This window comes from Eubalaena glacialis, chromosome 20 (genome assembly GCF_028564815.1).
Source record: "Eubalaena glacialis isolate mEubGla1 chromosome 20, mEubGla1.1.hap2.+ XY, whole genome shotgun sequence".
NCBI classification, from domain to species: Eukaryota; Metazoa; Chordata; class Mammalia; order Artiodactyla; family Balaenidae; genus Eubalaena; species Eubalaena glacialis.
This window is the reverse complement of record NC_083735.1, coordinates 23,387,677-23,676,034: the sequence shown is the minus strand read 5'-3', so window position 1 is coordinate 23,676,034 and position 288,358 is coordinate 23,387,677. Positions and strand designations below refer to the sequence as shown.

The following is a 288,358-nucleotide window of genomic DNA, read 5'->3' as shown; positions in this document are numbered from 1 at the left end:
GTTATAAATGCTGTGTTGTTCTGCTAGTGTTATTTTCCACATGACACTAGCAGAACAACAGGTTCTGTGTAGGTTTAGGATATCTCTTCCACACTCTAGAATTCTTCAGTAACATCCCCTATGAGTGGAAGTTAGCAGTGCCATGTGGGGATGTTTTGCCCTGTGATAACTACTCTTAATAAAGATGACTAACCGCCTAGCAGGCAACTTGCAACTAACAGGGGAGTTGTCATGCTTGTCATCACATCTAACTCACCGGAGAGTCAGAAACAGATCGAAAAGAAACTGATCATTTGTGGCCGCCCCTTCTTCCAGCCAGATTTTGGTCAAGTGATCCTGGAAAATAGTATCTGAAGCAGGGTGAAGCTGACATGCCTTTCTGCAGTTTTCTCCAGGATCTCAGGGGAATCTGCCACCCTGATGACTAATACTTGAAAATGTGACCATGGGAATCTGTTTCAACTTGATTGAGAAAAGGCCAAATACAACATGGTATAGGGATTGTCACTTTTTTGAGTGCTTGGTGTCCCTCAGCAAAAAGGCAGCCAGCAGCACCTGCTCACCTTCTGGTTGGACAGTATCTTTTACTCTCAGATGGTTATTACAGGAGTCTCCCCTAGTCAGGTCCCCTCCAGAAACACAACAGTGTCAATAAACAGAGTCTCTCAAAGGTCAAGTATCTGCTAGGCTGCGCTCCATATACAAGTCTGACTAGCCAAAAGCTTTGGAGGAAATCATTTGTCAACTGAAAAAAATGCACAACCTAAAAATTGAGAATGATATTTTATTCAGTGACTTACTGAGGACTTAAGCCCGGGAGACAGCCTCTCAGATAGCGCTGAGGGACTGTCATAAAGAGGTGAGGGATGAACAAGTATATACGGGAGTTTTTGCAAAACAAGAAAACAAGCAAACAAACAAAAACAGGTAGTCAGAACATCAAAAGATTACTTCTAATTAAAGAAAACCAGACATCTCAAGTTAATGAATTTAGTGCTTTTCTATGTATGGGCAGATGTAAGAGTCTGGGTTATTATTCCTTTGATATTCACCTGAACTATCTACGGCCAGTATCCTGTTTTTCTCTATCCTGAATCCCCTCAGGGTGCACCGTTGGGGGTAGCTGCAGAGGCTCAAGGCTTGGTGGCAGGCAACCCGTTTTTCTGCATCTTGAATCCCCTCAGGGTGCACCATCAGGGCCCACTGCAGTGGCTGATGGTTCGATGGCCTCAACATCCTTTGTTTACTGAAATGGCAGGTGACAATCTTTGTCCACACATCCATTCACTAATACCCCTCAGCTCCCACTAGGTCAGACACATGCTAAGCCTGGGGCACCAAGGTAAGTGAGGTTTGGTCCCTGACATCAGGGATCCCTTCTGACTCACAGGGTAGACAGATAAAGGAAGTCAGCATAAGGCAGTAAGAGCTACAGTAGCTCCAGAGCTTGGTCCCAGGGCAGTGCTGGAGGGGGAACAGCTTTTGAGCTGGTTCTTCAAGCGTAGGTAGAATTACAACAGAGAAAGGGGGGCCTTCTTGGCAGAGCAAACAGCATGGAGGCAATGGCATGGCATGTTTGAAGAACGGCAAGAAGTTTTGCAAGGTAGGAACATGTTGGGGGAAAGAGGAACAGATATTTGCTCCTTCCTTCAACAAAGACCTATTAAGAATTTATACTTGGCTTTGGGCAACAGAGAACAAGACAAAGTTTAGGCGCTCAAGATTTCTCCTTCTCTTGGAGGAAGAGAGGAAACAAGCAAACAAATAAAAAATGTAAAAGAATTTCAGATAGAGATGAGGGCTAGCAAGAGAGCAAAACAGAATGAAGTGATGGAGAGGGAGAAGGACATGCTTTAGAGAGGTGGTCAGAGACAGCCCTGAAATGGGGAGGGGACATCTGGAAACGAATGTGAAGGAGGCAAGTCTGAGGAGAGAGTTTCCAGAGAGAGGGCAAAGGCAAATGTGGAGATGGTGAGGGGGACACACTTAGCTTCACCCGCTAAGATGATGGCTTAGAAATTCAAGTTTTTATTCCGAATTGATTTTGAAGTTCTATTCAGACGGAGACCTTTTAACATACCTAAAACTTACGTAAATAATCCCTGACAGAGTTAAACAGATACCCTTTATACCTATGTTCTTCTAAGATGTTTATATTAAGAATTTTCTAAAGAAAGTTCATTTGCACCACCACCTATCCAGTCCCCTAAGAAAGGAGGTCAGGGTTGATCATGTATAATCCAAAGAGGACTAAAAAAGAAAATAATAGCTTCATATATAGAGTGGAAGGAATCTTTAAAAGTGGTCTAGTCTAACCCTTCCCCTTCACCCCCATTTCACAGATTGGAAAAACAAGGATCAAAGCGGGTCACAAACTAAATCAATAGCAGAGCTGGAGCCAGAGAGAAGCCAGGTCTCCGACTTCCAGGTTTAACACTCTTGCCAGTTTTGTTTTGTTTTGTTTTTCTAAAGAAAAACTCAGGCTTTTAGCCAATAGTCTGCACAACTGGACTAAGAAAGGATATTTACCATTCTCATCTATTTCAATTTAAACAGAATCACAAATAAGAGAGGGACAATTACACGAGTCCATCTGTGAACAATCTTGGCGTCTATTGAACACACTTGTATCTGTCCTTCCCCTGCCCCGACTCTGCCTGTAGGTACTGCAACAGCCCCTGCGATCGAGGGCCTTTACTGTATACTCAACTTCAGACTTGGAAACATCAAACCTAAAATAAATAATTATTCTGCAACGGAGCAGGAGACCTTAACGTGGAAGTGTTCCTTCCTCTCGGCGGAGGATTCTCTCCATTTTTCTTCACGAGAGGATAGTAGCCATTAGAATATAGCTGCCTTGAAAAACCATCCCCAACCTTTCCATATGGAAAATGAAGAAAATATTTTGCCTTGAGAAACTTCTGGCATTTTCCTTTTCCCGGTTGTGATCTATGCAGCCTGAGAAAAGCCAGTGTCATGCAGACTATTTCGGTACCTCTAATCCCAATGCTGAAAAAAGCACAATTACATCAAGTCAAAGGAGAGAGACTGAACCACAAGTTGTGTTCGAACTGGGTTCCACTGAGTTTTGTGGTGAAAAGGGAGTCCTGCTTCCTACACAGGCTTTGCAGGTTAATTCATAAACGCTACCCTTCCAAGCCCTGGAGCTTCCTCCTTGTGATTAAAGTCACCACGAAGTTTCATGATTGAAAAGTCCGCTTTGCCTAGGATTTATTTAGATTTTCCTCTGACACACTGTTGCTGACTCTGCAGCTCCGGTGGGAATTGTACAAGGAAATTTACCCATAAGTCACAAAGCCAAGCTACTATGACAGGTGGAGGAGAGCCATCTGGCAAATTGTTTGTAAGACACTTTCCTTGTGTTTGTTAAATCCCGTTTCCTTGTAAGTCACCTACCAGGAGACCTAGCACACATGGTTTAACCAGTTCTGAAAGTTCCCCCAAAGCTTTCTGAGTGGGTATCAAATGCAGACTTAAGAAGGAAGACTTAGATTCTTTCAGTGTTAGGATTCTCAATTGTGGCGTTATGAAAAAGATCCAGGCATTATGAAACGAACTCAGAACCTTCTAGAACTTCCACTAACTGACGTAACAAAACCAGCTCTTTTTTTTGAGCCCAACTGCCTTCCTTGGAGTTTACAAGAGGTTGAGAAGAAGGGGAAAGAGAAGGACACACACACACACACACACACACACACATACACATGCATGCACGTATACACATACACACACGCACACGGTTCTTGCAGACTTAAAGGGCAGAACCAGAGTTCTAAGACGGTCATCCCACAGCACATCATTTCACCTGGGATGATTTTTTTTTATGAAAATTAAAAGGCCTCAGGCTCCCATTCCAGCTGATAGTGGGTAGGGAGCAAAAACAATTAGGCAAAAATCTAATCAAGCCCAGAAGGGTCTTCAACTAGTCCTCCATTTCATTTCAAAGCACAGTTTACAACTCTCCAGTTGTTCTCTTTGGGCCCTGGGACTATGAAACGCTAAAGGACTTTAAATGGGTCTTGGGTTAGAATCTGAGAACTCACATTCTCTCTTTCCGAGTTTGGTTTTCATGGATGACTTAATTAGCTAAGGCCACGTTGACTCTTTGGGTTTGGAAGAGCACAGTTGAGCTTCACCCCACACCCTACACCCCAGCCTGCCCCCCCCAAGTGCCTGCCCCCTTCCTCCCCTCAGCCTTGTCCGGTCCCCTCGCCAGGACCGCAGGTGTGGTCCCCTCCCAGGCTCAGCTGCTCTGACCGCTCAGCTGCTGGCGGTGGGAACTGGGGTGTTGACGGCTGTCGTTACCCAGAGCTCCTGCAGAGAGATAGATGCCAGGGGTAGAGACTTACAAAGTAGATACAATGTGTTTTAGCAAACCGATGTGGTGTCACAGGAAGAAGTCACAAAACAGGAGCCTCCGGCCGAGGTGAATGAAGGGTTTCAGCAGCACCTCCAGAGTTCATCTGTCCCCCGCATGTGGGAGGTTTCCCACCTCTCAGCTCACTCTGACTTTTCATAAATCCCCCCCACTCCAGGCTGATCCTCATGAATCCTTCAGCTCTGGGAAAACAATAGGAAAAGACGCTGGCTATATCCTCAAATACCTACTGGCCCAGCATCTCAGGGGAAAAGTCTGGCTTAAAATCCGGGATTGTGCACTTTCTTACTTCACTTTCTCTACCTTTTCACTGAGGACAGAGTCCGCCCCACGTCTCCTGCCTACACTTTTACTACCTCACAACCTTAGCTTTGGAGAAAAAGAATTTATTTTTAAAGAAAGATATCTATGAATATGATAAATTGGAAGAATTGGGAAGTTTAAAAATTGAACAGTTTTGTTTCAAATAAAGTAATCAAGACCTAGACGTTTTTATGCTGGCCCCTCAAGGTAGCTTGGTGCCTATGATGCGTGGTGAGAAGTTATTTTTCCAGCAGCTGTGTGCACTTGTATAGTTAATTTTTTAATTATCTATGTTGATAAGGACTAGAGACAGTCTGATGACCTGAATCCTGAATCTATGGCATTTGACTGGTGCTCTAACTTATTTTCAAAGCAAATAAATGTCATCCCATTTGCTCCGCTCATCAGTAATCTGAGGAGATCAAGAGACTAAACTGAAACCCAGGTGTGGTCTGTCTCACAGCAGTGGTGTGGACTCAGGTTTTCTGTTTATTCAATGTTTACAGTTTCACTGACCTCCCATGGAGATGCTCCAGGCCACTTTCCCAGCCACAAGGTCAAAGCCCATCTCCATCCATTTACTGGAGCTGCTGAGCGACTTGAAGGTCGAAGCTTTTCTCCCCTGTGCTCCCTCTCAACCCCCGGGTCAGATCGAAAGAGAGAGTCGATAAATGAGAGAAACAGGAACAAGAAGAAAACAGGGTCTCTCTGGAGGGTCTTCCCCTGGTTCCAAATATGCCTGCCCCTCCCAGCCCTCCCCTCGTCCACCGTGTCCAGCCCCAAATGATCAATTCTCAACGCATCAGGTTTTAAGAGGTAGGACAGAACACTGACTATCAGAGTAGTGGGTAGACAAGACCAGATAGTTTACTTATGTGGTAGTCACAGTTGGAAAATCAGAATGCTGATCAACACATGATGCTTCTTCGTTCCTGGAATTTGAAGAGGAAAATTCAGAACGCAAAGTGTTCTGCATGCAGAGCCATGACGTTGTAGGTCCTGGAAAGCAATGTGCATGTTGAGAGAGAAGGGTGGACACAGGAAAAGGAAGCAGAGCATCCATCCGAGGGCCTGTCCCATCTGCCTGCTGTCTGCCCCCCACCTACCTCACATACTTGGGACCTGGCTGCATGGCAGCCTTGAAAGGATCTTTAGGAAGACAAGTATTTAAATGTGGACCACGATAGAAAGAAACCTTTGCAGTTTATCCAAGGCATTTGCTTCTTTCTCCTTTGCTTTACTCACAATATAACAGGTCTCTGAATTAGTTGGGAAATATACACAAACACAAAGTGCCCCAAAAGAGATGAAATTTGTGATAAGGGATGTGGTACATAAGGAATGATGGTACGTCCAGCAATCCCACTTCTGGAGATTCGTTCTATGACACAACCTGACAAATATACAGATGTACCTTTACATTATTTTTAACAGCAAAAAAACTGGAAAAAACTATGGATAAGACATGTTATATCTACAAAACAGAAATAGAGTTACAGATGTAGAAAACAAACTTATGGTTACCAGAAGGGGGGGGGCAGGAATAAATTGGGAGATTGGGATTGACATACACACTCCACTAAATATAAAATAGATAACTAATAGGGACTTCCGTGGCAGTCCAGTAGTTAAGACTTCACCTTACAATGCAGAGGGTGCGGGTTCGATCCCTGGTCAGGGAGCTAAGATGCCACATGCCTCGCGGCCAAAAAACCAAAACATAAAACAGAAGCAATATTAGAACACATTCAATAAAGACTTTAAAAATGGTCCACATCAAAAAAAAAAAATAGATAACTAATAAGGACCTACTGTATAGCCCAGGGAACTCTACTCAATACTCTGTAATGGTCTATATGGGAAAAGAACCTAAAAAAGAGTGGCTATATGTAAATGTATAACTGATTCACCTTGCTGTACAGCAGAAACTAACACAACATTGTAAAGCAACTATACTCCAATAAAAATGTTTAAAAATGAAGACGTAAGTTAAATATATTGTGGTATATCCACAGAACGGAATACTGTGGAGCCATTTAAAAACAATAGTGTTAAAAAAATTTTTTTATTAAAAAAATAAAATAAAACAAAATAAATTAAAAAAATAAAAACAATAGTGTGAAAACAACGACCTTGCAAATTTACATGTTGACATAGTTAGATGTCTCCAACGTGTACATTTAAAAAGTAATGGCATTTATAGTATGATTCTATGGTCAGGCTTTAAAAAAAAAATAGGCACATATGTGTGTGGTTTAATTTTTTCAAAAAAAATTATTTATATATTATATTTATACTGAAAAGACTAGAAGAACACACACTGAAACGTTAATGGTAATTATGGGTGGGCGTGGAATTCTTCTTTATATACAGAATGTCTTTATTGTCAACTTTTTATAATGAAACACATGCACACAGAAAACCAATTTTCATTTGTAGGAAAGCAAAACCTGGGCTTCTGTCCGAGGAGTCAGTGGGAGCCGTGACATCTGTGCTCCAGAGCACACGTGTTGTGCAAACCAGCTCATGGGGTGACACGTGTCGGTCCTCCCTGTGTAGCACGTGGCTGCTTTCCGATGCCTGGGAGGAAGGAGGCTCCGAGCATTCTGCTACTGTCCCCAGCTGCTTTATGGGACAGACGTGAAGATTTGTGATTTTGGTCACTCCTCAGAGGAAAATAAAAACAGCAAATGAGTCAGAGACACTGCTACCCACAAGGAAAAATAAAATAAGCCCCCAACCTCAAATACACTCCTCTGAATTTGGATGCTGTATCATTTTTCCCTGGGGTCAAGTTCAAAGTGATGGAAGAGAGATTCTGAAGATAACCTCTGGTTTCAGATGCACAAAGACCAGATAACGCAAGGTTTTATTTGAGCTAAAAACAAACAGAAAAGGAGAAAATGTTGTCTTGTGACATTTTATGAGGACATTGCCTTCATTTTCTTTCTGTCCACCCCACGCAGGCTGGGTGGTGGGCTGTGGTAGTTTCTGTTATTTCTCCAGACAAGGACTGGACAGGCAGATAAAACCTCTCCAAGGTGGTAAAGGACTCGGGGGTGACGGAGACACGGAAAAGAAAGGTAAACAGGAACAAAACAGGAAGCAGACCCTAGTATCCAAGTTGGGTTGGGAGCATTTGTTTTATTCAGCTGAAGAGGCAGTGCTAGGCTCCAATTCTGAAAGCCCCGTGCATCTAAAGCCCACAACTTAAGAAAAAGGGAAGGCGAGAGGGGACAGAAAATTGGTGTGTGTGTGTAAAACAATGAACTCCACTGGTGTATGGGGTGTAAAAGAGAGTTAAAGAATCATCTAGGATTCCTCACGGAGGGAGGGAAAGAAGGAAATCGAATTGCCCTCCAAACCCTCTGCAACAGATAAGATTCTCTTTCTGGAAGCAAGGCAAGGGATGAAGAATGCTGCAGGTAGGCTCAGGTCAGGCCCTGGAGAGGGCGTGGATACCTGGCTGGTTGGGGGTGGATGTTCTGACGTCAGAGGCTTGAATGTGCTTCCGGACAGGACGACATAAAGGCCTTTACCTCTGTTAAGTCAGAGAGAGGGCGTGGGAGATGGAGGAAGGTTGGGGGGGGGGGGGAGGCAGAGATGGCTCAGGAATGAGCTTACAGCCGCTCACCACTCCCAGTATCGTTTCCTGCTATTTCCCCTCCCTATGCCCATACACCACCTTAAGAAACACAGCTTCATCTCTAAATGACTGTCTTGGCCACAGGCCTTATCCAGCTAGCTGACATGATTTTATCAAAAATGTTTAAATACAGATTGCCAACAAACACATGAAAGAATGCTCAACATCATTAATCATTAGAGAAATGCAAATCAAAACTACAATGAGATATCATCTCACACCAGTCAGAATGGCCATCATCAAAAAATCTAGAAACAATAAATGCTGGAGAGGGTGTGGAGAAAAGGGAACCCTCTTGCACTGTTGGTGGGAATGTAAATTGATACAGCCACTATGGAGAACAGTATGGAGGTTCCTTAAAAAACTAAAAATAGAACTACCATACGACCCAGCAATCCCACTACTGGGCATATACCCTGAGAAAACCATAATTCAAAAAGAGTCATGCACCACAATGTTCATTGCAGCTCTATTTACAATAGCCAGGACATGGAAGCAACCTAAGCGTCCATCATTGGATGAATGGATAAAGAAGATGTGGCACATATATACAATGGAATATTACTCAGCCATAAAAAGAAACGAAATTGAGTTATTTGTAGTGAGGTGGATGGAGTTAGAGTCTGTCATACAGAGTGAAGTAAGTCAGAAAGAGAAAAACAAATACAGTATGCTAACACATATATATGGAATCTAAGGAAAAAAAAAAAAAAAGGTCATGAAGAACCTAGTGGTAAGACGGGAATAAAGACACAGACCTACTAGAGAATGGACTTGAGGATATGGGGAGGGGGAAGGGTAAGCTGGGACAAAGTGAGAGAGTGGCATGGACATATATACACTACCAAACGTAAAATAGATAGCTAGTGGGAAGCAACCGCATAGCACAGGGAGATGAGCTCGGTGCTGTGTGACCACCTAGAGGGGTGGGATGGGGAGGGTGGGTGGGAGGGAGATGCAAGAGGGAGGAGATATGGGAACATATGTATATGTATAACTGATTCACTTTGTTATAAAGCAGAAACTAACACACCATTGTAAAGGAATTATACTCCAATAAAGATGTTAAAAAAAAATAAAAATAAATAAAATAAAAAATTAAAAAAAATTTTTTAATCAGTTAAAAAAAAAAAGTTCTTGAACAAACTGCAACTAACAGTTTATGAAAGCCACACATTTCTACCACCAAATGCTACAATCCTGGGAAGTATATTTTATTAGCCCCTATTTGGATAGGAAGAGCATGAAGCTCAGAGAAGTTAAGTAGCTTAACCAGGTCACACAGCTTAATAAGGGGTAGAGCTGAGTTGTGAATCCAAGACTTATGTACAATGGATTCGCCACATGTTCTGACATCCTTGGTGGAGTGATAGGGTCTTAAGGTTAAAATCCTAAGAGTGTGGAGAAGTGAAGACTGCCAGTATACAGGTCATAATGATTAGAAAGACTACTGAAACCACCTCCTTGTAACCTAACCATAAAGTCACTTGGGTGGCCAAAATGAAACGGTGGCATCTGTTCTGTTGGGTCCTTCCCAGCAAATGGCACCAGCAAACAAGTTTTGCCATATGAAGGCACAGAAGGTCATTTATTTTTCTGATTGTGAAATGAACATATGACACATTATTTCAATTCAGAAGCAGATTTTTTTTTAAAGGTAAGGTAATAATTAAAAAGCATTTTAAAGCAGCACTTTATTTCATTTACTGAAAGCTTCTAATAACGTGTCTGGTTCTTAGCTGGGTTAACATTATTATGTAATCTACCCCACAAGGTTTGATGATCACTAATTTGCTGATGAGGAAACTGACCAGCTCAGAGAAGCCATCAGGTACCTTTTAGGAAGGGGCCCAGAGGTGATACCCCCAAATGTAAGCGCTAGATCAGACTCATGATCCATCCAAAAGCAGAAGTTGGACATTTTGTTTGTATTATGAGTAAGGACATTTCACATGACACCAGGGCCAGGTTGCTGGGCAGCCCCAAAGGCGATAATCGCAAATGTTTCCAGCCATCCTCAATAACCTACTAAAGATCTAGCACTCATGATATACTTGATCTGTTGTGAAATACTTGGATCTTTTACCTTCAGCCACTGAGAGTGGGTTACAGACCCATAGTTGGTGCAGGGGCCAGGATTCACAACTCAGCTCTACCCCTTATTAAGCTGCACCAACAGAATTCCCAAAGATGTCAAGGTAACTGACCCAAGTTCCAGGTTCTAGCCTGTTAACTTAAGCAGACGGTGAGGCTTTTGTGAATTTCACAATGACCCTTCACCCCTTGAGCCTCCATTGCCTGCCATGTGCAAGCAGGCTGGCCATTGCCAAGGCCCCGCTCAGACAGCCTGGGAGCCAGTGGTTCTGTGCTCACCCACCTCCTCCCAGCCTCTGCTTCCTCCTCCTCCTCGTCCCAGTGTTGTCAGCCAGTCGGCTCCCACGACCCCCTCGTTATCTGAGTCACCCTCACTCAACATTCTGTCTGTAGGTGGAGGTGGGCCAGACCATCCCCACTATTCAGTCCAGGGACACTGGCTCCTTCCCCAGATCAGCCTTCTTTCCTGAAGGCTCTTGGACTTGTCTAAACCATGAGGTAGGAAACCTCATCAAATGCATTATTCCTGGGTAATGGCATCCTCTGAGGGTCTTAGGTCACGGGCGTCTGGAGTATCTTTGACGAAAAACTCTTGGGGAAATATCTTCAAGGAAAATTTCTTGGTCTATCTCTTTTGCTGAATTTCTCTTTTTCTGTTATTTTCTATAAGGGGACATTTCTAAAAGAAGAACATTTTCACTTTTTTTAAACTTAAGTAATACTCCCAGTTCCCCATAAAGCCCACTATTTGGTATCTCTGCTTTCTTTTTCTATCCTGTCAAGTTTCTCCCTTTTCAGTCTTTGGATACCTTAAGAGGAAAGGGTAAGGGGACTAATGTTTAGAAGCTCTTTGTGCTAGTTATTGTGTACACACACACACACACTCACACAATGTGCTTATTTTATACACATTTATTTTATCTCCTTTAATCCTCACAGCAAACCCTTAGAGGGTATTATCATTGCCACTTTACAGAAGAGGAAGCTGAATCTTAGAGAGGTTAAGTGACTTGGGTTTGGTCACTGCCACATTGCTTGTATGGTAATTTCTCTTAAAATACTTCAGTAGAAACAGTATGATATTTGGACAAGATCCCTCTAATGTATACCATGCGGAGCCGTAGATAAGTGTTCAGGGACAAAGCGGGAGCCAACCCTCTGGTGTGGTTAACAGATCAAGTGCCCTAATCAAGAATCAATACCTTCAGAGGTAGTTATTTAGCACTTAAATTACAGTATGGGACTCTGCACTAAAGATTTTATTAATGAGCATAAGGGATGCTCGAAAGATTTCTTTTTTTTTTTTTCTTTTTGGCCGTTCCACGTGGTATGTGGGATCTCAGTTCCCTGACCAGGGATCCAACCCGCCCCCCCTGCAGTGGAAGCGGGGAGTCTTAACCACTGGACCACCAGGGAAGTCCCCTAGAAATATTTCTGTTGGTGAAACGAACGGGTGATGTATTCTCAAATAGGTCATTGGTTAGAAATATGACACAGCCTCCAGGGCCCTGGCATAAATGAGGTGTAAAAAGTGGGCTTGTCCAGCAGTTTAATGCCAGAGTTTAGCCTGAGACTGACTTTCATTGTCACTGGGAACACCTATGGGGAAAAGGACACCAGCCCACTTATCTATTCTCCCCAGAGTCTCACCATCTTTCTAGGTGGTCCCTGCCATTCGCCCAATGGTCAGCCTGGCTTCGGTGCATCAGCAACAGTCCCCCGATGGGGGAGGGGCAAAGCCAAAATCTGGGGCCAGGTCCATCTTCTCCAAAGCCCCCGTCCTCTAGAATGAAAGGACGAGGGTCAGCGAACAAACAGAACCATTCGAGACCAATGGTTCTGTCAGTCAACAAGTAGGAAAAAACCCTTTTTATTGACTGAACTATCTTTAATCTTCAGGCTCTTCCATAAAGTGAATCCCTAGGAATCCCCCTTATGGCGTAACTTCTTTAAAGGTCAGGCTGAATGTGTATGCCACTTTAAGCCCTAACAGGAAATAAAGGATGTTCACTTTAAGCGTATGTACTTAGGGCACCTCATGTAGAATTCAGCGCTGGGCCCATAAAAAGGGGAGTGGGGTGGGAGGGAGAAACCACAGACACAAGTTTCTCAGTGTTCCTTTTCAAAAGGTCAACTTTATTTTAATTCTGGTGTCCCTGGGCCCAGCCAAGGAAACGTACCCTCCCCTTTCATGCGGCGTAAGACTCCAGGCTGCTGCTGTTTCCAGCAATCAGACTGTCCAGATCGTCAACAAATGCTTATTTTTAGCCCTGGAAGGATGAGAATTTCCTATCCTTCCACCATCCTCTGAAGGCGGTGGGGCCTTGTTTGTGAGTATTATCCACAAGGATATAAAGCAGAAAATCTTTCAGACTTTTTTTCCATCTACACCGACAGCTGACTGAGAGCATTTCCGAATTGGACCCCAAAAAGGAAACATCGTGAGCAGGAAAATCGCCTCAATAAGAATGAACAGTAAGTCGCAGTCTTTAAAACATTCGTGTGAGTCTTCAAAACACATGAGCTTGCTGCAAGAGATCGCGGTGAAATTCTCCCTTCCATGCATTTATAGTGGTGAGACCGGTGGGATCAAGCCTTTGAGCTTGTGATGCTAGAAGCATAGGTTTTGGAGCTGGAAAAGGGGGTCTTAGAGATTGTCTAATCCAGCATTTTCGTTGTACAGGTGAGGAAACAGGCTTACCTGAGGTCCTATGAACAGCTAGATGCAGAACCAGGATTCAAGAGTTTGGAACCCCAGGTCCTTTCCCCACTATGACTTCCTAGAAACTAAAGTGCCCGTGGCTTCCAGGCCAAGGGACAGAGCTGGGGCATCACAGACAAAAATCTCTAGACCCTTAGATACTAATCTTTCTGCGAGTCACACTAGGGTCAGAGAGCCCAGCACACCTCCCCCTCTCCATAATTCTCTTGAATTTCATTCCTGCCTGAAAGGACTTGACGTTTCTAAGACTCGTCATTTAGGGAATATATTTATCCCTGCTTTGGAACAAACCCACTGAAGTAAGGCCACAGTTTCTATCCCTTGTAAAATCAACTTTCCATCCACAGCCAAGTGTTTGGTTTCCTGAAGAGTTGAATGGTCGGAACCCATGGCTGGGGTAAAGGAAAATCTCTCCATCCTCCGGCTTTGCTTGATGCCTTTATGAATGTGTGAGCCTGAAGCAGCAATGGAAAGTGAGGGGGGCAGGGCATCCTAGACATGGTGGGTCCCTGGGGATCTCCAGGTGACTTTCTCAATCTTAAACCGGTGGATTCCTGTGCTTAGGTCTACCAGGAACAAAAATGAAAGAGCTAAAGTATGGGGCCTGGGGGCAAGAGCTAGAACCTAGTTTATTTTAACTTCACTCTGGAAACTCTTTACCTCCTCATTCTTATCTCCAGACCTTGTCTCTAGACCTTGCTCTCTATCTTACACTGTCCCTTCGTCCCGTACCCTGGTGGGTGTGTCTTCCTAGGAAGCAAGTTTACTGTGGAAGACAGGATAGTCTAAAAGAAAGAGGGCCTAGTGATTGCAACACTCCACAGCGTGTTTACATCTTTTCGTTTATTCACCATATATATTCTGAACACCTACCCTGTGCTAGGAACTGAACTTAGCACCGAGGCTCCGGGATAAACAGACCCCTACATTTTCCCTGCTAACATTCTATCTTATGCCCGGTTGAGCTGACCAGGTATGGGCCTTACTCCTCATCTCTTGAACTAGGCTTGGAGATTAGGCTGCATATTCCTCTGCCTTCCACCCATTCAGCAAAGACCTACTGACTCTCTACTACGTTCAAACCACTGTGAGGGTACACAGATGAATCAGGGAGGCATCCTGTCCTCATTGTCTAGGAGGAAAGATGCTCATATAAAAATAGAACACCCATTTGGGTTGTTTCCAGTTTGGGGCTATTATGAGAAAAGCTGTTATGAATATATTTATACAGTTCTTTTTGTGGATATATGTCTTCATTTATCTTGGATAAATATGTTATCGGAAGGTCCATTATCGGGTGAATAGATACACTGTGGTGTCTTCATCTAATGGAATATTACTCAGAAATAAAAAGGAATGAGCCACTGATACTTGCAGCATCATGGAAGAATCCCAAAACGTTATGATGAGCAAAATAGGCCAGGCACAAAAGAGTTCATTCTGTACGATTCTATTTATAGAAACTTCTAGATCAGGCGAAACTAATCTATGGTGAGAGAAATCAGGACAGTGGTTGCCTCTGGCAGGGGGGATTGACTGGAAAAGATACATGAGAGAAAATTCTGTATCTTGTCTGGGGTGGTCGTTACACATACGTACACAGTTGCCAAAGCTTACCACACGGTACACTCAAAATCTGTGTACTTTTTATATGTAAATTATACCTCAATAAATATTTAATTTAAAAAAAACCCCTACAAATCTGCAGAGAGTTCATTCGTATCCAGAATAAACATGGCAAGAGGTTAAATTTGACAGGTGGTGGTTACATATGTGTTTGTCAATTATTGTATTATTTGTGTACTTTTCTGTATGCTAGAAAAATTCACGGTAAGAATATTTTTTAAGTTAAAAAGCAAAAAATAGCTATAGACTAATCAAACCCCAGGTTAGAAGGGATCTTAGAGTTCATTTAGCCCAACTTCCCATCTTGAACTTGGATCCCCTTAAAACATCCCTGTTAGAAGGTCCCCCACCCCGCCACCAGCCTCAACTTGAGTGCATTGAGGGAGGGTGTGTACTGCCCCCTGGGGCAGTATGTTCCAAAACTACAATGATGGGTGCAGCCAGGGAGGTACAGAGACAAGGTGTCACGGACATACAGGGGGGAAAGGGAGGCCCCCAGAGAGCCCACCCTCCTTAGGAGCTGGTTCATTTGAGAACAACCATCCACTGCGCGCTTAGTAGGAGCCGCCTTTGGAGATGCAACAGTGAGCAAAACTGGCCACATCCCTGCAGGTGGCAGAGCTGCAGCCAACAGGTTTGTCAAACTTAAAGTTCTGGTTCTTTCCTCTCTGCTGTACCCTCTCCTTATCTCCTAGTACTGACCTAGCTCCAGGGCTCTTGGGCGAGCTGATTTGGAAGAGAGGGGAAGGGTGAGGAGGGAGACAGCTGGCTTGGAGCCTGGCCTGGTGAGGAGTCAGGGCTGGGAGGCCAGGCTGGGTGCTGGGCAGATGCTGAGAGAACCTCCCTCCTCTTCACCCAGGACACGGGCAAGGTAAAGAGAATGTTCTGGGAATCGCAGTCCAAAATATGAAGGCGTTTTCTTCAAGGCCACGTTGAGCATGCAGCAGAGGGATGGGAGTCATTCGATGGCCATCCCAGTGCAGCTGAGGGGCTCTGCTAGCAGCACCCTCCTCTCTCTGCCGTCACCGGGAAAAGCAGGGCTCTGAGGACCCTGTGAGCCTGACCGGTTCTATGTCAACCTCTCCCTCTGCAGGATCAGGTCCAGGGACGGCTGCAGATTACCCTTCCTATCACTCCAAGTTCTAAGATTGCGAGCAACAGAAAACAGCTCTGAATAATCTAAGCAAGAAAACGAATGTATTGGAAGATACAGTGTAGTTCCCGGAATAGGAGAAAGAATTGCATAATCAAGCAGGAACAGGACAGGAACCAGGGCCATTTGGGATCTGAGTAACAGAATCATATCGACAGGCCCACTGGGACAAATCCACGCGGCTGATCTCATGTCTGCTCAAGAGAAAGAGGATCTGAGGCGCCACCTTGATGTGTCCATCACAGACAGGCAGCTTGATTGACAATCCCACCACGATTGAGGGAAAGCTTATTTCCCCAAAGGAAAATCACGGAGCTGTGGCCAAAAGAGGAAATACTGGGCAGGTGAGATGCCTGGCCTAGTTCCACTGTCATCTGCCATTGGGCAGTTTCCAAGTAACGTCATGTTACAGAGCATCATAGCACACTGTGCCCAAGGGCACCAGCCACCGCTCAGCTTCCCCCAAGTCCCCTCCCCTGCAGTCTCCCAGCTTGGATCTCAAACAGTAAGCACAGGAAGTGGATAATGTCGATTCCAGAATGTACCTTTCCCCAAATCCACCAGCCAAGTGATGCTCAGAAACATGAGTTTCCCAGGACCCCCCAGTTTGGATTAACCTAAATCGAGCTGAGGGGAGTTTTCCCTGAGTTCATCCCTGGGATGAACTCTCTGAGTCATCTCTGTCTCCAGCTGGCCGTGCCCCACACAGGACCTTAGGGAAGTCTTCGGTGTCTTCTGGAGGCCATGATGGGAGCTTATGAGGGTGGAAGAGGCCCTGGGTCCTGCATCTGGGCGGACTGTCAAGGTGAACAGGACCAGGAGGCTGGACAAGGCCGGGAGAGGAGGAGGAGGCAGGAACCACAGGACACGGGATGACGGGGTGTCCAGCGGGGCAGGGTCAGCTTAAGGCTGGAATTCTCAAGAAGCTAGTTAACCTCACTCATTCATCTGCTAAAATGGGAACTCTCCGAGTGCAGAGTCTCTCCTTTGTTTTGTTTACAGCTCGGCCTTTGGAGCAGCACCTGGCCCCGCATACTTCGAATACTTTGGGAGACATGAAGTATCTGTAGCTTGAATGGGTAACACTGTGTCGCCTTCTTTGCAAAACTAGTTTGGGATCCTCTCCCTCCGAGGCTGGGCTGCCTGTGGAGAGGGGCTAGAAAGGCCACTGAAGGCGGCCAAGTGACGGGGCCAGGCAGCCAGCCAGCTGCTCTGCAGGCTCGGGGCCGGGATGAGTCAAGAGCTCGGCCTTCGGCCTTCAGCGCTGAGCTGTAGAGGCTGTGACGCGGGCCTGGTGGTCCCTCTGGGCAGCGGCTCGCAGCAGAGACGCACGAACACACGCACGGGAGCCCTGGGCTGAAGCATGCCGGCCGGAAGGAGCGCAGGACGGTTATGTAAGAGACAGGAGACGGAGGGAGGCGGGGGTCTGAGGTCTGCTACACCGAGCCCTACTCCTGGGCTGCTTTTCTTCCTGCAACTCCAGAGGGTGTGATGAAAAGGAGGGAAAAAAACTTGTGGCTGAAACAACTACATTCACTGAGCTTGGGAGACAAACTCTCACTTAGCTCAAGCCCCTCAGGCACTGAAAGGGACCCCCAACTCCACCCAGCCGGGCTGACGGACCCTAAAGCTGCTGGGTCTCCTTGGAGACGCCCTTTGCATGGGGCCGATCCCATCCCGGCCCCTCCTGCGCTGCCCTGTTTGCCAAGCCTGATATCGATCATCCCTGCTGGTGTTTGGGGTCTGGGGATGGAGTTCCTAACTGCAGCCCCTCTCGGCTTCCTCCCTGCTGCTTCTCCCGTGGTCTCTATGTTTAGAAAGGGCCTCCCCTTGGCAATCAACTGTCCAGGGCTAGGAGAGCAGCCGTCAAAGTTGCCCCCAACAGCCTGGAAAGCTCCCTGCCTGCTTGGCCCAGCACGGCTCCTCTGGGCCAGTCAAGGAGGCTCGCTGCACCCCAAACTCACTCTTGAGCCCCACTTAGGTGGTCTCTTTGTCCCCCTCTACCTGTGCGCACCAGGGCACAGTAAGGAGGAGGGTCCAGAGCAGGACTCTGAAGCCAGCCACCTGGGTCACAATCCTGGCTCTGCGGCTTGCGAGTTCTCACCAGAGAACCTCCAGAAAGCACTCTAAGTTCTGCGGGCCTCACCGTCCTCATCTGTAAATTGGGCGTAGTCACAGCTCCCGCCACAAAGGCCCATTGTGGGGATTCACTGGATGAGCAGAGCACCTGGAACAACTCCTGGCACCAGCAACTGCTTGATAAATATTTATAATTATTATCACCCTTGTCCTAATCCCGCCTACCCTCCAGGGCCTAACTGGACGTCTCAGGGGGTCTTTTTCTTCTCCAGACTCCCGCAGTACGTCTCGTCTGAATCACACAATATACAGCTTTATATCACATATTGTCAATAGGTTTTGTTCAGGTTACTCATCCACGTGGTTCTCTGCCCCTCTGGGAGATGGTGAGCGCCCAGCTCAGCGGAAGGCCTCTTGTGGTTGCCGGTTACACCTAACACCTGCCCACGGTCTCCATGAACTTGGACATTATGGGGGGGGATGATTTCCTATCAACTGATTTTAAAACTCTCTTTACGTGTTTCATATTTAAGTTCAACAACCAAGGAACACTTTTCACGTGTCTACGACGTGTTAGGTACCATGGAGACCAAGAAGTTCATCAACGCATCTGCCGGGTTTGAGCCACAAACTCTGAGTCAGTGACGCCTCCCTCTGCCCGAGTCCTATCTAGGGCTATCACTCCATTCTGTGGCTTTCTCTGCGTCCATCCCCTCCTGCACCTCCTCACGGCATTGCCCTAATCTGGGCCCCTCTGTCTCTTGCCTAGTCTGCTGCAAAAACACCTTGCTAGTCTCCCTGCCTCCAAGCTCTACTCCTAAAAACCTAGAGGTATCTTACCCAAACACAAATGAGATCCTGTCACTGCAAGAGTCAAAAACTCTCAGGGTTCCCTGTTGCCTACAGAATACAAGTTCAAATTCCACACCAGGCGGTTACCAAGGTGGGTTACATCCTTCACAAACTCAGCCCCCAGCACCCGTCTTGACAACACTCTTCCTTCTGCTGAGAACAACTTCCTTCCCTGACTTTATGGGACACCAACACCACTGTTCCTTCAAGAACATGGGAGGCTGCTTCCCTGAACTTCCCCACAGTTTGTCCCTGGCTTCTTCTGTGCCCATAGCTCTTGGTAAAATCCGTTAGTAGAATGCTGTCACTGTTTGTGGCTGAATTTCCTCTGCTGGGTGGTGTCTCCCAGCGAGAGGCGTGGCTCTAGCTTTGTTCATTTCAAACCCATCCCTAACACGTAGTAGATGATCAAGAAATATGGGATTGGCCTAATGCAAACAGCACCCTAAAGGGACTTACCTCCCATCTTTCTCCGGCCCTTTTCAGTAATATTGATTGGAAGAGTGGTTTATACTCACATCTCCAATTGTGCTCATCTGGTTCTCTCTTGAATCCAGCCCAACCAACCGCTTGCCTGCCCTACTTCTTATCAAGGGCCGCAGTGACCGCCATGCTTTTAAACCCAGGGGTCATATCTCTGTCCTCATCCTCACAGCTGATCGCCCCTCCATCTCACTGGTGGCTCCTTCTCAGAATTCTTTGCTAATTCTTCCTGGTCCCTCTGACCTCTTCATGTTGGAGGGTCTTAGAGCTTGGTCCTGGGACCTCTTGTCTTTTCTATCTACTTTCTATCTTGCTTTCCGGGGTACCTCGTCCAGAGTCATGGCTTTAAGCACCATCTCTGTGTTGATTACTCCCAAATGTATGACTCCTGCTTATCCTTCTCTCTTGAACATAAGGCTCCTATATCCAACCGTGTACTCCACGTCACCTCTTCACCATTCAAACTTGCTACACTGAAATCCTGGTCTATCCACCCGCCCCCAACACCTTCTTCTCCTGCCCTCTTCCCCACCTCAGTGAACTGCAACTCCAGCCTTCCGGTTGCTCAGCCCAAACAGCTTAAGTCAAGGTTGAGTTCTTTCTTCCTCACCCACCCCACCTCCAATCCGTCACCACAGCCTGCTGCTCTGCCTTCAATGTACACGCAGAAAGCGACCGCTTCTCCCTACCCTGGCCAGTCTCACCTGGACTATTTCATGGATCCTTAACTGGTCTCCTTGCTTTGTTTTTTGTCCCCATCAATCTTTTCTCAACAAGGTGACCTGATTGATCCCATGAAACCCTAAGCCAGATCATGTCACTCTTCCGTGCGAAACTCTCCATGGCTCCCATCTCACTTACAATGGCCTGCAAGGCTCCACGGGATCTGACTCTATGACCTTCCTGGCACCATCCCCCCCTCCTTGGTCACTTACTATTCCTTCAGCCTAGAATGCTTCCCAGAGCATGCTTGGGTCACTCCTCCACCACCTTCAAGTCTTTTGAGACGTCCCTTTTCCAGTGAGGTCTTCCCTGGACACCTGTTACAATATTTGTAATTTACTTTAAAATTCAGTATAGTCAGTGGGGTATTATGTATGTGCCACCTCACTTCAGTTTTAATTCTAGAGACAGTTAACGTGCCATCAGGAATGCGCAGTTCAGGGTGGGGGAGGGGCAAGATAGGGGAAGGGGATTCAAAGGTACAAACTACTAGGTATAAAATAAATAAGCTACAAGGGTGTAATGTACAGCACAGGGAATATGGACAATATTTTACAGTACTATGAAATGGAGAATAATCTATAAAAATCTAGAATCACTGTGTTGTATACCTAAAATGAATATAACATTGTAAATCAACTATCCTTCACCTAAAAAAAAAAGGAATGTGCAGTCCAGGAATACTCAGCTGGTATTCTCCCAGAAAAGGCCATGCTCTAAGGATGCTGCTCTAAGAGTTTCTGTTACCCCCATCTCAAGCCACAACCAACACTTTGCTGATTAGCACACTAAATTCAAAAGATAAGTCTTTGTCGGTGAAACTAGCAACAAGTGAAGAAGCACAACAAAAGTGAAGGATTGCTTTCTCAGTAAAATTAAAATTTTTGGGGGGTGGGATTGGCTCCAATAATTGGCTGCAATCATTTAGGGACTTAGGCACTCCCAATGCTTACCTAAAAGGGTAAGAATCCAACAAGGCTTGTAACCTACACCCATCAGGAGAGACTTGATCCCTACTCTGTCCCATATCCAGATGTTGGTTTGGAGGGATTCGTGGTGCATGATCCTGGCTAGAAGGCACAGAACCTGGGAAATGTGAAAGGTCGATGGGAATTCAGAACAGGTTTTAGGAACAATTTTAGGCCTGCTTTGCTAATAAGTATTTGGTTAATAAAAGTCATAAGCAGAATCTGGTTTGAGTTGTACTTTGATTATTTCCTGACAGTGACATTATGGGGGAGTGGCTAACACCCACCTACCTCTAACTTCTCAGCAGCTACCACCGTCTACCAAAAAAAACCCCTTAGAAATGAGCATATCCAAAATGGCTTAGGTCAAGTTTATAAGACCTCTTATTTAAAATTTTTACCATCCTCCAACGTTTTGTATCTCTATCCTTGTTTTATTTTTCTCCATGACTTATCAACGTCTAACATATTATATATGTTAATTTTGTGTGTTTATTGTCTTTCTCTATCTGTAGATGATGCAAGTTCCATGAGATCCTTGTCTGTTTTGTTCACTACCATAACCCAGTGCAAATAACAGTGTCTGGTATAATAATAATGCCTGGGTATCTGTTAAATGAAAGAATGAAAGAAGATAAGGGCATGCTTCACGAGAACAAACAAAATGCTGTAGGAGTTGGAAAGACGAGAGGATTACTTTTGGCTGGAAAATCAAAAAAACATTGACTAGGGTCTTATCATGGCACAAAGACAAGCAGGGCAGTCTGAATATACAGACGTGAATTTATTGTCTGCCGGGCAAGGAGCATCACATCCTTGAAGAAAGCTCAGTGAGTCTCCCTGAACTGAAAGTGAAAGGGACAGACATCATGTAGAAAAGTTTTGTCCAAATTTCCAATTGATTCAAAAGTGAAGTTCAAAGTCTCTCTTGAGATGTGTTATGACTCTGGTTTTGCGTCACTCAGGGGTGGGGCAATTCTCAAACAGATCCAGGGTGGGTTGCATAAGTCTCTGGTGGGAGTAGGGTGGGGATCACACCAACAGCAGATTCGGGATGTTTGTGCCTAAAGCTCAAAGGCATGGTCTTTCTTAAAGTGTCTCAAGAGACCCAGGAGAAGGGCATTTGGGGCACAGGGAACAGTGTGAGCCAAAGCACTCAGGAAAGAAACCGCAGAGCACGTCCAGGAATGACGGGGAGCAAAGGGTGATTCCAGCCAAAGGGTTGACATTGGGAAAGGAGGTGGAGGGTCCACTGCAGACTCCCTGAATGTGGTTGGCAATAGAGAATCATAAACATTTGTCATCAGGAAGTACGATCAGAGCAACAGTGTGTAGGGTTCACGGAAGCAGGAAGAGACGGGGCGGGGAGGGGTGGACAAGTTAGGAGGCCGGGGCAGTATCCCAGGTGAGAGGTAGTCAAAGTCGAAAGACTTGGAGACGGTGAGACAGATGAGCAAGCTGCAGGCAGGCGCTCAGAAGAGAGAGCGGGAGAAGCACAGACGGCTCTGGGAGGGCCCACTCTTGATCTACACCCACTGCCATGGGCACCTCCCATGTGGACGCTCTCCCAGACCCTGGGGCTTGTGGGCCCAGCCAGGAGGCACCCTTGCCACCACAGTGGCAGGCTGGTGGCCTGGAGGGATTAACGTGCTTTGGTTTCGCCGGCTGCTGGGTGGGGGAAGAGGGGAGGGCAGGAAATGCGGATCCCTGTGGTCAGCAGATGGTGGTCAGCTGTCGCTCGCATGAAAGGGGGTCACTCTGGGGGTGCAGGGCCTTTCAGTCCAACCAGATAGAGCAACCCCCCTTCGAGGAAGTAGGGGTCCAACGGCCAGCATCTAGCCCCACGTGGGAAAGACCTGACCCCCAGGCCCAGCCAAGGGAAATGAGAATCGGGCAGCAAGAGCCCAGGCCCAGGAGAGATGTGGAACAGAGATCAGGAAATCATGGTGCAAGGCCAGGCCTGGGCCACCCAAGCAACCCCGGGGCTGCCAGCTGGCAGAGGAAGGGCTCCGGACGCACAGCCAGACTTGGCGGAGGGACAGTGGGGCTAAGAGACATCTGTTTCTTCGTGGATAAGTTGGGGGAGGCTGGGGACCCTCTCCCCATCCAATATTTCCTTCCCCACCCGGGCAAAACTTCAGGAAGATGCCCGGGCTAGGGAATGGCCAGCGCTTACTTAACCTTTGTCTATTTTCTGTTGCACTGAGAAGAAAGGGGGTGCCTCTCAGCACAAAATACCCACATAACCCTCACACAGCTCCCCCGCCAAGCACAACAGACTTGCTTCCCTATGACCTCTTCCCCTCTCTGCACTTTCTGGAGAAGATGGGAATTAGCAGCGCAGGGCAGGAAAAGGCAACAGGGAGACGGGAGAGAATAGGGCCCCCAGCGGGCCAGCTTGTCCCCGTGCAAAGCCCTTCGCGGGGCTGGCCTCTCCCTCTCTCATCATTTCTCTGCCAGAGGGTGCTGCCCCCAGGACCCCCGCCTCAGCGGAGCCGCCTGGCAAGCGTGGGAGCGGCACTTGGAAGGGATTGATGCCAGCTGCCCTGCGACACTCCTTCTGACTGAGAACCCTCTTCCCTGAACTCAGGGCCGTCCTCCAAGTGCTGCCTTCTCTCCCGGCGAACCTGGACCCCTCCCCACCTTCTCCCTCTCCTCCACTGCCCTGAGCAGTAACTTCCGGCCCTCCTGACAAGCCACAGGTCACCTTCCCCGGCCTGGGAAACTGGTCATCACTGGAATCTGACAACGGGGGCAAGTGGCTTTTGCCTTGGCCCCGATCCAAGCCTGGAGCCTTCTGATTTTAGTCTGTGGCCACTCTGGCATCTACGCCCCGCCTCCTGCTTGTTTGGGGACAAGCGCCCTTGGAGGTGAGGCTCCCTAGCCCGTCCTTACCCCCAACCCAGCCCAGGAGCACAGAGCAGGCTCAGGAAGAGATGAGGGTCCCGGGAGACAGAGAACCTTCCCTGGAGGTTCCAAGAGGTACTGAGGTGCGCGTGGGGAGTGGCCCAGCGGCAGCTGCTGACCTGATCAGAAATAAATGCATCTGTCTGCTCTCTGGATGCGATGTCCTCAGGGACCTCAGAGAAGGGAATGAGTCAAGAGGAAAGAAAGGTAGGGGATCTGGGTACTGAGTCAGATACCAAGCCAGGCTCTTCTACATCATCTCACTGAATCCACAGGATTACCCTGAGGTGTGTGTATTTTTTCCCCGTTTCCCAGCAGAGGAAACTAGAGCTCAGAGATATTAAGTAACCCACCTAAGGTCACACAGCTAGAAAGGATCCAGCTGGGTTCCAAGTCCACCTTTGGCTGATTCCAGAACCTACACGGAGCTACCTCCTGCGGAGACAGGGTCAGGAAGATCAAGTTGAGGGGTTCAGGGCTCTTCCTGGGAAGAGTTAACAACAGTTCTGTTACATCACCAAAATTCCTATGTTAACCGCCTAACTCCCAGTACCTCAGAATATGATATATTTGGAGACAAGGGCTTTAATGAGGTAATTAAGTTAAAATGAGAGCATTAGAGTGGGTCCTATTCCAGTATGACTGGTGCCCTTATAAGAAGAGGAGATTAGGACACAGACACACAGAGGAAAGGCCATGTGAGGACACAGGGAGAAGGCCGCCATCTACCCACCAAGGAGAGAGGCCTCTGAAGAAACCACCCCCGCCCACACCCTGATCTCGACTTCTGGCCTCCAGAACTGTGTGGAAATAAATATGTGTTATTTAAGTCACTCAGTCTGTGGTCCTTTGTTACGGCAGCCCTAGCAGACTAAGACGGTCCCCAGGTACTGAGTGTCTGTTTCCTGGCCCCCATGCAGGGTATTTTACGTTGAGTTCTCTTCAGAGTGGAGTCCCACCCACCCAGGAGGCAGGCAGGGAGCTTGGGGATTTTCAGGTGTCCACAGGACCCCTTAGCTAATGGGGTACTTTGGCTACAAAACTCAGCACACGGCCGATGCCTCTGTCAACCATCTTTTCATTTTAATTATCCTGACAGCAACTATCTCCTCTCAAAACAGGACTTGAAGGAGTACAGGAGGGGGGGCAGACAGACAGACGCAAGCTGACCCTGAGGCGCTGACCCGGGGCTGGGGGCGATGCCCGGCACTGATCCCGAGCCTAATGGGAGCCAACGCTCTCTTCCTTTGCCAAGATGCCTGGCTCTTGGGCGCCCCCTGACCCTCCCCGTTCCCGCCTGTCAATCATCACCCAGTGAGTGCAGCTGACCTTCCAAAGTGATAGCTAACTGAAGATGCATCAGCAAGTCAGAAAACCCAGACTGGGGGTGGAAGAAAATCGGTCTCTGAATTTTCTAAGCATTTAATTTGAATACATCCTGTCACGAGTGTATATGAGTTAACACTCACACAAAGGGGGAAGAAGAAAACCCCTTTGAATTGCAAGGGGCCGGGAAGGAAAAAGGGGGTTTTACAAAAATGAGGGGAAGGTTGGAAATGGGTGTGTCAAGAGGAAAAAATAAATGTTATAAAACATGTGTATATGTATGTATGTATATGTATACAAGCATATATGTATGTGTGTATGTATACACACACACACACACACACACTTCACCTCTGCAGTGCAAGGTCTTAGGGAATTTAATACGGGAAAAGACCTTTGCCAGGGTTGCCCCACAGGGAAAGTTCAAGCAAACTATTCTTCTTGATTCTTCAGTCAATTGGAGAGAAGGCACAGAAACAGGAGCCCTCATAAGACAAAAATGAACCTATATTTTCAGCAGTCTGCAATTTGATAGACTTCAAACTTGATAACTTCCAAGTGGAAATCCTGATCATGTTTAGATAATTATTTAGATATTACATAACATTTAGATATTTCTATGTTTTTCCCAACCCAAAGATTGAAGCTACTGTGAAAGGCACAGAGTCTAATCTCTTGCCTTTCCCTTTAAATCACCAACAAATACCCCAGAAAAGAAGTCTGCTCTAGAATTGCATCTACCGACACGTGTGTAAAATATTTAATGCCATGCTTTGCTGACTCCCTTTTTTATTCACATGTATAAAGCAGAAGGAAAAAAACCTCTGGCTGACCTAATATTCTAGAAGAGAATATGTTCTGACCACACTTCATGACAAGCATGAAAAATACCCCTTCTGAAAGGAAAAAATACATACGTGGTGCTTATGCCTGGGGCCAGGAAGTGCGTATGTACCCTCCAGCCAGGGTTCTGCTCTGAACAGCCATGCACACACGCAAGCGCAGTTCAGCGTGACGGGCTTTGTGAGCCTCGGTTGAGCAGAAGCTCCTGCAGCCGACAGGAGAGGATGAAACCTGCCTGTTCAGGGGAGGGCTGGAAAGTGCCCGATGCTCCTGGGCTTTGGGCGCCGAGGGGCCGCGGTGGCAGCTGGCTGGGTGGACTAGCCTGAGACTGAGGGTCTGGATGGGTCTCTCCAGAGGAGCAAGCTGCAGCCCCGGGAACCCCCTGGCAGCAAACAGCGAAACCACATAAAAGGAGCAGGAAGTGGTGGCCAGAGAAGCCAGCCGCAGTGATGGTGTGTAGAGCAGGTAAACCCTACAGAGTGTGTGAAAGAACGTAGAGAGCACAAATGGCGCAGAGAAGGTGTGGGAGTGTGGAGCAAGGGGATGGAGGGTTCTTGGCTTTTTTCTGAGCTCAGTCATAGCAATCCATAAGTTAATAAATCTCTGGTCTAGGTATTCTGTGCATAGCTCTGACCTGAGGATTGTAGAAGTTTTGTCAAGGTCCATGATCAGGTCTGACCGTGTTGCTTGGCAGATAATACGGACAGGGGTTGTAATGTGAATCAGCTGCAATGCCTAAGATGACTCAGTTCTGCTACAGAAAATGAGGAAAACTAAGTAGAGAAGTGTGCGGCGGACTGAATGTTTGTGTCCCCTCAAAATTCATAGGTTGGAGTCCTAACCCCCAAGGTGATGGTATGAGAAGTGGGGTCTTTAGGAGGTGATTGGCTCATGAGGGTGAAGCCCTCAGGAATGGGATTCATGCCCTTATAAAAGAGACCTCATGTAGCTCCCTCGTCCCTTCTGCCATGTGAGGTTACAATAAGTTACCAACAAGGAAACAGGTCCTCACCAGACAGCAGATCTGCTGGAGCTTTGGTCTTGGACTTCCCAGCTTCCAGAACTGTGAGAAAAAAATGTTTGTTGTTTAAGCTGCTTGGTCTATGGTAATTTGTTATAATAGCCCGAATGGACTAAGACAAAGCTTATGAGACATGTGAGCTATAGAAAAATAAATAGAGCATATGAGTATTGAACAGATAAAAAAGGATGAGCCTCAAAGAGTTAAACAAAGAATTACCATATGATCTAGCGATTCCACTTGTAGGTATATACCTGAGAAAATTGAAAGCAGGGATTTAACAGATGCTGGTACACCAATGGGCACAGCAATAGCTAGAAATGACCCAGATGTTCATCAGCAGATTATGGATAAAAAAAATGTGGTCTATACATACAATGGAATATTATTCAGTCTTAAAAAGGAATGAAATTGTGATACAGGCTGCAACATGGATGAGTCTTGAAAACGCTGTGCTGAGTGAAATAAGCCAGACATAAAAGGACAACTATTGTATGATTCCACTTATATGGATTATTCAGAATAGGCAAATTCATGGAGACATGAATGGAGGAAAGTAGAATAGAGGGTGCCAGTGGCTGGAGGGAGGTGGGCAATGAGGGGTTAATATTTACTGGATACAGAGTTTGGGTGGTGTGGACGTTCTGGAGATGGATGGTGGTAATGGTTGCACAACATGGTGAATATACTTAATGCCACTGAACTGTGTGCTTGAAAATGGCTAAAATGATAAGTTTTATGTATATTTGCCACATTTTTTAAAAAAAGAATGAAACAAGAATGTTACTCATAGACACAAAAGGATGGAAGGAACAAGTCGTAAGGTATGGATTATGCCACCTCTAGGATGACAGCTATCATTCCTAAATCCACCACCATTGGTGACATCATTTTGGTCCCATTCTGGCTCCACATATGTTTTGCCTAGGAACATAGATAAAACCCACGGCTGTTCAGCAAGCTACTTATTGGCCAGGCACACTCGCCCCTTTCATCTCTCATAGAGCAAGTATGTGTTGGCTCAGACATTTTCCTCTGCTGAGCCTCCTTGTTCAAACTTCAACTCTGGGCTGCATAACCACACCATGAACAGGGAAGGCTGCTGTGGCAGAGAACACAGGACATGAGAACTCTGCGTTAACCGAGGATACAAGTAGCATGGTCCTTTGACTCACTTGCACCCTAACCTGACTGGGTTAACCTACCTCATCTTTTTTTTTTTTTAATTAATTAATTTATTTTATTTATTTAATTTTGGCTGTGTTGGTTCTTCTTTGCTGCATGCGACCTTTCTCTAGTTGTGGAGAGAGGGGGTTACTCTTCATTGCAGTGCGTGGGCTTCTCATTGCGGTGGCTTCTCTTGTTGCGGAACCCCGGCCCTAGGCGCACAGGCTTCAGTAGTTGTGGCACCTGGGCTCAGTAGTTGTGGCTCACGGGCTCTAGAGCACAGGCTCAGTAGTTGTGGCGTCCAGGCTTCGTTGCTCCGCGGCATGTGGGATCTTCCCGGACCAGGGCTTGAACCCATGTTCCCTGCATTGGCAGGCGGATTCTTAACCACTGCACCACCAGGGAAGCCCTAACCTACCTCATCTTTTCCTCCCTGTTTCTCACTGGGTGTTTTCAACTGATTCAATAAACCACGTGGTTCAAGCCTGAGAGTCTTTTTGTCCCAAGACCTCTGGGATTGCGTTATGGACAGAATGTGTCCCCCACTAAATTCATATGTTGAAACCCTAAACCCCAGTGGGAAGGTATTTGGAGGTGGAGCCTTTGGAGGGGATAAGGTCATGAGGGTGGAGCCGTTATGAATGGGATTAGTGCGTTTATAAGGAGAGCTTGCTTCCTCTCTCTCTCTCTGCTCTGTACATGTAGTGATGTAATGAAAAGATGGCCATTTACAAACCAGGACCAGATCTGCCAGCACCTTAAACTTGGATGGAATTCCCAACCTCCAGAACTGAGAGAAGTAAATGTCTGTTGTTTAAGCCACCCAGTCTATGGTACTTTTGTTATAGCACCTGATAGGACTAAGACAGATAGTTTGCCCTGTAGTGAAACTGGAAGCTACCATTGCATCGAGGAAATTTCTCACATAACGCTGGTGAAAAGACAAGCACTGTGCAAGAAACAGTATGAGATAAATGACAGAAAGGCAGTAAGGACTGGAGAAAACTGGAAGAGGGAAGGATTGCCTTTCTTGCTGAAGGGGTTGCAGAAGGTTTCAGCGACACAGTGAGATTTGTGCTTGGTTAAATGGAGGGAGGTATGGAGACACATCAAAGGGACTGGGAGGAGGGGGCATGGGGCAGTCCAGGATAGTGGGAGCAGCAGAAAGGATCCAGGAGCCTTTCGACTTATGTTGGCTGATAGGAAAACAACTGGGCAAACACCTGGGTTAACAGCTGGGCTCACTGAGCAGCCTGGCCTAAGGACACAAGAACACATCTGTGCTTTCCCGTGCGCCTGGAGGTTTGCCAATGGCACCTCCATGGAGAGGATGATGTATTGTACAGTGAGGTACAATGTAAATCAGAAATGCTGCCTCACAGACATCTCTTAGCTTCTTTAAAAAATATTCTTTAAGAGAAAGGGAGTAAGATTTTGTTGAATAACATTCCCAGTAATTAGTCTATGTGTTAGTAACATTGCCATTGAAAAGACGAGGAAACAGAAAATCAGGACTTACCTAAAGTTCCCCAGTCTCTAAATGGCCAAGCTAACATTGAAACCCACATTTGTCTGGCTCCAAAGCCTGGGTCTTTTTTCATTGCACCAAAAGAAACCTAGGACTAGAGAGGATACAGCTCAGACTCAAGGCAGAGGCAGCCTGATGGGCCTTGTAAAAGGGGCCTGGGTCACCTAGAAGAGAAGACAGACTGTTAGCTTGTTAGCTGGTTCAGGACTGTGTGACACAGAGGACACTGGGAGTCTGGGGGGAAAGAGGAATACATTAGATTAAAATGGAGCTGGCTGGGTGCTAATTAGTTAACCTCTAATAAATGGGATAAATAGCAGGATGTAATTAACCACTGCTTAAAGAGGACCCTGGTGTTTCCCTCAGTGAGTAAACCCCTGTGGATTGTTATGCTAATTCCAACTGAAAAAGTAGAGAGAACAAAATTCTTATCTGGGAAAGAATGAAGCGCATTTAGCTGTATTCCTTTTGCATGTTGATTCTGGATAGCCCAAATAATTTTTTTTTAAAGACAAAAACTGGGGATTTCCCTGGTGGCACAGTGGTTAAGAATCTGCCTGCCAAGGCAGGGGACACAGGTTCAGTCCATGGTCCCAGATGATCCCATAGCCGCGGAGCAACTAAGCCCTCGCGCCTAGAGCCCGTGAGCCACAACAAGAGAAGCCACTGCAATGAGAAGCCCGTGCACCGCAACGAAGAGTAGCCCCCGCTCGCGGCAACCAGAGAAAGCCAGCACGCAGCAATGAAGACCCAATGCAGCCAAAAAGAAATAAATAAAAGAAAAGAAGTAATAAATAAATAAGTAATATAAAGACAAAAACTGGATAGCATAGACAAGGGATAGCATACGGAGGGAAATGTACACAGTCTGAGGAGTGGCTTCATGGTGCAGGGTGATGGCGGCAGATGTGGGGATGGGGCCCCCTGAGCAGGTGGGGCTGTCATCCTGCAGGAGTCATGGCAGCCCACTGAGAAGCTTGAGGTGGAGCCCTTTTGCTCCTCCTCACCTCTGCTTCTCCTTTTGTTCCTTTCCAGGGCTGACAATCTGAACATCCCATCCAGCTGGGAGAGGCTGTTCATACCCTGATTTCGGAAACCATTATTTCAACCGATGTGAATTGATCAATCTCATGAAGTATCAAAGGCATTTTTCTTTTTGCTAAAATAGTTCATTAAATGTGGGTATTTTTCATTTAGGAATTGTTGGTTCTTGGCCCCTTCCATCTGCCTGAAAACTCAGAAGTAAGGACTTTAGTTTCTAAAGGACTACAGGGTTTCTAAAGCCACTGTTGGACTGAATGGGACCCACTCATCATTCAAGGAAGGCTCAAGCTGAGACTCTGGCACCTCTCTTTGCCCTGCCCAGCATTTGGTCAAGCTTCAAGATGGTTATGAAGGGGATCAGAATATGCCACCCCCAAACATGCCACGTTGGCATAAGGATTATTGTCAGTTAAAGGCAACTGAGAAACCGATGTGAAAAGAGCTCTCTGCCCCCCTTCTCATCTGTCTAAAAGCAGGGCATGAATTTCCCCTGTGCCGGTGCCTCCTTCTCCTGTACCAGGAAGAGGAGAATGACCCTTATCACCAGAGACAGAAATGGCACCCAGCTGAGTCTGCACAAATAAGTCCTCACTAAATAGCCCCTATCTACCATTAGTTTCCCCCATATATTTCCTAGTCACTTTCTCATCATTCATCAGCCCTAGAAGCCCAAACCCCCTTTTCTTTGTCTAATTGCTTCTCTACAATTTATTGCTCTTTATTAAAATGGCATATAAGCCTCCAAGTCTATCCACTTCTTTGGGTTTCTCTTTTTTCTATGAAGCCCCTGTACATGTAAAAAAAAAAAGAGATATTAATATCAATTAAAATTGTATGCTTTTTCTCCTGTTAACCTGGCTTTGTCAGTTTAATTTTCAGGCCCCAACTAACAAACCTAAGAGGGTAGAGGGAAGATTTTTGTCCTCTCCTGTACAGTTATGATGAGAATTAACCAACCATTACACAAAAAGAACTCAGTAAGGCCAAGAGGTAGAAGCAAAGTATAGTTAAACCATCTGAAAGGCAGGACACACACTCTCTATATTATATTATTGGGCAGGAAGCACTGTGTCCAGGACCCTCTGCAGAATGTATATGGAGACATCAGTGGATGATGATGACCTGGGGTTGTGGTATCAAACAGGCGGCATGACAGGGGTCTTCCATAACTTTGTTTCCTTTACTGTTTAACCAATGAAGAAATAATGGCACAAAGTCCCAGATTTCCTGTGATAGTCTTAATTTCTGGTTGTTTTATTGCTTTCCGTAAAAAAAGATTTAGAAAATACATAAATAAATGTGATTTAATGTTTACTTCTAGGTAAGAATTTAAAAATTATATATATTTATATGTAAATACAAATAATCTCACAATTCCCCAAATCTTTTCTGACCACTTATGCCAATGTTTGCTTTGGACAAGAATTTCAGAGCAGGATCCTTGGAAAGGTGATTTAGGTATTTTGTTGTCCTGAGAAAAGAAAATAAGTGCATTATTTTCCCTACTTTTACAGATGGTAAAATTAAGGTATAGAAAACTGATTTGCTGAAGATGACAATGAAAGTTAGAGTCAGGCCCACACTTGCGTCATCTCACATCTAGGTCGGCTCACTGACCACAGCATAGATTTTCTTTTTCTTTCTTTCTTTTTTTTTAAGATAGTATATTTTATTATATTTATTTATTTATTTTATTTACTTTTGGCTGCGTCAGGTCTTAGTTGTGGCACGCGGGATCTTCTTTGAGGCATGTGGGATCTTTCGTTGCAGTTCACGGGCTTCTCTCTAGTTGTGGCGTGCAGGCTCCACGGGCACGTGGGCTCTGTAGTTGTGGTGCGGGCTCTAGTTGAGGCGCGCACTCAGTAGCCCACGGCACGTGGGACCCTAGTATCGTGACCAGGGACTGAACCCGAGTCCCCTGCATTGCAAGGTGGATTCTTTACCACTGGACCACCAGGGAAGTCCCATTGCATAGATTTTCAACAGAGCCTTTGCCTCATCTTGGCTCCCTTGCAGCTTCAGACCAAGTGCTCATCTATTTTTAGCAGGGAAACCCACTGGGGAAGAGTGAAGTTAACAAATGAAAGGAAAAGATACAAGGCACAAGGACAGAATGAATGTCAGAGGTGGGATGAAAGCTAAAAAAAAAAAAAAAAAAAAGGACCAAGAGAAATCAAGGATAACATTTAAGTAGATGAAATTCATTTTATTCACAATGGCCTTTTTCTTCCCTAAGGATCCCACAACGCATTTCAATCCCTTCCTTGTCTGAATCTCCCTGGCATTTTGTTTGTTCTTCCCTAAAGACATTGATTAGACTGCCCTGCAGTAACCTACAATGACAATCACGCCCTAACTAGACCAACTAGATTATAAACTCTTTGAAGGCACAGTGTTTCAGACAAGTTTCCCCCACTGAGTTTGACATGTTTGTTGAATAACTGGATATGAAAATATTCACAGCTAGAATGACCCCCACCCCCAAAACTCTGAGCTGATTTTTATCTCCTATTTGGAGTATTTGTTTCCAAATTTTGATTTTAAAAACTTGAAGAAGTTTTGTCAAGAGGCTTGGGACATTAGCACTAGACTAAACATAAAGCTACGAACTTTGCTCTCCTTGAGCAAAAGCGGGACAGAAAGGAAGCAGAGACTGTTCTGCACACATTGTGGCATTTCAGTGTGCCTAGCTTTGAGGAGGGAGCGGTGGTGGTTGTTTCAGGCTGGCAGAGAGCTCTCCTGCTCAGAATCACACAGGGCTGGAAATGAACTAGATCCGACAAATCATCCTGCCCAAACTCTTCATTTTGCAGGTGAAGAAACAGACCCAGGGAGATTGTCTTGCCCAGGATCACTAAGCTAGATGCTGGCATAGCCTAGACTGAATCATTTTCAAAATAAAGTACTGAATGAGGCAACATATTAAACCTTTCTGCAGAGTCCCTGGATTAGAAACCTAGCACTTTAAATCATCAGCAAATACTACAGTATCGTGGATAGAAAAATAAATGGAGGCTATGGAACAAATCTATGACAAAGTCAGGACTAAAAAAGCCTTCAGGTTATGTTTCTGAGGTTGTTTGGTGATGTTCATTCTCAACACTGAAGAGTTTCCATTGCTTTTGAGTCCTGACTTGATGAGCAGCGGTGGGCAGGGAAAGACAGACATTCCTCATTTCCATCTATACCTGTTGCCAAAAACACACAGTATATACAGACTTCTTACCTTGAGGAGCATGAGAGAGCCTCTCAGTTCTTTTGAGCATTCCCACCATGGGGGGAAGCTCCCCAGTCAGCTGATCTAAGAAACCTAGCCAACAGCTCCATGCAAAAAGGACAATTCTTGTTCCAGTTGAGAGTAATAAGCAAGGCGCCCTCTCTACTCAGGAAAGAGGAATCCACAGAACCTTTCTTTCCATCATCACCTAGATTAATTCATTAATGATTTTTCAGGCAAGTTTTATTCAGGCACTTGGGAACAGGGCAGTGAGTCAGAGGTTGGCATCAAAACCAGAATAGAAGCCACAGTCCTCTCTGGGGATCCTACTCTGGGCTTTAAATTCCCAGATCACACAACTTCCTAGCTGGAAATGTGTTCTTAAACAAGAACAAGGGTTTTGCCAGGCCTGACAGTGACTAATAAGGTCTGTCTGAGGACTGTCTGATGAAAGAGAAGCTGGATTTACATGTCACAGTGAATGTTTAAAGTAGGTTTCCTGCTGAATATAAATAAAATCTCTCTCCTTGGGTAATCCCATCTCAACTCCTGCAGCTATGCCTTCCTTAATTAAATTAACTTTGAAATGACATTCAATGTTTTCCTTCTAAATGCCTTTGTTTTCTCCAAGATCTACTTATTGACAAGCTGTTTCACGAGGTTCCTGTGTAAACTGATTAAGCCCCCCCCCCCCCCCCCCCGCATACTCAATGGAGACAAGTTTTATCACCTCTATAGCCGGTATCGGGTAGCCCTCACATTGTATTCATTTAACTGTGTAGCAAACGGCCCCCATACTTACAATACCAAAAATTAAAATTAAAACAATTATCTAGGGTGCTTACAGAGGACCCGGATAAATACGAAATTTAAATCTCGTTGGCTGAAATTCACACAACTAATTAGGAAAGCTAATTAGTTAGGAAAGCTAATTCCTAACTTGAAGGCGGAGGATTTTTTTTCCCAGTCTTCTTCAAAAATGAGGCATTCGCGTTCGTAACGCAAGCGGCTCTCGGCTTAACTACGTGAAGTGGGAGCTCCGGCTCCCCTCCAGAGAGCGGGAGCGCAGGCGCGGGCGCGCACACGTGGACACACGCTCACACGCGCCCGCCCACGCCCCCTTCCTTGTGCATTGCCTGCGGGATTTACGGGCTTCGACCGTGGATTACTGTCAGGTGCAGAAAGCAAGTCTTTGTTCCGTGGGCATTTTCCTCCCCCCCCCCGGATTTGACTGTTATTTACGGGCCACGTGAGCGCCGGGCGGGGGTCAGGCGGGCGGGCAGGCGCCCCCAGCGCTGGGGAGACAAAGGCTAGCAGAGCCCGGCGGGTGCGGCAGGGGGACGTCTCCCAGCTCCTGCGACACGTGCGCAGTTGGCCCGGACCTGCCTCCGACTGAGAGGCTCTTACACGAGATGTCCAGTTCAAGCCCTTGGAAAGGCAACGGCGTTTTCCCGGAAGCGGGCCTGGCTGCCCAAGAGCGGCCCGGGAAAGCCGGGGACGGTCGGGGCGTGGGAGCCCCTTGGGAAGGGCGCGCTCCTGGTGTACCAGGGAGAGTGAGTCTTTACACGGAGCCTCACGGCCACCTCAGCACGTGAGAAACCGGACAGAGGCCCCTTTTGCCCTAGGAGGGAGTACAGACCCCTTCCCAGCGGAGAAGCCAAGCAGCGAGCCTTTGACCGCTGACCGCCCCTCCGCAGCGCCCCGCGGCCTCGGTCTGTCCGCAGTGGTGGCCTCCTCCAGGCCCGGGACCAGAGTGAGCACGCGCCTCGTGTGCAAAATGTCAGGGGGAGCCCGAAAGTCGGTGGTCAAAATAAATATCCTAATGTAGTGCCTTAAGCAAAGTTAGTGCCCCCCCCCACGAAAAGAATCCACGATGAGCAAAATAGTAAATTTTAAATAGAGACGGGATCAGTGCATTGCAGAGCCATTTTGGAGCCCGAGGTAAAAAGGAGCATCCCCACGGGTGAGCGGCGCTCCTCGCGGCGCACTCAGCTTGGGCCGGGGGCCCGGGAGCGCGGGCGCAGCGGGAGGGGAGCGCGGGTCGTAGGTTTCGGAAGTGGAGGCCGCCGCCGAGGCCGGGCTGGGGAGTGGAGGGGTGGCCCTGGAGGCCGGAGGTGACATCTCCGGAGAGCCGCTCCGCGGGGAACAAAGGCGGAGCGGAAGGCCGACTCAGGGGAGGGAGGGACCCCGCGGGTTCAGCGGCCCTTGTTGCCTCTGCAGACCCAGAGTGGAAGACTCGACCCCGCTGCCACCAAGGCCCGGAGCGAGTCTTGTAATTCCCCGCTCGCTGGTTAATTCTCACTAACAAGATTTGGCAAGATGGGCGAATACTTTTTGGCTTCTGTCGTGTCCCCACCGCGGCGCGCACACACCCCCTGCCAAAAGCGGCCTCTGGGAAACGAAATGCATAAGTAAAAACGGGGGCGGGAAAAATGCGAATTGACCTGGAAAGAGCAGGGCAAAGAAACCTGAATCGGCCCTGGAGCATATTAAATCCTTGACGCGTCAATTTCCCTGGGTCTAACTTCGCACCAAATGTGGACCCTAATTGTCATTTCCTGAGAAGACAATTCACACGAGTACAAGATGGGGTGAGGACTTTTCCAAAAGCCGAAAACGTCGGGGTTTTTTCCCCGCACCAGGGTTAAATAAACATCTTTAGGAAGCGTGGAAGGGAGTGGCACTCCCGCCTTCCTTCTTGGGAACAACATTCCGGATTCAATTAATGCCTCCCTCCGGGTCGTAAAGCAGCAGACTCAACACCTCACTCCTATTAACTGGGCTTTGGGGCGGGAGGGTTTTCTCTTTCATCGTCTGGGTTGGGGTTTGCCCACGTTCCTCGGGAAGCTATAAAGCTGATTTAATGGTTTAAGATGAAAATCGATCAGGCTAAGGCAGAAGCTCATGGCTGAGGAATCGCAAGAGAAAAAACGGCTGGCGGGCCGAACGCACTCCGTAAGCCTGGGGCGAGGAGGGCCGGGCCGGCTGGGCTGCGGTGCAGGGTTCCCCAGTCCACTAGGGTACGTGGGGGACACCTGCGAGGCTGGTAAGGGGGAAGCACGGAGGTGAAGAGGGATGAAACCTCGAAACCGAGCCCAGGCCTCCGCTAGGCCGGCTTCTCGGCTGGCGACTTTGTTTTCCCCCGGTCGCCGCCGCCACCACCGCGGCGGGGTGCGATGGCTGCACGGCGACTCGGGTCGGGCTGGACGCGGGCCGCGGAGGCCGGGGAGAGGCGCCGGCAAGCTCCATTCACGAAGTCCGGGCGCTGCGGCTCTCCCGCGGGTCGGAGGCCTCCTCCCTCATCCTCTAGGTCTTGGTTTTATGAATGGGCCTGGCGGCGAGAGCCGCGCTCCCTGTTTACTCCGCTCTTTGTGACGTCGCGTCCCCGTGACTGGGCGCGAGCGGCCGGTACTCCATTCACGCGCCCGGGCGGGCGGAGGGGGTGGGACCGGCGGGGCGAGGGGAGTCGCGAGGGGGCGGGGAGCGAGCGCGGGGGGCGGAGCAGGGCTCGCAACCTAGAATGGAAAGAGGCGGGGCCTCGCGAGGTAGTAATGAATCTGCCCCCTCCCGGGGGAGAGCAGAGGAGCATTAATAAATCTATAAGCCGAGGAGAGGAAACTCTGGCTGGGGCAGACCGCGGAGCTCCAGCAGTTCGCGGGGAACGGCGGCCGGAGCAGCACAACGGGCAAAATACAATAGAGGCGACAACGGAAAGGAGCCCTTGGTCCTCTCCCGTAAACACACTCCCCTCCACCGCCACCTCCCCCTTGGCACCGTGCTGCCTGGCGCCCGAGGCCGCTCGGACTGCTATGTAACTGCGAGGCTGCGGGAGGAAGGGGACCGGGGAGAAGAGGTTCGGCCGTGGGAGCCCCTAAGGGCCAAGTTTGCGGCCACGTCTGCCCGCGCGCTTCCTTAGCCCCCGCTCGCCCCTTCCCGCAGCCCAGCTGGCCCGGGCGTCCTTCGCCTCCTCGCGTGCCCAGCAGCCGCGGTTCCTGGCGACCATGGTGACGGTGGAGGAGCTGCGGGAGATGGACTGCAGCGTGCTCAAAAGGTTGATGAACCGGGACGAGAACGGTGGCGGCGCGGGCGGCAGCGGCAGCGGCAGCGGCAGCCACGGCGCCCTGGGGCTACTGAGCGGCGGCAAGTGCCTGCTGCTGGACTGCCGACCGTTCCTGGCGCACAGCGCCGGCTACATCCGAGGCTCGGTCAACGTGCGCTGCAACACCATCGTGCGGCGGCGGGCCAAGGGCTCGGTGAGCCTGGAGCAGATCCTGCCCGCGGAGGAGGAGGTCCGCGCCCGCCTGCGCTCCGGCCTCTACTCAGCCGTCATCGTCTACGACGAGCGCAGCCCGCGCGCCGAGAGCCTCCGCGAGGACAGCACCGTGTCACTGGTGGTGCAGGCGCTGCGACGCAACGCCGAGCGCACCGACATCTGCCTGCTCAAAGGTAAACGCCGGCGGCGGGCGCGAGCTGGAGGGTCGATGCGGCGGGGCTCCGCGGCCTGAGCCTTAGTGGGCAGGAGAAGAAGTGCCTGGAGGGACTCGTGGCTGCGGGATCCCCGCCGCGCACTCCTTTGTGCGTACTGGTGTGTGCGCGTGGTGTGCAAGGATTCTGTGCGTTTGTGTGCAAGCGCGAGCTCCTGAGGTCCTCAGAGACGGTGAGGGCTCCGTCACCTGAAATTCCGGACCCTTCCTGGCGATTCTGCGATTGTTTACAGCCACTAACGGTCTGGTCTTGCGGGCGAAGCGACTCAGCTGCGTTGCCCACCTTCGAGTCCAGGGAAGCGCTCCCAAGTGCCACGGTGAGGGAGGTGGGGGGACAGGTTAGGCCTGTCGGTTTGGCGTGTCAGGGCCCCGCACTGAGTCCGACCCAGAGATCCCGAGACATGGGGCAGGGGGTGAAGGAGGGTGAGCGCGGGGATGGGATGGGCCCTGCGGGTCCGGCTGGAAACCAGCCCTTCGTAAACGCAAAAACGAAGTCGGCTTGCGGGCCTGATGTGGAGCGATCTGTTCTCTCCTCCCCTGCTGCCCAACTCCGAGCTCCACCGGGAGGGTCGCCAACCCCTCCCGCCTCGGGCTATCCCCAGGCTCCGGAGCGGGAGGCGGGAGGTCTGAGTATTTGGGGAAACGCAAGGCGGGACGGGGCCTCTTAAACTGCGACAAGTGCGACCTTTTGTTCAGACTCGACTCTCAGATGGCGGCGCGCGCTTAAGTGCGAAACTCTTGGGGAGGGGAGGTCTTGTCAAATGTGCAAGTCGGAAACCCCGAAAGGGCCGAGGGCTACCCACGTACCTGGAGGGACGGGGGCGCAGACCGCACCTGCCGGCCGTGTCGGGCGGCGGGGGGCTGGCGGGTTGCTTGGGGCCCCTGCCGCGCAGCGCCCCTTCCTCCCGCGCCGCATTCCGCGCGTTCCTTCGCCCGCGGCGGGTCTTGGCCTCCGAAGCCGAGAGGCGTTTCGGACCCGGGCCATCAAAGAGCCGCCCCTTTCCCTGTCGGCGCCCCTGGCCCCCCTCCCTCCTGCCCTGCCCTCTCCAGACCCGCTCACCGGAGAGGAAGGGAGATGGGGCGGGAGGCGCGGCGGAAACCTCTCCCCGCCGCCCCTGCCAAAAAGCACAACACTGCCCAGTGCCGGCGGGCCAGGCTTGCCCCCGTGAACAGCGGGGGACTTTGTTCTCGGCAGTTGTTTCCTGGCCATTTGACCTGTCAGCTGCTGGGGAAATGCTGCTGTTGACCTTTGGTTGAACTACTAAGGCGATTTTGCTGATTTTTCTTTCTCTACGAGGGCGGCCTTTGGCACCTCAGATTGAACCAAACGCTCCTCCCTTCTCCTCCCAGCGCTTTAAGAGAAAGTGCCAGGAAGGGCCTTGCACCGGAAGGACCGCTAAGCCCGGCGAGCTGGGCGCAGGGGGCCCGGGGCCCCCGCCTGCCCTGGCGCCGAGCTGTGCCGGCAACCACGCGGCCCCGGACCGGGTAGAGCGCCGGGGTGGGGTCCGGGCTGTTGATGCACGCCGCCTGCACTCCCTTACATGGTGCCGGCGTGCCGGCGCTCGTGGGGACGAGGAGAGAAATGTCTATGGGACCAAAGTCCCTTCGAGTGGCAGGGGCTGGCCGGGGTGTTCTCCGTGCCGCGCTGTCCTGGATCGCTCCTGATTTGGAGCCCGATCGCGCGCCTGCCTGCGCGGCCCCTGAACCCAGGACCCTTCTCGAGGTAGGGCAGACGCACGTGGAGTCTGGGTTCGTTCTGTTTTGTTTTTCTTCCTGGAAGAAATCCGGAGAGGACCGTCCTAGGGTTTCCGGGCGCGCAGACACTTAGGCCCCGCTCCCGGGGAGAGAGACGGATTTTTAAGGCTTTCGCCTCGGGCTCGCGGCACCTCCCTGGTTCCCCCGAATCCCGCCGGGAGAGCCCGAAGCCAGACCCGTACCGAGAGCCACCCTGCGGACCGGCCGCCCGGCGCAAGGCAGATGCTAATGTGAAGGCTGCGTTGGACGGGCAGCCTCTGGGTAAAACGACAGTCCCCTGGCGGTTGGCGAGGTGCCTGGCCCACGGAAAAGGCGTGTTTTAAGGGCTGTTTCCTCCCGAGGCCTGCACTGCCTCCTGTTGTCTGACCTGATGCGGGCAGGGAGGACGGCCCGCTGCCTCTCAAAGTCCGCATCCTCTGAGCCGGGAAGTGTCTAGGCCTGGACCGAACTTCTCTCTCTCCGGGAACAGGCCCCCCGGGAGCCGCCAGGAGAGGTTCAGCTGGGTTTGTCTAGGCAAAGGGAGCCTGCCTTTGGAAGCAGCAGCCTAAAATTCACAGAGTTTGGGCGCGGGGGGGCTCCTTCCAGCTCGTTCTGCAGTGGTGGTAGAACATCTTTGAGGTTAACTGGGTCCTATTCTATTCAACTTGGCTGATTTTCATTTATGTGCTAAGCAGAGGCGGTCTCCACACAGGTCCTCTTTCTTCTCCTTGCCTGCTACTGAAAAGGCATCCCTAGTGAGGGCAGAAGGAAATGGGCGTGGTCTTCTCCCCCAGCGCTGCGGGAACGTGCCTCTGGGGGAGGACAGCCGTGCCTCCTGCACTCCCATTCCTTGGAGAAGTGGAACGGCAGAAAATGTGGGCTCATGGGCGGGGGGAGCTGGGGGCGGGGAACTAAGGGGAAACAGGGGGAGACAAGCCCCTTAGATGATCTTTCGTAAATGCCTTAATTGATTAGGGGTTGGGTAAATTTTTTCCCACCGGAGTTGTTCCTTTATTTTGCAGCCAATGGGCCTTCCTGGGCGTCTCATTTCATGTGCAGTGGTGGGTGTGGAATAAAAGTGGTCAGACATTAAGCCAGTGGAAGACTGATTGTTGGTGTCTGCCGTCCTGGAGGGACAGTAAAAACAGCTGGGCATTTTCAGAAGTTCTATTACCCTTCCTGGCCACAGGCTATCTAATTCTACCAATTAATTGCATTTTTAAAAGCCGATTTTCCTATTTCTGCCACTTTGAAGGGCAGAAAGTTGATTACTCATTGCAGGCAGTTAATAATACCACAGGCAAGAATTCATAGTTAAGAGTAAACTTTACTTACTATCAATGAAATACTATCTGGCCTTTACATTTCCTAATATTACCCAAGGTTTGCTAAAAGCAGTAACCCAAATCACTACATTTTCTGGTCTTTTGGCTAGTAAAAGCTTCCCATTGGGATAAACGTTTTTTTTAAGCTCATTTTATTTAAAATCCTGTAAGACATTTTTAGGGACAGTTTAGAAAGTTTAGCTTTTCAGATTTTATTACAGTACACATCTCCTTTGAAATCCCCTTCTCGCTCCTCATAGATCCTTGGAATAGGGTTTTAGACAACCGCTCCCACCCCACCCGCCCTGGGTCAATAGAGAAAGACAAAAAGAGCATTTTCTTACCCTAACTTAAGTCTTCCTTTACCTCCCACATTCTCCAAATAAATCAGTCTGTTATGCAGAAGATGTCAGGTATAAACACATTATCTTATTTCCCTTCTATCTGAAATTCATCTCAGCCCATGACCTTTGTCAGTTCTTATTCAAGTTCTGATTTAAAAGCTGTCCTGGAGCTGTTTTGAGAAACTGGGAAGATCAACTAAATACTCCAGCTTCTCCTTCCAGGTTGGAAGTCACCTACCCAGTAGTCCCCAGGCCTGATCATACAGACCTGACATTATGCTTCCTGTGAAAACAGCCACCAAGGCCCATAATGAATGCTATGGGTGGGGTTCGGGTGACTGTCTTCTGTCTTTTCTTGCTCTGTGTCCATTTGCCCTGCCCATCCTCATTTCCAGGAGGTCAGTGGCATCAAACAGCAGAGTCCTGGGGGATGCTAAGGTTGAACACCTCTTTCACCCAAAGGCAAAAGGACTGGCTTTTCTCCTTGCAAACAGGACACAATGCCCATGACAGCCAAAAATTGTTAGAATTACCAAAAAAAAAAAAAAGTAGGCCTTAAAGGTAATTCCTAACCCCTAGTATAAGGCCTTAAAGAATTGTAAGGAATGAAGCAAACTCACTACTGTTTGCATCATTTGAACTGGATGTTTCCAACCAACAAAAGCAGCTAAAGACAGGGTGTAGGTGTAAATTGAGAGTGACAACCTGATTGTCCGTAAGCCTATCACAGCTCCCTTGGGCTTGTCCTGGATGCTTACAGGAAAGGTGGGCTGTCCCCACCAAGGTGGGCTGCACAGAGAACTCAGAGAGGAGAAAGGGTGGCCTTTTTAAAGAGCCAAGAAATTCCTTGAAAAAATCAGAACATCTGAAACCAGATAGCTGGTTTCCTTGCTGGGAGGCAGTTCCCATCTAACAAAGAGGAAGTTTGAGAGGAAGAAATGTAGACTCTCAGCGGAAGGCGGCTTGCTGAACGGAGCAAATAGCACAGAAGGACTGGGAGGGGCTGCAAACAAGGTCCAGCCCGAGTGTGGCATCAGGTGTCAGCCCAACTGGCCCGGGACCGGGACCGAGGTCTTGACACCGAGCCCCAAGGTGAGAAGCCCATTTAGGTAAACTGGAAATGCTGCTCAGCATTTAGAGGGGCGCTTCCTAGGTCAACACCCACATCAAGGGAAGTTCTCAAAGCCAAAGGACCTTCGAATGTCCCCAGACTTGCCTGCTGGGCTACATTTGCCTCGTATTGATAAGCTGTCCCAAGAGAGTGAGGCCATGAGCCCTGTCTGTGAACGGGTGATCTTCTGAGCGTGGAGAGGGTCACGGGGAAAAACTGGCAGCCACATTAAGATCCGTGACCATCGTCACCACCAAGAGACAGTCTTTCCCATCACAGACCCCATTAAGAGTCCTATTATGGTGAGACGACCAGCACTACGCCAGCCTGCCCTTTCCCGAGGACTTTCTCACACATTCTCTCCCACCCCTGCATGAGCAGGAGGCCAGCCAGTTTTCAAAGCTAAAGTTTCTGTGTGAGAAGATGAAAAGAACACAGAATGGAACTGTAGATGTAGTTATTCCTCAAGGGAATCAAGTGGAAAATTACAGTCCTTTCTCCCCCGCGCCCCCCAAGACTCTCAAATTTTAAAATGAAGTTGAGAAAATGAGAGCTTTAAGACTAGAAGGTATATTATTAAATAAGAACATGAGAAAAACAGGTCAAAATTAGTCAGCACGTCTGTTACAGAATTACATGCAATAGGACGTAGGAGAAAACCAGGTGGGAATTCATTGGCGTATGTGCTGTGAAAATGTGTTCAGAAGTTGGAAATACAGGTCTTGAGGCACCTGCTGTCAGTTTGTAGTTTGCAAATAAGTAGTTTGTGGACATTCAGGATCACAGAATGTTGGAACTTAGAGATGATATCGTCTGGAATCCTAACATTTTGAGGGTGGAAAACAGGACTTAGAGGGAATGTGTTGGCTGGGCTTCCACAGTCAGAGCTGGGACGCGTCCACATCTGTCTGCTTTGTCCACCCTGCACATCTGCAGGGGTCACGGGGTAGAGCGCTCCCCGCCGGGTCTACAGTGGCAATAAGCTTTCCCTCTCATGAGTTTTGGATAAAACTTGGAGATCTAAATCTAGCTCTTACTGAAAGGGCCGAGGCTCTGGTACCTGCACAGATGTGGGCTGGGAAGGGAGGCACTGAGGAGAGAGGGCTGGGAGCAGTCTTCTTCAATCCCACCCACTCTAAGAAATTCAGTTTCATTTCTGCCATGACCCAGTATAGGGCTACTCTATATACTTCGAGATGATGTGAAATTTTTTTTTAAGTGAAATGATCCGTGTGCTTACTACGTAACTTGAGCTCTTAAAATACATTTTTTTCCAAGAGATGTTAAGACCTGAGTGGTACCCTCCAGTAGCTCATCACCTGGCCAGGTGTCTGTAGCCCTACCCTGACGGGGCTAATGCCACACTCGGGCTGGAGTAAAGGCGGTGTGTGGGGGAAGAAGAGCCAGCAAGTGCCTTTAGCTGAAGTCCCTGTGACGGGGACCATCACTCTGAAAGCAGAGTGCCATGAAATTATACCCCCTGTAAATGCAGTGCATTCAAGTAGCTTCTATTCTGTTTCATTAAATAGAAAAACGCTGGTCACGACTCCTCCATGACCACCTGGAGTTAGAAAGGCACCGGAAAGAAGCAGTTTGGTGAAGTGTCAGCAGTGCTCTGTTCACATCCTTTCTGTTTCTGCGTGAAAACTCTTTCTTCGTGTGATGAAACCAGCAGGCAAGCCCCCTAGAGAAGGCCCACCAGGGAGGCAGCGGTGGGCAAGCAGCAGGGTGGGCTCCTGACGGCCAGGTTCAAAGTGGCTTTCAGGCCCCTTCTGTGGGCTGAATGCCGGTCCCGCCCTTACCTGGGGGCTGCCCCGCACCTCCGTTTCCTCTTCTGTAAAACTGGGGCTTGTCACGCCTTCCTCTAGGGCTACTGGTTGGATACCTGTGTGGGAAGAGCCTGACACATAATGAACACTTCCTTTTAAGAGGGTCTATCATTTTTATTAACACGCATGGGATACCTGGAGGTGGCTTCCTGGCCTGTGGCCTTGGGGGGTATGGCCTGAATGGTCCCTGACCTGCACTCCTGTGTCTGCACCGCCTCGCCTGCGAGCTCCGGGCCCACCAGGGCACGTTCAACTCATCCGAGGGCCTGGCCTGAGTGCAGCACCTCGGCCCCAGAAGGAGATGCTCCTCGTAACTACCAGCCACAGACCGCCCCCAAAGCTAGCAACGGCTCAGGAGGGAAAACCTTTCCACTGCTGCCACCGAGGGATGCAGCCCTCACCTTGTTCCTGTCCCTTGAACAAATCTGCTTCTTCACTTAGTTCCTTTCTGCCTGTTCTTTGAAAACCCCCCAGAGGGAACGGACTTTTCAGTAATCGTTTTTCCACTTTGTTGTAATGGTGCCTTTTCCTGACCGTTGCTGTCTCTCTGTCCTGTTATGAGCAGCCTGGGGGTGGCGACAGACAGCCCCCCTCAGGCCGGGTCTGGCCTCTGGGCCACCTGCGCCCTGCCCTGCACACCACACCCGCAGGGTCAGCCGCAGGCTCGGAGGCCTCCAAGGGTTCTGCTGGGCCCTCCCCGCCCCGGATTGATTGATGGTTGACCCTGGGAGGTAGCAGATGTCCCTGACTGGGCAGGGCACTCAGGGCTCAGGGAGTGCCCAGTACCTGTTCTGCTGCTGTCTTAACTACCAGCTCTCAAGATGCCTACTGGAAAAAATAAGTAAAGCCCAGGAGGAGAAAGCTGTCCAGGGTCTGAGAAGTTGCCAGTAAAGCTGAAGTCACCTGTAGGTACCAAAAAAGAAAACCTTCATTGAGCTTCTCCCCGAGGCCCGGTGCAGAGCACTGGCTGTTCCGGTCAGTCCTCACAGGAGACTCCTGGCCTGGAAGCTTCATCACATTTTACAGATGAGGAAGAGGCTCAGAGAGGTTCAGTGACGGCCCCAGGCTGCACAGCCGATGATTCACCGGGCTGGCATTCAACCCAGACCTGTGAGTCTGACTGCAGAGGCGAGGCTCTTTCAGGACTTCAGTCTGGTGCCCTGTCCTGTACCTTCTCAGCAGTGAGAATATTCTTTCCACCACTCTGAGGTTCCTCGGCTCCTGCTGCCCTCAGGGCTGCTCTTCCTCTGTGACCTTGGAGCTGGGCCCTGGCCCTCCTGTGACTGTTGGCCTGCCTGTCTAGGTGATGAGCTTTTGGAGGGCACCACTCATGCCTTGCATCTCTTTGAAAAAAATGTATTTTACTAGCTCAAAGTATGTAATAAAGACACGGATCATCTTACTTAAAAAATTTCAAATCCTGTAGAAGTCTCTAGAATAACAAGTGATGGCTTTTCCTATAGATGATCAACCTCCGTTTGTTGAGTGACCCATTTCTCCTTCCGCTTTCTCCAAAGGGCAGCATCTCCCGAAGTTTCCCATCCCAGGGGCCCATCACAGGGACTTTAGCTAAAGGCACTTGCTGGCTCTTCTTCCCGCACACACCGCATTTGGGGCAGTGATGTTTACAGCTTTATAGGGAAAGGGGACAGATGGGGGTGATAACGGGAGGGAGGCCGCTCCTGTGACGAGAAATCCACTGAGGCCACCAGCACCTCTGAAGCGGGCAGTACTGGCCCCTCTAGCAGGTTTTCCCTCCAGGGAGGCTGGTCATTATGACTCAGCAGGAGCCAGGGCCTGGGACCAGAGAAATATCCATTTATAGCCTGAGGGAGGGAGTGGGGGAAATAGGAGGCCTCCAGTCAGAGAGGAAAAAATGTCTGCCCTGTTTCTGGAAGCCTTAATGATGTGGCGAACATAATTTTCTTTCCTCTCCAAAGCGGTAGTTTCTAGGGTTGGGATTCAGGGCAAGTAATTGACTAACCGTCACATGTTGGAAAATTGCTTTGCACAGTGGTGATCGGGAACAGTGGCACCCACCCTATCACTTAGTCATAAAGACGTAACGGGCTAGCTGCCTACGTGACCATCAGTTGAGTGGTTGTTCCAGAACCCGCAGACCCTACTGAATTCATTTATAATCCATTTTTGGTCCAACAGAAACTGCAAAAATAAAAATACAAGCAGGGCCAAACCTTGACAATAGATGGTAAGTTTCCCGCAAAGGGAAGTCCCAGAGATCACAAGAAAATCAGATACAGGCTGAATGTCTCTCTTCTTGGTGTGTTTCACTGCCTGCATCTCTGCCCACATCTCTGCCCACGCCCACCCAGCCGGCCCTTTCCTCAATGGCACTAACACTATTCCAGAGAAGTTGGCCGTTTATTTCTTTTTACTTAAACGACCTCCCTTCCCCGGAAGACGACCCCACAGAGAACCATTACAGGGCTTAGCAACTCTCAGGTCAGGAAATCCTCCCTTGCCCCAAACCTGTATGTAGCAAGAGGGATTTATTTAGATTTAAGCCCGTTTGCTCTCATTTTGGCCCCATGTCCATGGAACAGCTGTTCATGGGGCCGTGTGATTGGCATCTGTTCTGTTGCTGAGATCCAGAAGGGCCGGTGCCAGGGTAATAGTTTTTTATTCTCTCCCACATTGGAGAACCTCTCTAAAAGAAGGGCTGGAGTTGGGGGATGACAGACATTTTTGTAGGGCCCAGGGGCCAGCTGAAGGCTGCCTTAGTGCTCATGGAAACCCCCAGTGGCTATTCCCTATTTCTTTGTCATCACTGTAAAGAAATTATCCCTTCTTCATCTCCCCTGCACATCCTCCTTTGTGTATCTGCATCCCAATCTGAAGTCTTGTCCCTAAAGTTTTCATTCCGGCTTTCAGGATGCAGTCTTGGCCGAATGTAGTCTCCGCATCTCGGGGAAAAAGGTCTCCATAGCCATTATCTCTGGGCCCACAGCGCCACCCAGTGGCAAATATAGGTACAACCAGCCCCAGCTTCCCAACAGCTCTCCTCCATTAGGTAGGATTCAAGTCCTTTGTGGTTTCCTGCTGGCTCAGTGACCCCATTAACCTGAATATCTTTCTCCTTTACAGGTGGCTATGAGAGGTTTTCCTCCGAGTACCCGGAATTCTGTTCCAAAACCAAGGCCCTGGCAGCCATCCCACCTTCTGTGCCCCCAAGCACGGCTGAGTCCTTGGACCTGGGCTGCAGCTCCTGCGGCACCCCACTGCACGACCAGGTGCGAAGAGGACTGCTTGTCAAAGGCTTTGGACGCAGTGCCTCAATTTGAGGAGAATGTGTTGAGTATCGGGGTGTGATGTTAGGTGGAGTCCACTATTCCTTGGAAGTCTTCCCCTTCCCTCTCTTATTACCCTCACCTAAGAAAAGAATATAAACACATACGTCCCTGACTTAGCCTCTAGAGTTATGTGCAGACAAGCAAGGAAGGCGGCCAGAAGCATGTGGGCTGCTCTGTAGGAAGCCAAAACCCCAGCCCCGATTCACAACAGTTCGGCTGTCTGCCCCCCATACAAGTTAATTGTAAATGCTAAATGGACATAAATGATCAACCAACCCTTCTCCCAAGAAAACCAGCTTATGCCACTACATTTCTTACAAGCCCACCTCTTCAGCCCTTTCCTTTAGATGGAAATGGAGTGAATTTATGGGGTCCAGCAACTCTGCTCCCCGAATCCGAGATCACCTGTGTTGATCTGACTCAGAAAAGTGTCATTAGTGAAGCCAACGTTACCTCATTTTGCCAGGATGCCTCCTCTTGTCTGTGAGGTTGACATGGTGTCTGCTTTTCATCTGCCAAGTGAAGGCGTATCCAACCAAATAAGTGCCTAAGCCGCGTAGCTCAGTGGTAGCGGGTGTAAGCTCTTCACGTCACAAACAGTGGGGCACGGCCAGCTTCATTCGTCACGGGGGAAGTGGGCTGCCTGAACCATCGGGTGGGGCCCAGAGCAGAGCAGAGCAGAAAGGCCAGAGCCCATCGCTCCCTCCCGGGGCCCGAGCAGCACACGGGAAACCTGGAGGGGCCGGGTCCACGGGCAGTCTCCCCAGGGCCCGTGAAAGCCCACCTGAGACTGGCTTCCCTCTCCCCGCCCCACATGTCCCAGCCCCCTGCCCAGTTGCCTTTCACTTATGACGTTTGCCGGTGGGGGGGGGGGGCGCTTTGTTTTCCCTTTCTGGTGCAGGGGGGTCCTGTGGAGATCCTTCCCTTCCTCTACCTCGGCAGCGCCTATCACGCAGCCCGGCGAGACATGCTGGACGCCCTGGGGATCACAGCCTTGTTGAATGTCTCCTCTGACTGCCCGAACCACTTCGAAGGACACTATCAGTACAAGTGCATCCCGGTAGAGGACAACCACAAGGCCGACATCAGCTCCTGGTTCATGGAGGCCATCGAGTACATCGGTAGGCTGGCTCTGGCCAGGGTGCTGGGTCCTCCCAGGCCAGGGTGCTGGGCCCAAGTCTGGCGAGGGAGGATGGGAGGGAAGAGGGAACCACGTGTAACTGGTGTGTGGAAGGAGGGACTTAGGAAGGGCCATATCCGGGGGGGTTGCCTGCTTCCCCTCTTCCTCAGTAGGAAGGCTTGCCCGTGGGGTGTTGTGCAGGCCCTGGATAGGATGACGGACTTATGCAAACAGCAGGTGCTGTTAGCTTACAGAGCCAAGAACCTTTTCCTTGGACGTCCCCAGGTGCCAGAGGATAAGACTCTGGGGATGGGGAGGGAGACATAGGGAGAATTGGGTCATTGTTTTTGTTCCTGCAAATGAAAACCCTGCCGTGTGTGCCGGGATTGCACCAGCTTCAGCAGGCGTATTTCTTCAGCGTAGTACATTTGTTTGCTGAATTCTCCGAAATACCCTAGCAGGGGTGGCACTCTAGAGGCCCTCCCCCGTGGGTTTCCTCCCTGCGCGGCCTCAGCCTGGGAAGCGCTGTTCCTTCAGGGGTTCAGCCGCAGGGCCCCCTCTTCTCCAGTCCTCCCCGCACCCTCGTCCCGGCTGAGGCCGCCTGCAGCCGCCTTCCGGGAAGGATGGGGACCTGGGCGCCGCTAACGGCACGCCGCTCTCTGCCCCAGATGCGGTGAAGGACTGCCGCGGGCGCGTGCTGGTGCACTGCCAGGCCGGCATCTCGCGCTCGGCCACCATCTGCCTGGCCTACCTGATGATGAAGAAGCGCGTGAGGCTCGAGGAGGCCTTCGAGTTCGTGAAGCAGCGGCGGAGCATCATCTCGCCCAACTTCAGCTTCATGGGGCAGCTGCTGCAGTTCGAGTCGCAGGTGCTGGCCACGTCCTGCGCGGTGGAGGCCGCCAGCCCGTCGGGGCCGCTGCGCGAGCGGGGCAAGGCCACTCCCACCCCGACGTCGCAGTTCGTCTTCAGCTTCCCGGTCTCCGTCGGGGGGCACCCGGCGCCCAGCAGCCTGCCCTATCTGCACAGCCCCATCACCACCTCCCCCAGCTGTTAGAGCCTCTCGGATCCTCCCACCCCTGCACCCGTCGGCTCTCAGCCCGGGTTGGGTGGCGCCCTGTGCGGGCAGCAGGTCGGGACTGGCCCGCAGGGGGCGACAGAGCTCCTTCCATCCATCTCTCTTTGGCCAACCGTGGGGCCAGCTAGAATGGCAATAAGGACTTCGAAAACATATTTAACGCAAACAAACACAACACTCCAACTTAGAGCAATAATGTCTTCCTCAGCGGGCAGGGAAGACCTGGGTTTTGGTTTGTGCGTCAGTTTTACTTTTCAGATAAGAATTTCTTACCTCATTTTTTTCAGCAGTAAGGCTTGAAGTTAGGAAACCCACAGATCCTGGCAAATGTGCCCACCCAGTTTTATTGAGGGGGAGGGGAAGGGAGGGAGGGGAGGGAAAGGGACAAGATAAAAACAAGTTTGCCTGAAGTGCCTGGTTCTGTGTGCTCGGTCCTTTTATTGTTGTAGTTACAGAATTTTTTTTTTTTTTTTTTTTAAAGAAGTCTTTTAGGACATGGTTTTCCTTTCTAAGTCACCACCAACAGGTGAATAATTATGCTTAATAATAAATAAAAGTATTTATTAAGAATTTCCTCAGAGTATGTAAGTACAGAGAGTCTAGTGATGGTGAATTTAGAATATATTTATGTTAATGTGGATCAGCAGAGCACAATAGCATGCAGACGTCAAAGCAGTTAGGAAGTAAGTGGTGTGTACAAGTTAGCATGATGATCAGCTTGCGTTTGTTACCGCTGAGAAGGGGGCAGGGTGGGGTGGGAGGAGGAAGAAAGGAAGGGACTACTTTTTCATTACAGCCTCCCTCGGTATCCGCCGGGGATTGGTTCCAGCACCCCTTCCGTCCATCGCGGATACCCAAATCCGTGGATGCGTAAATCCGCTGATTCTTGCATCCGCGGATACTGCATCCGCGCATACTGCATCCGCGAATACGGAGCGCGGAGCGCACTTGGTTCTTGGGCACATGGGCCACTGAAGCGATTTGAAACCACAACAATGCAACCGTTTCTGGTGATCAATAACTCAGTTTGGCGGTGGAAGCATTTTTCTCGTAGACCTGCCTGAGAACTTGTATATCATCTGTGATAAATGCCATATCATATAAGGTGCTCCTAAAAAAAAATTGGGCGCAATTCAGCTTTTCCTGCAGTGAATCATTTGGCAAGGCCATAGGGGAACCCAGCTAAGAGAGATAGACCCGAAATGGATCCTTTTGGAAGTGGAAGCACCATCTTTTTTCTCTTTTGCGTAAATCAGAGTTTTTAATTTTAGGGGGTTTGCTTGGAATGAAGTACACCAACAAATTCTTGCGTTCTTTAAATTCGTGGTGTCGGTGAATATTTTTAAAGTGAATAGGTGAATAAAAAGAAGGGAGTGGACACCCCATTTCAGGTCCCGTGGAAGTCTAGGACAGCAAGAGAGAGTGAGTGAGGAGTCGGGCAGACTCTGGGGGGGAGCTGGCTTCTTGGCTTCTGTGACAGGCATCCAGGGCGCTTGAGTGCCATCTTACAATCCTTTCTTGGGATACTGCCATTTTCAGGGCCCTTTCCAAATGGAGGAATGGCTTTTGGAGAAAGAAGGAGGTGGGTTGGGCTTGGGGGGAGGGAGGACGGAACAAACCACGTGTTATTTAATTTGTAGGATCGTGGAACAGTGTTGTTACCCAGTGCCAGGTTAGAGGTAATTCCAAACTTGTCTAGAAGCAAGAGCATGCTTTTTGGTTTTGTTTTTTGGGTTCTTTTTAGCCCTCTGAGGGTCTAAGTGATGCACATTCTTGCTCACCCATAAATAACTTCAAGCCTCAAGGTTGGAATAGTGTTGGAAGGCTCCTTCTCATCCCCACATCCCAGACAGGACCGGGTTCCTTACATTTCCTTCCATAAACATGAACCTGTGTTGGCATCATTTGCCCTGCCTTTCCCAAGCCCTGTCTGAAAAAGTGTGGGTTCCCACAAGCAGATAGGCCCGCAGGAGGGACTGCTTGAGAGAGGAGGGAAAGTAGCTTTTTACAAAATGAGTGTACATTGGCCAAAACTTGTGTATCCTGCTTTCCCAGACTGGATCCCAACCACACGGTCGGAGCCCAGGACCCGCCCCAGACAGGTCTTCTCCCTGCTTTCCAATTCAAGTCTTCTGTCACAGTGTCAGACCACTATTTATAAAACCATTTTCTTTGTACTCAATAACAACCCCAAAACTCTTAGAAATCAAATAGGAAATTGGCTTGATTGGAAACAGGGATTTGGGGTCACTATTCCCCCATCAGAAGCCTCTTTGATGACTTGGAATAGCTATAATGAAGACAGCACCGCAGGGTCTGTCCAAATGGCCAGTGGGTTTCAATAGGTGTCTCTTCCATGGAGTGATTTCTGGTGACGCGAAATATCTGTCATGGCTGGAAAGCATTGCCACTTACACCGAAGATCAACTGTGCTGTTGACAAAGCCCGTAGGCACTCTGGATCTTCTGTAGAGACTGGAGAATGCTGCCGGTTCCCTCCCGGCATCTCTGTGTGACCCAAGTGTGTTTGTGGAGCTTCCCCCGAGCAGTATTCGGCTGAAGCCACCCATGAGCCGGTGGCCGGGAGCTCCCAGCCTCAGTCGTGGCCTCCTGAGACCATTTTCCTCAGGTACCCATCCTAGCCCGATTCCAGAGAGTTATCCAAAAGGTTGGGAAGCCATGAGAAAAAATGTAGAATCCGCGGGAAGATGGGCAGAGGGAGGTGGGACGGGTGATTCAAATGTGAGGGGAAGGGGCTGTGAGATTGGAGTGGCCGCCAAGCCTTTAGTTGGTAAAGTGGGGGTTCGCCCTGGCTGCCCGTCAGCCTCAGCTGGGGAGCTTTGAAACCCTGCTAGCAGGCGATCCCAGACCAAGTACAGCAGGATTTCTGGAGGAGGGACCCAGGCATCAGTAGGTTTCAAAGCTCCCCAAGTGCTTTGCGTGTGTAACCAAGTTTGGGAAGCTACTTTCTGGATGGCCAGGTGCTTTTGGAGGCTGGGTCTTGATAACACAGAGCTGGCTTGTCTGGCAGAAACCACAGCCAGGGGTTTGTCACTAGTTCAGCGTGGTCTCGTGGCCGGTCCCCTCAGCTCTGCTGAGGGACAAGATGGCTTCCGTCAGGAGCTCAGGGGCCACGTGACCTCCTGAACGAGGTGCCCTTTCAGGCCCCTCGAAAGCCAGCTGCTCTGCAGAGCGTTGTTAAGAAACCAAATACGGTGTCTGGATGTTGATGTTCTTCCCTGAAAGTTTCCCTGTCTATCGAGAAGGATGGAGAGTGCCACCTCTTTGAAGAGGACCCTGCCCTTCCTTAGAGTTTATGAGTCATAGGAGAAAGAGGCTTCTTCAAGACAGAGCAATGCAATACTTGTAACTTCTGTAAATAGCCCCATCTTTCAGAGTGATGTCATTTCTACATTTGATATGCTTGTATTTCTGTAGGATGTATATAGTCTAGGGGATTTTTTGTTTGGTTTTGTTTTTTAGAAAAGTCAACATGTCAGTTTTTATTTATTGCTTGAAAAAAAGATCATTTGAAGAAAAATAAATACATTTTCAACCACCTCTGGCTTGGTTTATCCTTTCCTGAAAAACTGCGCTGCTATGATGACTTGGAACATCTGGGTCATTTGATAATCTTGTGCACTGCGTACCATCTCCCGTGGAGACAGGCTGGTCAGATCTGTGAGCTCCCTAAACACCACTCAAGGAAGGTGACAGGAGAAGGCGGATAGGAATCTCAAGAACCTGATTTCTCTAGTCAGAGAGACAGGAAGAAGTGAAGGGTAAGAGACAGATGTCCTTCATCTGAGAGTCTCCTTTGTGCCAAGCACAGGATGGAGTGATAAGGATGGTTCCCAGGTGGGAGAAGTCAATCTTAAACAGCCTAAAGCACAAGTGACTAGGGCTATAACCAAAGACTATACAAGGAGTTACCACACCCTTCCCCATCAATAACGAGGGGGTCCAGCCTGGCTCACAGAATCTTAGGAAATTTTACGGACCTCATGTTCCCTCATATTCTGTAGCATGGAAATAGCAATATACTTCCAGACAGAAGAAATAAACGGATGAAGATGATATGTCAGTGGTTCCCCAATGCTGATCTGGACATTACTTCTATCAGATTCCATTGGTACGGATTTCCCAAATTGTAAACCAAAATCATGTTAGTAAACATGTATGTCCACTGTGCCATTGTTATTTAACATTATTTTAGAAGCACTGGCCAATGCAATTAGCAAGGGAAAGAAATGAGGTATACAGTTTGGAAAGTGTGAGGCCAAATTATCTGCGGATGATATGTATCTGAAAAACACCAGGGAATCAATTGAAAAACTATCAGAAATGAGAGAATTCAGCTAGTGGTTGACTGCAAACTTAACATGAAAAAATCAATAGCTTTCCTATATGAAAATATCAATTAAAAATAAAATAGAAGTAGTAGATCCCATTTACAATATCAGCTTAAAGATAAACTGCCTACAGTAAACTTTACCAGAGATAGGCAAGACCTAGCTGATGGACATGGTAAAGCGCTACCAAGGGACATATAAGAACATCTGAAAAAAGCTGAAAGACATACTGCGTTCTTGGATGAAAAGACTCAGTATTGAAAAGATTTTATTTCTCCATAAATTAACCTATGCATTTAATATCATCTCAATCAAAACACCAACAGGATTTGGGAGGAACATGGCAAAATGATCCTGATTTCACCTGAAGAAACAAATACGCAGGAAAATTTTTTTTAAAAAAGAGGGAGTCACACGGTTGGGGGGTAAGATTTATATCCTTTTGTACTGGGCATCTATCACTATTGTGATAAAAATAGTTTTAAATTTTTTACAGGAGATTATTTTAAAAATAGAGATTCCTGGGCTCATCTAAGACATTGAGTCAGAGACTGCACAAACTCCCACCAAGAGATTCTGACTTACAGCTGATTTCAGGACTGCCTGATACAGGCTTGACCTCTAGCGTCTCCCTTCCCTTCAATCCCCTGCCGTTATAACAACCCGCAGCCCGTAATTATTCTGATCACATCACTATTACTGTAGCAACTTACCCAAGAACTTAGTTGTGTAAACCAACGACCATTTTCCTTTGCTCAGGAATTTGGAGATTAGAAAGCTGGGAAAGGCTCTGCTGGGTGGTTCTCATTGGGGTCTCTCCTGCGGCCAGCGTTGGCTGGGCTGCTGTCATCTGGGGGTTCAGCCAGGCTGGCCATCCAAATGGCTCATTCACATGACTGGCAGTTGATCTGGCTGTCGACTCACAGACTCACAATTCGGTTGTGACTGTCGCTTTGAGCGCCTACATGCACCCTCTCCAGTAGAGCAGAGTCCATACAAGACGGATGAGAACTCCAGCGAGAGTATTCCAGCCAGCAAGGTGGACGCTCCACCCCCTTCTGCCGTCTGGTTTCAGAAGTCGCAGAGCATCACTTCCTCTCGACTGTATCAGTTGTAGCAGTTTCAAGCCTGCTCGGGTTCAACGGGAGGCGAGCCAAACCCTGCCTCTGGATGGAAGGAATGTCAAAAATTCATCGTAGCCATTTTTCAAACCACCACAGCAATAAACAGAGAGTTACCTAGGAAACCTGAAAATGCAATGTCCACCCCTAATCCAGAGACATTGGTCATCCAAGATCTCGTCCAAGGACCAAAACACAGCTTGTAACTACTATGCATACTGCCTGCTTATGCTATATTGGCCCCATGTGATCCAGAAAGCATCACAAGATAAACCTAACCTTAGGTAAAAAAAATGCTGGAAAGTAGAAAGCTGAAAAAGCACATTCTGAGGAGGAAATAAAGGCAGGCGCTTTTGAAGTCACCGCCGATTTCAGCCCCCGCGCCTCTCCCCATTAGCGCTTACGTCACGTTTGTTCAAGTCCACCTGAGGTGTCTTTCCTGCTGCCCAGCGAGTGGCACAGGGACCAACTGAGCGCACGATATGAACAGTTAGAGAGAATTGTTCTGGATCCTCCACCACCAGTGGACAGAGCTACTGAAACCCTGTGTCTGGCGGCCAGGCTGGGACAGGCAGACAGAGGTCTTACCCAGGATCTCTGGGTAAGACAGACGCATCCCCACAAGCCCCTGCTAAGATTCTTTTCCCTGGATCTCTGGAGGCACATAGAGCTACAGGGCTGGGGAGGTTTAGACTGGGATTTTCATCCAGGGATGTTAGAAGCAAGTAACATCCGTCATGTGGGCACACATCTGCTACCTCCCAACCGTGGGTCTTAGATAAGACCTGAGTTTGACAAGCCAGCTTAGACCTTCTCACCACATGAACACAAAAGAGCTCTGTCTACAGAGCAAGCCCCACACTAAGTTAGCTTCCTAGCTGCAGGTGAAGAAGAGGGGAAGGTGCAGACTTTGTAGCAGGAGAAAGAATAAGATGAATGTGCTCATCTTGAGGTGTGAGGACCTTACCCAATGGGGAAAATGTAGTCCAGTGGGCGTCCTGAGTTCTGACCAGTTGGATGGGCCTCTTCTCTTCCTGGGAGAGAGAGGCTGGATGGACAAGTTAAAAACAAGGCGAAAGGGACAGTTTCTCCAACACGTACTTTCCTTTAGAGAAAAGTCGTCTCTTACCCTAGAGATTGCGGATTTCATGACTTGTTCCGTAAAGATTTGGTCCAGCCCAAGGACCCAGGGGTCGAAGAAGTGTGCACTTCATTGCGCAGGAATTAGCAAAGGACCCATGGGAGTTCCAGGGATCTCACTGCTGACAGCACAGACAGAAGAAGAGGGAGCCCCGACAATCTTCTGGAAATGGTGCTGAAGTCTCTCGTGAAAGCAGGGAATCTATTCTTAACCAGAGCAGTAGCTGAGGAAACTGGCTCCCCACTAGTTGCCATGGGAAAGTTCAGTGGAAAAGCTCCGGAACTTGACCTTGGAGTTCCAGGCATCTCCATCATAGTGTTCCCAAGCTGACTCTGCATCACCACTTTGGGTGGTTGTACAACTCTTAAATTTAGTAAATTTACTAAACAAACAAACAAACAAAACCTGACTTTTACATTTAAAATGGGTAAATTATACACCAATAAATTTGTTTAATGATAAATACATGAAAATACACGAATATGAATACATATGTTCACTGCCCCAAACTTCAAAGAACACAAATACATACAAGGAAAAATGGAAGTTCCTCCGTCTCCATATCCCTGCCCTACACCCCACTTTCTTTTACTTTCAGTAACCAAAATGAGCCATTTGGTGTAATTACTTCAAGACTTTTATTTATGCATTTTATAAATTTATGTGTTTGACAGTGCCTGGGAGCAAAGTTTGCCACCCCTAAATGTCTTTTTGCCATGCAGATTATTTCGAGTTGGAAGTAATCAAGGAACAAAAGACTCAGGAAGAAACTTTGAGCTTCCCCTAAAGAATGCAGATAGAGGACCTGTTCCAGGAAGGGAGCATCACCATAGATAACCTAGTAGACAAGGAGGAACCCAGGAAAATCTGCTTGTTAAAATTCCTGGATCCCGTTGTCTCTGCAGGCCCGGCAAACATTTATTTACCAAACATTTGCTTTTCCATCTCCATATAAATTGCCTTCCTCCCCTCTGAAGTCCCAAATCAGTACCCCCAACATCCTCTTTTATCTTTAGCTGAAGATGGTCTTTAAGGTGAGGGTTTCAGCCATTTTGGTGAGTTACTCAGTTTTCCTGGGTCTCTCCCATGGATACGTGTCATTCAACTTTTGTGTGATTTTCTCCTGTTAATCTGTCTCATGTCAATTTAATTCTTAGACCAGCCAGAATAACGTAGAAGGGTAGAGGAAAATTTCTTCCTCCCTGATAACAGGATAATATTTGAGATGTTAGCTAAGTCAATTATTTTAAATGTTTCAAAGATATTCAGAAAGAATGTACAGTCTCTGCTTTTGGGTACAAAGTTCAAGTTAGTTAAATATGATATTCAACTCCCTGATATTTTCATTTTTATTTTGTCAGTTTCTTAGAGGAATGAATTAAAAATATGAGGATGTGATAAAATCAGAATCATAGTGGAAGATTTTAACAGTTTGTGTTTTCTATGTTCCGATGTTGCCTTGCATGCATGAAGTCGTGCTTGATAACGGCTTCTTGTGGCTTGTAGGTGATGTTTCTTGTTTTCCAGGTAATGTTCCATCCTACTTTGTCTGGAATCAAATAATAACATGTCTACATTGGTTTGGTTACCGCTTGTCTGGTATGTCTGTATATGTCTCCTTTTTATTTTAAGTAACAGTTGGGGATTTATCTTTCAATCGTAGAGAACACCTGACCATTAAGTAATAGAAATATGACTGTAGATTTATAGGTTGAATTCTGTAATTAGGCTGAATGTCGATTCTGGATATTTGTTTACAACAAGGTAACCCCATTTAAAATATAATCCATGGCTTTGAGGAGATCCAGCAAGAGAAGCAAAGAGGCATTTCCCCAATCCTCTTCATTTCCATCTCCCAATGGAAAAGATTCTCTTCCAACATTCTGAGCAAATGGGGGAAAATAGCAGAAGCACTAGCAGAATTGCACATTTACAGTTCTGTCATCATCATCACAACTTTTTTCATTTCTAAGATGATTGCTCCTGCTTTTCAGTTTCCAAACAGATTAAAGCAATTCACCTGGAAATCAGACTCTAAATTTAGAGGAGAGGCCTTGAATTACTGAGCCACACGATTAAAAAAATATATTATTCTTGTTTCAATTTCTTCCCTTCCCACAGTAAAATAGCTTTATCGAAAAATTCAAACACAATCTAAATATTAGAAAGCAAAAAATCTTCTGAAATCCTGTATCTCTGATACAATCACCCTCAACGTTCCATGACCATCTTTCTATATATATGTGTGTGCATGTATATATACATAGACACATACATACATATATACATACACATGCTTTCATGTTCTATACTTCCTTGTGGCTTGCAGGTGATGTTTCTTTCTTTGTTCTATGTTCTAGACAGAAAGACATAAAAAATATATATATACGCACACATACACACGCAGAGTTATTTCTTTAAAAAATGTCAGCCATATTGTTAAAGAATACTTTCTTTTTACTTAGCTCCCTCCCTCCCTCCACCAGATTCTGCAGACAACCACTGTTAACGATCACGTGTTGTTCCTTATCTTTCTGCGCTCATAGAGTTGTATACAATATAATGTATTGTATTATATGGTATAAAGCACATATACCATATATCTACACGTATAACTACGTATAGGGATTTTATTTGGTATTGTTTGCTTTATAAACACAAGATCCTACAATACACAATTTTCTGCATCTTGCTTCCCTCAATGTATTGTGGAAATCCCCTCAAGTCAAATGATAAATGATTTGACTCACTCCGAATTTCTTTATGTAGCTAATTTATTCACATAGATCAAACGTTTTAAAAATACAGACGTGTGTATGATAAAACGCCTCCTTCTCAACTATCTCTCCTCAGCACCCAGGTTGCCCGTGTTTACCAGTGTTACCGGATTTTGACACACTCACCCAGAAGATATTCTGGGCGAATCATTTACGAGTAAGCACATGAAGGTATAGTGTGTTTGTATTTATGTAACTTCTCCCCCACCCACTGTTTTTTACCCAAACACTCACCACCACTTTGTTATAAAAATTCCTGAGTTTTGTCAATCTGAGAGGTAACTTGTGTTAACTTATTATTTTAACTTACATTTCTTTTATTATGAGATTGCACCATTTTTACATATTCAAGAACCATTTGTATTTTTTCTAGGAACCGTGTGTTCATAACTTTTACCTGATTTGTTTGCTTTCTTAGAGGTTTTCAGGAACTCTTTCTCTATGAAAGAGATTAGCCCCCTTGTCTATAGTCTGAATTGCAAACATTTCCCCCAGTTTGTCATTTGTCTTTTGACTATTGCTTATAATAGTTTAAAACATATATATCTTTTTGAGTCCCTGCTTTCAATTCTTTTTGTAAACACTCTCCTGTCTTATTTTAAAGAATATTTAGATAGAGAACACAGCTGCTCACCTTGTAGCTTGGTCCCCAGTGCCAAGCAAGGGAACATCAGTTCTATTTCAGTGTCATACATTGAGTGAGTGCCTGGGAGAAGACTTGTCCGGCTAACTGTTCTCTTTTCCTCACGCTTCTCCAGGGTCTGAACTTTGGAGCACTGGTCTACAAAATCGGGTTCTGAGCTCAAAGTGGAGGAAACATAGAGAATATTTGCTTTTTCCCTCTGTCCTCCCCAGTTATATATTTATTTATTCTTTATTTATTTATTTTTGGCTGCGTTGGGTCTTCATTGCGGTGCGTGGGCTTCTCATTTGCGGTGGCTTCTCTTGTTGCGGAGCACGGGCTCTAGGCGCGCGGGCTTCAGTAGCTGTGGCACGTGGGGTCAGTAGTTGTGGCGCACGGGCTTAGTTGCTCCGCGGCATGTGGGATCTTCCCGGACCAGGGCTCGAACCCGTGTCCCCTGCGTTGGCAGGCGGATTCTTAACCACTGCGCCACCATGAAAGTCCCTCGCCCCAGTTTTAAACTAATTAAAAATACATGTTTACACTATTCACCTCCTTGAAGTCAAAGGAGGAATTAGGTCAAAATTAACTATTTAATATTTATTTCTTCATGTGCATCTCTATGTCTCCTCTCTCAACGAAAAGAGAAAGTATGTATGTATACACTTTGCTTGTACATGTTTCTATCCTTCTCTCTCTCTCTCTCTTTATAAAATGGACTTAAATTTTTTAGAGCAGTTCTGGTTACACAGCGGAATTGAGCAGAAAGTTCAGAGACTTCTCATACACACCTGCCCCACACGTGCACAGCCTCCCACTTAACCAGTATCCTCCACCAGAGCGGTCCATTTGTTAGAACTGATGGATCTACGCTGACACGTCACAATCACTCAAAGTCCACAGTTTACATTAGGGTTCACTCTTGGTGTTGTACATTCTGTTGGTTTTGATAACTGTCTAATGATGTGTATTCACTATTACAGTAGCACAAAGGTATTTTCACTGCTCCGAAAATCCTCTGAGCTCCACCTACTCGTCTCTCTCCCTTCCTAACCCCTGGCAACCACTTTTCTAATTGTCTCCATAGTTTTGCCTCTTCCAGAATGTCATACAGTTGGAATCATACAGACTGTAGCCTTTTCAGATTGGCTCCTTTCACTTAACTTTCAAGTTTCCTTCATGTCTTTTCATGGCTTGATAGCTCATTTCTTTTTAGCGATGAATAAATATTCCACTGTTTGGATATGCCACAGTTTATTTATCCATTCATCTACTGGAGGGCATTTGGTTGCTTTCAAGGTTTGGCAATTGTGAATTAAGCCGCCATAAACGTCTGTGTGCAGGTTTCGGTATGGACATAAGTTTTCCACACCTTTGAGTAAATATCAAAGAGCACTTTCGCTGAAACATATGGTAAGAGTATGTTTAGTTTTGTAAGAAACGGCCAAACTGTCTTCGAAAGTGACTGTAGCATCTTGCGTGCCCACCAGCAATGGATGAGAGTTCCTGTTTCTCCACATCCTCACCAGCATTTGGTGTCATCAGTGTTGCAAATTTTGGCCATTCTAATAGGTGTGTAATGGTATGTCATTTTTAAAATTTGCATTTACCTAATGCCACATGATGTTAAGCATCTTTTCATATGCTTATTCGTCATCTGTTTATCTTCTCTGGTGAGGTGTCTGTTCAGGTCTTTGGCCTATTTTTTACTCAGGTTGTTCATTTTCTTAATATTGAGTTTTACAAGTTCTTTGTATAGTTTGGATAGCAATGCTGTATCTTTTGCAAATATTTTCTCCCAGTCTGTGGCTTATCTTCTCATTTTCTACCCAGTATGTTTTGCAGAAGTTTTTAATTTTAATAAAAATTTAGCTTATCAGTTTCCTTCTGTCATAGATCATGCCTTTAGTGTTATATTTTAGAAAGTCATTGTGGTCTGGGGGTTCCAGTTCTGATGTAAGGAGCTTGGAAGGTGCTACTCCTAACAACGCGTCAAAAACCAGACTGAAAAATCCACTTTTCTAGGATACATAAGAGTGGTAAGGACACAGGGCAAACTGCTGTCCACAGGATTGGAGAATTTGACAGGCGAATACAGAGAATAACAATTTACTGGAGCAGAGACTCAGGAGCAGAAACTGCTCTGGGAACCAGTACTGGGAAGGAAAACAAGAACTGTAATTGATGAATTGCTGGAGGCTGAATGTGGACAACTCTAAGTTCAAAACTCCAGGGGGACACAGTCATCGGGGGCCACTACAATTTTGTGAGATTTATTTCCAGGAGCTCAAATAGTAAATATTGGAGAAAAATCTCCTTGTGCTTTGGGCAGTGGGAGAGAGAAAGGAACCATTTTGAAATACACCAGAGCATTCTGTTCTTAACAACCTGCCCTTTGGAGAACTGGTTAACCACAGCCTAAATCAGCAGCTGCTCACTGTATGTCTTGGAGGTCCAGGTCTACTCTGTAGTACCTGGGTTCCAATCCAGCAGAAAACACTATTTAATTCTCACGGCAACTCTCTGAACTAGTAGTAGTAGGAGACTCATTTTGAAGATGGGGGGACTGAGGCACCGGGAGGATAAGGAGCTTCCCGAGGTCACATGGTGAGTAAGTGGCAGAGCCAGGCCATGAACTTAGGCAGTCTGAGGGCAGAGGTGGTGTCTTCATCCTATACGGTCTTTCAGCAAACTTGTTGCACTAACAGACTATCTGGTCGCCTAAACTTCTCATTGTTAACCTTGTTTTCTCCTAGGACCCCAAGAGCACTTGATTTGTGTTATCTTGTATATCTTCCAAATATTCCTATTAAATAACAATTTGGCAGAAAGTATTCCTACTTGGTAGATAGAAAAGTAGAAACCCAGAGTCCCCATAGAATTTCCTGGGAGTTGTGAAGCAATTTAGTGGCCCACGGCAGCCATGGCTTCTTGACAACTCCAGCCTCTTCATACAGCCGCAGATTTGCATCCATGGTTATCTTTTTTTTTTTTAAACCATTAAAAAAAAGTGAAGTGAAATATAGTTAATTCACAATGTTGTGTTAGTTTCAGGTATACAGCAAAGTGATTCAGATATATATTCTTTTTCAGATTCTTTTCCATTATAGGTTATTACAAGATACTGAATATAGCTCCCTGTGCTATACAGTAGGTCCTTGTTTATCTATTTTATATATAGTAGTGTGTATCTGTTAATCCCAAACACCTAATTTATCTTATGCTTTGTATCACGTACTCCTGATTTGTAAGCAGAATTATGAAAGTGGAGATGAACAGACTTACTTTTCAAATCAGTCCTTGGCTACGTAAAGTATGCCAAGAATCATACTAACAAAATGAACATGTCACCTACATATTATCTTACATAAAGACGTTTTATTAGCCCTACAGGACAGGTGGGGATTGGTCAAGTGAAGTCACACACCACCCCCTTCCGCTTCTGCTCCTTCTAGGTCCAGGTCTTCAGAGTAGATGCCAAGCAGCAAATCTGGCAGCCAGGTCCCAACAATGGGAACAGATGACCTCTTATTATTCCCAATATAATGCCAGGTGCTCCTTCAGCTTGGAGGCCGGCTGTACTGTCTTATGATTATAAAGTAATAGGAAAGTGAACCGTGCCCAATGATACAGGTTTACAAGTGTTGTTAACAGGGTGTGCTGCCTCTAACCTGAGTCCCAACAACCAAGGCAGTATCACCACAAGAGGCAGGTAGTCCACTCCCCGCCCCCTCCCCCAGTATGATAGGAGGAGGGGGGGAGTGATAGGAGTTTGCTGCCCCTCAAGCTGCCCTGGGAGTCGGTGTGATTCGCTGCGGAGATACTTCTAAAAGGCAGCTGTGCTTCTCCTGCTAGTGCTGTATTTCAGGACTCCCAGGTGGGCTCAGAGGTGAGGATAAGGCCCTTCACACAGGTCTCACTAGGAAGATGAGAGGGAGCTGTTATTCGTATTTTCCGACAGTTTTAGGTCAGTTGCGTTAAGGTTGGTCAGGTTGAAAGGAACAAACAGGCAAATGAAAACGCTTCAGAGCTAACTGCTACCCACATACAGTATACTTTAAAAATGTTTTTATTGAATATTAAACAATTACAAGTACTGTAAGTTAGACATTTAGCCAAAGCACAATTACTGGTTAAATATAATCATAAAGATGTCTTAAATAGAAACCCACCGTGCAGGCAGGTTGAGTTCCTTGATGCCCTCTTCTGGTAAGTAGAGGGTGAGGGAAAAAAGGTGCCATTCCACGTGAAAGATGGTGAAATCTAGAAGAATTTACATGCTGAAAGCGATTTTCCACATCCAAATTGATAGGGTTGCCAGATTCAGTAAAACAAAACAAAGCAAAAAACCCTAGGATGTTCAGTTAAGTTTCAATTTCAGATAAATAATGAATAATTTTTTTTTACAGTAAATATATGCCAAATAATGCATGAACCATACTTAAGCGAGACAATTATTTGTTTATTTGAAATTCAAATTTAACTGGGTGTCTTGTATTTTGTCTGGCAATTCTACAAAAAGACAAATGCAAAAAGGAAAGGAAAGGGGATTGGAACCCCCTGCCACTGGTGGGTCACACAGAGACTACAAATGGAAACAACACCAATGATGAACCAAAGAGTCACTACATTGGTTACGTACACAGACCAACATCACAATGAGAAAATACAGTTACTACTCCAAATGCTGTTGCCAGGAAACACTCTAGATTTCCTCAAAGCTGGTTTTGTAATGTGTTTGAGAAACCTTGTTGATAAAAGTACCTTTTTAGTTTGTAGGTATCAGACAAATACTACTACCACATAGACAGGGTGAGCTTGACACAGTGGAAGCAGAGGCAGGTATTCTATACACATGAAGAGTTTAAATATTCTGTGTAATGAATACAATGGTAATATAGTCAAGGTCATCTTCTAGGTCTAGGCTATTAGCCTTAAAGATTTTGGTTCTTTTCTAATTTTTACTGTTGTGTCCTCTAGCTTTTCATCCTGAACCTTGGGAGGGGCCTGGGAGTGTGGGAGGGACACCCCCCTACCAGGGTTTAACTACATTTCTCTGCAAATGCTAGGAATCAACAAGGGGCTTCAAGGGCTGCCTGCAAAAAAGGGCAGACAGATGAAAAATAACCAAACACTCTGCATTCTAGAGCATGAGAAATCTGTTTGAAAAGATGGGTGGTGGGCTGCGTGTGGAGATGTGAAAGTGTAAATCACAAAAGAAAACACAAAAGAATGAAGAGTCAAAATGCAATCTCTACTGTGTGAATGTTATTTCAAAGGAGGCACAACCCTCTGGTAGATGTTTAAAACTGGTCACATCGTGAGCACGTTTGGTCTTAGAGAGTATATAAAATCTTTAGTTTCCTACTGCTTTTCACTTATCACCGTGGTTTGTATTTTAAAATGATTAAAAATCAGCTTGTGCAACACTCAGATCCTACATGGTATCACTTTATGAGTTGTTGCTAATCCCCACATGCACAAAACTTAATGGGTTTCAAAATCTTTCTAGCATTTCTCTAAACCAGAAGATTTGGTAGCTGAGGAAGTTCAGATGTAGAGAAATTGGGATGGATCAATTCTCTCAGCTCCTTTGCACGTAAAGGAGCATTACTTACGAAACAGACTCTCATTAAGTATGCTTACCAAGTGTGAGATACATGGAGATACACCCAACTCGCTGACACCTTTCACACACTGAGAAATGGAATTACAACTCTGTATTTATTAGGATATAAAAGGTTAAAAAGTTTCTGCCATAGTTAAGGCTTTCTTAAGAAGAAAGAATGTCTATTAATTTCAGAACTCACAAAGTATCTGAAGAAGCCTCACTTTTTAGGGTGGTTTTAAAAAAAAAAAAAAAAAAAAAGCATTTCCTTTTCATATGCTAGATGTGTCCAGCCGAAGCGCAAATACTATCTTCACAATCACTGTCTTTTCATTTCTCTGTCACTGATTTGACAACAAAGAAGTTTAACTTCAGTCTTTAAGTAAATTTCTGACACATGAAACCCTATCTTTATGTCAGTTTTGAGTGTTGCCTGAATGACTAAAATCTATAGCTCTATGCGAGATAACTGCCCAACAGAAAACACAGAAAAAAGGCTGTTTATCACAGATTATCATACAAATGGGATCTGGACACACTGGGGGAAAGGTGCTTAAAAATACATACCATCTCTGTTTGAAAGCAATTACAGAAATCCAGAAGGTGCATCCTCCTTTTTAAAAGGGAGGGCAAGCTGGGATGAAGTGAGAGAGTGGCATGGACATATATACACTACCAAATGTAAAATAGCTAGCTAGTGGGAAGCAGACACATAGCACAGGGAGATCAGCTCGGTGCTTTGCGACCACCTAGAGGGGTGGGATAGGGAGGGTGGGAGGGAGACGCAAGAGGGAGGGGATATGGGGATATATGCATACGTACAGCTGATTCACTTTGTTATAAAGCAGAAACTAACACAACATTTTAAAGCAATTATACTCCAATAAAGATGTTAAAACAGAAAAAAAGGGAGGGTGAGCAGTGGCCAAGAACCTCTGTGCAGTTGGGAGACTTACTGAAATAGAGAAAAACGTAGGCAACTCATTGTATTCTAATGCTGTCTTCCAGCACACACCAAAATTTTATTTTTTTTGTATAAAGGCTATAATAATAGAATATTCATCTATATTACTTTATTTGCCACATTCAGGCATTTCTCTGCATATATCAATGCACTTTGCTATTTTGAGAGCAAAGGGAAATTACTGTAGCCACTAACATCAAGTTCAAACGAGCACAAGGGTGCCATTTCACAAAAAACATCCTAATATTGTTTATTCTACTTATGTTACCGAAAAGCTAGAGATTCCAAATTCCAAGAAGGAAAAGGTAAGGAAGAATCCTGGTTGTACTGCGATTATTTTGCATAGAATTAAAACTCTGGGTTCCATGCTGTCATTTGTTGACAAAGTGGCAGAATCTTCTGAGCAGAGCACATGAGGCTTAATACCCAGTTCCAGTTGCGAAGTGGATACAGAGGTACGGTCGCCATATGCAAGACTCAAGATGGAGAAAGGAGGAAAATGAGAGGGGTCAAAGGTAATTGCTGGAGCTAATTATAATTCCAGACTAGCAATCTGGGGAAAAGGGAAGGAGGCCAAGTACAAGGAGAAAGTGTCCAGTCCAGAGCACTTAACTGATGCCAATAGCTAGCAAACTGGGCCATCAGGTCTAGAAGCCCTTTGATGTCAGACCTGTGGTGGAACCGGTGGAGGCGTCTGGATTCTCTCTTCTATATGGTTTGGGAAACAGAGGGGCCACTCAGGGGAGGCCACACTGGAAGTCCTCACTTGCTAGTGTTTCTATACAGCATGTATACAAGAAATTAAGTGCATTTTAGCCTAACTTAAAGCCATGCTTTTGAGTTCCAAAGGGTTTTTCACACTGCTATGGGTGGAAATTCCAAACGCAATCAACTTTTGCTAACTTGAATGCACTCATGATGACCTTTGGTTTTCAAGTTTTGAAAAAATGTATTTGGCTCCTGTGAGACATCAATGAACTCATTCTCTTCAGCAGATGAATAATATGTACACATTCTTTCAAGAACTACTATATACTTGAATCATTACGAGACAAGAAGCACAGCAAATGTCCTCCTTACACACAGTACCTTTACTTGGCACACAGAACATCAGATACGTAACATTGGCAGTTTAAATACTGAACCACAGTTTAACTTCTCAAGTGTAAGGCTGAAGTTTAAAACTGGCACATCCGTTAATCTAGTTAGTATGATGGAAATAACATATAACCACAGTCGGGTAGTGGCTTATCTTTTTAATGAAGCTATAAAGCTTTCGGGATCTATACCATATTAACCCTTTTACTTAACTAAAAATCACAGCTGTGTTTACCATTTTAAACTATATCTAATTGGGGAGGCAAGTAATATACACTTTCACAGCTACTGAAAACTACACAGATGCCAATTCCTTCAACCCACTGTTATACACAGCAAAAAAGAAGGAAGGGAGGAAAAAAGCCCTCAATGGATATCAAACTTGAGAGCTTCATGTGGAATTCTAGTGCTATTAAACAAGTAGCCAAGACACAAACACCCAGCTTGGGTCACTAAAACTTCAATAGAAGCAACAACTGAGGCTAATTCTTGATTTAATTTTGAGGACCCATGCAAGATTCAGCTATAAAACTCAAAACTAGTTCCCGATGTCTAGTTCTAGCATTGGACTCAAGCCAAAAGGAAAGCAAAATGTATAGTTTAAGAGCCTATTCTAGAATCTTTGCATGTAACCATTTTATTTTTCCTCAGGAGATTAAATGAGGTCACAGCTTAATCAGCCTGTATTAAAAAACAAACAAGCAAGTTAGTTTTCAGGACTTTAAGTTGAAATGGCAAGTTTGCGTCACACTGTTTTTCCTTTTTTTCATCACATTTATATTACTTTTGCTTCGAAGCTGAGTAGACGCACAGCATGTCAAAGTAAGTAAGTTAATGCACTTAATTCAATATTCAGTTAAGGTGAAAAGGGCAAGCGTGAGAACTGTAATGGATAATTTTTTACAAGTAACAATGTGCACTTGACAAATGTTGAGAAAAAAAGCAAAACAAAGTAGTGACTTCAGGAAGAAACAGTATGGTTATTTCTCCACTTTCATTTAAAAAATAACTGAAGGAGCTTTGGTTTCCATTTTTGTTCTCCTTGTCTACTAAGAAGTTTGAGAAAATGGTTCAAAAATTTAGTGCAGGGACCTACATAAACTATCGGAAGCACCTCACTCAAAATAAACCCCAAATCTGGAGTAAACAAAAAAGTTCTTGCATCTGTGCCTATCTAGTGACTAAACAGGATTTGAATCCCAGCTTTCTAAACTAGAGAAACAATAAAGTAATTGTTTTGTGACTCTAATGAAGCACAATAATTCCACTGCATTTGGAAATCAGGCAGCTAATTCTGGGGGCGACAATTCTGGTGGTGCGGGTGAAGTGAAGAGAAGTCGTGTTTCCTGTGAGGCGTCCTCGTTGTCCTTTCCTGCGGTCCTATTATCGCACCACAGGCCCCTCACGCCTCGTAATGCTGCTTCTCCTGGATTCACAGGCCCCGCTGGCGGTCTCCCCTCTGAAGGTCACAACAGCATCGCTCAAGTCTCTCGCTGGCTGGGCTCTTCCTGGCCCTCCAGCACCGTCCTGAACACCTCGGAGGCAGGCCTGAGTTGGAAAGTGCGAGTGGCTCTCATTGGCTTCGACTGCTCTGAACTTGGGAGCTCCTAAATCAGGTTGACGTTTGTGCCTTTCCCTTGTAAGACTGGCCAATCAATAAAAGGAAACTGAAACGTGGTGTTTTTCCTTTCCATCTCAGTTTACGTTGATAAGAAGTACAGATACAAAATAAATCAGTGGAAAAAAAAAAAAGTAGAAACTAAGCCTTGCTCAGCCAGAAGCTTGGGTTACATCACTAGTGATTTTAGTCAGTGTGACTTTGTGCAAAATATCCTCAAGAAGGCTCGGCTCATTTTCAAAGTAACAACAACGATAGCAACAAAAAGTGAATGATGAATGTTCAGAAAAAACTAAAAATGAACCTGTCATATGTGTATATTTACTATACACACGTGCCATATATAGCAAAGCAAATGTAGTGTGTGAATTGTGAACATTTGGGAAAGTACTGGTTATGTTTTCTTTTTTTCCAAGTCTAGATTGAAGCAAGCCTGTCTTAGCAATGGATAACTACAATGAAAATGAGCCTGAGATATGTTAAAAGGCCGCCCCTGTAAACATTTCCTCAAAGGGAACAGTAGCAGTTGAGTATGTATCAGTTACTCATACTATATTCATCACTATCGCAATGCTTTATAAAAGACAAACAGCTTATTTCTAGGCTGTCAGGGATTTATAGAATATTGATTTTGTTGAGAACAATCCACTGTCATCCAGTCCCAGGTTGAAATCCAATCTGGCCTTTACCAGTGGGCATTCACTAGGTCTTCTGCTCTGCGGCTGCCGCGGTCTGTGAAGGAGCTTCCGGCTTCATGATCTGGTAGGTGATGAGATACTCTGGGTATGCCTGGAAAGGACAGGAAGCAAAACATATCACCCTCTGGGCAGCTAAAATACTAAAGCCCGACTTTAACGTGGAAGCCTCAGAGGCTGTTGATCATAACCCATACTCCATGTACACCCAAGAGCCTGCGAAGGTCAGCTAATTCACAGGTGCCTGGACAGTTAGGAGGTCCACCTCCATATTTGTATATAAACCTGTGTCAATCCTATAATCCTAGAATTGTTATAATGTTATTTCTACTTTTGAATACTGTAAAATGGTTACACTATACTTATCCCTCACTAGAGAGCCACATGCCATAAACAGGAAAACTAAGGCAAGAAAAAAATCTTTCTCACAGCACCTAGCATAGTGCCGTCACATAGCATGTTTCAGGAAAAGTCTGTTAAATGACAGAATAATTCACTGAACTGATTTCAAATTAATCATAGATGATGATGTAACCCACTGGGCGAGGAGGAAGAAAGGCAACGTGTGCTGAGTCACCAGTAACTCAGAGGCAACAGTTTGGAGGTGATTTTTACAAGTTGACTAGTTAAAGGCAATTTTTACAGGAAAGAAAATGACTCTGATGAAGAACCTCCACCCCCTGTACTCCCTCCTCTTCTGTGTCTTCTTTCTTGTAGTAAAACCGAAGGCTCGGTGCTCACAGTGGGAAGAGCACTTCTTGGTGGGAGCAGGAAGAGGAAGCCTGACCAGGAAGTCGCTACAAACCTTAACCAGAAACCCCTACAAAGACAACTGGAAGGGGGGCAGGGTGAAACCGTGTATACTACCTAGGAATTCGTCAACCCTAACTCTGACATAATGATAAGACTCGACTCCATATTTCAGAGTGGTCTGTGGCTGAAAAATAGTATTCTTTGGTGAGGTAAGTGTTTTGGGGCCCCCAAATAATTTGTTGAAAGCTGACCTAGAGAGAGTAAGATAATGGAAAGAAAGAAGGATTAAAAAACTGGACTGTTTAATACTTAAAATGCAGAAATGAACATGTGATCGATTTATTGAATTATTTCTTTATAATTTTACACCTCTGCAGAAACTGTTATATGTCAGGTGCCTCCGCTTTCCTCATCTATAAATGGGAACAGTAATGACACCAAGATTTTTGTGAGGATTAAACACAAAGATCCTAGAATAGGTTTGGCATAGTAAAAATCTAGTTTGTGTTAGTTATTACTATTAACATTATTATTCTCATTCATTAAAGACTAGTTCTTCTTGAAGAGGTCTCAGTAAGGATTAAAAAAACAAAAAATGTACATATGTTTTGAAAAGTTATAACTGCTTCTCTTCATGTAAGGAACCATTATCACTCATAATATTCTTTTCCAAAAGTCCAGTCTGTTTTGGTTTGACTTAAAAGCAGCAACGGCTTCCATCTTTAGTACATACGTAGCGGGAATAACTAAGACTGACAATCCTCATTACTCCTGACTTTCCAATCCGGAGCGCAATAACTAAATAGTTTGTAGTTTTATTTTATTATAATGTGAACACTGCTTAATTGTTGAAATGGTTTTAAATGGTATTTTAGTTTTTAGTTACTAAAACAAGGTAGGTCAGCTATCTACTGCTAATTCTAGAGTTGGGTATAAAGAATCTAGGAAGGCTCAAAAACTGGTGGAAAAATGGAAAAAAACTGGTTAATCAACCAGACAGTTTAATGGTCAAGAAAATTATCTATTCATCACCAGTACACATATATTGAGCATCTAGTGCGTACAAAGCACTCTGGGGTAAGATATGGACCCTGCTGTCAAGAAGTTTCCCATTTGTTTGGGAAGATAAGCCAGACAGAAAAAGAAGAATTTAAAACTAACCCCAGTGAGCATGTGCTAAGTGTCAAAAATGAGTGTGAAGCCCACTCCTACTTCCTTTTGTCCCAGTGAAATTTAATATCTATGATACTTCGTATGATACATCCTTTTGCTTGCAGAAAAGTTGCTTAAGCAAAGGGATCGGTAATGCAAGCATTTGAATTTTGGTAGTACACTATCTTAGGAGATTCCTGACACATGTAAATTTTAGGCAGATTCTAAGATGCTAATGGTATGAATGACTTACCGGTCCTTATCTCTTGGTTCCTACTCATTAGGCTACTGAATTGCTTCTGTGTACAGACTGAGATAGGAATTAATCACATCAAAGTCCAGAGGGATTTAAGGCAAGGGAATTACTAAACTGTAGGGCTAGAAGGGCCCAGGATAGACCAACAAACATGATTTCCTGTCAAGTCTTACTTTAAACCCATGCTGGTTATAAAAGCATAGAGCATATTTTTAAAGTACCTACAACAAAACATTCAACAACCACCTTTAGTAACTGACTTTCAGAAAATTCTTCTTCACCCAGATCCTCAATGCTACAATTTAAACTCAAATGCTTTCAGTTAATTCTCCACAGAGATGAAGAATCATGCTCCCTTGAATGATTTTGTGTATTTGAAAACCATCCTATAAATCATTGTGTAGTCTTCTGTTCTCCAGGTTAAATAATTCTGCATTGTTCATATCATTTCAGTCAAACAGGCCACATGTCTGAAGCGGCCAATGACCAGAGAATACCTCCTCTATTGTCTAATTTAATGTGAAGCTTAAAGTACAACGCACAAAAAAATTCCTGATACTCTAAGTCCAGTCATATACTAAAATCAGAACTATTTTTCTTTCAAGCACAGTGCAGTTAATTTTCAACACATCTTTTCAATTCCAAAGAAACAAACAATCCCACCAATAATAAATAATACTCCTCGAACCAACCCTCTGAATAAAACATTTACGTATTCTTGAAAGTGTTGATACTAAGGGTGAAAGATGATTTAAGGTATCACTAAGGGGAATGAAAGAAAAGTTAGCAAAGGAAAAGTCCACCATAAATCAGGAGAAATTGCTCATGGGCAGCGACTCAACTAGTAGACATTAGAGTAAACACTGTCCATGTGGGAAGCACCTGGATATGGAAGCACAGGCATGCTCCCCTGAAACAAAACAGCTACTACACACATTTCAGTTTTCAAGGTACTTTTTTCTTTCAAATATGATTTGGACCACATCATTCTCTAAAATTCTTTTAGCAAGAGAATCTAAACAAGTTATCAAGTCAAACTACTTGGGAAATGGTTGAAAGATCGGCAAATACTAGAAATGTAAACCTATTATTAGTATCCCTTATTATTTCTTTCTACCCAAGTGTGAAAGAAATTCTATTTCCCATAGCTAACTTACAAAATCTTGAAAAGTGTATGGTAGAGAAAACTGAAATCACCTATAATCTCAATACCCAGAGATAACTGCTCTTATGTTTTGGTTGATTCTGTGTTTAGCATATACCATGTAAATATACTTTTTAATCACAGGCACATAAATATACTAACATTCATTTAAATCATTCTCTTTTTGTTGAATATTTAGGTTGTTTAAATTTTTCATTATGATAATCAACATAGTGATGAACCTTCTTGTAGGGTTTTTTTTTGGGTGTGATCATCACTGATTCTATCTAAAACAAATTTCTAAGAGTGGAATTACTGAGTCAAAGTGAAAGTGTTTTCTCTAGAGGTAGGGAGTTTCTGATTTAAACAGAAAAATTTGACAAATTTATTCTTTGGTAGTTTTTAAACTTTTATTTGGAAACAACTGCAAAACATATTAAGTTGCAAAAATTAAGCTAGTACCTAAAATACCTGTATACCCTTTACCTACATCCAAATATTGTTAAGGTTTTACTTATCCTATTTGCTTTATCATGTGTACTTCCCCCACCTCTATATATACGAGGCAGACAGACAGACAGATTCAGTTATGTTTTTCCCTGAGCCATTTGAGAGTAAGTAATATACCTCATCATGGTTCTTTATCCCTAAATATGCCAGTATTTATTTCCTAAGAATAGGGATATTCTCTTACATAAATTTTATACTGACGTAATACTTTTATCTACCTATTGTTCATATTTCAATTTTATCAGTTGATCTAATAATGTCCTTTCTCTTCTAGTACCAGATCCAATTTGGGGGCAGAATCTGAAGTTACTTGTCCTGTCTCTTGGGTTTCATTTAATCTGAAAGTTTTCAAAGCCTTTCTCTTTTATAACATTGATATTTTTGAAGAATCCAGTCTTCCCCCCAATTTTTTTTTTAATGGAACATTCTTCATTTTGATTAGACTGAGGTCATACATTCTTGGCTGGAACACTACATAGATGATTTTGGCTCTTCTCAGAATATGACATCTGGAGGCACACTCTGTGTGTATCTGTCCCTCATTGGTGATGTTAATTCTGATCATCTGGTCAAGGTATTGCCCCCTTTCTCCAAAGTATAATTACTGTGGGTTTCCCCCCGTCCTTTGTAACTAATAAGAAGACCATGCACAATCCTCTCCGTATCAAAATTATCCCCTAGATTTAGCATCCATTGATCTAATCTTTACCATGATGGCTGCAAATCTAGTACTCCCTCCTTATCGACCACCTGCCCTTGACTTTCTACTGTAAGCAAAGCCTTCCTTTCCCCTTCATTTATTTATCTATTTGTTATCAGTATAGAAACATAAATTCGTATTCTTTCCAATGTTTTAAAATTTATTACTATACTTATTCTGATGTTCAAACTATCCCAGATTTGGCCAGTGGGAGCCACTTCAAGCCAGCTCTGAGTCCTTGTGACATGCTCCCATCATTGCTTTTGAGCACTTCATTACTTTCTGTTATAACAAGATGTTGTTCCGGGCTCATCTTGTTCCTATTCTGCTCCAGCCCTGGAATTAGCTGTTTCTCCAAAGTTCCTTTTAGTGGGGGTTGGTACTGGAGACCAAGATCTGGTCTTTAGGTGTGCTTATTGCTACTGGGGTTTCTTTGCTTTCAGCAGACAGTGCTAAGAAATACATGCACATATATACTCATGCTTACATATATCTCTTACACATATACCTATACATACATGTTATTTACATGTGTACAAACATACATACAAATACTAGAAAGCATCAGTTCATATCGATACCTCCAATTTCAGTCCGTCCCTAGCGTCATTCTTACCTTATCCCATTCCATATTTATATGTCTCTTCTTCCACAGTGAGAACCCAGCTCCCAAAATTAACACATCAACACATTTACTCATTTGCTCAATCCTAGAATACAGCTAAAAGAGTTTCAATGCTTTGCCCATACCACCACAATCAACAGATCTACTAAATGAAACCCAGGATTTGTTTGCAATTCTTCCCCCTACTCCACACCTGACCCGGCCCAAGACTGTTGGCATATAAGAAAATAGTTTTCATAGTTTACTTGTATATAGTTAATTTCTTCTTTCTCCTTTTTTAGTTTTCTCTAACAGTGTAAAGTATCCATTTGAAATTCAATTAAGTTCAGACAAATTGATTTTTGTTTCTAGACAAATCAGTAGGCATTTAGCAGTATTGTGAGAGTTAAGGCCTGGATTGAAAATGATAGAATGTCCTGTTTGTTGACAATTTTATCTTGGTGCCTCAAGCATTTGGCAGAATTCAATGTACTGTAGCTTTAAGACTCAGAAAGCTATTCTTCTGTGTAAGTACCCTGATCAACTCATGTGACCAGCCTGTGGCAAGTACATCATGAAGATCTTTGAATGGCAGCTACTCTTAGCTCTCCATGCCATGTGGAGGCATGAAAGAGACAAAGCATTAATTCAGAACAGCAGGCCACAAGAGCTGCACGAGATGCCACACCTTTATTTCTCAGCCACCATCTTGTTCACACTGTGTTACCTAAGCTGACAGGTGAATGGTGGGATCTATGTATAAAGATGATATCAAAGAATTTTGGTATGCTCATTTTGAACTGAAGCAACTAATGCTATCAAACTATGTGGTGGATATTTCATTAAATGGTCTTCTTTAACTCTCACGTGGTCTCTGCATTCTGAATCAACTGTTTATGGTAGCTTGGTCATGCTTATTCCACGAGCACCATACCTGCTCTCCTCTGTAGATGACATATTCAGCATAGGCCAGCCCATTCACACTTGGCCTCCCAATGACGGAGTGATGGCCTGGGGGGGCGTGAGCCATTTTCATGGTGCTGAATTGCAGAAAGGACTTGCCAAGGGTCACTCTACAGAAAAGCATTTGTCTGAAGAAAAAAGGAAAGCAATCTTAGAAGGACATAACTGTTAGGTTTACTGATTTTTTAAAAAGCAGTTAATATAAGGCAAGCTAATTTAAATGTCACTTTTGATTTTATGAGTAGGAATAGGATAAGATTTGATATACTGATTTACTATAAGCCGTTAGCAGGCTCAATAGTTATACTTAACATTTAAAGTTTTGGTGTGGTTTAGAAATCAATCACAGAAAACACTTGGTAAGTTTTTGACTAGTGGAAAAAGGACAAATACTAGCAAAAACTGTGTTCTGGAAGGATGCATGTGGCTGAATAGGAAGAAAGTGAAGAAAATAAGCAGATGGCAGCAGCATCTGAAATTAAGAATTGGCTTACTCATTATGAAGAAGTAAAAACTGGGATGAGATAAATAATAATAAAAGGGGGTTATATATAAAAATACTTAGCTTAACTGTATGGCTGGAAATTATACTACCTGAGTGAAACATGAATTGGGGCAGTTGTTAAATATTACAGAGGAGAAGAAAGATTGATTGGAAAGAAAGTGTATTATATAAACTAGGGGTTGGCAAAGTATGGGCCAACATCTAGTCTGCCACCTGTTTTTGTAAATAAAACTTTACTGGAACACATTCTGGAACACATTGCCACACATTCCTTTACATGTCGCCCATGGCTGCTTTTGTACTACAAGGGCAGAGCTGAGTCACTGTGACAGGGGTCATACAGCCTGCAAAGCCTAAAATACTTACTTTGTAGTTCTTTAAAATAAAAGTTTGCAAACCCTTAACAAACACTTTAATAAATATTTTAACTACGCTATAAGATTGGTCACACTGTTAACTGTAAATACCTGTTATTCAATCAAATCGTTTATTTTTAGTAATGGAGTATGATCTTTGCATTGTGACTAATCAGAGATATTATTTTGAGTAAAAATTGTGCCAGACCCAGTTTAATTGAGTCCTGCCTGGGCTGGCTTTTTTAGTGTGATGCTACTGATGACCCTCTGGGATGCTGGCTTGGCATCAACTGTATCCTCTTGTAGGTCCCAGAGGAAAACGTTTGGATCTGCATTAGAAGGAAGCTTTCTGAGCTCTACCTCCACACTGTGGTGGCGCTACAGTGTCATTGGACTCTGCCCGCTCAGCCCGCTGGGCCCACTGCCATGGCTACTCCCAGTGTCCATATGTCACTCAAAGCTTGACCTGACAGGCCCTTGCTTTCTGCCTTTTGCTTCCTGCCCCAGGGTGTCCCTGTTGCTGTGGAGACAAAAGAAGATGCAGGACCTGCCTGGCTGGCCCGCGAGGCTGGTACTAGCTCACGTCTGCTCACCGGCTTGCCTTGTGCCTTGTGTGTGCATCCTGCAGACGCAGCGGCCCCAAGGTGGGACAGCAACGCCCTGGGGAGCAAATGCTGACCAGTGCAAGACAGGCGCCAGCACATAAATTCAGCCCTCTTCCCCCATGATGTACTGCTCTGAGATGTGACAGTTCAGACCGTATGAGTCCAGGTCTCACGGACTGAGCAACCAACTGCACTGGTTATGAAACCGTGGCCAGCTCACCGGTGCACCTCCCAGTCTTTGCTCTGCCTCGTTCTCCGCCTCACTTCCTGCTGTGCCCTCACTCCTGCTCCCCTGAGGTTGCACTTGCCAGGAAAGTGCTAGTTCATAAGCTTTTGCTTCAGGCTCTGTTTTCTAGGAAATCCTGGCCAAGACATAAACATGTGTGTCTAATTTTAATAAGCAACTGTTAATCCACATCTACGTTCACTTTTACTGTTATTTAGCAGTTAGGTTTGAAGCAACAAAGGGAAATTTCTGCAATTATATATCCTTGGGAATTTTTATGCGTTATTAACCACAGCGACCTTAATAGAAAGAAGTTTTCTTCTGGACATAGGGCATCTGTCCTAGAACTGCTGATGGCTACCATTTTTTTCACAACGAAACTGAGAGAGAGAAGTTTTAAGGTGAACAACTATAATGAATTTCATGGTTATATGGGTCTTTCTGAGGTTTCAACTGGATTACAAGGTATCTTACTAACTTGACTTTGCAAAAATAATGCAGCTGGTTAATTTAAAGAGGAATGCAATAAGTTGCAATCTTTGTACAGCACAATTCTTTTTGTATCTTTTCCAATGACAGGAAAGGGAATGGTATTTTTTTCACTGACTTCTGAGAGTTTATTACATTCTCTCAAATTTCTGAGTTTTAAAATCCCATTTAAAAAGCTAATATTCATTTGTTTACTATTAATTCCAAAGTTATATTCTGAGGTTGGACTTCTAACTAATTATATACCCTGCCTTAAAATATCACTAGCAAAGTCAGGAGCAAATTAAAGGTTCTACTTGTTTATAGAAGTTATGTGCTTTAGTTCAAATGTGACTTTAGTTCAAATGTGACTGGAGCTAGAGGTTCTTTGTTCCCCAGAAATAATTCTCAACCTTGTTCTGAATCTGAAGCAAGGAAAGTGGAACCCAGGGAGAAAGCCAAAATGGAGGGAGCTTCACCGTAACCTATGACTCGCTTTTACCACTGCTGTCAGCTCTGCTGTCACTACTCCTATTGGGGCAGGGGCTGATCAGCTATTCCCATCCAACCCCAAAACAGTCCGACTCATTAGGAGTAAGACTGAGGATGACCTGTGACTTCTGCAGAGCCTGAGAAACCAATCTGGTTCATGACTTGAGGCCAGCAACCATTACACAAAAGGCAAGATGATCACCTGTGACATATGTAACACGACCGGTCTTTGTGCGCGGGGCAGCCTGTTCCTCCCCCAATTCCGTAAACGTACTGGTTGCTTTTAGAAGAGTTTTCAGCAAAATAAATCCCAGCACCAAACATTCCTCCTATATATGCATGTCGCTCATCAAACCCTTTATGAATAATGGCATTAATGAAAGGAGAACCTAAAAATATAAAGACAGAAAGATCAGTTTTGAGCGCTTTTCTAGAATCTCAATTAGCTGCATACTATTTGCACTTGGCAGATTGATACTAATTAATAACGCCTAAATGAAAAGTTTATTTTGTAAGATGGTCTCCTTACATACATGATTATCATGTACTAGAATCTTATCAGGGACCCATAGTGTTCACCAAGCAAGGGTGTTATATGGATTTTGCAGATGGCGTGAGATTTTAGATAGCAACGTACAATGCGGCTTTGAAAATACAGATTATTTTACACCCAGTCCTACTTTAAGCAAAACTAGATCATCTAATAAACTAAAACAATTATGCTAAACTACAACAAAAATAATATTTCACTATCTAGATGGCTCAGTGTGCAATTTAAGTTCTGAGACAATTTCAGATAAATTATTTTCACTGTACATGCCTTGGAAAGCCTGTACTAACATGTAATGCATTAGAAAGCTGGTACCAACATGTAATGCATTAGAAAGCTGGTACCAACACGTAGTTAAAAAAAAAAAATCAGAACAAACCATTTTTAACACAACACTAATATAGTCAGTAACACAGGCTTTTCACCCTATTGGAGCTTGCAAACGCCCAGAGGGAACGGCCGTCGGCACGCTCACCGTGAAATAACATGCGCTCGTTATGGTGGTTATGATTCTCCTCAGACACTTCCTTCTGCCTGTGACAGAATCGTTCTCTCAGCTTCTTGTTGACAACTTTTTGAATCTTTAAGGATGAGGAAGAAAGAAGTGAATTAGTGAAATGTATATTAATTGGTAGTTTATGAGTTAAAATAAGAAGTATGTTTTCCTTTAGGGAGGTTCAATTTTTGTTTTTTGTTTTGTTTGCTTAAAACATTATTTAAAAACGCTAAAGTTGCCAGGCCGGTGTAATTCAGTTAATACTCTGGCTTTTAGTGACATAAGTTTCAGCTATAGTTTTTGTTTGTTATTCTGCACCATACCTAGCTATACCTCAAAATCAACCGAGGACTTAATTGAATTTCAGGATACAGGGGCCTACAAATCTGTACTTTCAAAAAGCTCCCCAGGTAATTCTGATGTGCACTGGTGTAATTTCAATAGGTCCATTAACCCAAAGGGTTAACCGAGTTCTCAATTCATTTTATTCATCTTCATGACACCCCTCTGAAAAAAAGCATATGGCAGTCATTTATTCCATGTTATAAATAAGATACTGAGATTAAGAGATACATGCATACTGATATAAACACTGACTCAATTAGATTGAAAATCCAGGCCTTTAATGCTACTTTGAAATAGTGATAACAGAAATTACTGTCAGCTATGGTCCAAATTAGTGGGTGAGCTGGGAGTCTTATCACCATGTTTGCCTCACTAACGCCAGCTGCTCCGGCCTATGTTTGATATTCAGGCAAGCTGTGCAATCCAATTTCCACCCTGAAATTTAAAAAACTTACTCGAATGACATTGTATCTGTTGAAGATGCCACCAGCATTACCACCATCTCTGTGTTCGCGAATTGTACTTTGCATCTATAGAACAAAAGAAAGTAACTTTCTGAAAATACGCCAGTGTGTAATTCTGAAGACATTCCTCCTGTTGTTTTCAAAAGTTCAATTCTATTATATTGTGTCACTGATGAGTCTAAGATTCAGCACTAATAAGTAAATAGGAGTTCACTATAAATTGGTCAACAAGTTTAGTGAAGAAGTATTTCTGGTGAGAAAATAGTCACAGACATAAATATTAAACTTTTGCATTTTCTATTTATTTTCTAATAAAAGCTTTGAAAGGTTTTTCTGTAAACACAATGGGGTAAAATATCACATTAAGTCATCTACATTACTATTTTATGTTCTTGAGGAGAAACAACATTGTGATTAAGTCAAATTAAAACTCCTCACATTGGACAAATACACCATTGGTCTAACGCTAAAAATAAACACAACAAAAATTTTTTTTTAATTTTTATTTATTTATTTATTTATTTATGGCTGTGTTGGGTCTTCGTTTCTGTGCGAGGGCTTTCTCTAGTTGCGGCAAGTGGGGGCCACTCTTCATCACGGTGCGCAGGCCTCTCATTACCGCGGCCTCTCTTGTTGCGGAGCACAGGCTCCAGACGCGCAGGCTCAGTAATTGTGGCTCACGGGCCCAGCCGCTCCGCGGCATGTGGGATCTTCCCAGACCAGGGCTCGAACCCGTGTCCCCTGCATTGGCAGGCAGATTCTCAACCACTGCGCCACCAGGGAAGCCCCACAACAAATTTTTAAAAATCAGGAAATCTTTGTTCCCTAGGTGAAAAATTCCACGTTATCTCTTTACTTTGGGATCTCAAAGTATATCCACACAGATCAGGGGAAGTTGGATATAACGTGTAACTAAGTGGAATAACTTTCTTCTGACACTACTCACCCTACTTCCACTCTCCAAATTAATAATTATGACGGAAAAGTAAAATGTTTTAAAGACCTAAGTTTCTCATAGAATTGACTCAAAGAGTTGATTCTCTATCTTACCGCTCCATTTGTGAACTTAGTCACTACATTTTTGACCTTATTATCAAAATTTACTTACTACTAAGAGAATGATTACACAATAAGACATGAGAAAACAGGATGCTTTCCTGATAAACTGACAAGTACAAGCTGAAATACTACCCTGGGGTAAGGGTCCTAAGTTCCTAGAATGGGAATAATATCAGCACTAATTCGGAGGTGGAAAACAAACAAAAATGTAGGCATGTCTTTCTCTGCAAAACAGTGGAATTAATTCGGAAGTTTATTTATTACGATAATGCCGTTAGGCACTTTGTTTATTATGTGTAAGAAGTGAGGGATAAGCCATCAGATTTCAGAGGGAATCTCTGTGGCATCATCTCTACCAGATAGATAGATTCATACAAATAGCCTTAATATGGTGCTTTAAAATAACCGTGACTGCAGAAATGAAAGGTGACTTGAGTTATGGGGCAGATTTCCTAAGCACTCTTGAAAATTAGGCATATTATTTTATAATCACATTTTATTACTTTGCATGAAAATAAAGATGAGAAGATATTTGCTATCTATGAGGCAAGATGCTCACTCCACATTATTCTTAGGTAGCATTTTAACAATACAAGAAAATAGGGCTTCCCTGGTGGTGCAATGGTTGAGAATCCGCCTGCCAATGCAGGGGACACGGGTTCAAGCCCTGGTCTGGGAAGATCCCACATGCCACGGAGCAACTAAGCCCATGAACCACAACTACTGAGACTGCACTCTAGAGCCCACGAGCCACAACTACTGAAGCCCGCGTGCCTAGAGCCCGTGCTCCGCAACGAAGAGTAGCCACCGCAATGAGAAGCCGGCGCATCGCAATGAAGAGTAGCCCCCGCTCGCCGCAACTAGAGAGAAGTGTGCGCACAGCAACGAAGATCCAACTCAGACAAAAATAAAAATAAATAAATAAATTTATATTTATATAAATTTTATAAATTTATATTAAAAAAAACAATACAAGAAAATAGTTCTAATAGGGTCCTTACTTGTATGAGTTTCAAGAAAGTCTCCAGAATAAAAAGATACATCTGGCCCACCCACTGGCAATCCTAGGGTTATGATGTGAAAGCAGTGTGGTATAGTTCTACTCTATAGTCCTATCTTAATGTTGGCAATACGCCACCACAATGACTAAGGGAGACAGAATAATAGATAGGCAAGCGACCGTAAGTTAATGTAAGACAAGCCTACCTCTCTTGGAAAAAGAGGTTTAAGCACAGATTTCAGGAAAAGATAATTAAAAATTTTCATGTGCATTACCTCTTCTTCTACTGACTGATATTCTTTATCTTCTGGAGCAAGATCCAGCAAAATAGTTCCCTGATTAACACAGTGAAAAGTCAAATAAGGATTGGTGCCTGCAGGAAAGAAAAATTAACATATTAAACAAAGGTCCACACTCTTCAGGCTCTATTTTGGGGAACACTTGTCATAAATAACAGATATTTTGGAACAAGTCTAATGTATGTGCAATTTGAACCTAATATATAAGGTTGTATTAAGCAAGTACATCCAAAGACAAGAGAAGTAATGGAGATGTGTTTGGGGTTCAATTTGATCTGTTCTTACAGAGGTCCTTGTACATACACACAGCAGGCTCAACAATTATTTGTTGAACTGAACTCAATCATGAACATACATGATGCTGATACAAAAGAAAACACAGTGTGATTACAATGTAGTGTGGTCTAAAATATAAGAATTATCCTCTAAAAGAATTATTATCTGTGAGATGACTTGAAATGGTCACTTATAATAAGTTTAAAATACATTGTTCTTGTTAATTTCATTACCCATGTTGATTTAGTACAAATAAGCAAGACTCAAGCTCAACACCTGTTAACGTTTAGTTTCATGTCACTCTTGCAATTTTATTACCTCTGTAGACTAAATGACTAATTCAAGTTGTTTCCTTTTTCTCCCTTTGCTTTCCTATAGCGAAAGCACTTCTAACAAACAGAGAACAGGGAGGCACACAAAGGAGAAAGATAGGCGTGTAACAGCAAAGTACAATGGAAAAAGACTGAGCTGACAGTTGTGAGGGAGGGAAAAAGACACAAGATAAGGTAAGAGAGAAAGGTCAGATTATGAAAAGCCATGCTATGAACATCTGATTTTATCCTAAAAGCAACAGCATTCTATTGAAGGATTTTAAGCCCTGGAAAGATATGATCATACAGTCATTTTGAAAAGTGTCTTCTGGTTACAGTGTAGGGAAGGTACCAGAGGGGAGGCACAGGTGACTGCTGGAGATAAGCTGGAAGGTGGTTGTGAGAGTCCAGGAGAGAGATGACAGTGACAGGGATTAGGTGACAGCAGTGGGAAAGGACAGAAGCACAGATTCCAGAGATATTTAGGATACAAAGTGTTGGGGGAGAGGGAAGAGTGACTCTGATTTCTAGCTAAAGCAACGAGAGGGAGAGCGAGGTCAAGGATGGAGACGGGGAGGCAGGAGGTGCCACCCCAGCTGAGTGCACGAGCTCTGGGGTCAGGCCACCTGAGCAAATGGCAGCCTGGACACTTATCTTGTACCACTAATTTCTGAAATCTATTTATTTTTTAATAGCTTACCTTGTTGTCCACCTAAGAGTCTTTCTACTCCCTTGATTAATTTATGGCGGTGTCCGTATGCATTGATGCCTATTTCTTTCAACTCTTCATGACCCATATCAGCCAACACATCTAGTGTAATCTGAAAAACGAATCAAAATTAATTGCTAAATCTTTAACAGTTCCTCAGATGATGAAAACTCTTCCATTTGCCTTCAATGCTATAGCATCCAGTCAAATTAAGAAGATTCTTCTGTTTCCTTTATAAGCATGAACTTACAATCTTCTTAAAGTTGCCCCCATAAACTTATCAGCTTTTTGCTCACTTGAAATACTCCCTAATTTGCTTTCAGTCAACGGAGAATTAAAATGGGAGAAAAAATGCTATAGAAGTATAAAATGATCATTGCTATTTTTCCTTTTGATTATTTAATTCTACCACATTTTGCTTGCCTCAAGATATAAGAGGGAACAACCAGTAGCCTGAAAATGGGGAAATACCAGATCCCAATATCCAGAAGGTAGCAGAGGTGAATGGTAGGGAACGGGAGAGGTGTTCAGCATAATGAAACAGAAGAAGCTTTAGGGAAGTAGCATTTATATAAAAATAAGAAAGAACTTCCTAGTGCTAAGAAGTATCCGAGCATGGAAAAGGCTGCTTTAGAAAGTAGTAAGATTTATATCACAAGCATTTAGTTAGATTACAGACCATTTTATATAGAAACTATATAAAGAATTCCAATTTGGAGAAGAAAAAAGAGAGTAGATAGATGGTTTTTAAGCTCTCTTCTAAATTCTCAGATCTAACAATCCCTGAAGCCTAACATACATTCTATTTTTGTACAACACAATGGTGTTAAATTTTTGGTTATTCGTCCCCGTAGATGGAGATGGTTAGCTGCCACGACTCAAAATTACCAGATTCCTTTGTTGACTACAAGGAACTGTGACTCTACCGTCACCCAGTGGTAGTGTTCTGAAGGCACAGGGTGAAATCTTGGGCGGCCACATTTCTTGAGGGATGAACTGCAATTTTCAGCTCAGAAGAAGCTGGCCCTCTGACAGCCCAAATACTACTTCACAAGATTAGCCATTGATTTTCTCTTTCTTCTGGAAACTGAGAAATCCTTTGAGAGACACTCTTTTTCCCACTCAAACAAGATATTTTTATCTATCCATAGCTCTCTCTACCTTTATCCTTGCACATAGCATTTTAAAAAACTGACATATTAGGCCTGGAGCTCTGATGATTTTTATTGTCAAAATGAAATACTATATAATGAGTCCGATCTCCTCAGTGCAAAAAGCATACATCATTCATTCTTGGAAATAATTTACTTTATTGCTCCTAAGTGGCCATTTAAGAAATAATCGCTCCATTGCACAAAATGGGCAGTTCACTTCCAATCACCCGAAGGAAGTTTTCAGCAGAGCTTTTAAAAAGCAACAGTTCTGAAATATGCATCTTTGAGACAGAATAGATCACAACATAATAGGAGTCTTTACATTTTTAGCTAGATGTGATTTTAATATAATTTGGAAACCATGCACAAGGTTTACTACGTTACTGATATTCCATTTTTTTTTCTTCTAAACTTCACATAAGGTTGACATAAAAACAGGATCTCATATCTATGTGGTAGCTTCAACTTAAAGAGTCCTTAGCTTTTCTGAATTGATACGTTATAGTGTATGTCTGAAAGAAGCAGAAACCAGGCCAGCAAAACATAGTATTAGCTTCTAGAGAAGAAATGGAGAACATTTGATACATTTGTTCATTATATATAGCTCCAATTGTGAATGAAATGAATACCTTATTTAATACTTACAATGATTCATGAAATACTATTACTGTCCTTATGAGAAAATTAAGGCACAGTGAAGCCATGAAAATAGTACACAGAGGAGCTGAAATGAATTGCCATACTTGTCTTTCCTCTTGCTTTTCTTAAAAAGGATGACTAAAAAGCTAAAATAACTAAACATTAAATTTAGTTGCTTTGAGTTACATGGTACCCTATTTGTCCTCATATTTCTCAGAATTGGCAACTGGAAAACCTTAAATGACAAGCTAAAGAATTTACATTTATGTTCACTAATCATTCATTCATACATAATATATTTAATGAGTACCTTCTGTATGCTAGATATTTCCAAAAAAGTAACTAATTAAACATTTCATTTAATTCTAAAACAACCCACTTCAGCTCAGAAAGGTAAATAACTGGTCCAAATTGGTAGTAAAAGAGTGGAGCCAGGGAACAAACAGAATCCTACCACTACAGATCATGCTATTTCCTCTACCAAGGAGATAAAAGGTAAACACAAATATTTGGTAAAGGTTGGTAAATGTTTTGGAGGAACCCCTATGGGAACTCTTAGGAAGATTACTTACTGGCTTGAGGCTACAAGTAGGGGAGGGAACAAAGAAAGGACTAGGAAGGGGGTCAGGAAAGGTTCTTACAAGAAAGTAATAATTCAGCTAAGGAAGAGGACTTAGGCAGAGGAAGAAGGGAAGGGTGTTTAAGACAAAGGGAAGAGCATGTGCAAAAGGAAAATCAAGTGAGAGACTATAGAACATTTGAGAGACTCTAGTAATAAAGTTCATAATGATTAGCGTATAATGTATATACAGGAATAAAAGAAGGGATGGACAGAGCAGCAGGGTAAGAGCAGATCTAATGGGCTTTACACACCAAGTTAAGACAGTGTCCTAAATGTCCAAGAACACCTTTTCAGCAGAGCAGAACAAAGTTGTCTTTCAGGAGGATGGTGGTACGAAGGGCAGATCTGGAAGGGAAAGTGACTGAGAACAAGATGATGACAGGGTGGAGTGGATTGGAAGGGATGAATCGGAGATCAATTTCAAAGGGACAGATGACAGGACCTGGTAAATAGAAACGGTTAAGGAGAAAAAAAAAATGGGGGTAAAGATTATTCCAAAATTCTGAAGCTGAGTGAATATGAGATTATTGTGTTAATAAAAGAAATGGAAATAACTGGAAGTAAAACAGGCTAGTTGGATTTTAGATATGTTTCTCCAAGATTCAAGGCTTTTATACTGCTAGAAATATTTTTCTGAAAATTATCTTTAAATTAACTCATTTTAAAAAAACACAAAACCTTAACTTAGTTACATCCAGGAAATTACAAGTTTGTTGGGCCAGTTATTTATATTTAGCACACATTAAAACCAAATTATAATCTTTAAAATAAATATTATCCATGTATCAGCTAAGTCATCTTGCACATAAAGCAAATGTCACTTCAAGAGTGTTACTTTAAGAAGGGTTGCCTCTTGTTTCTAAGATTTATTCATTTTCTCTGGGGTGGAGTGAGAAGAATTGGAGTTTTAATGAAAAAGGCCTTTCTTTTACTTGGGCTTAAAAGATTGCAGGCTAGAGTAACAGTAATTAGAACTAACTTTACAATCATGTTCATAATGAATTTCTTGAGTCCACGCCTTTGTCTTCAGATTCTGAAATAAAAATTTATATGGTCACTTTTCATGAAAGGTGTGGACCATAAATATGTTCACAAGGAATCTTCCAAGTCATGGCATTTATGTTCCAGGAACTGCAATGTAAATCAAATCAGTCTTTCCCACAGAAAAAGTATTCTAGTCAGGAAGCTATGTTATAGAGGAAGGGCCAAAGTGACACTGGTACTATACTTAACTAACTATAAAGGACATAGGTATATATTATTTAATATAGAACTGGCAAAGTATATATGACAAACAAGTCAAGTTAGTTAAGAGACTTCTGAGAGAATAACTGTGAAGGTAAGAGGTGAGGCTATGATGCTATGATTCAGAGGAAGGAAGTTTCCCTGGAACCAGAAATAAAAGAACTATGTTCCCCACTCCACTGAGAGAGAAGAATCTATCAGTAGGAACAGAGGCAATAAGATATTATGTGTCAGAGCATCTCAGGAAACAGAATGACTCTGCCTTAAGCTCAGTAGACATGAACTAAATGGCTACAATACATACACCCTAACACTTTCCCTCACCTCACAAATACCTTGCCCTCATCATATATTACCGGACTGACATGTTAATGGCAGAATGTTAATGGCAGAAAATCCTCTGGGTAAGTTATGGAAAGGGTTACAGAAGGTATTACTCTATAACTAAAGGCTAGTCAAGTAACAATTGTAGTTAAAATAAAACTTTGATTGCTTGAAGATTGGGCCAAAAGACAGTCACACAGAGTTCAATACAATGAATGGCAATATCATTTGTCTGGAGGAAAGAACTATGCTAGGTAATATACATTAAATGGAAGAGTCAACATATTGATAAAAAAAAAAAAGATACAGAAATTATTCTGGCAAAAGGAAAATCAATGGAACCATTTACCCAGAACAAAACTGAAGTGAAAAAGATAACAATGAAACTGATGAAACCAGGATAAGCTGTCAAAAGGACCAACTGTTAAGACTAAACTATTAAACTATTAAAATCAATAAAATGAGATAACCAGGCCACAGGAAATCAGTTACTATAAAAGAGACTATATAAAGTAAAACAGAAAAAAGAAAACATAAAATTATGATGCGAACTGACTAAAAGCGTAGAAACTGAACTCTTTTGAAAAACGGTTAATTGGAATTATTTGAATTAGCGTCTTTGTTTTTATTAAGCAAAGATATGTGAAATTTCACAGTTATTGTGGATATGATTTGGGAAGAAGGGAGATGGCTGGAATATGGCTTTAGCAGAGGATACTGCTTCTAAAACAGCTTTAATACCTTAAAGGGAAGGATAAGGGAAAAAGAGTCTTACTGTTTAGGCTATTCTCATAAGAAATCTCCAAACCAGAGGGTGAATCAATGGCAGGTGAAGCTTAAAGGAAAAGGAAATTATTATAGCAGTTTATGAAGTCCTCCCCACCAGACAGAAGACACAACTGATGTTTCATTAAAGTATATTTTAAAAACTGGCACAGAAGCATCTGACTGGGAATTTTAACTACCTGGACTTTTGAAAGTAGTAGTATATTTTACAGGTAAGGCAAGTGATAGGTTAAATGCCTTAATCAGAATCAAGGTCTTCTTTTAGTCCAGTGCTATTTCTACCCAACTGTTTTGATCATCAAGAGCATTAAAGATCAACTACAATATATAATATGAAGAAATTCAGCTAAAAAAAAAAAGACATTAGAAAATCTTAACATCGTAATTGATATGAAAAAGACCTGGGGTTTTCAATTAACTCTAAACTGACTATATGCTTACAAAGAAATCAGATGGGGCAAAGAGACCAGCGAAGAATTTGGACACTATATCCATATAAAGAATAACTGAAAAAGAAGATGAATTTATGCTACATTAGGAGAAACTCTGTAAGGATGGGTGGGTGGTTGGTTGGAAGGGTAAATCCATGATAAGTTGACTAGGTCTTAGAAATATAAGAAGGGCTATATTATGTTGTAGTGAGCTGAATGGTGGCCCTCAAAAAGGTATGTCCATGTTCTAATCCCCAGAACTTGCAAAGAATCTTTTTTGAAAAACTTTTTTTACATCTTTGCAGATGTAAATTCAGTTAAGGATCTTGAGATAAGGAGATCATCTAGGACTATATGGGGAGGCCTTAAACTCAATACAAGTGTCCTTACAAAAGACACACAGAAGAGAAGACAGACACAGAGAAGGCACGGTGAAGATAGAAGCAGAGATTGGAAGGATGTGGCCAGAAGCCAAAGGGGCCTAGAAGCTGGCAGAGGCATGGGGCAGATTCTCCCCTAGAGCCTCTGTAGGGAGTGCAGCCCTGCCGACACCTTGATTTTGAACTTCAGGCCTCCAGAACTGTGAGGGGATAAATTTCTGTTGTTTAAGCCACAGATTTGTGGGAAATTGTTATGGCAGCCCTATGAAACTAATGCTAGTCTAATATGTAGACTAGAGGTTAGATTTCTGTGCAAAACAGGGTAAAATGTAAACATAAGATTAATAGATTATACATGGGGCAGATTTGGGTGCACTTTAAATTACAAGCATTTTATCATACCTGCCCAAATTGTAACAAGTTATTGTCCCACATGGATATAAAAAGGGTAATTCCTACATCTGGGAGAAGGACTTAGTGACCTCTAAAGATCTTTCCCATTCTAAGACTCTATGTGTATTAGTAATAGTCAAGTCAAACTCAGGAATTTATTATTTGATAGTTAATGGTAATAAAATCATACAGTGATAAGTTAAAAACTCATTATCCTGTATAAAAACAGAATGACAAATAGAAGGATCTTAATTCATAAACACCCTAATGATGACTTCATACTAAGACCTTCACAGCCATTTCAGATATATCTGAAAATAGGCTAAGTCTATAAGCATATGGCCAAGTTTTGGTTCAACATTATTTTAGGCTCCAACTAGACAATGGAAACTTCATAAAGAAGCAATTTTTAAAACGTACACTTGCCCAAGAATTATTTTGCTATCCAATTTAATGGATAATTGCTTCATGAAGATTTTGCTAAATAGTTAACATAAAAATTTCTCACTAGTTTTAAGTGCAGTCTAGTCACATTAGTAATAAAATGAGATGAATAATGGCTAACACTTTTTGGAAACAAAATAATGAGGAAAGATTTTGAAAACATTCTTTTGCAGGGGTTTCATGGCCTAAGTTTTGATATGTAATAAAACATATTGAGCCAGACTGCTTATAAAGATACAACAAAATAACAGACTCTAATCATCTGTTAGACAATTTTGGAAAGAAGTATAAAATACTAGATTCCTCTAGCTTTTTCAGAAATTTGTTTTGAGTTTTAAAAGAGCAGCGAAGAAGCAAAAAAGAAAGAACAAGTGGCAATTAATAACTCTAAATATTAAATTAAAAAGACTCAACTATATATGAGAGCTTACCTGTTCTGTTTCAAAGATGTCCCGAAGGTGTTCAAGACCAAGGCTTTTCAGGAACTGGCTAATATTCATGTCAAGACCAGCAACTAAAACAGACACACATTAAAGTTTTTCAGAAAGAAGTTTATCAATCTAAAGGAAGTTCCAGTATTTATTTAAAGCCGCGGCTCTTTGACACCCTTGGCTGTGCAGATGATTTTACTTCAAGTTATCTCTGAATTTGATGGGGAAATAAAAGCAGAGTTTATCTTATCAGTAGTACTTAATATTATAAAGCATAATATAATGCTTTTAGTGAAATATTTAACAGTGGAATTTAAAAATCCAAATTTATCAGCTATTGTTTCAGTTTTCATTTCTTACATAATCTCTCAGTATTTTTCTGATATAATTTCAGTAATAAGACTCACTCAGTTCAATAAGATACTATGGTTGGAAAAGGATATACTGGGATATACATAAGTAAGAACAAAGTAGATGCCAAAGAATTTATTCTACGAAGACATATTTCTTATAAGCTGTTGTGTACATGAAAACTTACAGACAGGATGTCTTTAAGTGAGGTGTTCAATAATTACCAATAGAAAAGTGAATCTGTTCATTTAAAACCGCAAAACCAACACGCGTTCACAGGTGTACTTGCCTTCTCCTTCCTTCCTTTCTGCGCCCGCTGCGCCATCCCCAGCGTTAGACGCTCCTCCTACTGCCAATTCTGCTAAGGGGCCGGTGAGGTTGTCTATGCTGCTAGCAGCAGACAGGCAGGAGGGGGTGGATGCTGGTGAGATCAGAGAGGCACTCACTACAGTAGCCTGAGGTTTAAAACAGGTAGGTAAGGCCTCTGGGGGCATGGCGTCTATCAGCAAAGCTCTGATATCGTCAGCCTAAAAAAATAAATAAATAAAATAAAATAACACAAAAAAATTACCTTTTAAAACAGTAAGTTTCTCACTAAGGACAAAATGCTTAGTGAATTTTTCCTTTAATGGATGCTCCATTATTCCCTATTGGTTCCTGATCATTCTTTCCTCCTTCCTTCTCTGATCCACAGCTCCAAAGAGTCCCAGTAGTTTCAATAGGTAGAATGGAGAAACTATACAATTTTTAAAAAATATTTCACCTTTTGAAGATCTAATGTGCAGCTTGGTGACTATAGTTAATAATACTGTACTATATTCTTGAAATTTGCTGAGAGTAGATCTTAAGTATTCTCACCGCACACAGAAAAAAGTTAACTATGAAAAAAATCCAAGAATGTGAACTATGTTGACTCCTAGAAATACTTTTTAACACTAAATGAAAAGTGTGCACACAATTGTTCATACTTATTACACATGTATTCAAAGGACATGTAAATTAAAGATTTGAATAGAGTTAAAAAAATAAAATATTTCATCTTTCATCTAAAAAGGAGCACATTTTAGAATGCTGATTCTCAATCATCTCTTCTTTAGAAGGAGTTTCCATACATAGTATGTTTTGGTTATGCTTAACTACAATAATTTTTGTTCAGTTATTTAGTGCATACTTAATAATTTAATGTACAATTAAAATCTGGTGAAATTTTAAAGGGACAGCACTTATTTTGTCTAGCTTATTCACGAACTCTACAGTCTGCTAGGCACAACTGCTGTTAGAGTATGTGGGAGATTGCCCCCCAGGAGAGCCAGCTATCAATTCTTTCTTCCGTGTACATCTGTGCCCCTCCTTCCATCAGAGGTGGCACCTCCCCTCCCTGGAATCTGGGTTGCCTATGAGTTTCTGTGACCAATAGAATGTAGAGGAAGTGATGTTCTGAGGCTTTTGAGCCAGGCTTTAAAAGGATTGGCAGTTTCTACTTCGTTTCTCTTAGAAGTCATCTTCCCATGCTGTAAAGAAATTTGAACTAGACCACTGAGTGTGAGATACTACGCAGAGAGAGGTACTGTAGGATTTAAGGCCATCCGAGATGCTGCAGCCTCAGCTGAGCTCCCAGCTAAAGGGAGCTGCCAGCATAGCAGAACTGCCTAGCTGAGCCCAGTCAACCCAGAGGATGGTGAGGAATTATAACTGTGAGTGGCACTGTATTAGCCACTCACTTGGTTTTGGTTAAGCTACTAAGTGTTTTGAAAATTGTTTGTTACTCAGCAACAGATATATAAAACAGAATGTGGCTTAGAAAAGTATTTTTCGTTAAAAAATTCTAAATTATGTGACCATACAGTAACTCCCTGATTTCCAGAAAATTCAGGAAAGATGTTTCTGTACTGTGTTTAATTCTGTAGTTAAATAGCATTTAACCACAAAAATTTAATTCTTGATTTTGAAACTATTTCTACAATATATCAGTTTACTTTTCCATCTTCAGAAGAATGATATACTGCTTAGAAGATAATTTTTCTTTGACTATCTCACCCCCCTCAGGTAAATTACCATGAACATCAGATGCTCTAGAACAATAAGCCAAAGGAGAAGGTGTTAAGATATTTTACGAATACAATCTATATACAAGTTTTTCTATGATTCATGTTTTCCCTCCAAGTTAAGTATGGCAAAAAAATTAACTTACTGCTTAGTTTGCCCTAATAGTTTTAAATTATATAAAAATGAGAACTTAAAAAAATTCATAAGGAAGGACATTTGTTCTTCTTCCAAGAGATATATGCACCACTAGAGGTAAACCTGTTAAGCCCTGGAATTTACTGTCATTTCTGAAAGTATAACAAGCAATTCTAAATATTTTGAAATGAGGACTTAACCGTTGCCAGATCTAAAGGTGTCTGGCCTTCTTGGTTCTTCATAGTTGGATCTGCACCATGTGCCAGGAGTAGGGCACAAAGCTGTGTCCTGCCTTTTTGGGCTGCTTCGTGAAGAGGAGTAAATGCCCACTTGTCTGTTGCATTTACACATGTGTTGTATTTTATCAGTAACGCTGCGATGTCCACATGCTGAAGAAAAACAAAAGGATGCCAAGAGGTAAGAATGAGATTATTTGGTAAAGCTCCTTCAGGTACACTTGTTTTTATTTAACATTTCATTCCCTCTATATCTCTATTCTCATCCTTAACAGAAGTTTCTTCTATAAAAAAAGAATATTCATTGCACCCCTCCACCTGTATTTTGGAATTCATCTTTTCTTGCTTCCTCTAAAATATCAATTCCACACTTATTCTGTTACCCTGTAATTCTTCATGGGAGCTTTTAAAAACTTTTTTATTCAGCCTTATATTCAGATCTATCTTAAAAACAAACATATAAGATGAAACTATTACCTGACTCCAAGTTTCCTAACAATGGGCTAATCTGTCTTGTCAAACTTTTCAAACCAGCATCCTATAAGCATTGCTTCTCTTATCTCCCCATTTCTCTTTCTAACCTATTGCAACCTGATCTATTTATTGAAAGCACTCATCTCAAAGCTTCTCAATGTTCTTTCTTCAGCCTTTGGGAAAGTAACATAACAACATTTTACAAAAATTTGTCTGTCGAGCCAAAATGACTTAGGGGGTGGAGGAAATGTCAGCTGCAGATGCATTAACTAATAACCTGGGCATGAGGTGATAAGATCCTCAACTGTGATGGTTAGAGAACAGAAAAGAAGAGCTAAATTTGAGAAATTCTGAAGGCAAAAAAATCGGGTTTTAGAAAGACAAATTAACCACAGAGGAAGAAAGATGAAAAAAAAAGTCAAAGGTGACTGCCTTTTTTCTTTTTTAATTTGGTCTAGAAGATTAAGGGAAAAAAAAAAGGTAGATGGAAGCATTAACAGAAATTGAGTAGCAGAAGTTTAATTAGGAATGAAACTATAAGGAAGGTTCACTTGGGGTATGTGGTTTCTGAGGTAAAATAGCTAAGTAATGATGTTCCGTAAATGGTTTCACACAAAAGGTCAGAGCACAGATAAGAGGGTCATTTACTTATTCACTTACTCTCTCTTACCGACTCACCCAGCAACCAAACATTTGCTGAATACCTATCTGAAGCTGAATTTCATGAGAATGGGAAGAGATGGGGAAAGTAAGGACAGAAGTATCCCAGGATAGAATTTAGGGCATGTTTCTTCAAATTTTCCTTTAAAATTCCTTAATATTTTCTTTGCTCTCTTGAAGACACTCACTTCAAAAAGAATACGTACTTCTTCTGAGGTAGTATTAAAGTATTTTTTGGGGTTTTTTTTTTAATATAATAAAAATACTTGTTAATTTTAGGAAAAGTGATTTCAGAAAACAGAAGAAAATTTATTAGGAAAATACAAATCAGACAACTTCTAAGAAAGCTTCCATATTTGCTCTGACAATATAAAGACAACAACAACAACAAAACAGAGCGTAATCAGACGCGGGCTTCTGAGAACAGGCCGTGTTTTGTGATCTTTTGGGGATTATGAATGAGATATATCATGCTTATAAAATTGATTCCAACACAAAAGATAAAAAATAGGTAACATTTGTAGTACTATCAAAATCACTTAAAACAAAACAGACCCCAGTGATTTATCTCCCATATTCAAAGGATATATGTTGAAAAGAATAGATATTTTTGTTCAATTAACCCAAAAGCACGGAGTAATTTCAAGCTTCTCCCCAGTAAGGTTATGGTGTGTTTAAACTAGGTTCCTGATGATTAGTTTTATTCTACTCCCATTTGGGTTGGCAGTATAATATAATTTGGTAGACTAATTTGTATAGGCTTCCAAAATTAGATAGTCCAAGGAAAATTATGTGTGTGTGTGTGTATAAAGCCACACCACTGGGGCAAAAAAGTAACTGAAATTTAAGGCTGACAAATGCAATAAATAAGCTACAGCTCAGTACTATACAATACATAAGAGCAAAGTATTGAACTAGAAGGTCTAGAAAAGGAATTGAACTCTGCTGGAATGTTTGCAGGAGTCAATTTAATATGGTTTCAAAATTCAGCTGCAACACAAAATGCTTTAAATGACAAATGCAACATAAAAACACTGCAAGGGCCCTAATTTAATTTTAGAAAGTTGGGAAGTAGGGAGAAGAGAAACGTGTTTGGGTTCCAGTTAGAGCAATTTAATTGTACGATAATGTCATGAAATTCCCCTAACATTATACATTTTAGAGAAAGCATTAAAAAATGAAAAATTTGAGAAAGAAAGCTCAGCAAATTGATTTACTCTTATGAGATAATAGAAAACTACATGCTGTGTGATAAATAAATATCAATGCCTTATATCTACTGAAGAGCAAAAAAATTAGTTGTCTTGTATAAATGTATATTAAAAAAATAATATAAGGTATTATAATACAAAAACACTAAACAGGATAATGCACCTTACCATTAATATATACTCTCATGAAATCTGTAACTTTTATTTAAACTTCTTAAACTATGTCTTTGTTTCTCCTTTTGGAAAAACTGAAGTGGTAAGTTCTTTCTATATAAAAAGGCCCAAAGACACACAGAGAGCTGACTGAGCTCTCCAGAGGAAAAAAGGTAAAATATGTATCAAAGAATGATGACCAATAAATGACAGCTTAAGTAACTTTATGCAATTTCAGATATCTCACACAATTATTTTATCTGCAGGTTATCAGTCATTATTCACTGCTGAAGTCAATTAATCTGTCTATTTAATACTGATATTGAGCTGGTCAAACATACAGCTAATTCCTAAGGCTGTGAGATGTAAAAGTGACACATAGACCTTATTCTGACCGGCCCAGTATGAGGGCTGTGTGGATCGAGTTATCTCATAATAACTGTATTCCCTTGGATTTGGATAGAATGCACTTTCCACACGCATGGTCTTACCTAATTATCACAATAACCCTGTAAAGACGGTCTCAGCGTCTAAGTTTTACTAGTGAGGACAGTGAAGATTAGAAAGATTAAGGCACTTGCTGAAGACCTGTGGGTTATGGAAGAAAAGATTAAAGACTAGATCCCAGGTGTTCAGATTCCAAGTTCAGGTCTCCATTTTGCCACATCTGCCTGCATGGTCTTGCTAGAATAAAACACAAGCGTCATTTCCTGACAAGTTGAAAATGGCAGAGAGTATGATATCAGGGAAAAGCTATTTAAGTACAGATCACTGGGTAACCCTATACCTAAAACTACTCTACCAATAGCTTTATTTTAAATATAGAAGCCTCTATTCCATACAAAGTGCCACCAAAATCTCCTTCACAAAACTATTGTTTCAGGGCAGTACATCATATACACCATGCAGCCAGGCCAGTCCAAGCATCACTGATATTAATACTATATAACCAGTGTTCTGCCACCCTAACAGAGACCTATAATTTCATTAAAATATCCAGCCAAGGCTTATGTGCTATATGAATAAAAAGGGGCTTTGGAAAGACATATGGATTTATATGTCTAGAGATAATGAAAATATAATTATATCTACCCCTTAGCTGAAGTAAGATAAAGTAGCTTAAACATTTTTTATATAATGGTTAACCTTGGTCCTTATTTTAAGTCTACTAATTGAGATTGAGATAAATACAGATTTGATGTGGTTACTGACAACAGGTTATATGATATACAAATTGCATTAGATAAAATTATTTCGTAGAGCAGAGATTCTCAATGGAGGGAATGACCTTACCTACTGCCAACTGAAAATCACTATGAGATGTTACTGGGGGTGGGAGGGTGGGTATATGCTGCACATGGTAAAAACATGGTAACCAAAAAAAGTCAAGAAACCACCAAAGTAAAAGTTTTAGTGAATAAGAGTACATAGTCATTAGCTCACAGATATTTGATTTTTAAGTTTCCAAGTTTAATACAAGAAGGATTTGTAGAGTGAGTCCAAAAATCCACCCACACACTGAGGCAAAAGTACTTGCTACAAACATACTGTCTAGCTCACTAGCATTCTTTAGTAGAAGGATGGGATGAACCAGGTTGATTGAAACCTCTACCAAATGCCCTCTACACAGCCTGGAGAACTTTCTCTTCATTTTTACCTCCATAAGCTACATTCATTTACAAAGAGCTCAGCAGTAGGGATGTGATAAAAAAGCAGGATAACATAAAAAGAGAGAATGAAACTAAAAATGCTCATGATCTTTCTCACTTGGAGTTAGAAGAGGAAAGCAGGAGTTGTGGATAATGGTGAAATAAGTTTATGAAAACAGAACAGCGGGCCTCTGGTCAGGAGGCGGACTGCATTACACTCCTTCAGCTAATGGCAAGATAGCTGCAAGGGAATACGAACAAAGACCAGGCCGTCCTGCACTCTACCTTATTATATTTAGCCACAAAAGAGAACCACTATAAATTTTCTTTCTTTCACACTGGTCACAAATAGACACATATGTGTAATAAGTAGAATCTCAACACCTTTCCCATCAGAAGAATGGGAATTAAAAGGTAAAATACTTAAACCTTAAAAATTTAGTTTTACTTTTTTCATCCTCAGTGACAACTATGAAAGCTTTGAAAGGAAAAGACTGACGGGACTGAACTTTTCCACATCCACAAAGTATGGGATATGCTGAAAACACAGTACATAGATCCACATAGTCTACACAGTTGACAGTTTATGTTTTATTAGATCAAGTCAAGAAGTATAATTCTACTGCCTCCACCTATCCTAACTCATTAGTAGATTTATACAGAAGTTAAAAGACACTGATCCCATCAGCTTTATAAACTCTTAACTGATAAACTTTTAACTGAGGCTTAGCTTCATGGAATACAATACGGAGAGAAGGATCATGCTAAGAAGTGCTGGACATTATTCTCCAAATGATACATATCTATACTTATAACTCAAAGGTAAAAGGATTATACATATATGTATATGTAGTATATTAGCAGTAAATATTTAGCATGCCTGGTCTTCAGCAGAAATACATGTTGTACAGTGAAATTGAGAATTTTATATGAAAGAAGGCTAAAAGAAAATTCTAATGATTTTAATAAAAGATTAATTATCTTTGGAAAGATAACTTTAAATACAGACGTTTCAAGAGGATTTCAGTACTCATAATATATTTATTAAATCTGATAACTTTCAATTAGCATATATCACACTTGGAAGTAAAATTTTCTTTCCTTTCTGTCCAACTTGAAACTAGATTGTTTGCTTTCCTTGATTATTCCCACTCAGACATGTCATCTCCCTGAAATACTGGTCTTTGAGAGGGGGCATGAGAAGATGCAGATATTCTCATTATGAAGGGCAAGGGAGAAGAGAGTAAGAGAATATGGAAATCATGGTGATTAGTTTTTACTTATAGTCTGTCAGGCTTTTGCAAATCTAGAAACTGTCCTCACCAATAATGATTCCATCTATGAGAGCTCCTAGTATGTACATTCTGGCATGTGTGCATCTTTACAGTCAAATAGGGATTCTGACAAGCACAAAAGCATTCATCTTCTTCCTGTGTGATTCATCAGACCTAAAGTGGGCCTTGGTGACTTCCAGGCAGTCAGTCCAACAAATGTCAAGGCACTGGAATACAACCCTCTTCCTCTTTCAGCTGATGATTACAGATTACAGTTACAGGCTTTGCAAGAATCAATTGCGACTTTCACTGTGGGGTTTCAGCTAGTCATCCGAACTCTATGAAACCATATACACCAATAGCTCAACCATTTACTTGAATCTTTCTAAGATGCTGATGATAAACATAAGCAAGCATAATTTCCATGCCTATAGAGGAAACTCCTGGCTTCCAAAGTTTCTAAAATCTACTTAAGGTAGAGTTAAGATTTATTATCTACATCAATAAATATTAACTGAGCAGCCATTACATACCAATTATTGTGCTAGATAATGTGAAGAGACCAAAAAACTATAAAAAGTATGGTCCTTGGCCAAAAGATAGTTATGCCTAACTGAGAAGGCTGGAAACACTCTGAATAGTAAGATTAAAATTGTGCTAAATCATGCTGTTGGTTAGATATCTACTTATTGCATGCATGGTATGCATTTAACAAAGTAGTAAATATCAGTGATGTTTTCTAGACTTTAACTTTAGCATGCTCACCCCATAGGATGCTGCATTGTGAAGAGGAATTAAACCACCTTTGTCTTGGGCATTAACATCTGCTCCGTGCTCTAGAAGATATTCAGCTACTTCCAGGTTATTGTAGCCTGCTGTTAGAATGAAAAAAGGCAAACGTCAGCTTAAAAGAAAAATATGTATATAAATGATAAGGACTAGAAAACATTAATACTTTTTGCTTTAAAAGCTAATACTATCACATAATTAAGAATAAGACATTTACAATAAGAAATTTTTATAATTTATAATAAGAAATTATATAAAATAACATCAATCAAGCATTTTCTGAGTAGTACTCTTCATGCTCAGCGTTTCTTTCATCTTCTGGTGAACTGTATTAGGTATCTAAGAAAGGTCATGAGCCTTGGAAGTGCTGGTGATGCTTACCTGCCAAGTGCAGAGGGGTTGAGTTTCTGCCTTGGGTGTCTCGGCAGTTGATATTCTCTGGGGTACAGAGCTTCTGCACTCTTGCCAGGCAGCCCTTCTTGGCAGCATCCAACAAAGCAGCATCTCCTCTCAGTAAGTCCTGAATATCCGTGTCTCCTTCTTTTACCAAATCTAAAGGTGTATTTCCATCTCTGTTCTTTTTAGTCGGATCTGCTCCATGCTACAAAATAACCAAATGGGGTTTGTGTTTTCTGTAGTATCTTTGTTAAGTTTTGTTTCTTTATTTTTAACTTCACCTTCACTCATCCAAAGAAAGATTATCTATTCTATACGCATTGTGAAAAACAGAGGCAATATTCGGTCTTTCTTGAAAAATTTCTACTTAGCAATATACTGGATCAGCTTTCTAACTATCAATACTTCCCAACCAAAGCCCCAAGCCTCAGGATCAACAGTGATGGTGAGTGGGAAAGGTGTCGAGTGTCTTTTACTTTTCGTATCATATACTTTCTCAGACTCCAAGATGTCTTCAGAAACCACTTTTCCTTTTAATCATGGCCTGGATATTAATGTTGACCAGATTTCAATTATACAGAGATATTCAGTGTTGATGAAGTGAGAAGAGGAAGACACACAGGTGGAAAAAGTACTTAATTCCAAATGGAATCAATAAACAGAAATTTTGGTAATTTAAAAATATTTCCATTGTACGTCTTAGAACCTATCATGAAATTAGGTAGAAATGTATTAACAGTTAATTTGATTTTAAAAGTTTAATCATCTATACCTATGAAATAAAGTCAATAAAAGTCAAGAATCTTTATTACAGGCCTGACACAGACTGCTATAGGCCCAATGGAGAAATTTGGAATAACCAACCTTGACAATGAATTCACACTGTCCTAGAAGTTATTTTTTACTAACCAGTGATAATAAAAATGAGTATCAAATACAGTGTTATTCTCAAAACTCATAAGAACATACTTGATCCCATGAAAGTGGCAGGAGAAGAATTTTATATTTAACCAGGACAAGTTTTTCTCTAGTTTAAAAAAAAAAAAAAAAAAAAGGAAATGACATAAATACATGTCCAGTCATTTTTCACATCTTTTAATTAATTTCACATCTTTTAATTTAACTTCATATCCTTTAATGTTTAAATAATGCTTAATAATTAGAAATGAGCTTGTTAACAATAATAAAATAGCTAGTAAGAAGAAAAATCAAACTTGATAGAAAAACTTGGTTCTTCTCATACAAATGTTTTCTGATATTAATACTGTAAGTATCAGATAAGCAATGCAAACTAATTCAACTCTTTCCAAAACCTACCTTGTTGAATTGTGATGAACTCAACATAATCAAGTCAGTTCAGAAAGGCACTTCAAACATTACTCAAAGCTATGTGAGTATCATGATATCACACTTAAACATCCCCCTAAAATAGAAAATGGAAGCAGTCTCTACAGCACTTACTGTACTGTATTATAGAATAATTTACTCTGATGTAATTTTACGTCCTAACCAAATAATAAATATAATTACTTTATATTTTATAATTTTTAAAATTACATACTTTTAAAAGGAGCTTGCAGATTTCATATTTTCCTTTAGCTGCTGCTTCATGTAGAGGGGTAAATTTCCATAAGTCTGCCACATTGACAGAAGCCCCATGCCTTACCAAGAGCTCAGCTACTTCATAGTGTCCATATGAACAAGCATTATGAAGAGGCACCAAGCCACTAAACAAAAGAAAATTATTTTAAAGACATACAACAAATCTTTGCATTAAAATGATATGTATAATAAAAATAATTCTCTATGGCATTGACTATACTGAACACTCACTTAAAAAAAAATTCTCCTCTGATCTTGAAGATAGCATCATCCATTTCCAAATAAGGATTAACAATTTCAAAAATCTCAAAAATGTCCCTTTCAATATCAGGACATTGCTTAGTTTCTTGGTGATGGATATAAATTTCACAGCAATCTTTATTCTTAAAATACATATAGATATACCCATAAAAAAAGGTTTTATTATAGTACTTTTTTTTTTTTTAAAGTATTTGTTTATTTATTTATTTATAGCTGTGTTGGGTCTTCATTTCTGTGCGAGGGCTTTCTCTAGTTGTGGCAAGTGGGGGCCACTCTTCATCGCGGTGCGCGGGCCTCTCACTGTCGCAGCCTCTCTTGTTGTGGAGCACAGGCTCCAGACGCGCAGGCTCAGTAATTGTGGCTCACGGGCCCAGCCGCTCCGCGGCACGTGGGATCTTCCCAGACCAGGGCACGAACCCGTGTCCCCTGCATTGGCAGGCGGATTCTCAACCACTGCGCCACCAGGGAAGCCCCTATAATACTTTTAATTCAGGTTTCATCCTGGCAATATAAAGAGCAACACTACAAAGTGATTTCAGGAATAACTGATTAACAATCTGGTTTTATCATCTCTCAGATTTTCTTCCACTTGGGTCGTCCTAGTGAAAATTGTAGGCTTGCTTACTTATAAAATACACAATGCAATTTAACTTATTTACTTAGGCAAGTGCAACCTTTTGTTTTTGGCTTTTTTTTTTATTCTTAAAAATTCAGTAGTGGTTTCTGTGCATAGATTTAAATATTTAGGTGCCAAGCAATGAAAACTCAAAATCCAAGTGATAGAGAAACTTCAGTATTCAGTAAAGAAAATAATGAAATCAACCATAAACACTAGTCAGATGAGCAAACTATCCTGTGATGACTCTAAGTTCTGATTGGAAGGCATCTGGCATTCTAAAAGGACAAAGATGTCCCCATAAAAAAGGGTGCATCAAAAGGATAAGTTTAAGTTGCACTTAGTACACAGCAAACACAAGGTATCAAGTTAGTACCTTTTTACTTAGAGAGATCAGGTTTTTCTGTTTTTGTTTTTAATGTTTTGAGACCAAAAATACTGACTGCTAAAATGGGGCAATAGAGGGACTTCCCTGGTGGTCCAGTGATTGAGACTCTGCGCTTCCAATGCAGGGGGTGCAGGTTCAATCCCCGGTCGGGGAACTAAGATCCCGCGTGGAGCAGCCAAAAATAAAGGGGGGGGGGCGCTGATGGCAATAGAAACAAATGTTGGTTCCTCTCTAACGCACCATAATACTTTGAAAGAGCTAGTGATAATATTATTAAATATTCATGTCTGCTGTGTCCCTTTTAAAAGATAAATAAACCCAAAATGGTTAACTGAGGTCTAAGTTGTGTGGTTTAATTCTACAGCAGTCTGGTATGTAATTACACAGAAAGGTGCTTATTTATATTTTGAGATGATATGAAATTAACTCAAGATATGGAAGCTCATTTCAGTTAAAACTTCCTTCTTGCTTTTCTAAATAGCTTCCATGGCTGCTTTAAACTCTGTCTAGATAAATTAAAACAGTTCAGTAAACTAATATAAAAATAGAGAATATCTGAATGAGTAAAAATAAAATTATGTTTCTATTAATATGACTTTGGGATGGGTGGCTTCTTTTAGGAGGAGATTATACATTTTTAATAGCAAAAAAAGGGATGAACAATAAATTACAAACTATATAAACACATGTACATAATGCAATAAAATACTATATATAGGCATTAAAACGATGAAATGAACTATTAAATACTGACATGGAAAGACATTCAAGATATACTACTGGGTGAAAAAGGCAAATTGCAAAGCAGACCGTGTGGAGTGACATCATCATTTACGTTAAAAACAAGCTCCACCACAATAGCACACACACTGCGACAGGTCCTTCAAAACTCCAGACAGTTACAACAAAATTTTGATGCTGTAATCTCTAGGAGGTGGAGTGAAAGGGACTTTTCACTTTCTATACTATACATTTCCATAATGTTTTAATTTATGCTTTAAACTTAAAAAAAACATGCATTACTTTTTTAATAGGGAAAAAAAATCTAAAACTTCAAAAATATAAAGAAAAGAAATTTTAAGTGTCAAGAAAATGAATCCCAAACAGTGAAATTCTAATGCATACCCTTTGTCTTTGGCATGGACATCGGCACCATGGTGTAGGAGGTACTCCACGACAGACACACGGTTATAGCCTGCTGCAAAGTGTAGGGGTGTAGAATGCCGGCCCTCTAAATCTCTGCAATTCACATTCTGAGGGCTGCAAAGTTGCTTTTATGGCACACACACACAGACAAACACAAAAAGCACGTTAGTATTTATTCATAGAACTCACTCCAAAATACTGCAGACATCTTGGATAAATTGTATTTTTCTAATGAATATTTCTTTCCAAAGATTAGATAATACAAGTGATGTTTTAAAATCAGCACGATGTTTGGCTTTACAGTGTCTACAAATGTTCCGTTTGCAAAGCTATTTAATCTTTTTCAACATTTCCTGGCCAAAATCTTAATCAAAAAGAAAAACCCATAATAAGGCAAGCATTTCCAAGGCAAATGGTGCCTTCCTTCTTCATAGTTATAAGGCTTTCCTCCCCGAGACTGCCTTTAACAGCCTGTATGCTTGTACCAGCACGCTCTTAGCCACTCTTTGCTCAAATAAGACCAACCCTGGTTGACTGCAGAATTACCCAGAATTCTTGCCTCCTTTGACGTGGCAAGCAAGAAGGCTCTGGAAAAATTACATTAATTCTGTCTGGGCCATCCACTTGGCCCTTCGATCCATCTCAGCAAAGCCATGCAGTCAACAATGTTTTACTTGATCTCTGAGGGGATATTTGTCTAAGTCTACAAGTCAGATTGATTCTGATCATATTCTAGTTTTTGGCCTTCTATCTTCTTCAGCTGTATCCTCCAAATCTCTTCTCTTTCACCTATTCTCCTTTTGAATATTATCATTTCAGCACAAGCTCAACTGTTTGCTTACAAAGCAGTAGAAGCAAAGTTAGGCCAGAGCGGTTGCATCGCTGATGGTGACAGATGGACTACAATAAAAATATCTGAGTAACAATTTATAAAGAATTTCACATTTTTTCAGTGAGAGGATTATTATCTATGTGTGAAAACAATCATCATCTCCATTTTACAGATAAATAAACCAAGGCTCAGAGAAGTTAAGTGACATCCTTTTTCATACAGTTGGTAAGGGGTAGAATAAAAACTCAAACCTCACTTTCCTGATTCTTAATCTTTTGATCTTCTTGCTACATCATTGCTTACCTACTTAATTACCCAAATTCAGGGAAGTGATGAGAAGAGAGGTAACAAAAAGAAGAATTCTTCAGTTAAAAAAGCAGAGAAAAACGGTGACATTTTCTAGGCTACAGGTATGATGGCAAGGGCTTTCATATATAGCTCACTGTAATGAGCTATTGTAATATAAAAACTCTGAACCTGGAAGATATCTATGGAGATATTGAGGAGGGGCTGGTAGGGTAAAAACAGGGCTTTTCAGGTGGTACAATTTTTATATGACAGAAGGAAGTCTGGGCATAAGGGAGAGACTAAAATCTGAAGAGCCACTGTCAACTGGCTATAAGGTTATATCTTTTCATGACAACTGAGTCTGTGGCAAACTTTATACATTTTATTAATATATAAAGTATAGAATCAAAAAACAAAATTAAATAGAAATAAATAAATATATAAACTAGAAAGAAAGGCTACAAAAATTGACAATAAACACCTTCTATGGTGTCTTATATGATTGAAGCTGCTTCCTGCTGCTGCTGCTTTTATTCTAGTTCTTTATATTCTAAGTTAGCTTTTTTTTTCTTTTGCAGAGAACAGTGGCAAAATGGGGATGAGGTAGGGAATGAAACCCAATTTATTTTACCTTATTTTATTTTTTTATTAACAAAAAGAAAGCCAATTCTGCTTATAAAATATCTGCTTTTTACTATTTCGAAGTTCTTTATCCTCTATTCTATTTCAATTTCTTTTTGAATGCCAAGGCAATTTTTACATCCTTCCTACCTGCTTCTCGAATACTTTACTCAGCAAACAGCCTTTTAATCTAATAACTAATTTCTAATGCTTTCTAAAGCCTCTAAGGAAGAAAGTTTACCATGCTTAATTCTCACTTAATTTGTGCTTTGTTTTCTTCTGCCATTTCTACTCTATTCATAAAAATATATTTGGCCTTTATTGTGAATGGATTGTTTAAGAAACCTGGAAGCTGTGGCATGTTTTCTAATACATACAAGATGTAGGAATTAAAACCTACACATCAAAAAAATAATAAACTATTAATTTAATTATAATGGGCACATATAGCAATTCTAGCACTGGGGTTATCATGCTGTGATACAGAAAAGGAGTCCTAATCACTTTTATATTTTAAGATTTTATTAGGAGACATTTCAAATGATAAAAGTATTTTTAATAAAAAATATATATAATTTCAGATCTAAGAGAAATTTAAAATTTCTCTCTAGTGGCTATTATGACTGAAATTTACTATTTTCCTTTAAATAACTTAGATGTTAATGTAAGATGGAAGAGAGGTTGGAAGTAGCCACATAATGCAACAAAAATAAAATTTCTAGGCAACAGAGTTTAGAAAGCGTTTACTGTCATTTTCAAACAGTATACATCATCGAGAGTACTAAAATTTGTTTGCTAAAAATCACAAAAACCAAGTTTGCTTAATAAGATATGACAGTAAGAAATGAGTAAGACTAGTTTGTAAAAAATAGGCTGGTAAGATTATCAATACCAAATTTGCAATTAGCCTTTCTTTAAAAAAAGGAAAAAAAAATAAAACTACAAGACCAATCCCCAAACGAAAACAAAACTCATATCCCTTTCTGCTATCTTCATCCACACATGCATGATTATAGATGGGAAGTGTATGTGTTTTAAAAAGGCATATTCAATATTAGAATATGATTTTATATTTGAAAAAATTCAATCTATAATCATTGTTTCTACACCACAAGTAAAGGTTGATAAAATTTCCTTGGCGAGCAATGACATAGAAAAGAAGATCCATCTTCTGCATATAATTAATTCCAAATGGTTGCAGGATCATAAGGACGCTTTCCTAGAGCAAATGTGAGAATCTCTTAGAAAAGGTCAAGAACATTGTTTCAAACTTTACTGTACTATTACCTGGGCTTGAACTAGCTTGGAAATTTATAAAAGTGGCCAAAATAACATTTTAATTAATAAAAGTGGAAATAAAAAGAGCGTTCATATAACCAGAAGTAAAGTGACTAGAAGGTGGTTTAATGTAATAAGGCACATACTAGGAAAACCTTCACAGTTAAAGGTCTCTCCTGTTTATGGATCTACTCTGCTCATCCCTTTTATTATTTGGATTTGAGTAGTTTCACTTACAAGCTTAAAATGAATTGGTAAGCAAAGGTTCCACAGAGTTACCCAAGACATTAAAGCGCTGCCTTACCTTCACAGTTTCCAAGTCTCCGGCTTTAGATGCTTCTAACAGCCGATAGTCAACATCAGAAGTGCGTATAGGTGTACTTTCTACGTGAAAGAAAGGAAAGAGTACTGTTGGTTTTTAAGGAATCACAGAGTAGCTAAGGAGGGAAAATTATTTGGTGAATGGAAAGAGAGAGGTTAAGGTGTCAGAAATTTCTAAGATCTAATTTAAGGTGTCTTTAATTTGTGGTGTCTTACTTCAATCTATATCTACCTTATCATAAGCCAAATTCAAACAAATTTTAGGACACACAAATCCTTCTCCATCCCAATTACTCTTTCAAATTTTATGGTCAAAACTTGGCAAAGGGGAATGGAGAAACATAGGACCATGAGATCAAGGACATCTTTATGACACATTGGTCTTTCAAGGTGTTGGAGCGAAGCTTTGCAATAGATTCTGTTATGTAAACCGAGGGAAGCCACTCAACTTTCAGTACTTAATGTTTAGCCTTTCTTTTTGGTCTCAGTTTCTACAATATGAAACAGAAGTAATACTCCTGAAATGAGTGACCTTAGAAAATATAATCAGTGTACAAAAAAGGCCTACTAAATACAGAAATTTGTTTAATTCACATTTATTATGGCTTCAGGGAAATGCAATTTAAAATGTCTTAAGAGGTGTGATACAAATGTTAAATAGAATATAATTAAATCAGGCTGTTAAGTCTAGAAGTTACGAGGCTAACAAATGAGTTATTCTGATTAATCCAATACTATAAACAAACCAAAAATTCATTATACATTGGCCCAAATAAAAAGATTTTTAAAGGAAACAATGCTTATCACTCAAAGTATGTTCATGGACATTAAGTGTGGCTTTTATAATGCACATGTGTACACACACTCATGTAACACAAAAGAACTTAAGTCCAGAAAACCTGGATTTAGACTGGGCTCTATTGTGATGATGGACAAATCATTTGATAGCTTAGTTTTCGCACCTATAAAGTGAGCATCGGTTGGTTTCCCATAAATTCTCTTCCAGGCTTAAGATTTCAATATCTTGTGGCCAGAGACACCTTCCTTGAGTCCGGTGTCCAAATGGGAAGATCAAGTGATGCTATAATAAGGTTTCAGATTTCAGAAGAAATACTTCAGCTCTTTCTAAAGTACTTTATTCAGGGAAGTGAGTTTTACAGAGTAAGTTATGGGAAGTCTTCAATGGAAGATAAACTATATTTATTTAGTCATGATAATAATACTTAGCAGATAAAATGCTAAGATTAAAGGGAGGAAAGATGAGAGTATTTCATATAATGAAATACATTTTTGAAATGTCAACAATTATTTTTCTTTAAAAGGGAGTTTATTGCATTTGTTAGTCTGCAGAAAACTTTACTAATGTAAACTGTTGGCAACTATAGACTTGGGAGCTGAAAGTGCAGGTTTCTAAAAGTGGATCTCAAATCTGGTATTAACAGGTGTTTTTAAATGAATCTTTAAAATATTACCCAGAACAGAACCCCAATAACTTACTATACATTCTATATGATTGATGTATTCTTTCAGGAGTCATTAGAGATATAAACTGGAATTGGATTAGTAAATATAGGTACAGTTGAAAAGTTCAGCCAGTACATGGTCTACAGACTACAGACACACAAGTTTCTTGCAGAAGTATTAGTTTAAAAAATTATATCCTCTTCCAAATAAAAAATAATTCCCATTTTAAAAAAATCTAAGGGCAAGACTTTACCGTTAATTTCTATTATTTGTATTATCTTTCCAGATCAATAAAAAATATGAAGAACTAAACTAAAAAGTTCTGGCACATACTAAATTAGGCATTCAATGACCTATATAATGCTTTATCTTACTAATCAATTTTTAAGAATTATCAAAATAATTGAAAAAATTTTCATTTGTGATTCACTATTTATCTTTTACCAGCAGTCATATATTCTAACTATTCATTTAGAAGACGTTTTAAAAGCATTACTGGAGCTAATCTGCTTAATTTATTCAATCCTTTCCTCACCATTTTGTCAATTACCTCTAAAAACTATGTATAGTATTATTAGAAAATCTGATGTAATAGCTATAAATGTTTGCCTATTTATGGTTACAACTTATAGAAACTAACTTAAAATCCACTACTAAATGGTTCTTACAAAAGTATAAGAGAAAAAATTTTGAAACAAAAATCACACCTTTTAGAAATTATTAGAATTTACTGAGAAGGCAAAAGTATTTCCTAGTCAAAGAGTGCTTATCTTCTTTAAGCAAATGTTCTATTGCTCTGTAGAAACAGGAAGTTAAATGAAGGCATGTTTTTCTTAGTTGAAGCTATAAATCCTATGATAGCAAATTTTATTCCTTTAGATAGATCTTATTGGTATTGATAGTGAAGATGGCCTAGACAGGTCTAAATTTAACTGTCTAGAGATCATCACCTAAGACTGAAGTAGAATGCCACTATCTAAGAATGAACTAACACAAGGAAAATAAACCAAATCAACAGCTTTGACAATGTGGCACAGTTACTCTTATGAGGCTGGTTAGCTCTGATTCAGCTCTAACAACACGTACCATGCTCCGTAAGTCTGGAAAGGTCCCCTATTTCCATGTATAGTAGTGATTCTTAACTGGGCTGTACTTTTGGGGGGCCCTTCAGAAATTTGTGGGGTTAATTTTTGTCTTCTAGTGGAGTCATGCCCTAGCTATTACTATTGTAACAATTATAAATTATTTTACTGTAATTTACTTTCATTTTCCCTTTCTATTATAGATAGGGCATTTAATAAAGATTTTTGGAAAGGTCTCTGTATAGTTAGGTCATAATATCTATGAATTTCATTTCTGGATAGTAAGTGGATGCTATAAAATATTCATAATAAAGAGGGTATGCTGTGTCTGATGAAGAAAAGAACTACTGCATTATACGTAGGGAAAGTAGCAAAGACTTCTGATTCCTTGCCTGTAGCCTACTCAGTTTTACTCTTTCAGTTTGTGAGGTCATTCTACAGCAGACATAATCCATGGAAAAAATTAAAAGAACAAGAAAGAAGAGTCAATTATATTAAATTTCTTTTGTAACTTCTTATTCATTTTTCAGTAGGCAGACTGTGTTATTTCCTCTAATTTGGGGGCTTTGGAAACTAGTATCTATTTTTGTAACAGTTTTATGTTTGATCGCCCTCAATAAACTAGGTACTTAAAGTATATAACACTGTACTAGGTAGGCACTGTAACACTCAGTAAGATTTTATAATTATATTTAAACCAGGAAAGACAAGATAATATCATAATAGTACAATGAAGATAAGAATTACAGAAAGCAGAATATAACACATGTAAGAACAGTTAATTAAAAGATCATTACTGTATGAACGATTTGTAATTTTCCCCATTTGATAGATTTCGGAGGAACCATAATTCCACACTGTTTATAGGAGTTTTAAGAAACCTTTGATCATAACACCCATAAGTCAGGTTTCCAACTTAACACTAAAAAAATTAAAGAAAATGGTTGTCTCTTTTCATGACACCTACCTCAACCCCACCAAAATAGGCTGATGGGCAGAGCCACAGGCTAAACTGCAAGCAAGGAAAGGCAGGAAAAGTATTCAGGCAAAGAAAATATTCCAAAGAGCCACTTAAAACAAGGGGCACAAAGTTTGTCTGTGAAAAGAGTTTATCAGTGGAAAGACATGGAAGAGGAAGAACAGAATGCAATGTCTATCTATTTGAACTTACCACTCAGAATCTGCTGCACTGCTTCGTTCCCCATCTGTGCTGCTGTAAAGCCTTGTAAAGAGATGATGGAGGGATCAGAGCCGTAACTCAGTAGCAGGCGGCAGGTCTGCAGGTGACCGGCAAGGGCAGCTCTATGCAAAGCAGTCTGACCAAGGGTGTCCAGTGCATTCATCTGAAAAATCATTGGGTGGGCACATGAGATCGAGCAGCTATTTTTGTTCCCTTTTACACCCTAGCGAATAAATTATGAGAAAAATCAACTGTCAAAGCTTTTTGAAAAATACCACAGACTATTCATTATTAATTCTTGCTCACTGATTCTAAGAAATGCCATCTTCTTAGTTGCCCTTCTCTGACCACCTTACTGAAAATTCTGACAAACCCATCCTTTCCCTGAACGACTGTCTTCCTGTCCATCCTCCACTCCCTGCCACTCTTCTCACAACTAGGGGTCTCTGTAAGGTCCCTGAGGGCTGGGACTCTTGCCTGATGTTCACTGCCTGCCACGTCGAAGATGCACATTAAATACTTTTGGATGAATGAGTTCTACCAAACTTGTTCCCGGAATATAAAGACAACAGAATAAGTAAGCAAACATAGTCAAAGTAATTAATTACATTTCTTTTCTAATTTTAGTAAATGATTATGATAGAATGCCCTAATTGAATTACACATTTAACCAAAAACCTGATTTGAAGATTCAAAGGTTCCATTTTTAAAACTTTGAAGAATTATATAGGAAGAATAATTTTAAGACTGTTAAGACAATGTTAAACTTTGGAATCATGTTTATAATTTGATCAAAACTAACGAGTCCTAACCTGTTTTCTAGGATACCCCAGTAAAGACTCTACTCTACTCAGACCAAAGTCCATGTCCATTGTACATGTTGCTTCTTTCAGAGAAGCCCTTTGTTCTGCCTTTCTGGATTATGAGATCCAGTGCAAGTCTCACCTTTTCTAAGAAATCTTCCTTGATTACTTGAAGCCTTGATGATTACTCCCTTTCTGAACACCTATGTCAATTCAGCACTATTTTATAAATTAGAACACAGGGATAGTGTTTGTTTACCAAGTAAAACTAAGGTTACTGAAATATGGAAAGTATTGTATAGGTTTTCTGGGTCCTCTAGAAAGCTCCTGTTAATGGTACATAGTAAATTCTCAAATATATGCTGGTTGGTTATTCAAAACGCTTGAGTACCCCCACCAAACACAAGATTAAGAAAAGAAAGGATTTAAGACAGTCTCCCTGTCTCCAGCTTTTCATTGTTGTAAGGCTGTGACACTTCAGGCAAGGGTTCAAATAAATTCTTTTTTTTTTTAATTTTTTAATTTTATTTTTTTTTATACAGCAGGTTCTTATTAGTCATCAATTTTATACACATCAGTGTATACATGTCAATCGCAATCACCCAATTCAGCACACACTACCCCCCCCGCGGCTTTCCCCCCTTGGTGACCATACGTTTGTTCTCTACATCTGTGTCTCAACTTCTGCCCTGCAAACTGGTTCATCTGTACCATTTTTCTAGGTTCCACATACATGCGTTAATATACGATATTTGTTTTTCTCTTTCTGACTTACTTCACTTTGTATGACAGTCTCTAGATCCATCCACGGCTCAACAAATGACCCAATTTCGTTCCTTTTTATGGCTAATATTCCACTGTATATATGTACCACATCTTCTTTATCCATTCATCTGTCGATGGGCATTTAGGTTGATTCCATGACCTGGCTATTGTAAATAGTGCTGCAATGAACGTTGGGGTGCATGTGTCTTTTTGAATTATGGTTTTCTCTGGGTATATGCCCAGTAGTGGGACTGCTGCGTCATATGACACTTCTATTTTTAGTTTTTTAAGGAACCTCCATAGTGGCTGTATCAATTTACATTCCCACCAACAGTGCAAGAGGGTTCCCTTTTCTCCACACCCTCTCCAGCATTTGTTGTTTGTAGATTTTCTGATGATGCCCATTCTAACTGGTGTGAGGTGATACCTCACTGTAGTTTTGATTTGCATCTCTCTAATGATTAGTGATGTTGAGCAGCTTTTCATGTGCTTCTTGGCCATCTGTATGTCTTCTCTGGAGAAATGTCTATTTAGGTCTTCTGCCCATTTTTGGATTGGGTTGTTTGTTTTTTTAATATTGAGCTGCATGAGCTGTTTATATATTTTGGATATTAATCCTTTGTCCGCTGATTCGTTTGCAAATATTTTCTCCCATTCTGAGGGTTGTCTTTTCATCTTGTTTATTGTCTCCTTTGCTGTGCAAAAGCTTTCAAGTTTCATTAGGTCCCATTTGTTTATTTTTGTTTTTATTTCCATTACTCTAGGAGGTGGATCAAAAAAGATCTTGCTGTGATTTATGTCAAAGAGTATTCTTCCTATGTTTTCCTCTAAGAGTTTTATAGTGTCCGGTCTTACATTTAGGTCTCTAATCCATTTTGAGTTTATTTTTCTGTATGGTGTTAGGGAATGTTCTAATTTCATTCTTTTACATGTAGCTGTCCAGTTTTCCCAGCACCACTTGTTGAAGAGACTGTCTTTTCTCCGTTGTATATCCTTGCCTCCTTTGTCATAGATTAGTTGACCATAGGTGTGTGGGTTTATCTCTGGGCTTTCTATCTTGTTCCATTGATCTATGTTTCTGTTTTTGTGCCAGTACCATCTTGTCTTGATTACTGTAGCTTTGTAGTATAGTCTGAAGTCAGGGAGTCTGATTCCTCCAGCTCTGTTGTTTTCCCTCAAGACTGCTTTGGCTATTCCAGGTCTTTTGTGTCTCCATACAAATTTTAAGATTTTTTGTTCTAGTTCCGTAAAAAATGCCATTGGTAATTTGATAGGGATTGCATTGAATCTGTAGATTGCTTTGGGTAATACAGTCATTTTCACAAAATTGATTCTTCCAATCCAAGAACATGGTATATCTCTCCATCTGTTGATATCATCTTTAATTTCTTTCATCAGTGTCTTATAGTTTTCTGCATACAGGTCTTTTGTCTCCCTAGGTAGGTTTATTCCTAGGTATTTTATTCTTTTTGTTGCAATGGTAAATGGGAGTGTTTCCTTAATTTCTCTTTCAGATTTTTCATCATTAGTGTATAGGAATGCAAGAGATTTCTGGGCATTAATTTTGTATCCTGCAACTTTACCAAATTCATTGATTAGCTCTAGTGGTTTTCTGGTGGCATCTTTAGGATTCTCTATGTATAGTATCATGTCATCTGCAAACAGTGACAGATTTACTTCTTCTTTTCCAATATGTATTCCTTTTACTTCTTTTTCTTCTCTGATTGCCGTGGCTAGGACTTCCAAAACTATGTTGAATAATAGTGGTGAGAGTGGACATCCTTGTCTTGTTCCTGATCTTAAAGGAAATGCTTTCAGTTTTTCACCATTGAGAATGATGTTTGCTGTGGGTTTGTCATATATGGCCTTTATTATGTTGAGGTAGGTTACCTCTATGCCCACTTTCTGGAGAGTTTTTATCATAAATGGGTGTTGAATTTTGTCAAAAGCTTTTTCTGCATCTATTGAGATGATCATGTGGTTTTTCTTCTTCAATTTGTTAATATGGTGTATCACATTGATTGATTTGCATATATTGAAGAATCCTTGCATCCCTGGGATAAATCCCACTTGATCATGGTGTATGATCCTTTTAATGTGTTGTTGGATTCTGTTTGCTAGTATTTTGTTGAGGATTTTTGCATCTATATTCATCAGTGATATTGGTCTGTAATTTTCCTTTTTTGTAGTATCTTTGTCTGGTTTTGGTATCAGGGTGATGGTGGCCTCATAGAATGAGTTTGGGAGTGTTCCTTCCTCTGCAATTGTTTGGAAGAGTTTGAGAAGGATGGGTGTTAGCTCTTCTCTAAATGTTTGATAGAATTCACCTGTGAAGCCATCTGGTCCTGGACTTCTGTTTGTTGGAAGATTTTTAATCACAGTTTCAATTCCATTACTTGTGATTGGTCTGTTTATATTTTCTATTTCTTCCTGGTTCAGTCTTGGAAGGTTATACCTTTCTAAGAATTTGTCCATTTCTTCCAGCTTGTCCATTTTATTGGCATAGAGTTGCTTGTAGTAGTCTCTTAGGATGCTTTGTATTTCTGCAGTGTCTGTTGTAACTTCTCCTTTTTCATTTCTAATTTTATTGATTTCAGTCCTCTCCCTCTTTTTCTTGATGAGTCTGGCTAATGGCTTATCAATTTTGTTTATCTTCTCAAAGAACCAGCTTTTAGTTTTATTGATCTTTGCTACTGTTTTCTTTGTTTCTATTTCATTTATTTCTGATCTGATCTTGATTTCTTTCCTTCTGCTAACTTTGGGGTTTGTTTGTTCTTCTTTCTCTAGTTCCTTTAGGTGTAAGGTTAGATTGTTTATTTGAGATTTTTCTTGTTTCTTGAGGTAGGCTTGTATAGCTATAAACTTCCCTCTTAGAACTGCTTTTGTTGCATCCCATAGGTTTTGGATCGTCGTGTTTTCATTGTCATTTGCCTCTAGGTATTTTTTGATTTCCTCTTTGATTTCTTCAGTGGTCTTTTGGTTATTTAGTAACGTATTGTTTAGCCTCCATGTGTTTGTGTTTTTTACGTTTTTTTCCCGTAATTGACTTCTAATCTCATAGCGTTGTGGTCAGAAAAGATGCTTGATATGATTTCAATTTTCTTCCATTTACTGAAGCTTGATTTGTGACCCAAGATGTGATCTATCCTGGAGAATGTTCCTTGCGCACTTGAGAAGAAAGTGTAATCTGCTGTTTTTGGATGGAATGTCCAGAAATATCAATTAAATCTATCTCGTCTATTGTGTCATTTAAATCTTGTTTCCTTATTTATTTTCATTTTGGATGATCTGTCCATTGGTTTAAGTGAGGTGTTAAAGTCCCCCACTATTACTGTGTTACTGTTGATTTCCTCTTTTAGAGCTGTTAGCAGTTGCCTTATGTATTGAGGTGCTCCTATGTTGGGTGCATATATATTTCTAATTGTTATATCTTCTTCTTGGATTGATCCCTTGATCATTATGTAGTGTCCTTCCTTGTCTCTTGTAACATTCTTTATTTTAAAGTCTATTTTATCAGATATGAGTATTGCTACTCCAGCTTTCTTTTGATTTCCATTTGCATGGAATATCTTTTTCCAGCCCCTCACTTTCAGTCTGTATGTGTCCCTAGGTCTGAAGTGGGTCTCTTCTAGACAGCATATATATGGGTCTTGTTTTTGTAACCATTCAGCAAGCCTGTGTCTTTTGGTTGGAGCATTTAATCCATTCATGTTTAGGTAACTATCGATATGTATGTTCCTATGACCATTTTCTTAATTGTTATGGGTTTGTTTTTGTAGGTCCTTTTCTTCTCTTGTGTTTCCCAGTTAGAGAAGTTCCTTTAGCATTTGTTGTAGAGCTGGTTTGGTGGTGCTGAATTCTCTTAGCTTTTGCTTGTCTGTAAAGCTTTTGATTTCTCCATTGAATCTGAATGAGATCCTTGCCAGGTAGAGTAATCTTGGTTGTAGGTTCTTGCCTTTCATCACTTTAAGTATATCATGCCACTCCCTTCTGGCTTGTAGAGTTTCTGCTGAGAAATCAGCTGTTAACCTTATGGGAGTTCCCTTGTATGTTATTTGTCTTTTTCCCTTGCTGCTTTCAATACTCTTTCTTTGTCTTTAATTTTTGCCAATTTGATTACTATGTGTCTTGGCGTGTTTCTCCTTGGGTTTATCCTGTATGGGACTCGCTGCGCTTCCTGGACTTGGGTGGCTATTTCCTTTCCCATGTTAGGGAAGTTTTCGACTATAATCTCTTCAAATATTTTCTCGGGTCCTTTCTCTCTCTCTTCTCCTTCTGGGACCCCTATAATGTGAATGTTGTTGCGTTTAATGTTGCCTCAGTTATTCTGCTATTGATTCCTTCTAGTGTAGTTTTCATTTCAGTTATTGTATTGTTCATCTCTATTTGTTTGTTCTTTAATTCTTCTAGGTCTTTGTTAAACATTTCTTGCATCTTCTCGATCTTTGCCTCCATTCTTTTTCCAAGGTCCTGGATCATCTTCACTATCATTATTCTGAATTCTCTTTCTGGAAGGTTGCCTATCTCCACTTCATTTAGTTGTTTTTCTGGGGTTTTATCTTGTTCCTTCATCTGGTACATAGCCCTCTGTCTTTTCATCTTGTCTATCTTTCTGTGAATGTGGTTTTTGTTCCAAAGGCTGCAGGATTGTAGTTCTTCTTGCTTCTGCTGTCTGCCCTCTGGTGGATGAGGCCATCTAAGAGGCTTGTGCAAGTTTCCTGATGGGAGGGACTGGTGATGGGTAGAGCTGACTGTTGCTCTGGTGGGCAGAGCTCAGTAAAACTTTAATCTGCTTGACTGCTGATGGGTGGGGCTGGGTTTCCCTCCCTGTTGGTTGTTTGGCCTGAGGGAACCCAACACTGGAGCCTACCTGGGCTCTTTGGTGGAGCTAATGGTGGACTCTGGGAGAGCTCCTGCCAAGGAGTACTTCCCAGAACTTCTGCTGCCAGTGTCCTTGTCCCCACGGTGAGCCACAGCCACATCCTACCTCTGCGGGAGATCCTCCAACACTAGTAGGTAGGTCTGGTTCAGTGTCCCCTGGGGTCACTGCTCCTTCCCCTGGGTCCCGATGCCCACACTACTTTGTGTGCGCCCTCCAAGAGTGGAGTCTCTGTTTCCCCCAGTCCTGTCGAAGTCCTGCAATCAAATCCTACTAGCCTTCAAAGTTTGATTCTCTAGGAATTCCTCCTCCTCTTGCCAGACCCCCAGGTTGGGAAGCCTGACGTGGGGCTCAGAACCTTCACTCCAGTGGGTGGACTTCTGTGGTATAAGTGTTCTCCAGTCTGTGAGTCACCCACCCAGCAGTTACGGGATTTGATTTTACTGTGATTGTGACCCTCCTACCGTCTCATTGTGGCTTCTCCTTTCTATTTGTATTTGGGGTATCTTTTTTGGTGAGTTCCAGCGTCTTCCTGTCGATGATTGTCCAGCAGCTAGTTGTGATTCTGGTGCTCTCACAAGGGGGAGTCAATAAATTCTTAATGGTGTTCACAAGATTCACCATGAAATGCTGACAAATTTAATTATATCACATTTGCCAGCAGAAAAATGACTGTTTATACATAAACAACATAAAAGCATAGCCATTAGCATGTATTAATGGAAAACACAAGTGGTCAAAATAAACTTCTTGAATTTTTCTGTGAATATTTCTGTTATGTCCTCATCACAGGAGAAAAACTTTAAGAACAGTCTAATCATTAACATTTTTCTGGAAATTGGATAAGACACCCACTAAATTATTCAATTATAGTGATGGAAATCCATAATCCAGCTCATTAAATCATGGGAACATAGTTTCAGAACTACTACTCTGAAATACAGATCTTACCAAGTTATTCCTCAGCCCAAACTCAGTGACTCTTCAGTGCCTTCACATAAACTTGAATCCTTCAGCATGTCATTAAAGACCATCTGTAATTTACTTTTACACCACCTCTCCTACCTCTCTTTCCACTATATTTTTTCATCACAATCTGATAGGCCTGCTATGCTCCAGCTTTATTAGATTACCCTGGAGCCCCATTTTCTGAAGGTGTTAGTTTCTAAAGTCATCGTGAAAGGTAAAATTTGCCTTTGGCTAACATTATCCTTGAAGATACCTTAGCAATGCAATGGTAGAGACAGATGTAAAGTTTCTCAGTAAATCCAACACCAGCCAGTTTCACTTCCAGTGTCTAAGCAGATCAACTGAACACCAGATAAAATACAGACAGTACTTTTAAACATTAACAACACACTATGTGTAAGAAGCGGTTCTCTCTATTAATATGCATGGTGGAACTGAGCGTAATATAGAACACTGCAGATTCACTTCTTCCACCTCTTACTCATTCTGGGACATGCACTCATGGAGTGAAATACTGAGCAAAAATCACCACTCACTAATATAAGGAAGGGATGCAACTACCATTTACTAAGCACTTGCTAATATTAGATGCTACATGTAAATTGTAAGCTACTTAAAAGCAGAGACTATGACTTAACCTTAAATGTAACTCTTCCCTCTACCCTAAAGTACAAGAGAGACCAGTGTAACACAAAATTCTTTGCTTTAGTAAATGTATATATTTTTCCTTATGAAATAATTCTTCCCTCAAATTTGAAATAGTTTCACAGCAACAAAAGAATATCCAGTGGAGTGCTTCATCTGACAACAAAGCTGAAGCACTACAAGAAGTCATAGAAAAGTATCAGCGAATAATATAATAGAAGCACTCATTCCATGGAAATAAGTAGAATAAAGAAACTAGAGGGACTTCCTTGGGGGTCCAGCAGTTAAGACTTCGCCTTCCAATGCAGGGGGGGCAGGTTCAATCCCTGGTCAGGGAGCTAAGATCCCACATGCCTCGTGGCCAAAAAACCAAAACATAAAACAGAAGCAATACTGTAACAAATTCAATAAAGACTTTTAAAGAATGGCCCACATCAAAAAAAAAAAAATCTTAATAAAAAAAAGAAACTAGAAAAATTTGGTGAGACTTTGTACAACCCACTTAGAAAGAACGACAATCAATAATAGGGAAATATTAAACAGATATTCTGTAAGTGTTTTTGTGAAGAAGAATTATTCCTCGCTAGAAGCAAATGTCAGAAATTTCTCCAATTCCCTGGTCTCAGGGCTCCGGGCTTGCCCGTCTCAGGTCATTAAGATGACTGCGGCAGCCGTGCTGCACCAGCGCCAGGCAGTCTCAACCAAGGCCAAAAGGGAAGTTGCCGACATCTATTTTAAAAGAGAAGAAACCTTTCTCAGCGAACATTTCCTTATGGTTGGGGCCAGAGATGGTTTGTGGGCCCATGCCTTTACCAGGCACTAGTAAGGACGAGATGAGATCACCAGAGCTGTCTCAGACCCTCAAGTTCCTCTATCTGAACAAAACAGAGCTCTACGGAAGGACTTGGCAAGCTTTGATCTGCGGGCCAGCTCCAACCTACTGGTTTTGTGTGGCCTGCAAGCTAAGAATGGTTTTTACATTTTTAAATGGTTACATTTTAAATGGCTATATAAGTACCTACATAAAATCCTCTATTTTGTCTCTTGGCCCACAAAGCCTAAAATATTTACTACGTGGACTTTTAAGAACACATTTACTGAAAAATGATTACTGGATGGGAAATCGACTCTCTGCTTGAGTCATTACAGATCTTTAAATTGACTCAAAATTGAAAAAAGAAAAATCAAGGTCCCTAACTCCCTCTCATATCTAACTTGATCAACACCCTTAAGGTTCTACCTTTATTTATCAGTCAGTCATGGGATAGAATCAGGGCTCTCTATAAAGTGAGCAATCTAATTTTTTCCTCCAAATATTCTGAAGTGGTTCAAGGCACAGAAGTACAAAATGTGTGTGATAAATTTATTCCTGGAGGGCAGCAGTAACTATGTGATATGACTAGAGATCAATCCCCGTCCCCCGATTTTTTAAATGAGTCACCTGGCAGGGTTTGTGTTGCTGCCCTAGTTCAGTTTCACAGTGAAGAAGGGTGATATATTGGAGCCAGTATAATTTTATTTTGTTGTGATCCCAGAGAATTGTAGGGAACTCTCACTGTTTAAAGGGAGTTCTCCTAAGTTTGGATTTATTACTCTAATCTCCACCATTCTGTAAGTTACATAAATGGTAAATGACAATAATTCACTCTATTGGTGGAGAAATAACAGGAAAAGATTAAATGACCTGTGCAGGTCATCCACAAAATCAATGCTGGAAACACTGAAAAAAAAGGGCCAACTCAAGTACAGAATATAGTCCAGAAGCTAGAATATCTCTGACACAACACTGTTCTTCGTCCTCTTGCCTTTGATGACTGTGACTCACGCTGTGATAATTCTTCACTCAGGGAAAAAACTTAGGCTCAACAACATTCAAAATATTCTTTATATATGAGTCAAACTCTTAAAAAGCAGAGAGACAAAACAAATATATAGTCTAGTATTATACATATAATTAAGTGCCTAAATGGTCATTCAAACTGAGCTAACCAAATAAATGACATTGCCGCTCACAAGGAATCTTCTAAGAACTTTCAAGTTATACAGCTATGTATATGTATTGCTGTCCATGAGTTTTGTTTTCAACCTAAAAAATTTATTTGACAGATTGATTTTATATACAGCAGCATTAATTTATTCTTCATATTTTAAATAGATACAACTTTAATTCTTAATATATATGTATTATTTGGAATTACCAGCATACTTACTGAAGAAATTCGGGAATGTTGGGACTAATGAAGTCTTTTTTAAGACACAGTTCTATTTTCCTCTATCCCAATCTCCACCACAAGGATATGATAGAGGATGTCTTCAAAGACGCTTAGCATTCAGCACTAAAGAGATCTATTTTCTCTTAAGTACAGAAATTGCCTCAAATAAGAAAAATGTTATACTTAATGTGTTACACCTCAACTGTGGTAATTAATGGTTAGAACTGGCTTAAGATACAAATTCAGAAGGTGTGAGAATAATAACAGATGTCTGGCAGTTTTAAAGACAAACATTCTTTTTTTTTTGTATCTGGAGATAACAAGCTGAGGTATGTATCTTTATTTCTATTTGAATAGTAAGAATGACTTTCCTAAAGAGGATAATTTGATAAAATGATATAAAACCACAATGGTATGGGCCTGAAATGTATAGGATATAAAATTATGATTAAAAAATGCCAAAAACAGTTTTAGAAACCAGCAAGCAGACTATAAGGAAATGGTTAAGGGGACTCTTTCAAAAATCAGTGTGAACAGCTTAGTCTCAACAGCTAACTATGAGGCTGAGTTCACCTCTCGCCTAAACTTCAGCTATCATTGTCCACATCACTCATTTGGTAATTCATCATGAATTGTTCTGTGACATTTCTGTACTTAGGCATGTAGACTCACATTATAATTTTACGTTAACTATGAACATACGTACATCCCAAACTAAACCTGATTTCAAGTAATCTGAGAGTTGAAAACAGTCTCTATATTATTTTAGCTAGAGTGACAATTTTTTTTTTCTGCCCAAATCAGGATACTTTGAAATTAAAAGCAAACAATAGTTAAAAACAAAACTAACAGGCATTAATAAAATCTACAATAGAAGGATAAAGACAGGAATCTGAAACAGGTCTACGCCCTGGTAGACAGAGACTACAACCTAGGGAACAGGTAGGTGGCAGGCATACTGTAATCTTTTTAGCTTGAAGGTAAGAAACATTAACTCGGGGCTTCCCTGGTGATGCAGTGGTTGACAATCTGCCTGCCAATGCAGGGGACATGGGTTCGAGCCCTGGTCTGGGAAGATCCCACAAGCCACGGAGCGGCTGGGCCCGTGAGCCACAACTACTGAGCTTGCGCATCTGGAGCCTGTGCTCCGCAACAAGAGAGGCCGCAATAGTGAGAGGTCCGCGCACCGCGATGAAGAGTGGCCCCCACTTGCCGCAACTAGAGAAAGCCCTCACACAGAAACGAAGACCCAACACAGCCATAAATAAATAAATTAATTAATTAAAATGGAGATTTCTTAAAAAAAAAAAAAGAAACATTAACTCGACATCATCCCTTTTTATAAAAATCTTAAAAAGCTAATTTTGTTGAATACTGCTAAATGATTATGCCAAATATTATACATATACCTTGAGTCTACAGATTTCTGTAATTGGTTTTCTAAGAGAAAGTAGTTTCCTAGGACGTTATCTATCTTCCTGAAGCAGGATTTGTTCATGCCGTCTGCCTATTCAAAATTTCCAGTGGCTCTCCAAGTACCATGAGAACAAACCAAAGCTCTCCAGCTGAGACCAGCAAGACCTTCTTCCAGCATATCTTTTCAAATTTTCACCATCCCCCATGGACTACCTATTACTCCACCTACTGAACTAACTAATCATAACTTCTGACTAAAAAACTCCTTTGCTTTCCTGATTGAGTCATTATTTAAAATGTATTCTTTGTATTTTGTCTATTTCTATATATCTAATTCTTGGACATTCTTAGCTTAAATTCTATTTTCTTCATGGAATTTCTCCATTCTTTCCCCTAGCCTGCCACCACTAACAGAAGTAATTGGTCTTTCCTCTGAATAGCAATCTACCTGTACTTTCCAATCTGTATAACAGATATTCAAGTAGACTGTGTTAGACAAGACTATTTTTAGATTTTAAGTCCCTTAAGATAAAGAATCTTTATCAAATTCAAACTTCCTATATACCTCATAGTAACAAGTGCAATACCTTGCACACCGGCTGTTTGAAAATGGTTGGTAAATGGAGGGCTCAAAAGAATGACAAATTAGTAAATTCTGATGATAAAGAATACCGTTTTCAACATACTACTCTGTATACTGAACAAACATTAGAGACTATCAAACTATTCTCTAACCAAAAACCATGCATTTCTTCTTCCTCTAGAAATTTGGAGGGAAAAAAGTTAAATGCCTGTGTTGATAGAATTGTTTAATATTGAAAAAAACTGATTCACTTTATCTATAATAAAAGTATAATTTGTTTTTACAGATATTTACAGGCCATCGTTATCCACAGTGGGATACACACAGTTAAAAGTATCTCCTGTGAGGAATGAAATAAACAAAATAACCACAAATTTAATTCTTAGCTAGAATTCTGCTACAGTAATCAATATTTTACTCTAATAGGTTTTTAATCCTTTAATGTGTTATGAACCCACCAGAGTATGGAATTTGTCTAAGAAGTTAAATTTTAATATAATTTGAGAAACATGAAACTAGATTAATGTTCACTAGCCAAACTTGAGTATTATTATTTGTAAACCTTCAACATTCAATGGAATTTTAAAAGGAACAATCAAGTTCTCTGAAAAGAGGTATATTATATTATAATGGTGCATACTTTCTTTGCTTTCTTAAAGGGGTACTTACCTTGCCCACATGCCCTAACTGTCAGAGAAATAAGTTGCAGAGAGCATAGCTGATTAGACTCGAGGTGCCAATCCCATGGCTGTGCTGAACAAACTGAAGTCTTATTCATACGCTCCCTTTCTCATCCCTGAGACTTGGGAGAGATGGCAGCTGCAGATGGTGTATTTTTAAGCCAAAGGCTTATAACGTAGGGGCTGCAAAGACCATATTTGGGCCATAGAGAAGTAAAACAGAAAAATATAGTCTATAAAAAGAAGAATGAAGCAGATGAACAAAGACTAGCAGAGAAAAGAAAGCCACACAATCTCAGAAAGAGAGAGACAGACACAGAGAGAGAATGGCAGCCAAGGTAACAGTTTCCAAACTTGTTGTTCCAGCTCTTAACCACATGGTTATCTCATAGAATTACTAAGCAGGCATGTATATAAATAAGTATAAAACAGATTTCTACTTATGTCTAATCTAGATTCAGTCGATCTAACTGAACAGTAACTAAAATGTCTCTGAGACACTGGCCCCTTTGGACTTTATTTTGATATGATCAAACCTCAGATATTATTTGAACTATAAAAGCTACTTTGGATCTATATCTTTAAAAGCACTTTAACACCTTTGGGCTAATAGAATCTGCTTATCAATCCACCTCTAGAAGAGCATTAATAAAATCCTTAAAATAAGCTAACACATTTCTCCCAAGTGAGCAAAGCTCTTGATCACTCTCAATATGAGAAATAAGCCCATTAAATGCCAATGACTATTGACACAATTTCTTCTTACATACATTATAAATAAATCTGTCAAATTAAGACATACGAACATCAAAAAAAAGTTTTCATGTTTCACACATTTAACAGATGCTCACTAATGACAAAATAGCAGTGCTTTCATGTATGAAAAAAAAGCACTTCTGAATTAAACCTTTTGTATCTGCGGTATTAATAATACCGTATGCAATTGGGGCTTAGGTTGTACTTAATAATGATAGCAAACAAGGCAGAAGCAATAGAATGCAGAATGCCAGGGTACATTAACAATAATAAAGAAAAAAGGATAAAATCTTCATGTCTTTCCCATTTAGGCTTTACAGTAATCTTGTGAAGCAGGGGGTTGGTAGAGATAATTATTAATTTTTTAAGATACAGAAGTTTGCTCCTATAAAAGTGGATTTCTCAAAAAAGTTGGTTAATAACCCCATTTTCTTATAACCATCCTTTCCTTAAGAGTCATTTGTTTTCTGTCCTTTTGCTAAATATTGCCTGCTTGCCTCCCTGGACCCACATCCACCCTCCACCCTGCTCTGTGTCCTGGGAAAATCACATGTATGGATCACATCAATGGGCTCTTTTGGTCTTTAACTTTTCGCTGTATGTGGCCAGTGGGAAGTAATGACAAGGGGACTGGTGGGAAGGAGAAGACTGAGGAGTATGGATTAGATATAGCCTTTACCAAAGGCTACAGATGCTGTCAGGTGGCCTGCTCTATATAGCTCCCCTGTTCCTTGCCCCTTCAGGCCCAGGATGATGATAGCTCCCACTTGCTGCTGGTACTACCTCATCCCTTGTTGATTTCCTAAACCTTGCCCACACCTTTGTATATAATTCCTTTATTAAACTTTCCTCAAATTACCCACTTTGAGTGTGCTATTTATTGCCAAGACCCTAACTAATACAACTTTCTACCTCTATATCTTTGGAACACTTCCTTCAAAAGCTACCAAGGCCCTTATGTGAAAATTGCCAAATTAAATGGATCGTCTACCTTGGTTTCTCTCTGCAGCACTAATCACCTGTTCCTTCTTCACACTCCGTTGCACTCAGTAGACACCATGATAAGCCTTTCAGTTTCCTCTTCCCACTACTGTTCCACAAACATGAGTAATCCTCAAAGGTTATTCCTTGACTCTCAACTCATCTCTCCATATTCTCTACCAGGAACCTTCCTCATTCCCACAATGTATGATCACTATGTCAATGGCTTCCCAGTAGATCTTTCTAATCCTAAACTCTCTTTCATACTCTAGTGCTATATTTCCAACCACTAGTTTTATTTAATGTCCCTCTATCATATTAACTCCAAGTACAAAATCATTACCAAGACATAGGACACCAGTATTTCTTTCTAGCTTTCTTACTTCCTTAATTGTACCACCATTTTCTAAGTTTATTCCAGCACCCAATTCATTTCCAAGTACCACCATTTTCTAAGTCTATTCCAGCACCCAATTAGTCTTTCCAAATGGCTTTCGTCTTTCTCTTCCTTTTTCATTACTGATGCCACTAAATTGGTTCAGGATTAGCTTCAAGTTTGGTAACTGCCTTAACTTCCAAACTATTTCCCACAGTATCCAGCACACAATCTTTATCATTTTACAACTCAATGTTGAGCTAGTGGATCAAAACAAATTATAAAGGAATTATATACATGTCTTAAATAAAATTTAGATAATTAAGGGAAATATATAGTATATAAGTTTGAAAAGACGAATACAGAAAAAAATACAATGCTCATACTTACTAGTAATCAAAGTATTGTTTGTATGCCACGTACTATACAACATACATATATATATAAGCTCATTTAATTTTTACCAAAAAAAAAAACAAACGAACAAAAAACCACCCTTGTGGGGGAGGTATTAATACCCACATATCACCAATGAGTCAACTGAGGTTCAGAGAAATTAAGTCCACGGTCATAAAACTAGAAAGTGGAAGATTCTAAACTGAAAACTATATCTGTCTGTTACATACACAATATGCTTAACTTGCAGAGTGAACCTGAACTTTGTATTTATTACCAAGTTTTACACAAAAGAATGCTTTGGCTTATATAAATATTACTAAGTTCTATCTGTCTAAGTAAGACAAATTAGTTAATGGCATTAGATCTCCCTACCAAATTCTCTGCCTTTTCTGATTTAGTAGTCTTAGCTTGAGAACTAGGTTCATCACGAGGAGGGGAAGACAGCAGAATGGAAGAAGCAGCGTAAGAGGGCTGAATCCTAACTCAGGAGTGGGGCTGCTTGTCCAGAAGGTGCTTTTAGAATCAAATGGAAACAATGAGTCCTTCAAAAATCAAATTGAAACCACAAGTTCCCCAGAAGGAACACTAGGCAAGCAAACATTAGGGCCCAACAGTAGCTACGTTGGGTCTTCACAGGGAGCTTTTACTAATGCATTAGTCACCAGATAAACTAGCCCTGAGGGATAGCAGTCTGTCTTGGGACCGGGAAATGAGTGAATGCTAGGATGGAAATTTGTATCTATTTGTTCCTAACCCTGATTAAATATGATTTTTTTTCCCATTTAAAGTGCCGAGTCACAGAAGTTCTCAATTTTGTTGAACTGAAGTGGAAGGACTAGGGAAGATATACTAGTCTAAAAGGCATTCTACATCACTGGCAGGGCGGTTAAAATTATACATGCCCCACTGATGAATTGCGACCTTATTGATGAGAATGTACTGTGAACATGAAGGGCAGAAAAAAGATTTAGAACCACAGACCTAGAGTAATGCTGACTAGGATAGGTTATATAAAATAATGTTATTTCTCATTGAACCTTCAGGAAACAAAATGACTCATAGGAGACAACAAATAGATACTTTCCCAAAATGAAGGGCATTATTCATGGTTGTTCAAGAACATTATAAATGCCATAAGATATTTTTAAAAATAGGTAAATGATAAACATACCATGCTCTTAAGTGTAGCAGAAAGCCTACTTAGCTTATTATTTTGCTTGATAGAACAACAAGACATTATTTATGTAACAGTGCAGTAGTTGTACCCTGAAAATAGGTAATAAATCTGTAGAACTCTGTTCCTTTCATTCCAGCTCATCCTGACTGTTCAATTAAAAACATCAACTGTCCTTTTAAAGCAAGGATATACAAATTTTTTTGGATCATGCACCTTAGGAGTAAAAAAATGTTTTAAGAACCATCTCAGTATACATTTATGTACATTTGTAAATTATAACCAAGCAGGGCTAAACTAATACATAATAAACATATATAAAATTTATACAAAAAAAATTACAAAGGATGGGAAAGAGATGAAACAATTAAAAATTTAAAAAAATTTTAAATTATTAGTCATACAGAATATCATTTGGCTCAATTAAAAAAAACTTTAAAAAATCTTATAAAAATTATGTTGTAGATTTGAGGGTCTGATTCTAAGTTCATTTTCAATAGTTGGTCCCATTGGCTAGATTAGCTAAAAAGATTTCACATAGATATGTAGTGCCACTGGAAAAAGTGCATTGTTAGCAAAGCCTTCTAAATCACAATGCTTATTTTCTAATGTAATTTACTAATTATGCTAAGGCTTTAACTGAATTCTGCTAGTAAAATTACATTTTTCTTGATTCTTGCAAACTTATTATGAGGTGTTGCATTAAAATATTTTTAATAGGTTCAAAAACTACCTGAACACAAATTTTAAAAAAAACCAAAAACTTTAAAACAGGTTAGAAAATCCTGTTGCCCAGTTTTTAAATTATATAGATATGACAGATGGGTGATAAATATACATCATTTTTTGGCAACAAAATCACAAAACAGTGGATATTTTCTAAAAATCTATTTTCAAAATGTCCTCTTCATCTGTTAAAGTTCCTTTTAAAGAGAAGTTACTTTCTCATTCACTCTAAAATATATAACTTTCACCTTTAAGGTTCTGATTATGTTTCTCTTTAAAAAAAAATGTACCTACATACAAGTAATAGTCATCTGTCACCATAGAACTATCAGCAAATTTTGAACTCCCTTATTTTCATTAAAAAAAAAAAAAAAAGGCACAACAACTAAGTATGTCAACCTGAAAATCCTGATTCATGAAATAGCCAGATAAACTTTTTATGCTATAAGACTGTCATGGTCATTCCCTCTGATTTTCAACAACGGTATTTATCAAGATTCTACCATTTAGGATAATATCCATAAATCTACTCATGTAAAGTGCAATGTGTCACAAAGTGCTGAAAGTGAGCAGACGAGTGAGTGTATCACGGTCAATCCCCCCCCAACACAACTCGTGTTCTTCCTCACGAAACACCTTGGGCTCTGACATGACTCAGAGAGGCTGACACATGGACATAATGAGAGTGCCAGCATCAGTCTATGTATGAAATATTAGTACAGTAAGTCCCCTACATATAAACCTTCAAGTTGTGAACTTCCAAAGATGCGAACGTGCGTTCCCATGTCCAATCATGTAAGTTAGTTCACATGTCTGGCATACATTGTTACATGCATGCATCCTCTACAAGTGGTTGTGCTTTTGTATACTTTAAAGTACTGTATAGAGTACAGTAGTACAGTATCATTATTTCAAGCCCAGGATGTCTGGAAGCAAGCATAAAAAGCAGTGGTGATGTAGCTGGTACTACCTAAGAAGCACCAGCGGTTGTACTGTACTACTGTACTTTTCAAGGTACTGTACTGTAAGATTACAAATGTTTTCTTTATTTTTTGTTTGTTTTTTATGTGTTACTTGTGTGAAAAGGATTATAAACCTATTACAGTACAGCACTATACAGCCGATTGTGTTAGTTGGGTACCTAGGCTAACTTTGTTGGACTTAACAAATTAGACTTACGAACATGCTCTTGGAACAGAACTTGTTTGTACGTAGGGGACTTACTGTAGATCTTAAATTCTTCATTCGTAAATAAATTACTATTTTAATAAATCAAAATTCTAATATTTTTTTCCTACGCCCAATGGCTCATCTTGTATGTTCCATAGAGTGTCTGCACCCTACTTTGGGGACTCCTGCTTTAAAGTATTCACTCTTGAGGATTTAAAAATCTGCAAGTTCAAGTACTTCCGAAAAACAACCAGTTTGCTTCCTTCAAGCAAACTTTCCTCAAGCAATTTATGGAGTCATGGAGTTGCAGATAATGTCACTCAGACAATGCCAAAAAAAATGGTTATTAAAATTTTATTTCTTTATATTAAGGTTATTTGAGAGAATTATTATCATTACCAGTTTGAAGGAACAAATGTTCTTTAAAATAGGTAGCAATATTTTACCTATCATTTACATAAATTACTTTCTGATAAACCATAATTGATGTTGACTACCAAAATATATCAATTCCAGTATTAAGGTAAAACAATGTAAAGCTGAAATGTATTTCAAATGATAAGACCATAGCCACATTTATTGCTTTATAGAAGAATGATAGTAAAGTACAATATAAAACACAGGTAATTATCTCTATTAGTAACAAGATTTAAACCAGCTTTAAAGGAGAACCTATGAATTCAAATACATGCTAACAGTCCTTTATAAGATTAATTTCTTCCGGAGAATCAGAGAGAAGAGGAATAGTCTTAAGTGCAGCTAGCTACTCAATGCCAAGGTTGGCACCTTATCTCAGGCATGAGCCTTACCTTTGCTCCATGTTTATGTAGAACTTCCATGACATCATTGTGGGCCCTTTCTGCTGCAACGTGCAGGGGCGTCATGAAACTATGGAGAGGAGGAAAGGAAAAGGTAATCTCCTAACCTGTACCACACTTGCCCTTTAAGAAGTGAGCAACTCCTTCTGCAACTGCACTTACTCTTTATTTTTTTCATTAACATTTGCTCCTTTTCTAAGTAACAATTCTGTCACTTGTTTGCGTTTGGGATGCAGGGAGGCCACAGCACAGTGCTGTAAAGTAAAGAAAACCAAGTGAATAAAATAAACTTCTATGTAAAAATAGATTTCTGAATTGAATAGCACCTGCTGACTATTTAAAACACTATTATCTCAAAACATATATTTTAACATTATGGAGATGACCAAAATTCCTCCTAAATACACTGGGAGTATAAAACATAAGCCTTTAAACCAAGGTGAAATTATACTCTCAGTTAGAGACTTCGTTTCTTTCCCTTTAGCCAATAAGTAATTATCCAGTATATATTTACTTGAAGGTATCAGAATACTGCCTCTCCAAAGCTGCAGATATCTATAACTGAATTACTCAATCCTTCAGTAGGCTGTCAGCCACATAGATCAATATTTCTCAAGCTCTTTCCCAGAGGTACTCCTAGCACTACAGGAGAATAAGTCCATACGCCCAGGGACAGGTAAGAAGGTAACAGACTTGAAGGAGCTTAGAGGGAGAAGTATTCTCAGAAATTTTATGTTTTATCCTCTATTTATACAACTTTTGCATTCAACTTCATTTTATATTCATGTTTGTATTAAAACTGAAAAAGTAAGAAAACTACGTACTAATGAATAGAATGAACACTCTAAAAAAGCAGGTCAGGTTCATTCTGTGGCTTTGAGTGTCTCCTGGCAGAAATGCTGTGTAGCTTGAATGCATCTAAACCCCAGCATGAGAGCCATATTCTGAGCATACATACAGTTGGCCTATTTTGGTTTGGTAACTCTTATAATGTTGTTTTTAGCAGGTACTGCCTACAGTTTGACCCTTTTGTGCCAGATATAAAGAATGTTAACTGAAGCAGATTTAGAGGTCTGTGATAGAAGCATCACTTATGCTTAAATTCTGAATTCAGGTGTAATCCAACCAGCCCTATACCTGAAACTTAATGTGGTCAATGACAAGGAAAACAGAACAATCTTTCTGAAAGTACATTAGAAGAAAAAACATGAATAGTTTTAAAAACAATTTGTACAGTCTGGAACAAAAAAATTCCTAACCTTACCATTTTTCTATAATGAATATAACAATTCTTTGACTACAATTGCTCAAAAGGATGATGCAAGTATCTTTGAAAATAATTTAATCGTTGATAGAAAGCAAAGACAGTATTTATCTAGCAACCACAAGAAAAAGAAGATTCTATAGAGAAAAATCACATCTTGTATTTCATGAGAGCACTGGCCACAAAAGTACATTTGTTATAATATGGTTGGGTAAAGACAAAAGTAAAAATAATTTTCAGATTAAGGTTGAGCCAATGTCTATTCTCTCATCCATGAAAGCAATTATCTCCCTAACCAAATTTAAAAATCAACGCAACCAATATTAAAATGCAAATTCCTGGCACTTCAGATACTAAAGTTACCTTAATGTTTCTGAAATGAAAATCGTATTTTGCATTTACACGACTATTACAGACCCAAGGAATGGATTAACAATAAGATCTTACCAGTGCAGTTTCATGAGACTGTGGTTGTTTGAAATTAATGATTTCCAAAGCAAGTGTTTTTTTAACTTTCGCTAGGTCTGCTTCTCTGGCTGCTTGTAGTAAAGAATGACCTTTAAATTCATCTGTTAATGAAATAATGGTTGACATATAAATATTTAAAATCTATAAAACTCGTTAGCATGATTATAAATAAAGTAGAAAAATTATTAATTTTTTTTTTTAATCAGTCATCAATTTTATACACATCAGTGTATACATGTCAATCCCAATCACCCAATTCAGCACACCACCATCCCCACCCCACCGCAGTTTTCCCCCCTTGGTGTCCATACATGAAAAATTATTAATTTTACACATTCCTCTATTTTAGCAACAGCAACAACATGACAATATGATGATAAAGGTGCGAAGGATGAGGGTGTAGGTTAATGAAAAATTTTGAAATAAGACTATTTTCTACTCAGAGTTCATAAAGATACTCACTCCAGCAAAGTTTTAAAACAAGCAACCTAAACGTTCACCAAATAGAAACCAGTTAAATAATTTGTGAACGCTTATACACTGGAATACTTTATAACTCTTAAACAAAAAGACAGATCTATATATATACGGACATGAAAGTATATATTATTAAATGAAAATTCAAGTAGCAAATGAGGAGGATAGGCTGACCCCTTTTTTTGGTACTGTTACTACTTCTACTGCCACCATAACTAAATATAACTAATGATATAAAAAAGACATTTAGAGAAATATTCACCAAAATATTAATAGTGATTATGTCTTGACACAGAGAAGGGAAGAACTGAATTATGTGGGAAGTGCCAGAGTCTGAAAAATTTTCAAAGAACAGTTAATGTTTATTTATTATTTGTATAAGCAAGTAAGAGATTTTTAAAAAGCCATTTCTAAATTAATTGCATAAGTAAGAATCTACCACTCTTACTTATTAAAAGCAAATCATCTTATTTTCTATTTTACAAGGTTGGATTGTATTTTGATATGACTACTTATTAACAAAAAGCTGAAAATTGTTCTAAAAATATATAAATGATGTGTGACCTAATATGTTACATTAATTCCAGGCCTGCCTTTGCATCTGCCTGGTACTGAATTCTTTTTTTTTTTTTTTAAAGTAAGATTTTTTTTCTAGGTATTTGCCCATTTCATATAAATATTTGATATTATCAGGCATAAAGTATTGACAGTATCTCTTAGCTTTTTTTTTTTTAACTTTTTATTTTATATTGGAGTATAGCTGATTAACAATGTTGTGATAGTTTCAGGTGCACAGCAAAGCTGAGTCACTTGGCTGAATTCTTTCTCTTTTCCTTTCTCCCTTTCCTTTGAGGGCCCCATGTCACTTTCTCCTCTTCTTCAAAAGACAGGAAGAGGGACTTCCCTGGTGGTCCAGTGGTTAAGGCTCCACCTTCCAATGCAGAGGATGTGGGTTCGATCCCTGGTCGGGGAACTAAGATCCCACATGCTGCGGGGCAACTAAGCCCGCACACCACAACTACAGAGCCCACATGCTCTGGAGGCCACGTGCCACAACTGGAGAGAAGCCCGCACGCCGCAGCAAAGAGCCCACCCGCCGCGATGAAAGATCCCGCGTGCCACAACTAAGACCTGATGCAGCCTAAATACATGAATAAATAAATTAATTAATCAATTAATTAAAAGGAAGGAAATTTTAAAAAGAGAGACACACACAGAGACACATGCGTGCACATACTCGCGTCTTATTAACTACTACTCGTCACTCAAGGTCTCAGTTCAGATACTTGGATAAGCCTTTCTGTTGTTCCCCATTAGGATTCCTTCTTATGAAGTCCTTTGTACTTGCCTTTAGCTGTATATCACAGGGCTTATCACACTGTCTTATCTGCTACGGTAGTCCCATCACCTAGCACAGTGCTTGGCATACAGTAGGTAGCCAATAAGTATTTGCTGCATGAATGCTGAATATTTACAAAATAAGTCATGGCAGGTTTGGGGAAAAAACATTTTTATATAACCTCTTGTTTAGTGGTACTTTATCACTGCTAAATTCTTCAAAGTACAGGCCTTTGAAACTTCAGAAATCCCAATTGCCCTGAAAACTTAATATTTATAAAATGCCTTGAAAGTCTCTCTTTCTAAATGCATTTTGAAACAAGAATAAAAGCTACTTTTAGTATTTTCAGCTCCAGTGTGTGCAGAACCCACACTATGGTGTTCAATTGGCTTCATGAAAACAAGTAAAAAAGTAAACAAGAAAGAGCAAAAAAATGTGTGTAATGAAAATGCTGTAAACATGGGTATGATCAAAATATTGTTTTTGTTTCCTGTATAATTTTCTTAAAAAGAATTCTGTCATTGTGGTTGCCTACTATAAAGCAGTGAGCATGAGGATGAAAACTGGTTAGAAAAGTTCCAGCTTTGTTAAATCCTTTCCTTCAGATAATTCCTTGGTAGAATCTTATTTAATAAAATAAAGGAGATACTGAGAAGGTTGCAAAGTACTCTAATCAGGGAACTTCTTCCTTTACAAAACTATACAAATTAAGGTTAAATCTTAATGTTTACAGTGGAATCAGGTAGACCAGTGAAATACAACGTAAAAACCCATAACAGTACTCATAATTTACAAAATGACTCAAGGGAAAAAAGAAGTCAAATGGTGACATGGTGATAAAGCTGAGGCCAGCGTATAAAACTAAAAGAAAGAAATTAGAAAAAGATGTAAAAAATAAATTTTGAGTTAAGTTAAATTCAATTCAATAAACCTGCTGGGCACACAGCATGCACAATGCACTGTGCTAAGTTGGGGGTAGGCAGATACAGGCCCAAGCACAATTACCATCAACTCATTTTTATTAGGTAACAAGGCATTGTGTAGGTGCTAAGAAGACAGAATAATAAAACCAAAGGTCTTTCTAAGAATTTAAACTTCACTGGGGAGACAGAACATCACATAGAAAAATGAACTATATAATGCAAGATAACATATGGCAAGAGTCATATGAGTGGGAGAGAGAATAAATGCACTTCTACAAGGATTCATTGCTAAGACATCTGCCCAGTTATAATCTGGTTTGTGCTGGCCTGTAATCTAGTAGATGTCATCTGTTCCGGTACCAAAATAGGTTTAAATTTCCATTTAAACAAGATCAAAACTGCAAGGAACTCTTCCTGTTTTAACATAAACTAATTTACAATCTGTTTAAACTTAAATGATGTTTTCATTTTGACTATGCCTTTTTCTTAAATTATCATTTAAAGGTTTTCTCAGGTGTTTAAATCTAATTATCTGATTCTTAGAATCCTAGATGTAAGAGAATATCAACCATGGGACAAATTAAAAATTAGGTAACGCCTACTTTAATTTAAACCTGTAATGCCCACATATAGAATTAAATATATCTCAGTATTCGATATGACAACTAAATGTAATGTGGTATCCTGAATGGGATCCTGGAACAGAAAAAGGACTTGCAGTAAAAAAACAAGGAAATCTGAATAGAGTACAGCCTTTAATTAATAATGTATCAGTATTTGTTCATTATTTTGACAAATGTACCATATTAATATAAGATGTTTATAGGGGAAACTGGGTATAGGGTATACAAGAACTCTCTGTACTATTTTTGTTAAGTTTTATGTAAATCTAAAACTATTCTAAAACAAAAAGTTTATTTAAAAACATGCATATGTAAACATAGGTAATATGTATCAGTATCTGAGAAGATTACTTCCACCAAATCATAAAAATTATCTTATTTAAATTTGGGCAAGTGATTGCACTTGGGCTATAACACACATAAATAAAAACATGAATGTGCAACTTGCAGGGCTTGGGAAACAGTGAGTACTCCATAATGTTAGATATCATCTATTACTACCAATAGCACAAGAATATAACCTCTATGAGCTTAGAGATTTTTTTCTGGTTTGTACACTGCTATATTTCAAGTTCCTGGCACATAGTAGGTATTCAATAGATGGTTATTGATGGACTCATCCTCTTTTGTCTTAAAAAAAAAAAAAAGAGCCTTACTTAACACATGAATTAGAATTAGGCTTGAATAAACACAAAATAAATATAGTATATGTATGTGAGATTCCTGTAGAATTCAAAAAGAAAAGTAATGATAAGAAAAGAGGATAATAAACTAGTGAACATGTAAGAATATAAGTCTATTATCTAAGTTAGACAAAACAACAGCCCTAATAACAAAAATAAGATATTCTAGGGACTTCCCTGGTGGAACAGTGGTTAAGACCCCGCACTCCCAATGCAGGGGGCCCGGGTTCAATCCCTGGTCAGGGAACTAGATCCCGTATGCATGCCACAACTAAAGAGCCCACGTGCTGCAACTAAGGAGCTGGCGAGCCGCAACTAAGACCTGACGCAACCAAATAAATTAATTAATATTAAAAAAAAGAAAGATATTACAATTTACAACTAGAGATGTTGACTTTAGGATATAAATACATACAAGTCAATCTTTCCCGGAGCTCAGGCGTTGGAGCCATATCCACGGCACTTTTGCCATGGCAGTTGACTAAAGTGGGATCGGCACCATGACTAAGTAACAAAGAGCAGACCTCTACACGATTCTTGGAAGCAGCCTCATGGAGTGGGGTAAACTGCCAGAGATCCATAGCATTAACACAAGCTCCATGCTGAATTGAGAAAAAAAAAAGTTATAGGTCAGTAATCATTTCACTGGATCAAATAAAACTCGTTTATTTGACTGTAAATTTCAGTTATAACTCTGAAATGTCAACAATTGCTTTAATTTCAGCTTTTACAAAACAGTTTAAAATAAGCTGAATAATTTAAAAATTTTAAGGCAATGGTGAACATTAAAAAAAACCAATTTTATTATCTTAAAAATCTTGGCAAAAAACCCCCATGAAAACTCATGATGAGTTAAAAAAAAAAAAGCAAATAATATTCAATATTTTTAATTTCTCTTACCTTTAGTAGCAGTTCTGTGACTTCGTAATGTCCATATGAACATGCATTATGAAGAGGAACAAGTCCACTAAATGGAAAAAGGCCAATTAAAATACTGAAATTTCAAAGAACTTAGAGTCATTTATCCAAGAAGTGCTAAGAAACAAAATCTAATAAATCCTAGTACCATTATGTTTAAAATATTTTAAAGTATTTAATAAGAGAATACAAAGCATAACTAATGCTCAACCTTTTGTATTTATCTTGTTTTATGTATGTCATTAAATATAATGATCAAAGCACCAATTAGAAAAGCATTTCGGTAAAAGGAAGAAGTGCATGTACTAATTGAAAATCGCATGCTTTATATAGTAAGTATTTATAGAAAATACATGTTAACGATAGTGAATTGAAATATTCCTACCATTTTATTTCACTTTCATGGTAATTTCCAGCACAAGAATTCAACATCCAAACTATTACAACTTGCATATCCGAGTATCATTCTGCATGAGTCAAAGACCCTCTTTTTTGTGGTGTACTTATCTTGAGGACTCACCTACTGTACACCATCTGCTTTCAGACATGCACAAGGGAAAAGAGATTTACAAGAGCATCAGGCATTTGTGCCCCTACACTATGGGCACACCATTCACGTGGCACAGAACCTGGCACAGGCAAGAGAGAAACAGCACCAAAAAGAGCAGATTTGAAATGATGGACTCCTCCTTCTGAGAACTGTCTCAAGTCCTGAGCTCTTTCTTCTTGTCTATGTTTCCTGACATGGAGAGGCGCAAAGTGAACGAAAGCCTGCTCCAGGGCTTCTTTTCTTTATGCTGCTCATCAGTGTAATATGAACACTACTTCATCTGGGCAGTCAGGTCAATTATCTTTTAGATATTAAAGTGGCATAATGAGAAATGTTAGCCCATCACATAGGCTAGCAGACCCAATTCACGTGTCCCTGGAGATTAGCTAGGAAAGTGGTACAAAGGTTTCCAAAATGCACCTATTCATAAAATAAATGACATACTGCTTTCTTGGTTCCCAGACACCTCTCTCCCATATCAACCTTCATAAGGACCTTTTAGGTTTTCTCAGTTTAGATGGCCAAGATTTCATCAGGAAAAAATGAGAATATTGTATACTTACGTATACTTATGATTTTAGTTTATTAGTAAGAGATGGTCCTTTCATACCTGATAAATAGGATAGTTATGTTACTGGATTATCAGAATTTTTTATTTATCTGTCTTTCTGAAGTGTAACTTAAGAGTTGAAAAATAGTAATTGCAATTGAGAGAAACAAATTTTAACTTCAAATAATAGAATACAATAAAATTAAACTAATTTAGGAAATTGTTATAAGAAGAATCCTTAATTAGTAGGAACATGAAAATGAAGTCAAATCACTGTGAACATTCTTAAAATGCTATACAAGCTGTAAGGCAATGGGATATAAGACTTTGTCTAGTGCTCAAAAACTTTTGTGTATCAGATGTTGAAAACAAAGCGTAAATATCCATGAATGAAACCATTACAGGAAATACGCTGATACACGTACCCTTTGTCTTTTGCATGCACATCAGCACCATGCTGGAGAAGAAGCTGAACGATCCGAACTCGGTTGTAGCCCGCTGCTAGATGTAAAGGAGTTGACTAGATAGAAAAGAGAAAGAAAAACGTATTCCCCTCTTCAGGTAAATAATTCTTGCTTTGGCATCTAATCTGTATTTATTTATTTAAAGACTATGAGTGTTAACATACACAGAAAATACTGAGGTGAAGTGCCAAAAATTCATATTTCCTAACTGGATGAGAGACAATTCACTCATCTCAGGAGTAAATTCTAACTTCAGTGCCATTCACCTACTTCTCCTACTGGTTTTTCAAGGCCTTCAGTTATCAAGCCCTGCCCTACCCTACCTATTTCACATTATTTCTTAATTTCTTTCCATCATGGACCATTCCTACTGTTCTGGGAAGACACGTCAGGGCTCATATTCCTCATAATTGGAAACATTCTTTATCTTACTTGCATCCTGTCCACCTTTCAAATTCTAACTTTTCAATCCCAATTCTATCATAAAGAGCTAGCTCTCAAAATTTCTCTTTAATAGGAAAAGCTGAAAAGCATCTCTGAAGAATATTGGAAGAAATTCTAGTGGAAACAAAAAAGACAATGGACCGTATTCACTCCATTAGGTTGCTAGCAATGGGTCAGAACTAATTTCCTACCTTGGATACGATGAAATATGCCAAGATAGTATTTAATTCTTCAATTTTATGTACTGCATATGCAGTATAAATACAGGAGGAAAATAAAGTTTCTTCCCAACTAATTTCTGCCACACTTTAATTTGAACCAAGTTATTAAAAGGTGTTCTGCTCACATATAATATGATAATTAAAATAATCAAACTTCTCCACACCTTTTAAAAAAAAATCAGAAATAACATTACTTTAATTAAAAGTTTCTCTGCAACCATAGCAATTTTCCCACCTCTGCTCATTTATTTAAAGTTTAAATACCGTAACAGCTTTTCACACAGGGTCTAGTATACTTTAATATACTACCATGTCTCATGTCTTCTATTTTGGGCCTTGGGATTTAATAAGATTTTCAATTTATTTTCTTCACATATTTTGATACAAAAGAATTACTTAATACTGTGTTATCTATTACTGCTTTCAAGGCACTCCATACATTTTATATGTTCTGACAGTCTCTAAGTTTAGGAACTATTTTTGAGCAATACACAGCTAATAATGAGATCAGGTAGTTTGGAAAAGAGTCCTGAATAGGACGTCAGGAAACATCACAGTCCTGGATCTTGTGGAACTGTGAAAGTTATATTACCTACATAGCTCAGCTTCCTCACATGTAAAATGGAGATAAAACCACCCATCCTAGCTATTTCAAAAGTGCATGAAAAGTTTTCTCCCACATATAATCACCTTTAAAATGTAAAATGCCATACAAAAACAGATGATTAAAATTTCTGAATCATCAAACAACAAGCCCATCCAAGTTTCTGCCTTCAGACACCTGTCAAATGCTACTGTAAATGATACCTCTAGGGACTACCCAATTATTTTCAGGACTTATTTTCCCCATCCTTTAACATTTTAAAGATGTTGTTTCACTATCTTCTGGCTTGCATTGTTTCAGACTAGAAATCTGCCTACATGGTATCTTTATTCCTATGTACATGTGATTTTTCTTCTGGATACATTCATAATTTCTCTTTATCACAGACTTTAAGAAATTTGACTTGTGATGTACCTTGGCACAGTTTTTTTTTTTTCCTTCTTTTTGGTGTATGTGTGTGCTTGGGGCTGGCTGAGCTTCTTTGATCTACTATTTACAGTTTTCATCAAATTTGGAAAACTTTCAGCTATTGTTTCTTCAAATATTTTTTCTGCCCTCTCTCTTGCCATTGTCTCCTTTGGGGACTCCAATTGTACAGACGTTAGGTTGTTTTCAAAGCTTGCTTTTAAGCTTTGTAAGCAGGACCAGAGCAGCCTTTGGTCTAGGACTAATTTTCCCCTTCTACTGAAGCATTACCCTTTTGAGTACTCTATGATATCTAATGAATTATGAGGTTTGTCCTTTCTGGCTGGTGGCAACAGAAATGATTAAAGTCTCTGTGAGTTGCTAGGATTGTTACCTCTAATCCTTTTGGGTGGTTCTTTTATCAGCCTCAGGTAGTTTTCTCATACCTGTATTAATCAGTACTCAGCTGAAGATAGTAAGGGGATCCTTTGCAGCTCTCTGGAGCTCTCTTCTCTGTGCAGCTCTCCCTTCCCTGGTCCTCCACCCTGCTAACTCTTGCCACCTTGGTCTCCTCAATCTTCTAATTCCATCTTCTCGAGTCAGGGAAACCACTGGGTGCCTCCTGGATTTTCCCTCCCTGCATCAAGGCCTGGAAATTCTTTCCAGCAACCTGGAGCAATCACAGAACTCACCTTATTTGATTCCTATCACTCAAGAATCACTACTATGTACTGCCTGATGTTCAACTTCTGAAAACCAGTTTCATATATTTTATTCAGTTTTTTTTTTTTAAATTGTTTCAAGAAGGAGGGTAAATCTAGTTCCTGTCACTCCTTTTTGGCCCACTTTCAGGGCTGAATTTGACTTTATACTGCAGTTGGGAAGTTTCCTCAAGAGATAGTAACTGCTTTGGATGAATGGTCAATGTGTCAGTAAGCTCTCATAGGACATAGCTGACATTTAATATTATAAGGAAAAGGTGACAATTTCATTGCTGATGCACAAAAAGATTTTCTTTTTTCATATTAAGTATTCTTAACAAAATTTTATTTGTATATAGTTGGGTCAATAATAGTATTTATTTATTCTTGAAAATAAACTAAGTCCCTAAATGAATGAATACCTATACACACACACTGTTTATACAGAAGGCCAAAACAAAAAATTATATCTAGTTTCTGGATTTTAAAAAATCATTATGAGACTAAAAATTATCTATAATGCTTTGAAAATGGTAATATAATTTTTAACCTGTATAATTTTAAAACTTATATAACTCAAATAAATTAGAAGGCTCTGTAATTGAAATGGTAGAAAGTGATAGAAGGCCTGAAATAGAGCAGTTGTTAAAAAATGGAGTTGAGGAGTGAGTGTCAAAAACTATTAGGAAGGAGAATTGCTAGAATCTGATAATTGATAATAAGTAGTAAGGAATATAGCAGTTTCCAGTTTGGAAATGTCAGTGATAGAGGAAGGAAAAGAAGGAAGAAGGGAGGGAGGCAGAGAGGGAGGAAGAGAAGGGAAGGGAAGGGAAGGGAAGGGAAGGGAACCCAAAGGGAGAGAATGTGAGGTTTGGGTTTATTGTGTTTGAGTGCCTATACGATACCGTAGCGGTAATGGGACTAAGAATGGAGTTTTGGAAAGATCACTCTGGTTACTCAATAGAGAATAAACTGGAGAGGGAGGGCAAATCTGATGGCAGGAAGACCTGAATAGAAGCCTGCAGGACTAATCTAGGAGGGAGATAATGACAGTGTCAGTTAGCAAGATGGTAGCAGCATCTAAGCAGAGGTAGTTGAGCTATGGGAGCGGATGAACTCACAGGGGGAGTGAGTACAGAACAAGCAGGGTGAAACTTTCTGAGGAGTCATTCCAATGTGGGTGCTAACTGTGCAAACTAAATAGTATCACTGGAAGGCACATAAAAATCTGTGACATGCCTGCAATAAGTTTGAGGAAATGGTATAAAGCAAAAAGAAAAAGTACAAATTGAGAACAAACGATGATTTGAACAAGCTTATACTACTAAGAGTCCAGGAGTTTTTCCTCTAGAAAAAAATTTACCACTAAACATTATATACTAAATGCTATCTTCTGATGCAAAGCAATTAAAATCATGTGATCTAGTGAATGGTTAGCACATAGTGCCAACTTTATACCTCAACTACCAAATGGCACAGCAATGATAAGAGTAATCTTCTAAATGCTAGGATAATTAACAGAGTGTAATTTTGGTTTGGAAAAAAAAGAAAAGCAGGCCCGTTTGTAAAATACTCACACATGTTACTTGATAATTTTGTGTTGGCTGTAAGCTAGCAAACACAAGAATCAAACATTTAAGGCACCACTGTGCACAGGACAGCAATCACTGTCAGTTTGCACACCTCACATTTATTCTTAAAACAGATTTTTTGTTGGGAATACTTTAAAAGTCAAACATGTAGAGCGATACAAAGAATAAAATAAAAAACATGTAGGGTGATAAAGTATGAAACAACTGCAAATATAAAACTCTATCAACAAACCTATCTTAATATTATTCTGCTGTAAGAGAAATGTTATTACTAATATTTTCATATTGTAAAATGTTTACAGAAAAAAGAATCCTTACTTAAATAAATCTCATAATTCACAGTTTTCTTCTTGGAATCAGGCCATAGGAAACAATAAACTTATATATATACATTTATCTTTGCTTTTTATGATATAGATTTGCAGCATACAATAATGCATTAACTTCTCCTACACATACATGCATAGTTAAAATAGGAACAACTGACAACCCTGTTATAAAACTGTGGATGCAACTTTAACAGAAGTGCAGGCAGCACAATATAAGGAAGTGAGTAGAGGCTTTTAAGCCTTGGGTTTGCATTCCTCCTCTGCAAAATTTACAAGGTATATGGCTTTGGACTAATTTCTTAATGTCTCTGAGCCTTGGCTTCTAATATCTGTAAAATGAGAATTATAATTCCTACCATATAAGGCTATTTCATGCATTATAGATAACTATATATATAAAGCACCTAATACAGTATCACATAGAAAAAGCTCAACAAATGGTGGTTATTACTTATTATCACCTTATTAAGTATCTTACACACTTAGAAGTTATTTCTTAGCGGTCATTTATCAGCCCTCATCTTACTTTACCTATCAGCATCATCTGACATAGCTGAGCACGTCTTCCTTCTTGAAATGTTTTCCCCTTGGTATCTAGGACACCTAGGTACCCACACTTCTTTTCTGGTTGCTCCTCACTTTCTTGACATTGGAGAACTCCAGGACTGTGTCCTTAGACCTCTTTTCCTCATTATCTACACTCACTCTTTTGGTGATCTCATGCAGTCTTGGGGCTCTAAACAACATTTATATGCTGACAACTCCTCAATTCTATCTCCAGTTCAGTCTTCTTTGCTAACTCCAAACTCTCATAATCTAACGTCCTACTTGACATCACCTTACGGATATACAGGAGACACTGCATGCTTATCATGTCCAAAACTGAGCTCTTAGTATTCCCTCCAAAATCTACTCTGCAGAATTTCCTATTGCTGTTAATGGCAACTCCATCCTTTTAGTTACTCAGGTCAAAAACTTTGATAGTCTTTCTTGACTGTCATCTTTCTCTCACACACTATGCTCACTGCATCAGACTATTTCTGTTGGCTTTATCTCCAAAGTCTCTCCAGAATCCCATCACTTCTCACCACATCTACTATCACTATCCTGGTCTAAGCACCATCCTCTCTCAGCTGATTGGTTGTAACAGCCTCCTTGCTTCCAGCATAATCCTCTGAGAGCCTACGAAACATAGCAGCAGAGTGATCCTGTTAAAATGTTAGAGGTTCCGGTCCTCAGCTCAAAATCTTCCAATGGCTCTTCATCTCACTCTAAGTAAAGCTGAAGTCTTTATAATGATCTAGAAGGCCACAGACAATCTCTCATTACTACCTCCAACTTTCTGACCTCATCGTTCACTCTGGTTCACTCCAAGCAGCTCAACTGCCACAATTATTAATTTGCTAAAAAAACTAAAGGCCTACCAGTAACAAAATATTTTCCCACTTAAATTTAATTTCACACACGACTCCCTAACAAATCCAAACAATGGAAGACAAAGTATTCCTAAGGATTAAATATCAAAGCAAGAAAATCCTATAGATACACAATGCAGCCATCACCTTTGGAAGACCTATATATTATTATGTGCCTAGAATATCAAAATTTAATTTCTAAATATTTTTTTCCTACTGAGCAAAGAAATCATGAAAACTACGTCTCAAGATTTAAATGTATTATTACATATTCAATCCTAAGGGAATTCTGGCATTTAACACAAAACACACATGGCTATCTCACAAATGACTGCTGGGTACTGGGGAAAGGTTCCTCAGTTTGTTAGTACTGAGAAAGCTTTTGAAGTTAACACAGAGACAGAATATCCCAATCTTTACAGCACTTCTCATCTAAGAAACATAAGATATTATAAAAATTCTTAATTTCTTAAGACTATTATTATTGTTCTATTCTTATAAAGTAAGGCATACCTCAGAGATACTGTGGGTTTTGTTCCAGACCACTACAATAAAGTGAATATCGCAATAAAGCGAGTCACAAATTTTTTGGTTTCCCAGTGCATACAAAAGTTATATTTACACTATGCTGTAGTCTGTTAAGTGTGTAATAGTGTTATGTCTAAAAAAATGTACATATCTTAGTTTAAAAATACATTATTAAAATGCTAACCATCATCTGAGCCTTCAGCAAGTTGTAGTAGTAACATCAAAGACCACTGATCACAGATCACCATAACAAATATAATAATGAAAAAGTTTGAAATATTGTGAGAATCACCAAAATGTGACACAGAGACACGAAGTGAGCAAATGCTGTTGGAAAAATGGCACCAATAAACTTGCTCAACGCAGAGTTGCCACAAATCTTCCATTTGTAAAAACACAGTGTCTGAGAAGTACAATAAAGCGAAGCGTAAAACGATGTCTGCCTGTACAAAATTTGGGGCAATCCTTAAACAAGATTTTAAAATGAGATTCCAAAATACCAGTACTCCAGATAAATATCTCCTTTCCTCTTATTCTGTCTTTGGACACTACTTTTGCAACAAAAAGTGGTCACTAAAAAGACTGCCAAAGACGGTCTTAAAACTATTTGCCACAATCTTTTACTGTAACACTTATCATGAAATCAAATAGTTAAATATTTATGTGTCTGTCTCCTCTAATCCACTGTGAGCTCATTGAGAATGAAGAGCATATCTTAATTTTACGTTAGAAGGCTTAACACAGTGCCTCATACTAGTAAAAAAGAAATGAAAGTTATGGTTAGATTTTGATTTACGTTAATTAAAGAGAACGGGGGATATGAATAATCCAGCTTGGTGAATTTGACTTTGAATTTGTGTGAAAGATTTACACCACATTTCAACACAGGCCTGTGTGATGTTTGAAGCGTTCCCTAGGAAAGAACAAAACCACAACTGAGAAGCCAGGATGTAAGTCATCAGAGAGCTGCCTAACTTCATGATGTGTAGTGCACTGAGGTTTTCTTTAAGATTTCCACTTTGACCTAGATCAAATCCTCCTGAATTTTTCAGATTAGGGTAACCAATTCATCCTGGTTTGCCCGAGACATTCTTAGTCTCAGGAAACCCGCGCATCCCAGGCAAACTGGGATGGTTGATCACCCTACTCTAGCCAGGCTTAATGCTGAATGAGTTTCTTGGTTTCCGGAGCTGTCCCAAGTCAGAAAGTAGCGTGTGTGTCTGTGTGTGTGTGCCCACCTGCAAGGGCACACATGCATTCAGAATAAGGCAAGACTTACTACTTTACCAAATTAGGAGAAGAATCATAAAACTTTATCATCTGCTCAGATCTTTCCGTGTTCACCTGAACGTTCATGTACTCATCACCCAGATTCAACAATCACTTATTATTAAGACTTTGTTACACTGGCTTCTGCTATCTCTTTTATTTTCCCCACTGAAGTATTCTGGAGCAAATTCAAGACACTACATACTTCTGTAGGTGCCCCTAAAAATTATGGGCAATTTCTTTAAAAAACCCGATATTATTACATCTAATAAAATAGTGGTAAATCTTTGGTACCATCTAATGCCCATGTCAGTATTCAAATTTCCTGTCTGTCTCAAAAACTTTTAAAAGTTCATTTGCCAGATGTCAGGAAAAATGCATTTGGTTATTGGGCCGTTATATTTCCCCAAATCTACGACAGTCTTTGTCCCTCCTTTCTTTCTTTTTCTACAATACTGACAACTCTCCGTGAAGTTTCTCAACTCTTGTTGAAGAAACCTTGTTAATTGTTCCCTTCCTTGTGCGATTATTTAACTTGTGACAGTATCTTCTGTATTTCATGTAACTTGGAAGTTGAAACTATATTGGCAAGAATATTCATAGATAGTACATCATAAAGTATTACATCAGGTGACATATTATGTCTGGATATTCGACTTTCAGTGATAATATTGTTCAATGTAGCATCAGTTTTGCATGTACATACTACCTCTCAACTCGTGCATCCTAGATATCATCTGTAATTTTCTTAACTTCCTGCCATCTTTTTATACAATATATATAAACAAACACAAAATCATTACACTTAAAAATTCCAATACTTATTTCTAGTTTTGGGGACATAGAAAAACATGCCTTTTCAGATCTGGTTTCAAAAATGAGGTACCATATATGTATTTTCTCAGTTTTAACTGGTTTCAATTATCAATTACTTTCATTTACTCACCATTCCCACCCTAACATAATTCTCTTTTAAATTATAAAAATAATATATTCCCTATAAAATAACACAAAGTAAAATGTCTATTTCTCTCTCTAGCACAACAAACCCCTTTCCCAAAGGTAGGCACTGTTTATAGTTACACAAGTGTCATTTGAGATATTTTTCTATGTTATATGAAGGTATGTTTGTTTTTCTGAGTTCTTTTTGCTGCTGCTTTTGTCACACAAATGGATATTATATTCTTCTGCAACTTGCTTTTCTTCTCTTAAAATATTAGCACATAGAGGTCTATCTTATTCTTTGTATAGTATTTCCATTATGTAGCTGCATCGTAATTATTTAACCATCACCTTATAAATGGACATTTACAAATGTTCCAGCTCTGCTCTGGTTATCTTAACAAAACACATCTCATTCAAACTTATCATTTGGTTAAGATAGATCAGTGTTCCCCTTCTACAAATAAAATACTGTATCAGCCATTAATACAAAACTCCCAGGAAGATACAGTAACTGCATAATCAGAGCTTATTAAATTTCTTTCAGGCACAGAGACATGATTAATCTGCTTGTGAGGTACAGCTAAGAAGTTCTTTGAGACAGTGATACTTAAATCAGAATCACGGCAAATTAAAAGCTAGAGAATCAATATGGGCATGAGTCCATGGAAATAAATATATCTCATCCCTGATGCCTGTCTTTTGAAGAGGTATTTTAAGTAGTACCATAATAAAGATTAGACAGTCTCCTTGAAGTTTCTCAACTCTTGGGCTATTATAATAATAATTGAAAAAGAGAAACTATCTGGAGAATGAAAATTGATGAACCAAAGCAGAAATAAAATTTTAAAAAGATACTTTATTCACACCTTCCCCCCAAACTGTATCTCCTTTAACTTGTCTCTTCTACAGAATACACTTTACTAGATCCTCTAATAATAATGACTTCTTTCCCATTATGAGTCTTTTTTTCTGGTCCTGGGATTCTTGGGCAACAGTTCTCTAAAGCACAGTGCCTAGAGCTAAATACACCTAATAAGAGATACGGTCCCATCACAGCAGATTATATCAGGACTAGTTTCATAAATAGACATATTACTCCTACAACCTAACAGTGTTTAACGTATTAATGTTTTGAAGTCACAATCTCTGTAATGGGAGGGAGTTGGGTAACAATAGTACTGGCTTCCTCACAGTGTTATTTTCTGGCTAAAATGAAATAAAACATATAAAAACATTTTGAAAATACCAAGTATTTTATTGAAATAACAGCTAAAATCTACTGTGTACTTTCTATGTATTAACTTGTTTACTTTACACAACTATTACCAGAACTAGAAACTATTATTATCTCCATATAACAAATGAGGAAACTGAGAAACAGGGGGGTTAATACAGCAAGTTAATAGCAGAGTCAGAGATCATATGCAGGTAAGTCTGACTTCAGAACTCTCATTCTGCCTTCCTTCCTTTCCTTTGGCTGGGCACTCAGGTTCTGGATAGTATGTTCAGAAATGGATCAGTATGGCTGAGAGGCAGGAAGAATTACTCTTGGTAGGCAGGGATTGCTTTGGTAGTTCTGACTCAACTCAGCACTCAGATCAAACCCTATCAATACTGACAGTGTGACCATACTATTGGATGAGTGCCCCAGAAAGGTAGGACTTCTTTTTTTTTTTTAATTGAAGTATAGTTGATTTACATTGTTGTGTTAATTTCAGGCATACAGCAAGGTGACTCATATATATATATATCCTTTTTCAGATTCTTTTCCATTATAGGTTATTACAAGATATTGAATATAGTTCCCTGTGCTATACAGTAGGTCCTTGTTGTTTATCTATTTTATACATAGTACTGTTAATCCCAAATTCCTAATTTATACCTCCCCTGCCTCTCCCCTTTGGTAACCATGAGTTTGTTTTCTATGTCTGTAAGTCTATTTCTGTTTTGTAAATAAGTTCATTTTAGATTCCATTTTTTAGATTCCACATATAATTTGTATCACATGATATTTGTCTTTCTCTGTCTTACTTCACTTACTTCGCTCTAGGTCCATCCATGTTGCTGCAAATAGCGTTATTTCATCCATTTTTATGGCTGAGTAATATTCCACTGTATGTATGTATGTCTCTTCTTTATCCATTCATCTGTTGATGGTCACTTAGGTTGCTTCCATGTCCTGGCTATTGTAAATAGTGCTGCTATGAACATTGGGGTGTATGTATCTTTTCGACTTAGAGTTTTCATCTTTTCTGGATATATGCCCAGGTGTGGGATTACTGGATCATATGTTAACTCTATTTTTAGTTTTTTAAGAAACCTTCATACTGTTCTCCATAGTGGCTGCACCAATTTACATTTCCACCAACAGTGTAGGAGGGTTCCCTAGAAATGTAGGACTTCTTAACAAAAGAAGTTATTTAAAATAATAAGCATCAGGACTTCCCTGGTGGCGCAGTGGTTAAGAATCCGCCTGCCAATGCAGGGGACACAGGTTCAAGCCCTGGTCCGGGAAGATCCCACATGCCGCAGAGCAACTAAGCCTGTGTGCCACAACTACTGAAGCCTGCACCTCTAGAGCCCGTGCTCCGCAACAAAGAGTAGCCACCACAATGAGAAGCCCGTGCACCGCAACGAAGAGTAGTCCCTGCTCGACACAACTAGAGGAAGCCCAGGAGCAGCAACGAAGACCCAACGCAGCCAAAAAATAAAATAAAATCATATAATAATAATAAGCATCAGAGGACATGGAGGAATAACAGAATATTGAAACTGGAGAAGAAAATTTATCTGCTTCTTTCCTAGTGCTGGATTTTTCTATGTATCTCTAAGAGTCACTTGGTCTTTTCTTGAACTAAATCCCTCCAATTGATTCAACTGCTTCTTCCAGAATAATTTCTTGACTACCTTCCTGGTCACCCTCTGACTGGTCAATATCCCTCCTTAAATTGTGAAACCCTAAGTTTGGTGCTAAATCCAGATATGGTCTGGATATGCATTCAAGCAGAGCCAGATGACAACCTGTCAGCATTATCAGAGTAAAGCTTCCAACATTGCACTGGGAGGTTGGACTAGTTGCCATTTAAGTCCTCTTCCAGATAAAGTTCTATGAGGTAGAATAATGATTGATATTTTAGTCTCAAAGAGTATGCTTTTCCAAAGTAACATATGTAGTCATCTTTAGGAAGGAAGCTAAGGCATTTGAAAATTTGTAGAATTTATGAAATATCTCATAAAACAAAATTTCTGTACTTCAATTGCCTTATATAGTAAAAGTTTATTTTTTAAAGTGAGTCTATAAAGGACTCTCCTTACTTTAAGTGTTATGTATGGGGAAGAGAAGGATAGGGGAAAGGAAATGAACAGACAGTAAAGAGCGGGTAATCCATAGGGTAATTTTGTGAGAGTAAAGCTCTGAATGCCAACTTAATTAAATTTTAACTCAACATTATCATTGTGGAAACTCCAAGGGGATTCTTCAACAGCCAGAAGTTTGTGTTTCTCTTTTTCAGCCTCAGACTCAGCTGAAGAACTGAAATGTATGCATGAAAATGAGTTTCTAGCGTCCTCTCATAGGGTTTGTATGGGAAAGAAGAAAGGATGCTTAGCACTTGCAGAAGGTGCAACGTTAATTTTGCATTGCTTAATGAGAAACAGCTGGCAGACTTTACGGAAATCAAATTTCTTGGTCTGACAGTAACCCGATGTCTTATACTTTTCAAAAGAAAAGTTTTCACACTACTCAAACCTCACATGAATTCCTTTTTATAATTAATATTTACAATCTTAGGTTTTCAAATCTAAACATCAAAGATTCTAACCAACGTTCAACAGATAGATGACTTATTCTGGAAGTACAAGGAAACAAGTCCACCAATTGTCATTTAAAGATTATTTATGGGGAAATCATTCCACCTTAGATCCCTGGACAGTCACTGTAACTGTATAAACTAGAGAATGATAAATTCTGTTATCTGATTTTAGTGTGCTTCAGAGCTCTAGGGCTTGGGGGACATGCTGTTACCTCAAAGTTCCTTCAGTGATCAAGTCCTGACATTTCTGAGTTTGCACATGTGAATTCAGCAGCCAAAGGCAGCCAGGAGCAGAGGTCTCTAGCTCTATTCCCTGCGGAAGCCTCCTTACCCAATTCTAATGGGTATTGAACCCTCTCAGACACTAGGAGATCACTTTAGGGGAATTTTTATGGTATTCAGAGTAGGGTATTACCATGTTACTATTGAAAAATTAAAGCATCTTTACAAAGGAAAATCAACATATGAAGTATTTTATATTTAGTCTATTTCCAAATTTACTAATTTGACTACCCAAATATGCATTTCAAATAATTATGCATGGTATTTATAGTGTTTTTAAAGTTTTACTGTTGATACCATTCTTAGCAGAGAAAGACATTTTCTCATTAGTCACTGAAAATAGCCTTCTTTTAAAAAGGATATTATTAAGATTCTTGATACTTTTAGAAATTTCCTTTTATAATTCTAAATTAATTAAGCAAGTGAGAGAATGGATGAATATGCTTCGGAGGTGGGGGAGGGGAGATTTCCTGAACAATTATTATACTTCTTTTAAAAAGAAAAAAAAAGTAGCATACAAAAATAACCAGGTGAATGTTTGTGTCTGCCCTTCCAGTTTACATGTTGAAGACCTGACCCTCAACATGATGGGATTTGGAGACAGGGCCTTCAGGAGATAATTAGGGCTAGATGAGGTCATGAGGGTAGAAGCCCTCAAGATGGGATTAGTGCCCTTACAAAGAAGAGACAGCCAAGAGCTCTCTCTCTCTCTCAGCAAAAAGGCAGCCCTCCACAAGCCAGGAACCCAGTATGGTATGGCAGCCCGAGCTAACTGAGACACCAGGTAACTGGTACACAATGAATTAAGAAATTAATTGTTTATATTGTTTTCATATTATGGCCAAACAACTGTTTCTAATAATACCAATTCAAAGCTACAGATAATATCAGAGTTCTCAAATCCATAATGAACTCTCCATTTTTTGCTGCCTTTCCTTAGGCCAGAAGAGTTTCTGACATCAGACTTCTTTTTGTAACTAAGCAAGCCTTTTTCACACACTAAGGTTCACCCTTTACTAAAAGGATTTAAAAACTTTTTGCGGAATAATCTACTGTCAACTGACATTAACTAAACAGTTTTAAGCCACAGAGACCATAATCAAATCATAATCATTAGAGGGCTATTTTAAAATACCTTTATTATGTAATAATTAATAAATAACTATATGTAGATAACACCACTCACAATTCCACTCACTGAAGAACTAGGACATCAACAATAGCATAAAGTGACCTTCTGTGTTTCTACCTGATCTCCTATTCCCTTGCCACTCTGCCAGATGGATGTTTTTCAAGCTACTGCTGCAGTTGTAATCTAACCTACCCTGTAAAGTCTGGTATACTTGGAGAGTCAGAAGAAGCACTTTAAACTTAGATTCTTACAATTTTAAAAGTATAGATATACTGAAATATCACTTTTGTAATTTGGCTTCTAAATCAAATTTTAATAATGAATCATATTCCCAGCAAAATGATTTAGTACTCGCTCCTTTTTTATCCCTCAACTAGTCCAATATTGAAAACTGCAGGAAACTTGTGCCTTTTGGATATGAGTATAGGAGAAACCGAAGTTCAGAGGAGGATGGCTAAGCTGAGCTTAACTGAATTCCTAAGCTTTACCACCTGCTTTTTAACACAGGTCCCTTCCTACTAAAAACTCTTTTCTCGAAGAGAAAAACAGAACATAGTTGGCATGGGTACTAATTACCCTCACCAGTAGAGATGTCATGCTTGACAAAATAGAGACTGTTTTAGTAGAAGTGATTCCCTAATGAAAAATAAAAAAGACATTTTCAAGCCCTTATTGTTACACAATGAATATACACATGCATAAAGATTTTATACACTATATCCCAACATAAGCAGGCAAGAAAACTTGCTCCAAGGGATTTCTGCATTACCGTTAAGACATGCACTGTTCAGCAAGATGTACTTTAAAGAAGTGATTTGATTAGATATATAATTAAACTTAAAGTACCTGAAGAGTTCCCTAATGCACACTTACTGCATTTTGACCTTCTTATAATCCCAAGTAACATCTAAACTATGAGCCAGAAAAGTTGGACACTAAAAAATGGTCTGACCTTTTATCTACCAAGATGTGGGAAGAACAGAGGAGGATGATAAAGGCCACTAAAGGCCACAGGGAGCCACGCATGGGCCCTCAGGTAATGCTAACACTTTCTTAAAGGGGAAAAAGGCTGTATATAAACTTTATTCCAGATACCAGGAGTATTTTATCTACCGACTCTTACATAATCCAAGTCTGTATTACTTACTCTGATGAAAAATAAGTAACAAAATACATAACAATCTTAAAATGTTAGAGTTGAAAGGTAAATTGGAGCTCATGTGGCCCAAAGCCATCATTTTTTAGGCTAAAAGACTGAGAACTCAGAGATATAATAAAACTTGCCATGATCACATAGCTAGTAATAATTTTAACTTAAAACTTGGTCTTCTAGCTTCAACTTCCTGCTTTTTCCTACAACACCATGACCCATAAAGATGTGCATAAAATTATTTTTTGCTTTCTGAGGGAAAAAAAATCTTAAATTGTAAGATACAAATACAAAGTAATTGAACATATCAAAAGAAATAAATATGTTTGGTGATTTGTTCAAATATCTTCACTTATTCTTCCAAGAGGCTGTGAAAGAACCATTTTCAGTAATCCGCCTGAGAAATGACGCAAACTTTCTTGACCAATAGACAATATGCATTGAGTTATACGCAATATTTTCTTATAGCAGGGGTATTTCAGTTAGCTATTACTACATAACAAACCACCCCTAAAATGGTAGGTTACCTGGGTGGCTCTTCTGCTCTATGTGGTATGAGCTAGGTGTTAGGACGACTGGTGTCACCTGGAGGCTGGACTGGACGCTCAGCTGATGCTAAAAGTCTAGGACACGTGGAGAGTTAGAGTCATCTAGAGCCTTAACCAGTCTCGGTGGGTCTTTGGCTAGAGGCCTCAGTTCTTCCCCACATGAACTTCTCCATACGGCTGCTTGTGCTTGCTCATGGCATGGCAGCTGGGAGCCAAGAAACAGTATTCCAAAAGCAAGAAACTGCAGCTACCAGGCCAATTCCAAGGGCTAGTCCTAAACCTGGCATGGCATCACTTCTACTTTATTTTATTCATCAAAGCAGTCCCAGGCTTAGTTCACAGTCTGTGTGGGAGGGGACTAGACAAGAGCATAAATAATGAGAGGCCCAGTTCATCGAGGGGTTGCCAAAGTAACAATATGAGGACTGTTAAAATCCTGTTCCAGCAAAATATTTAGAGAAGACTTACACTGAAGGAGGGAGGTGTTAACCAAGAATACTGTATTAGAATATGACAAATTCACATACCCCTAAAATTTAAGTATAAATTGCAAAAACCATTGCATTAATCCTACATATTCTTTGTGCTACACTGAATGTGCTTTATGGAATTCAAATGAATGTTGTGGCATTATTTTTCAGCCGGATATTAATTTTTAATAAATATGTTCTTAAAAATGGGTATATGTATCTTATGAACACATTTCTGAATTTATAAGCTGCAAAAATAAACAAATTTAATTTATTAAATGTGATGTGGGGTGGAGAGGAGACAAAGACCAAGTTCCAAGACAATTAATTCGACTGTATGCTTTGCAGATTACCTGGTAACCTACATTTTATCCAAATGCCACCTGGGACTGAGCTTGGTAATAAAGACAATTTAAGTGGAGAAGTGGGGGATGCAGAAGTACTCAGAAGTATGTATGTGTCCATTCTAAATACGCTCAAAAGCCAAAAATATATCAGAGGAGTAGGGATCTAATTTCCTGAAGTTCTACTATGTGCTACATTTATCACATTATCTCATTTAATCCTCTCAAATGTCTTGTGGAATGGGTATCATTATCCCCATTTAGTAAAGAATACACTGAAAACTGTAGAGCCATAGTCACACACTTAGAAAGTGCAAGAGCAGAGAACAGAATCCATCTGTTTGGCCTCAAAGCCTATTTGCTCTTTCAACTATTATCACATAGTTTTTTACGGTATCTACAAGGGATGGTACTAAATTCTACTTTATTTCTGATTGACCTCTATTAAAAAATAGTTTTTAAACACTTTACTTTTCTCCATTTCCAGAGTCTTATTCATTATTAACTATTTTATGGAAGCAAACATTTACACAGTAGAAATCCGACATTTAAAGAAACCCTTCAGTTAATCTTTCTGAATTTAAATCATGCTCTTCCAGTTGCCTTTCATCTAAATTTGTGATTTCTTACAGAAGAGCATACATGTCTAAATACTAATGCTTTAAAAATAAAAGAGCTAGAAAAAAAATCTCACCTTAAATCTACACTTTGTATCACAGCAAAAGGAATCATATTTTTTTAGGCACTGGCTTCAATGTCCTGGATAATGTCTTCATCATTCTAACAATTTTGAGCTCCTTGTGAACCAATACCATTAAACACCCAGTTATCTCCCATGACACTTAGCACAGTGACCTATACATGGCATGTACTGAGTGCTGACTGAATGAACAAAAGGAGCAGAAAGAAACTACCATAACATTGAATATTTTATAATAAAAACAAAATTCCAACCAACCATTAGTTACTTTCAATATTTGGTGACATAGAATTACAGCAATAGTATGCATAGTAAATGCATGCAAAGATACATATTATTTCTATTTAGGAATATGTACAGTAATGCCAAACTCCAACCTATTCCTTGTTATAAGGAGGGCATAAATTTAGGACATTTATTTTGGAAGGGGATAAAGGCAGCCAGGAAAGGGACCTAAAAGAACTCTGAAGAGGGTTGAGTGTTGGAATAATCTGAAATGTATTCGAATACTTATTTTCATTCATTGTAAAAAGGTATCCTTATAAAAATTAATATTGCAAAACAAGAGACGACCACCATCTCAAATTTATATATCAAACAAGACCAGAATATTTGGATAATTGCTAACAAAATGTCTGATCATGATAGAACATGCTGTAAAGAGAGATTAAAGGACAAGACATCTAAGTTTGAAAATATAGGAATTACAGAAAGGAAGCAATCTGTTTTAAGGACCTGGTCGCTGCAATTCAAAATAAGAAACTATGGAATGCTATGCCTAATCACAATGGGCAGGAGACAGAAGAACAATAAATTATATCTATGCCCCTATGTTTCTAAAGTGGCCAGCATTAGAACATGCGTGTAATTGTATGAAAGTAGCATTTTAGAACAAAACATTACAAAAAATGTTTCTGCCTTTGCTTTTTAGGGAAAACAACAACAACTGGAAATTTCTAGAGTAGTCAAGCTCTGCTTTGATTTACATGTCAAATAAAAGCAAAATATAACCATGTAAATTACTTAAAACCTTATTGGTACTTCACTATTTTCAGATTCTACAGGTTAGAAAAACAACTGTCTGTGGGAAATAAAAGTTTTAACCACTGAGATATTACCTAATGGAATAATCATCAAGTCACAGTACAGAATTAAGAGACTATTTAAATTTACACTGTCACTGTACAAGCCCACGTACCACTTGGAAAAGGAATGCTGACGTCTAAACCCCCCACATACATCTAGGCAATCTCTCCACCCACTAGTTAGTGTATAAGGAACATTGCTTTTCTAAAAACATTACAAAATTGACACTTCCATGGGCTTTTAAAATTTACAAACCAGGAATCGTAGTAAAAACAGTGACAGGCAAGGATTCAGTTAAGCATTGATACAGTCATTTAAAAACCTGCTAAAAATGAATCTGATTCTGCACTGTGTTCTAAAATGCAAATTCAAGAAATAAAACTTCATATACCTGACTAATTTACTATACATGTAAAGTACCTGTATCCTCTTGTTTATATACAATCTGACTTCCTAATTCTAGATAAACACATGCTAATGGCCTGGAAAAATACTAAATATATAAGATTGACTTGTAATTCAGCAGCTAGATTTGCTTACACATCCTCTTGATATCAATAGCAAGAAAACAAAAGAGACTGTCATAACTAAAGGATCTTTTCCCAATCTCCATCAGCACCCACAATATCTACCACTTCACGGCTTTACTGCAACTGGTATATCTAATAAGAATTGCTCTGTGCCATAAACAAGGGTAATATCTAAATATGAACATTATTCAATTTTAAACATGAAATTTTATTTGCATTTTGCATACTGATGAACAATTTTGAATGATTTTTTATGTTATATGCATAGCACCAAAACTTAATAAACACTTAAGTCTAATTTTCTTTTTCTATCTAATTTGAGAAAATTGATAATCTAAAAAAGTATAGGAGCACATTTTGGAAAATTATTACATTATTTATATGTTGTGAAACCTTCAGTATAATAGTAATATTTGACACATGTTCTTAAAAATGTTCTACACATTAAAATATATAATTCTCCCTTGTGGTACAATTACTCAAAAATAAATTGATAAAATAATACTAGTAATAATATATAATAACAGAAAATATACAATTCCCCATTCATATACTTCTGAGTTAATTTTCTAACTGGCAAAGAGCACAGATGATTTTTTTCACTCGAAGGATAAAATTATGTTCATCTGGGAGCATATTCGTAGCCTAAGCTTCTGCTACATGCAAAATGCCAGGCTTGGTCCGGTACAAAAGAGAGCTAATAGCCAAGTAGAAGAAAAAGATACATATGAATAACCACAATTCAAGAACTCTGCGGTAAATGCCATAGAGTAATACAGAAAAGGAGCCATAGGAATTTGAATGAGGAATATGTTAGTTTCAGCTACAGGAATAAAGGAGGTGTATCCGCCTTTGGGGAGAAGAAAAAATAAAGAAGTTCTACATATTTGTGTAGGGATTGAGGCAAGGAGAAGAGGTAATTTGTTAATTATCAGTGTTCATGCTCCTTAATTATTTTGATTTACTGAGCTAGGAATGGGGCTGTCAAGGTATAAGGGTAAGGATGGGAGAATGAGGCTGGGATGGAAACTGACTCCTGTTATAGTAATCTCACATAAATTTTGGAATATTAAAATGGCTGTGGAAAACTGAAGTAGGCTGGGCTCTAAAAGAGCTCTGTCTAAAGATATAGCTGCATTTACAGATAAGAAGGGTTCTTTCTGCATAGTGATAAAAGTCGCCTTATCTACTAAAAGGATCCAAACAAAATCTGGAACTCAAAGTAACTCAAGGAAGTTAAAACTCCCAAAGCAACTACAAAATTGAAGGGAAAATGAGCAGTTACCATTTAAAAACATCTCCCAAAAGTCATTAATAGTACCAAGTAAATCTTTGCTAATGTATAGCTTGATATATACATAATTTAACCTACCATGAAAGTAGAAGTCTCCTCCAAATTATCCAGAGAAACTAAACATTCATTAGGCCATGTGAAATAATATACAAGCCATCTTCAATAACAACATATATTTGGAAGGATTCAATTCAATGCCACTATTATATGGGTTTCATTAGAATGGGGAAAAAAGTGAAAGGAAAGCTGAATAATTTTAATCTATAAAATTATCACTCAGAGAAAAATGATTTTTTAAAAGCAAAACAGTTCATTATTTCTAAGGGGTACCATCCATCCTGATACTTTCCATAGGATATTTTCGATATAAATAATTCCAAAGGAATTAATTCTTTAAATATTAGGTACGAGATAATTTTCCTCAATATCTGCAGTGTAACTCTAAAAGTGTTTTAGGTTTTAAAAATATAAAAGCCATCCTTTAACATTAAAAAATTAACCAACATTTTTAAAAAAACTTTATAGTACAAAGTGTTTTGTTTTTCCATATCTATAAGGCAAACCACTGCAAAACTTTGCGGTCAGATACCAAAGGCTATAAAGGATTACATTTTCAGTCTCTATTCAGCAAGAATATGAAGCAGATAATGAAGATACCACTGCATATTTTATATATTATCTTACATTTATGACAACTGTATATTAATACAGAGTATTTTTCTCTGCTTTAATACTTTCTTTCAATATATAACGATGAAAACTTAGCCAATAAAAAAAAAAGGAGGGCCATTACAATAGACCTAAAAAAATCATTAGCATTTTCTCAGCTTTAAATGGAAAAAGTGTTGGTTGTCTAGCAAACAAATTTTCCTTTGCCAAAAAGAAATAAAAAATATATCCTAACCAAGATGGGTAATTAGGATGTAAACAAATATTTCTAATTTCCATTATCATACACAGAAAATAATATACGTTGTTATAATTTTAATCACCAAAAAAGCTGCAGTTCCATTTAACAAATAACTTTCAGTGTCTGACATTTAAGAGAAAAGGCTTAAGATCCATGCTTCACCAGCTCTATGAACACGTCACAACAGCATTTCATTTTACAGTTAAAAGGTACCAGTAAAATACAGCCATATATATGTATGTATATATACATGTGTGTATATATATGTATATACACATATCTATGCCAACTTTAAAAATTTTAACTGTAAAGCAAAAAGAAATCACTGAAGGGGAATATTATATTTTAAATGACTTACCTTTCGCCCATCACTTGCATGGCAATTCACATTTAGAGGAGTCAGTAAAGCCATTAGTTTTTCTTCATTACCACTCCTACAAAAAGGTAGTAAGTTAATTCCTATAAAATTATCATGCTTCTTATGAATGTTTACGGATATTTTTCACAAGAGAGTAGAATATGATATGGGCTTGCTTTGATTTCTTTCATATGGTTCTGAATGAATTTCTTTTGCTATATTCAATTCAATCAATATATTCCTAATAATTCCTGTTAATCATCATACAGTGGTATATCATAGATAAGGTAGCTTTCTACATTTTTGTTTTATTTATCTGCATAAAGTCACCTTCTTAATTACAAACAAACTTTACTCTGATAAGTGATCTAAAACACTGGAGTTAAAAACACATATAAAATGCTGTAAAAAGCTAATCAATTAAATTATAAATGAACAAGAACAAAAGAAAATGGGTGAGAATTTTAACATTTACTTCATGCCCCTCATTCAAGCTTGGCTAGAAAAATTTCCAGAGAAAAATAAAGATATAGGTATTTAAATACTCCAAGAATATCATTCGAAAAGCTCGGCAACTCGGGTTTGCAGTTACCTTAAGAAATGTTCCAAATAAAATTAACCTTACAATCATCACCATATTGAAAGACAGTCTCATTTAATACACTAATCATGCAAAATAAAGTATACAAAGATTTAGTATAAGGTCTTATCCGCATTATTGCATAAAATCCAAGCAAGACAATAACATGTTATAATTTTTATAGTCCTCCACCTGCCCTCCCCCTTTTCTCCCTTAAATGCATTATACTCACTTAAAATGAATGGAATCACTTACCTAGCAGCTTCTAGGAGTTCGTCTTTCTTGTATTCACCTAGATGATTGCAAAATATCATGCTGTTAGCATTTGGCAGAAGACAGATTAAGAAATGCAGTAGGCAGCAAATAGAGAATTAAATAGAAAAGAACAGAAAAAGAGAGTCCACACCCCGCTGGGTGATGGAGCCGTGACGTTAGCCAGCTTGTGAAGGCAGCATCACCAGTGCCTTGGAGACGGGCAGCAAATTGACGCAGCTTCTTGTCCAATCCTCAGATGAAATAGCTTTCTTCAGACGACCAATGAATGCTAAATCTTGTGTCCAGAAACACATTCCCTCTGATAACAGCATGCCAGTTGAAGACAATGTCCCCTCCCCCCTTTTCTATTCAGGCTGTCACAGTATACTTGTGAAGCATAATACATTCTGAGACAAAAGCAAAATAATGTGGCTCTTTAAAGGTACAAATTACTAGTCTTCAAAAAACCTCAGTTTTATTTGTAATGACATGGAAAGTTTTGTCAAAAAAAAAAAAAAAACCAACACATTAATTACCATTGCTGAGCTTTATGGCAGAAGAAAAAAAATATCAGGATCATGAAGCCTTTGCCTCGATAGGGTAGGTCTGTAGACTAGAAATACGTGAACTACGTACCAAATGCTATGAACCCCTTGGAGGCAGTGCTCTAAAAACCAAAACAGTGAATACATTCTTAAATGACAATAATATGCTAACGTGCTGCAACCTACACTTTATACAAATTCAATACCAAAGTTTAACAACAAAGAATCTTAAAAATATTTTTTAAAAGGAGACTGGGGTCTCTGAGAATAAGCAGACATCCAACTATTAAGATGTGAATAATTTTTCTCCATTCTATTTTTTAATATATCACAGACTGAAAACAGGTATATAATTTAGAATCTTCAATACAAATTTCTTAGGGCATTCAAGAACTAACAAACAAGTCTTTGCAAGCCCAATTGAAGGAATTTTAGTAATACAGAGTTTGCTCACTGAATAAATAAAAGAAACAGCCAGGACCATGATTCAGCTATAATATGCTGACTCAGTTTGTTATATCATTAAAGAAATAATTATAAAAATGTCTAAGGAAGTAATTATGTGAAGGCAAATATTAAGTATACATATAAAAAATAAAATTTTAGATTAAAATGTTATAATTCTATTAAGAAATAAGCTTAAACTACTTTAAAAAATCTTATCACTTATAAATATGGATTTCTTTGCATTTTGTTTACTTTGCTACAGAATGCAGAATATTGATGTAAATATTTTAAGGATGTCTCAGGACCATCAAGCACATGTTTAAATTCTATAACCCTTCATTAGCAAATATTTTTTTAGTTTAAACTTTCGTCTTGATTCTTAGATGAAGATTTTATTAAAATCTAGAAACTGTAAGCAGTTATTTTCAAATAAGGAGAAAGTTGTTAAATATCTATTCTCTCCTAAGGGAATTTTATATACCAATAAAGTCACGGGCTCAATAATATACATGGATAAGCTAGAATGCATGCTTCATGAGAAGAGTCGGTCTTTCTAATTTCCCATGTATTGTATTTCAGATTCTTTAACTGATTGACAGTTTAAGATTTACATTATTCTAATCCCCCACAAATAAGGTTCTTGTCTTCCCAAAACCAAAGACCTACCTTTATTAAACATTTTAGGTGGCAATATGGAAGTGAATGAGTCAGTTTAAGAACCTCCTTCTGGGCTTCCCTGGTGGTGCAGTGGTTGAGAATCTACCTGACAATGCAGGGCACACGGGTTCGAGCCCTGGTCTGGGAAGATCCCACATGCCGCGGGGCAACTGGGCCCGTGAGCCACAACTACTGAGCCTGCGCGTCTGGAGCCTGCGCTCTGCAACAAGAGAGGCCGCGATAGTGAGAGGCCCGCGCACCGCGATGAAGAGTGGCCCCTCGCTCGCCGCAACTAGAGAAAGCCCTCGCACAGAAACGAAGACCCAACACAGCCAAAAATAAATAAATAAATAAATAATAAATTTATTAAAAAAAAAAAAGAATCTCCTTCTGAGAAAATGGTATGACCCATACCCTCAAACGCCTTAAGAATCAAGAGCAAAATAAGTGAAATTATGGAATAATCTATAAAAGTCATTCATTTAGTCAGTCAGCAAACAATTATTTGAAAGGCCTATAGGCCAGATTCAAAACCAAAAAAGAAACTATCATCTCTAAACTCAAGGAATAATAGTCTATTAAACAAGACAAACAAGTAAACAAATGATGAGAGTAGGAAATGAGTCTTATGCTATGAAGAGTTTAAAGGCTAGTCTAAGTAGGATTAATAAGAGGCAGGATAACTGTAGTTCAAGGAAGGTTTCCTGGAAGAAGGAAAACTTGTGCAGAGTTTTTAAAGGAAGAACAGGTGATCCTCCGGTGAAGAAGGGTGAGGGAGAAGGAAGCAACCAAAGTAAAAGAAATGAGAGGGGCAATGGCCGCTCAGTAAACCTGAAACAAAGCACATTTGCAGGGGAATGGGTAAGAATGAGGCAGAGAAGAAATAGAAAGATCACATGAATGGCACTCTAAGAAGTTTGAACTTTATTTTGAAAACAATGAGGAAATACTGAAATATTTTAACAAGTAGAGTGCAAAGTATATTTAAAGATCTATAAGTTTTGTGATTATTTAAAATATTCCCATATTCTACTCCAGTGAACTTTTCCTGGGGAGGAAAGTGGCCCAACGGGGTAAAGGGAGGTGAAGACAATAAATTCTGACACAGTCTATATTTTGGTGTAAGTATACATTTCCTGATATACAGTAATCATACTGAAATTGAGAACTGAAAGCAGCTACTATTGAAATTGAAGTCATAGTGAAACATGACTTCAGTAAGCTAGGAAATAAAACTGCAAAGTATTTGGCATCTCCAAAGCTCAAATCAGTCTACTTACATAAGCTTCTCATCAAGTATAGCTTATTGATATTTTCTCCAAAGGGCACTTTTTGAAAAAAAAAAAAAAAGTTATTCCCTCATGGATAAACTGATAATAAACCAAAGCTTTCAAAAGGAAACATATAAGTGCACCCAACAGTGGCAGACCCAGGTATTACAAATGACTTTCTACTTTCACTGTTAGAGATCCTAGTACTTTAATCAGCTTTTCTGCAATACATTCCAACATCCACTATCTGGTGCCCGAGGACCACAATCCATAAACAGTCAAAGCTATTTTTCAAATGCTACATGGCAGAAATAAGTAGCATAATGAACTTAGAGTCCCTCACACACTCTGACAACAAATCTGAGCTGCTTACTTAACAGTGAAACCCCAGTTCTATTTCATTTTAGCTGCGAATCTGAAAATATTCTGGCTGAGACTCTGGTGCTCTGTGGCGCATTTATATTCTTTAATAACATCCAGATAAAGGCTAGCAATAGATCAGCCAGAAAGGAAACTAGGCAATTATAGTCAAGATAATAGCAGCCAGAAATGGAGAAAACAGATGGCTTAAAATATTTTTCTTTGATTAGAATAAAATAAGTGGGGCTAAAAAAAAAAAAAAAGCAAGCCATAAAGTTTACTTTCCAAAATCTGAACTGTTTTTATTAGTAAACTAAGTATTGATAGGATGCATGTAAAGATAAATACACACACACACACACACACACACACAGAGTCGGGGGGCAGAGGTGTGAGTTAATGTGTTAAAAAGTATCAATATGTTATCAGAAAGGTTAAAAATGAAAGTTAAAAAATAAAGGTTAAAAATAAAACTCCCCTTTGTATTTCTCTGAGGTAGTTAGAAACAATTTCACTTACTGTGAAGGCAAAATTACTTTTTGAATAAAAATGAAGAAAACCTGAATCAATAAATAGACGTCATAATTATTGACTTATCTCAATTTCAACATCTTAAGGGGCTTTCGTTCTTTTCTTCAGCAACTGACAGGATCAAAGCAGACTACGTTTTCTAAAAATGAGTCATTTGGTTTTGTTGAGATGGTACAACGTGGAAAAATTATGAACACAGAATCATAAATTCTTAAAGCAATAAAGGACTAAAAAAGAATTTTGACCTTTCTTTTCTCTACTTTGAAACCATGCATAATACATGCCTATCAGTAACATCTCTTGTTATATGCAGTGAGGGGGGGTGTAACTTGAAAGTCACCTTTCTCCTGTCACCTCATCCCCAATTTCAGAATAGCTTTCCTAAGGGATCATCAACATATTATTTACAATTAATGAAACTGACACCAAGACAATTAAATGAATTGCCTAAGGTTTCACTGAGTATTATTCACTATCTGTCAAGCCCTGAAAAAAGGCTAACGTGAGCAGAAACTAACCAAATCTGCGTTTTGGAAGAAGCGATGTAAACAAAAGAGTAACAAAACAATAATAGTAATAAAACAATTTTAAAAACAATGACAAGAACTAGCTTTAAACAGGTTGAACATATTTAGATAACATACGCCAAATATTTCCATCAAAACTACTTCAAAGCAGGGAACTTTCACATGAGCTTGTAAACATGGGCCAAAAAAAAAAAAAGTAAGCATATAAGTTTTACCTTGTAGTTTGTTTTAACATTTTGGACCAAGGAATAGGTAGGAATGAAGACAATGTATTCCAGGTCTATTAAAATGACCAATACATTTTGCATTTCCCACAGCATGTGTTAATTCCTCATGCTTTAGGTATCTCAAGGTAAGAGCTACGTTAAGACTTCAATCAAGAATCTCAATTATCAAGTTTAGGGACCCTTTTGTTGCTGAAGGCTAAGTAGTACCATGAATTGCTAATTCTCATACAGATACTTTCTCATCAAGCTGCCAACAAATACAAGAGATGAACTGATTCTTGTAACTAAACTGACAGCCAATATGGGGAATAAAATATTAATTTAGGTGACATAATCCATTGTGTTTTCACTAACAGATTTGATATTTTAGAAACAGCTACGTAGTTGTGGAAGGAATTTCACTGAAGCACCAGGAAATAATCTGATCTCAAGATGTTAAGCTAGGTCTTCCACCGAAAGCAATTTTCAGACAGGCTGATATCTACTACACGTACACATGGCCCCAGGAATGATCTGCACCCTCTCTCTGAAATTATTTTTTGAATTATTTGAATTATTTATTTCAATTGTTAATTGAATTATGATTTCTCTCTCTGAAATCTTTCATAAATATTTTCAGGACAATGTTGGGGAAAAATTACAAAGTATTAAGAGTCCTCGATGCCTTCTTCCAACTTCTGAATCCTATCAATCTTCCCACTCATTCTGATTCTGGCTTCAAAGTCCATAGCATCAGAGAAGTCTAGAATCACGATCAAACTAAACGCTCCACATCGATTCTAAGCAAGCAATAATTGGGGGCTTTAAAATTTTAGGCTTGAATAGAGTATTTTCCTGGTGGAGATCCTTCCTATCTTCTGCTCCCTACAACTCTGACCTTTCTAATTCGCTAACATTAAACCTGTGCTACGGTACCAACGTAAACTCTAAGCTGGCTGTCCAGTACAGTGCAGCTTGAGAAGAATTTTCCAATTCTTTAGAAAAATGGAGATGTCCCACACATCCTGCCCTGCAGGGCAGCTGAAAATCAATTTTCAAAGATAAAAGGCCCCCAAATACAACCATATTATCTTATAATATTTAAACGATAAAAATTATAATGTATTACTTGTTAACCAAAAAACCTAAACCAAGGTCCTAAAACATTAAAAAACACGAAATTACACTCAGACATAACAAAGGCTCTGCAAAAAAACCATATAATGCAGTCAATAAATAATATGATTGTTACCAACCAGTTTCTTTGTATGCAGTAATATGTCTTCACTTAGCCCCAGTGACATCTTAGATAGGCATCCCATTTATGGACACTTAAGTGGGGTTTCAAATAATTTATACCTGCTTCTGACATTCTGTCAATTGTATTTGGAATGTAACTCAAGACTTTTCACGGATTTGTTTGTTTGTTTGTTAAAAACGGAAGTATTAAAATCTGGGACATAACTACAAACACACACCGGCCAAAAAAATGTTGTATTATAATATATATGCATTCTCTAAAGTTGGGTATTAAAAACCAGGACAAGTATTCCTAATGCACATTGTTAACCAATGAGACATTCCGCAAAGTGTTCCTGTACTTTAAAAGACCTTCTGATATGTCACAAAGAAGATAAGAAGGGAGGGAGGGAGGGAGGGAGGGAGGGAAGGTAGGAAGGAAGGAAGGAGATCTCATTCTAAGCATGTCAGATTGTGATGCCATGTATGGTGTGGTGTCTGGGTGCCTGGAATGCCCACCACTGCTTAAGCCATCAACTATCTGTGTCAATGGCTGGTCAGGGCTGAGAGAACTGGGATATTGATTTTTTACTATCACAATGTTTGTTGTCCAAAAATGGTCTGGAAAAGTAAAATCGTATTTGATCCAAAACAGGCCAATAGTTTTACATTCTTTGTTCTATATCAGGGATCCTTCTTCTATAGCAATCAACCCACAATTTCTTATGTGCCAATTCAAAATCCCCAAAGCTCTAAAAATTCATTTGGCAGCAAAACTTGACTCACCTGGTATACATAGCTATCATATACATTAATGTTTGATTATAGGGTTAAGCCCAGACTCCTCTGGGATATTTTATGATATAGTAGATGTGCTATGTCTTTTAATATTTTATTTACTCACTGAAGTACAATTTACATACATTAAAATTCAACCTTTTCAAATGTACAGCTCTATGAATTTTGACAAACTTATACAGCTTGTAGCCACTATCTCAAAATTTGAACATCTCCATCACCCAAAATGTTCCCTCAGGCCCCTCTGTAATCAATCTATCCCAACCCAATAGCAACTGCTAAGCTAATTTCTTTCTCTGTAGTTTTACTTTTTATAGAATCTCATATAAATGGAATCACAGGATATGTAGACTTTTAAGTATGGCTTCTTTTTCTTAGTATAAATGCTTTTGAGATTCATTCATGTTTTGGACTACCAATATTTGTTCTTTTTGATTATCAAGCAGTATTCCATTATATGAATGCACCTGAATTTGCTTGTCCATTCACCAGTTGATAAACATGTGGGCTGTTTCCAGCTTTTGCTGATTATGAATAAAGCTACTGTAAAAATTCAGACAGGATTTTGTATGGACCTATGTCTTCATTTCCCTTGGGCAAATACTTAGGTGTGTGGGTGCTGGGATGTACAGTAAATGTATGTTAAACTTTATAAGAAACTGACAAATCACATCTTTTTTAAAATTTGAAAAATTCTTTATTCTGGAATATAATCACGCCACCTACAGAAAGGAAAAAGAACAAAAGAGAAAAAGTTGACTAATGAGAAATATGACAGTACTGTACTGCTAGAAGTCTCAACCTCACAGCTAGAAATCCCAATCTTGCCTCTTTTTGAGGGCAATTCACCTAAAAACTGAACTAATTTGCACAGCTTTTAGTTCTTCATTTCTCACTTGTTCTGTCTTTTGTATTTTTTTGAAATAGGGAGAATATACAAATTTAATCTCTTCATTCAAGGAACTGTTTTGTATGTAGTACCTGCGATCTCAGAGCTATGAGAATACATGAACAAAGCATATTTTGATTTATAGGAACCATACTGTTATCTGTGAAAAGGAAATTACTTTCCTGCAGTCCTTGCTCTTATCAGGATGGTCAGCCCCTCAATGCATCAGCCTACTGAGGGCTAGGAGTTTGGTGAGACACCTATTTGGGAGAGTCAGACCTCTGCCTTCTTACACCAAATATAAGGAATTAAGGAAACTAAGGCTAATGCAGAAGTACAAGTGACTACTTTTTGAATGATGTAAGAATTGTATTATCTTCACTGTAATTATTGTATATGATTGCATTTTATTCTTTGTATATTTTGTCCTGTTTACAAAGTCTCTGAAAGATGTAGTAACTTTGCAATTTTGGTCTTTTCAGGAAGCACCAATTATGATTTACTTCTTTAAGCTGCAAATGCTTAACTTATTTTTTTCTTATATTTCCCCCAAAGTATCACTAAATCTCTTATTCAGGGTTAGAGTTAATTAAACTTAGTGAAGTCTGAGTAATGGTATTTTATCCTGGGCATAATCTTTCTCATTCAAACTCTCTCTCTCTTTTAATGTCACTCATTTATTAGTTCTCCTTTGAATAACATCATTTATTTATTCATTTAACAAATATATATTCACTATCTATAATATGCCAAGCATAACACAGCTACTACTACTGTATCATGTACTGAATCTTGAATTAGTAGGACAAAAGTGATGGAATCAGAGCTAGAACACAAGGAATGGTATCAAATCCATAGAATATATTATTCATTTAGCACGTTGCAGTGCACAGCTGTCACTGATGGAAGTATATCACATGTGTAAACATTATCTGTCAGGTATGTTAAGGAAAAGATGTTGAGGACCACTTTCAGAAGATGACAGAGCTAAGCACTATGTTCTTAAAGCTTTTAGATATTTACCATTGACAGTGAGAGAGAGATTGAGGCATTGAGTGTGTATATGTCTGTGTTAATAAAGGATTTAGATCAGGGAAATGATAGTTCCTAACTTCGGGGGGGATCGCGAAGCACTTTAAGGAGCTAATGAAAGCAGCTTCAGACCCTCTCCGCAGGGAGAAAATTCTTTGCACATATGAAGACAAACTCAAATTTTTGCCCACAGTTTTAGAGTTTTTACAGAATCGTTGGAGTCTATGAAGTTATTACAGGTTAAGAACTGCTGTTAAAAAAAAAAAGTACCTCTGACTTACACTCATTGATTCTAAATATAATCTTAAGGCAGGCTTGGCACGATAAACTAGTTTGATATCCTTATTTTATACATGACTCAGCTAAGACCCAGAATAAGTACATAACTTGCCTAAAATTTTAAAACTATACAGTGGCAAAGCTAGGACTAGAATCCATGTCCTTTGCCAGCATTTTTAATTGGAGTAGTATAGGGTGATTTCCTGAGGTAAGTCATATATAAGCTTGGCCATACATTTTTGGGCAGGATTTTAACATGTGGAAATGGATTGGAATTTGGATAATTATCAATCTGAGCAAAGAAGTGCAGGAAAATGGAACGTGTATTGGGGAAAGGTGACTGATGTAAAATTTAGGGTATATGTTGGGAAGGTGAAGTGGAATGGGGGGCACTGAATAATAATTTAAAAAGTAAATTTATATTTTAAAGGATCTTGAATGTTAGGTTGTAGAGTTTAACATGGTTTTGTAAGGTATAGGAACTCTTCGTTTACTTTTCTTTTCTTTCTTTTTGAGCAGGGGAGTAAACTAATTAAAGCTGAACTTAACCTGGTAGCTCAATGAACTAAGACCTGGAGACACTGGGGATTAGTTACAGGGCTATTGTAGCAAGATGGTGAGAAGAAAAGTACGTAAATGGTGGCAGTAAGAATGGAAAGAATGTCAACTAGAGAGAAGGCATTGAATGGATCACAATACAGCAGAGCTTATATTTGATGTGTTAGTTTTATCTGTCACCTGGGATATCACGTTACACAGCTATAAATGGTAAAATTTAAAATATTTACATCTCGATCTTAGATTAATACTTCACCCAATAATCTTTCTGAACATGATCACAGTAGCAACACTTTGCTAATTCAGCGTCTACTTAATGGATATATTACCACAGACTCAGACTTCATATACTGAAACATGTCCATTAAATTAGAATAATCTATTTAAATAATACAGCTAATTTATTTAATTATTAATTTAGATGTTGAAACTACAGTCTTTGATTCTTGCACAGCCAATTTCAAGACAGACATTGAGAGTTCATAGTTCACCTAGGAGGCGTTTCAGACATATTAAAGAAAATGTTCTCCAAGAGAAGTAGTTTTAGAAAAAATAAAAGACTATAGGAGAGGTACTGAGGTATAATGTCTGGAAGGCCAGTTTGCTCCTTTCCTGAGCATAATATTAGCTTAAAAAAAAAATCCAATACAGATGAGCATTCACTTAATTTACTTAACTACTTTCTTATTATAAAGTTAATATAATGGGCTAGTGTACTATCATGATAACTACTGATTTTGACTTTCTTCTTAGACTTTTATCTACTTTTCTTATTTTGTTCAACTGAGAAGGAGATATATGAGGAAGTTTATTATTTCAGAAAAATATGGAGGAAATATTTTAAAGTTGAGGAAATGAAGAGGCCATATTTGCAATTTTTTGGGAAAAATTATTTCGTAGTATTTTGCTTTGGGAAATTGTTTCAAGTCTGTCTAAATGTAGATCAGGAAAAACATCTTTATTTGAAGTAGCAAACCGGAGAAACAGAAGTAGATGTTCAATTTCAGATAATCTTAAAGTTACATATATTACTGGGATATATTTTCCTATGTATAGAAGCAGGAAGCCACATGTCAACTGTACATTTTAATTTTCTTATCTGGAATATATTTAACCCCATCTCTTAGTATCAGTTTTATTGTCTAGTTCCATTTTATTTTAAATACCTAGCAAAACAGGGCAGCAACAATTCTATCAGAAACATGTATAAGATAATTGTATATCAATAATGAAATCTGTGTCAACATTCCATGTCTTTTGTGTGTGCTAATATGAATTTCTTAGCAGAAATTAGATTTATATCAATGCTTGATATTATCTTTTCAGTAGATGGTTATTCAGAACTTCCTTGTTCCTCTTATATTTCAGAAAGCTGCTTGGATTAACCTGTGATATATATCACTTCATGCATACAACCCTGCCACGTTGTTCAAAACATTAACCTGTTTTTCCATGGTTAGGTTTTAGTTTTGTACTATCCATAACTTTATTGTAGAAATTGCCTATGAGAAACATTTACTACCATTTCTAAACAAGATGACCAAAGACAGAGATTGCAGGTACTACATATGAAAGTTTCTGAATGAAGAGATGAAATCTGTATATTAATTTTAATAACAAACAACAAAAATGAATTCTTTTTGAAATAATTTTAATATAAATACTTCACATCAAACATTAAGAAACATTTCTGATGAAAAAAAGTGGTTTTGAATATTTTGGTACTTTTACTCTTTGATGGGCTTATTTTGCTCCCATAAATTTAACAACTACCTTCATATAAAAATTATCACTTAGCCTTATTTAAAAGCTGCAACCACAGAAATTAATTCTCTTGGAAAAGTCAAGGGCTAAATCACTCTAGATAGCCAAGTTTTCAACATACTGCTAATTTAGCATTTTAATTCTCCTGCTCTTGAGGGAATTTCTTTCTGAAATACATTAAACACTTCTTTGCATTCAAAAATGGATTATTCAAAATATAATTTAACATTTCTTGACAAATCAGGGCCAATTATTTTGAACCTAGACCAGATTGTACAATAATATAGCAAAGCTCTCTGGGCCTATTGAGATGTGCCGATCCAAAATGGCTCTGGAATGCTATGCATTTTATTATTTTTTTCATGTGTAATTTATTTTTCTCTTTTCCATTGTGCTAATGAATAATCTCTTTATGTATTTCCTTTTAGTTTAGAGTATCTAAAACTGCTGTCTAGTAGAAACATAATTCAAAGCACATATGTAATTAAAAATTTTCTATTAGCCATGTTAAAAAAAAAGGTAAATGGAGGACACTAATTTTAATAAGATATTTTATTTCATCCAATATATCTAAAATATTATCATTTCAACATGTGGCACTAAGCCTGTTTCACACGTCCAATAGCCATCTGTGGCCAGTAGCTACTGTACTGGACAGTGCGCATCTAAAACTATCATGAGCTGGAAGATTACAAAACTTGGTAAACACTGTCACTATGGAGGAGCAAATTCCCTCTGAGTGATGTAAGGACTCTCCTAGGTATAAGGAACTCCAGATTCAGAGCATGACTTCTGGACATTTATTTGGTAGGGGTGGAGTGATGCATGGGAGAGAGAAGAAAAGGGAAAGGGAAGTGGAAGAAGAAATAAGAGAGAAGGAGAGCAGTAAAAACAGAGGTATAAATGAGGTTGGGAGGGGGAAAGAATCCAATAATGAAGCAGGTGAGAAGACTAGAAACTCAGAGGCGAGTAATACCTAAGAAGTATTGAGCATTAATGACCAGAATAATGCAAAAATGAGGCTCTTCTTAGTAGGTAATCTAGGTCTTTCAAAGATGTATGCAATAATGATGAGAATGCATAGGTATTAAGGACTGAAGAAGCCTTGCAACATACTACAGTATCCAGAGAAAGGGACCAGTATGGTTAATGATTCATGGGTATAGCACAGCTTTTTATAAGGCTACCTCATTGAAATGCAAATGCCAAGAAGTGACTAAGAATATGCTTAGATAGTATATCAAATACACCACTAATCACTTTTACTGAATCTTGTAGAGATGAACAACTGTATCAAAAGAAATATAGACCATTTCTAGTGACTCTGAAAGTCCTGGGCAAAAGACCAAAGGACTTGGTAAATTCATCATTTCTTCCTGCTAACTTAAGAGAAACGGAAATTTGGAAAAAAAAAAAAAAAAAGAGCTGGCTATCTAGATAACATGGAGGAACAAAATCTGGTCTTGAGGAACCTGACCATCTTAAGATACAGAATGATGGCAATTGATGGCAAGCATTACAAGAAGAACATAAAGAATTAGGATAATTACAGTGTCCTGCTATTAGAGTAAAACCAAGACAAAACAAAAAGTCAACTGTTCAAATATATGTCAAGAAAGACTAAAAACTGGCTTAAGATTAGCCCAGATTCAACTACTCTGTAGCTGGTTTGACGGGAAGCTCAATGAGTCAATGTGACAAATTTACAAAAAAGCACATGGAAACTTATGTTGTATCAGCAGAATTAAAAAAAAAAAAAGGGTGGGCTTCCCTGGTGGCAAAGTGTTTAAGAATCCGCCTGCCAATGCAGGGGGCATGGGTTCAAGCCCTGGTCCGGGAAGATCCCACATGCCGCAGAGCAACTAGGCCTGTGCGCCACAACTACTGAGCCTGCGTTCTAGAGCCCGAGAGCCACAACTACTGAGCCCATGGGCCGCAACTACTGAAGCCCGCGCACCTAGAGCCTGTGCTCTGCAACAAAAGAAGCCACCCCAATGAGAAGCCCGCGCACCACAACGAAGAGTAGCCCCTGCTCGCCGCAACTAGAGAAAGCCCGTGCAATGCAGCAAAAAATAAATTAATTAAATAAATAAATTTTTTAAAAAACGGGGTGAGGGGGCTATTTGGCTTACAGTATAAAAGACTAAGGTGGTAGAGGTGATGGTTACAGTTATACAAAGGGTCCCATCTACTCTTGTCTGTATTTCAGAGGAGGCTCTCCAAAAGAAAAATGCTTAGCCAAATACAATGTAGTTCCAAAAAGAAGTTACTGTATTTGGCTTAATTAATGGGAGAAATATTTCTAACCATTTAAGTTATTCAACAATGGACTAATTATGGCTGAAAGTTCATAGGGAAATAGTGTATTAATAGCATGTTGGAATTAAAAAAAAAAAAGACTGAACAGACTTAAAAGGAGAAGGTAAAATGCTCTAATTGAGTCTGGATGGTATATTACTGCTGTCTTTAATCTTTTTTCTTCCTCTAACTTCATGACTTTCATCACAAAGATCGGGGTGGTTTGTGCATATGTCCATTGGGGGCACGTGACCTGGGCCTGGCTTGGGAATCACTGGTAAGTCATATCAAGGAGCATTACCATTTGTGCCAGATATTTTGAATAAATCCTGGGTCAGCTACTATCTAGCCTCGTGAGTTTGACCAAATCATTTAACCTTCCTCTGAGCTTCTTGTTTCTCATTGTAAAATGAGAAAGATAAAGCTTATCTTATGGGTTGCTCTGAGGGTCAGGGATAATGTAAATAAAACACACAACAATGCTTTCCTTACAGTAAACCTCCAAGACAAGATAATGATGATGACGATGATGGTAAGAATAATGCTTTTCAAATTTTAAAGCAATTGCTTTACTAACAATTATTATTTCTCCCTGAAATCATCAGGGAGATAGGACCTCTTTTTCATTAGCATCAGTGGAAGAATTTTGATTGAAAACAACTAACATTTAAGGGATCTGAGAGAACAGATTTCTCCATACCCCACTAACTTTCTCTATAATGAAATGGCTTTAATATAATGAAAACGGGGGGGCATTTTATCTCACTGTCCTAAACACTTTGCTGGGTCCTTAGAAAGTTGTAATCACAACATGAGCAGAAAGCTATAAAAACTGATGTACAACACTAATCTAGTAGTGGAAAAAATAGAAGGTTTTAAATAATTTCCAAGAAAAAGTGGAAGCTATTCAGAGAAAGATAGTTAGAAAAACAATGCAGGTGAACTCTCCCTTCTCCTCCATATCCCAAAGAGATAGAATCACACTGAGATTGATAGAACCTTACAAAGAGTAAATCTCATTTCCTCATTAGAGAGAAAACTTCATTCCAAAAGAAAGATGTATATTTCGGTAGTAAGCTCCTATCATACAGATATTTGATGTTCCGTAATAAACTAATTGGTAACCTACTGACTTCTAGAAGCAGGCTTCAAGTATATCCATGTGTCACTAATGATAAGCCATATTGAAAAATATGAATTTGTTACTATATTTCATACATGTTTTGTTTTTTGTTAATTTTTAACTTTAGATTTACTTTATATTATATATAATGATTTCATGAAATACATATCAATTTTGGCATATTTTTATCTATCTACCACAGAAATGTACCAACTCTGCAACGTAGCACTCCTTATGAAATGTGACTGAAGGTTAATATGCACATAGTCAGTATTTTAAAGCATGAGGTTTGAGGTAAATTAAAGATAAAATCAATCTAACATTAGTACTATGTTAAATATTGAGGATGTGCAAGTCAGCCCTGCTGATAATGACTGTTTCCAACAGGACATGGACAAGGGCACATAAAACAATGTTTCTCTACAAGGCCGTACCACTGCTATAAAAATGATGGACAATCCTTTCTTCTGAGTTACTGCTGGTTTCTTTTATTTTCTTTTATAAATTTATTTATTTATTTATTTATTATCTTTGGCTGCGTTGGGTCTTCGTTGCAGTGCGTGGGCTCTCTCCAGTTGCGGCGAGTGGGGGCCACTCCTCGCCACAGTGCGCAGGCTTCTCATTGCGGTGGCTTCTCTTGCTGCGGAGCACGGGCTCCAGCAGTTGTGGCACGCGGGCTCAGTAGTTGTGGCTCACGGGCTCTAGAGCGCAGGCTCAGTAGTTGTGGCGCATGGGCCCAGCTGCTCTGCGGCATGTGGGATCTTCCCAGACCAGGGCTCGAACCTGTGTCCCCTGCATTTGCAGGGAGATTCTTAACCACTGCGCCACCAGGGAACCCCTACTGCTGGTTTCGTAATAATGACATCACCAACCTGAGCTCAGGATCAGTGCGGCTAGTTATTGATTACCCATGCCCGTGTGTGTGTGTGTGTGTGTGTGTGTGTGTGTGTGTGTGTAGGTGTATATGCCCCCAGTGTATCAGCTAAACACTAAATAAAGCACAGAAATCTATGATTTGTGGATTGGAGATATATATTTCCTTTTCCTTTTTTCTTGCTTCTTTAGCAGCAAGATATTAATTAGTATCTTAGAAAAATTCAAGAAAGGGCACATTTGAAACTCAAATCAGCAACTACCTATTACCATCTTCAGGAGAAGGTTCCAAGGTTATACATGCTCTAACTTTAAAAAACAACTAGCAAACCAGTGTGTGCACACAGGCAAACTCACTTTTACCCTCATTCTAGACAGTAACTTACTGTGTTCAAGTTCTGAATAATGATTCTGATCACTTGATGCCTCCTGATGGATTCAGAAGAAAGTGCTATCTATTTGGTAGAATGATACTGTTCTTGCTGAGAAGAAGCTAAAGAAGAATTGTTTTTTTTTTTTTCCTTTTGCTTAGTTTGCTTATTGCATTTATTTCCTGCCAAGCTTACAGATGACCCAGAAGTAACTGGGGAGTGAAACTGAATAAGATCATTTGGTTTTAGTCTACGCCATATTCTTTTGACACTACTGATCAAAAGTACAGAAAAACAAAATATTCTAAATGGAAAAATACATAAAAATGTTAGATAGAAAATACTAAGTCTCAAAAGTGGACAGAGAACAACCCAGGTGCAGTAAATGCTGAGTTCTTGGCTTTAGTAATTCCTGCAGAGAATCAACTGCACCTTCCTCTGTGCTCCATAACACTTTCTATATTGTATGAAAAATAATTTGTGGGTCTGTCTTCCTTGCTTAACTTGAGCCCCTTGAAGTCACGGACCATATTTTATACTCTTTCTCACATCTCCAGAAGTGCTCAATGTATTTTAAAAAAGAGGAATACCTAAGCCACGTTCCCATCCCTGGAGACGCCTGTGTTTCCTAAAAGGAATGTCTTATCCAGAGGAAGCTCCACTGCAGCAACAGAGGAGTCTACTGTATCTAAGCTTAGAACTAAAAATGCAAGTATTATGAGGTTACATAGGAAACCCCTGAAAAAAACCAATAGAACAGGATTAGGATACAGATTTAGAAATTTGCATTATACATAAATCAGAATGAGCAAACACAAAATCTGATGTGGCAACCTGAAATTGTTGAATGAAAATGTTATGCTTTTAATTCAGTCAAAAAAAATTATTATAAGCATATACATATAACAGTACTTTCCAGTAAAAGTTTGGCTGGCTATTACTTTTTAGCTTTTTTTCGAACATATCTTTTATTCCTGAAAGCAAGGCAAATAGTTTTGAAAAGAGAGCTATTTGAATTAGTATAAGAAAATAAATAAATAAATAGCAATAGTAAATGAATCAAGCATTTAGTCGTTTATGTTATGCAAAGAACTTACTCTTCTCTCTCTAGGAGAATACTGGGCTTATGAATGGTAGGCCTTTATAAGGCTGAATAAAACTCCATTTTATGAATATACCACATTTAGTTTATCCACTCATTTCTTCATGGACACTTGAGTTGCCTCCACCTTTTGGCTATAATAATGCTACTATGAACATGAGTGTACAAATATTCCTTTGACTCTCTGCTTTCAGTTCTTTTGAATACATACCCAGAAGTTGAACTGTTGAATCATAGTCATTCTATTTTTATTTTTGAGGAAACTCCATACTGTTTTTCACAGTCACTGCATCATTTACTTCCCCACCAACAGTGCACAAGGGTTCCAATTTCTCCACATTCTCGTTAATATTTATTTTTTCTCTTTCATTTTTTAAAAAATAGTAGCTATCCTAATGGGTGTGAAGTGGTATTACCGTAAATTTCTTTTATGTTTCTTTTCAAGACTATGTCTAATGCAAACATTTTTTAATAAAAACTGACTTCCCAAGCTTCTGTAAATGACTTAAAAATATGGTAAAAAGCAAACCTATCGAAATTTCTCATATTAAATTATGTTTATTAAAGCTGATTTTGGTTTTTCCTTGACCTGTGTTTTCATTTCACTGACTTAAAATTTATATAAAAATAAATTTGATAAAATATTCATTTTTTATTACTACTATGGGAGTATAGTATAATCAGCTGCTTTATGACAATAGGGTAGAAAGAAGTACAGTAACTGTATACTTTTAGCAGGCTGTTAGTGATAGCAGTCCTCCAAAAGAGGTAAAAACAATACATTCTCTGTATTTTGATTTGAGTTTACATACACTTTTATGAGACACTAAAGTATGTACATTTATTTAGTCATATTTTCTTTGCAGTTATAAACCAAGGTTTATATATGCTAGAAAGAGATAACATGTTTTTACTAAAGGTACCATTATACATTGTAAATAGAGAGTTTAAAATATCTCCAGAAATGACCTGATGAGAAATTAGAGCTAAAAAAATGAAAGAAAAAAATGGTATTCAATATTCTAAACTAAAATAAACTGAGTCTTATTTCAAGGACAACATTAAAAAACTTATTTTATACATAAAGGGAACAGTCTGACAAATTACAGCTATGATAGTTCATGGCTAGTCGTGTTTATGAAAGATGACATTATTCTGACCCACCCGCCACCATCTCAAATTATTTGTCCCCAGCCCAAATAGCATACAGACACAAATAAACCTTAAGTAATGTTTGTAGAAATCTTGGTGTGACAAAAGTAGATAATTACTTCAAATAATTTAACATTTCTAATTTGTGATTATGTAATAATAGCCATCCATTTTGGAGAAAGCTATAGTTAAGGGTAACTAGCACCATTCAAATACTGAAAATGATTCTTCCCATACATAATCTCTCATTCTGTGCTAGCAAAAAATACTATGTATTCATTTTGAGTAAATGTGGCTTAATTGATAGAACCAGCCATTTGTATAAAGGCTTCTGCAAATAATTACCCAAGAATCGTGACAAGGACTACGTAAGAGTGAGTTAGTATAAAATTTCAGTAAGCTATTTTCAGCTTCTTGACAGTCTAATGTTTTCTCATCTTGATAATCTTAAAAGACTTAAGGCAAACATTTCTATATGCAGTTTGTAAAGAAATATCTGTAGCTGTTTGGAAGTGTTAAAAATTTTAAATCCCAGCGGCCCACTGATTTGCCTTGGAATGTAAGAAGACTTGGCAAGGTTATTTGTTGAAGAGTGAAACTAAGAAACACTTTAAGATTCATTCTCTTTGTGTGAGATGAAGATCTGTAGTTTTCAAGACATAGACTTTCACATCTTACTGAAAATGACTTGTGGAGATAGATATATCCTGGGGCAGATGTTGGAACTAACAGTAATTCCAGAAGTTCTTTTAGGAAAGGCACATACTATATCATCATAACTGGCCATCAGGTGGTTCTGTGTAAATCATTATGACTGAGTTACAAAGTAAATGTCTCTCTCAGTCTCTCCTTGTCTCTTTTTCTCTGACACACACACATACACACAAATGCATTCTCAGTAAGAGTTTATTTTATAAACTCTGTAGCACTAGAGTTCTTGTGAATAAATTCCAAAAATTTAGCCCCTGTCAAGGTATTAGGCAAAGGTAACTAGAATTCCATACCCTACACAAAGTTAACACATTTTCAAGCATTTTCTTTTGCTTTCAGTTGAAACATGGTAAAAATGAGTATAATCTATAAAGGAAAAAGATTTATAAATAAATCAGACTCACTGTTATTAACACAAGAAAATATAACAATCACTCAGTTTGAAATTTCCTAGAGCGCAGAGACAGTGTCTTATTTATCCTTATATACTTAACAACTATCAAAATGTCTGAACACATAAGTACTAACAAACACGCTGAACTGAATATATATACACAAAAAGTTAACAAAGCATTCGACTTTTAAGTGTTAGGGGAATAATTTGTACCTTAAGAAATATCTTTAAGGAAAGTGTCGATGCCCTCCAGCCAAAGATCACTAGGAACACAGCTATCGTTGAACAAGTTGGGATGTTACTTGTCACAGTGAGGGAGAACACAGACCATGGGGAACACAGGCACCTCAGTAACAGTATGTTAGAATCCATTACAGCTTTTGAGCTTAGTTAAGAGATTTCAGGGGAGGATATAAGGAAGCGAAGGTTTGTTCTAGATTGTATGCCATTAGAAAATGGGGGCAATTCTATGGCTGGGTAAAAAAGCAACTGTCACTTATATTAGCCAGTTGAGGAAGATGTTTGCTATGTTGTGAGTTCACAATGACCTTGTTTTTGTCTGTGGCCAAGATGTGTCACAACAGTTCCCATTTATAGGGTGTTATTTTCTTTCTCAAAAAGAACATTTAATTGATAATGAAAAAATTATTTCTACTGATTAGCTGAGCAAAAATTTACAAGTGAAAAAAATAATAAACTTGTCTTTGGGAACTCTTACTGTGCCAAATTTAATTGTCTATCATTGCCATCCATACAACCAGTAGATTATTGAATGTAACGGCGGCAGTGATTTAGTTCCTTTCTAATATTATAGTCTAACTAAAAATGTTCAAGGGGTGAACGATTCTCCAATAAATAATTCAAATAATATAGCCAGGTATTTAAGGATAAACCTAACCTTGGCATGATCAAGATGTAGGAATACCAAAATTACCAGAGAGATCTTTTGATATATTCCCTGCATAAGTACTCTTCAGCTAAAGAATTCAGATGTAGTGGGAAAGATTTACAGTGGTCCGCGGTGCTTTTCTGCAATGATCCTTTGTTGAATACATAAAAAGCACATCTCCCACTGCTCTTGATCTTTCCTAATTGTGTTGGGACATCAAGCTTTATAGAGTTTACTGGAAGACATATGTGTAAATGAGTGTCTTAAGGAAAATGAATGAAAAATTCTAAGTATAGGGACTGCAAGTACTCAAAGAAGTCCTTCAGCTTCTGCACCTTCTTCAATTCACACCCTTACAGCAGTAGACTCATAACACAAAGCAAAATTCCCTAATTATGACACTAAGAACTCACCATAGTTTCTGAGGAATAGCCTCACTGGTTAATTAAGCTCACTTAATTAAATCAGGTAAATACAAATGTTATTGAACTTCATTAAACACATAAAACATAGTAAATACATGTTATGTTATCCTACATCATTAAAAGATATAAGGTCTTTCATTGAAAAATACTTAGGAAAACCCAGATAACCAAACAAATAAGGAATTAGTGAACAAGATTATACAGTAGAATGAAAAAAAAAATCTACTATGTAATAAATACATTGTAAAGTGATCATATATATTTTCATCATTTCAATTGAAAAAGTACATTTCATTTCTTTTAGCCCACAGAGAAATGATTGGTCAAAATCAAAAGAAAGCTGCTCTCACATCCTACCAATAAAAACTTTTCATAAGCTGTTCTCCTTATGTTTAAACAACTTACAGTTTGTAAATGTGGGTTACTTGAAAGCTTAACTGATTTTCAGACCAATTAAAGATAGGTTTATTTTTAAAAATAGACTAGTGTTCCTGAATTTTAACCTTAAAAAATCTATAAAGTAGCATTCTGATTTGCTTTACATAACAACATTGAGAACATTTACACAATTATATCACACTACTGGACAATGCAAATCTATTGGCAAAGTGTGATGATAAAAGTCTAGCAATATTTTTCAACTCAGGTTCATAGGAAAAAAGTTAACATAAGTGGGTAAGACAACCATTTGTTTTGACAGAAACTCTGTTGGAAGGCGGCCATTTTGTAAACCTGTCTTTCTGCAATCTCTGTAGCTTCTTAAGGACTTTTCTCACTTTATTCTCTACGAGTAAAATTTTCAGGACATAGCTACCTCATTTCCATCTCTTTAATTAGGTTTATAGAAAGTTTGCAATCATTCATTCCTTTAAATGTTCTTTAGCTCTGTGATCTGGGCACCAATTTTACAATGTATGTACATTCACTTCCTATTTTTTCTATTCCAAAAAATATGCCATTCTCCTTCCTGCTCTTATAGCTTCTAACACATTTAAAAGAATTTTCTACTTCACATTTTCAAATATTTCTTAGGAAAGACTATCTTTACTTTCATTCTTTGGTCAAATCATGTTTAAAAAGAGCATCTCAACTTTTGTTAACCATTTTTCTCTGAAAAGCATCACATAAGGACCTAAAGAAAAAAAGTATTTCGAATAATGTTTGCCGTTTTCTTTTCTTTCAGAAACAAAATATATAAACTATCATTCAGTAACATTATTCTTTTGTTCTGAAAAAAAAAAAGTAATCATGTAAAATGTATGTGTGTGTCTCTATGAGCATGGCTATTTTCTTCTCCAGGAGATTAGAAGATCTTTAGGTCCAAAACCCACAATAATTCAAAGTATTACCCACAACATTTAAGCATGATATTTGGCCCAAAGTGTACTTTAAATAATGGAGACAGTAAGTAACATTGACACTGAGAGCCATGATTAAGGTAAACATAGGGAAATATAAAAGGATCCAAGAACTTTCTAAGAAGTCCTAGTCCTTTAAGTGTCAAATGTTCTCTGGTTAAGAATTAAAATATCAAGAAGAGTATGTATAAAAATATACCCTTAAGAGAAAGAAATGAGTAAAATCACAAACTTCTGGTATGATGGTACTAAGCATAAAACATCTAAATATTGCTTCCATTCTTAATCGAATTTCTTTTCCTTCTACATTCTTGGCTAGCCTTTTCTTCTATAAACCATCATTAATATTACTATTTGGTATGTTTTTGTTTCTGTTTTACAAAGAGTATAGGCAAGCAGTTATTTTATTTTTCCTTATTACATTTTAAAAATGAAAGAAGACTTATTTTGCAAACAAGTTCACAAAATCGGTTGCTCTCCTGGAGAACAGGATACTCTCCCATGTCTGTCTGTTACTGCCACTGGCATTCTAATAACTTCTTAAAAACAAGAGTCATTTTTATATCTTGTCATAAGCAATATATCATTCATTTTGCATTCATTTCAGTGCAATGGAGGGTAATAGAATAATAGAAAAACAACATATGGGAAGATTAGAACATCAATAGAGAAAAAAAGATTCTTCTTCACTCACTGGGCCCTATTGCCAAACACTGAAGCCAAATACATATAACTAGAATTATAAGGAGCAATGAATTTTTCCCCACAAAGAAAAAAACATGAGGGAAAGAACATAAACAAAAACTCATACACAGAATGTTACTCCACCTCAGAAAGAAAAGAGATACAAACTGGAGATGACGAGTTTTGATAATCCACAAATCAAAGGACAGCCTATTTGTAAAGCATTCCTTATCTCGTACTGATTTCCTGTCTAATTAATCTCCTAATAACTACTTCTTTTAAAAGAAATTCCCACATATAAAAAACAATACTCATTGTTATTTCTGATTATATTTCCCACTTTCATTCAGAAACACTTGAGCACATAATTCACTGTATTTCTCTCCATGCCCTGTCAGGCTATCAATTCAGATGACTTTCAATGTCCACATCAAAAGAAATCTAGCAATTCTAAAACTGTCAGTGGCTGATTATCAAACGCATAATTTTAAGACACTCTAAGTTGACACTCTAAGTAAACCTGATCCTTTCCCTGAGAAAAGAAAATATTGTTCACCTACCTATCACAGTCAGAAGCACAAGAAGGCTAATCTGATTAAAAAGCTTCCTAGGAAATAGTTAGTACCCACCTTGTGCCCACTAAGGTCATGTATCCTCAAAGAACCAGAATGAATATACTCTCACCCAAACAGGAACATTGCGGTCTTGGGGTGGGGGGTGGGGGAGAAAGACAAAAGGGTACGGATAATATTTGTTTCAAAACAATCTCAACAAATTTAATGCCCAAGAGTTTCCTTCGGAACAAGACAGAAAACAAGGAAAGTTAACAATTCTAACAATGCCCATAAGATGGTGTTCTGATCTAAAACAAGGAAACTTTATCCATAGAAAAGAAACAAGCATTTAATTTTGACGCAGTAATAAACAGAAAAGAACACCAATGTAGCTAGAAGTAAAATGTAAAGAGGGGACTTCCCTGGTGGTCCAGTGGTTAAGAATCCACCTTCCAAGGCAGGTGGCACGGGTTCGATCCCTGGTCGGGGAACTAAGATCCCACATGCCGCGCAGTGCGGCCAAAAGATTAAAAAAAAAAAAAAAAAAGTAAAATGTAAAGAAAGAAAAAAATGATTGAGCTTTCCCTAAACATTAGTAATTCAAAAAATGAGACTATATGAGGAAGAAAAGTAGAAAAAAATAGTACAGGGTGACCATATAATTTATTAACCAAACTGCCACATTTTTTTTTGCCCAGAGTGATAATTTTTAAAATCTTTTCATTTGAAATAATTTCAAACACAGAGGAAAACTGCAAAATAGGTACAGAGAATTCCTATATACTCTTTGCCCAGACTCACCAATTTTTAATGTTTTGTCCATGTTCTTTATATCCTCTCTCTCTTTCCCCTCTATATCTCTATGTATGTATGTAGAAGCAATAAATAATTTTTCTAAACCATTTCAGAAGGTTGCAATACATCATGTCTCTTTGCCTTTTATTACTTCAGTGTTTATTTCCTAAAAATGTGGATATTTTCTTACGTAAGCACTATATAGTAATTAAATTCAGGAAATTTAACATTAGTACAATACTTTTATCTAGTAGAGTATACATATTCCAATTTTGTTATTGTTCCAATAATATCCTTTATAGCATTTTCCCCCTCCAGTCCAGGATCATGTATTTTGCATTTAGTTGTCATGTCTCTTTAATCTCTTTTAATTTGAAATAATTCCTCAGCCTTTGTCTTTCATGACACTGACATTTTTGAAAAATACAGGCCAATTATTTTGTAGACTGCACCTAAATTTGTGTTTGTCTAATGTCTCCCTGTGAGATTTACTTATGCATCCCTGGCTAGAATACAACATGAGAGATGTTGTGTCCTTCTCAGGTATTACATCTGACAGCATGCAAGGTTTATCTGACTCTCACTGACTATATTAATTTTGCTTCCCCAGTAAGGGTATTATCAGATTTCTCCACTGTATAGTTACTGTTTTCCCCAAGTAATAATCCACCTATCAACAGCCACGCTCAGAACCATGCAAATATCCTGCTCCTCATCGAATCTGGTCCTTGAGATTTAGCATCCACTAAGGATTCTTGTCCTAGCCAGTCTACATCGATGGTTGCAAATGGTGATTTTCCAATTCCAACAGTTCCTCCACATTTATCAATGGGCATTCTAACAGTGAGAAAGAACGCTCCCCACTCACTCATTTATTATCACTGTATGAACATATCTATTCCCGTTTTATCTAATGGGTTATAATCCATTACTCTCATTATTTATTTTGATGGTCAAACTGTCCTAGATTTGCTCAGCGGGAGCCCCTTCAAGATGTCCTTTTGACGAGCCCCTGTGTCCTTTAGGAATGCCCCCGTTATTTTTTTGAGCACTTCCTTACTTTCTAGCATAATAAGATATTCCAGGCTCATCTAATACCTTCCCCAATCTAGTCCTGAAATCAGTTATTTTTTTTCAAAGAACTCTTAACTCATTTACTCCCAACACATTTACACAATCTTACAATACACCTAAAATAGGTTCAGAATTACTATACCATATTATTGCAAAACAACTTAATAGAAGGAATTCAGGGTTTGTTTGAAATTGCCCTTTTTACCCCATTCTAGACTGAAGGTATAAAGTCAAAGAACTGTGTTCAAAAGTTACTTAGATTAGTTCTTCTTTATGTCCTTTAGTGTGGTTATTTATTTGAAATGCAGGTGGTTCATTAGTTTCTGTTTGCTCAATGCTTTAGAATGCAATTTTGAGGCAAAAATGGGAGTTGAATTTGCATTAAACAGTATAAACTATAAAAATTTCATTGTTATTTTAGTATGAAATCTGTCATCTTTCTACTTACCAAAGGTCTAATTACAAGTTTCAACTATTAATATCATTAAGTTCTCTCAGGATATAAACAATAATAACACATCAAACTGCCACTAATGATCTACTCAAAGCCTTTTCAAAGATTTTAATGTAGAATTTGATTACTTTTGAACATACAAGCCAATGCTGATCTCCCCTTTTCCATAAGATTTATAAAATGAGTCAACCATTGAAGCATGCATCATTGCCATTTCAGATGCCCTTTTATAATAACTATATCTGCATTCTACAGTTAGATTCATGTTGAAAATTCTTAAAAACTTGTCACCTTTTTCTTAAAAAAAAAAAAAAATCAACCAACGATGCTAGATTTTGTTTTAGTACTATTTTGGAAAAGTCTTTTGAAACTGAAGAAGTAAAATGAAAAATCAAAAACAGAAAAAGGAAAAAATTAAATAAGAATAGGCTTACCGATGTAAAACTTAAAATTTTGTAGACTGGAATGAAGGAGAGATATTTTAAAGCAGAAGACAGATTTATCTTTTAATTTATTTATCCATAAAATATGGCTTTACCATAAAATAATTACCAATGGCTTCTTTCTCATCAGTCTATTTTATGACCCCTAAGCAAATAAGTGAAAATACACCCTCCAAAATCATATCACACTGGAGTAGGAGTGTTCTCAGTCTTGGATGGTTCTCAATGTTTTGTCTACCCTAAAACACCCTAAAATGGCTCTTGACTGTGACAATGTCATGGCTGGGGGTGGGGGCAGAGGTCAGCTGTGGAATATCCCTTTTGACACCCTTCAGAAGCACAAGAGGATTCTTGCTATATAAAAATTATAGGTGTTTAATAATGTTATGGAAACTGCTTTATGAACTAGCTAATTGTTAAAATGAAACATTTGAAATCAACACATTGATAGACAGGAGGTTTCTAATACTCAGCAAAAACATCTAACACAATAATAGCCTCATAAGAATCAACAGAATCAAAAGCCATTTTCGTTAAAAGATCAAATTAATAATGGCCTCATATAACGTGCATGGAAATTTAGAAAAGCTCATGAGTATGTATATATCGCTTCATGGAGGAGAAAAATAATAGTATTATGGTATCCTGGAAGCCACAAGGAGACTATTTCAAAAAGGAAATTATACTGAATGCTGCTGAGAGGCTGCACAAGGAAGTGACCACTGTGTGTGTGGGAGGAATATATATATATGATGGAGTTTATTGATAAACTTGGAGAGAAAAAAGAAAATATTTCAGTACAGTGGTTAGAAACAAAAAGTGGACCAGGTAAGTTTAGTTCAGAATAAGAAGTTAGAAAACAGACGGAACCCATGAACAAGCTCTATGCTCTGCAGGGAAAGCAGAAAAATGGGTGCCTAGAGAGTGGTGCGGCGATCAAGAGAAAAAAATTTCGTTTTTATTTTATTTTTTAAAGTGGGAGCTCTTAGAATCTGTCAATATGCAAATGGATATAAGCCAATAGGGAGAACATAACTGCAAGTCCTGAGTAAGTGAGATGGGATAGGATCCAGAGCAAAATCAGAAGAAGGCTGACCTTAGCCAGAAGCAGTATGCTTCTTTCATTGTAGTAAGAAGGAATGCAGAGTATCTGAGTACAGATGTAGCTAGGTCGGTGGAACTGGTCATAGCACCAAGTTCTTATTTGATGGCATCTATTTTTTCAATGAAATATAAGAAGCTTTTTCTAAACAGACTCACAAATATTTGAATAATCAGCTAGTCTATTTCAAATATCCTAAATAAATGTAAAAGTTAAGTACACATATACTGTTATTATGCTAGATCTGTGCTTTTCATGTATTTTGGACCCATCCCTTTTTCTTCCTTCTACTTCTTTCTCCTTCATTCTACTTTCGCTTCATTCTCAGGCCTGAATTACTACAATTTGCTCCAGGGCAGTTTCCTTACTTCCCATCTTTTCTTATATTAATATATTTAATGAATGTATGTCTAATTCATTTTCCTGAATTAGAAACACAACAAACATCTTCTGTTCCACCAAACAGAATAACTATGCCCTCTTTTCTTCATCAAGCTAAATTAGACATGTGAAGACTTGGGGATGGGCAGTGGGAGTGGAGGGAGACAAGGGAATCAACACCTTTTAGAGGAGAAGAATTCTACCACAGCCTCCTAATCATACTGATACAGATCTATGGCTCATCTGGTCTTAATAACCTACTGTTAAAGGAAATTCCTCACGGAATTTGGGAAACTGGGAAACTGAGTCTTCGAAACGCAAAGTAACTTTCCAGTCTACACAACTGGTAGGCAGCAGAACTGACATTCCAATGCAGATATTCTTGATTCCAAAAATTCGTGTAACTGTGCTATATAGCCAGTGCTGCAGTGTTGCAGTATGGCCACGAACCTGCTGCTAGTGATAGCTTTTCCTCCGTAAAGTGGGGAAAGGGTTAGGAAGAGCACAGTGCCTCCTAGGTCATCAACAACCATCCTAGTCCAAAGCTTTGAGAAACTGCTCCCTAAGCAAATGGGTATACACAGCTCATTTGCTTCTTCCTATCAGCTAGCACATGTTCCTCATTGATATCTGCTTAAACAGCATGTTGGAAGGTAGGAAATGTAGGTGTAAGGCAAGTTCTGCTTGAAAACACCAGGCACAAAAGTGGGTATCTGTTCAAAGAAGGTTTTTGTTTTAGGTCAACCTATATTTTTTTGCACCACCACACCCTGCTCCAGTTTCCTCAGCCTTATGAATGAGTAAGGTAAGGCAGGGACACTGACAAAGCTGGAGTACAGCAGGAAAAGATGGTATTCTGCAAAAATTCCATCAGTAAACTCTCCAACACTAAGTTAGTTACTTTAATTACAGAGCCTCTTTAATCCTAAATAATTACCAATTACTCCCTTTACTCCACTATTCAGGGACACCTCATTTTTTAAATAATAAAGCCTCATGATATGTGTTTCAATGACTTTTTAAAGTTTCAGAAAAATAACTCTCCCACGTTAGATAAACTAGGAAAATACTGGCTACTGGGCTGTTCCAACCTTAGGGCTGAGCCAAAGAGTAAATGGAAATAATGAACAGCACAGAAAGAAGATCATGAAGGAGGGGACTATGGGCTTATCTACCAGTTACCAACTGATAAAGCAGCAAGCTGTTGATAACTTTTACTTTTAGTCACAATTATTTCAGCTGTAAACGCTAAAATCATAATTTTGCTTTTTATTCACCTATAAAAAGCTAATGCATTAAACAATTAAGTTCTCTGCAGTACTATGTGAATAGTACTGAGAGTCCAATCATACCCCTCATAACTCACAGTTGCTTAAATACAGGTTTCTGATCAGCAGGTAGATTTAGAAAAATAACCATGCCACCGAAATTCCTATTGTTCATGTAGTTACACTCAATGCTTAAATCCTCAGAGTATACATATGAGAAATGACTGATTCCAAATAGTAATAACTGATCAAAAATAGTTTCAAGACTTCTAGGAAAATGGAGTAGATGTACTTTTCTGTATTCTTCCCACTAAGTACACCTAAAAAACCTGGACATCATATGTAAAATATATATAAGAAGACTCTCAATGGTGGACAGAAGAAGGCAGACCAGTTAAGGACCTTGGTACACAAGGAATGACTCATGGTGGTGAGTTCTCAAGTCCTTTTTGCCCCATATATACAGACTTAAGAGCTGAAGAAGCTGACAACTCAGAAAATGCCAACAGGTGCAGACAAACAAAAGCCTGTTCTCTCAAGCCAAAGGGCCAGGAAAGGGAAAGTCTGGCATGACAGAAAACCTTTAGACAATAACTGCCTCTTCCAGTCAAATACTACAAAAAACAAAAACAAACCCAAAAAAACCCCAAAAACAAAACCAAAAAAACTGTGGCTCTACCCCTACTCATGAAGCAAAGGCCTGTGATGAGTCTAAATTTGCAAGCTCACTAGGAAACAAGACTTTATCTCTGCCAGGTAACAATTAGCCCCTCCTCACCACAGTGTTGGTGGAGACCACAGACTGCCACAAACTTTCACTACAGCCCAATGGTAATAATGAAGTCACCCCTCTTCTCCTCCTGTGATGTCAGCCAAGGCCATGTGGGGAAAAGATCAGCAAGGATAGAGAAGAACTCAATAACACCATCAACGAACAGGATGGAACAGACATTTATAGAACGTTCCATCCAACAACAGCCAAAACACATTATTTTTACATGCCCATTTAACATATACCAACATAGACCACATTCTGGGCCATAAAACAAAAATTTTTTAATGAAAAGAACTGAAAACATAACAAGTGTTGTCCAACCACAATCGAATCAAACTAGAAGGTATATCAAAAAGGTAATAGAAAAATCTCCAAACACTTAGATTCTAAACAACATACATCTACTAAATATTTAACCATGGGTTAAAGAGAAAGTATTTAACCATGGGTTAAAGAGAAAGTCTCGAGAATTAAAAAAGAATATATTGAACTGAATGAAAATAAAAATAGAACGTATCAAAATTTGTGGAATACAGCCAAAGTAGTACTTAGAGGGAAATTTATAGCACTAAATGCATATATCAGAAAAGAGGAAAAGTCTCAAATCAATTTTCTAAACTACCACCCCAAAAAAAGAGTGAAGTAAGCCCAAAGTAAGCAGAAGGAAATAATAAACATAAGAACAGAAATCAACATAACTGAAAAAAAAAATCAATGAAACAATGACTTGGTTCTTTGAAAAGGGTCAATAAAACTGACAAACTTCTAGGAAACACTAGTAACACAGAAGAGAAAACACAAATTACCAATTATCAGGAATGCAACAGAGGCTATCACTACAGAGTCTGCAGACATTAAAAGGTATCTAACAAAAGAAAACTACAAACAACTCTACACACAGAAATCTGACAGCTTAGATGAAATTCCTTGAAAGACATAAGCTACCAAAACTCACACAAGGAAAAAATATATAACCTAATTAGCCCTGTACCTATTAGACATATTGAATGAATAATAATCTTCCAAAAAAGAAAGTACCAGGCCCAGATGGTTTCACTGGTGAATTCTACCAAACATTTATAGAAGAAATAATTTCTTCTAGAAAACAATCTCATCCAGAAAATAAAAGCAGATGGAACACTTCCTAATTCATTCTATGAAGCCAGCATTATCCTAATACCAAAATAAAGACATTACAAGTAGGGAAAACTACAGAATCAGTATTTCTGGTGATGGAAATGTTTTGTATCTTGAGTGCATCAATGTCAATATTCTGGTTGTGATACCATACTACAGTTTTGCAAGATGTTACCACTAAGGGAAAATAATAAAGAGGGTACTGGGAACCTCCCTGTATTATTTCTTACAACTGCATGTGAACCTACAATTATGTCAAAATAAAAGTTTAATGAAAATTTCACTAACCCTTATAATACTAAAGCATTAATGAATTCTAATGTCACATGTTCTACTTAAGAAAGCAATGTTAACAGTAATTATTATAAGAAAATTTAAAAGAACCATTTAAAACAGCAATTTGGTTGTAGCTGAAGCTCTAATATAAATTGCAATGAAAATGCTATAAGGTTGCTACAGTTTACTAGGGAAAATGACAGTTGCTCTCAGAGTATATACTAACAAGATATTATGCTTCACAAATACGTCATTTTTGATGAGTTAAATGATCATGCTGGTTTTAATGATCATTAAAGTAGGCCTGCTGGCTTTAATTACACAAAAGGTTGATGGGAAGAGGGTGAAACACTAGAATTCTGGGTTATCTAAACAGAAAATTTCTATTCTCTCCCATTCCATATATTTATGTCTAACTGTAACTCATTTAAGGCGTACACACTTAAATTATTTGAGCTGCCTCTTATTATGAAATGAATAGTTCAAACATTTTGATCATTATATCTTTCCTTATAGCTTCTGATAAATTGAATATTTATAAATGGAATGGAGTATTTATAAATGGAATATTTCTTGCCATATTAATAAACAAAGGATGTCACAGTCATCAAGGATTGCAACCCTCCAACATGAGCCGGTGAGCCCTGAGGAAACTCAGAGCTGAAAAGAATACCTGCCATCTAGCAGCCATCAGACTGCAGCCACTCCCTGCGGTGAGCCCTGAGGAAACTCAGAGCTGAAAAGAATACCTGCCATCTAGCAGCCATCAGACTGCAGCCACTCCCTGCGGTGAGCCCTGAGAAAACTCAGTTTGTGAAAATACAGGATACTGGCCCCAGAAAGCTGAGGTGCATATCAAAGGAATGATTTCAGTGAGCCCAGACTCTTGCATCTTCCCATACATAGAAAAGCACTAAATTCCTTAACTTGAGATACCTGGTTTTCTTTAATTGAAGATAATCTTTTGACTACCTATCCTTTTGTTGCAAAACTCCTATATATCCTGGCTCCTCCCCTCACTTCCTTGGAGCAGTTTCTCAGTCATCTGAGAGCTATCTCTCAGAGTTATCTGTTAGCCGTCTCCCGGGCTGTAGTCCTCATTTTGCCCCAAATAAAACCTAACTCGCAACTCTCACGTTGTGCTTTTTTTTTTTTTAAGTCAACACGACACTTCTAAATATTGTTTTCTTAATATTTCAAATGAATGTTATTCAAGCCTGCTGCCTAGAGAGCAAAGACTTAAGAACATCATTTATAAAGTTGGATAAATCAATTTATTATCCAAGTAAGTCATTTTCTTATAATAATACAATGATAAATCTTGCAGGTAATATTAATCAGGTAAATTTTCTTCTTTTTAAAAAGAACAATCTTTAAGCTAAGAAAGTAGAGAAACATTATATTAACGGATTGAATTTAAACCCTGAATTTATGGGTCAGTCCAATTTTTCAAATGTGTTTTATACCACATCCTTCTAAATGAATGAGTAGGTTAAAAAACCTTATTCTGCATATATAAGAATACTGAACTCTAGAGCCAAACTGCTTGAGTTCAAATCCCAAAAATTTCCCTTAAGGACTGTGAACTTGTAAAAGTAACCTAACTTCTGGTGTAAAAAAAGGTACAGTGATAATATCTATCTCCTAGTGTTATGAGGATTTAATGCCCTTAGAACAGGTCTTGGCTTACAGAAGCATTCAGGAGTTGTCAGCTGCTATTATTATTACTGTATTTTACATAAAGCTAACTTCTAAAACAAACTTTGGCTTGCTGCAAGTAACCTAAAAGACAATTCAATAAAAACTACTAAATGAACTGAATAGGTGCTAAAAAGAAGAAATGAACTAGCTTCAGGTTAACCTTTGACCTGTTTGCTCAAGGTGCAAATAACACTTTAAAATTTAAATCATGGTGACCTATGTCAGATATGGTCTTTTTAAAAAGGTACTACTTTTATATTCCTCTCCTAAGTCCTTTTCATATTCTTAAGGTTTCAAAAAAGTGTTGCAATCACTTTTAATAACAAAATCTTAATTTTCCTGCTCATGTCCAAAATTATAGACAGATCAAACCATTAATAAAATTTTCTTAACAATTAGTTAAGGGATTAACATTTTCAACACATCTTTAAAATGAGTATTCACACTGTTTTATTTCAATGACAATTTTTAACTTTCTTGCTCTAATACTAAAGGGAATTTAAAAAAAAAATCAGGAATTCATGTTAACAATAATTTTCACCTAATAAAACTGAAGTGGATAAACATATAGCTTTTCTTTAAAAGTAAGGGATTTCCTTTCATGGTTTGTTTTCTAGGAGGTACACTGTACTATCAGACTTCCTAATAACTGATAAAAATAATTCCTTAAGTTCAAATTAAGGACATGAGAAATCTGTCTTCAATCATGGAGGCTGATAGTAAAAATGTACTACACACGAAAGGCAATATGCTCTACTCTAGTACAGCTGATGTGCAAAACAGTCCATTAACAAAACAATAACAAAAAGAAGAGTAAAAATTAGGCCTTGGTTTGATATCTGGAAGTCTGCTGTGACAGCTGCAGGAAGTTTGATCTTTCCAGAATTGGAATATTCTCAAGCAAAGGAACTAACCAAGAAATCTGTTGATAAAAGGCTCAACAGATACCTTACCCATCACACCAATTAAAAAAAAGAAAAACTTTAATGCACTGTGTTTTAAGAGGTGTACATGACTATAAGCAATTCAAAACAATTTTTAAGAAGTAGAAAATTTAATAAGACTATTACAATATGGCATGAGAGTGAAATAATTAATAGTTATTGAGTACTTGTAGGACCTGGAAAATATGCTGCCCTCAGTGACCAGTAATCAGACCCTAGATGTCCTTATTTATTCAATTGTTTCATGGACTCATCCAAGTCCTGGACACAATGAAGTGAGCAAGAGAGACAAAAGCCCAAATCCTTGTGAAGCTTTCATTCTATTGGGGCAAAAAAATAACAACAACAAACGAATGCAATTTCAGATATCCATAAAGATAATAAAGTAATAAATCCATAAGGAAAATGAAGTAAGCTAACGGGATTGAGAACAAGAAGGCTTCTGCGAGGAGTAAACATTTGAGTGGAGATTTGACTGATGACCCATGTGAAGTTCTGGGGCACCGTCCCAGTTTTAGTAAAGAGAATGTGTTGGTCCAGACACAGAAAGGGGCTTCATCTGCGTGAGGAGCAGCAAGCATACAGCTGTAGCTGAAGCAGAGCTCAGGGAGAACACAGTACAAGACAAGATCAGAGATACGCAAGGCAGGGGCCCGATCATGCTCGGCTAGGGTTAAAGTCTGGATTTTATTCAGGGGTAATGAGAATATATTAATGAATTTTCTAATCACAGCACTGATTTATGCTTTAGAAAGACCACTCCAGCTATAGTGGAGGCAGAGAGACCCGTTATGAAGCTACCGCTGTCATGAAAGAAAGACGAAAGGCATGTACTAGGGCTAGAGCAGTGAAGCTGGTAAGAAATGGTTGGATTGGGGATTTGAAAGTATGGTAGACCTGAATTACTGATAGGTTGCTTTCAAAACGTGAGAAAAAGAAAGGAATCCTAAATTTTGGCTTAAGCAAAACCTAGCAGTCAAACCTACCCAGGCAGGGTCCAGATCATTTAACTCTTCACTCATCATGCTGAAGGCTTTCGTTTTATCTGAAAAGCAGTAGGAAGCAGTGAAGAAGAACAACAACAACAAAAAAGAGATAGGATTCCAGATATATCTTGCTGATTTAACACACCAGGCTCAGCAAGCACATACCAGACCCCTCAACATTGCCTCTAGCCTGAGCCACAGCTGATTCCTTCTAGAAAGGGAGCCAGCCCATCAATCACAGATTAGAATTTCCTCAGAAGTGCAATGAATCCAGACAAAAGTTTATTCTTGAGACACATTGGTGCAAATATATTCCTTTCCCTTATTCCCCTATCCCTAAATCTACTAGGAAACTGCTGGGATGAATTACCTTGGCAACCTCGTGACCATCTAAACTCACTCACTTTACATCCCTGTCATCCTCGGTTCTGCCAACGATAACTCTCCTTTGGCCATCTATCCTTTCCCAAACTCTCAGCCTCAATCTGCTGTCACCTCTTCTTATGACCCAACTTCCCACTGCGCCCCACAGAATCCCCTTTACATGATTAACAAATACTCCTACATCCTTATACTCTTCAATGAACACTCCCTTTGTCAACCACCTTTAATTTACCTGTAGCTCTGGCAAAGTAATACCATATGCAGCGCAGCCTTTTAAAAAGGAAGCTCCTCGTTCACCAAATCCCCACATACTTCATTCAGGAATAGAGAGATACATGTGTGTGGATGCTAAGTCTGAATATGGTAAAGAAGCATAATTCCAATGGAATTGATAAAATAACTCTAAATTCACAGGAGAATAAAGGATGAAAACACTCTACTTAATGGTAAATACTAGAGGATTAGTTCAAAAAACTAAAATATATCCATAGAAGGATACCATGAAATTTATAAATTCATGTTGCAGAAGAATACTTAGCACCTTCTGGGAATATTCATATAACTAAATTAAAAAAAAAGATTATTAAGCAATATGTAATGTATAAGGCTTATTTGATTAAAGAGAAAGGAGAATGCGGGGTGTGTGTACTAAGAAAAAAAGGTTATAAATAAAATATACCAGAATGTTCTCTGTAGGTGGTAGAATAATGAGTAATTTTTTCTTTTTTGTACTTTTCCTATTTTCCCTAATTTCTAAATGAATGTATTTTTTATACCTAGAAAAAAGGTCAAAATAAGTAAATTTTTAAAAATCCATAATCATAACACACCGAGACTGCTCTTCAATGAAATTTACACAGGCTTGTTTAGGCTTTTCCTATCCTTGTTTCCTAAAAAACAAAAAATAAACAAACAAAACCACCTCCAAGTCCTTCAGTTGACTGCCCAGAACTTCAGTCATTAACCAAAAACAAACAAAAAACCTTCAAGATCTCTTCTAAGCATATCATTCACTTAATAATTCAACAAAGAGTTTAACGAGTCTTTCCAATTAATTATTCTCTTTAAAATACCTAAGTGCACTATTCAAAGCAGATGGCTACATGTTGGGGTCCCTTAGCTAAGGGTATGTTGTTGTTTTATACAGCTCTGTAAAAACTCATGCATTCTTTATGCGGAAGAGGGTATTAGTCATTTATTTATTTTAAAATATTCGGTAAGAGAGATTTTCACTTTGTTAATTTCCTTTAAGGAATATACATATATCTATACACAATTTTGGCTAATGCACAAAAGCAGTAACATAAGAAATTTTGGAAGTCATCTTTGGCAATTAAATTCCCAAAGACGAAAAAAATTAAGAACAGAAACTTCACCCTCAAGGTTAAGTAATGGTACTACAACTACATCTGGCATAAAAATAATGACACATCATCTAGAATAATCTCTAATAACTCTAAATTAAGACTTTCCTTTCAAAAGATTCTCTTTTTACCACTGCTCAATCTTTTAAATTTAACTTTGGAAATAATACTTCCACCATAATTCCATCAGAAAGAACTGCTTAGAAGAGAACCTGCATGGGCAGAAAAACATTTTGGAATATATTTCACTGCATTATGTAACACGAGTGTGTAAATATCATTAGCTTATATTTTCCACTAGAATGCTTTTCTTTTAAATCATATCTGAAAAATTGTATGTCATTTCCAAGAGAGCATATTCTTGAAAAAAACAATTAATGAGCTCAGTATTATGACCAAGAAGAATTTAATATCTTCCTATCTAAGCCAAATACAGTGCTAGATGCTTTTCCAGGGAAGTTTAACAGACATGGTATCTGTCCTCCAGGAAGCTTTGATCTCTATGAGTTATTCTGCCAAATTTCTTTCCCAAACTAACAACAGCCAGTATAACCTCCCCTGAAATTCACTTCCACTTAGAAGATAGCTTCTTGTTGTTAATAACTTATATTCAAACTCTGTCTTTAAAAAAAGTGAAGGGCTTCCCTGGTGGCGCGGTGGTTGAGAATCTGCCTGCCAATGCAGGGGACACGGGTTCGAGCCCTGGTCTGGGAAGATCCCACATGCCGCGGAGCAACTAGGCCCGTGAGCCACAGTTACTGAGCCTGCGCGTCTGGAGCCTGTGCTACGCAACAAGAGAGGCCGCGATAGTGAGAGGTCCGCGCACCGCGATGAAGAGTGGCCCCCACTTGCCGCAACTAGAGAAAGCCCTCGCACAGAAACGAAGACCCAACACACCCATAAATAAATAAATAAATAAACCCAAAGTTAAAAAAAAAAAAAAACAAACCAGAAAGCAAAACATAACAAAATTTATAAAAAAACAAAAAAAGTGAAAGTGGATCTAAAGCAGTGCTGCATTAAATGAACAAATGGACAAATCTAACAAACGGACAAGGCAGGCGTTGAGGACTGAAGAGAAGGAAAGGTCAGATGGAGGACACAGATACAGAGACAGTCTTGGTCAGCATTTATAATATCCCTCTAGTACTGAATTTTCTCCTTTGGTCAGAGACCACTCCAAGGCTGCAATCGTTGCCCGGGGCTTTGCTAAAGGAAGAGACTGAAAGGCTGCAGAACCTAAACAGCAGCCCTGAGGCTACAGACTTTAATTTCATTATTTAAAACTTTATAATTATATTTAAATTTCTTCTTATCTACACTGGTTTAAAATAGCTTTATTCCTCTAGTGTACGTTATCTTGATTCAGCAACTGAATCACCTAAACTCTTATTAATTTAGATAAATCAGATTATTCTGATTTAGCAGAGATTATGTTAATTTTAACACTGAGGGAAGCTGTCTTTCCATGCAGAGTAATTAAGCAAAATTCCACATATTTTCAAAGCTTTCTGTATATATTTTCCATTCACCTCAGAATCTTTGTTAAAAATGGACTCAACTTAAAAGTGAATAAAAGATTTATTTTCTTCAAACCTGGACAAATTTAAAAGGAAGCTAAAAGTCATTTACTTTCATACAACCTAAAACAATACTGTGAGCACTGCAGTGACAGAGGCTCCAAATTATGAAAGTCAGTTAAGTAAAAGAAGGCAAAGGCAGCAGAACTCAGATGCTGAGAATAAAAACAAAAATAGATCCAATGCAGCACTCTGCGAATGAAGATCAGTGAAAACGGTTGCTCAATAGCACATCCCTTATAGCATTATTTCCTATGTTGTTATTGAGAGAGCCTTTCTATTCCAGCATTTCCTCTTTGTTGGTTCCTGACACTTGCCTTAATAAAACCAATACTTAAGCCAAAATTTTTCACTCTCTGAAGAAAGAAGGTAATCCATTGCCTCAGTTAAAAAGTACTTTGCTATCATGGTAAAAGGGAGAAGATAATGATAAAAATATAAACAGAGTGGCAAGGGAGGAGCGGCATCATATTTTATTTAACCATTGATCTAAGCAATAAGGCAGCAGGTTGTCTTTCCTATCAAAACTACTTTTATAAAGTAATACAAATGCCCTTGCTTGCTCAATAGTGAAGGTCTTCAAAAGAATCAACTGAGAAGATGAGGTACAGGAAATTACAATCCAAACCATTAAAAAAAAAGTCTAAAGCAGGAATAATTATGTTATCATTTAATGCTGTAATTCTCAGAAATTCTAAGTATAATAAGCAATCCTATTGCTTATGCTTATGCCAGTATAGCGATTAACGAAAACAGTTAATATAACAAATCAATAATAGAGATAATGGCATATATATTTGTTGAGCTTTTATCAGTAGAAAAAAAATAAAATTCAGACCATAAAGATTTTATAAAAGCAAGCTAATAGATCCAATAGCTAGTAGATAAAATAATCGGGCAGCTCTGTTTTCTTACCTGTAAGGACAGCTTTTGCTGAAGGATCTGCCAGGTCCAGGGCTGATTTCCCATCAGTGTTCCGAATGTTTGGATCAGCTCCGTGCTGCAGCAGCACTGTGCAGGGAAAGCAGAAACAGTATCTTACCTCAGGGATACAAAGATTATTTACTGGTAAGTGCCGCCTCGGCATGGTGTAGGCATAAACATACATTGCACAATTTTTTCTCTTTCAAGAAAAAAAAAAGAAAGAAAGAAAAAGAAAAAAAAGCACTGCAGCAAAGGATCCTCTCTAGAGTAAAGCGAAGTTGGCAACTTGTGGTACAGTATTATCACATGACTTAACATCATAAACACGAAACTAGAAAAATCCTGCAACAGACAGTTTGGGTTTGCCTCCTTCAGGCAGAAGGATGGGGAGCTGCATGCTCGCTGCCTCGCACTGTGAAATCCTCTCACTATGAGCCTGCCCTGTCTTTACTACCACTGTGGCTGCTTGTTGCTGCTGCTGCTTCACTGCTGAATTTCCCACCGCTTCCTCGTCTTGGAACAGCTGTAATACTGTGCAAGCCTTTTAGTGATCACCGCTTACATGTATGGAAACTCACCAGAACATACTGGCTTGCTTCCAAGAAGTTTACCAGACACAGTAACGCATGCAACTTTGGTTCCCTGTAGCCGAGCTGCAGAAAGGAACTGCCTTCCACAATAATTCTGGCCATCAAAAATTTTTAGAATCAGAAATTCAATCACTATGATATATGCTGAGGAATGAATGTTACACATGCTATATTGGATAAAAAGTAGCTACAGAGAATTTTGAGATGTGTAGGCTTCCAAAAGAGAGAATCACTGTTTAAGTAAAATCCAGATATAATTTACTAATCTAAAACATTTCTCAACTGCTTCTGGTATGTGTGTGTACAGGGGCGGGGTGGGGATGGTGGAGGGGGAGGGTGGGTGTTGCTATAACACTACCCAACCAATGGTTAAACTAATAAATATATTAAAAACTAGTCTAATAAGCAAAGTTCAATTACAAGTTATTCTAACAGTTCAAATGTAACACAAGATTTTGTGTACTCCTGGAGAGAACAGAAGTTGTTACCATTTACCAATATTCTATAGCATAAATTTAAAACAAAGCAGAAATATTAAATGCAAATAAATGGTTAAAGACATGTTATATAATGACTGTTGATGTGTCCCAGATTTTCATTCATTAACAGTCCCATGCTAAAGTACATATATTCTTTAGGAATATTTGGAAGGCAAGCCTCATATATTATTAAGTATAGAGCTTTATAAAGCTCTTCTTCTCCCTTTAATACATAAGCCATCTAGTCGATGGTTTTATTATAAGGTACAAAGGAACAGCCTTATCTAGAATTGGGACGCAGCTGCTGGGACAGCGTGCATCAGCATCTCTTGCACTAAATCTTGGATACTTTCAGACTTGGGATAACAAAAACTAGCCATGGCTTGAAAAGATGCAGTGAGATTTTGCTAAGACTTTCACTCTTGACTGTAAGCAATGAACATAATTCTTTTCCAGATGTTTATAAAGTGACAAAAGTAGCACAAAATAGCAAGTACCATAATGTGAAACTGTAGTTATTCTTTCATCATAATGAATAAGCTTTCACAGCAATATATATTTTTTTATTCCAGGAAGAAATCCCAACATGAAGATTTGGCTTGTAAAGGGTCTTTATCATGAAGCAAGCTCATGTATCAAATGTAAAGATGACAGCTATCGCTATATCTTTGTTTAGTTGCGGAGTGATCACATGCAAAAAGTAGGAAAACAAAGAAATAACAGCTACCATGAAAAGCTGAGTTTTTTTATCGCATACTTCGAGAACTTCAGAACCGGCTTTAAACAAGAAGTATAAGAACGTAGTTTAACATCCTTGATGATAATATGGTGGGAGCTTTTACTTTGCAGCTTAATGCGTGGTAGAGGCAAAACATAGAAAGCCTTATCGTTCCTCCAAAAGTCACCTAAAGTCTCAGGCTTACCTATTATATCTTTGCTATTTTGCAACAGAAATCTGCCATTACAGTTTAGCTGCAGTTTTGCTTTGTTTTAGTAGACTTTGAAAGGAGTAATCTTTTCACTAGAAATATCTGTTTTCTAAACATTTTTGAGTCATATGCATCTCATTCATTGGACCTGAACACACAGAAACATCACTGAAGAGTTACATAGCAACAGAGAAGAAGAAGCTGAATTTTCCAAACCAGATGCTGATAACAAAATCCACATTAGAAAATAATCGAACCATTTTAATTCACCAGATATGGGTAAAAACCCCACAAAACTCAGTAGAGTTAAGAGTTTTAGGAGCAATAAAGGTATCCATAACTAGACCGCAAGGGATCTAAACTTACCTAACTTTTTATAAAAGGGCAGCACTGGGGAGATTAAATGGGAACAAAAAATGGCATCAAAAGTACTAAGCACAGAGCCTGATAATACATATCAACTAATACTAATATTTAAAGCACATTTTAAAATGTATTTGTACTCTCAACTCTACCACTAACTACTAATTCATTGCTTTGTCCTAGAGCCAAACCTTCAGATCTTAACTTTTTCTGTAAAGGGCCAGAGAGAAAATATATTAGGCTTTGTAGACCATATGGTCTCTGTCTCAGCTATTCAGCCTTGCCTCAACCCCATCATTACAGAGGAAAAGCAGCCACAGACAATACTTAAAGGCATGTGTGTGGCTCTGTTTCAATAAAACTTTATTAAAATTTGAATTCTGTATAATTCTCATATATAAGAAAATATTATTATTATTGTGTATTTTTAAAAATCATTTAAAATGTAAAAACAATTCTTAGCTTACAGGACATACAAAAAACAAGGGGTGAACTGGATTTGGCCCATGGTCATAGTCTGCCAACCTCGACCTTGGGCAGTGATAGATAAAGTGTGGGCAGTGATAGATAAAGCGTGGGCAGTGATAGACAAAGTGTGGTCCATGGACTGTTCTAGTCCTAGAACTCTCTGTAATCCATCGACATTGAGATAACCACAGAAATTAAGAGGAAGCATTTAAAACTGTGTCATTTTAAAATTATTTTTTCCAGTACCTCATCTTTATTGTAGTTTACAGAGTTATTGGCCTGCCATGCATTGGGGAAGGAAAAAAACTGGTCCCTGACCACAGACAAGGTTGAGAAGCACTAAGCCGGTTCCCAGGTCTATAAAGTGAAGGACCTGGACTAGATAAATGATTTCTATGTACCTAGAATAGGCCTCAAATCCCTGATAATGCTTTTAGAGTTACAGTCTAAGCATTAAGATCTAAAACCTTAAAAAAGAAAAAAAGATTTGCCTCAAGCAGACCCTTTTCCTTCCCTACCCTTTTAATCAAAATGGAAAAAAAAAAAAGATTTATTTATCCTAACACTTGATTTAACAAAAACAAAACTAATAGTTGAGACCATGATCAAAGTTGTAGGGTACATACTAAAAAGTACCAAACTACTTCTTGAGCAATTCCTCAAGCCAAATTTGTTTCACACTATTCCCTATGAAGATCTGTGTGATCTTCTGTGTGATTTTCTAAAACCAGAAGAACAGCACATACATAGGGCAAAGATAACAACCATGGCTTTCAAGAATGTCAGTCTGTACTTGAAGTGGTGACATGTAGGACTCTCAATGCTGGATGCTTCAAAAGTTGCTTTCAAAGTTCTGTGCTACCAAAAGGAATAATAAAATATGACTACGGATACATAATACAATTAGAAATTCATCTTGTAACAGATTCTTCTTCAAAAGTAGCACAAATGTCTGAAGCAAAGTTCCCAGAATATACAATCAATATACAAACTAAGGTTTGAAAGAAAAACAAGGAAACTAAAATCTGAGTAACATTCAGTAAGTAAATTTGAGACTACTGTGGACGGACATTCAAAATCTCCTTGTATTATCTTTAACCAATTAGGGCATTATCAAACCTCAAATCCCAAATGACTAGGCTGTATATCTCAAATCCATTTATCTCCTTTGGAAGTTATAAGGGTGGAGAAAATATAGCAGCTAGCATAATAACAGAGAGTTAAACCCAAGGTAAGATCAGAATATTCAAAATGACATTCTCAAAAGAGCTATGGCAAGAAGGACATGTGATTTTCCTATTTCTGGTGCAAACATTCAGCTACAGTGAGCCAGATTCAGGGAGCATGCCTTCAGTCTGTGACCAATGCGGCAGAGACTGAAATCGATTCATTTAATTCCTCAAAACTATTAAATTTAAGCATTCATATCATTTTAGAAAATATTTCTACACGTATGCGAAGCCTCATCTTATCAAATTCCTAGAAAAATATGAAGTGCTATTATGATAAATTATATTTAAGTACAGGCACTAATAACTGATTTAAGAAGATAGAAGAAATAGAAACAATGTGAATTTTCCAAGCTAAAAATGTAGCAAGGCTTTTAGGTAAATTATGAAAAAGCATTTAAGTATAGTTTTCACTTTTAATGGCAGAAACCCTCCTATTAAGATATGGTAAATTCTTTGTTATGTGAATTTTAGAGCTACATTAAAGGTCTAAAACTGTTCTTCACAATGAACAGACACTCAATTTTAAAAGAAGTTATGTTTATGTTAAAATGTTTTGCAAGTATTTCATAGTCATCTTACTCTTTTAATTAGAGTATAGAGATACTCATTTGACTGAGTTTCTAAAATTAAATCACACAAAGCACCAAGTTTAGCAAATAAAATTTTTAATTTTAGAGCAAAATACTAAGAGACCAAATTTTAACTAGCTATAATATTCAATGCATAAGACAAAAGATATACAAACTTCTAATATATGAAAAGATGCTCAATATCATTATTCAAAAGAAAATGCAAATTTAAAAGATGGGCAATAACCCATCTTTTATTATTAATGGTATTCCATATTAATGAGAATGTACTAAACTGGAACTCTCATCCATTGCTGGTGGGCATGTAGAGAGGTATGTAACTACTTTGGAAATCAATTTGGCAATTACTTATAAAGGTAAATATACACTACTGTATGTTCTAACATCCTACTTTTAGATATTTATCCAAGAGGAAAAGAAATATGTCCATACAAAACACCTGCACATGAAAATTTCATATGTTTATTTAGAAAAGCAAAAAAATGAAAAACATCTCAATATTCATCAACAGATGAAAGGATAAGCAAATTGTAGCATATCATTACAAAAGAATACTACTTAGCAATAAAAAGAAATAAACTATTGACTCATACTAGAGGGATGAAATCTCTACAACATGCTGAGCAAAAGGAGCCACACAGGAAAGAACATATTTCTAGAACAGAAAACTAATCTACAGTGACAGAAAACAGATCAATTGTTCCCTGGGGATGGTGGAGGGGAAGAGAAAACTGACTGCCAATGGACACCAAAGAACTTTTCAGAGTGATAAAACTGCTCTATTAAATTGTGGTAGTGGTTACACGGGCGTATACATTTGTCAAAACTCGTCAATATATATACTTAAAATGGATGCATTTTATTTCATTTTCTCAAACTAATTTTATGTTGTAATTCAATAAAGTTGATTTTTTAAAAGCTCAATAGAGGGGTTTAATCGCAGATTAGATAAATCTGAAGAGAAATTTATTGACCTGGAAAACATGTCAACAGATCCAAGAATGCTGCAAGGAGAAATAATCATGGACAAAGGATGGAGTGAGAAGGTCTAATATGTTGTAATCAGTCTTAAAAGAAACACATACATATCTGAAGAGATAATGCCTAAGATTTTCCCATAACTAATAAAAGACACAAATTTATACGTTCAAGAAGCTCAAACAGGATAAACTCAATGATACAGAAAAAAATATTACACATATAAATTAGGAACAACTACTATGAAAAAATAGCTGATAATTCAAAACAAAGCAATAAGTTTATAGAGTAATACGTCGGAGGTAAATAATTTGTGAACCTACCCTAACTATAGTGTATGTTATACTATATAGCAGATGTCAAGCAATGATTTAATTATAAATCTGTTTCCATGTATATCTGCAAAAAACAATATTTTTACAAGGTTAAAACCCCATATTCCTATTCTTGGGATAAATTTAATTTAGGTAACATCAATTAAATTACGTTATACCTTAAAAATTACTTTAAAATAAATGTTAATAGCTTTAAATACATTCCTACAAACACTACTCTAGAACCAAGATATACAAGGTCTGACTAGGCAAATCAAAGAAAACTCTTTGATATAAATTTAATATTTATTTTCATTTGCAAAATTTTTTGTTTTAAAAATATTTTATTTCCTCTTTATATTTTTTAGAATCTCTTCCTTTATTAAGATCCATCTTCTTACCAGCAGTTTCCACTCCCAGATAAACTAACTATTTAAATCCTTCAAATTCTAACATTCACAGGAGATAAATACTGGTTCTACACACCAAATTAAATTTGGGACTCAGAAAGAGTGACCAGTTCTATTCCCTGTCAACATACTCATGCTAATCAGTAAGTTTCTCTCAACATAAACTAGACTCATGTTGATTTTTTTTTTGATGCTCAGTGGTATCTTTTCACTGAATGAGTAGTGACACTCACTGAGTAAAGAAGGTTTCTTTCATCTTAATTAATATCCTTTGGAGAAACCTCCAAGAACCTCATAATATAATGCCTAGCCTAATGTGACCCTACTTATAAAGCTCCTCTGAAATGGAGATTTAAGAGCAGGTATTCTGGTATATAATGAACAGAGGTCCGAGCAAGCTGGAGAAAAGTTTTGAAGTAATGGTTGTGTGGTCTTAGCTTGGCCTGGTTAGCCATAAATTAAGATGATTAAGTGATTTTCTAGTGCCTAGAGCTACACTGTCCAATATAGTAGCCACTATCCGTATGTTAGTATTGAGTCTTTGAAATGTGGCTAGTGAGATTGATGATCTGAATTATTAATTATATTTAATTTTAATTAATTTAAATATTAAGTTGATACATGATACACTGGTCCATGATTCAGTTATTGGAAAATGTTTAATATGTTTTGAACACCTTAGATATGTGAATCTACTGTTTCAACTGTAAATTTTATTAAATCTAAATACAGATCAAGTATTACTGATGAAAAGTTTGCTTGAATTGAGATGTGCTTTAAGTAGAAGATATACACTAGATTTCAGAAACCAGTTGAAAAAAATATAAAATTTTTCATTAATAATGTTTTTTAATGTTGTATACCATTTTTAAAGGTTATTTCCCATTTACAGTCATTACAAAATATTGGCTCTATTCCCTGGGTTGTACAATATATCCTGGAGCCTATCTTAACACCCTCCCACTGCCCCACCCCTATATTGCACCTCCCCCACCTCCCCACTGGTAACCACTATTACGTTCTCTATATCTGTGAGTCTGCTTCTTTTTTGATATATTCACTAGTTTGTTGTATTTTTTAGATTTCCATATATAAGTGATATCATACAGTACTTGTCTTTCTCTGACTTATTTCACTTAGCATAATAATGTTTTATACTCATTATATGTTGAAATAATATTTTGGACATGCTGCTTTAAGTAATATATTATTAAATTAATATCACCTGTTTCTTTTTAATGTGGCTATTAGAAAAATTTAAATTACATTCATGTCTGGCATTATATATCTACTGAACAGCACTACTCTAGAGCAGAGTGAACTACTGACATTTTGGACCAGATAATTATTTACTGCAGGTGTAGGGTGATGGCTCCACCATAGTGCCCTGGAGACTCTGCAAGCATCCTCACATGCTAAGCAAAGACTTGAATCACAGTTCATCTGTGTCTTGGTGCAAATGCCTTGTGACCTCTGGAAATGAAAGATGAGAGACTTGCAAGGAGCTACTGTGAGGCCACCTTCCACTCACCTCTCTACCTTCCCTCATCACTTCCCACTTCTGATGAAGTAGGGTAGGGGGCTTTCTTCCTCTCCCCTTCTATTGGCTCTTCAGCAACAGAGGACCCCACAACTTGTGCTGCAGTCATTCAGCCCTTTTTCTCTCAGTGTCATCCTTTTTGCTGTATGGTACAAGGACCACAAGGAGCTGGCACTTGTGGCATCATTTCTAGTCAAATTAGTCAGGCCCTGGCTTTGGCCTTGGCTTGTCTTGCAACGTGAACTTGCAACAGTAGGGAGTAGCCCTGGGCATTGTAAGATGTTTAACAGCACCCCTGACCTCTACCCAATAGATGTAAACAGCACTCCCCCACTGTGACAACCAAAAATGTCGCTAGATATTGCTAAATATCTCCTCAATGGGCAAAACTGCTCCTGGCTAAAACCACTGCTCTTTAGGGTCTTAAGGACCCACACCTACTCCCCTCACTCACACTCACACACACACACGTGAACTTTTGTGAGGTGGAATACATGAAGGTCTATGCTTCTCCCCTCTCAACACTTTTACATATTGGGTTACTGCATTAGATTTCATTTGAAGGAAGATTTCTGTGGTTTAATAACATAATAGGAAATAAGCAAATAGTAAATCAATAAAATAGTAACTAGTAAACGTTTTTAAAAATAGCAAATAATAGTAAATGGTAGATAATAAAAATGATTTCTAAGGATTCTTTTAATTTTAAGATGCTGTAACTTATGAATATATCTTTGAGTACTGACTTTATCAAGTAGAGGGCTTTTTTTTTTTAATTACAAGGGAGAAAAAACTACTTTAACTGGCTTAAACAACATGAAAATTTATTGAAGAATAGAGGCATCTCATCAAAAGCAAAGGCAGAAACATGTCCCCAAATTTATCCTGCTGCTGCCTATCCCTGTCTCCCAGCTTTATCGCCATCACCCTCGGCAACAGACAATACATATACTTGTACTATCTGAACCTTAATTCCAAACTCTCATTAAAGAGAATTTGCTCCAGCTTGTCTCAGATCTGGTTCTGGACTTCAAAAGCTTGGCCAGAGAAGCTGGAAGAGGCAATAAAAACAATGGTGATGGGGAAAGAGGCGTTAGTTCTAGAGTACATGGGCGGCTCTCAATGGGCATCTACAGCAACAACAGATCTTAAATTTAAAGTATTATGTAGATATGGCTATACGTGGTAAATGAATCTTTACAAAAATGTCTCTATTTTACATATTTCTACAGTGTTTTAATGTTTATTACAAATATATATTATTTTTATAATGAGAGAGATATTTCTCCTCAGACAAAAATGATCTTTACACATGCTGTTTAAGTATGCTCGCCAAAACAATACTTCTCTTAAAGCTGCTCTTTAAAGTAATTAATTTGTAATCAATGGAGAAATAAAAATTGGGCAGTTCTTATCAAGCAAACAACATTAAATATGGTATAGCATTAAATAAACAATTCCAATATAAAATAAATACATTAATTTAGAATCTGTGATAATGCTGAGAAATAAGTCTAAGAAATAAGTCTTAAGTAAAATAGTCAAGAAGTAATTTTCTAGTGTGTAAAAGTCCAGGTTTTTAACCATACTTTTTTTAGTCTTTGTCTTTCATACAAAAGTCACCAAAAATTCAGAATTCCGTCAACAACTGGGACTAGCATACTTGTGATACATAATTTTACCTCAAGGAACTATCTGCCTTTATGTGCCTTTGAACTTAGAAAAAAAATGTATTCTTACTTATTTCCTGGTGAGGGACATGGAAAAAAGTTACAAATGGGTTTCCATCTAATGAGGCACATAAAGGCAGATAGTTCACTGAGCTAAAATAAGGTCAAAAAAATCAAATTCTCTCCTAAGTCTGCTGCACTTACTAATGGCAAGACACCATAGCTAAGAGTTGGTCCTCTGGAACCAGACTGAACGGGTTAGAATCCCAGTTCCGCCACCTCCTCGTTCTGGGACCCCAGGAAGCGACATCACCTCTCTGTATTTCCATTTCCTCACCGGTAAATCAGGAGATAATAACAGTACCTACTCATGGGGTTATTAGGAGGACAAAACAAATAAATATTTGAGGAGCTCTTAGAACGGTGGCTAACATATAGTACACATGGGCATGTAAGAATTTTTTTAAAGACATTAGAAAATATTTAATTACTCAAAAAAGCTAATCCAAGTAAATAAAATTTTACTGAATTTACATGAGACTAGTTCTTTATGATCAAACTTTGGCATGAAACGTTATAATAATAAAAGAATCCTCCAATTAAATTTTGCTCCCATTATCAAGATTTCCTATAAATAGAGAAGACCAACAATTTTTGAAAAGGCCCGTTACATATGGAGTAACTTAGGTATAGATTATTCTGTATGTGTATATAGCAGATTCTTATATCCAATTCAATTATATCCTTTTTGCAATAAGGAGTTAAGGCAGGCCCGAATACATCTGGGAAATCAGCATTATCTGCTTACACAAACCACAATTTATTATAAGATAAAGCAGGCAGTAGAACAAATATAAGAATGATTATAACAAAGCATATCTCTTTTCTACCTGGAAACCCTAGAGAATCAAGTCTAAAAGAAAGTCCTGTCTAGGAGTCAGACAAACCTGGGTTTGAGAATACTGCTCTCTACTTAGCAATTGTCTGGCCTAAGGCAAGTAACTTCACCTCTGTCAATTTCAATTTCCTCTTTCACTACCTTCCTCCAAGGACTGCTGTCATAATTCAGACAATATATATAAACCTAGCTTGGTTCTTAGCACACAATAGGGACTCAATAAACACCCTATCCCTTCAATCAGGACCTTTTCATCTGCCTTTCAAAAACAGAATCCCGTGCACAGAGAGTGCTAAAAAAATACCAGTTGGATTAAAATAAAAGCAAACTGGTAAAGCCCTAGGAACAATGAATTCGTTTGTGCCCAATTATTGTTTTATACTTCCTTGTACTTAGGGGAAGATTACTTTTTCTAATACTTGACTAGAGTCATGTAAATAAAACACTAATAAGTAACAAAGTAGATATTACAGTCTGACCACATAAGTTGATAACAGGATGACAGAACTTTTACAGTTCTAGGGACAGCAACCACATGAAAAAGGTGCCTCCCAATCTCTCTGAGAGAAGTTTCACCCGCTTTCTGAGTCCATCCCTAAATTGTTAAGAGCCGAGTAAGGCCTCAAGGACTTACTAGCATTTCCAGGCAAATTTCCCCATTATAAAATATTAAGACCAATTCAGTTTTAGTGCTACTAGATACAAGGTTTAAAGTCACATGTTTGAAAACATTTTTCACAAGGAACACAGGGTTGAGCCAGTACCATAATATTCTGATTCTGCTTTGAATTTTAGTTTCTTAAGAAATAATATCACAATTATTATTTTCCTATGTCTCTAAGAATTCAAATGATTGGAACCTCAATATACTGTTGTACTTTCAACCTGAAGGAGGCAAAGAACATAACTGTTAAGTTATCATTCTTTGGGAAATATATCAAATAATTTTTTTAATGTAGCTTGTTTTTGATAAATTATCCTATGAGCGATATTCTTAATGACAGTATTCAATCACGTTTCTCACATCCCACCTGAGCTCCTTTCCCCCCCAGTGAGGAGGAAAAGAATGCCTTTTTCTTTTAACAGAGTTCCTCCTTTGCTCTTTCCCTTCTCTCATTCCTAGAGGGCTGCAATTTTCAGAAACAGCAATTATGATGCCCTCTAGCAGCTTGAAGAACTATTTACTCATAATTAATTTGCCTTTAAAAAATTATCATTGTTCACATCTCTTTGCATTTGTCAAGCTTTCATACGCTTTTTACTTAGTCATAGCAAATCACTAGAACTTCATACTCCTATTGAAATATTTGTGGGGAAAATGTTTACGTTACGATAATTTTCCATTATCCTATCTGCAATGTCTCTGCTAAGTTAAAAGGCATAAATTGCAATTTTTAAAAAAGTTTCATGTCTTATCAAATCATAATTCAAGTTTACAAAGTAACAATGAATATGAAACAAAGGACATAAACTAATTCACACTGAAGGCAACAAAAAGCCACATTTCTGTCATTAAGTTTTTACTGAGTGTCAGAACACAGAAATGATCTCTGAGAACACCATATGCTGCCACCCAAGGGAAAAGAGAGTGGAAGGAAACAAGCACTTGCTGAGGCTCTACCTGCTTTATTATTTCATTTAACTTTCCATAACAACCTGATGCAGTAGGTCTGATGCCTACCCTATAAATGAGAAATTGAGGCTCAAAGCAACTAAATTATTTGTGGTGAAGGGGAATTCATACTTAATTCTAAAGCCAAGCATTTAATTTCTACCTTATCATTCTACACAAGTAGAAGCCAAGATCACAGCAGAACTGTAACTCAAGCTTTCTTTCCTTCATGTGAATTCTAAAGGGCACATCTACGCGTTTGTCCTAAATACCTTCCTCCAATGACCAATGTCCTCTTCCTAATACCATCCAACAACCCCCTGTGGGAAAGCAAGCAACCAGACTCTGCAATAACACCAAGACAGCCAGGAGACCCACTAGAATACCTGCTCTTGTTCCCTCCATCCTCATACTCAAGTCCAAGAGATTCTTTCAAAAGATCAACACTCAAAATTGTGCTCCTCAAAGGCAAAATGAAATATATGCCCTCTATCTGTAACCATGATTATTTGTACCACAACAAATATAGAAATTTTCAGGCTTGACACAAAATAAACATATATTTGGACACACTGTGGGATTTCTGAATGTCTTATCTGTACTGTCACACCTGAGGGCAGAATATGAAACAACTCACAATAAGGTTACATTCTTAATCCTGGATTCTGTTTACAGATGAAAAGTCTAACACCCACCCCCATTTAAAAAAAGAGAATTAGCAGATTTAAATAATTGAAGAACTAAAAAAACAAAAATACATAACATTTTTTTAAAAGCCTGAAACTGCAATTATTATACTTAACAAATTTCTAGTTTGGTCAGCTGAAAATGGGGAGTGAGAAGGACTCCATAAGTCTTTATCTCCAATCTGGGCCTCCCTCTGAAATCTCAGTTACCAGGGAACTGTACAAAGCAAGGACACAGTTTTAATATACACGCGTTTCAGATAACACGATAACCATGTAAAGAGAACCCACTGGTTACATGAGCCATTTGCCTCAAATACCACTTTCATACAACACCAAACTTAAGCCATGCATCTCACTGAAATCCATAGACTGTTTTGGAAAATCATGTTTAATCTAAAAGTAAATGCAAACATATAATTAATTAATTTAACAGTCTTGAGCAGTAAGCAAAGCATTACAGCACTTTTTAAAATGTATGAGGTGTTTTTTTGGTTGTTTTTTTGTTCTTGTTACTTGACCTTTTTCCCCCTAATTTAAGCATCTTTGATCTATTTCTTAAGTGCTTAGGAGAATAAAGGCATTCATTCTGGGAATTTTAATAAAATACAATGAACAATATCAAACTCTCTATATAAATATATCAATATATATTTAACACCATTAACCAGAATGCCTACTAAAGTAATCCCAAATATATCAGGTAAATGCATAAACACTCTAACCTTCTTGAATGAAGTTGAACATAAGTGGGCAAGTCATCAAGATAATGGTGCTCAGTGTCAGCAGGGATTATTTCAGAAAGGAAAAATTGCTATCATTTTTGGCTCTTCTCCTTTTTAAGGATAAAAGTATGGAATTTTGCCTTTTTTTACTTTTTATGAAAATGCTACATTGAGACTTGTTTAAAAGATCCCAATTCAGTTTTTATATGGAAAAGTAACGTTAAAAATGCCAAAGGGAAGTATTCTGGCAGGAAAAGGGAAGAGAGAGAATAATGAAACAAGAGCAAGTGAAGCAAATTCTCAAGACGTCACTGAATTTTCAATGAATTTTTGCAAAGAGTAAGGAAGGTGTGGGAAATGACTTTTCTTAACCTAGCTCATTTATGGATGGCATATGGATAGATAATGTGACAGACTAAATCAAGAGCCCTAATCAAGTACTCCAGCAGCTACATTTCTTTGATTCTTATTAAGAAGCTCTAGCTTTCCAGTAGTTTATCCTAAAGTAATCAGGGTTTACATATGTAATAAATGAAAATGATAGTCTCTATAGTACTGTTTATAAAATAGTGAAAAATCAGAAATATTCTAAATGGCTTAATATAGGTGAATGATTTAAAAAGCGGTTATTTCTATATAATTCTTGACTGCCTTTAAAAATGAGATTAGACAAAAATATTCACTGATAACGAAATATGGTCATAACACAAAGTGAAAAAATAAGAAAACAGCATGCGTGGAATGATCTCATTTTTATGTAGAAAGGACTATGGACACAGGTACACTGACTATAACAGCACTATCCAATAGAACGTTCTACAATGATGGCAATTTCAATATCTACACACTCTGATAAGGTAACCAATAGCCAGATATGGTTATTAAGCACTTGAAATGTGGCTAGTACAATTGAGGAATTAAATTTTTATTTTTTTACATTTTAACCGATTTTCATTTATTGGCTACCATAAATCTAAATGGACAGAAAATGAGGTGTGACAATTATTATCAGTGTACTTGCTAATTTTTTAAAAATGAACATCTATTACTTTTAATATTACTGTTAAGACAAAACCCAGAAAGCTGTTCATCTTCAATATATTATATTTGAAATAACAAAAGACAAGAATGTACCAGAAGCAGTCCCACCCTTCCCTCCCCCCACCCTCAATCCCATGCCACTCCCAAGTTCCAGGACTTTTCATCAAAGGAACATGGAAGTGATCAGGTAATTTAGTAAAGGAGAAAGATTTATATGATCCAAAGAGAAACACGAGTGTGTAGATAAGGTAATTTAAAATAGAGTTTGAACAAGGAAAGTAAATATATCTTTCTAGATAAAAGATACATAAAATAGAGTTACCTGGAAATTATGAAAGAGATACTACTTTAGGAGTGGGTTATAATAATAACAGTCTAAGCTTTAGTAAATAGATTATCTTAAGATTTTGTTTTTGTTTTTGTTTTTAAAGCAAGGTAAAATTACCACTTTAAATTTGTTAAATATTAGATGGTCTAAAAAGCTGAACTAAGAATAAAGAAGGATTTGTTTGGCACATTTAAAGAATGAAATTAGTTTTTTATGCTTAAAATACACTCAAATAAATCTCACTAAGCAGAGAGAACTTTCTGTTCTTAGTCAAGAAAACATTTCTTATTATAACAACTTTATATCAGCTCTACAGACCGTGGCAAAGTAACAGCTTTCTCCTTTCTTCACTAGTAAAATGGTAGGTAATTTGAATCATCTGCTTCATGCATAGGATATAAATATTAGTGAAATTGTTTGGTTAGGTACTTTGGGCTGCCTCAAGGGAAAACACTGTATTATGTATCATGTAACCAAAGCAATTTTTGGTAAATGTACCAACATCACCTTTTTCTTTCTTCTCCCCCCCCGTCTCAACTCTTCAGTTCATGACAGGAGAACTCATGGGTTTAATCTACAAGTAACAACAAAAAGTGTATGACTGCCCATTCCTTATAGAAAATCCATAACCAGAAGTCAATGCATGCTCAGAACCAATATTCAACAACCCACCCTTAATGAAGATTGACGATTTGACAAATGGTAGATTATCTAAACATAATTTATATCTGACTATACGTTTTATACTTGTATATAAATATAGGATTGTCTGACATGCTGCAAATTCACATTACTTTAAAATAAAAGAATCTCAAAATACCACCTAATCAAGAAGAAGTAGAAAATTACTCAACTTCCTTATCCACATTAACACAAAGTAATTTAAAAAAGCCAGAGAGAACCTAGCCATCTTCCTGTGAATTGCTCTGTCATTCCACACACATTTCTTGAGTATACAATTAGATACCAGCTATAGGCAACAAGAATACAAGAATAAATGAGACAATTATTGTTAGTTCCTTACCACAGAAAACTAACAATAGAATCAGCCAAGAAGAACCAAGTACAATCTAAGCAGAATACCAAAGGAGCATATAACAAGACACTAACTGATCTGAAGCATGCTCAAATTGACACCTTACCTGATTCAGTTTAAGAGACTGTCACTTGACCCTACAGCTGCATTAGAAAGCAAATATATTTTGATTACAACAATTTTAGTTTAATTCATCACTATGCACATACCACTTGTATATGCTAATTATTAAGTAGGAAAGCATTTTGAACTGTGTTTATGACCCTGATTCACTTGGGGATCAGCTCCAAGATATTTTTCTCTGTGATGGCAACCAAATAAATCATTCTTCTTAACCATTTCTTTATTGTTTACTTAGGAATTCAATTTCATAAATAGAGTGTAGTCAGTCAGGGTAGTCTAGGTTATGGCCAGTAACAATGTTCTCCATAATCTCAAAGGCTTATTAGTAAAATAAGTTCATTCCTTGCTTCTGCTACAGGTTGGAAAGTGACAGCAGGGGAGTTCCCTCACTCATAGACCCAGGCTGAAGAGGACTCTATGTGAAAATGTGATCCCTAAATAACAAAGGTAGGAAAAAATAAAATATGGTAAACGGTACTCTGGTCCTTAACACTTGTGCTCCGAAGTTTATATTTGGCTCCCAACTCACATTTTGTTGGGAAAAAAAAAAAAAAAAGGAAAGGAAATATACTATTGAGTGGACAGACGGCTACTCTACTCCGAGATGCCAATGAGAACTAGAGGTTAAGACTACACCAGAACTATAAAGACTGTCTTTGAACTACTTAAACTGCTTATAATTCCTGTCTCAATATTGCGGGAATATGAAAAACTATGACCAAAGCCAGTGACATGAAGAAACAACTCAAAGAACATCTGTGTGTGTCTTTTGATCTCAGAAGAGCCAAGGGATAGCACAAACCAAAAAGAAAAAAAAAGAAAAAGTTTAAGTATTACAATTAATGTCTTCCTTCACAGAAAGATTTCAGGCAACAAGTTATTAAAAATAACCTATTTCCCTAGATTCTAGAAATATACTTCCAAATAGTAGGGGCAAACAATGTTATCACAGAAATAACCATGCATATTTTGGATAATTATTTTCTAATTAAACAAGGTCCACCTGACTTTTAAATCTTAAAAATGAGCCACATAATACATTCAATTTTTCATTATGGGGTACCTAATTCTTTCATTTTAATTTTTAAAAGTGTATCCTAAGTTATCATAAAGCACTTCAAGCAGAGACCCTTAAACCAAAACCTGCTTTCCTGAATTTCTGCAATGTATTGATAATTAAAACTATGATCTTATTTCACTATAAACTGTGTTTAACCTAAGAATAATTGTCTATTAGATACCTCACCTTATTATTCCAGTGCTGGGCAGACACCAAATACTTTTTCTATTTTAATTGACAAATTGGACTTCAACCAAAATTGAAAACTTTTGCTTGCCTAAAGACACCATTAAGAAAATGAAGGGCAAAGCACAGATTGGGAGAAAGGATTCACAATATATAAATCCAACACAGGTCTATATCCATAACACAAAAAAGAATTCTCAAAACTCGGGAATAATAAGGAAAAAAAGTCAAAAGATCTGAACAGAGACCTCACAAAAGAATACACATGAATGATCAATATGTACATAAAAATATGCTCAACACATTCAGCCATCAGGGAAATGCAGCTCTTGTAAAATTCAACATACACTTAACATTCCACCCAGCAATCCCACTGCTAGGCATGTTACTAATAAGTCTTATATCTTACTTGTTTTATCCTTCTGTGGAAACATCATTAATCATCCACTCAAACTTATTTCCTCTTCTTACTACTTAAAAAAATCCAATTTTATTTGGGCAGCAAGGTGCCCAGATGTAGGGGATAAATCATGATTGGTCCTAATTCTGATAATCTCATTCCTGTTTGCCAGTGGTTACTGCAGGGGGTGAACATGTAACCTACTTCTGAAAAATGGGCTCTTAAGAGGAAGTTTTCTGGGAAAGATTTTTCTTCTTAAAAAAAAATCTTAAGTAGAAAAAGCCCTTTTTTTACCTCCTCCTTTCCTGCTTTGGATGTTGATGTGAGAATATGACGCTTGGAGCTACTGCTATCACCTTCAAACCAAGAGGGAAAAGCTAACATGTTTGCCTGTTCTTTACAGATAGTTGAAACTCCTGAGTCAATCCTGTAACCTCGTGCAGACTTTCTATCATTTGAGTCAATAAGATTTTATTGTTTAAGCGATTATTGATGAGGTATTCTGTTATTTGCAACTAAAAGCATCCCAGATAATACACATCCTACTCCATTTCAAGAAAAAGGGCAAAAGACATGAAAAGGCATTTTACCAAAGAGGATATACAGATGGCAATAGCACGTGAAACATCACTAGCCATTAGGGAAGTGTAAATTAAAACATTGTTGAGCTATTAGGACAGCTAAAATAAAAGATAGTGACAATACCAAATCCTGGCGAGGATGCAGAGAAACTAGATCTCTCACACATTGCTGTTAGGAATGAAAAATCATGTAACACACTGGAAAATACCATGACAGTTTCTTTAAAAAGCTAAACATATACTTACTGTATTACCCAGCAATCACACTCCAGAGCATTTATCTAGAGAAAAGAAAACTCATCTCCACATAAAAACCTGTACGCAAATGTTCACAGGAGCTTTATTTGTAATAGCCAAAAAGTAGAAACAACCAAAATGTTCTTCAATTGGTGAATGGCTAAACTATGGTACATCAACACCATGGCATAATAATCAGCAATTTAAAAAAAAATCTGGAAGGTCAAGTGAAAAAAAAAAAAAAAAGCCAATCTCAAAAAATTATATACTGTATGATTCCATTTATATAAAATTCTCAAAATGGCAAAATTATACACATGAGAACATACTAGTGGTTGCCAGGGGTTAAGGATGTGGGATGGGGAGTAGGTCATTATAAAAGTAGGCTATAAATAAGTAGAATGAGGGGGATCTTTGGGGGAGTCTGATAACATGTTCTGTATCTTGACTGCAGTAGTAGCTGCATGAATCTCAACATGCAGAATCTCAACGTGTGATTAATGGCATAGAACTATACACATTGTACCAACACTAGTTTCCTACTTCTGATACTGTATTATGATTCCATAAGATGTAACCACTGGGGAAAACTGGGTGAAGGATACATGGATCTTCTTGTACTATTTTTGCAACTTCCTGTGAATCTATATTTCAAAATAAAAGTTAAAAATACATAATAAATGCCCCTTATTATGTAAAGAGTTCTAAAGAGTCAAATATAATAAAGCAATATGATTTTTTAAGATCTGTGGTTTACTGGGAAACACAGCAATCTAGCAAGGGCAACACAACAATCTAGCCAAGACAACATACAGGAGGCTTTCTTAGTTTTATTGACCCATTATGCAAAGATTTATAGATTCAGTTGTATGAGAAATAGATGAGAAATGTATTTTCTATTTAATTTAATAAATATTTTATAATTCTGTGAATATTCTGTTATTATTTAGACCTTAGACTCTATAGTGTACAATTGATGGTTTCCTAGACCATCCTAGCCTGGTTTCCTAGACCATCCTAGCCAATGTCAACTCATAAGAGGTTAAGAGCTAAAAGCTTAACTTCAACTCCCACCCAAATATCAAACACATTTATGTCCTTATAATGAGTCCCACACAATCTTATTGATCATCATCAACAAAATGGTGACCAATTCTACTATGATCAATGGAACTGAAGATAAAGTGTGACGTGCTGACTTATGACGTGTAAAGCCTTTTGAATCCACAACTGGATGAAACAAATCTACATCTCCAAAGCACACAACATCAGCAAAGACATGCTCCTTTGCAATTTTTAATGGATAAAGTAAGACATCAGTAGTTTTCAGTGGAAAAAAAAATGGTTTGATCACTTCAAGAGGAGAATCTATAATATCAGAATCACAATCATCAATAAAAATATTCAAAAAAGTTAATTTTGTACTTAAAAGTTCTTTGGGCAATAAAGAATGCCTATGCTTGCCTGTGGGAGATTTAGGAAAACAAAGTATGTAGTTTAGATACAAATATCACTGCACTCAGAATTAGAAAGGCCTCATTCAATTCTGCCCGTGCAGGAAAATGACCCAAAAGGAATATTTATAATATAGCTTTATTATTAAGAGTTTGGTTTTATATTCTAATGTTTATAGAGGTATATATTTATATTTTTAGTTATGGAATGAATTTTAGTATTTTTATGGTAGGAAATGGGTTGTCTGAAACTAAACCTCAATTTATAACTGACACTCAAAAACCAATAAATGAACGTAGATAAAAGGAGCATTTTCATTATATACTTTTGGGAGGTGGATTTAGGAGGAGGAGAGGAATATTAATTTCAATAAGGTATTAAAAGCACTGATAGAATGAAAAATTCAGAGAGGTACAGGTAGGAAAATAGAACACTGAAGCCTAAAAGGGATAATATTCCAAGAAGGTAAAAACTGTATAAAATTCTATAACTAATGACAGAAAAATCCAATGGATATGACAAAGTGAAGCAAGAAAGGATGAAAGTAGGGAAGTTGAAGGTCTAGCAGATTAGGTAAGAATACATGTCAAGTTCAATAATTGTTATCACTTGGTAACTTATCACAAGTAACTTAAGATGTTTAGTGGTCAGAGAATATGTGGTAAGTTCAAGCTTTTTGGGTTAGTTTTATGAAATGACTTATTCTAGGACATGGCTGTTTTAGTGAGAGACATAGGAGGAAATGGGTAAATCAAGTGAAAATGGAAGATGTCAAAGATCAAAAAGGATAGGGTGTCCAAAGGGTCACATCAATGGATGGTGAAGTGACAAAGGATAATGACAGAGAATGGGATAAAGAAGTTTTGTCAGGCAATGCAATAATTTGAGGAAAACTAAAAAATATATTTGAGGTTGGAAGAGATGGCTATGAAGAGGGAGAAAATCTTAATAATGGCACCGCCTCTGTATCTTTAAAGATGACATATCTATTTTTTAGTTTTTAGTTTTATCATAAAAATATCTGACTAAACAAATGGATGCCATTCAGGAAGACAACAATTATGTAAATCAACCTGCCACAGGCTAAATGAACATCTACCACCTTAAGTTTCAAGAAAGAGATGATACACTCAGGAGAAATTATTCTTGTTCTCTAGAACAAGAATGTCTCTTGTTTTAGATTCAAAATGAAAGAGTTTATACAATATAGCAAAATCTAAAAATATATATACTTAGATACATATAAAAGAGAAAGACATGCTGATTGAATACAATTTCATATAATCACAATCATTAAAATCGTTGAAAATTGCAGTTTTGTTTGAAATTGCTTTTTCTCTAGACTATGGCACATGTTGAAAATATTAAGCCTTGAACTACTGTATTCAAACCACTCAAAGCTTTTCCAGTGCTAATAAAATAGCTGGTGTTCAATTTTAGTAACATAAAGAAAAAGGTTTTGCCTTAGTACTAGATGACTTTCCTTGAATCAACCTAAAACATCCAAATATGTCATCCAGTTCAGTAAGAACTTGTACTTTATAATGGTTTTCATTGATGCTAGGATGGAAAACTTGCAGTCTTTTAAAGAGACTGTAAATTAACCAAATTTGATAACAGTAATCCATCAAAATTTAGTTCCACACCAGTGGACATTTGTCTCACATTTGGAGAGTTAATGTTGTGAAACTTGTTCTTAACCAACTTTAGATTTCCATCTCTCTACTTTCCCTTGGTGGAAAAGAATTGTTTCTAAGAATAAGAAGTAATAAAGCCTTCTTTATTTATTCTCTGGGAACACTATTTCCACTGCAATAAAAAACAAGGAAGAAGGGTAAATCTTTATTTAAAATGTTACACCTGTCAGGTTGATCGTACAATTTAGATATCAACAAATAATACTTACCAATACATACATCGATCTTTCCTTTAATAGCAGCTTCATGCAGAGGGGTATAGTTCCAGTTATCCCTGGCATTTGGATCAGCTCCTTGGCACAGTAACAGACTCACAACCTCAGCATGGCCAAAAGAACAGGCATTATGAAGCGGGATGAGACCGCCATCATCACGAGCATGGACATTAGCACCCATCTGCAGTAAGTGTTCTACCACATCCTTCCTTCCAAAACCTAAAACGGAAGAGGGAAAATATTTTATACAGTAAGTCAATTTTGTAAAAAGAACCATTAGAATTCCTTTAACAATATCAACAAATACGAACAACTGAAGTACTGTGTTCTATAGCAAAAAGGTAAAAAAAAAAAAAAAAAGTTGCCATTCAAATGGATTCTCTCCTCTCACAGAACTTAGAACTAAGAAAGCTCTTCCCTTAATTTGCACAGTTCCTTCAAAACACATTTCTTCAACATCTATTATGTGCTGAGCAACTGTGCTAGAAATGTAAAATGAATGAGGCAAGATTCCTGTCCCAGGCATTCACTTTCCCCTCATGCTTCACAAGACAAAATCATATGTATAAAATCCATCTCTATGTTTTAATAAAGGTTATTTAAATACCAATGACAACCAAATCTAAGACAAATCACAACACTCAACATTACACTAGGGCAACTGGAGAAGAACACATGGAAACCAGAAATAGGCGGTGATAGTTTGGTTACAAGATATTTGAAAAGGAAAAAATAAAGATAATGCCATAGTATCTATTCTTGGGACTGGTAGCCAAACTAAATGAATGGGTAGTTAGGTGAAACAATTCAAGCTTGGATTTACTGAGTTGGAGGAAATTTTATGACAAACAAGTGAGAATGCAGGCATTTGGAAATACAGAGCCAGAACACTGGTGAAAAGTACCACAATTTTCAGACAGAAAAATGGTGGGGGGTTGTCGGAAGAGCTAGAAAAAAATCTAAAGCACTGTAAGGACTAGGCAAGCACTGAGAAAGGTAAGGAAAAGCAAGAAAACACACCATTATGGAAGTCAAAGGGCAACAACACTATGCAAAGTCCAGCGTGATGAGCATTTAGTGAGATCAATGGCGAATGGAAAAGAACAGTCATTTTGACAATTTGAAAGTCATTATAGGACTGTGATGAAACTACAAGCTACATTGCAATGGGTTGAAAAAAAAGGAAACTGCAAATATTAGCATTTTTATCTTTACCAGCTTAATACTTTCATTTATGATCCTTTCTTTCCTACTTTAAATTTAACTAGAACTTAACTGGCTAGGTATCACTACCTCCATGCTATTACTTACCATGCAATGTTGTTAGAAAATGACATCTTAAATAAAACTGCAAAGCAATAAGGGTCATATCTTCCTTTATTTTATGCATATATAAACTAAATAAATGAGAACTATGTGGAAAATAGAAGGAAAAAAAAAAGGTTTATTTCAACGTTATGTCCTCCACACTATCTTTAGAAATCCACTCATTCCAGGAAAGCAGGCTCTAAGAAAAAGTCTTCAAAGTAAAAGATATGTTTCCACATATATTTATCAAAATTAGGTTTCCATAGAAAATATCCTTCAAATTAAGTTGAAAATTTTGGGTGAAAAGAAGTCAATTTCATATTAGTAACTGGAACACCAAAAGTATAGGGTACATGCTAATGTAACTATCACCATCTTGCTGTTTCTTTAATATCTGCCGAACTTTACAGATATTACATTCTGTTTAATTCTCTGCCTTCAATGTGCTTCCTGCCTCTACTATCACAGTCCTACTCTCCCACTGGGCCATAGGTGCTTTCTTTACCCATGAAGATTTAGTGATTTTCCTGCTTTATAGATCTGAGTAAAGCCTGAGTGCAAACTCACCCTAATCAGTGCATTAACAATGTTTGAGAACTAATTTCCTTCCTTCACTAATAAATAAAGATAAAATAAGATACTTCTTAACGTATCAATTGGCACTTTAAAAGATATACATTATAACTTTGAAGCAAAATAGCAAAGAGTGTGTTTACTTTTTACTAAAACTTTTAGATCTAAAATATAAAATAAAACAAAACAAAACAAAAATGCTTGGTATCAGCAAGAAAGTGGTGAAATGGAACTGTGCTCACATACTGATAATGTGAATAAAAACTGGTATGACATTTTAGAAAAAAATGTAGCATTATCATGAATAGCCTTAAACAAATATACTCTCTGACTCAACAATACCTCTTTTCAAACTTTATCATTTAAAAAAAGATTCATATATGAACAAATATTTTGCATCAAGAATATTTATCATAATATATTAGAGTGACGTGGCCACAAGCTAAGGAATGCTGGCATCCACCAGGAATAGTCAAGGAACAGATTCTCCTAGAGCCTGGGAGGGAGCACAGACCTGCCAACACCTAGATTTTGGCCCAGTGATACTGATTTTGGATTGACAGCCTCCAGAACTGTGAGAGAAAAGAATTTCTTTTAAAGCCATAGAGTTTGTGGTAATTTGATATAGCAGCCACAGGAAACTTATACAGGTAGTTTAGAACAAATTATTCCTAAAGTCTATTTTGTTTTAAAAGTGTTAGAATCATACAATTTGCTTTGTAAAGTGGGGGGAAAGTAAGGGATAAATATTTCCATGCAATAGTTTGGCTACCCCTATTGTATGTTTTTTCTTTCTTTTAAAATAGAAGTGAAGGAAATTAAATATTACAAATCCAAAGTTATCTATGGGAGGGAACAAACAGTATTATATTAACTTATTTTGCAGAGAACTAAATTTTGCTGTGTTATTGTAAGTAATTTTATGGCCAACTTCTTTTGCAGGTACTTGTAGACCATATTTAGCTACATCTAAACAAATTGGAAAATGGTGAGAATAAACATAAAGAGAGTCATCTTCAGAGTAGTTTTTGGAGTTCTATGCTCATTCCCTGAATCTTTGGTGGCAAGGAAATTCTTCATTTGGTGCTATGTTGGGGCCCGTGAATCCTTATGAAGTGGTCTTGTGGAGTCATGTGGAGGAATGTGAATGCATTTGGTCCCAGAGATAATTGTAGATAGAAGTCATACACCTGGATATGCCACTTTTAACAGTTTCACTAGAATTTTGTGTTATGATAGGAACTTGCAGGCACATTAACGTTGGTGTACAAATGTAACATGTATTTTCCCCTCCTTTTAGATTTACTTGTATGTGTAATACTGGGTCTAAAATTATTGTATTAAAACAGTATAAATTGAATGCTTACTAAAAAAAAATATATTTATCATAACATTATTTATAGAAAATCATGGAAATTAGATGCCCAACAATAAAGACTCTGTTAAGTGAATGATGAAATGATGGTTTTTGATATAATACCATCCTGTATTAAAAGGATGCTAGAACACTGTGAAGGTACTTAATGTCACTGAGTCATACACTTTAAAATGGCTAAAATGGTATTTTATTTTTAAATTGCTTAAAATAAACAAAATTTTAACATTTTAAAATTCATATTTTACCACAATGAAAAAAATCACCAAAAAAGGTATAGACCATACACACACACACACACACACACACACACACACACACACACACAACAGGATATTATAGAAAATTCAACAACATAGATTTTTTTTTTAGATCAGTCTTTTAGATTAAAAATATATAAAACAAAATATAGGAGAAAAAAATATATATATATTTGATACATAGATGGGTAGAAAAAGAGACTAAATCACTAAGTAGCAGAAGTATGGAATTTTTTTCTTTTTGATTATCTGTTTTCTTAATTATTATATAAAAACATAATTTTGTATAAAATATATGTGGGTGTACACATAGAAGTTTATAAAAGAAGGTAGAGGTGAACAGTCAAAATCAGTAAAGATACATTATATGTGGCAATTATGAAGTCAACTCTTCTAATTTGATTTTGTATTAAAATACATTATTAAATCAGAGGTTTTGTTATCTATGAAACAAATAAGTCTCCTATTTAAAGTACTGTAATTTAGAAAACCATACATAAAAAGTTTATCAAAACATATACTCAACCTGTACTGTTAAGTACAAATCATAATTGGTCATTCACCATTCTATCCATGTTGAATGCATATGCATTATTTTTCACACATAAAGAGAATTCATTATCTCTGATGGTTATATAAGGCCTTTGTTTCATAACCAAGGTTTGTAGTCATAATTATCTCTATAATTGATTTGTTTATTTGGGTCTAAAGAACCAAAGTAAAAATAATAATTAGGGTCAGTTCAAAGAACTACATAGAATTTGAAGTAATGTATCAGTAACTAACTCAAAGAAACAGTCCCTAAGTGAAAGCATTACAGACATACTGCAGACAAGATTTTCAGCATCCCAGTTCATCAAGCTAGCACACGTTTAAAAAAGTTAAGTCACAGTTTTTAAGTTTACGGAGAACACGTACCATGGGGAACTGTGGGGTATCTCAGTGTCAGGGTATTAGAAAGGACCCATAGGATTTGGCTCGTGTTAGGTACTTTAGGGAGAATTCAAGGAAGTGGGTCTTTGCTCTGAATTAGATGCTGTCAGGACGCAGTGGTAATTCTATGTAGGGTTAAATAAATCTTAGCTAGAAGGAGGGAAGAATAAGGAAGACTAAAGCTTTAATTGGTAGACAAACAATCACTCATAGTAGCTGGGAGAGCAGAATTATATTAGTTTTCTTGCTTCATACAAATTACCACAACTTTAGCAACTTAAATCAATACCATTTAGTATCTCACAGTGTCTGTGGGTCAGGCTGGGGCATGGCCTAACTGGGTCCTCTGCTCAGGGTCTCACAAAACTGGAATCCAGGTGCTGACCAGGCTGCATTCTCATCTGGAGGTTTGACCAGGGGAGGATACATCTTCAATCTCCCTCAAGTTGTTGGCAGAATTCATTTCTTTGCAACTGTAAAATTCACGGCAACGTGTTTCTTCAAAGTCAACAAAGGACAGAGACCCTCTGCTGATGAAGTCTCTGCCATCAGGGAAAGCCTAGACCTTCTGCTAAAGGCCTCCCTTGATTAGGTCAGGGCCACCCAGGAAAGTCTCCTTACTGATGAATTCAAAATCAGCTGATTAGGGACCTTAATTATATCTGCAAAATCCCTTCAGCTTTGCCATAAAATGTAAAACAATCATAGGAGTAATACCCCATCAGCTTTATCAGATTTGATTTGCTAAAAGCAAGTCACAGGTCCCACCCAGTCAAGGGGAGGGGACTACACAAAGGCAAAACTCCAGGGAATGGGAATCATGAGACACCCCTCTAGGGGTATTTACCATAGGGGTATTTGAGATTATTTTGGTTTGCCCAGTGACTTTGTTTTTGTCTCTGTTTAGACAAGATTATAAAGTGGTCCTATTTCTTATTTGGCTCACATCACCAGGTCACAGAGTGACACGGTCTGATGTTAGTATACTGTGAGATCGCCATGGTACCCAGGAGAAAGCCACATCTTAGGCGGTGAGTGCCAGGCCAGCTTCTAACAACACTGAGGCCAAGCTTTTGGTGTCAGGCTAGCCCCCCAGATGTGAGAGGTTGCCTCTTTCTTACTTTTACAGCTTTCCTTTGTCCCTTGAATAGTTATTTCTCTTTCACTTCCCCCATAGAATTATATTCTAATGTAACCATTTATATTTTGTAGACCACTCTATCAGACTATTCAGCAGCAAAAATATGAATATAAAGTGAATATTTTTATTTTCTGTATAAGGCTAAGCATTAAAAAAAATTCTTCCAGTTTGAGTTGGCGCTACAATTATGATTAGTATGAAATTGATCAAAGTAACATAGAGATATACATTCTGACATATAATTTTTAAATATGTAAAGTTAAATTTTATTAAAATGTATCTACTAATAAAAAAAAAAAGGAATGTTGCTACATATATATATATATATATATTTATGGTTCAGTATTATGAAGTACAAAAGGAAAACCAATGAACCATCTCCCTCTGATCCAAAGGTTGTTAAAAATTAAGACAGAGTAATACTCTGATTTTTACCAACAAAACAGTATGTGCTATAACACTTCCAATCTGAGAGTTGTACAACAGGTATAATTTAGCTTTTACAGAAAAATTCTTTTTGCTTAAAGTACATGCCCTATTCTTGACAATAATAAAAATAACAATAATAATGCTAAGTAGCTAACATTTAGTAAGCTCTTATGTGTGTCAAGAAGTATGCCAAATGCTTGACAAGCATTAGCTCCTGTGATAACACCCTGTGAGAGATACCATTACCCTCATTTTACTGTTGAAGAATTCTTTCCCTCAGTCCTGATACGCGTGAACTGTACTTCCAAACACACATCTCAAATCTGCCTACTCCCCAGTGCCACCAGCTTGGTTTCAAGTTCCACAATCTCTTGTCTAGACTTCAGCATGTAACCTTCTGTTTGTCTCTCTACTGTCACAGCTGCTGCCTGACAATTCATCCTTAACAGAGTAGACAGAGTGATCTTTTCAAGGCACATATCAGATTAGGTCACTTCCTTACTTAAAATCCTGGAATGGATTCCAATAACACACATAAAATATTACTAAAATCTCCTTATGACCTAACAAGGCTCTATGTGAGCTGGCCACTCTCACCTCTCCCATCTCATTGAGCTTTACTAACCCTGTCTTCCACTTTTTGTTCCCTGGATATGACAAACTTATTTCAGTCTAGAGGACTTTGCACCTGCTGTGTGCTCTGCCTGAAGACCTTGGACCCAGATCTTCGCATGCCTAGCTCCTTCTGTCATCCAATTCTCAGCCAAAAGATAACAACTAGGAGAGACTTTGACTGACTACTCAATTTCAATTCACCCACGCACGCACACACATTCTTCCATCATTGTTTTCAACATGAGTTCTTTACATATTTTGGATATTAACCTCTTACCAGAAATATCATTTGCAAATATTTTCTTTCATTCAGTAGTTTGCCTTTTCATTTTGTTGATGGTTTCCTTTGCCATGAAGAGGCTTTTTAGTTTGATGTAGTCCCACTTGTTTATTTTTGCTTTTGTTGCTTTTGCTTTTGTTGCTTTTGCTTTTTGTCAGAGTCAAAAAATCATCACTAAGACTTATGTCAAGGAGATTACCACCTATGTTTTCTTCTAGGAGTTTTATGGTTTCAGGTCTTACATTCAGGTCTTTAATCCATTTTGAGTTAATTTTTGTGTATGGTGTAAGACAGTGGTCCAGTTTCATTCTTTTCCATGTAGCTGTCCAATTTTCCCAATGCCATTTATTGAAGAGACTGTCCTTTCCTCATTGTATATTATTGGCTCCTGTCATAAATTAATTGACCATATATGCATGGGTTTATTTCTGGGCTCTCTATTCTGTCCATTGATCTATGTGTCTGTTTTTATGCCAATACCATACTGTTTTAATTACTTTAGCTTTGTAATGTAGTTTGAAATCAGGGCGTGTGATGCCTTCAGCTTTGTTCTTCTTTCTCAAGACTGCTTTGGCTATTTGGAGTCTTTTGTGTGATTCCATACAAATTTGAGAATTGTTTGTTCTATTTCTGTGAAAAATACCATTGGAATTTTTATAGGGGTTGCATGGAATCTATATATTGCTTTGAACAGTATAGACATTCTAACAGCTTTAATTCTTTCAATCCATGAGCACAGAATACCTTTCCATTTATTTGTCTTCTTCAGTTTCTTTCATTAATGTCTTACAGTTTTCAATATACAGGTCTTTCACCTCCTTGGTTAAATTTATTCCTAGGTATTTTATTCTTTTTGATACAATTGTAAATCGGATTGTTTTCCTAATTTCTCTTTCTGATAGTTCATTATTAGTGCAAAGAAAGGCTACAGATTTTTATGTATTGATTTTATATCCTGCAACTTTATTGAATTTTCTTATTCTAAAGCTTTTTGATGGAGCCTTTAGGATTTTCTATATATAATATGCCATCTGCAAATTGTGACAATTTTACTTCTTCCTTTTTAATTTGGATGACTTCTAGTTCTTTTTCTTGTCTAACTGCTCTGGCTAGGACTCCTAATGTTATGTTGAACAAAAGTGGCAAGAGCGGACATCCTTGTATTGTTCCTGATCTTAAAGGAAAAGCTTTCATCTTTTCACCATTGAGTATGACGTTAGCTGTGGGCTTGTCATATATGGCCTCTGTTATGTTGAGTTATGTTCCCTCTATACCCACTTTGTTGACTGTTTATCATAAATGGATTTGAATTTTGTCAAATGCTTTTTCTGATTATCCCCTTTTCTTGCTGGCAAACAGAAACTCAATTTTGCTCAGGAATTGGACAGACAATATATGCTAAGAGAAGGCAATCCTTTCCCCAGTCCAGGGAGTGACTCCTGATTCCTCTAAGCCAGAAAGGTGATTTTATTCCTCTCTGTCAGTGACTGGCAGTGAGACAGAAGGGAAAATCTAGAAACTTCTGAAAAGATTTTTCTCCCCATTAAGAGAAGGTGTATGAAGGAAGAGGGTACCTTTCTCTTTTCTCCTTTCCTCTCTATTTTTAGAAAATTTCTCATAAAAGGTGGTGACATCTGGAGCCACTGAAACCATGATGAGAAGGTCAAGGGAATTATGAAAATAATGGCATAGATCCTTCCTATGCTCATAAGGTACTGGACGAACTCTTGAACTTCCTACCTCTAGACTTGTCAAGCAGGAAATAAATGTCCTTAGGCTTAAAGTTTCTGTTAGTTGAGTTCTGGAATATCTATAGCTGAATCCATGCAAATTGATACAAACATCTGTTCATATATTTACTGACAATTTAAGTTTCATCTGTCAGCTATCAGACAGATATCTTGGCCCAATTTTTCATTTGTCTTTTTTTTATTGTTTTGTAGGAGTTCTTTATATATTCTGAACACCAATCTTGTGTTGGTTATATGCATTATAAATATATTCTCTGTGTTTATGGCTTGTCTTTAAATGTTGTTTACATTGTGTTTGATTTCATACAAGTTTTAAACTTAAACAATCTGTCCCTACATACATAGGAAGCATGGTTTGTGCTTCCTATGTGATCTTTAAAGTATCTTTCTTATTCACATACTTTCCTACATTTTCTTTTAGATTACTTTTATAATCCTGCTTCTCACATTTAGATCTTGTAAGTATGGTGTGAGTTAAAGATCTAACTTTATTTTTTTCCATATCTTTTCTCTTCCATCAGTTTGTTTGTTCAATAGTTTAACTTCAAAATAAGCCTAGATATTGAGTAGGGCAATGTCAATCCACTCTGTTCCTCTTAAAAAATTATCTTGGCTATTACTGTTTTTTGATGTTCAATATAAATATCTTCAAGTTCCATGAAGAAGCCTGTTGGAAATTGGTTTTTTTTAAAGCTTACTGATTAGAATTAATTCTGGAAAGTTGAAAATTTTAAATACTGAGTCTTCTAATCCATGTGTATGATATACCTCTCCTTCAATTGAGGTCTCTTATGTTCTTCTATTTTGTGTTTTTCTCCATTAATACCCTATGCATATCTGTCAAGGATTATTGGGTATTTTAAGGCTTTCATTGCTTTGGGGATGGAAGGGGCAGTGGTGCATTAGGAAAGGTCAGTAAAACCAGATCACCCAGAACCTCTGAGTCATAAGTAACCGAGTCTGAATTTGAGCAGGGCAAGCAAGTAGCAATAAAAAGTTCACACTGATGAATTGTTCTTCCCCAACCAAACTAAGTAATAGGAACCTCTTTTGTAAATTTCAGCACATTCTTTCCCCTAAGCAGTAGGAGAAACAATTACATTATTTCACACACTCAAAGAAATTTTAAAATATACTATGTGGAAAGCATTGTGCTGGCACTGGAGGAAAACCTAAATTCATAACACATTACCTAAACCCAATATACATAACAATTTTCTTATTCTAATGTTAGAGTTTCAATTAAAACCACTCAAAAACGTTTCAATATCAAATGTAAGGTCACTGGTATCTATTCACTAGGTCTGAGTTTACAGAGACAGTAATTTGTTTCAGTTGTGTTCAGCATTTTAAACTGCCTAAACTTAAAGCTTCAAAGGAACAACCTTGGGCAATATTAAATCTTGTAAATAACAAAAATGCATTCTAAAATTTAATAAAAGGAGAAAAACCTAAAGTGTTCGGAGTATTAAAAAGTGATGTTTTTATTTATAGTAGCAAAGTCACAGCTTAAAGACTCTTTCGACCTAATTGGACTGTCAGCAAAGCCACAAGCACTATATATCATTTGAACTGCTAAATTCATCGACTTACACTTATAAAAGAGAAAATTTATACTGCAGCTCTTACATTTACTTATTTATAATTTTTTTCCTTAAGTGCAAAGAAATTATACTCAAAAGACTGAAGTAACAATAAAATAAGTTTGGGACTGTCTAGAAAAATAACTCATGAACTTTATATATATATATGTGTATATATATATATATACATATATATAAATAAATAATATCTATTTTCCTGACACAGAAGAAATAACGGAAAGTAAGTTGGGAAAGATAAAAAGGTACTTGGTGACAGATGAGACATGTTCACTGTTCTCTCAAAAAACATTAGGAAAAACCTGAACCTAAAATATCAGAATAACCTGGTTACTTCCTTAAGCATACCAATCCACCTCCACCCCCATAAAAACATTTAAAAAAAAAAACCTTAACAATGACAATAAAATTACTTTCAATGAAACAAAATTCAGCCATGACACATTTATGCAATAGCTGTAAGGTTCCTAAAGTAACTTTTCTTTCCCAGCTAACAAAGTCATCATTCATCAATTTAATACCAGTAGTTCCAGATATCCGTGAGCATCTCTAAAGGTTCATTAAACACAGTAACTTATAATTGTACTGAATTAAAAATTAATAAATGATGTTGGGAAAACTGGACAGCTACATGCAACAGAATCAAACTGAACTACTTTCTCACACTATATACAAAAACAAATTCAAAATGGTTAAACACTTAAATGTAAGACCTGAAACCATAAAGCTTCTAGAAGAAAACACAGGCAGTACACTCTCTGACATCAGTCTTAGCAATAGGGATATGTCTCCTCAGGGAAGAGAAACAGAAGCAAAAGTAAACAAATGAGACTACATCAGACTACAAATTTTTGCACAATGAAGGGAACTATCAACAAAATGAAAAGGCCATCTACTGAATGGGAGAAGATATTTGCAAATGATGTATCTGATAAGGGGTTAACATCTAAAATATACAAAAAACTCATATAACTCAACATTAAAAAAACAAACAACCCAATTTTTAAAATGGGCAGAGGACCTGAACAGACATTTTTCCAAAGAAGACATACAGATGGCCAAGAAACACATTAAAAGTTGTTCAACATCCCTATTCATCAGGAAAATGCAAATCAAATCCACTATGAGCTATTACCTCACACCTGTTGGAATGACTATTATCAAAAAGACAACTGGGGCTTCCCTGGTGGCGCAGTGGTTGAGAATCTGCCTGCCAATGCAGGGAACACGGGTTCGAGCCCTGGTCTGGGAAGATCCCACATGCCGCGGAGCAACTGGGCCCGTGAGCCACAATTACTGAGCCTGCGTGTCTGGAGCCTGTGCTCCGCAACAAGAGAGGCCGCGATAGTGAGAGGCCCACGCACTGCGATGAAGAGTGGCCCCCGCTTGCCGCAACTAGAGAAAGCCCTTGCACAGAAACGAAGACCCAACACAGCCATAAATAAATAAAAATAAAATAAATTTAATAAAAAGACAACAAATAACAAGTGTTAGTGAGGATGTGGAGAAAAGGGAACTGTTCTGTAGTGCTGGTAGGAATGTAAACTGGTGTAGCCAATATGGAAAACAGTACGGAGGTTCCTCAAAAATACTACCATATGATCCAGCAATTCCACTTCTGGGTATTTTTCTGAAGAAAACAAAAACACTAAATCAAAAAGATATATGCACCACTATGTTCACTGCAGCATTATTCGCAATAGCCAAGACATGGAAGCAACCTAAGTGTCCATCAACAGATGAATGGCTAAAGAAGGTATTATACACACACACACACACACACACACACACACACACACACACACACACACGCACAGAGGAATATTACTGTGCCATAAGAAAAGAAGAAAATCTTGCCATTTGTGACATGGATGGATGTAGAAAGTATTATGCTAAGTGAAATAAAGTCAGACAGAGAAAGACAAATATCGTTATGATTTCACTTACATGTAATGTAAAAAACAAAACAAATGAACAAATATAACAAAACAGAAACAGAGTCACAGATACAGAGAAAAAACAGGTGGTTGCCAGAGGAGAAGGGAGTTGGGGGATGAGGGAAATTAAGAGATACAAATTTCCAGGTACAAAATAAATGAATCATAGGGATGAAACGTACAGCATAGGGAATACAGTCAATAACAATGTAATATCTTTGCATAGTGACAAATGATAACTGATTATTTTGTAATGTATAGAAATATTGAATCACTATATTGTGTACCAGGAACTAATATAAAGTCATGGGTCAATTGTATTTAAAAAGTAAACAAGGACTTCCCTGGTGGCACAGTGGTTAAGAATCCGCCTGCCAATGCAGGGGACGCGGGTTTGAGCCCTGGTCCGGGAAGATCCCACATGCCGCTGAGCAACTAATAAGCCCATGCTCCACAACTACTGAAGCCCGCAAGCCACAACTACTGAAGCCCGTGCACCTAGAGCCTGTGCTCCGCAACAAGAGAAGCCACCGCAATGAGAAGCCTGCACACCGCAATGAAGAGCAGCCCCCGCTCGCCACAACTAGAGAAAGCCCACGCGCAGCACGAAGATCCAACACAGCCAAAAATAAATAAATAAATTTAAATAAATAAATATTTTTAAAAGTAAACAAACTCATAGTAAAAGAGATCAGATTTGTGGTTATCAGAGACGGTGGGGGGCCGTGGCAGGAGGGGGAGCTGGATGAAAATCGTCAAAAGGTACAAGTTCTAGTTATAAGATAAATAAGTACTAGGGATGTAACTTACAACAGGACAAATAGAATTAACACTGCTCTGTGTTATATATGAAAGTTGTTAAGAGAGTAAATCCTAAGCATTCTCATCCAAGGAAAAAATATTTGTTTCTTTTTCTTTTATTTTTTATCTATATGAGATGACAGATATTCACTAAACTTATTGTGGTACTCATTTCATGATGTGCGTAAATCAATCATTATGCTGTACATCTGAAACTATACAGTGCTATATGTCAATTATATCTCAATAAAACTGGAAGAAAAAAAATCTGAATCACACCTGTATCTTGGCTGATGTGCAGGAGGCAGCCTCAAAATTAGGAGTACCTAGCAGAGCAGACCCATCTTAACATGATGGGTAATTCTACTAACTTTTTTGTACAGGCCTATCTTCTAGTCTTTTAAAGTTTTCAGTTTTACTACTTTTTATGAAGGAAATTATATGCCACAGTATTATGCTCTAAGCTGGGAGTTGGGGAAAGTCTTGAAAGTCTTGTGATATATTCTTTAAAATGTCAAAGGTTTTCTATACACTGGGTTAAATTTATGCAGTCCAATATACACAGAACTGTAGGTACCTAATAATAGATTTCTGCTTACTTTATAAGAAATGTTCTATGACAAAGAAACATGCATTTTCTACTTAACATTAGTCATCATTGCTTCCTCTTCTAACTCTATTAGCCTTTAAATAAAGAACTATTTTACACTTCATTAGATCAGAAGTCATGGTTAAGACTTATAAGAGAGTATATTCCCTGTTATTTCTAAAATAACAGTTAAGAAAACAAACTACAAAATGACTTCTATAAAGCAATGAAGTTGCATATATTTTTCATTTGTCAAAGGTGGACTCTGACCAATTAATTTTTCCATTTGATAGAACCTGATTTAGAAAGGAAAACATTTATACTCAGATAAAAGAAGTATTTCATTAGCAAGCACAGTTAAAAATGTGTGGTTTTTCCAAAAACACTGGGAAATCACCAGAAGCAAAAGGGTGAGAGACAAATCCCAGATTCCAGCTAAAAGAAACAAAACAAACAAAAAAACACTGTAAGAAATCATTCCTCCTTGGGAAGAAAAAAAAAAATGGTTGGGTGCCATTGTGGGAAGAAACATCAGCTTAATTGCTGAAGATCAGTTACCCTGGACAGAAGATAGGCCAGAGGAAAGTGATCTGTGTCCTTTTCACTCCTCAACATTATCACATTGTCCCCTGTGCTGTGGAATATGAAAGCAGTATCTACAGCACACCTGTAGCCAAAAGAGAAGGGGTAACCTCAAGGTAAAATACTGGAACTTGGCTGAGGTGGGAAGCAAAGTACAGGTGGACTCCCAATTAGGCAATTACACGACGGTGATGGCACTCACCTCGTGTAATTGCTCAGTGAAATCCTGAACAACTAGGATGTAACCACCATCCAGAGCCTCTCTACCCTGAGGCATGTCCCTATTTGCCTCAGACCACGTGGAGAACCAAAACCTAGAACACAGGTTTCTCACCAGTCCTAAACCAGACCCCCATCAAAACTCATCCTCCCAAACAAATGCAATATTGGCCCAAATAGCTGTTAGTTCCAAGGGAATATAAGCTCACAGCAGAAAATAATAAGATGTCTGAAGAGTGCAAGTACCATGAAAGAGCAAATGAAAGCAGAATTAACAGACCAAAAAAAGACATTTAAAATTGGCAAATTAAATGTTGCTAGAGAAAAACTGGAGAACACTGAAAACACGAGAACAAAAATCTACCAAGTAAAACCAACTGGAAATATTATCATGAAAAATATAACAGGAGAAATAAAGAATTCAATAAATTGACTGAATAATAATAGAAACAAAGGAGAAATTCCTGAGGAAAAACTGGTAGAAGAACTTTCCCAAAAAATATCTGAAAGGGATAAACAGAAGCAGAGAATGAGAAGAAACAGGTAAGACAGAGGATTGGAAGAGAGGAAAGATATACGTAGGAATAATGACAGGATGTCTCATAATTAAAGGAAAATGTAAAATTTCAGATTAATAAGAGTTCATGAAGTACCAAAGAGAATGGACACAAAAATGCAAATTCCTAGACTACTCCAGACCAACTGAATGAGAAACTTGGGAGTGTGGCCTAGCAACCTGTTTTAACAAAGCCCTCCTGGTGACTCTGATGCAAAGTTTGAGAACCACAGCTCTAGTGCTTCTGGAAGTTTATAATCCTCTGAAAATTACAGGTAAAATTTGCTATTTAAGTGTATCGTTCTGGGGAAAATGTCCATACCTATTATCAGATTCTCAAAAGAATGTTAACAAAATTAATATCTATTTGTATTAGCTCCACAGTTTTCGAAGTGTGGTCCATGGACCCTTGGTGGTCCCTGAGACACTTTCTGGGGGTCTGAGAAGTCAAAACCATTTACAAAATAATATTAAGATGATTTTAGCTTACTTACTGTCAAGACAGTTATAGTGCAAGATCTTATAACATCACGTGTTGGACATTTGGAAAATGTACTCATGGTGCTCATGATAGTGCAAAAGCAATGGTAGGTGAGGGCTTCCCTGGTGGCGCAGTGGTTGAGAATCTGCCTGTCAATGCAGGAGACACGAGTTTGAGCCCTGGTCTGGGAAGATCCCACATGCCGCGGAGCAACTAGGCCCGTGAGCCACAATTACTGAGCCTGCGCGTCTGGAGCCTGTGCTCCGCAACAAGAGAGGTCGCGATAATGAGAGGCCCGCGCACCGCGATGAAGAGTGGCCCCCGCTTGCCACAACTAGAGAAAGCCCTCGCACAGAAACGAAGACCCAACACAGCCAAAAATAAATAAATAAATAAATAAATAAACCCAAAAGTTAAAAAAAAAAAAAAAAAAGCAATGGTAGGTGAAACTGCTGGCATCTTGGCATGAACCAAAACAGTGGCACCAATATACAGTCATTGTATTCTGTAGAGTTGACATATATGGACATATATTAGTCATTGAATTTTTCACCGCCAGGCCCTCACAGTTTAAAAAAAAAAAAAAAGCCACCAGTTTCACTTAAGAATGTCCTTCATGAAAATATAAATATTATTAATTTTATTAAATTCCAACCCTTGAGTATATATCTTTTTTAATATTCTTGTGGCAAAATAAGAAATACACATTAAGCACTTCTGCTACACACCAAAGTATAGTTGTCTTGAGGAACAACACTTATGAGACTGTTTGAGCTCAGTCTGACCTGTGTATTTGGTAAACATTTTCTCAAGAATGAACAAAGTGAGCCTGTCACCTCAAGGAAAACAACAAACAGTATTTGCTCCCAATGATAAAATTTGAGCTTTCAAGCAAAAAATGAGAATTTTGTAAAACTTGCATCTGCCACCATGAGCTTAACAGTTTCTCGATACTTAAATGTGTATAGCTATAAAATCCATTTACATAAGACAGACCAATGGATTTCATTTCATACATAACAGAGTATGAAAAATTTATTGATACGGCTTCAGATTCCACATTGCAACTAACCTTTAAGAAACTACTACTTGTCAAGTCTGGGTGTAGTATCAAACAAAAAATTCTAAGATTATCTGAAAATGCTATTAAAATATTCCTTCCTTTCCAACTACATATCTGTTTAAAGCAGGATTTTCTAAATATACTTCAATCTACATAATAAAGCACAACAAATGGCATGCAGAAGCAGATGAGAATTTGCCTGTCTTCTATTAAGTCAGACATTAACGTGACTAGCAAAGTGTAAAATAATGCCTCTCTTCTCATTAATCTTTGTTTTAGGAAATAGTTACTTTTCACTGAAAGTGTGATTTACTCTAACATAGAATAGAATTTATTATTTTTTTATTTTCTCAGCTTTAATTCTTAATATGACAAATCTCCATCGATATAATATAAACAAAAACTCTTTCAATTATTTTTATGAGTGTAAAAGAGTCCTGAGATCAAAAGTTTGAGAACTACTGCATTTTGACTATAAATTTTTGCAAGGGCAGGAACTGATGCCATTCCATCATCTTGCTCCGTATAGCACTTATATTTATTGAGTTGTCATTGAACTACTATAAAACCTTAGGATTCATGCCAGATTCCTGAAAAAACAGACCAAAGGGGGAAAACACACTATGAAATTGTCTCAATGACTGTTAATTAAACAAGCTGCATGAAGTTCTTCTGAATTTCCATAAGCACCTCATGAATACTTAGTTTCATACTGCCAAAGAAGGACCACAATGACTCTCAAAAACGTGAATTAACAAAAGAGATGAAAGGGTATCCTCAACGTAGCGCTGCTAAATATGCTACTTTCCATATTTCATGTTGGTAATATTAAGAAATGAGTTCTCTCTAAGGACAATAGAGAGAGCATAATGCACACTATGATAGACATCCATCCCCATTTTTAAAATTTTAATTGTGGTAAAATAACTTTAACATAAAATTTACCATCTTAGCCATTTTAAACTATCAGTTCAGGGGCATTAAACTTTCAAATTGTTGTGACTCCCATATGCTTTATTTACTGTTCAAAATGGCTTTTTTCTTGACTACTTCCATGAATCAAAGCATACAGCACCTTATCTTTGAGATTTTTTAACAAATTTCAGTAGTTTTTTAAAGAAAGGAATTGCTAAGATATCCTTCTTCCATTAAACTATGAGGTTCTTCAAAGATTACTTCCAATCACACTTTTTATGTTTAATTAGCAACTGATCAAAAGATCAGAGTCCAATATTCTATTAATCACAAATGTTCCAACAGCCTACTTACTAAAAGCACGGTCTCAATCAAATCCTAGTCATGTTTTAAGAGAGCATCTATACGCAGTTTTGCTTTATTTTAAATGCCTAGGAAAAAAGCTAGGGGAAAAGATCCCAAAATGACTATTATTAGCTGCACTGGGGTACTGAGATGATGAACTACTTTCTACTGAACTTTCCAAAATATGTACAATTACTTTTATTTTCAGAAAACAAATTTGAGAAGGCAATAACAAACAGTCAAATTATAAAATGACTCAAAAGAGTTGATTTCTTGCTGCTACCAACTTTCTATTTGAGTAGGATTACCCAAACAATTTTAGGACAGTCAGATAGGGGTTTAAATCTGGCTCCATCACTTAACAGCTATGTGACCTTAGACAAGACACCCTGAGTCTCGGTTTTTTCATCTGTAAAACAGAGTTAAAACCTATCTCGTGTGATTGCTGTAAGGATTAAATACCACAGGGAAAGTGCAAAATTCACTTGAAAGCTTTTTTGTTGTTATTTTTATTAGTTTTTACTATTATTTAGCAACAATATCAATACTAAATTTATTCATTTATATGCCAACAGAGCAGTGAAAGCACTTTGATGACAAAGAACTAGACTAATATATAAGAATTACCATTTACACATTTAAGAAAGAAAGAGGGCTTCCCTGGTGGCGCAGTGGTTGAGAATCTGCCTGCCAATGCAGGGGACACAGGTTCGAGCCCTGGTCTGGGAAGATCCCACATGCCGCGGAGCAACTGGGCCCGTGAGCCACAACTGCTGAGCCTGCGCGTCTGGAGCCTGTGCTCTGCAACGGTAGAGGCCGCAACAGTGAGAGGCCCGCGCACCGCGATGAAGGGTGGCCCCCGCTCGCCGCAACTGGAGAAAGCCCTCGCACAGAAACGAAGACCCAACACAGCCAAAAATAAATAATAAATAAATAATAAATAAAAAATTAAAAGAAAAAGAAACACACCTCTACATAGCCATGGATCAAAGAAAAAAAAGTTATTAAAAAAAAAAAAAAGACAGAATATAAGAAATCAGAAGTGTTAACTTACAAAGTTCATCTGCTCAAATATTTATAGAGCACATACCATGAACATTTCACTAAATTAAACACTGAACTTCTCCTATTATTTACCTCAAATTTATCTGCTTTCATAAAATTCCAACAAGGTAACAGCTACACTTTCGTAATGTTAAATTCTGTGGATTTTTTTGGGGGGGGGAAGGGCAACCAAGTTTTTGATAGCTTGCTAAAAGTTTTTTAATTAGTCCAAAAGGTTTTTTTGTTTCTTTTTTTCCAAAAGAGAACATTTTCCTGCAAAGACAAAAGCATAGCTTGGCATCTCTTCTCAAGATATTAGAAAAAAATAGCTAAAATGTAGCTATCAACTGTAATCCCATGTCATTTCTTTCTAAAATACCCATTTTCCGTTGTCAACATGAGAACAACCTGAGTTTTGGAAATGGAGAACTGCATATCTTATTTATTAACAAGATGGATGAGAACGTCAAAATGGTTTCTATGGTTGGTGGATATACCAGAATGAAGGCATCTGATCTTTATGGCTCATAATATACATACATATATCCTAGTTTTTCCAAAGCATTACAGCTGGGCATCAGGAGGTTTAGGTTATTTTTAAACCATACCTGATGATGCAGGGACCTTGGCTTCAAAGATCTGGTCAATCAGTAAATTTAAAACAATTTTTTTTTCAGTTTGTAGTTAATAAAGATCGTCTGCTTCATTTTTTTTTAATCTACCACAATGAAAAAAGTTGCAAGTCCACACAAACAAACCAACAAATATCTGCCACCAACCATTAGTTTAGTGTTCTACTGAAAAGGCAAAAGGGAGAGGAAAATTTACATCACTTTATTTCCCCTTTTTCTACAATTAAAACAAAAATGACAAATCTTAACTGAATAGGGAGCTGATACATTCCAAAAAAAGTCTCAAAAAAAAAAAAAAAAAAAGGTTTACGCTCACACTACTTTAATTTTAATTTTATACACAGATTCCTGAACCAACAGGCAAAACAAGTTTCTACCTGACAAAGAACCCAGCAATTCACTGCAGGGAAAAGCAATCCTGAATATCTGATGAAGCCTTAAAAGGAAAAACCAGTAGGCACACAAAAACAAAACACTCATAACTTTCCTCAATCACTCAAAATCAAATGAATTTTAGAAAATGAACCTCAAAGTTATCTTGAGCACCTAGGCTTTAGTATAAATCCCCAAAACACCCACACTACTCAGTTCTTATTATGAATCCACATTGACGATACAGGTATTAGGCCCCCCAAGATCAGAGCTACATCCCACGATTCTTAGTGTTCCTGTCAGAAGAATAAACATAGACCAAAGTAACTTCAAGTACCCTGACATACAGGAAAAATAAGAATTTAAGAGGCTCTTGTGTCTTGAATCGTATCTCACACATATTTTACAATCAACTACCAGAAACATTTCTTTGTCCATGAAGCAAAAGCAGGCTATTAAACACATTTAAGAATAAGCTACTCTAGTGTTTTCAACTGCATTTCATCACAAGACTCATGATGATGTTGATTCCTTCCTAAAACCTAATACTAAAATAAAATACATTTTCTTAGCATGATTTACATTCCTTGACCACTTTTCTTCTCCTGGGCTCTAAGCTTAACATACCATTTTTTTAAAACATATTTACGCTCACAACTTGGTCCTTAAAGATATGTCTTCTATTCTCCAGATATATTTCTCTGGCCTTTTAACTGCCAAAGAATCACGTCTGGTTTGGAAGGAAGGCACACCTAGCCTGTGACCTATTCAGTTCCTTGGGAACAAAAGGGATGCCCCAGGGGAGGAAAAATAAGGCAGGTGACTAAACTTCTTGTAATTAAAACTTCTATGTAAATAGACTATGAGGAAGACATCTTATCTATAAAACGCCCTTAGCATAAAGTCTCTGGTAAAGGCTCTCTAGAAAGTGGCATGTAGGCTATATAAACTAAGATATAAAACGATGTTTCATAATTTAAATGCTACTACTGTAAGAGATGATCCTGCAAACCTTCCTGTGAGACTTCATCTATTCTAGGTCAGACCTGCATATCCAACATGAGGAGGAAGGACAAGGGGAGTTACCCTCAACATCTCAGACCTCTATTTTTATCCTTGAAATTACTTAGCAATTAATTTCTGTAAAAATGAGCAGTAGAAAAAAAATGAGGTCAAATCCCATGCAAAGTTCTTATAAGAAGAATATGAGCAGAATAGCATTCCTATAGACAATATACTAGAAGAAAATGCCCAAAAAAGACAAAATTATGCTCTACTATTTCAATATTAGCTAAAAGACAATGTGAAAATGATGTAAGATATGAAAAACTAGCATATGTGAATTAGAAATAAGATGACAGAACTCAGAAAATAATTCAAAATAAAAGGTTATTCCAGAAGTAAAGACTAAACAAGAAGGAAAACAAAAATGAAAAAAAAATACCCCAGGCAATGTCTTACGACAGGGATCAGCGAACTACAACACTTGTGCCAAATATGGCCATCACCTATTTTTATAAATAAAGTTTTATTGGAATATAACAATATCCATTCATTTATGTATTGTCTATGGATACCTTCATGGCACAAAAGCAGAGCTGACCAGTTGACACAGTTTAAAGAGAGACCACAGAGGGCACAAAACCTAAAATATTTACTGTCTGGCCATATATAGAAAAACTTTCTTAACTCCTGCCTTATGAGAAATGAAAGGTAAAAGGGGAAGACCTAAATAGACATTTCTCCAAAGAAGATATACAGATTGCCAACAAACACATGAAAGGATGCTCAACATCACTAATCATTAGAGAAATGCAAATCAAAACTACAATGAGGTACCACCTCACACCGGTCAGAATGGGCACCATCAAAAAATCTACAAACAATAAATGCTGGAGAGGGTGTGGAGAAAAGGGAACCCTCTTGCAAGTTGGTGGAATGTAAATTGATACAGCCACTATGCAGAACAGTATGGAGGTTCCTTAAAAAACTAAAAATAGAACTACCATACAACCCAGCAATCCCACTACTGGGCATATACCCTGAGAAAACCATAATTCAAAAAGAGTCATGTACCACAATGTTCATTGCAGCTCTATTTACAATAGGCAGGACATGGAAGTAAACTAAGTGTCCATCGACAGATGAATGGATAAAGAAGATGTGGCACATATATACAATGGAATATTACTCAGCCATAAAAAGAAACGGGGCTTCCCTGGTGGCGCAGTGGTTGAGAATCTGCCTGCCAATGCAGGGGACACGGGTTAGAGCCCTTGTCTGGGAAGATCCCACATGCTGCGGAGCAACTGGGCCCGTGAGCCACAATTACTGAGCCTGTGCGTCTGGAGCCTGTGCTCCGCAACAAGAGAGGCCGCGATAGTGAGAGGCCCGCACACCGCGATGAAGAGTGGCCCCTACTTGCCACAACTAGAGAAAGCCCTCGCACAGAAACGAAGACCCAACACAGCCATAAATAAATAAAATTTAAAAAAGAAAAAAGAAGAAACGAAATTGAGTTATTTGTAGTGAGGTGGATGGACCTAGAGTCTGTCATACAGAGTGAAGTAAGTCAGAAAGAGAAAAACAAATACCGTATGCTAACACATATATATGGAATCTAAAAAAAAAAAAAAAAAAAAAAAAGGTTCTGATGAACCTAGGGCCAGGACAGGAATAAAGACGCAGACGTAGAGAATGGGCTTGAGGACACGGGGAGGGGGATGGGTAAGCTGGGATGAAGTGAGAGAGTAGCATGGACATATATACACTACCAAATGTAAAACAGATAGCTAGAGGGAAGCAGCTGCATAGCACAGGGAGATGAGCTCGGTGCTTTGTGACCACCTAGAGGGGTGGGATCGGGAGGGTGGGAGGGAGAACACAAGAGGGAGGGGATATGGGGATATATGCATACGTACAGCTGATTCACTTTGTTATAAAGCAGAAACTAATACACCATTGTAAAGCAATTATACTCCAATAAAGATATTAAAAATAAAATAAAATAAAATAGTATAATCAAGGACCTTGCCAGACAATGGAAAGTATAGAAAGATTCCCATTTCAGGACTGAAGCATTCTGACTCATTTTTTTACCCACTGATGGGCAACAGTTTAGAGGACATAGTGTTTTGTTTTTTTTTTACTAGAAACTACATTTGTACAGTGAAGTGGGGGGAGGGACAAGCATGGACATGCTGAAAAAAATCAGGAGAAAAAGAAATGAGTGAGGCAACCTCTACATAGTTAAATGTGTGTTGATGTAGAAACCACTCAAATCAAAAGAAAGCATAAAACTGCCCTACATATTTTGCTGGTTTTTATTTGCTGGTTTTTATACTGAAGTACCTCATATTACACGTCCTAATTCAAGTCATATGTTAATTAATGTTAACCATTAAAGTTAACCAGGAAGCCTATTTCAAAATTTCTTCAATTTAAAGTAAATACCGTGAAATTTCAGGATTCAATGCTTCGTTAAACCTTTTTTTTTTTTTTTTAATAAAGACCTCATCTGAATTTTTCTTTAAAAAGAGACGTCATCAGAATACACTGGTCCTTTAACAAAAATATGTCACTACTAGGAACTGAACTCAGGAGATATATCATTCTAAATTGATGCTATTTCTAAAGCTTTGACTACTATCCTTTGAACAACAGAAAACCAGGGTCAAGGCTCTTACTTCTAGAAGAAAAAGTCTTATATAAACTCTAGTCCACAATAAAAGACTGGATCATTTTGATATGGCTATCTTAAGAAGGTATTAGAAATAGTACTTTAAGAACCTGTATCAACAGTGGAAACTGAAGATTATGTTTCTAGTTGTGGATAGGGTGATTCCATTATTAATACTGTCTCTAAGCCACATTTTAAACTAATAATTATCACAATCCACAGTGGGATAGAAAGGATTCTTAATTCTGCTGCTGGAAAGAATTATGGTTAAAAAAAAAAAGCATAAGGATTTAAATATGAGTATGAGCTCATACCACTTCAGAGAGCCTTAAAAATGGTTTCATTTCATTCTATAGAACTATACTTATATTTAAATGGAAATAAAGGCATTAATTAACATTCTTCCTTCCCATCTTTGCTTGGCTAGCTTGGACTCATCCTTTAAATCCCTGTTTTAAACAATCTCTTTAGAAAGACTTCTTCTTTAAATGATCTAAAATCAGGACAAGAGTCCTTACTGCCTGCTCCAAAAGACAGTATAGTGTACTTTTCCTGTCACTCCAGGTTATACACTTTGTGGGGTTCTGTTGTTGTTGTTATTTAATTTTCCCCGCTAGACTGAAGCTCCATAAAGGTAAGGACTACCTGCCACTTGAAAATTGTGTCACTATTTAACACCAACCTATGATAAGTAATAAAAGATTTGTGCAACAAAAGAACTACAATTTTTAAACCTTTCCATCCAAGGGATTGTACCAATTTCCTATCTTTAAAACAGCTCTTCCATGACATTCAGTGACTAGCGTTCTAACCAACTAATAGTCAACTGAGAATTACTTTTAATTATCCAGGCTACACATGATGGAGAAGACTAGATTTAACAAAGCTTTAATGCTTTAATGCTAGGAACACAAACATGAAAGCATGGTAAATTGACTACAGGGTGTTGTGCTTTTAGACCATGGAGAGTTTTACTGTTTTTGTTCTGTTTTCCACACTGAACTAAAAAAAATTATTTTTTTTCTCTAAAAAAGCCAGTTCCAGATTAGGTTCTCATAACTACAACATAATTACTGGACTGTTTTACTGTTTGTCTTCTAGCTTATCTGGGTACACATAAAACTAAAACAGAATATAAAGTAACTATTGTGGCAAACAGAAGATGTGATTTGGGAGATAAGCACTATTTTATGTGTGACTAATCCTAAATAAGTATATTATTACCCAAATTAATATAACTAGCTATCACCTGTTAGTGATTACTTGTAATGCAATATTGTGAGAAATGACAAGATCTGTGAAACAATGTGTTAAAATAGTCAAATATGGAATAAAGTCTGCAAAAGCAAAAGGTCTCGTTTCATTCATTATAGATCTATCATTTGGCCTAAAGAAAAAGAAATGATTTTTCATCTAAAATAAGCAACACCGTGAGCGTGCATCTACTTAAATGGAAGCCTGTTTATGACTCAATTCACTACATTCCTAACAGTAGTGGCTACATTTCAAGAATGGATCCAGCCATCTAATAATGATTTCCTGTAAGTGTTTCTCATATTGTTGATCATGACTCATTAATGGGATCACAAACAGCATTTGTAAGAAAGGAAATGGAATAGGATATAAAATATCAGAGTGCAACACATGTAGCAAGGGATAGAATTGTTTCCTGAAATTTTGATTCAGTTTGTGTGTGGGTGACAATATACTGCTAAGTATGGGCTGCAAAAAAAAAAAATGTGTGAACACTATTCCTGGAGTGTATGCCCTCAATTACTTCTTCCCCCCAAACACTGCCAAAGTAGAAACTCCATCAAAATTACTCACAAAAAAGAAAAGTGACCTTAAACCTGGTATAAGTTATAACTGTTTAAACTTGATTTCACAAACTCTAAAAACAAAGTTTAAATCCAAGTTCCACTACTTCTAGTGAACTTGGGCTTATTTAAGCAGTATGTGCTACACTTGTGTCATCTATAAAATGAAGATAAAAATATTTTCCAAGTTGTGGTAAAAATAAATAATGTATTTAGTAAGTTCTTAACATATGCTTTACCATTAACAGAAAAAACTGAAGGAGTGATATATTAGAAACACAGCAAGAAACTTAGCAGAAGTTATCTTCAGGGTATTATCTTTGATGTTTGTGTGTGTGCGTGTGTGGTGCTTTTTCATTGTATTTATTTCTATACTACATTAACTTTACAATGTACATACAACATATACATTTTTAATGTAGCGTTTCTAATGTATATAACATTAACTTTATTTTTTTGTAATTTATAAATTTATTTATTTATTTATTTATTGGCTGAGTTGGGTCTTTGTTGCTGTGCGCGGGCTTTCTCTAGTTGCAGAGAGCGGGCGCTACTCTTTGTTGCGGTCCGCAGGCTTCTCATTGCGGTGGCTTCTCTTGTTGAGGAGCACGGGCTCTAGGCGTGCGGGCTCAGTAGTTATGGCTCGCAGGCTCTAGAGCACAGTCGCATGGGCTTAGTTGCTCCGCAGCATGTGGAATCTTCCCAGACCAGGGCTCGAACCCGTGTCCCCTGCATTGGCAGGCGGATTCTTAACCACTGCGCCACCAGGGAAGCCCTACCTTTATTTTTTGAAATATCAATAGTAGGTATCTAGGCAGTGACATTTATGGTCCTTTTTGTTTTATATTTCTCTGCATTTTATAAAAATATGTTATGTGTTTTTAAAAGAAAATAGTCAACTACTTGCTCAAAAAAAAAAGACAAAAGTGTGTAGTGGTCCAGTGTTTAGGAATTAGTATTTTGGGGGGAGAACTTACGCGCCAGATGCTTCTCACTAAATCCTCACACAACCTCAGTATCTCACTTTTGCCCAAGAGAAAATGGAGGCAATTGAGATCAGGTAAATTGCCTGTTACACAACTAACAAACAGCAGTGTCCATAACTTCAAAGCCTATATTTCTTCCGCCATCACATAATGCATCCAAATAGTCTTCTCCAGTTGTTTCATACAGGCACCTTGTGATCTACCCAACTGGACTGTAAACTCCTTGAAAAAGGGGGGAAAGTTTCACTAACTTCATTTATGTCTCTCATGGGCTCACTAAGACTACGTACGATAGCTACTTCTACACTTGTCGAGTTACATTAAACTTCTTTTGGTCTATACTGTCCTCCTGGGACCTACTCTTGCAAAAACGAAATAAACTAGCAAACAAACGACAAAAGTACTCTAAGACTGTTCAGATCTAACTTTATTCCTGCACACTCGTAACTGAAAAAGTTTAAGTATACCCATATCCTGAGACTACCAGTAAAGGAGTTCGGGGATGAGTACAAGGATCACTGTGCAAACACTAAAAAGAATGGATTCACACGTTCCCCTACCACGCCCCCCGTCACCCAGGCACCACCTAAAGAAAGGAACCTCAAGTCTTCCCGAGAAGTGTTGAAGAACCATAACCACGCCCCCATTGTTCCATCATAATAACTTGTTTTCCTTCCCGACCCGGACCCCCGTCCCCAACACCAAAACCCTTAATAAACAATTCAAAGTCTCTGACCTGCAGCGAAGTGCAGGGGAGAAGACTTCCGGCCGGCCATGTCCTTAGCATTCACGTTTGCCGCGTCCACCAGCCTCTTTACCCGGGACACGTCCCCATTGCGACAGGCCTCCAACAGTTCCCGGAGGGCACCGCTCACTGCTGGGACCCCTGGCCCAGGTCCTGCTGCCCCAGGTCCCAATGTTGCTGTGGTGCTAACTCCGGCCGCCTCGGGGCTCTCCGCCAAGCTCGATCCGGGGGAGGATGGAGAGGAAGATGAGGAAGAAGTCGGGGAAGAAGAGGACGACGGTGAATTGTTACTGCCACCGCCGGCTGGGCTGGGAGCGACCCCGACGGCAGATGAGGCAGGAACAGCCGGGACCACGGGAGCGGCGGCGACGGTACAGATTGTGCTCGTGGTACTGCAACAGCTGGTACTGTCAACCGGGTCCGGGGATCGGGGCCTGTCGGGCGGATCCCGACTGCCATCCCCCTCCGGCAGCGCTAGGCCGTGCCGCGGGGAGGCGAAGGGGGCCAGGCCACCCACCGTAGGGGAGGCTGGGGTGGTCCCCGGGGCCAGGCCGGGGCTGAGTGGGGGGGGAGGTGGCGGCGGCGGCGCCGAAGCCCCTGGGGCGGGCTGGAGCTGTTGTTGATGATGGTGGTGATGATGCTGAGAGCGACGCGACGCCGCCATCTTCGGACTCCCCAGCACTGTCACTGCGGCAACGGCCCCACCGCCCGCCCTCACTTCCGACTGCTGGACCAATTAGCACCCAGCGCACAGGAAATGATGCTGGAGCGGTGGGCGGGGTCAAAGAGTGGGCGGGAAGTATTGGGAGCTCCGAGAACCGCCACGGAAGGGGGCGTGGCCCTGTGGCTGAGGGGCGGGCTTTGTGACTCCTTGGCGGGCTGGCCGGGGAGATTTGAAAACTGGAGCCAGCCTAGGCTTAAACGGGAAGCTTTTCCTGCCTTTCTCACTTTTCAGCCTGCTTACCTTGCCCTGTTCCATTCAGTTGCCAGGTCTTCTTCAGTCTTCCTTTTCTTGCTCCAGAGCCTGCTATTGAGGTGGAACTCTGTGCAAGGTATGTGTCGTTTATCAAATATCAAGTGCCCTTGTCTGAAAAATGGACTAGTATCTACCTCACAGAATTGTTAGCGGGATTAAATGAGCTAACATATACAAAGTGCTCCGTACGTTAATAAAACACAACTATAATTAGCCCACTGGTAAATTTTTTTTGAAATGCAGTCTTTTTCCCCTCCCCGTCCCCCCCCCCCCCCCCAGTTAATCTCTTGGTCTCTCTATCCCTTCTCTATGAGAGTTCTCACTTTATGTATTGTACTTCGTTAATATCCCATTTTAAAATAGTGGTTCGGATTGCCAGGATTGAAATTCAAGCTCTGTCGTGAACGAGCTGTGTAAATTTGGGCAAGCTATTTAACCCCTCTGTGTCTCAGGTTCCCCTCTGCAAAATGGAATTAATAGTTCAATAAATGTTAACTCTTAAAATTGTGTTTTTATCTATTCTATTATCTCTGTACTTTTATTTCTCACCTTAAGCTTGACCCAAATAATTACGAATATGTTCCTTTCTTTTGAATTCTTTTTAGCTGACCTTCTCATGTCTGTTCCTCTCATCCCTCCTTCCTCCCCCTCCCAAACTAAGATAAAAACCTGACTGCTCTCCATCCATCCTCACCTTCAGAAGCCATTCTTCAGTAATTACTTTTTCTCTTTTTCCTCTGCCTATACCTACTTTTTTTGTCTACCATCAAAAGAAATGTACCAATGAATGGGATAATCTCAGTAAGGTCTCCATTTCCTGCCTCCTGTTTAATAGTAAACTAGGCATTTTGGAAATTTAGACAAACAGCATTATTCCAAGAGAGTGGACACAAATGGAGCTTCTGTGTCTTAAGAAAAACCCAAGATTTAGATGGGTCAAGTAGAAATTTCGCTTTGCAGAATACTAAACTATGTGATAAATTGTCCTTTCACATGTTCATTATGAAATATAATTAGTGTGATGCTAATATTCCCATCCACATAAATAGGTAAGTTTCTTTAGGACTACCATCTAAATACAACAAGGTCAGGAACATAATATTATGAGTGACATTTATTGTCATCTAGTCTGGGGTTGCAGATTATAACTCTAACATTATCCATGTGTTTTATAAATTTGTGCCATTGTTCACATATTGATAAATGTGTGGCTGGATAGGAAGACTCCATCGGTGTAACTAAAATCTGTCCACAACACACATTTTCCTGGTTTTGAATCATAATGCACAACAGAGGGTGGCACTGAGGAGTGGGAGTGAATCAACATGATGCATTAGATGCCTATAACTCACTTTGTGCCCCCTTGACTATGACCTTCTCCCTGAATGGGAAGCATAGGAATTATCTCACCTGGTACCCTGATGGCCAGTTACTCATAGATCACAAGAAGCAGTAATGTTCACCCGAATTCAAAATGCATCTAGCATGTCTGTTTATCAGTACAAAATAAATTTTAAAGTTTCTGCTGGTTGAGATAAAAAGGCTGAATTGCCTGAAACTATTCTACTGGTAAACTGTGTCTGAAAATGCGTTCAATCAATTGGAAATTGCTTTTTTCCCCTCCACTGGAAAGTAGTAAAAGTACTTAACATTAAGTATTTATAAGGTTTGGGTTTATATGGACTAATGTTGAGCTCTAAACATGAAAAAGCAGATATCATTACCTGATCTTTTATAGCTAAACAATTCCATGAGGGATGCACTATACCCTCATGAAAAGAGCAAAGCTTATAGTAAAACAAACCTGGGATTGAATCACATCTCTAATGATTACTAGTTGGCTAGTCTTGGTAGATATGCTTCAGCTCTGTCATTCTAAAATTATGATTTTATTGTAGCATTGTCGTGAGGATTAAAAGTCCTGGGTGTTTTGTAAGCACACCTTGATTGTTAGTTTCATGCTCTTACGTGTCATACATAAAGTGTTAATAGCCACTATCGGTAGCTCTCTCCTCACAACTTCCTTTACGACAAAGATAATGACTAGAAATAAATAGCCACTATTTTACATGTAACAGGAATCTTAGGCAAAGAAAAATCAGGTTGAATTGTTTCTTCATCTGAAAATTCAAGATTTCATACAGGCCCTGACTGTTTCCAGTAATTGTTGCAGATCAAATTTGTGTAGCATCTTACCATTTTCAAAAATGTTTTCAGAAAAATCATGTCCAAGTGGTATAAAAATGTGAGCACATAGCACTCTCTTAAGCCATGTTGTTGATACAAAGGAAGGAGCCACCAACTCAAAGGTCACTCACCTTCTGGACCGTGTTGTGATGTTTGTTTTTCCCCCAAAGGACACACTTTGTAAATTACACAATCGTGAACTTGTGCAGTCTCCATATTTCAGTTAGACTCGGTGTGTTTATTCCATTCATATGTTTCCCAGTAATCTGCTCCACATTCACGTTCACTGGTAGTGGCTCCAATCTACTAAGTCCACTTATTGTTTGATGCTCTGTGCAATGCCTCTTCTGCAACCACAGCCCAAGCTAAAGCTATAGTTTGTCTGAGGCAGTGCCATTTCCTCACCTGGGCCTTAGAAAAAGATAATGTTTTCCTGGGCTTCCCTGGTGGCGCAGTGGTTGAGAATCTGCCTGCTAATGCAGGGGACACGGGTTCGAGCCCTGGTCTGGGAAGATCCCACATGCCGCGGGGCAACTGGGCCCGTAAGCCACAACTACTGAGCCTGCGCGTCTGGAGCCTGTGCCCCGCAACGGGAGGGGCCGCGATAGTGAAAGGCCCCGCGCACCACGATGGAGAGTGGCCCCCGCTTGCCGCAACTAGAGAAAGCCCTCACACGAAATGAAGACCCAACACAGCCAAAAATAAATAAATAAATAAATAAAAGTAGCTATTAATAATAAAAAAAGATAATGTTATCCTTATATCATTTAATGCCCATGGTGCCAAAGGCCCAGATTTCTCTATGAAGATATTACTACTAAGCTAAGAGAATTTTTAGCTGAAGTTGCATCCAGAAACCCAGGAGAATCTTTTTTGTAAAGCTATAGGTGGGCAATAATTCCAACAGCTGCAATCATGCCAACCACATTGTATCAGAGAAAATTTTATTAAAAAAGCAAAGCAACTATTACAAGGCAGGAAAATTACAGTAATTTAAAGATCCCCTATATATTAGTTTATTAGCATCCCCCACCTTGGAAAATTTCAGTAGCTTTATATCTTTTACACAGCAGGGTCCTCTGGATGTTGCTCACAAGACATCCATAGTCTGCCCTTTTGATAACTTGCCTTTTCTCCGAGTATGGTCTGTACACTTGGGAGGAGTATTGAGTTGAGCCAAGAGTGTTAGTTCCAGGCAGAGAGGCAATATAAATATAAGACAGTAGTTAAGAATGTGGATTCTGCATTTAGACTGCTTGGATATGAATCCTAGCTTTGTCACTGGCTAGCTGTGTGTGATTAAAGGATGGCCCACCCTATGTTCTAACAGGGATAAATAAAAACCTACTTGCTGTACTTTAAAAATGGTAAACTAGCTTTCCCACCCAAAGCATTTCTTGTAAACATTTTTTCCGAAAGTAATTAAAATCGTACATATATACCTCATTAAGGGTTAGCATGTGGCTTCCTCACTCAAAAAAGATAAACACCTGGTCATAAACGAGTTTAGAAAAGTTCCCAAGTTCATAAACATGTTTAGAAAAGTTCCCAAAAGTTCTGGAATATATTGATGAGGAATGATATAACTAGCCAATAATGCATATGTAATAATGCAATATGTAATGATGGCTTATGAAACTTCGCATGTAGCCAATCAGAATAGGGCTGATGCTGCTGCAAACCAATAGATTGTGAGGCACACTTGGAGGGCTCAGCTTCCCCAGTCAGAACACAGGGCCAGCCAGCCAAGCCTTGTTGAGTGTTGATTCCTGCGACTGTCAGGGGTTGCAGGCTCCCACATAGTGATGGTGAGCCATCTCCTACCTCCAGTGGAGATTGGAGCAAAGAACTCTGGGAGCAGAGATCACCAGACCTACTGGCTGGGAATAAGTGGCAGCCGAGGGAGCGAGAGGCACTAGTCCATCCCAGAACAGGATTCCCCCCGCTTCTCCAGCCACTGACTCCTCTTGCCTGCTGGCATTGTTTGGCTTGTTGAAGGAAATAAATGAGTGAAAGCTGTTTGAGTTAAATGGTGTGTGTGTGTGTGTGTGTGTGCAGTTTCTCTTGTTGTGCATTCCTTCATATCGTCTTTGTTTTGAAGATGTTGCTCAAAATAAAACATTGAATAATCCCGAAGAAGTTATTCAACCTCTGTAAACCCATCTGCAAGGTGGAGATATTAAGAGTTGTGAGAAATAAATGAGTTAATATATGCCACGTGCTTAGAACAGCTTCTGGCACATGCTAAATGCTATGTAAATGTCAACTGTTATTATCAAAAACTGGAGAAGGCCTCTGGTATGGGGCATTAAAGGCTACCTGGGAGACAGCACTGGTTTTGCCTGCCTAATAACAAGCAGGTTCCTTTTCACCCAATAATGTTGATATGCAGCCTCTCGTACATACTTCTTTTTTCACAGTGTCTTAAAGGAAGGTCTAATAAGCTTGGGAACCAGAAGGGGAAAGGCAGCTATTCCCTCCTGGCTGTAGTCATGATGTGTGTGCTGGGTGCAGTGGGGGTTGGAGACTCTGCAAAGAAGGGATGCTCAGCCTGGAAGTTTGCACATTTCTCCCTCAAAATATTCTGTCCACAGTACTGAGAAACCACAGTGGCTATTGTGTGGGAGTCCACCATAGCCCCCTCAAGGGAAACCAACACAGCCATGGTTCCTGAGGTCAGTGACATATGGATGTCTGCAGAAATCTCCCACGGAAGTTGAGCTTACCACCATAAGTCACCAAATACATGAGAGGGGCCTACAGCATGAGAGAGAAAATGCAAACCCAACAAATGAAAGGCCCTGTATCAGAGAAAACATAATAGAACAATCCAACATTCATTTTTATATCTATATTTGGGGCTCGTGGTAGGCCAAATAATAGTGCCCCAAAGATAGCCATGCCCTAATCCCTGGGATCTGTGAATATGTTACCTTACATGGCAAAGTGGATTCAAGGTTGCAGATAGAATTAAGGCTGCTAATCAGCTGACCTTAAAATAGGGAGATTTTCTGAAAAGACAATCTAAGGAATGGGAGAAAATATTTGCAGAGTATGCGACTGACAAGGGATTAATTTCCAAAATATACGAACAGCTTATAAAGCTCAATATAAAAAAAAACCAACCCAATCAAAAAATGGGCAGAAGATGTAGATAGACATTTCTCCAAAGAATACATATAGATGGGCAACAGGCACATGGAAAGATGCTCAACATTGCTAATTATTAGAGAAATGCAAATCAAAACTACAATGAGGTATTACCTCATACTGCTCAGAATGGCCATCATCAAAAAGTCTACAAATAATAAGTGCTGGAGAGGGTGTAGGGAAAAGGGAACCCTCCTTCATTATTGGTGGGAATGTAAGTTGGTGCAGCCACTATGGAGAACAGTATGGAGGTTCCTTAAAAAACTAAAAATGGAGTTACCATATGATGCAGCAATCCCACTCCTGCGCATATATCCAGGAAAGACGAAAACTCTAATTCAAAAAGATACATGCACCCGAATGTTCATAGCAGCACCATTTACAATAGCCAAGACATGGAAACAACCTAAATGTCCATTGACAGAGGAGTGGATAAAGAAGATGTGGTACATATATATAATGGAATATTACTAAGCCATAAAAAAGTAAAAAATAATCCCATTTGCAGCAACATGGATGGACCTAGAGATTATCATACTAAGTGAAGTAAGTCAGACAAAGACCAATATCATATGATATCACTTATATGTGGAATCTAAAAAAATGATACAAATGAACTTATTTACAAAACAGAAATAGACTCACAGACATAGAAAACAAACTTATGGTTACCAAAGGGGAAAAGGGGGAGGGAAAAATTAGAAGTTTGGGATTAACAGGTACACACTGCTATATATAAAATAGATAAATAAGGATTTACTGTATAATGTAGGGAACTATATTCAATATCTTGTAATAACCTATAATGGAAAATAATCTGAAAAAAAAAGTTTATGTTATATAACTGAATCATTTTGCTGTACACCTGAAACATTATAAATCAGCTATATTTCAATTAAAAAATAAATAGGGAGATTTTCCTGGATTATGTGGGCAGCCTAATGTTATCACAGGAGTTCCTAAAAGTGCAAAAGGGTGGCAGAAAAGGAGATTGCAGTAATGCAATGTGAGAAGGACTCAAGCAGCCATTGCTAGCTTTGAAGATGAAGGTAGGGAGCCACAAGCCAAGGAATGTGGGCAGCAACTAGAAGGTGAAGAAGGTAAGGAAACAAATTCTCCCTTAGAGCCTCCAGAAAAAAGTGCAGCCCTGCCAACGCCTTGATTTGAGCCCAGTGAGACCCCTGCCAGATTTATGGCCTGCAGAACTATAAAATAATAAATTGGCATCATTTTAAGCTACTAATATGTAATAATTTGTTACAGCAGCAATAGAAAATAGAGGTCATTGGAAAATCAGATGGTATGAAGCCCCCTGCCTATTTTTCCACATGACAATAGGCTGAAGTTGCATAGTTGCTGCTACTTGGTATTGCCAGAGGGCAATTATTCTCTACCATTCTTTTTGTTGATTTACATCTAGATGATTTTACTCAATAAAGACCTGGCCCCTATAGGCACGGGAGTGTTTTCTAAGTGCCAGGTGCCATACCAGGAAGTGATTACCAAAATGAATTAGACATGGCCCTAAACATTGAGTGTTTATGGTCTAGTGGGGGAGATAATGTCAACACGATGTCAACAGATAATGTCAACACGATGTGAGTGCTCCAAGGCCAGTACATACAGGGTACTCTGGAAACACAAAGCAGCATGTAACCCAGCCGTGGGTGAGCACTCAAGGAGGGGATGGTGCCACATCTCAAATAATAAGATCCTAGCTTCAAATAGCAGCAGTATCACTGTCACTATACGGTACTCACTACATATCACATGTACATGACCTATAGTGCGTTATGTCTTAAGTGCCTTATCTTCATTAATTCATTTAATCTTCCCAGTAACTCTACTGTTATTAAATGCATTGCACAGATGATAAAAGTGAGGAACTGAAAACTTAGGTTGCTTGCCCAAGGTCACAGGACACTTAATAGTGTGGAGTCACCATTTGAAGCAAGGTATTTTGGCTCTGGCGCCTGGGCTTTTAACACCTACCCTCTACTACCTTCTATAAACTCCAGGACCTTTGCTTGGATGCCAGGAGTGAAATTAATGCCTGTGCACACAGTGAGACCCAGGTCTCTTCTGGAGCTTTATCTTGCCCTGATTTGCAGAGATGCTAGTTCTCTTCAAAGGTAAAATAACTCCCTTTAGCCCCAGTGTTTTTACTGGAAATAGCTTCAAAGAAATGGCTGTGCTTTAAGGAGGCATAGGAAGTAGCCAGACAGGTAGGTAAAGGAAGAACAAGGGAACCCTTGCTCTCTTCTTTTCTCTGTGTGTATGTACTTCCTGGGTAATTCCATCCATACCCACGATGCTAATAACACTCATCAGTGAGTCACTTTTTATTGAGACATTTAAGGTATGTCAGGTTAGTTTTAGCAATCATTAAGCTCAACCACAATGAATGAAGCAGATTTTATCAGGTTAACCAAATTCTTCAATGTCATCTATCCATCCATCTGGTCATTCATCAAATATTTTTGTGTGCATACCAAGTGCCAGGCACAGTTCTACATTCTGAGAATATAGCAGTGAACAAAACAAAAATTCTTGCTCTTGTGAAACTCATATATCCACCCAGGAGACATAGACAATAAGCATATAGGTAAAACCTAGGGCCTGTAAGATGGTGATAAACAATGCTACAGGAAAAATGAGAGCTGGTGAAAAGGGTGATGGAGGTAAGGGTTGTAATTTAAAGGAGCAAGCATGGGTATATCTGGGGGAAGTGCGTTCCAGGGGAAGGCAACAATAAATACAAAGGCCCTGGGACAGGAGATAGTTGGCTTATTCAAGGAACACCAAGGAAGTTCATGTAGCTGGAGCAGAACGAATGAGGAGGTGAAAAGAAATAGAGTCAAAGAATAACAGAAGATCCGATTGTATTATAAAGTCATAGCAGAGCTGTATTGTAAGTGAGATGTTGGCCACTGAAGGGTTTTGAGCAGAAGAATGGCATTATCTGACCTCTATTTCTAAAAGCTTACTCTAACTGCTGTATTGAAAACAGATTCTAGGGTGGAAGAGGCCATTAAAATGTAAGAGATGATGGTGACAAGAAAAGAAGTAAGAATGACTCCAAGGGTTTACCTGAGCATCTGGGGAAAAAAAAAGAGTTGCCATTTATTACCTGGGGAACAGTTTAGGGAGAAGATGAGGAGTTTGTTTTAGGACTTGTTGAGTTTAAACTTGCTATTAGGCATTCAAGTGTAGACAGTTGGGTATATGAGTCTGGAGTTCAGAGGAGAAGTCAGAATGAAGATATAAACAAGCGAGTCATCAGCATATGGACAATTTCTAAAACCATAAAACTAGATGAGATCACCAAATGAGTCACTATAGCTAGAGAAGAAGTCCAGGGACCGAGCCTTGAGGCATTCCAATTCCACTGCTGAGAAGGAGCAGGCAACGGAATAAAACTAGTAGAATGCGATATTCTGGAAACCAATGAAGGAAGTGATTCAAGGAGGAGAATAGTAGATCAAATTAGAGACCTCAGTTCTTCACCCCTCCCTGTGTCCATGCTCTTTGCCATATGACTTTGTAAATACTCCCCTTAAAGATAGAGCATATTCACCAGCCCTTTGATTTTGGGCTCAAAGACATGATTTTTTTGGCCAACAGAATGATGGTGGAGGTGCCCATGCCAGTTCTGAGTCTGGACCTTAGAGGCATCCTGTGTTTGCACTTGCCCTCTTGCAGTCTGTCATCAACAGGAGAGAAACGACCTAGTTAACACGCTGGTCCAAGAAAGATTAGAAACTTATGGAACAGATTGGAACCCATCCTGCCGCTTGGAGCCCACCCAGCCCAGTTGAGCTAAGCCTACATCAAAAAACCCCTCGTGTGACCCACAGATGAATAAGCAAACATGTCTTAAACTACTGAGTTTTGGGGTGGTTTTTTACAGAGCACTTTTACAGCAATAGTTGACTGATAACAAGGAAAACAAGGAGATCATAAACTGTCAAATACGACTGATAGGACAAGTAAAATCAGGACTGAGAACTGACCATGAGATTTAACTACATGGAAGTTACTGACAACCCTGAAGAGCAGTTTTGTTGAAGTGTTGAGGTGATAGCTTGAATGGAGTAAGTTCAATAGTGTGTGGGAAAAGAGGGATTGAAGAAAAATAGTAAAGGCAATTTTTAAAATAAACTTTAGTGCAAAGGGAAGGAGAGAAATAAAGTAGCAACTGGAGGGAGGAGTGATGTCAAGAGAGGGCTTTTTTTTAATACAAAAAAAGAATGTCTCTGTGTATAACTGAGTCACTTTGCTGTACACAGAGACTGGCACAACACTGTAGATCAACTATACTTCAGTTAAAAAATTAATAATAAAATAGAAAGGGCTTTTTTTATAGATGTACTTTTATTTTCATATTTGTTTTCTATTTTATCATGTTTTTATTAATGAATAAGTACTATTTATATCATTTTATAGAATAAGTTTGCAAATGTTTTCAGATATTCCATTAAAGTAGTTAAAATATCATTGTGACTTATTCTATCCAATTTCAAACATTTAGAATATCATATTTGCCAATATCCTCTTTTTTTAATAATAGCTCTATTGAGATACACTTCACATACATTCGATTCATCCATTTAAAGTGTACACATCGGGACTTCCCTGGTGGCACAGTGGTTAAGAATCCACCTGCCAATGCAGGGGACATGGGTTCGACCCCTGGTCCGGGAAGATCTCACATGTCGCAGAGCAACTAAGCCCATGCGCCACAACTACTGAGCCCACATGCCACAACTACTGAAGCCTGCACGCCTAGAGCCCGTGCTCCACACAAGAGAAGCCACTGCAGTGAGAAGCCCGTGCACCGCAGCGAAGAGTAGCCCCCGCTCACCGCAACTAGAGAAAGCCCACACGCAGCAACGAAGACCCAGCGCAGCCAAAAATAAATTAAATAAATAAATAAATAAAAATACTGATGGAATTTTTAAAAAGAAGTGTACACACCAATGGTTTTTAGTATATTCAGAGTTGTGTAACCATTGCCACAATCCATTTTAGAACATTTCCAGCAACCCAAAAAGAAACCTCATACCCATTATCGGTCACTTAAAAGGGAAGTTTTTAAGATGGGAAAAATAAAAGCATATTTTCATGCTGATAAGAAGAAACTAGTAGAGAGGGGGAAATTCATGATGCAGTAGATAGAGGGGAGAATTTCTGGGGCAATATATCCTCAAGTAGGTAAAAGGGGTCAAATCTATAGGACAGTAACTGACCGTTCATCCTTAGTATCACAAAAAGGCAGAGTGTATGGGCACAGAAGCAATACATGGCTATACATGGTGGGAGATTGAGAAAGACTCTTGATTGCTTCTTCTTTCTTAGTGAAATAGAAAGCAGAGAAGAAAGACTTTGTTTCTCCTTGCATCTCACTGGCCCCAGTTGGATCACATGCCCATTTCTAAATTAATCCCTGTTGCCAGGAGAAATCCGTTCATTGATTGACTTGGGCTTGTGCTCCTGAACCAACCAACTCTAAGGAAGTTGGGCTTGAGCTAATCATGACCCCCTCCGGGGATCAATTCGCCAAATGGCATGGCTCATGTTGAATGGAAGAAGGTGGAATGACACTGTGGAGTCACAAAAATGTCCTCCTCACTTTTCACAATCACAATTCATAGCACAGGCTGACCTCAAAGCCCTAGGCAGAGTGTACTAGTTTCCTACGGCTGCTGTCATAAATTTCCACAAACTTAGTGGCTTAAAACAACACAAATTTATTCTCTTACGGTTCTGGGGTGAGACATTTGCAATCCGTGGCACTGGGCTAAAGTCAAGGAGTCAACAGTGCTGGTTTCTTCTGGGGGCTCTGAGGGCACAATGTTTATTTGACTTTTTCGGCTTCTAGTAGCTGCCAATATTCTTTGAGAGACAGAAGGTGATGTCATGATGGAAGCAGAAATTGGAGTGATGTGCTTTGGAGATGAGGGGGTTACAAGTCAGTCTCGCTATGACTCCTCTTGCTTCACTCTTAGAAGGACTGTTGTGATTACATCAGACCCACCCAGATAATCCAGGATAATCTCCCCATCACAAAATCCCTAATTTAGTCATATATACAAAGTCTCTTTTGCCATATAAGGTCACATTCATGGGTTCTGGATTTAGGATATGGGAATATCTGGGGAGCCATTATTCAACCTACTACAATGAGAATGCCAAAGAGCCCCTCATCTGAAGAGGAGAGAGAGGCTGCCCTAAGGGGCAGATTGGGGTTAATTTACCACATGGAAGGAGCAGGAGAAGACAAAGCATCATATTCAGTCAGAGAACTGTGATGGGGTTAACACTGTCCTTCCTCAGGGGCATGTCAACTTCCTAGCTTCCTATGATAATTTAGTCCACAGAGATCTAGATTGCCTTTCTTTTCCATAAGACATCACACTGGCCCATCACATTGAGGATAGTATTCTGATTGGACCTAGTGAGCAAGAGTTTGTAGTGACTGTGGGCTTATTATTAAGACATTTGCCTGTCAGAGGATGGGAAATAAATCCGAAATTCGGGGGTCTTCTGCCTCTGAAGGGGCATGACAAGATATCCCTCCTAAGGTGAAAGATAAGTTGTTGCATCTGGCCCTCCTACGATCAGAAAAGAGGCACGACACCTGGTGGGTCTCTTTGGCTTTTGGAGGAGACATATTCCTCAGAGCGTATGACTCCAGCCTATTTACTGAGTGACCCCCAAAGCTGCTGGTTTGGAATTGGGTCCAAAACAAGAGGAGACTCTACAACAAGTCCACGATGATGTGCAAACTGCTCTGCCACACAAGCCAGCAGATCTAATGGTGCTTGAAGTGGCAGTGGCAGATAAGGACACTGTTCGGAGCCTGTGGCAGCCTCTATATGTGAATCCCAGCACAAACCCTTAGGATTTTGGAGCAAAGTCCTGCCATTCTTTGTGGATAATTATTCTCCTTTTGAGAGACTTGTTTGCTACTGGGTCTTGGAGAGACTGGCTGCTTATGCACGGCTCACCAATTTACCATGTGTCCTGAACTGCCCATCGTGAACTGAATGTTGTCTGACCCACAGAGCCATAAAGCTGGGCCTGCACAGCACACTCCGTAATCAAATGGAGCTGGTATATAGGAGATGGGGCTTGAGCAGGCCTTGAAGGCACGAGTAAGTTACACGAGGAAATGGCGCAAGTGTCCATGGCTGCCACTCTTACATTATTTTCTCCCAGCCCGCATTTATGGCCTTGTGGGGAGTTCCCTAATGAAGAGAAAACGTGTGCCTGATTTACAGATGGTCCTGCACAATATTCAGGCACCACAATATGCAAGAGCACTGCAACCCCTTCCTTAGTGGCGAAGGGAAATCCTTCTACTAATCACAGCTTTGAGGAGTGCACCTGCTTGGCCATTTTGCTTGGAAAAAGAAATGGCCAGATGTGCAATTACATACCAATTCATGGACTGTAGCCAGTGGTCTGACTGGACAGGTAGGGACTTGGAAGGAATATGATTGGAAAATTAGTGACAAAGAAGTCTTGAGAAGAGGTAGATATAGACAGACCTCTCTAAGTGGGTAAAAAACATGAAGATATTTGTGTCAATACTCACCAACTGGTGGGATTTTAATAATCACGAGGATGGGACGACACGTTCCGTGGATACCAGTCAGCCTTTCCCCCAGCCCCTCTTGTCATCATCCAATGGACCATGAACAACGTGGCCATGATGGTAGGGATGGAGGTCATGCCTGGGCTCAGCAGCATAGACTTCCACTCACCAGTGCTGACCTGGCTATAGTCACTGCTGAGGGCCCAATCTTTCAACAGCAGACACCAAAACCAAGTCCCCAATATGGCACCAACCTGACGTGATCAGCCAGCTACCTGGTGGCAGGTTGATTACACTGGATCACTTCCATCAGGAAATGGGCAATGTTTTGCTCCTACTGGAATAGATACACTAGATATGAATTTGCCTTTCCTGCATGCAATGCTTCTGCCAAAACTACTGTCTGTGGACTTACAGACTGCCTTATCCACTGTCATAGTATAAGCATTACTTCTGATCAAGGAGCTCATTTCACACTAAATGAAGTGTGGTAATAGGCCCATGCTCATGGAGTTCACTGGTCTTACCATGTTTCCCATCGACCTAAAACAGGTGGCTTGGTAGAACTGTGGAATGGCCTTTTGAAGAGAGTCAGATATAAGCGCAAGTTAGGTGGCAATACTTGCAGTGTTGGGCAATGTTCTCTGGGAGGTTGTATATGCTCTAATTCATCATCCAATATATGGTGCTGCTTCTCCGATAGTCAGGATTCATGAATCCAGGAACCAAGGGCTGACTGAATCACTTTCCTATACACCTGAAACTAACACAACATTGTTAATCAACTATACTCCAATATAAAATAATTTTCAAAAAAAGCAGTAGTCGGGCTGCAATGATTGTTGTTGACTGACATCTATCTGACAAGTTGGTGGCTGGGCCATATAGGTTGTTAAATATTTTGAATATCACCCCTGCATATGGGTCCTCACATGCATTGGGTTGCACATATGTACAACTCTACTATGTTGAAAGCTTCATGGAATCACACCTTCAATAATAGTAGTTCTGTTATTTTGTACAACACTGAAAATCTCACAGATATCCAACAAATACCAATCAGCCAGTTAGGTGCACTGTGTATTCATGAAGTACCATCATTGATTACCAAGATCTCGTTATAAATGGTGAGTGGTATTAATGGCATTAAAATCATTCAAGGAGCTGCCCCCGGGCTTCCAGGGTCCCTGTGCTTCTAGAGGGAGATAGAATGCAGCATAGTTGGTTTCACTCTGTGAGCAGGGTGCCCAGAATCATATCACAATCTCCCTTGGGAGAGCTCCATGCCAACCCAAGGGCACCCGAGGAGAAGTTCTTACGAACACCAGTGATCTGTATCTTTATCAAGTGTCATCTCAGCACCTAACTTGGACAGAATATTTGAACATAGGCTGGCAGTTACAGCACTGCCATTTGGATTTATATCTCAAGTGCACATACACTTCATAAAGGGATCTATTCTATTATCACAAAAGTTTTTATTGGATTCCCTTTCTAGTTTTTTAGAAAAAAAGCAGAGAAAGAAAATGGATAAAATGTGACTAATGTGGGTAATTATCTTTACAATTCTCTCCAATACAGTACTCTCAAGTTCTTTTTATCGTTTTTCTTTCGGCCCTCTCAGAAACAAATCTCTCTGGCAATTTGAACTTATTGAAAATCTTTAGATGTCAGCCAACCCTTTCTAAAGAGCGAGAGCATCCTTACAGCTTTTCTCAAGCAAAATAAGAGGTGCTCAACTTTAATTATACAAAGCTTTTATTGATTTGGCTGACAATATCTTAAGCCTTGATTAACACTGGAAACTCATAATCATCACTATTCAGACTTGGAGAAGTGGAGGAGACCCAAAGAGGTCAGCTACCAAGGGTGGTCATCATTAGAGGAGGGGGAGGTGCTCCAAAGTGACAGAGACATGGATTAAGATAGGGAACCCAGTGGCCCTTGGTCGCTGTTGAGAATACACAGGGTGCTTATTGGTCATATGAAATCAAAGCAGATGTAAGAAATCAGAAGGTAAGAGTTTACTAAATGCACTTCTTTCACAGGTCTACTGCCATCATATAACAAGAATGATATCAATAGCATCCATTATCAAGTACATGCTACATTGCTTCTCAAAGTGTTGCTAAGAAATGGAGCCTATGGAGCACCCATGGAACCCCCTTAGAATCCACTACCCTCAGTTGTCTGGCTTGAAAATCTGTGTTCTTCTTATTTTATTTCCTATTTTACTCTCCTTGAATGCCTGGCTTCTCCATTGCCAAGGATATTAGGATATTACTGAATCAGCTACACAGACTCTTTCCCACTATGATTTATTACATTCAAGTACCACAGGAAACAAGTATGGAAGAGGATAGTTGAAAAAAATACCTTTCAGACAACCACATCTCACTATTATTTCCCTTTTGTAACACAGAGACTTGGCCTTACCCATCTGCAACAATAAAATATGGTCACATATTTATACCCATATTTATATCCTTTCACTTGCCAGATGATTAAGAAGTCCAGACTTTCCCTAGGTGTCTCCTCTCCAAATATTCTCTAGAACTCCCAGGGGTGCTTATGACTGTTAATGAGTCAGTTCTTCCTGCCTGCTGCTTCCTGCTGGGAGAGTGAGAACTCAGAAATGTTGTTAAGATCAGACTTTACTGTCCTTTGATGCTAAGAAGGCCTGGTCTGTTTGTCTTGGATGTCTCCAGCTGTGGCTTTGCACCTTATATAAGTGGAATTATACAGTCTTTGTCCTTTCATGGCTGGCTTATTTCATTTAGCATAATATGTTCAAGGTTCATACATGTTGTAGCTTGTATCAGAATTTAATTCCTTTTTAAGGCTAAGTAATATTCCACTGTAGGTATAGAACACATTTTATTTATTCATTCATCTGTTGATGGACATTTGGGTCAGTCCCACCTTTTGGCTACTGTGGATAATGCTGCTATGAACATTGAGGTACAAGTATCTGTTTGAGTTCCTGCTTTCAATTTCTTTGGATATATAACTAGAAGTGGAATTGCTGGATCATTTGGTAATTCTGTTTAACTTTTTGAGGAACTGCCATATCACTTTCCAGAGTGGCTGCCCCATTTTATATTCCCACCAGCAACATGCAAGAGTTCCAGCTTATCCACATCCTCACCAAATCTTGCTGTTTTCCATTTTGTTTTTTAAAAAATAATTTCCATTTCCATTCTAATGGGTGGGAAGTGGTATTTCACTGTGGTTTTGATTTGCATTTCCCTAATGACTAATGTTCCATGGGTCCCAAGCCTACTGATGGTAGTGCCCTTGGTTAGGAATGCCTGCGACACCCACTGGGCACACATTACTCCCAGCGACCTCCATAGACATTTCCCCACTGGGACCCCTACTTACGACTGGGCCAGCTCTTACAGACATACTTCAGCAAAAACCGTCAGGGAATGCTGAGGAACATACTTTTAACTCACAAGTCCTGGAGGATATACAGCACACCCAAGGGTCACAGTGAGGTCATGGGTAAAGAGAGAGAGAGCTCAGACCTGGGGCTCTGCCTTTATTAGGGTCTGAGAGTGAGGTGTCTAAGAGTTTCTTGGGTTCACTCTTTATTGGCTAATTGAAAGGATAAGAGCAGGAATCGTAGCACAAGAAGGGAGAAGTGGGGTCCCCCAAGGGGATAACTCAATCTGTTATCTTGATTACCTTGGGCTTTCCAAAAGGAGACCTTCATGGGTGGGGACAGCCTAGTCCCTTATCTGGTTGGTTTGCTAGTTGCTGTGTTATACACCTGGCAATATGTTTATTCAGAATGGTTGTCTTTTGAAATGAATGCCTCGGGAATTGAAAGTCAAGCACTTACACTACAGCTAGTGATATTGAGTATCTTTTCATGTGCTTATCGACAATTTGCATATATGTACTGTATATCTATCTACCTATCTATCTACCTATCTATCTGTCTATCAGAAATGTCTATTCAAGTCCTTTGCCTATTTTTGAATTGGGTTGTTTGTTTTTGTTGTTGTTGAATAATTTGCATTCTTAACAAATTCCCAGGTGATGATGATCTGAGAATCACACTTTGAGAATTGCTTTAGATTATATATGTCAAGAGATGGAATGCCAGCCTTATTTGTGGTACAAAAGACAGATAAAATTTGCTTGGTATATGGTTTTAATCACTTCTTAGGTATCAGGCTTTTGATAATTCATCATCTATGGCTTTCCTGGGATTCTGATATATTACCTTGTTCCCCATGTAGCCACGGTGGACGTCAGGGCAGCCCTGAAATTGAAAAATCCCATTACTATGTCACCCAACACCTTCAACCCCCTAGAGATCGTACCTGGGTGTGTTATAATGTCATGGGAATACACATCTTACTAAAGCTGGACCTGAAAGGATGTTACTACTGACCTGAAGATTTAGGAAACTCTTGTTTATACATCATCATGAAGGCTCAAAACTCCTAATAAGTAGGAGTCATTTTATACATGTGTTTTTTTCTTTTTTCTTTTTCTAAAGAATAATTATCTTAAAGAACTCTTGCTTATTAGACTGAGTTAGAGGAATTATCATTGGCCATGTGAATATGTAATTACCATGATTTATTTTGTCAAGTACTGAACATAAGTAAATTTCCTACACTTTTATTGAATTTGAGAAGTTAATTAGTATGACTATTAAGCAAAACCCAGAGATCATTATACATGAAATATTTCCTTATAATTCTAATAAATTGATTTCAAAACCTATTAGGCTTGAAATTTCATTCAATTGTCCCTAAACATTTTTCCCTTTGGTTAATGGATCTCTGTACTTATCCTTCTCACTAAAAATATTCTAGATCTATTTAAAAGATTTATAATAGTTCTTGCTGGACAAACATAATTAAGTTTGTTTTCTGTGAAAATCTGTGGTAATGTCCTTTGCAATTAGTGGAAAAGTATAATTTGTCTTATTATCGTTACTTAGCATTTTTGTAGCACTTCTTATTCCCCAAGTACTATATAATCACTAGTTCCTCTTGAGCTGTTTTTATGTTATACATTATAATGTTCTTTTGATACACTATGTGATTTACTTGTGTTACACCTTTCCATGTAGTTCAAGGGAGAAAGGGAATAAGATGGGCTCTTGTAATACCCTGGGTTGGGGGATCCCCAAGACCACCCCCAGGTTTAATGATTCACTAGGAAGGCTCACAGAACTCAATATCTAGTCATACTCACAACTATGACTTATTACAGCAAAAGGATGCAAAGCCAAATCAGCAAAGGGAAAAGGAATATGGGATAAAGTCTGGGGGAAAGCAATCTTCCAAGGGTCCTCTCCCAGTGGAGTTGCACAGGATGTGCTTAATTCCCCCAACAACAAGTTGTGAAGACACTTGCGAGGAGAAAAGGGAACCCTCTTGCACTGTTGGTGGGAATGTAAATTGATACAGACACTATGGAAAACAGTATGGAGGTTCCTTAAAAAACTAAAAATAGAATTACCATATGATCCAGCAATCCCACTCCTGGGCATATACCCAGAGAAAACCATAATTCAAAAAGACACATGCACCCCAATGTTCATTGCAGCACTATTTACAATAGCCAGGTCATGGAAGCAACCTAAATGCCCATCGACAGACGAATGGATAAAGAAGTTGTGGTACATATATACAATGGAATATTACTCAGCCATAAAAAGTAATGAAATTGGGTCATTTTTTGAGACGTGGATGGATCTAGAGACTGTCATACAGAATGAAGTAAGTCAGAAAGAGAAAAACAAATATCGTATATTAACGCACGTATGTGGAACCTAGAAAAATGGTACAGATGAACCGGTTTGCAGGGCAGAAGTTGAGACACAGATATAGAGAACAAACGTATGGACACCAAGGGGGGAAAACCGCGGCAGGGTGGGGATGGTGGTGTGCTGAATTGGGCGATTGGGATTGACATGTATACACTGATGTGTATAAAATTGATGACTAATAAGAACCTGCAGTATAAAAAAACAAACAAACAAAAAAGACACTTGCGAAATGCTGTCTACCAGGGGAGCTCATTAGAGACTCCATGCCCAAGGTTTTTATTGGGAGCTGGTCACAAACGCAACCTCTGCCTGGCATGTACCATATGTCCAGACTCCCAGAAGGAAAGCAGGTGTTCAGATTGTGATGGTTATCTTCCTGGGTGTCTAGCCTACTGGCCCACCCTGCAGATTTTTGACTCGCCAGCCTTTCCATGATCGTGTGAGCAAATTCCTTAAAATCTCTCTATATATCTCTATCTCTATGTATGTATCTATGTATCTATCTATACAGTAACAGGGAAAAAAGCATAGGGAATGCCATAGCTTGTTTATGGTTTTAAATGTAACAAGAGTGTTCCTCCAGCCCTGTGGACCCCAGAAATACCCTTTCCCCCCAGTTTATCAACAAGGTATACATGCACAAAGATCCATCAAAGAGACCAGAAAACCTTTCCAATCTATCTTAAACCTCAGACTGCGTTACCCAAGTAAAGAAGTTAGTGTCAAAAAACACTGATCCACTTTTGTAGTCCTCAGATCTGTGCTACTTGCAGTTTCGGTCCTGTGATTTTTCACTGGATAACATAACTTTCTCTTTTAACTTCCCAGGAAATGCCATGCTTGAAAGTGCCTTGAGCTGTGAAGCATGACAAGAACTAGCACCCAAGAACTCGTCAGAATAAAAATGGTCTGACAGCAGCTACTCCGGGGAATCGCCCCTCTCCTGCAAGCCATCAACATGAAGATGCTCCTGGGATGGAGAGACGGCAACTTTCCAGGCATAACCAGTGTTTTCAGAATCTGTACTTGTTTACTCGGTAGGTCCAGATAAAGGGCAGACATGGATGGGCAGGGGGAAAACATACGTTTTACTTCTTCTCCATCTCAGGCTTTCATTTTTTTCCTCATTATTTTGACAGTGTCTTACCTAGTTTCCCTGGATCTTCTCTCCCCTCCCCATTTTCAATTTATTTCATATCTTGGTATAAGATTTGTTTCTATAAACATGAATCTAGTCATATTGCGTCACTGAGTCCCAACTCGCTCTCCGCATTCCACTGAATAAACTCTCAAGTCCTTGGCATTGCATTGAGAGAACGTCACAGTGTGGCCTGAATTTATTCTCCCAGCCTCATTTCTAGCCACCTCCCTATCAAGGGTGAGTCAGTCATTCCCCTTTGACCCTTAAATCTAAGAATTTATCAGATTTTAAAGTTCTGTGGTTTTGTAAGATCCACTATCAGTAAGATGCATTTTTTTCAAGGAAACTTTGTATTGAAATATGCAAACAAATAAGTACACAAACCTTAAGTGTATAGCTTGATTAATTTTCTAAACAAACTTACCATCATTCAAATGAAGAGACAGACCATCACCAGCACCCCTATTAGTCTCTGCAGACCCTCTCCCACTCACTCCCTGCCCACTACCTTCTATCACTTGTGATTAGTTTTTCCAGACTTCAACTCTACATAAAGGTATGTTCTCTTTTGTATCTAGCTTCTTTTGTTCAACATAGATTTATGAGGTTTATCTGTGTTAGCATATGTAACAATAGTTGGTTTATTCTCATTGTTGTATTGTGTTCCGATTTATCCATTTTATTTTGATGGACGTGAGGTTGTTTTCATTTTGGGGCTATTAGGAATAGCGCTAATCTCGACATTCTTGTATATGTGTTTTGGTAGCTGCTTGTGTGTATTACAGTTGGATGTGAACCTAGGAGTAGGATTACTTGGCCATGGGGTATGTGTATCCTTAGCTTTAGTAGATACTGCAAACAGTTTACTGAGGTTGTTGTGCTAATTTATATTCCCAGCAGCAATAAATGAGTGTTTGTCCACATCCTCACCAATACTTGGTTATGCAGTCCTTTTTCATGTTAACCATTTTGGTGAATGGGTAGTGCTATCTCATTGTGGTTTTAATATGTGTTCCCTGGTGACTGTTGATGTTGAGAAACTTTTTATATGTTTATTGGCCATTTTGATTTTTGTTTTTTATGAAGTGTATATTCAAGTCCTTTGCTCACTTTTTTCCTATTGATTTTAGGAGTTATTTATATATACCGAGTTTTACATCCTAGATACAGGAAATTTTATACACATACACATGTATATTTATCCCATTTTGTGTCTTGCCTTTTCACTTTCAATGTTATTTTTTGATGGGCACAAGTTCTTAATTTTACTGAAGTCCAGCATGTTCATTTTTTTTTTCTTTATGGTCAGTGTTTTTTGTGTCCTGTTGAAAAATCTGCTTGCTCCATTTGTGAAGATATTCTCCCAGCTAGAAGCATTATTGTTTTGCCTTTTATATTTAAATCTGAAATCATCTAGACTTGATTTTTTTAATATGATGTGAGGCAGGAATAACAGTATGGTTTTCCGTATGGAATCCAATTGACCCCATTTATTGAAAAATCCATCTTTTCCTCTGTTGTACTGCAGTGTCACCTTTGTCATAAATCAAGTTGCTGTATTTGCTGTTTGTCGATTTCTGGATTCTGTATTCCTTCCATCAGTCTATTTACCTTTCCTTGGGCCAATACCACATTGTCTTAATTACTACAGCTTTATAGTGTCTTGGTATTTAGTAGTGTAAGTCCTCCAGCTTTGTTCTTCAAGGTTGTCTTGGCTATTCCTTTATTCCTCTAAATTTTAGAGTCAATTTGTCAATTTTCACAGAAATAAAACTTCTGGGATTTGATTGGTATTTCATTGAATCTATATATCTATTTGTGTGGGAATTTCTGTTTTTATAATATCAAATTTTTAAATTGGTGCATATGGTTTATTCATTTATTTGGGACCGCTTTAAATTTTGTAAAAGTGCCTTACAGTTTTCTGTAAGAGGTCTTGGCTAGCATATTGTTTAGGATTTTAGCATCAATGCTCATGAGAGATATCATCCTGTAGTTTTTCTTTCTTGTAATGTCATTGTTAAGTTATGCTGGCCTCATAAAATGAGTAGGAAAGGGCTTCTGCCCTTACGTGCTATGAAAGATTTTGTTAAGACTGTTGTTACTCCATCCTTAAATATGTTTGGATGAACTTAACTAGCAAGGCCATCTAGCCTAGCCTATCCTGGTGTTTTCCTTGTAAGAGAGTTTTAAACTGAGTATTCAATTTATTTAATAGATATACGTTTAAAATTTTAAATTTATCTTTCTGTTATTAAATTGTGTTTTTCTTTGTACATTTTGTCTAAATTGTCAATTTGTTGACATGTTATTCACAATATCTTAACAGTTTTTAGCATCTATTTAATCCATAGTAATGTCCCTTTTCTATTTCCAATATTCACAATTTGTGTCTTATCTCTCTTTTTCTTATCAGTTGTGCTCAATATCTATCACATTTAAATGTCTTTTCAAAGAACCAACTTTTGACGTTGTTGATTTTCTTTGTTTTATATTTTCTATTTCATTCATCTCCCCTTTCTGTTATTTCTTTTCTTCTACGTTATTTGAATGTGATTTACTGTGTTTTAAAAAATTGTTTGTGATGGATACTAGGAAGATATGCATTTAAAACACTTTCTCTATAGTGGTGATAGGTTGCATTATACCATTTGCCTTTCTCCTCATTGTCTTTTGTGGAACCAAAACCATGAGTTTTCAAATGAGGATCCCCGAAGAAACTAAGTATGAAAACCTTATTTTTTTAGAGGGCAGCCTCTATGATGTAGAGCTGTGGCCATAATTATAACTGTTAATGGAACAACTCGAAATGGTGCCCAATGGTCTGGATGGTAGAGTTCATCTCTCATGCACCCAACTTACTATATAGTAGGAAGTGACTTATACAAAGAAGAATTGAATACTGGGCAGTGGCCTTGGACAGTATGTCATTTTTCATCTCCTTTCGAGATTAATCTATCAATAGAACTGCATTAGTTTCCTAGGCCTGCCTTGACAAAGTACCACAAACTAGGTGACTTAGAAAAATAGACATTTATTGTCTCACAGTTCTGGAGGCTGGACGTCCGAAATCAAGACCTTGGCAGGATTGTGCACCCTCTGAAACCTATAGGGATATGTTCCCTCCCTGTCTCTTCCTAGCCTCTGGTGGTTTGGTTTGCTGGCAATCTTTGGTGTTTCTTGGCTTGTAGATGCATCACTCCAATCTTCTGTCTTCACATGGCCTTCTTCCCTCTTTGCATGTCTGTCTCTGTATTCAAATTTCCCCTTTTTTTGTAAGGACACCAGTCATATTGGATTAGGGTCCACCCTAATCACCTCATTTTAACTTGATTACCATTACAAAGACCCTGTTTCCAAATGTCATAATCTGAGGGACTGGGGGTTAGGACTCCAACATAGCTTTTTTTTTTTTTTTTTTTTTTTTTTTAGGGATTTTAATTATTTATTTATTTTTAGCTGTGTTGGGTCTTCGTTTCTGTGCGAGGGCCCTCTCCAGCCGCGGCAAGCGGGGGCCACTCTTCATCGCGGTGCGCGGGCCTCTCACTATCGCGGCCTCCCGTTGCGGAGCACAGGCTCCAGACGCGCAGGCTCAGCAGTTGTGGCTCACGGGCCCAGTTGCTCCGCGGCATGTGGGATCCTCCCAGACCAGGGCTCGAACCCGTGTCCCCTGCATTGGCAGGCAGATTCTCAACCACTGCGCCACCAGGGAAGCCCCCAACATAGCTTTTTTAAGTGACACAATTCAGCCCACAACAAGAACAATTTCAGTGCTGGTTGAGAAGCCTCCACAGGTGGACAAATGGAAAGCCAGGCAATGGAGAGGGAAAGGAAAAATATCCCATAGACAGGCAGGTAAAGCACTCTCCTTGAATATCGTTCCAATGATTGAAGTGCTGCTTTACAGATTCATCAGCCTTCTTGGGCAATACTATTTCCAGCATTTGACTCTATTTGTTTTAGTCCTTGGAGTGAACATCTAATCACATGTAGTTCCCATAGAAACAAAACAATTTCATCCCGGGACTCAGCCCTATCACTGATAGGAAACCTGGCTTAACATTGTGAGGCCAAATCGTATGAATTGCTTTCAAACCTATGCATGCTAAATTAAATCTGTATTTTCAAGATGGCAGTCACCTTAGGCGAAAAGGAGGTTTTTAGAGAATGATCGGAAGGTAGTGCATGCCCTTCTAGACTACATTGAAGCTTCTCTCTGACACCTCTTACCTTTCAGAAATTTAGTACCTACTCTGCTCCTGTGATTCTCTGTGGTTGTCTGCAATGTTTCTTTCTAAATTGCACTTCAGCAGTATCACCCTCTAGGCAGCCTCAATAGATTTTTAAGAACAGAAAGCAGAGGGGCAAATGAACTACTAAGAATAGCTACATTCCTGGGTCAATTAAATCCAACTCGACATCCTTAGTGCTTCTGTAATGCGATAATACCGATGATCTACCTCATAGCGATGTTGTGAGAAATAACAAATTAATGATTGCAAAGCACTCTGAAAATAGAAAGGGCCCAATAAAAGCTTGTAATTATTAACGCTAATCATTTGCAAGTGACCTAGAAATTACTGTTAAGTTATTGCATACTTCTTGTCATCCATTCTTTTCTTGTAAGTTTTGGACTTCCAGCCCCAAATTCTTTGTTGAGAGAGATTATATGTTGCTACACTGCAGCCCTCAGGAGCCCTCTTAGCAGAAACTTAGAAGCAACACTATCCCTGCATCTCTTGTCTCTAAAATGTTCTCTTCCCTATTGTTGAAATTGGATATAAATTCTTGATATTTATTCATTCACTCATTCATTCATCCATCCAACTGTTATTTATTGAGCATTGCAGGCACAGAACTGGATTCTGGGGATACAAAGATGAAAAAAATACACATTGTACCTATTCCCTTGGAGTTTATAGTTTTAGAGACAGAAATAAAATAACCTGGCAGTTGTAAAGAATGTACAGAGTGTACTAAGATGGAAATAGCAGAGGATGCTAGGAGGGGGCAAATGACCCCACACGGGAGCTGAAATATACAGCCAGGGACTGGATTGATAGGATATTGTTGAATTGGAACATCATGCCTCACCCTTAAAGGTCATCCTGTTTCCTTCCATCACACTTTCCTAAAAGAACTGTACTTATGGATGAACTTTCCCACCACCTTATTTCTCCAGGTAACAATTCATCAATGTCCTTTGTCCTTCCTCTCTTTAAAAAAATGAATGCGAGAGGCAGATCTTTTACCAAACCAAAGAGGACTTACCCTATCTCCCCAGCTACCCAGGGGGCAGAATGAATAACTCATAACTAACCACCAGAAAGACGTGCAATAATCTGTTAGGTTTCCATGTCTGCTGGACCTTGAACATTTTCTGTGAAGAGTACGGAGCCCCTCGTGCAGGTTCATCTTTATTCCAGGACTAACAATGACCCTGGTTAGGGGAATATCCTAGTCAGGGCTTGGGGTTATTAGTCCTGCTATCCTCAATGCCTCCCTACCCTGGTACCCTGATCTCTCCTCCTTCCTGTGTGTTGGTGGTTAAGGTCGTAATTAATTTTCCAGTTCCTTGGAAGCAGGATGTATCCCTCGTTCTCTCTACACTGGAGTTTCCATCTTGCACCTCAGCCCTTCTTTGTGAGTGGAGAGTTCCACCACCCACCTCCCCAGTCACAACCCCGTTTCTGATGATTACTATCCCACAGCTAGGAGCTCGACTATGGCTCTTTCTGTCCTTTCCCGACGCAGCATTGGACGCCGGACTTGTTTTGAATGGTTTGTTAATGGTACTTGAATCTGGCCTGTTCACCCCTTCCTTACCTCCCCGCCTTCCACAAATATTTATTGAGTCCCTCCTCTGATCTCCACACAGTGCTCAACCCTGGGGACACAAATGTTTAAAGTAACATTCATCCCTACACAGCTTTTTTTTTTTTTTTTTTTTGGCTGCGTTGAGTCTTCGTTGCTGTGCGCAGGCTTTCTCTAGTTGCGGCGAGAGGGGGCTACTGTTCGTTGCAGTGCGCAGGCTTCTCGTTGCAGAGCATGAGCTCTAGGCACGCGGGCTTCAGTAGAGTAGTTGTGGCTCGCGGGCTGTAGAGCACAGGCTCAGTAGTTGTGGCGCACAGGCTTAGTTACTCTGCGGCATGTGGGATCTTCCCGGACCAGGGCTCGAACCCGTGTCCCCTGCATTGGCAGGCGGATTCTTAACCACTGCACCACCAGGGAGGTGCCACACAGCTTTCTTTAGAGTCACCAAATACTGGGAGGACGCTTGCAGCTTCTCAGCCTACTAGGGTGGAAGGCATTTAAAAATAAGGTCAACTAAGGCCAGGGTTTGAAGCTGTCACTTCAGAAAGTGACTGCTCCCTGGGTACTCACCAGACCAGCAGGCCGCTGACTCTGACCAGCTTGGATCTCTCTGTTCTGACTTTGGGCTCATTCAGCGTCCTCTCAACTTTGCTCGTCTTTCTCCTGTGAGTACAGTCTGACCCAATAAATGGCCATTCTTTCTGCTCAACACATCCTCTAATTCCTGTAATTGTTCCTGGACTCTATAATGGGCTTTGATTGTAACCATGAATCGTTTTTCTGTGTTTGGTTTTCCCAAAGCCCCAAGAGAAGTGCTTTACTCTGCGATTTCTTGGATTTGACCTGTTGGGCCAATGTTTTAGGAACTCAGTCAAGTATGTGGATACCAGCACCCATGGATCCTGGTCTTCCTGCCTGGACCCCTACCAGCTGGACCCATTCTCCTGCTCCCACTGGAACGTGGTTTTAGCAGAGAGGGCAGAGTGCAATGATTTCTTGCTTGAGAGTTGCTTCAAGTAGTGGGAAGCCCAGGCTCGGAGCTGTCATGGCATCAACTGGATCTCTCAAATCTCCATAAGGTTCATTTTTGTTTACTTCAGGTTGCACCCTGTTATTAACATCATTAAATACATTTCTGAACTAGACGCAGGAAAAAAGACACAATGGGTTAAAATCAACCAAGATTAGCAAATTCAAGGGAAGAGTGTGGTTTTAGGTATTTTCTTTAATTCAGATCACTCAGAATAATGTACCTTAATCGTACTTTGTAAATATCTGTTTATTCTACAGATAAATATGTATAACAAGTATACAATAGATACAAAGAATTGAATTGTCCTGTCTTGTATAATTTAGGAATCAACCTCTAGGTCTAGGTTGGCTGTGTCCCTCATTGCCTATTTTCTAAACTCCAGGATTTGGAAAGAATCACTATTTTTTTTTAAAAAGTGATTGTTAAGGAAGACTTGTAAGGCTATAGTTTAGTACAATTATGATGTTAGATTCTGGGACTGCTAACCTGGCAGTCCTATGACCCCCAAGGATAAGTTAATTTAAAGTAGATAAAGAAGAACTACAATTACTACCTTTTGTAGGGCCAAGGAGTGCTTGTCAGGAACAAAGTGTGTGATCGAATGCTAATGATGGTTCTGCAGGCTGAGCATTTCTGAACACTTTCGGTACACAAATTGCTCTTGGTGGATGTAACTCTTTCTCGTGAAATTTGCTCCTTGGGGAAGTATAAAAGAAAAGTATGTCTTTCTTAGGTCTGTTGTTCAGAGAAAAATGGCACTGCTTTGATATAATGAGGAATAAGGTAGGAGAGGGAGATGGCTATATCACATTATCTCCATTTTGTCATTCTGTGTTGGGGATGGCATAGAGCCAGTGCATCTGAACATTATTGTAGAACATGGTTGCTATTAATCAAGTACATTGCAATGTTTTTTTTTTAATTTTTAAAAATTTTATAACTTTTTATTTTATATTAGAGTTCAGTCGATTAACGATGTTGTGTTAGTTTCAGGTGTGCAGCAAAGTGATTCAGTTATACATATACATGTATCTATTCTTTTCCCATTTAGGTTGTTACATAATATTGAGCAGAGTTCTCTGTGTTATACAGTAGGTCCTTGTTGGTTATCCATTTTTAATATAGCAGGGTGTACTTGTCATCCCAAGCTCCCTAACTATCCCTCCCCCCTTATTTTTGGGATATAAATCTTCAGATGACATAGCAAGAATATATCCTCTGCAATTGTCACCAAAGGAGGACAGAACCCCAGTTCCTCAACTGTTCTAGACAGAGCCGGGACTCTGTGCCTCTTTCAGGTACCCTGAGGTTAAGTTGGATGATGTTTCTTGGAAAAGCAAGTGATGAAATATTGTAATAAAACAATCATTATACTCTGGATTTGTGAAATTAAAAAAAATAGCTTTAGATGCTTTCATGTGTTTTTTTTCTTTTTTAAAAAAACTTAGAAATATTTCCCATTTATGCCTCTATATGTTAGAATAAAAATTGTATGATCCTACATTATGGGATTGTTCACTCTAAGGTACTGCTCTACTGAGAGAAACCAGCCTTTTTGAATGCTTAACCCTGGGCCTGGAATCTGTAGTTCATAGGTTTTAGTAAATTCCTGGCCACTGCCTTGCTTCAGGTGGACGTAGATGAGTACTTTCACCTCCTTGGACTTTTATTTGTGTCTCCAAGAAGTGAAGGTTAATATAGAAAAAGTCATCCAATTGCTTGGCTAGCGCTGTTCCCTGTGCAATGTAGCATTCAGTGCCCCAAGAGTCCTACATGGACCTTCACCCAAGTTGTGAGGGAAGTTGGTGGTGAGGGAATGCAAAAGATGCTGGTGGATATAACCACCAAGAATCTGCCCATCTTTGCCTTCTGTACCTGCACATAGGGTACCCCCAGACTCCTCCACATGCCTCTAGCCTGAGATAGGAGTCGACATCTGGGGTTCTAGGTTACTTTGGTGGAAACGGCCACCAAAGTAGCCCCCCTCTAGACTCGGTCATGCATTAGATTGTTGTGCCCTGGGCACGTGCCCAGGTAATTAATTGGAATGGCTGCTTTGCCCTGTGATCTTTAACACACCAAGATTTGTGGTCATCTCTGAGACTGCATTGCAAAGTCAAGGCCATGTCCAGTCACTCTTGAGATCTCAGCAGATCTGTTTTTCCCAACCTCTTTTCTTCATCCTATTGTTTCATTCTTTATTCCTTTGAAAGTGAGGCTTCAACAAAATGCTCATCTCAAAAAGAAATCAATGAAAAGACCTAATAAATTCATAATTTCACACCTAAAAGGCTACACAATTGTGCATGTTTTTGAAAGCCAGGTCTTTATATTTGCATGTGCTAAAAGAAACCTCTCAGATATACAGAATAAAATCTCCTATATTTCTCGTTCTTTCTCAACTCCTTCTACCTTTTAGAATAACAAACTAAAGGATTTTAGGATAAAAAGAAATGTTCAACATGCTGCCAAGAATGGACAACACCAACTCACATCTTAAATACCATGAATTTTCTTCTCTACTCATATCTATTCTTCGATTCACACTCACAGTATGTTAAGCTCTGAATTTCATCATAACGCACCACAGCATTACAGGTCTAATCCTCACCACTAAATCAGAGTCCTGAACTGATTCAACAAATTGAAGGGACTCAACATAGGTGGATTTGCTGCTGAATACCTTGCTTTGATCTCTCTAAGGATCTGAAGTTTGCATACTTGCCTTTGGGTGTCTGCCAGTCTTTTATTTGAAAAATCCAAACAAAGATCTCTCCCCTCGACAGTGTATACCTTAGGGAGACTTCCAAACAACATCCCAAAAGACAGAGCTGCCAAGAGATAGTAAACAACGTTCAATAAATAGAACCTGTTTTGGTGAATGCCTTCTGGTGTTGTATGTTTTGGTGTAGCAAACTTTCCCAGTCAGTTAATAATTGATGGACTGGGACTTCCCTGGTGGCGCAGTGGTTAAGAATCTGCCTGCCAATGCAGGGGGCATGGGTTCAATCCCTGGTCCGGGAAGATCCCACGTGCCACGGATCAACTAAGCCTGTGCGCCGCCAACTACTGAGCCTGTGCTCTAGAGCCCGCGAACCACAACTACTGAGCCTGAGAGCCACAACTACTGAAGCCTGCATACTCTAGGGCCTGCATGCCGCAGCTACTGAGCTCATGTGCTGCAACTAATGAAGCCTGTGCATGCCTAGAGCCTGTGCTCCGCAACAAGAGAAGCCACCGCAAGGAGAAGCCCGCGCACCACAATAAAGAGTAGCCCCCGCTCGCCACAACTAGAGAAAGCCCGCACGCAGCAACGAAGACCCAACGCAGCCAAAAATAAATAAATAAATAAATAAACTATAAAAAAAAATTGATGAACTATTTGAACATATTGAGGCACAAATATACAACTTTAATTGGAAAAACTCTTATGTATCCTTATTCTCCTTCCCTCCCTCCATCATGGTATTCTAATGGTGTCCTTCAAAAGTAATTCCAGGGTTTAAGAAGGCTTTTTCTTTTTTTAAAAAAAAGAAGGCATTAAAACATAGTTTTTCCTATCCTGATGGATCCTGCATACTCTCCAAGGAACTCCTCAGAGTTGACAATATCAGGTATTTTAAAGTTACTCTACTAAAAGAGAGTGGATGGAAACATTTTTAGAAAAATAATTATTTATAAAGCAATGTCTCTAATTGGACAGACAAGTGAGAGGATGAATGACTTGGCTGTTATTTTCTTGGCGGATGGGGGGCTTTTTCCAGTGTTCTGGAAAGTTCAGCCCAAATCTCTCCTTATTCTGGGATGGGGCTGGCCACAGCTGTGGAAGCAACAGAGACTCCCTTTGTTCCTGAGGCCGGACATTAGCTGTTAGAGCAGACAAGCCTCCACTGTTCCCATCAGGCGTGCAAAGGAAAAGCCTGTTGCAGAGCTGTGGGGAGAAAAGCAGGAGAGCCAAGTTTTAATTAATCAACAAAGTCATCAGATAGGGTACAAGGTGGTTTGCAACAGTACCTAGCATACAACAATGCAGAAAATAAGCAAGGAAATCAAGAAGATTCGTGGGTGAAAGAGAAAGGAAATGAAGGGGAGGATTAAGATGAAACTAGACCGGAAGTTGGTACCCAAAACACAGCTATAAAGCCCAGGACACATAAAGAGGGAAGGATGATCGGTTACACATAAAACCAGAGCAAGCTTGGTCTCTTGGGCTGCAAAGCTCTCCTCCAACTTCTGACTACAAAGAAATTCCTCTAGCAGCTTTTATCTGAAATATCTGCAACCTCATTCCTGCATCAAACACAGTGATCACATTTTCTGTGGTTATTTGGTTTAATGCTGTCAGTGTAGACAGAAGAGAGATCACATTCTCTGAAGTCAGATTTGTGGGACAGAGCTTTCTCTCTGAGACTCAACAACAATCTACCTCTGTGTTCTTCTTCTTGCCCTCTCCTGCCTCTCTCTTTAGCTCTCTACAGAAGAGGGAGGAAAAAGAAAAGGAAATAAATATTCAATTTTTCTTACTGTATATGTTAAGTGCTGGGTTAGGAGATTTGCATATGTTATTTCATGTAGTCCTCACAATAAATCTATAATGGAAGTACTATTTCTCGCATTTGATAGATGAGGAAAGAGGCCCCCATACCAGAGGTTAAAAAGTTTACCCGATGCTGGTATGTGTTAGAAGCATGATTTGGACCCACAGCTGGACTTCGATGATAAATCAAATATAGCTATAACTTCTGCTCAAATCAATCAATCAGCAAGATCTTTCTAAGATCTTCCTTGTATCCAGGTCTGGAGATATTCTATAACTCCACCAAATTCCCCCATTTATTTGCTAACTCTCAGCCTGGGGAGAAAAGGCAGGAGAAAATATCTGTGGATTAAAGAGGAGTGAAAGGGATTTGATCTTTTTTATATTCCAGTGATGTTTCATTTTTCTACTTTATTTTTTTTTTCTGATCATCCACCCTTAAGCAATATATCGGTCAGGATATTAAAAATGAGCAGAAAACCATTTTTTTTCAGCTACTCTTTATCTAAGCAAGGCATAGCTAGCTAGAGGTAATTTCAGTCCATTTTGGAGAACAGACTGCCTGCCTTGGCATGTTTTTATTCCTAATACTGTCAGGCTGTAGATGAATCCAGGACAAAGCGTCTTCATTGTATTATATGGGAGAGAAACAGAGTCAAAGTCATCTTAACTTTGTAATGAATAGCATTTGTCAGAGTGAATATTTGGCTCCTTGGAGCTTAAAGGAGAAACAGGACTAAAATGCTTTAATAGTCCAGAGACTAGCACAGTGAAATGAATGTATTGCTTTTAGGAGAGTCCCCAGTGGACAGCGCATAATGAAACTCGCTGTCTGATGAGGCCGCCTCGGTGTAGGAGACCCACGGGCAGGCAGAGCAGCGTACTGAACACCGGCTCCCAGGAACCTGAGGTGACCCTCCCACCTGCCGCAGAGGTGGCGGATTTCTCTGCTGTCCGGGTGAATTGATATGCAGAATAAATGTTGAAAGCTCTTAGTAGGGGTGGTGGGGTGTGGTCACGGGCCTATCACAACTGCTGCCCGAGACCATCCATTTTCAGGGTTGGCTGTCCAGATATTAGACAGATTGGACACCAGTAGGACACTAACAGCCTGACTGTACTTGGATTAGCTATAAAATGAATCACACAAATTTGTGACCAGCAGGGAGTGTTTTTAACAAACCCAGAGGCCCAAGTAAGCGCTCCAGATGCTGAATAACAAAGTAAATGAATTGGGCACCTCTGACATCCAAACACAAAGTCACTCATTGGACAGAGGAAAACTGACAGAGAAAGAAGGACCAACAGCTATTGGAAGAGGTGGGAATGGGGGGCTAATGCTTTTTGATGCTGAAGAAAAAAATTGTAGGAAGGGGCTTCCAGTTTTGCCAAAGAATAAAAGGGTAAAACATTTCCACAGCCTCTAAGATGAAGAGGAACCCAAGAGACTCACATAGAACAAACAATTTCAAAACTAAGAAAACAGGAGTGGAAGGAGAGAAATGCAAACATCTATCTAGATGTAACTCCAATGAGTAGCAATTGAGGGGGAGACAAATCCATTTATCACTTCTTCCTCATCACTAAAAGACATATCTTAAAGCTTTTACTCCATTATTCACTCCATTTATGTATGTGTAATATTAAATCATTTCACTATATTTTCCTATATTCCACTGGATTGAATGTTGTCCAAGGACAGAGACCATATTAATGTAGGCGAGAGGAGTGCAAATTGGTGCAATCACTTTGGAAAACAGTTTGATATTATCTCCTAAAGTCGAACCTTTTTATGCCCTAATACCTAGCAATTCTACTCATAGACAAATAGCCAAGATACATTCCTGCACATATATAGCAGGGGATACATATAAGAATGTTCGTAACATTAAAACCTGGGACCGAATGTCTATAACTGAAGGGAACAAATAAATGGTAGAGTCACATAATGGAATATTATATAGTAATCAAACAAATGAACCACAGCAATTTCGCAACAGTATGGATAAATCTCTGCAAATAATATTAAGTGGGAAAAACGAAGACTGGTCAAAATGAATATACCCTTTTTACAAAGTTAAAAACAATTTAAAAAATATTTTTAAAGGACTATATGGATATACAAAGAACACATACACATATGAAAGCAGGGAATGATGGCCATGGAATTCAGGGTGGTGTGGAATGGGCTGGGGAGACCATGTAGTCGGATATGGGTTTTCAAGGCTCTGGCTTTTATTTTGGGTGGTGGGTTTACAGGTGTTTAATACAAATGACTAAATAATGAATAAACAGAAATGGGTCAAGCATGGGCCAATAATGAGAGTGTGACCAAGGATTATGGAAAATCCAATTCTGGCCACCTGAGAGCCAACGGGATGAAAGAGAAAAATAAGAATAAATTATGCTGATCCTAGAACACTTCATTTAGTACTTGCTGTTTAAAGGAATTTCATAACCATGATGATGGAATAAAATATTTGAATCTAATTAGGCTCCTTGGTAATAGGGTTACTCATAATTAGTACTCCAAGCAGACTGATTCTCATATGTTGGTCCAAGTTTTTGAGTCTTGACTCAAGCATTGGCATAATTCATATGAAGAAATTATTTTTTTCTAAATATTCCAACATTTATTTTTTTCAACGTTTTATGAAAATTTCAAATTTATAGCAACATTGCAAGAATTTTACAATGAACATCATATACCTACCACCTACATTCTACCATTAACATTTTACTCTACTTATTTTATCAGGTACCCATCTACCCTTCTATCCATCTATCAACCAACATTGCAAGAATTTTACAATGAACATCGTATACCTACCACTTACATTCTACCATTAACATTTTACTCTACTTATTTTATCAGGTACCCATCTACCCTTCTATCCATCTATCAACCTATCTCAGTTTTTTGTTGCATTTCAAAGTAAATTGCAAATATCAGCATACTTCTCCACAAATACTTCAACATTCATATCTTTAACTAGTTCCAACGTTTATTTTCTTTTCTCATTTACAAGGGGCTATAGATAAAAAAAAAATCAGGCATTTTGAGTGAGAAAGAAAAGTGAGTGTCAAGTAGATTTGAAACAGAAAGCAATAAAAAAGAATGTGGTTTTTAAAAATGCTCTTAAATAAGTGAGCTCCAGCACCTCAGGAGCAGCATGACCAGGGAAAAGAATACTGTTCTGTCAGCAGAGGAAGACAAGTTGATCCTGAATGTGGCCCAAGGGAAACACAGTCCAGGGCCGGGCAGCACAAAGGTAAATACATCTGCAGAACTGTTGACAGGCAGAATCAAATCCCCACACTCTGAATGGCCCCATGTCATTTTATGTGGCCTCTACAGTTGGAGCACTTATAGCCTCCTTGGAGCATTGATTTCAGCTTTTGTTTCTGAGCTGAACTGGATGTGATCCTTCAAGTAGGAGAAGCCCGAACACAATGACTCTTACAAGCAAACATGGCAGACATTGGAAGGGCATTTTTTACCCCAACACACTATCACAATTATCTGATAAAGGGAGCAAGATCGCTACAGCGATCGCTGCCCCCGATCAGGGCCCTCCTGCCAGGTACTTCCAGGAGGTTGGAGGGACCTCTGTCCCATACTCTTTAAACTCCAGTTCAGAAGAGACTATTGATTGAGTTACTATCATCCCACTTTAGCCCATGGCATAGACCTGCCACCTTCCACCAAATAATTCCTCGCTTGGTTCGGTTCTACCAAAGCCATCTAGGAAGTCCAATTCTTGGTATTTGGGGCTGTTACCAGAGGGCTCCAATTAACACACACGTAACTTAACAAGCATAGACGTAACTTGGATGGAAGAAAAACATTAGTATGCTTAGTCTGTAAGATTAGCAATCAATCATTTAGAAGGGGGCAATGCTTTAAGACATGAGTCAGAAAACTATGGCTGGCATGTCAAATCCAGTCCTCAGCCTGCTTTTGTAAATAAAATTTTATTGGAACTCAGCCATGCTCATTATTTTACCTATTGTCTGTGGCTCTTTCACGGCCAATAGTAGTGTGGAGTAGTTGCAACAGAGACCATATGACTTGCAAAGCCTAAAAATACTTACTCACCGGCCCTTTACAGAAAACATTTGCGGGCCCATGGGTTGAATGCAGTGGCTTTCAGGGAAGGTACATTTTGATGCAGTGGGTAGAGATCCGTGAAGGCTTTTAGACAGTCCTACGGAGTCCCCTATGGATGTGTGTTCCTTTCCACACTTACACTTCATCAACCAAAGAAACTCTGCTCCAATTTCCTTTACACTTTGGGTTTTGGTAGTGTTCATTTGAACAGAGTTCTACAGCTTTCAAAAGCTTAAAAACAAAACAAAACACTGTCTACAGCAATGATTCTCAACCGTGGCTGCATGATAGCATTGTCTGGGGGCCTTAAAACAAATACCAGCAATCTGCTCTGGAATTGAAATAAAAACAAACTTCCCAGGTGATTCTACTGTACATCCAGGTTGGAAAATCACTGGTATAGGGAACAAGGTCAATTCCAAGTGAGGTGCCCCTGCAGAGGCCTTGGAGAGTGAACGGGGTGGATGAGAGCACTGAAAAACTGTCAGAGGCAGACCCAACTGGGTAAGAGAGACACAAAATATAGGAGTTGACTCAGGACTTTCATAGGTCAAAGTCTGTTAAAGTTGATGTGTAGCTAACAGTTGTATCTTAGTCTACGATGCAAATTGGCTTATTATATTCCCTCCAGGCCACTTAAACCAGGATGGCTGCAGTTAAAAGGTGCAATTCAGGAACATATTTAAAGTTGGCCTGGATGTAAAAGCATAATCTAACCAGAATTTTAAAATATGCGATGCTACCACACACTGTCCTGTACCTGGTCCTGTTCTCAGGGCCTTGTGGGAGGTCATTTCAGATATCGAAGTAGATGATAAAATGGCAGCGAGGAAGAAAAATAGGACAAAAGATAATACCTTGGTTTCCACTGGTAGGAACTTAGGCTACATTCTTATTCTCATGTGAGATTTTCTCTAGCATGTTCTCTAGTGATACTCTGGAATTTTTTCCAGGGTCTTTGGAGCTCAGAAAGTCAGATACACACAAAGGAGGGGAGGAGTGTGGAGGGGCTGGGTTAGGATGTTCCTATGGGGCAGAGGTGGTGACTTCTAAAGGCTTCTCTGGTAAGAAGCATCTCTGATTCTACAAACAAGCAACCAGGAACAAGGTACTCAGGGATCTCACTCATAGTTGAGGGGAGAAGTTTTTCCTTTCCTTCTGAGAATTGTGATTTAAGTGAACTGACCTCCTACAGAGTTCCTACCCCTGCCTACTGGGACCCAAAGTTCCCAAATACAGGGCAGGAAAGACAAACAAGACTCTGAAATACTTGTGAAGACATTCCTTTTTTTTTTTTGAGGTATAATTGACATATAATATCATATTAGTTTTAGGAGTACAACATAATGAATTGATATTTGTATACATTGAGAAATGATCACCACAATAAGTCTCGTGAACATCCATTACCATGCATAGATACTAAATTTTTTTTTCTTGTGATGAGAACTTTAAGATCTGTTCTCTTAGCAACTTTCAAATATGCAATACACCTATTGTTAACAACAGTCACCATGCTGTACATTATCTCCCCAGGACTTGCTTATTTTATAACTGGAACCTTGTACCTTTTGACCCCCTTCACCCATTTCAACCGCCCCTCACTGGAAGAGATTCTTTTTGAAAGCCCACAGAGTGTGCTTGGAGATAGGGGATGGGGAGGCGAGGGGAGGGGATTGGGTGGGTGTACACACAAGTAAGAAGGACAGCAACACAGCCCTAAAAGTGCATTCTTCACGGCCCTTTTAGACTTGAAATTTTTATTTTCAGAAGTTGTTTCTTGCCCTAGGATGCCTTCCATCCTCCTATACATGGAAAATTTTACCCATATTTCAAGACCCCTTTAAAAGTCATCTTCACTGTGAAATCTTCTCGAGTTGGCCCTGATGGAGTTGGCCACTCCCACTGTGCTTCTTTAGCACTGTTTTATTTCTCTATTTCAGTATTGTGATGATGTGTCTTCAAGTCTGTTTCCCATTGAGCTGTGAGCCTCTAGGGATGTAGGCAGTGTCTCAGTCCTCTTTGCACCCTCTTTGCCCAGCCCAGAGGAGACATACAACATAGACCTAGGAAGCAAATCTATCCATCTTTTCTTAAATCAGTATCTTAAAAGTATGTTTAAATTGCCTGTTATAAAAGAACAGGTAAATTATGACTTAGAAGGTATATTCAACAATAAACATTCATTAAGAACCAACTCTGTGCCAGGCATGGTGGCCTGTGTTGGGAATGCAAAGTTAGATATAATCAGTATGGTTTCTGGTGTCTAGCAGGTTACAGTTTAGTGGGGAGACAAATCGTTAGGGCGAAGTGAGCTGAGCTACTTCAGAAGCACGAGCAAGGCAGTGTAGGAGCAAAGAAGGACGTGTTTACCTCTTGTGGATAGCCCAAGAAAACCTGCCTAGAGAGACTGTGAGAATTTTCCTAACAGTGAATCTTTGTGTGGGGTGGGTGTGGATGTGTGGATGAGGTAGAGACAGGGAAGGTAGGTATGCTTTGGGGGTGGGGGGTACGTTTTAGAGGGTTTGGGTCTAGAACCATGGTGGAAAAGAGTACAAAAATGTTCTCTCAGCTGATTCCTCGGAGGGGAACCGACTCTCTTTTCCTGGACAATGACAGTTCAAGAGATGACCATTCCTAAGAGAAAAAGGAAGAAAAGAACCACTGCTTCACTCACTAGTTTGACCAAAAATTGGCAACCCCCTTGTAAGGGATCATAAGATAGAGAAAGCTTTTTTTCCTGTAAAATTAGTTGGATTTTACACAACCCAGCAAGCAATAACAAGGCCTCCTACATCACTTTGTCAGAGAGAGGCCAGTAATTTTCAGGTGGGAACCGATCCATTTACACAATGGGAGAATTTCCCTCATGTACAAAGTGCTCCATAGCAATTTGTGGCCTCACAGAATGCCATTTATAGTTCCTGCAGTGGCAGGAAAATTAGGGGGCAGAGTGATTATTACTCTAATCGCAAAGCTGAAGGATGCCTTGGTCATACTGGTCTATTTTACCTTTCCTGCCAGC

The 288,358-nt window shown here is 39.0% G+C and overlaps 2 protein-coding genes and 1 pseudogene across 2 annotated transcripts; 2 read left to right on the top strand and 1 right to left on the bottom strand.

Annotated features, from left to right (window-relative positions):
* Nucleotides 1-37,631: 37,631 nt before the first annotated feature.
* On the top strand, nt 37,632-53,954 carry DUSP4 (dual specificity phosphatase 4). The gene is made up of 4 exons (XM_061177175.1): nt 37,632-38,547; nt 48,034-48,179; nt 49,141-49,360; nt 50,028-53,954. The coding sequence occupies exons 1-4, from the start codon at nt 38,103-38,105 to the stop codon at nt 50,411-50,413; spliced, it is 1,197 nt and encodes a 398-aa protein (XP_061033158.1). The 5' UTR covers nt 37,632-38,102; the 3' UTR covers nt 50,414-53,954.
* A 16,335-nt stretch (nt 53,955-70,289) lies between these two features.
* On the bottom strand, nt 70,290-249,663 carry TNKS (tankyrase). The gene is made up of 27 exons (XM_061177564.1): nt 248,979-249,663; nt 221,953-222,177; nt 200,107-200,202; nt 161,491-161,527; nt 160,656-160,731; nt 139,548-139,642; nt 138,005-138,071; nt 137,520-137,706; nt 133,039-133,160; nt 131,490-131,581; nt 131,319-131,397; nt 111,966-112,137; nt 108,232-108,311; nt 104,888-105,033; nt 102,457-102,622; nt 100,881-101,100; nt 100,476-100,585; nt 94,254-94,442; nt 92,162-92,399; nt 91,522-91,604; nt 84,664-84,784; nt 83,353-83,450; nt 81,010-81,084; nt 80,189-80,294; nt 79,366-79,552; nt 76,483-76,639; nt 70,290-70,523 (listed from the first exon to the last, which is right to left on the bottom strand). The coding sequence occupies exons 1-27, from the start codon at nt 249,649-249,651 to the stop codon at nt 70,437-70,439; spliced, it is 3,984 nt and encodes a 1,327-aa protein (XP_061033547.1). The 5' UTR covers nt 249,652-249,663; the 3' UTR covers nt 70,290-70,436.
* A 7,948-nt stretch (nt 249,664-257,611) lies between these two features.
* On the top strand, nt 257,612-282,189 carry LOC133081270 (uncharacterized; annotated as a pseudogene).
* The last annotated feature ends 6,169 nt before the right edge of the window (nt 282,190-288,358 follow it).

Coding starts and splice junctions, on each gene's coding strand:
- DUSP4 (XM_061177175.1), top strand. CDS start 38,103: ATGGTGACGGTGGAGGAGCTGCGGGAGATGGACTGCAGCGTGCTCAAA. Junction 38,548..48,033: donor CGACATCTGCCTGCTCAAAG/GTAAACGCCGGC, acceptor TCTCCTTTACAG/GTGGCTATGAGAGGTTTTCC. Junction 48,180..49,140: donor GCACCCCACTGCACGACCAG/GTGCGAAGAGGA, acceptor TTTCTGGTGCAG/GGGGGTCCTGTGGAGATCCT.
- TNKS (XM_061177564.1), bottom strand. CDS start 249,651: ATGGCGGCGTCGCGTCGCTCTCAGCATCATCACCACCATCATCAACAA. Junction 137,707..138,004: donor TCACAGAACTGCTACTAAAG/GTAAGAGAAATT, acceptor TTCTCAATTCAG/CATGGAGCTTGTGTTAATGC. Junction 94,443..100,475: donor ACAATGCAGCATCCTATGGG/GTGAGCATGCTA, acceptor GTTTTTCTTCAG/CATGTGGACATCGCAGCGTT.